General features: G+C 47.1%; 5 protein-coding genes and 1 pseudogene across 6 annotated transcripts; 2 read left to right on the forward strand and 4 right to left on the reverse strand.

Moving 5' to 3' along the window:
* Positions 1 to 8,018: 8,018 nt before the first annotated feature.
* Positions 8,019 to 25,474, reverse strand: ACVRL1 (activin A receptor like type 1). The gene is made up of 10 exons (XM_081082267.1): positions 25,266 to 25,474; positions 20,638 to 20,705; positions 19,921 to 20,172; positions 19,459 to 19,667; positions 19,118 to 19,217; positions 18,629 to 18,775; positions 18,022 to 18,297; positions 17,216 to 17,413; positions 14,319 to 14,449; positions 8,019 to 13,119 (listed from the first exon to the last, which is right to left on the reverse strand). Exons 2-10 carry the CDS (start codon positions 20,699 to 20,701, stop codon positions 12,985 to 12,987), a joined length of 1,512 nt encoding a protein of 503 aa, XP_080938393.1. The 5' UTR covers positions 20,702 to 20,705; positions 25,266 to 25,474; the 3' UTR covers positions 8,019 to 12,984.
* Positions 25,475 to 40,892: 15,418 nt separating this feature from the next.
* On the reverse strand, positions 40,893 to 43,686 carry ANKRD33 (ankyrin repeat domain 33; the record flags this gene model as incomplete). Its single annotated transcript, XM_081082287.1, is given in 7 exon segments — positions 40,893 to 41,212; positions 41,215 to 41,616; positions 42,891 to 43,031; positions 43,204 to 43,205; positions 43,207 to 43,305; positions 43,307 to 43,329; positions 43,522 to 43,686. Coding segments are annotated over 7 exon segments (1,152 nt in total).
* A 32,102-nt stretch (positions 43,687 to 75,788) lies between these two features.
* Positions 75,789 to 104,589, forward strand: FIGNL2 (fidgetin like 2; the record flags this gene model as incomplete). The annotated part of the gene is made up of 2 exons (XM_081082270.1): positions 75,789 to 75,879; positions 102,605 to 104,589. Exon 2 carries the CDS (start codon positions 102,616 to 102,618, stop codon positions 104,587 to 104,589), a length of 1,974 nt encoding a protein of 657 aa, XP_080938396.1. The 5' UTR covers positions 75,789 to 75,879; positions 102,605 to 102,615.
* Positions 104,590 to 109,578: 4,989 nt separating this feature from the next.
* Positions 109,579 to 110,634, forward strand: TMDD1 (transmembrane and death domain 1; the record flags this gene model as incomplete). Its single annotated transcript, XM_081083991.1, has 2 exons — positions 109,579 to 110,109; positions 110,194 to 110,634. 2 exons carry the CDS (start codon positions 109,579 to 109,581, stop codon positions 110,632 to 110,634), a joined length of 972 nt encoding a protein of 323 aa, XP_080940117.1.
* Positions 110,635 to 115,748: 5,114 nt separating this feature from the next.
* SCN8A (sodium voltage-gated channel alpha subunit 8) lies at positions 115,749 to 191,337 on the reverse strand. The gene is made up of 21 exons (XM_081083772.1): positions 191,122 to 191,337; positions 190,024 to 190,087; positions 189,575 to 189,716; positions 188,112 to 188,318; positions 186,964 to 187,257; positions 177,413 to 177,775; positions 166,044 to 166,176; positions 157,851 to 158,089; positions 149,044 to 149,217; positions 146,157 to 146,513; positions 142,922 to 143,389; positions 142,264 to 142,381; positions 140,935 to 141,089; positions 137,669 to 137,842; positions 132,501 to 132,623; positions 126,488 to 126,772; positions 124,523 to 124,576; positions 123,671 to 123,808; positions 122,317 to 122,421; positions 121,019 to 121,289; positions 115,749 to 117,986 (listed from the first exon to the last, which is right to left on the reverse strand). Exons 1-21 carry the CDS (start codon positions 191,285 to 191,287, stop codon positions 116,839 to 116,841), a joined length of 5,178 nt encoding a protein of 1,725 aa, XP_080939898.1. The 5' UTR covers positions 191,288 to 191,337; the 3' UTR covers positions 115,749 to 116,838.
* A 90,114-nt stretch (positions 191,338 to 281,451) lies between these two features.
* Positions 281,452 to 281,881, reverse strand: LOC308513608 (peptidyl-prolyl cis-trans isomerase A-like; annotated as a pseudogene). Its single transcript has one exon. The product of its transcript is annotated as a peptidyl-prolyl cis-trans isomerase A-like (transcript).
* Positions 281,882 to 288,358: the final 6,477 nt, after the last annotated feature.

A 288,358-nucleotide genomic window follows, 5' to 3' on the forward strand; every position in this document is an offset into this window, starting at 1 on the left:
AAAGACGCCGGTATGACTCTCTCTGGATCCCAACTCCTAATTCAGGAGGTAGGACTGAGGGTCCAGCTGGGATCAGATGTTCACTTCTGACCCAGTTATCTGTCAGGAGTGGGTCATATCGGTAAAAACATGGCTGCCAGGAACCACCACTGTTCACAAATAGGGAAGAAAGGACAGTTCCCAGAAAAAGTACATGAGAGTGGGTAGGTAGGGGCGGGTGAGGTAGTTGAAAAGGAAAAGCAATATATGCCAGACATAGCAGGTATTATTATTTCTCTTTCTATGGCTGAGGGAGGACGCTGAGGCTCAGAGAGGTTAGTCATGAGGCTTAAGGTCAGACCTTCAGCTCAAAAACAACAGAGCTGGAATTCAAACCCGGCCTGCTTCTCTTGGGAGTCCACTCTGTCACACCACCACACACATTTACGCAACATCAAGTTAGTCAGACTAGGAGTGTCCTAGACAGAGGGACAGTGCGCACAAAGGCCTGGAGACAAACATGGACTGTGGGTCTAAGGCAGGGGTCCTCAAACTTTTTAAACAGGGGGCCAGTTCACTATCCCTCAGACTCTTGGAGGGCCGGACTAGAGTTTAAAAAAAAACTATGAACAAATTCCTATGCACACTGCACATATCTTATTTTGAAGTAAAAAAACAAAATGGGAACAAATACAATATTTGTATTTGCATGTGGCCCGCGGGCCGTCGTTTGAGGACCCCCGGTTTAAAGAGCTGAAAGGAAGAAGTCTAGTGTGGTTGGAGCACAAAGACGAAGGAGGGCTGTGGAAAGAGATGTGAGCAGAGTTATGGGCCTGGTCAGATCAGGCAATAAGGGCCTATTGATAAGGAGTTTGGAATTTCAGCTGAGGGCAGGGACACTCAGTGGAGAGCATTGTGGAATATTGATTTGTATCTTAGAGGAACTTCTCCAGCTTCACAGTGAAGGATGAACTGAAGAGGCTAGATGGATGCAGGAGACGAGGAGGAGGTTCCACTAACCTAAGTGAGAGATGCTGGTGGCTGGCTAGGGATGGAGAGAGGTGATCAAGCTGGAGAGATAATTTGAAGATAGAATAGATAAGACTTTGTGTTTGACTGACTGATTGATGTGCCGGGGTGGGGGGTGGGTGTGTGTGGGGGGTGTGATAGGGAGATAAACCATGAACAAATCTCATACGATTGCTTGAATAGTAATATCCTCTGAGCATCAGAGATGCAGCAGGTTTGAGGTGACAGGTAACAAGTTCTGTTTTGGGCGTGATGAGTGATGAACGTGGGGCGCCTGGGAGACACCTCAGGCACCTTCCAGAAGCAGCTGGGTCTTGAGGTTGAGCTCAAGAGGGAGGTGAGGGCTGGAGACACAGATGTGAGCATTAGAGCCAAGGTGTGAAGAGCTCACCCAGGAGGCACATGCAGGTGGAGAAGGGGGCCTCAGACAGAACTGGGAACACCAGCATTTACAGGGGACGCCTACAAGGAAGTCTGAGTCGGAGTTCTGGGAGAGGCAGGAGGGAGACCCGCAGTGACTGTCAGGAAAGCGGTGGTGGGAGTGACCAGCAGTCAAATGTTGCCCAAAGGTCAAATAAGGACTGGGCTCCTCAACAAGAAGGCCAGGGGTAACCCCCAAAAGATCAGTTCCCATGGCAGTGCCAGGAACAGTGGGCTGGGAGTGAGTGGGAGGTAAGGAAGCAGAGACTTTCCCAATAAATGTGACCATGAGCGGGGAGGAGAGAGATTAAGGGGGTTGGAAGGGGAGTGGGGCTTTTGTTTGCAGCAAGTTCATGCCCTGGTGGGAAGGGCCTGATGGAGAAGGGTGAGCTGAGGTTCATTCAGAAGAGTGAAGGGTCATTAAGACCCAAGAACCTGAGAAGGGGGCCTGAGGGGAAGAGATGTGGGTGCGGGTGAGTTTATAGGTATGGTTTGACGTCAGCATTTGAGAGCATCCTGGGACTTCCATTTTCTCGATGAAGCGAAAGGCAAGATAAGTGGAGATCTGAGAGTCACAGCCCTCTCATGTAGACAACTGTGACAAATCTGTTTTTACCTCAATATTATGCAATCAAATTCTCAAATTCTGAAATACGAGTGTAAATCTGGAAGAATTGTGGGAAGACAAGTTTGAATTAGTGGATATTGTTTTTTTGTGTTTTTTTTTTAAAAAAGGAAAACAAGTAATTTTATGCATTTCAGGTACATACAGTAACATAAAATATTACCTCCTGGTTGAGAAAGAATCATTTGTAATTAGCATAAAAACTGTTTGGAATGTAAATTAGTTTTTCAGAAGTACTTGACTATGCTTAAAAACAGTACTTTAGTATTTTAAGAATCCCCTTGTGGGGTGAAAACCACATTATAGTTATTTTCGGGCCTTGTTAAGTCTGCTTAAATGTAGTTAAAAAAAATTTTTTTTTCTGAAAAAGATACCGGGTACATCAGAAAACAGTTTCTGGCAAAGGTAAGATTGTGCAACTGTGTACTGCACAGGCTCTTTCCAAAGGCCATTTCCACCAGAGCGCAGATCTGATTGCGGGAGATTGTTACTAAGGGAACAGTGGGGCGTGAATATAAATTTCATTTCACAAAAGACCTAAGTAATGTATTGATCCAACGGGAGCAGCCAGTGACTGCAGGACGAGGAGCCTTTTCCTAATTGAAAATACACACGTGTAATACACACATTCGGATGCAGCCATCGGCTTTCACCTTGCTCTGCAAATCTCTCCTTTTGAGCTGCTGCCCAGATGAGCAGACCAGGGAGATTAGACAGCCAGGAGCTGGGGAGAGGTACTGCCTTTCTCTCCTCTCACTAGATGGAGGAACAAGTCGGCAGTGTTGACACCGAGCTGGCCTGTAGCTCTGCACAAGGGACGCTGTGGCGCTATCAATGGGGACAGCACACTATTATTAGTATTAGTATTACTTTTTAAAAATGTTTTTTATTGATTTCAGAGACGAAGGGAGAGGGAGAGAGAGAGAGAAACATCAATGATGAGAGAGAATCATTTCATTGATTGGCTGCCTCCTGCACACCCCACGCTGGGGATCAAGCCTGCTACCTGGGCATGTGCCCTGACTAGGAATCAAACTGTGACCTCCTGGCTCATAGGTTGACGCTTAACCACTGAGTCACGCTGATTGGGCAGTATTCGCATTATTATTTATTGAATAGCAATTCCGGCCCAACACCCGATTGATTCCTCACAACCACCTATGTCGTATCCCCACTTCGGGATGAGGAAGCTGAGGAGTCTGCTGTTTCATGCCCAGATCGTGAGCGGGTGTGTGGCTGAGTCAGGACTCGAACTCTGCAGTCCTGGTCCTGTTTTCTCTTCCCCTGGTATGGGCCTCAGGTTAACCACGTGGCAGCATGCTATCACCCCTGGCCTGTGCAAGCCGGCAAGGCCCTTCTCAGATTATTTATTACCTCTTTCTCCAATCCCCTTTCCAACCTCTACCCACCCTGTCCCCCTTACCCCACAGTCACTCTAGTGTGCTTGCTCGTGTCCTTTAATCCGTGCTAAACCTGATGGAGGGTGCAGTGTTGTTTTGAGTATATATGCATTCTATTATTCATTTGTGTGTGTGTGGTGAGAACACTGGCCATAGGCCTGCCCTCAGCCTATTTTGCAGCATACAATACAGTACTTTCCCTCTGGGCTCTATGCTGCACAGTGGATCCCTAGAACTTACACATCTTGTAGAGCCGAAACTTTGTACCGTTTGACTAATACCACCCCATTTCCACCTCCCGCCAGCCCTGGCAACCACCATTCTATTTTTGGCTTCGATGAGTTTGACTAGTTTAGAGTCCTCGTGTAACCGGTATGCAGAATTTGTCCTTCTGTATTTGACTTATTTCCCTTAGCTGGATGTCCCCCCAGGTTCATCTATGTTGCCACAAATTTCTTTTGTTTTAAATATTAAAATTAATTAAAGGCTGAATACCATACCACTGTATGTCTGTACCACGTTTTCTTGCCTGCTGATGGACATTTAGTTTGTTTCCATATCCTGGCTACTGTGAGCCATGGTGCAATGAACATCAGAGTGCAGCTATTTCTTTGGGATCCTGATTTCAATTCCTTTAGATATATACCCAGCAGCGGGATGACTGGATCCTATAGTAGTTCTATTACGCATTCTAAATTTATATAAAAGGGATTGTGCTATAAGCCTCATTCCCTTTTTGCCAGTCAATTCTATATTTTGAAGCTCTCTCCGTGTTGCTGTATGGATATCCATGTGCTGTACGGTTCATTGCTTCTGGGTGATATAGCTTTCTGAAATATTGTCCACACATTTTACTTATCCATTCCTCCGGGGAAGGGCACCCAGGCTGCCTCCAGCTCCCTGCTCTCACAAGCCGCACTGTGCTGCACTCCCTCACGCTTGTCCCCGTGTGGGCTCCATGAGAATGTCTCTGAGATATGAACTCAGATATGGCTTCACGAGGTCAAATCACACAGGCTTACCCACTTGCACTAAGGCGTGCTACAAAGGCTATATCAGTTTTGCCCAGCCAGTGTGACTCAGTGGTTGAGTGTCAACCTATAACCAGGAGGTCACAGTTCGATTCCCAGTCAGGGCACATGCCTGGGTTGCTGGCTTGATCCCCAGTGTGGAGTATGCAGGAGGCAGCTGATGAATGATTCTATCTCATCACTGATGTTTCTATCTCTCTCTCCCTCCCCCTTCCTCTCGGAAATCAGTAAAAATAAATTTAAAAAATAAAAAGGCTATATCAGTTTATACTTCTACAAAGACTGCACAAGAGTCACAATCGCCCCACATCCTTGCCAATACTTGGCATTGCTCACTTTTCTGATTTTGCCATTTTGATGGATGCTAGTTGTTATGTCATTTAAATGTGCATTTCTCTGATTGCTAGTGAGCTTGAGCATTCCTTTCTATACTTGTTAGTCATTTGGGCTTCCTTTTTGTGTGAATTGACTCATGTCTTTTGGCCATTATTTAAATTGGGGTGCGGGGGGTCTCCTTGATTTGTGTTTCTCATATATTGTAGATATTAATGCCTTAACAGTTTTAGGGATTGCAAATATCTCCTTTTGGTTTACCATTTATGTATTCATTTCATTAACTCATTAATGTTAAACGTACTTATGGTGTATAGTAGAAGAGTGACGTGATATCATTATAGCCATATATTTCTTTGTTTTGCAGTTCGTTTTAAGGGTCTTGTTGAAGTCTTTTCCCACCCCTAGGTCACAGGATGTTCTCTTATATTGTCTTTTATTAGCCTTACAGTTTTGCCTTTCTATTTTTGGTGTTGTTAATCCTCACCTGAGGATATTTTTTTCCATTGATTTTTAGAGAGAGTGGAGGGAGGGAGGCAGGGAGGGAGAGAGAGAGAAACATCAATGTGAGAGAGGCACATCGACTGGCACATTTCCCTCAGCCCCCCCCCCCAAACCACTGTGCCCTTTAACCATTATCTTCACTAATTTTTGATGCCACTTTTTCCCATTTCAGTTTTCAGGTGAACACAGACCTAAGTTCTTTATTCTGTTCCACTTATCCACTTGTTTTTGTCCATTTGCCTGGTATTATTCTACTTCTATTACTATCGCTTGTCTTATGTCTTATTACCTGCTAGGGCAAGGCTTCACTCTTTCGCTGCTTCAAAATGAACTTGGCCAAATTCACATATCCTTTGACCTCGGAATTCCACTTTTTAAAAGTTATCGTACAGATACCCTTGAACTAAGCAGAACTATGTACATACATGTTTAGTCATTGCAACATTATTTCTCATAGCCAAAAATTGAAAACTTCCAAAAATAGGAGACTGGTTTAATTATGGTACATCAAGTAGAATACTATGCTGTTGTTTAAAAAAAAGAACGTTTGCCGAGACCGGTTTGGCTCAGTGGATAGAGCGTCGGCCTGCGGACTGAAGGGTCCCGGGTTCGATTCCGGTCAAGGGCATGTACCTGGGTTGCGGGCACATCCCCAGTGGGAGATGTGCAGGAGGCGGCTGATCGATGTTTCTCTCTCATCGATGTTTCTAGCTCTCTAGCTCTCTATCTCTCTCCCTTCCTCTCTGTAAAAAAATCAATAAAATATATTTTAAAAAAATAAAAATAAAAATAAATAAAAGAAAGAACGTTCTATCTGCTGATATGGAAAGATCTTCAAGATACATTATTACGTGACAAATGTAAGGTGTAGAACAGTGTAGACCAGGGGTCCTCAAACTTTTTAAACAGGGGCCAGTTCACTGTCCCTCAGGCTGTTGGAGAGCCGGACTATAGTTTAAAAAAAAACTATGAACAAATTCCTATGCACACTGCACATATCTTATTTTGAAGTAAAAAAACAAAACGGGAACAAATACAACATTTGTATTTGCATGTGGCCCGCGGGCCGTCGTTTGAGGACCCCTGGTGTACAGAAGAGGCTACTTGTATATAAAAGGTGGGAGGGACAAGGCTCCTTATTCAAATTCGCTTGTATACACACAAAGACAGTCTGGAGGGACAGGAACATAAGAAACTAAGACCAATGGTTTGGGGGGTTAGGGAACCTGGGCAGGTGGGAGGCAAGGCTGGGAGGAAGCGGTTTCATTGTCTGCCTTTGAGTCATTTATTTTTGAATCATGTGAGTGTATAACTTATTCAAAAAGTAACCTAAAGCCGAAACCGGTTTGGCTCAGTGGATAGAGCGTCGGCCTGCGGACTGAAGGGTCCCTGGTTCGATTCCGGTCAGGGGCATGTGCCTGGGTTGCGGGCATATCCCCAGTGGGAGATGTGCAGGAGGCGGCTGATCGATGTTTCTTTCTCATTGATGTTTCTAACTCTCTATCTCTCTCCCTTCCTCTCTGTAAAAAATCAATAAAATATATTTTTAAAAAAAAGTAACCTAAAATAAGGAAAAAATGGCTTAGCGCCTCATGAATTTATATTCCTCTATATAAAATTTAGAATAAATTTATTGAATTACAAAAAAAAAAAAAAACCCACCGAAAACCTTGCCTGGAACCTTGACTAGGACGAAACCTTTGTCTCTTCACTACTCGGCTCCTTCCATCAGTGTGAGCAGCGCAATGGCAGAGATGAGGGCCGGAAGCCAGGAGAAAGCCCAGTCAGGTGGTAACCAGGACTGAGAACAGTTAAGAGTTCATGCCCTGACAGTTTGGCTCAGTGGATAGAGCATCGGCCCGTGGCCTGAAGGGTCCTGGGTTCGATTCCAGTCAAGGGCATGTACCTTGCTTTCGGGCTTGATCCCCAGGAGGGGGAGTGCATGAAGCAGCTGATTGGTGTTTCTTTCTCATTGATGTTTCTAACTCTCTATCCCGCTCCCTTCCTCTCTGTAAAAAATCAATACAGATCCTAGATAATAAAAGGCTAATATGCTAAGTGTCTGACCGTTTCTCCAACCATTTGACCAGTCACTATGATGCGCACTGACCACCAGGGGTCCAACCGGTAGGTTAGCTTGCTGCTGGGGTCCGGCCAATGGGCACTGGGCAAGACGGACCAGACATGCCCTGGAACCCTCCTGCGATCCTTCCCTGGCCTGCTCGTGCACCGGTGGGGTCCCTCGGCCTGGCCTGTGCCCTCTCGCAATCTGGGACCCCTTGGGGGATGTCCGCAGGCCAGGCCCAGGGACCCCACTGGTGCACGAATTTGGGCACCAGGCCTCTAGTTTATATATAAAAAACGAATTCAGGAGAAAGTCTCCAACTTGTATTGGGCTACTGGTTTCCTTTTAAACATGGCCATTTAGAACCATCTATTCCACTTCTTTCTGTGTGCAAAACTGTTGTATTGAGGAACTAATCTGGGGGGAAGAGGGAAAAAGAAGTATCAGATATAAGCCTTTAAAGAACCTCTCCGTGAGCAATGACTACTGTGCCTGAAGCACAAGTGTCTGGCGAAGTGTGTGTCTCATCACACACCCGGTGGCAGGTTATTGTAACTGCAGGCCGAGTGCTTGAGAACTGTGGAGCTGAGCTTACAAGTCCAAACCCAAGAAGGAAAGCCGGACATGCTTCGCAAACTTGTTTATTTTCTTTATTTTTCTAAACATCAGTCCAGTTCTTGTCCTAAAGGATCATAGATCCAAATTAGTAGAGTCGAAATTAATGAGATTTTCCAGTAATGAGCCTGAGACTAAAATTATGGAAAATTCACTAATTATAGACTGCAACCACCTAACCACGACTTGGGGGAGAGAGAGGGAGGGGAGACGGAAAGTGGTAGATGAAACCTGTGCCTGACCATTCTTCCTTCCTCTTGCCACAGCCCTTTCCCCTGGGCTCGGTGGCCTCATAGCGCCCAGGGCTTCCTGCCTCTGAGCTCCTAACTCGCCCTCCCCCCACCTGGGCCCTACTTCTAAGGACTGTGTGAGGCTAAATTCCTGGAAACTACAAAGTAGGGCCCAAGAGGAGGTGGGGGACATGTTTTCTCCTGGGTTCTGGGAAGCAGTGGGGGAGGGGAGCTGGGAGAAGGAAGAGGGTAGTAAAGGCAGACAAAATGCCCATTATACCCCAAGCCCGTCAATTTCCTTTTTTCATCTCTTTATCAGTGTTTGTGACTGAGCTTCTTATCAACAGGAAACGCCTGCCTAAGGGGATGAGGCAGGTCCAAGGGGACTGGACGCCAGGGACCAGGAATTCTGGGTAATGCATTGCTGGTGTCCAGCCTGACTAAGTAGCCTTCTGCTTCCCAGGACCCAGTATGGCTCCCAGGCTTTTTGCCGAGGCACCTGGTGAACCATTAGGAAGATGGCACACCAGACAGGCCCCGAGGCTGAAGGGAGCCCTGGGTGGGGCTCCAGGCCTAGCCCTCTTAGGCCAAGGACAGGTCATCAAACAGCTCAAGCTATGACATGAGCATTGCCCTTGCCCCTAAAATCCACCAAAACCCCTCTTTTCTAGCTGAGAGGCCAAGTGCTGTGACAAGTTCTCAGACGACTTAGTGTCAGTCACCCACTGGCCCTTCTAGTGTGTTTGCCTCAAGGTCTCAAAGGAGGGTGCCTGTGCTGGGCATCCAGGCCTGGAACAATCAGGTGCTTGGCACAGACTTCTGAATGAAGGGGAGCAGGGGGCTCTAGCATTGGTTGACCTCCTACTGTGTGTCAAGGTGCTTTACAAACATTGATCGTAGGGTTAGGATACTGGTCTTCCAGATGGGGTTCCCAGGGGAGGGAGGGACTAGGGGTCAGATTTCCCATGAGATTAAAGTCAAATCTTAGTGCTGAAAATAAATGCCCACGAGGGATGTCTGGGCCAAGCAAAGCCTTATGGGTGGCGGATAGGAACAGGTTTATCTAGACGTCTCTGTATGGGAACTGGCTGTTCTCCTAGCAGAGGTGGGAAAGGTTTGTGTAGAACAGACGATGGGCCACCTTGTGGCTGGCTCCTCGCTGCCTATCAGTTGCCCTGAGCAGCCACATTCTGCCTTTGGTGATGGCGGTAGTAAAGGAAATTCCAGTGTGCCTCTTGCCTTGTCCCCGTGTCTCCCTGGACACCCCACTCTCCCCCCACCCTACCCCTTGCTCCTGCAGCGGGGATCTAGGTCAGTAAGAGTGGGTGGGTGAGAAAGAACAGAGAAGAGACTCATCCAGACGTGACACCCTGCAGGGCAGCAGGGACACACTTTAACCTGAAAACTGCCTGAAAATAGACTGTGTCTACGACATTATGCAAATCATATGCAAAGTCGAGAAACCCTCTGTCTCTATTTCTAGCAAACTGAATGTGGCCCTGATGGAAGCAGCCTCTTCCAAGAGTCGCCCACCCAGAGTGACGACTGCGCAGCTAGCATCAGTCCCGCCCTGGGAGACTGGACTCGGGACATGCACCCCCCCACTCCCCTCCCAGGGCTTGGTCTTTTAGGCACGAGGCCTTTGCCATCTCTGGGTCTGATCATCTTGATGCGAGTAAGGATATGGGGGAAGCAGAACTTGCTTCTTGAAGGCTGGTGTGAGGCAGGACTGAGGGAGAAAGTGACCTTGAGGACCCCGGTACTGTGAGGGGGCGGGGGTGTTCCCCAACGTCAAAGCTCATGCTCCAGGGACCACCGTCACCCCCACTTGGGCATGTTACAGACACTCATCATCCCTTAGGGGGGTCCCCAGAGGTGATCCTCTCCCTCTTTGTAGAGGTGAGAACATTGGAACCTGGGACTCCCAGGAAAACAGGGCAAAACTGCAAAGAAATGAACGGTTTTCTTTCTTTCAAAGGCAGACAGGTTCCCTGAGGCTCCACTCAGAGACGGGGCTCAGACAGGTGACCCCCCAAGAACTCTTCTAACCCTGCAAGGTGATGAGCCAATTCTCCTTCCCCAGATCCCAGCCAGACTTCTGGTAACTCCTTTTCTGCAGCTTCCCTCCTGCCTCTCTTCCCACTCGGCAACCAGCGTGGACATCAGGGTGTGGCAGGCACGGGTGGGGGAGAAAGGCTGCCCTTGTCGGAGGCCAGGAATACCCTCACTTCCCCAGAGCCGGCTGGGAGGTGCCCTGGGAGGGAGGGTACGCACTGTATGTTGTTTGGACTCCACATACACATGCTCCAGGCACGAAGCCCACTGGGGGAGAGGGGGGTGCAGGGAGTAGGGGACGACCTCCGTGGTAAAGAGAATTGGGGTGCCCTTTCTGTACATTCCAGGCAAGGGGGAGACCCCATTTGAAGAGGGAATTGAAAACAGAGAATTCGGGCAGGCAGGTCCAAGCCGCCTCTGCGTGAGGACGCGGAAAGCTGCTTCGAGGTGTGGTTTTTAGGGGACAGTACCTGCACAACAGTAGCACCGGGAGCTCACCCCCGCCGGCGCCGGGGCGGGGCGAGGAGATCCCCGGGGAAAAGCCCGCCGATCCGGATCCGTGCTGGGGCGGAGGGCGGCGGCCGCTGGGCAGCCCTGAGGCCAGCAGAGGGCGGTGTGGCCGGCGCCGCCAGCAGCCTGAACCGAGCCCAGCGTCTGAACAGAAATTTGGGGCCCTGCACGGGTGGGGTGGGGGAGGGGGGGTGGGCGTGGGGTGCCTGAGCGAATTATGAGCTGCCAATTAAGGGCTAAGCCCCGGCAGGATACCCTCGGGCCTTCTCCCTCCCCATCCCCTCCGGTTCCCGCTGAGGCGGCCCCTGCAGAAGCACTGGCCTAGGAAGACTCACTGGAGCTCAGGATTCAACCACGGTTTTATTTTGGACCTACTATGTGCTAAGCACCAGCTAAGTGCTCTCACAAACAGTATGTCCAGGTCAGAGACTAATTTTGACCTGGCCCACCTTCCCGCCCTCAGGCAGAAGCATTATGCAGACAGCTCACCAGTGCCCACTTCCTGCCTGGCCCCCTTTTCTCAACCCTCCCCCTGTCACTCCACCTCCTGCCTCAGACCTTCTCCTCTTAGGGATTTTCTAGGCTGTGAGGAGCTGCTGCCTTCAGTTTCTGGCTGTGGAGTCTCCAAAGGCGCCTTTTGGCCCCTAAATTCATGAGAGAGAACCTTTCAGGGCAGGACTGCTTCCCGGGCTGGGTGGGTTCCAGCGATGAGGAGACACGAAGCAAGCTGTCCCGTGATGATCTGGGAACCCAGCAGGTCCATCTAGCTTTCTGTTTTCGCCCAGTTTCACTTCCTCGTTCTCCCCCAGGACCTTGCACAATGCTGGGAGCAGGCCTGGGAAAGTGCCCTGGGTGATGGTGGAAGGGGCTGGCCTGGGAGGTTGCACTGGGTCATTTACATCAGGAGGCTGTTTCCCAAGGGCTGGGGGCTGTGAGCTCAGGTCTTCCCAAATTTGGGGCTGTCCTTGTCCCTAGCATGAGCCCCACCCCCACCCCACCCCACCCCCAGCCCATCCACCTGCCTAGGGTAACCTCCTCAGTGCAGGGACATACACCCTTGACTTCCAAATGCCAAAGTTTCCCTGTGTTTCTCTACAACCATCAGGTTCTTTCTAGGCACACACTTTCTGGGGCATGGCCCAGGGTGTGGGCCTGGGCCAAGGAGCAGTGGGGAGCAGGAACCTGGGTGCTAGAGGCTTATTGGCTGGAGTCAGATTTCTCCTGAGCCTTGGAGGCCCTGCCGGAAGCCAGCCTCACCCCTCTCAGCTCTGGGTAGAGAAGGCAAAGCCACAGAGGGGGCTAAGGCTGGCTTAGATGAAGAACCAGGCGCTGGGACAGTGAAGGCTCATTCTTGTCACTCAGCAAGCATCCAGGACCAGAGCCTGGGTCTCGGCTCCCAGCTGGGCCCTTCCCAGCCATGCTTGGCTTCTGTGTCCTCCCAGTCATTCTGCAAGTCCTGGGCCTTACCCACCTGACCTGCCACTTCTCCAATGGCCTATGACACTGCCACACCCACAGCAGGGCTCCTTGGTTTTAATGCCCAATAGGTCAGCTAGGATGGGGTAGAGGAGGGGCCCAGGATGGGCCCCAGCTCTCTCAGGTAGCTGGTAGGCAGCTGGTAGGCAGCTAGCAGGGGTCTTGTCCAGGAGACAGAGGCCCATGGTATCATGGAGCTGAGATACAAACTCATGGGTCCTGGGTGTCTGGGGCTTGGCCAGAGGCGAGGGCCTGGCAGGGCAGGGTGTCTACTGAAGGCTGGGCGGGGCCCTGTGCCCCGTGGCAGCTCCGGTAGGGCAGTGGGGTTGACCGAGGGCAGGGAGTAAAGTGCAGGACCAGGCTCTGGGCCCAAGAGACTGGGATTCCCTGGCTTGGCCATCCTGGCACTGGGGCCTCCTTTGCACTCTGTCCTGGGTGGTAGGGAGTGCGCCCAGGGCATGGCGGTGGGGACAGAGCCAGGCGTCAGGGAGCCTGCTGCCCGGAGCAGGCCAGACAGTGGGGAGATCGGGTTTCAGCCCAGCTGTATTTTTGGCTGGATGGGTTGGGGGTAGAGCTGGGCAGGCACAGCTGCCCCTAGAGGGGCACCCCCTCTCCAGCACACACACACTACCTCCACCCAGACAGACCACCATTTACCGCCCACCCCCACACACACACTGCAGGCTGAGGAGAGTCAAGTGTCAGCCTGTGGCTAGTCGATCACTTTGGGCTTCTCGAAGCTGTTGCTGAGTTTCTGTAGTGTCTTCTTGATGCGCAGAGCAGTGAGGCGGGCGGAGGGGTTGGGATACCAGCACTCCCGAATCATCTGAGCCACCCCTGAGAGGACCTGCGGGGAGGAAGAGAAAGGCAGGGGAGAGAAGCAGAGACATGGGTCAGGGAAGATGGAAAGGAGGAGGCGAGGAGAATGGCCCCATAACGGGGAGACACAGCAGGAGACAAAGGACGAGAAGAGGGGCAATGAGAGTGTGAGAAGGAGGCGGAAGGAGAGACGGGAGCGGTAAGTGGGGGATGGAGGGGTCCAGGCAGGGACGAAAAGAGTAAGATGGAAAATGGAAGAGGAAGAGTGGGATGAGAATGGAGAAAGGCAGGCAGGACGGAGATGGAACTCATCTTCAGGATCACTCAGTCCCCTTGGTGAGTAGGGTCTGTGGAGCACCTCCCCCCACCCTCTACTGCCACCGAGACCCAAGAAAGGGGAGATATGTCAGTCTCGGGGCTCCCGCACCCCATCAGACCCCAGTGCTGAGGGCTGTGTCCCCAGCCCCACCACCCCTGGCTGGGCCCAGTGAACACTGGAAGAATGGGTGGTGAGCACTGCCCCCAAAATGCACATGTCCAGGGAGGAACCCACCCAGGAAGCTCAGATTTAACCCCCTCAAGCTGGTTCTGAAGAGGGATTGTATGCGTGTGTACATCTGAATGCATGTGTGGCCTTTTGTGGATATGTATGTTGTATAAAAATGTACATGTGTCTATGTATACGTATGTGTGTACATTTATTCATTCTTTCAATAAACATTCACTGAGCACCAGCTGTGGGCCAGGCACTGTCATAGGTAATGGGGAGATAAGGGTTTCAAAGGAGACATGCTCTTTGTCTTCACAGGGTCAGCATTCTGGCACATACTTGCACGTGTATGTATCTGTGAGTGAATATTTAAGTAGAAGCCTGTGCATGCCTATATATGATTATATACAGGTGAGTATGTGTATTACAAAAGTATGGGAAGTATTTTGAGAAAAGATGAAAACAAACAACAAAAACTTCATAGTAAGAAATGTAGCAGAGAACCTCTGATTTCCCCAGCAAGGTGAAGGTTCTGAAAATCCCAGAATAACTAGAGTCCCTCTGGGGTGCGCGGGCCAGAGAGATGGGAGGGTGTGGCCAGGGAGGACCCTGGGATCTGCCCCCTAGAATCTATCCCGGGGAAGCCGAGGCCTCAGACACAAGTTCCTGGGCCCAGAAATTCCAGCTGTGAACCGCCACCCCCCACCCCACGCCATCCCAGCCCCGCCGGGCCTCACCGGATCTGCAGCCAGCCTGTTGTGGATGGTGGGGGTCTGCTGGTCAACACACACCACCTTCTTCATGTCCTCAAAGCTGGGATCATTGGGCACCACGTCATAGAAGGGTGGCTTATAGTCCTCCACAATGCCTGGGAACCGGGGGCAAGGGGGGACAGGGCAATCACTCGGGACCCCAAGAAGGCCCAATACTACCTAGAGGAGAGCCTTGCCCTCCCTCTGTCCAAGGGCCAAGATACCAGTTGTCTGACCATGGTACCCTTTAGAGGGACACTATAATGTTATAAATATATGTCTAATAATAATTACTACTACCATTTATGTTGCACTTACCATGTGCCAGGCATTGTGCTATAAATACTTTATATGCATTATCCTGTCTTTACAATAATCGTATGCAGTGGGTACTGTGATTACCTGTGTGTTACAGATGAAGAAAGTAATGCTCAGAGAAGTGGAGGCCAAGGTTACACAGCTAGTAATGGCAGAGCCCAGACTTCAACTCCTCTCATTGGATCCCGAGGCCAGACCTTGTTCCAGCCTTTCCATAGCTGCTTCCTACCCAGGCCTGGGCTCTGCTCCCAGGTCCCAACTATCACAGATGCCATAATTCCCATGTTTACCGTCCTAACTGCATTGCATTAAATTCTCACAGTAACGCTAGGAAGTACGCAATGCTATGGGAGCCCCCCTCTGTAAGCCATGAAATTAAGGCCAGAGTGGTTAAGGAGCTTATCTAAATGCATAGGTAATAAGTGAGAGTTAGGACTTAAGCCCGGAAAATCTAACCAAAGGCCATGCTCTTGACCTCCATGCTACACTAAAGGGAAGGTAGCTGGTTGATTGTTGGGTGAGGGTGTGGAACCAGGAGAAGGGGGAGAAAACGTCTCTCTTAAAAGAAAGGAATTTTTACCCAAGTCCAAATAGCACCCACCCTTCTCAGGGATGGCACCCCTCAGCCAGCACCTCCTATGCCAAGTGCACAGTCCTTAGCAGGGGCTTTCTGAACATGATGCCTGCGGAGCTGCAGACGGCCCAGGCAGGAGAGGCCAGGCTCTGAAAAAGTGCCCCACGCCCCACCCTGCTTCCCAGGCCGGCCGTGGACCAGGGCCACACAGCCACAGCCACAGCCCTGGAGAGCCTGCGCCAGCTGTTCTCCCCATGGCAGGCTTCCAGGCCAGCCCCTGAGCCGCTCGCGCCCTAATCAGTGCTGCACAGAGGCCTGAGCGTGTCTAATGGGCCTTTAATCAGTGCCGGGGCTGACACCAGATTACAGTGTTTATAATGCGCCACGAATCTGTGTGGGGCTGATTCCCTCGCCCAGGAGCCTGCAGTCAGCCTCCCCTCGGCCCTGGCTGGTCCAGCCTTCCTTTCCCGCCGGCAGCCTGGTCCAAGGGGCCTCAGCTCCGCCAAGGTGCCCCCTTCCCTGACCCCAGCCCCTAGAGCTGACTCTAAAAGCTCATGGCTGAAGGGGCAGGAACCTGAGCATCTTGAGTCTCCCAGAGGGACTGGTTAGACCTCAGCCTCCACCCAGCGGTGACTGCTGAGAGCAAACGAAGCCGGGCATGGAGCTGGCCCCTCACAGATGCTCAGGAAATGAGAATGTCCCTCTCCCCAAGGAACAGGGCTCCAGTCATATCTTGAGGGTTGTCTCCAAGCTGTTAGGACCCCTGGCAGCCCCTCCCCATGGGCAGCCTCCACAAAGACTGACCAGCCTCTCCACCCAGTCCAGACACCACCCATCCTCCATGCACCCCAGGCTGGGAAGGCACTGGCCACAGGGCTGCCCACGGTATGGGGCCAGCAGGGATGAGGTCCCTCTGCCTGCTCCAAGTCACTCTAACTCTGAGTCCCCTGTGGCACTTATAGTAACAAGAGGAAGCAATAAGCAGGCAGTGCAGACACTAATGTATCTCGCATGTTTTGTGGTCAAGGAAACCAAGGACCAGAGAGGTTTAAGTAGCACAGTGATAAACAACACTGGCCCTAGAGCCAGAGTGGCTGGTTTCAGACCCTGGTGCTGCATCTAACCAGCTGTAATTCTGTGCCTCAGTCCCCTCATCTGTAAAATGGGGATGATACTGTGTCAGGGATTCATTATGACAACAATAATTGCTACTAATATTTACTGAGCTCCAGATCTGTCCTAAATACTTTATTTGAATTATCTCAACAATTGGAAACTATTTTTATTCTCACTTTACAAATGAGGAAACTGAGCACAGAGAGGTTAAGTAACATGATGATGGTCAATGGCAAAATCAGGAATTGAACCTAGGCAGTCTGATTCCCAACCCACGCTCTTAACTACTGAAGTGATACCAGCTTTCTGCCAACAGGGACGATTTTTTTTAAATTAAATCTTTATTGTTCAGATTATTACAGTTGTTCCTCTTTTTTCCTCCCATAGCTCCCTTCCACCCAGTTCCCCTCCCACCCTCCACCCTCACCCCCCCCCCCACTGTCCTCATTCATAGGTACACGATTTTTGTCCAGTCTCTTCCCGCATTCCCCACACCCCTTCCCCCCCCCCCCAAGAATAGTCAGTCCACTCCCTTTCTATGCCCCAAACAGGGACGATTAAGTAAGACAATGCTTGTATATCACATGGCATCTGGCACATATTTAAGCTCAATAAATGTTAGCTGCTATTAATATTCCTGTTATTATCACTTACCCAAGATTTCACAGCCAGAATCACAGACTCACAGACTCAGATGAACCTTAAAAGGTTGCTCAGCTGAACAAGCTGGTGAGTAGCAATGAACGGAATACAGGCAGTGTGGCCCCAAGCCCCTCAGGCCACAGGCACCAGCCAAGCCAGGAAGCCCCCATCTCCTGCCTGTCTCTCCACTTGCACCCCCCCCCCCTCCACCCTGTGCAGGGTGGGCCCTCACCATTGACGATGGTCCGGCGGGTGATCTCCCACAGCACCAGGCCAAAGGCCCAGATGTCCGTCCACTTGTAGGACTCGAAGCAATCGGTGCGGATCTGCTCATCCAGCACCTCGGGGGCCATGTACCGCTTGGTGCCCACTCGCGGGTTGTTGCCGATGTCCAGATAATCGCTACCCTGCGAGTGCATCACAGCCAGGCCTGTGGGTACCAGGGCTGTCACTTCTGCTGCTCACCCCAGCCCACAGACAGGGTGGCCCCAGAGGCTGCGGTCCGGGGGCAGGGTGGGGCTGCAGGCAAACGGAGACCTGCTCTGAGGGGGGCTGGAGAACAACTGGCTCCCTTTCGTTTACTTGTGTAGCGCTCTCTGGGTGCCCAAGAACCCAGCGAGATGTGAGTGGGCAAGGCAGGCATTATTACGCCCATTTCACAGAGCAGGACCCCAAGGCCCATGAGTAGGAGCGATGTGGTCAGTGAAGCCCGGAGGATAACCCGGTTCCTGGCTCCCTGCTCCTTTCTCCCAACTCCTGGGGCCCGGGGTGGGGTGGTGGGGGTGGTGGAAGGAGTTTATGCTTCAAAAGAATGTTAGGCAACCTGTGGGGCTCTTGCGGAGGGGAATCGAGACAGCCAGCATCTCTTTAAGTTTTAAAGCGCCAACCAGAATCGCCTTGGTCGCCAGGCACGCACACAGACACCTAGGCGACGGTGGAGCCCAGTGGACAGCGCACGCACGGCCCGCGAAGGGGCCGCCCCTTCCCTGCCCCGCCCCTTGGAAAGGCCCACCTTAGTCCCCACCCTCCGCAGCTCACCCAGGTCTGCGATGCAGCACTGCAGGTTGCTCTTGACTAGCACGTTGCGGCTCTTGAGGTCTCGGTGGGCGATGGCCGGTTTGCCCTGAGTGCCGAAGATCTCCACGTGCAGGTGCGCCAGGCCGCAGGCCGCGGACACGGCCAGCCTCAGGGCCAGGCGGGGCTCCAGCGTCTGCCTCTGCAGAAAGTCGTAGAGCGAACCATGCTCGTGGTAGTGCGTGATGAGCCACAGCTGCGTGCTCGAGTTGCGGGAAGTCATGTCCGAGGCTATAAAGCCTATGGGCAGAGGGTCAGGTGGCTCAGCCAAGGGTTTAGAGATGAGGGAGTCTGGACTGGCCAGGGTCAGGGCTGGAGGCACAGGATGGACTGAGTCAGGGCAAACAGGGGCTGGGGTGGTGGCTGCTCTGGCTTTGGGCAGAGAGGAAGCCGGAGTCAGAGGTTGGTTGGGGCTGAGGCCGGGCTGGGAGTCCTTCAGGGTGGGGTCAGTGACCAGAGGCTGGGGACTCCAGCCTTGAGTGCAGGGGACGAAAGCCGGGGCCTGGCATAGTTCCCCCACCCCCACCCCCACCCCCATCCCCACCCCCTCCTCTACCCACACCCGGCTTGCCTAGGATGTTGTCGTGTCTGAGCAACACTGTGTTGTAGATCTCAGTCTCCCGGAACCAGGACTGTTCATCCCTCGAGGAGAATATCTTGACCGCCACACTCTCACCGTGCCACAGGCCTCGCCACACCTCGCCATAGCGGCCCTTTCCTGATGCAATGGCGGGGGGTGGAGGGGAGAGCAGGTCACACAAGCCCCTGGGCACAGTGGTCGCCAGCTGCACTGACCCATCTGCAGAACCCCTGACACTCATGCTTAACCTAATCCCGACCCCCACCCCGCTCGCAGGCCACCCCCACCCGCCCCTTGTTCCCTACTGGCTTCTGCAGAAGGACCTAGCCCTGACCGGTCTCCACCGACTCCGTGTCCAGCAGAATTCCCATCTGAGCCAGGCCTGGACCCGTCTGTGACTCCAGAAGCCAAGAGCTCTCCTACCCCTCCCAGCTCATGGGAGCCCTTGGTCCCTATCCCCCAGGCTCACCCACTGCTCACCCACACACTCCACCAGGGCGACCTGCCGTGCCACCGTCCTCTGCACCAGGAAGGGGAGCCCCGAGCCACTGCCCGTTGTGCAGTCACTGTCCAGGAAGTCCTGAAGGTACAAAGAGGCCACTGAGAGCTGTCCCTCACCCAGCCCCCTTCTCTCTCTCCCACCTGGCCCCTGCTACTGTGGCTGCATGCTCCTCCCTCACCCAGCTCCCCACCCACTGGCATCTGAGTGTCTGTGGTTGTGCCCTTCTTGGCTACCTGTCACTCTGCATCCCTCCGATTCGGTGGCTTCTGCCTATTCCTCCCCCTGCTCCCCCCGTGCCCCATGTTCCCCATGCTCATACCCCCAACATGCTGTCCCCCTGCTCGGATGCCTTCAGGATGAGTCTGGATTCGCCCAGCTCGCTGTGCAGGCGCTGATGTTTCTCCTGCCTCCGCCGGACATGCCACAGGCCCAGGGCCCCCAGGACCACCAGGACCAGCAAGGCCAGCACAGGGCCCAGGATCAGAGGCAGCGGGCTGTCTCCTTGCGGCTGCTCCGGGGTCGGGTAGGCTGCCAGAGAGAGGACACTGAGACCCGGATGCCATCGGGGCATTTCCCCTCCCGCGCCTTGCCTCTGCCATTAGGTCCCTGGGTCCTGCTCCCCCCCGCCCCCCCACCCTCCCATTTCCCCTCCCGCGCCTTGCCTCTGCCATTAGGTCCCTGGGTCCTGCCCCCCCCCCCCTCCGGGCAGGCACGAGAGGAAGCAGGGTGAGAGGGCAGGGTCTGAGAGCTGGGGTAGGTGGTGCTGAGGCAGCAGACATACCCTCCAGCTCCAGGGACACGTTGTGGTTGCAGAGGGAGCTGTAGCAGCAGTAGTGGTTGACAACATCAGTGGGGCGTGCCCAGCAGAGTTCTGGGTGCAAGTTCCCACAGCCGCGATGTTCCTGGGGGTGCCTGCCCTCCTCCCGCACCAGCACTACAGTGCACCAGGTCCCCTGGCAAGTAGGCGCCCTGCATCGTGGGCCCTTACACGTGCAGGTCAACAGTGAACCCCGAGAGGGCTTCACAGGGTCACCTGGGAGACACAGCAGAAGCTCAGTCACTCTGAGCCCAGTTCCCCAGGCTGAGCCCAACACCCACTGCTCTCTCCCCTCTGACCTTTCAGACAAACCCCTTGGGGCCTTGGTCCCTGAGTTCCACCCTCAGATTATCCTTCCCTCCATGGGGCAGCTGAGACGATGAGAAGCTGGCCTCCATCCCTTCCCTAACCCCAACGCCTCCTCCCCAGTTCCAGGCCCAGCCCTGGCCCCCAGCCCCAACCCTGAGGACTCTTCCAGGCCCTTCCTGCCAACATCCCCACTCTCTGCACCCCCCCCCCCCCACTCTCTGCACCCCTCAGCTAGAGCAGAAGAGGGTTGGGGTAGCCTGTCTCCTGCCCTCCAGCCAAGCTCCAAAGTCCCTTCTCCCCAACTCCTCAAACAGCCCCAGCAAGAGCTGAGTCCCTTTCTCCATTCAGGCCCCTGTTCCCTACAGGACTCACCCCGGGTCAGGTTCAAAGCCATCAGTAGCATCAGAAGGCATCCCCTGGGGGGGTCCAAGCTCATGGTCCTGGAGAGAGGCGCAGGAGAGGGGGTGCAGTAAGACCTGTGAAATGTGATCCCCTCAGTGTTTTCAGCCACTGACTGTGGGTCCCTCCCACCCAGAGGAAATCACTGGGAGTGTTTTGGGGAGGGGGGGCAGGCAGGGCTCCTCCCGACTCCACTGCGCCTGGCTTTGGGGTGGGGCCTGCAGGGGAAGTCCTGGTTCACTTCCCCATGGAAACCATCCTGTTAGGGGTAAAGGGTGGGGAGCCATGTTTAAGTGACTGAGAGCTTGGGGAGACTCCCAGCCCCATAACCCTGATGCTGAGCTACAACTGGAGGGCACAGAGGGCTCAGGGCTGGGGTGAAGGACCATCTCTTCAGTAGCACCCCCTTCTATCCTCTGCCTCTTGCCCATCCCCTTCCAGCCTCCCCCCTGCCCACCCATTTCCCAGTGCCCCACCCCTCCCCAGCCCTGGCTGCCTCAAACATAAACAGGCTCCTGTCTTTACTTCCTGCCATTCAGAGTCCCGCCAAGCTGGGAACAGGAATCAAGATTGTTTAGATTGGGGTCTGGATAGAACAGGCAGGAGTCACGCACAGCATGGAGGTCAGGACACATTCCCAGGGCAGGCCGGAGCGGCACAGGGTCTGGGGAAGCCACCAGCGGCTGGAACAGCCCTGTGACCGAATCCGATTCCGAGGGGACACCTAGTGACTCACAAAGCCCAGCTCTGTTAGAGATGACAGGGTGAAGGCTCAGACAGGGGAAGAGACTTGTCCAAGTCCAGACAGGATTCAGTGGCGGGACCAGGAGCACAACCCGAGTGTCCAGACTCCCAGTCCAGTGCTCTTTCCTCTCTGTCTCCCAATCCAGGTGGCAGCCCGTGTCCGAGCCCTCAGGGCTGTAGCCACCACACCAAGCTCCCACAGTGCTGGCTCACGAGGTGAAAGGAGCCTCCTGCAGCCAGAGTGTCAGAGGCCCGCTCTGCGCCATCCCCGGGCCCCCTCCTCTCTCCCTGCTGTCCTAGAAAGGGCGGGGGCAGGGCCAGCGATGTGGGGAGGGAAGTGAAACACACTGAGACACGGAATGTTTGACCTTCCACGGCTGGCTAAGGTTGACCTTTTCCAGAAGTTGGATGGAGAAGGTTAAGGGGAATAATTCTGGTCTATGACAGTCCCCAAACCTGGTCCCAAACCAACTAGTGCTTCAAAGTTACCCCCTTCTTCATTTCTTAAAGGTTCAGAACAAGAAGATAAGGGCCGGGGCCGCAGCAAGAAGGACTGAGGTCAGACAGTAAGAAGGACTTTCTGAAAGGTGGCAAATAAGCAGGGGTTTGCCTGTGGACTGGATCCCCAGATAGGGGCCACTAACGTGAGGGGCGGGAGTGTCTTCCCCCAGGGTGAGGCTGACTATGGCCACAGAGGCTCAGAAGGCCATGGCCTAAGAATGGTGCCAGATGAAGATACAAGATGCTAAGGCTCTGGGGCAGGATGGCTGGGGGCGGGGGGAGCTTTGTATGCCTCTCTGCTGGTGGCAGCTCTGCCTTCCTGCCTGGGCTTCCTCTGCCCCAGAGGCCCAGAGCTGGGGGAGGAAATGGAGCCCTGGGCTGCCGCAGCTGTGTCCCCAGCCTCTGCCTGACCTCCTGCCTCCTGCCCCTCCTGGCAGGCAGCGAGGACTCCAGCAGGCACTCCGCAGTGGGACTGGAGGCTGAGGGGGAGCCCCAGAAAAGCTGAATTTGTCCACTGGGGTAGATAGAGGCCGGAAGCCATCCTTGGCAGTAGCCTTGGCTTGCCCAGAAAGTAGCTAAGGAAAGGGTATGGGGCAGGAAGGAAAAAGTGGAAAACAATGAGGATAACTCTGGCATCCTCCTAGGATCCTTTACCCATACTCCACTTTTCTGACCATGCCCCAGGGCACCCTCTCACCTACTTTATTCGGCATCAGAATCACCTGAAGGGCTTGGTTAGAAACGTACATTCTTTGGTCTCACCCCCACTCCAGATTCTGATTTGGTCAGAATCTGGGATCAGCAAGAAACATGCTTTTTTTTTTTAATCCTCACCCCAGGATATATTTTTATTTATTGGGGGGCGGGGGGAGAGAAACATTGATCGGCTGCCTACCATATGCGCCCCAACCACATATGCAACCTAGGAATGTGCCCTGACCGGAAATCAAACTCACAACCTTTTTGGTGTACGGGATGATGCTCCAACCACCTGAGCCACCCCATCAGGGCAAGAAACATGCATTTTAAAAAAGTTCCCCAGGGAATTCGAATCAGTGGGTACCATAATGTCCTACACCACATAAGATGTCGTCTCCATGCTTTCATTTCATAGGACCTGCTGGTGAGCGGGAGTGGGGTGCAGAGGACAGGACTCTCACTCCCATCCAGGGACCGCCTCCTTTACGGGAGAAGAAAGAAACACAGGCCTAACATGAAAGCCAAGGTCTTGGAAACACTGTGGAGGGGGCGGGTCCAGGGCTTTGCTACTGACATCCAATCCTCCCCAAGTCTCCCAGGCCCAGGAACGGTACAGGGAGACCCACCTCTGGTCTCATCTGGGAGTGTGGGGGAGTAAAATTGTGACTGTCCGATTTCTACCTGTGCCCGGTGTAAGGTTAAGTACAGGAGGGTGCTGGCCATTCCAAACTCAGAGCTGACCCCATGTGATTCGTCCTGCAACCTGACTCTAGCACAAATGGACTCCTGGGGACTGACGGTATCCTTTCGTTTCTAAGCAAAACTTCACGAAAGATCTCCTGCTGACAGTAGCATCACTGCTATTGGCCAGAAATCACAAGTGCTAAACTAATATCAAACATTAACTTACCACTATGAAGTCCTTAGTAATAAGAGTTAACCTTCTCCGAGTATGACTTACGTGCTATGGACTGAACTTTAACGGTTGACCTCATTTAACCCACACAACAACCCCAATGGGGGTAACTGAGGCTCGGGGGTGTTAAATTTGTTGCCCGTAATCACCACGTGTGTCTTGATCCACATACATTACTGATCATAAATCCTTCTTTGGTCACTTTATTCCTCCAACTGTTTGGTGTTGGGTGAGCCCCACCAAGGAGGAAAAAGAGTGAGTAGGTCTCACCAACATTAACAGATTGTCCACTGCTGTCACCACCAGGTACCCGGTGTGGCTTTGTTTAGATGTGGAGATAGAAATCATGTTAGCTGAAGGCTGAGTCACAGGTGGGAGAACCAGAGCAGGGGGTGCTGGGAAGGTGGGTGCCAATCTCTGCTCCCCAAAACACCCGAGGGATTGATAGAAACTGCCCCGGTCAGACGCACTGGCTCAGCACAGCAAGGAGGCGCCTCACTCCGCCCACCCGCAGGTCGGACCCAAACAGGAGAGGCCAGACTGAGCTGCTCCCACCAGGCTGCCCGACCAGCTGCCCCTTGCCAGACACAAAGCACTTTCTCTGCATCACTTCACGAACCCTGAACAGCAGTGCGATACAGCACCACGCCTGTGCAGAGGAGCGCGGAGGTCAGGATCTGGCTCTGGCTCATGTAAACTTCAATTCAAATCCTGTCTCTGCCACGTGGAGCTATGAGATTTGGAACAAGTTACTTAAACTTTCTGAAGTTTAGGCTTCCCTGCGTAAAATGAGAAGAATAACAGTGCCCATTTCATAGGTATCATGTAGTAACATTAGTTAGCAGAGGAGTAAGTGGTACATAGCAGGCACTTAACACATGTTAGCAAAGCCCAGCCATCCATGTGCACCATCCCTGGAGCTTGGGACAAGCCGTTGCCGGCTGTAGGACGGGTATAATAACCCTTCTGCTACGCAGTGGCGAGGATTACACGAGAAATACACGTCTGCACAGTAAGCACTCAATAGATGGCAGCTCCCTTTAACCCCCCTAATGAGATGGAAGGGCAGGAACAAATGGGGCAGGGAGGGGTTAGAGAGGACAGACCTGATGCAGCCAGCAGCTGCCCATAAACAGAGGGGTGACAGCTACTGTCCACCTTGGCCCTGACCTCAGAGAAGGAAAGGGGGGCGGCTTCAACTGCACTGGCCTCCAGGGCGGACTGGAAACCTGGGGTTGCTCCTGCAGGGATCCTGCGATCCCTCTGGCCTGCGGGCTGCAGGAAGGCCAGGCAAGGGGCGACCTGACCACGCAGGGTTAGAGGCCGGCGCGGGGGCTGGAGTCGCAGCCTCAGATCCTAAGCAGGAGACGCAAGGGCTGGGCCGGCTCAAGGCGTTTGACCTGGACCCTGTCTCCCAGGTCGGCCAGCTGCCAGCAGGGACGTGGGACCCGTTCTCCGTGGGTGAAGCACTCCTGCCCTTTCACGTGGGTTACAACCGGAGAGCAGAGACGCCCAGGACCCGCCAGGGAGCCGCGTCTGAGTCGAGTCCCCGCCGGGTTCAGTCCGCCCCTCCCCGTCTCAGGTGGGGGGTGGGCCGCCGCGGGAGGGCGAGGGACAGCTGTGCCCCCACGAGCTGGGCTGACCCTGCGGCGACCTCACCGAGGGGCTCTGCCCCAAGGAAGGGCCCCTCGGGTGGCTCAGGCCGCCCCCTCCCCGGCCCCGCCCGCCGACCTCTTCTCACCTGCGGGCCTGCCCGGCGGCGGGCGCTGGCGGGTGCGGGGCGGCGGCCGCGGCGGCACCGCGGACCCCGGACGGCGGGCGGGGGTCTGGGCGCGGCCCCGACGAGGCTGGGCCCTGGGCCGGGAGGGGCTCGCTCGGCGCTGCTGGCGCGGCGGCCTCCGGGACTGGGAAAGGGGCCGGAGCGAGAATGTTTCTTATTCCAGCGTCTTCCTGCTTGGCCCCGGCCCCACCACTCCCTCCTAATAAACCGTTTCCTATTGCCCAGCGCGCCGACGGGCCGCCGCTCGCCCCTCCTGGGGCCGCAGGGCCCGGGCCTCCCCCGCGCGGCTCCAGACCCGGGGCAGCCCCCCAGCGCCCCCCGCCCCGGCCCCCCAGCTCCAGGATCGCGGCCGCGCCCCCGCCCGAGCCTCCCACATCCGCCTCCCCGAGGGGGCGGGCCTTGGACTCGGCTGCAGGGGTCGCCTGGGGTCCGGCCCGGAGCCAAAGGGGCTGGAGCTCCATGGGAGGCACCGTCTGAGCGGGGGTCGGGGTGGGGTGCGGTGGGGGCGCCCCCGGCCACTCGGAGCCGCGGAGGGGTGACCGGGCATCTTGGATGGAAGGGGTCACCGTGCGGAGGTCGTGCGGGGAGGGCTTAGGGAGAGACGTGACCTGTCCTTCCCACCTTCAACCCCCGTCCAAGGGCAGAGCGTGGGCTCACGGGGGGTGCGAAGATGTGGGCCCCCTCTGCTCCCGCCCTCGGGGAGTCCCACTCATCCAAGTCCTCAGCCTCCTCCCTCTGTCCCTTCACCCCCCTGGTCCCCTCCCGGCTTCCGCAGCCTCTGCTCAGCGCGGGGAGAGCAGGCCCAGGGGGGCGGCGGCGAGGACAGCCTGAGCCCCTCCAGCTGGCGGCCGGGGAAGCCAGTGGCCAAGGCGCCTCTGGCCACCGTGGGCCTCAGGGGTGGAGGGCGAGGCTAGAAACTTTTGGTACGGCTCCCTGTGAGGCAGCCCCCCACCCACCAAAGGGAGCTTTAGCCACGGGAACCAGAGCCTCCTCCGGACACTGCTGGACAAGGGGGCCCAGGCTTTGGGAGGGAGCAGAGTGGCTTCTCCCCGGCACCCTGAGAGCAAGGTGATTCCTAGCCTCCTGGTTACCCACCCAGACTCCGAAGTCCGGGAATCCACCTAGTTACAGAAGCTCAGGCCACCCACACCTCCCGGTGCCCCGGCCCTCATCTGTTAGGTGGACATCACACACAGCCTCATAGGACTGGCTGAGTCTGACATAGGGTAGGCCTCAATGGAAGTGTTTAATTCCATGAATAAATAAAGAGGCCGAGGAGGGGTTGGTCTCAGCCAAGGAGGAAGACATGGGTATTAGAAGCAAGAGCAGACCCCTATGCTGGTGGGAATGCAGACTGGTGCAGCCACTATGGAAAACAGTATGGAATTTCCTCAAAAAATTAAAAATCAAACTGACCCAGTGATCCCACTTCTAGGAATGTATCCTAAGAATACGGAAACACCAATAAGAAAGAATATATACACCCCTATGTTCAAAGCAGCACTGTTTACAATAGCTAAGATCTGGAAACAGCCCACGTGCCCATCAGTAGATGAGTGGATTAAAAAGGCGGTGGTACATTTACACCATGGAATACTATGCAGCTGTAAAAAAGAAGGATCTTTCACCCTTTGAGGCAGATGGAGGGGCCTGGAGAGTATTATGCTAAGTGAAATAAGCCAGTCAGAGAAAGACAAGTATCACATGATCTCAGTCACATGTGGAATCTAAGTAACAAAATAAACTGCCGAACAAAATAGGTCCAGAGGCGTGGAAACATGGCACAGACTGATGATCTCAGAGGGAAGGGGGTGGGAGGTTGGGCAGAGAATAACCAAGGGATTTATATGCACACTAGAGGCCCGATACATGAAATTTGTGTGGGGGCAGGGGGAGAACCCCCCTCAGCCCAGCCTGTGCCCTCTTGCAATCCAGAACCACTCACTCCTAACTGCCCACCTGCTCGCTCCTTACCGCTTGGCTCACTGCTCCTTAGCACTGCCACAGAGGCAGGAGAGGCTCCCGCCACCACTGCTGTGCCTGCCAACTGTGAGCCCGGCTTCTGGCTGAGCGGCGCTCCAGCTGTGGGAGTGCACTGACCATCAGGGGGCAGCTCCTGCATTGAGCATCTGCCCCCTGGTGGTCAGTGTGCATCATAGCAACCGGTCATTCTGGTCATTCTGCCTTAAGGGTTGCTGGGCTTTTATTATATAGACTAGAGGCCCAGTGCATGAAAATTCGTGCACTCAGGACAGGGTCCCTCAGCCCAGCCTGCACCCTCTCACAGTCCTGGAGCTCTCAGGGGATGTCCAACTGATGGCATCCTCTGCAGGAGGTGACCGGGCAGGCTGATCAGGGGACAGCGCCGGCCAGCGAGTGGCTGGCCCTGCCCCTTCCCCCCGATCGCCTTTCCGCCACTGCTGGTCACCGCCACTGCCTGCCCCCCTCCCTCCCCCCGATCACCCCTCCACCGCTGCTGGTTGCTGCCACTCCCCAATTGCTGTCCCGTCCCTCTGCCCGCTGGCATGTGCCTTGGCTGGCCTGGTGCCTCCTGCTCACCGGCCCTGTCCTCGACCGACTGGTCATTCTGCCATTCAGTCGATTTGCATATTACACTTTTATTATATAGGACTAGGGGACCAGTGCACCAATTTGTGCACCTTGAAAGGAACTGTGGGCCTTGAGGCTGTGGTGGGCACAGGGGCGGGTCTCAGCCCATCCTCCATGCCCCAGTGCAGCCCCTCCCTTCATGGCCCCCAGCCCCCTCTCTGCCAGCAGCCCCACTCTCACTGCTGCCATTCCCACGCACTGACCGTGCCAGCCCCACTCATACCCACTGATGGCGAGGAGCAATTGGGGCTGGCGCCAGCAGCGGGTGCAAGTGTGGCTGGGGTCGTTAGCAGGTGTTAGCGGCAGTTGCTGCCCCAATCACCCCTCAGGAGCAGGGGGAGGTGGAGAAGCCTTCAGGAGTGATCGGGGCCAGCAGCCGCCACTTGCACCCACTGACAATGAAGAGCAATCAGGACGGGTGCCAGGTGCCGGCAGCAGGTGTGAGTGGCAGCTCCAGCACCAGCAGTGGGTGTGAGCGGGACCATTGCTGGCAGTGGGTGCAAGAGGCGGCTGCTGGCCCCGATTGCCCCTCAGGAGCAGGGGGAGGTGGAGAAGCTCTGAGGGGCGATCGGGGCCGGCAGCCACCACTTGTACCTACTGATGGTGCTGAGCAATCGGGGCCAGCGCTGGGCACCGGCAGCGGTGTGAGCGGAAGTTCCAGCACTGGCAGTGGGTGCGAGCGCCAGGCAGGACCGCGGCACACAGGAGCAAAGAATTTTAAGTAGCCATCAGAGGCTCGCCCCAATAACAGCGATCGGTGCCCCGCCTTGGTCTGGCACCCTCGCTCACCTGTTCCACCATCCCACCGTGACCAACACCCACCATGTTCCGTGGGCACCCCCTGGTGGTCAGCACACATCATAGCGACCGGTTGTTCGGTTGTTCTGCCATTCAGTCTATTTGCATATTAAGGTTTTATATATATATAGATATGCATAATCAATGGACATAGACAATAGTGTGGTGAAGGCCTGTGGTGGGGTGGGAACTGGGTGGAGGAGGGCAATGGGGGAAAATGGGAGACATCTGTAATACTCTCAAAAACAAAGATTTAAAACAGGAGCAGACCTCTAAGGTGTCTTGCTCTAATATGGAGATTCTGTAAGATGGGCAAGGGACCCCCACCCTTTGACGGCAATGGAGGCTGGGGGAGACAATAGCTAAAGGCATCAATTGTTGACTGACCTCACTTCCTTTGCTGCAACCCTCCCACTCCACGCCGCCCCCCCCCCCCCCCCACCCCACAGCTGCTTCACAACATGAGCCTGTGAATTCCAGAACCAAGGCACACCCAAATGTCAGTGTCAGGACAGACCGGTGTCCTGCCGCCAATAGGAAGTACTATAGGATTACAGGGTCTGCTCTTCCAGATTATAGCGGCCACTTGGCACTCTATTAGCTGGAGACATGAGCGTGTGGCCGCGCGGCTGTCTTTCATACCCACTCTCTCCCCTGCCCTGCCATGGCTTCTGATAAACCTCTCCCAGCCCCAGCCCACGGATCTCTGTCCTGGGACGTGGAAGTCGGGCTTTCCCAAGGGAAGCGTTCATTCTGAGACACACCCTGAGAACAGAAACATCACCGTGGACCGGAGCTGAGAGTCGCCAATGTGAGTCAGTGGGGGTGGGGGACTTTATCTGGAAACGGTCCATGAAATAGATAAAAGTAGAGCACTTTTGGAGGAGGAAGACAGGGCCGGGTGGGGGATGGGCTGCTCATCAGTGCTGGAGTCTACACTCCCCACCCCCTCGGCCCCCAGGCACTGAGTCCTCTGGACACTGATTCATGCTCTTGGGAGCTTCTTGTGAAACTCATGGCTCCCACAGCACGCAGAGAGGCTGGGACAGGCATCCCAGGAGGGACAGAGCTGGAGAAAACAGTGGAGGCTGAGCCCAGTGAGGAAAGGGAAAAGGAATTGCAGGCTGCGTCCAAGTCTACAAGAATTAATTACACAGAAGGACCAGCTGTTCCCCATCATCAGCGAGGACAGAACAAGAGGAAACAGGCCCGAAGGACTGAGATGTAAATTTAGATACTCGGAAGGATTTCCCAGCAGTGTGAAGCAGAGGCCTGCTCCCGGGAAGGGTGTGTGGGTGAAACCTCAAGCGGATTCTCACCTATGGAAGGCCGGTGCCCCGGAGCTGGCACGAAGGCAGAGGAATGAACAGCTTGATTTTTCAGGACCAGCGACGAGTGTTGAGTTTAAGTATCGCTTTTGCCACCCGGGCAGGGCCACCTCCACGGTTTTCACCCTCTGCAGGGCGCCCCATGCCATCTAATGCTCTGCTGCTGCCATCTTGAAATGTTTGAACAAAGGGCTCGGCATTTTCATTTTGTGCTGGGCCCCACGGACTATGTAGCGGGCTCTGCACCAGGATGAGTAGGAAGGAAGAGCAGGGGAGGAAATTAGCAGAGGGTGAGCTGGGCTGTGCCTCCCTTAAATGGCAGAGTGGGAGATTTAGGTCAGACAACCTAGGGATGTTTCAGATGTGAGAGACGTGAACAGGAGAACAGGGCACCCGAGAAGGAAGAACTGCGTCTCCTTTGGGGGAGAAGGGAGGCAGATACCTGTGAAGTCCATGTTCCATCTCTTCCACACAGAGGGGGGAGCCCCAGCGTTGTGGGCTGGCTGCAGCTACGTTTTGCCTGGAGGAAGAAGTGGCCCCCTCCGTCTCCTGCAGCTCAGGGCAGGAGGTGCCACGGTGCCCTGGGTTCCAGGCCTGGATCCAGCTCTCTGCGCCTGGGTTTCTTCCTCTGAACACCTAGGTGTTTACACTGGAGAGTTGCAAAGATCCTTCCCAGCCGTGTATGATCTTCTTTGGCTCTAAGATTCGGGAAACTCCCCGGTCTTCAGGCCTTGTCGCCACAGCTCAGTGTGGCTGGCGCTAAGGTTTGGGGAGGGTGCGGACAGCCCAGCACCTTAGGAAGAGGCTGGCAGACAGGGGCCCGATTGGGTGAGCCACCCAGTCACCTTCCTGCTCCTCTCCGGCTCCTCCAGGATGTCCTACAGGGCTCATCCGATCCTGGCCCAGCCCTGAGCCCTGGGATGACTCATCTCAGGATGGAGCCTCTTGAGGAAGGGCTGGCATGTCAGGGCAGGAGTCTGAGATTAGATGGTGCCCACACAATGCCCCGGGGTGGGTTGGCCTGCAGCCTGGGCTCTGATGAAATGCTGCTCCAGGACGGCCTCCTCCCTGAAGTCCAGCGACCTCTGGAATGTCCCTCTCCACAGGCCGCCTCGCCTCCAGGCTCTGACTCTCCCCTACCCCACTGGTCCGGCCAGAGGAGGGAGCGGAGAGGGAGGGGAAGAGGCCACTTTGGAGTTGGAGGCGCGATGTGTGGACATCAGCTCCCATACCTGTAAGGGAGGGCTGGTGATACCGCCTCTGCCAATTCTCAGAATAAAAACAAAACATCTGGGAGCGTCCTCTACCAGCTGAAAATCCACACGGATGTGCGGTTTGTTTTGAGGGAGGGAGGCCCAGCTGTGGGACAGGAGAAAGAGCATGAAGCTAGAGTCAGGAGGCCAGAGGTCTGGCTATGTGATGGGGCCTCTGTGTCTTACCTGCTCAGAAATGGGGGCTGAATGGTGCCTCTCCTACTAAAAGCTGCCTGAGGGTCTTGTTATACAGATGAGTGTGTCGCTACCACAGTGGACTTTGAAGTATGAAGCAGCCATTCTGAAAAAATATTCAAGGCATTCCTAATAAACACAGGGTAAAAATAAAGAAATACATGAAGTTCTCAAGGTTTCAGCTATTCATTTCTCGGACATTTACCTCGATAACCTAAGTAATGTTTACAATGCTATCTCCAGATGTTCAGCTTTGTTGAAGTATAATTGATAAATAAAATTGCAAGATATCTAAAGTATACATCTCAATGACTTGATATACGTATACATTGTTATTGTTAATCCTCACCTGAGGATTTTTCCCGTTGTTTTTCAGAGAGATTGGAAGGAAGGGAAGGAGGGAGGGAAGGAGGAAGAGGGGGAAGAGAGAGAAAGAGAGAGAAACATCCATAGGAGAGAGACACATTGACCCGTTGCCTCCTGCATGCTCCCCGACTGGGGCTGGGGAGTGAACCTGCAACCCAAGTATGTGCCCTTGATCAGGAATTGAACCTGAGACCCTTGGGTGGTTGGGTCTGACCACTGAACCACAGCGGCCATGGCTTGTGTGTGTGTGAACATTTAAGTACTACTCTCTAAGCTAATTTGTTATACAATACAGTGAGTCACCATGTTTTACGTTAGATTCTGAGATCTTATTCATCTTATAGCTGAAAGTTTGTACCCTTTTAACATTTCCTAGTTCCTCCATTCATCCACCCCCAGCTCCTGGCAACCATTTTTTTGTTGTGTTAATCCTCAGCCGAGGATATTTTTCCATTGATTTTTAGAGAGAGTGGAAGGGATGGGGAGAGACAGAGAGAGAAGCATCGATGTGAGAGAGACACATCCATTGGTTGCCTTCTGCATGCGCCCCCACCAGGGCGGGGGATTAAACCTGCAACCGAGGCACATACCGCCCACCGGAATCAACCTGGGACTCTTCAGTCCTTGGGGCAACGCTCAATCCACTGAGCCAAACCATCTAGGGTGGCAACCATTTTTAAAAACTCTATTTCTATGAGTATGACTTTTTTTTTACACTCCATATATAAGGGATACCATGTACTATTTGTCTTGCTGCTATTTATAGATTTTAAAACTTCATAATTTAGGACATTTAGTTTCTCTTCCTCCTAATTATTTATCGTTATGTTGTTATTTTGTAATAATACCCCTTTAGTTCCTGTTCTATTAGGGTCACATGGTATCCCTTGACCCTTCCCTAATTAAGCATAGTGGCCCCTCCACCCTTCCCTAGAGCTGCAATTTTGTGCAAAAAAAGGAACATGTGCCAATTAACTGAGGCACACAATCCCCACTCAGGATGGTGGGACGCCTGCAGGGCCTGATGAGCCCTTTGGATGGCACAGCAGTTCCTAGAGGCACCCAGATTTTGTCCACTAAAGAAAAGCAGGGCCTGCGTTTGCTGGGGTGAGGGTGGCCCGCGTTGGCCGGCAAGGGTGTGGGGGTCTGGTAGGCTCTGGGGTGGTGCTGAGCAGACCCTTGCAGCTTGGGGATAGAGTCTGAGGGGCTACGGGGACTATTCCCAATGGGGAGGGCTTGGTATTTGGACAGGATGAGGTTCCCAGGATTGAGGGCAGGTCTTGGCCCTGGCTGGGAGGCAGAGCCTTTGACCGAGGGGCAGCTGGCTGGGCGAGGCCAGAGCCCGGCGGGATTTCCTCTAGCTCCAGGCACTCGAGGGGTGGGACCAGCTTGTTGGAGCTGGACACAGGAATCTGCCTTTGTTTCCAGCTTGAGGGGAAATGCCATAATCCTGCCCCCTTCCCACCCGCCAGCATCCGTGCCCAGGCTCTGCCCTTCCCAGCGCCAGAGGACGCGGTACTGAGGGCCTACAGCAGTCTCTTATCTCCAGAGCCCCCCATCCACAGGCCTCTGTTCCTCATTCCCCGAAGGCAAATCCCTGGCCCGGGAGCAGGAGACGGGTCAGATTTAGTGTCCAAGGCTCTTCTGGAGTAAATCGCCACAAAACAGTTTAGGTTTCCACCTGCTCACCTTTCTCCTCTTCCTCAGAGGGACCTGACTTTTCACAGCGAAAGACGGTACTAGGCCTAAAGGGAGGACTTGTGGGCCGGCCTGGCCCTCCCTCAGCCCCCTAACTTCTGCTGCACGTGGTCAGACAGACTCTGACATGTCAACGGACGTCGCACAGGTGATGTGGGCAGTGGATGACCAGGGGAATGCAAAGTGTTGGGGAGCAGAAGGACGGCCTGGGCCAGGAGCCCCAGGCAGCAGGCGGGGGTGAGGGGGACCCTGTCTTTATTTTTTTCCTGGTCAGTGAGTCTATGTGCTGTGTACCCGTGTGAGGGTTTAGGGGTGCTTGTGTGTGTGGCCTCTCTGGCTGTGACTATGAGTTCATGGGCCAATGGGCCTGTGTGTACTTCTGTGCCAGGAGCCTGATGGTCCCTGTGGGACCCTGGCTGACCGTGTGTCTACATGTGACACTGCCTGTGTGACTGTGGTCAAAGCTTCACCGTCCATCCAACCCCAAGCCTCCTCCCTTCAGATTTAGTATCTTCTTTAACCATGAAAAGGCTTGATCCCTCTGAGAAAGGGAGAGCAGCGAGCGGGTCTGAAAATCTGCATGAACCCTGGCCAGGGTTTCTCAGCATAGCTGGCTGACATCTGATAGGGCCGGCGAGGGGTCCTGAGAGATGGGGGTGAGGGAGGGACTGGCGGGGTGGGGGGGGGGGGGGCTGGCCTGGTGGTTGGTGTGGTGGAAGATGCGTGGATGTGTTCAGCCATTTGGAATGTATGACTGCTGGAGAAGAGGGAATTCTCTCTAGATGCCCCGTCTGGGGAAAAGGGGACACAAACCAGTGATTCCCCACCTGTCCTCTGAACTCCCTTGCCTTCTCTTGACTCAACAGGGATTTCCTGGGATGTCTGAGCTCTGCGGCCCCGAGAACCAGAGCAGCCCTGAGAGGAGGAGGAGACGAGAAAGGCCCCTCTGAGCAGCGTGGACCTTGGTGGGGCCTGAATTCAGTTCCTTTCTGTACATATTTATTGAGCCTGTACGGGCTGGGCACTGAGCCAGGGGTCAGGAGACAGACGGGGTTTCTGCCCACACAGGAGTGAGGGGAGGGTTCCCAAGGAGTCCCCACACGCCTGGCTAGCAGCCCAGGATGTGTCAGGACAGCCAACCCTGCAGTCCCTTCTGCGGGAGCCCCTGTCTCCAGGGTGGGGGGTGGACACATGCTCACCCAGGGAGCACGGTGGCGGCTGTCAGTGCTGGGTGACGGGAGTGGGCCGCAGGGGCCTGGGGCTGGGGGCGCGGGACCTGCCTGGAAGGCTGTCCGGGATGAGCATGTATGTGTCTTTGTTTCAGGGCCCCCCAGAATAGTATCCTAGAATCACAGGGGAGGCCACGGGCTCCAAGGACACGTCCGCTGGCCTCCTCCAGAGAGCTGTCCCCATGGCATTTCCTCACCCCGCCTCGCAGCCCAGTAACAAAAGCTCTGCTCACTGGGCGCCCAGCCAGGCGCCGCTCAGTGCCTCGCATACCTCTCAGTGGTAGGTCGCACAGAAACCCTGGGAAGTATTTATCATAGCCATTTGATGCGACAGGTGAGGCTGGAAGAGGTCCTTGGCGGCAGGGATGATAAGAGGCAGGACCAGGATTCAAACCCAGGTCTGTGGGCCGTAGCAGGGCAGCTTCACTGTGGCCTGTGTTCTGCACAGCCCGAGCCTTGTCCCGGCTCCCTGGCCTCTGCGGACAAGCACTCAGTTGGGAAGCCTCGGGGGCTGGGCTAGGCGCAGGGAGAAGCTGGGTGGTTAGTAGAGAGGCTGACTTTTCCTGGCACAGGCAGAGCAGCTAGCAGCCCTTTCCTCTCTGGTAGCCTGCAAGGCTGTGAAGAGCTGAGAGAGGATTAGAGAGAGATGGCTGAGCCCGAGAGGAGGAAGTGCGGAACTGCAGGCCGGGGATGCTGGCTGCCCGAGAGCTGGCCGGGGACAGCGGGGTGGGTGTTCTCCAAGGTGGAGAGTAAAATGTCCACCTGAGGCCCAGTCCTTACTGCCAGGTCAGCCTCCCAGTCAGGGTCCACGCCGCGCCCGCCGGGAGAGAGAGCCCCAGAAGGCTAGCTCTCTGGCCCTGAGGATGCTGTGGCCATCCATCCCTGTAAGACGCAGCCATGTGGACGTGGGCGGGAGGCGGGGAGGCCCAGTGCTGCGGGGAAAGGACAGCGTCGGCTTGGGAGTCCCACAGACTTGAGCTCCAAGTGCCACTTAGCCACTTACCAGTTGGTGACCGTAAGCAAGTCCCTTAGCCCTCATGGCCTCCGTTTCCTCCCCTAACAAACCAGGTGAGGGTTAAGTAGAACAGTGGTGATTGAATCAGCCAGGTGCAGCGCGGAGTGCTTCGTTATTTCACTTAGTTCTCACAGCGGCCCTGGCAACGTTATTATTACTTCCAGCCTACAGAGGAGCCTTGCGGTTCAGAGAGGACGAATAACTTGCCAAGGTCATATGCCACCTTCTAGACCAGTGGCTCTCAACCTTCCTAATGCCGCGACCCTTTAATACAGCTCCTCATGTGGTGGTGACCCCCAACCATAAAATTATTTTCGTTGCTACTTCATAACCGCAATTTTGCTACTGTTATGAATCGTAATGTAAATATCTGATTTGCAGGATGTATTTTCATTGTTACACATTGAACATCATTAAAGCATAGTGCTTAATCACAACAACAATATGTAATTATATATGTGTTTTCCGATGGTCTTAGGCGACCCCTGTGAAAGGGTCATTCGACCCCTAAAGGGGTCGCGACCCACAGGTTGAGAACCGCTGTTCTAGACAGAAGTGTGTTACCACCAAGCTGTCCAAGCCTGTCGGTGGAGTTTCTTTCCCAGTCTGCCATGCCTATGCGGCGCTGGCTCCATGTGCTCCGACGTCAGCAGTGGGTGGGAGCGAAGAACTCTAGCTCCACCCTGAAGGCCCAGAAGCAGCTCAATCAAACCCAGTACCCCGGGCCCTTCCATAGCACCTCAACTCCTGGTCGCACTTTACAGCTCAATCAAACCCAGTACCCCGGGCCCTTCCATAGCACCTCAACTCCTGGTCGCACTTTACACGTCACAGAGCCTGTTTACACATATTATCTAAGGGATTGTTTCAATAGCCCTGTTTCCACCCACTTAACAAAGGAGCAGTCAAGAGAAATGTACGTGCCTTCTTAGGGATCACACAGGTGGGAAATGGCAAAGTTAACCTTGAACCCATTCCAGTCCCCCATGGCTGCGTTCAGAACCTTCTGGAGAGAAACCACACACTATCGTTTTCACCCCAGTGTGTGTGTGTGTGTGTGTGTGTGTGTGTGTGTGTGTGTGTATGTGTGTTCTCCAATTCAAAGAGCAGATTTATTTTTTAATTTTTCAAATTTTGGTAACACATGATTAAAAAGTAAAAACATTCTGTGCAGAAGAATTCCAAATAAATCCATAATTTATGCAGGTAGCCCACCACCAGGAAGATGGAGCATAACTCCCCACTCCGTAAGTGTGGGCTTCATACAGTGACTTCCTTCCGAAGAGCACAGTGTAGAGAGCAGGAAACAATGGCGTGGGAGATTGGACAGGTGCATCCAGAAACATGCAACCAGACCACCAACTCACACCCTCCACAAGAATAAACTCAAAATGGAAAACAGACTTAAATGTAAGTCTCAAAACCATAAAAATTCTAGAGGAAAACATAGGTAGTAAAATCCCAGACATCTCACGGAGCAATATTTTTGCCAATGTGTTTCTGAGGGCAAGGGGAACAGAAAAAAATAACCAATGAGATGACATCAAACTAAAAAGCTTCTGCACAGCAAATGAAACCATCAGCAAAACAAAAAGGGAACTCACCCTATGGGAGAACATATTCACCAAGGATTCACCTGATAAGGGGTTAATTTCCAAAATATATAAAGAACTTATACAACTCAACACCAGGAAGACAAACAATTCAATTAAAAAATGGGCAAAGGACCTGAATAGGCACTTTTCCAAAGAAGATATACAGATGGCCAATAGACATATGAAAAAATGCTCAAGGTCACTAACCATCAGAGAAATGCAAATTTAAACTACAGTGAGGTATCACCTCACACCTGTCAGAAAGGCTACTATCAATAAATCAACAAACAACAAGTGCTGGAAAGACTGTGGAGAAAAAGGAACCTTAGTACACTGCTGGGAGGAATATGGACTGATACAACCACTGTGGAAACAGTATGGAATTTCCTCCAATCAGAAAGAATATATGCACCCCTATGTCCATAGCAGCACTATTTATAGTAGCCAAGATCTGGAAACAGTCCCAGTGCCCATCAGTAGATAAGTGGATAAAAAAAACTGTGGTACATCTACACAATGGAATACATGGTTGTAAAAAAGAAGGAACTCTTGCCTGGCCGGCATGGCTCAGTGGTTGATTCCCAGTCAGGGCACATGGCCGGGTGGTGGGCTTGGTCCCCAGTGTGCGGCGTGCAGGAGGCAACCAATCAATGATTGTCTCTCATCATTGATATTTCTATCTCTCTCTCCATCTTCCTTCCTCTCTGAAATCAATAAAAATATATTTTTTTAAAAAAGAAGGAACTCTTACCCTTTGCGACAGCATGGATGGGCCTGGAGATTATTATGCTAAGCGAAATAAGCCAGTCAGAGAAAGACAGATACCATATGATCTCACTAATATGTGGAATCTAATGAACAAAATAAGCTGATGAGCAAAATAGAACCAGAGGCATGGATACATGGAACAGACTGATAAATGTTAGAGGGGAGGGGTGGGGGGACTGGATAAAAGCAAGGGAAGGGATTAGCTGAAGAACAGATATGCACGGCCCATGGACACAGACAATAGTGTGGTGCGGGCCAAGGGAGGGGGGAAGGGGCCGAGTGGAAGCGGGCACAGGGTCGGGGAGTTGGGGGGCATCTGCAATAGTGTCAACAATAGAAATGTTTTTTAAAAAGAAAGAAAGCAGGGAAGAAGAGTGACTTTACTGTGCAGAAACATGACAAACACTACCTCAGCCACGAGATCAAGGTCAGCTCCACCATGGTAAGTCATGTTCATAGTACGCACCCTTGATATGATGTGATGAGAATGGCCCATCACCTTTGCGATCTTTCTCCCCCAAATCCATAACCCCAGTCTAATCGTGAGGAAAACACCACACAAACCCCAGTTGAGCGTCACTACAAAATACCTGACCAGCATCAAGGTCACCAGGAACCAGGAAAGCCTGGGAAACGCTCACGTCTCCAGGAATCTACAGAGACATGGCAACTAAATGTACAGTGGCATCTGGATGAAATTCTGGACAGAAAAAGGGCACGAAGTGAAGACTAAGGACATATAAATACCGTGTGGATTTTATTAATAATAATCATGTATTAATATTGGCTCAAATTGTAACAAATATACTGCACTCACGCTAATAATAGAGGAAACGGGGTGTAGGGTATATGGGGACTCTCTTCACAACGTTTCTATAAATTAAAAGTGTTCTACTAGTAAAAAAAAATGAAGTGTTGTGTTTTTTTTAAAGAGTCAAAAGGTTAAAAAGGATAGTCAATGAAAAGTCTCCCTTCCACCCTGGTCAGCTGTTCATCTTTTTCCCAAGAAAATCCGATGGTTCTTTCCAGGGAGGTTCCAGGGAGACCGCTGGGGTTAGTGTTAGGAGACCGCCTCCTAACTGGCTCTCACCCTGATCTCTGTCTGCCGTTTTCTAGCTGGGTGACCCTCGGCAATTCCTTACCCGCTCTGTACTCCGTGTCCTCCAAGATAAACTCCTCAAAGGATTATTGGGAGTGTTAAATGTACATAGTAAGCACCTTATATTGGTTGCTTTTATTATTACAAATATACAAGCAAATATATTTGTGCAACAAATATGTTAAGAGCCCTAGCCAGTTTGGCTCAGTGATTAGAGTGTTGGCCTGTGGACCAAAGGGTTCTGGGTTCGATTCCAGCAAGGGCACGTATGTTGGTTGCAGGCTCCTCCCCAGCTCAGACCCTGGTCAAGGCCTATGCAGGAGGCAACCAATTCATGTGTTTCTCTCACATCGATGTTTTTCTCTGTCTTTCCCTCTCTCTTCCACTCTCTCTAAAAATCAATGGAAAAAATATTCTGGGGCAAAGATTAACAAAAAACAAACAACACCAACAACACCAACAAAAAAAAAAAACATCAAAAAACCCCCCCACAAATTCAGCCCTGGCTGGTGTTTCTCTGATTAGAGCATTGGCTCATGCACCGAAGGGTGTCGGGTTTGATTCAGGGTCTAGGGCATGTACCCAGTTTGCATGTACCCTGGTCAGGGTTCGTGTGGGAGGCAACCAAACGATGTGTCTCTCACAACGATATTTCTCTTTTTCTCCCTCTCTCCCTTCTTCCTCCCTTCCTAAAAATATAAAGTGAGTACCAAGATTTATTTAACTAGTTAATGAGTGAACCAGCAGGATGGATCAAAGGAAGAAATGAAAACCATTATTGACAGTCAGTGGAAAAAAAGAATGCTGGAATAAGATGGCAAAGTTGATACATTGGGAAAAAATATCCTCAGGTGATAATTAACAACCAAAAAAAGAAAAGAAAAAAGAGAAAAATTTCAAAACTTGTAAATAAGGCACACACAAAATTACTCAGTGCCCCTTCAGAGATATTTTAGACCACTGGCTAATCACCCCACCTATGGGTCGTCTAGGGGAAGTCACTTGGTTTGACATACAATTTCCTAGTGATGGGGCCCAGACTCTGTAAAGTGAAGAGGGTTAACCTGTAGACGATTGAAAAATAGCAAATCATTTTCGTCTGGTTGAGGGGGAAAAAAACCCAGTTATGATTTTATTGCAAGGCGGGAATTAACCTTTTGTATCAACTTTGCAACCTTATTCCAGCATTCTTTTTTTCCACTGACTGTCAATAATGGTTTTCATTTCTTCCTTTGATCCATTCTGCTGGTTCACTCGTTAACTAGTTAAATAAGTCTTGGTTCTCACTTTGTATTTGTACTAGTCAAGTTTAGCTCTGTGCAAAGTTGGCAAATAGTAGCATGCCATACGCACTGTTCTACCCCTTGGCTATTTTTCACTCAAACCTCTGGAAGATAGTTTCATATCAGAGCATAAAGAGCTGCCTTGCTCCTGTTCTGTCACTGTTTTATCACATGGGTGTACAGTAATGACACCCAGATCATGTAGCCAGTCCCCTGTAGACGCATAGGCTGTTCCACTCTTACGCTGCAAACAGTGTTGTATGAATGACCTCGTGCATCGGATGAAGGCAGGAGGGGCTCCACAGGGCAGGGCGCCTGTGGGAGGGGCTGACCCCCTGCTCCCAGTCCGGCCTAGCCCGTCTTCCCCTGGCCCTGTGCACACCCGGCCTCCTTCTCCTGACTCCTCCTCTGCATCCGGAGCTCCTGGTATCGCCAGACAGGAGGGGTCAGCCTGCGATGCCCTGCAGGCCTGGGCTCTGGCTCACGCCGGCTGGGAGATGAGGGTGCCTTGGAGAGGAGGATCTGGGGGACTGAGGGCTTGGGCCTGGCACTGTCCCTGGGCTGTAGCCACTGAGGGCACATGCTCAGCACTCCTTGAGGGCTCTGGTGAGGGACGAGGCCCCGGGGGCCAGGGACCACCTGGGGAGGCTGGGGGGCTGGGGGAGGGGGGGAGCGGTGCCTAGCAGCTCTGGCACAGACTTGCTTCGGGTCCCAAGTGCAGGTGGGCGGTCAGGGCACAGAGTGTGGCAGGCAGTGGTGAGGAAGGGACTGGCTAGGCTGGTCGTGATGGTCACAAGGTGGTCCAGGACACCCCCCTCCTGAGGAGACTGGGCAAAGGGGAGGCTCAAGGTGGCCTGTAATCTCTCCAGCAGAGAGGGGGCAACCTGAGCCTGGGCCTGGGCCACGAGCCCGGGCAGGGCTGGCCACTCCGGTGGGTAGTGCTGGCTGAGCTGCTCCGCCTGGGGCCGCCGCCGCAGCTGCCGGATCCTTCGCACGGTGTGGAAGCTGTCGGTCAGCACCGCCCACTCCAGGGCCGTCTTGCCCCAAACAGGATCCACTGCTGTCAGGTCAGCCCCTGGGAGGGGGCACGGGGCGATGTGGGCTGGCACGGGGATGGGTGATTTGCAGGAGGCAAATGCTTTAGCAGCAGGACTGACTGATTTGGGTTAAATCAAAACCAGAGGCCTACTCATCTTGTTCCGGCTGGAATCTGGGAGTGGCTACAGCCCGGAGACAGGACCAGTCCCAGATTCCAACCTGTTTAGGTGGTGAAGGAAACTGACGTACAGGGAAGGGGAGAGACTTCAGAGAGACATGCTGGGGGTCTCCAAACCCAGAACAGAATAGGGACTCCTGAACCAAGGGCCTGACCGGCGGGGGGGGGGGGGGGGGGGGCGGCGGGGGAGGTGCAGGTGGGGGGGGGGTTCTGCTGGTCCTTCTTTTCATCGCCAAACCCCTTTAATCCTGGGGGGAGTAGCAAATATTCTGAGTCAAAGATGGGGCTGCAGAACTCCCTCCCTTCACTCCCCAAACCCAATCTGAGGGATGGGGAAGGGAAAAGCTACAGGCTGGGGTCCCCGGAGTTACCAGCAGAGGACAGCTCCCCAGAGGGAATAATGAGAACCTACGGCTCCACAGACAGTGTGGGCTTCCCTCCAGAACTCCACGCAGCCACACGTCTCTGCACCGTCACTGCGGTCCGGGACCCTAGCTGGGCAGAGCTGGAAATCACCCCGGGGAAGGATGAGGCCCCGAGAGGGAAGCCACACAGCTAGTGGCAGAGCCAGGATGAGGAGGCGAGGGTCTGCCTCCAGGTACCAGCCTCTTGTATTTCAGTTCTCCAGTTGGCAGTGGTCGGCAAACTGCGGCTCGCGAGCCACATGCGGCTCTTTGGCCCCTTGAGTGTGGCTCTTCCACAAAATACCGATGTCTGCACATGGGCCACGAATTTTCACTGTACGTGCCCTGTACGTGCGCGCCTGCACGTGGTATTTTGTGGAAGAGCCACACTCAAGGGGCCAAAGAGCCGCATGTGGCTCGCGAGCCGCAGTTGTTTGCCGACCACTGGTCTAACGTATCCTCTCGTTTTCTTTTCTGGGACTTCCATTAACAATGTAAACAGAGTGACCTATAGCAGGACTTAGATTGTGAGAAGCCCAACCCCCTCCCCTCATCCAGGAAGCCAGCCTAGATTGATCCTCCGTCTCCACCTCTCTCCTCTCTGCAACTATGACAGCTGACTCTGGGGTGTCTGTTGGGGTGTCTGTTGGGGTGTCTGTTGGGGTGTCTGTTGGGGTGACTGGGGAGGGACTGGAAGCCATGCATCCTGGTCCGCGCAGGCCTGTGCACCTGCCATGAGGAGGGCCGCCGCGCACTCAGAGCGGCCCCGGACTGCGGCCTTCATCAGCGCTGTCCGCCCCCGCCGGTCTCGGCGCTCCAAGTCCAGGCCCGAGTAGGAGTTGAGCAGGAGACTCACCAGAGGCGCGTGGCCTGCAGAGCACCGAAGGCCGATCTGGGACCCCAGGAAAGGGGTGGTGAAGCCCCAAACCCACCGTCCACCCAACACTGCGGAGTCTGGGGTGGGAGAACGTCATGCGGAGTGTGGCGCGGTGGCCGGTCCGGAGGCCGGGACTGGCGGAGGGTGGGGTCAGCAGCCTCCCACCCTTGGGCAGCCAGCATGAGGGCCGGGTCGCCTTCTTTGTCCTGTTGGTCCACGTCCAGGAACGGACAGCGGCTGAGTAGGGCCACGATGCTCCCGGAGCCGGTAGCAGGCGACCATGAGGCCTGTCTGGGGGCGGGGCCGCTCAGCCCGGTGCTTCCCTCCAGGAGCTCCCGGTTCCCTGCGCCGCTAAACCCACACTGTCCCAGAGGCATCCCTGCCCCGCGAAGACCCGCTCCCTTCTCCCTGAGGACCCGGCACTCAGGATGAGTGTGGTGTGGCCGGACCCAGAGCTGCCCTGGGAAGCACCTGGTAGCTCACCCTCCCATTGCCGTCCGCCTGGGTGGCCTCCTCAGGGGAGACCCCGTCCTCCAGCACAGCTTGAAGCTGGGCAGAGTCGTTGCGCACACAGGCCCAGTACAGGGCCCCCAGCCTGCAGTCTGGGGCGGGGGTCTCACTGTCCGGGCAGAACGGTGCCTCAGGCATGTCCAGTGCCCCCTCCACAGTGGCAGCTCTTCCTCCTCCAGGCTGGGGGCAGAAGCGAGTGCCCCCTCCCGCCCAGCTGACATCTATAACACAGAATGGAGGGGGGCAGGGAGGGGCTCACCAGCTGCAAGTCTCCCAACGCTTGCCCTTGCTCGGGGAAGGCCTTTTCCCACTGGGTATCCCTTCCCATCCAACCTTTGAGGGAGGAAAGGTGGAGGCAGGGAGGACACGTGGAGGCAGGGAGGAATGTGGAGGCAGGGAGGACATGTGGAGGCAGGGAGGACAGGTGGAGGCAGGGAGGACAGGTGGAGGCAGGGAGGACACGTGGAGGCAGGGAGGAATGTGGAGGCAGGGAGGACACGAGGAGGCAGGGAGAAATGTGGAGGCAGGGAGAACACGTGGAGGCAGGGAGGACGCGTGGAGGCAGTGAGGACGCGTGGAGGCAGGGAGGACATGTGGAGGCAGGGAGGACAGGTGGAGGCAGGGAGGACACGTGGAGGCAGGGAGGACACGTGGAGGCAGGGAGGACACGTGGAATATCCCCAAAAAGGCAGGAGTGGTTCAAGGGAAGTGAGGATCCCAAGGAGATTCCAGAGGGCGGGGCTTCTCTTTCCCATGGGACCTCACCTAGGGTTGGGGGCTTCCTAGGAGGCAGTCACTGCTGGGGCCCACAGCCTCCCCCAGACTCCTGGGAGCACACTCACCAGTCTCTGGAGGGCTGGAGTGGACTCTCCCCAGGAAGCAACGCAGGTGACAGATGGCTACACTTAAGCTGGCTCAAGCCGGTTACGTAAGGATGGGGGCCAGAAGGGCAGGTGCTCTCCTCCGCAGCCGCCCAAGACCACCCCCCCCCCACGTCCTGCCCCACGTGGGGCCCAGGTCTCGGCTGCTCCTCCCTGCGGGGTGGCTCTGAGAGGAGGACCCTCTTGTCCTCCAAAGGCGCTCACCTTCCACCTTCTGGGGAGGCCAGCTGCAGGAAACACATCCATGGAAGGTGGAAGGGTCATGAGGTCTCTGAACACCCCAAGTCCCTTTCCCTTCGGCAGAGTGTGACTTGATGAGGCCGTGGGTGTGAGTGTGGACATCTCTCTAAAGAGGGCTGACACTGGGAAGGGCGGGGAGGGCTCCTGGAGTCATCTGAGCCTATTTGTTTAAGTTCTGGGGAAATTAAAACTTAAAGAATTGCCTAATTAGAACTACAGAGATTATGATATATTACATTTAATGGAATAGTTTTTTGTTTTATATATTTTACTAGAGGCCTGGTGCAAAAAATTCGTGCACTAGGGGGAGGGGGGCGTCCCTCAGCCTGGCCTGCGCCCTCTCGCAGTCTGGGAGCCCTCAGGGGATGTCCGACTGATGGCTTAGGCCCGTGGAGAGTGGGCCTAAGCCGCCAGTCAGACACCCTTGGCGCTACCACGGAGGTGGGAGAGGCTCCCGCCACTGCCGCTATGCTCGCCAGCCATGAACCCAGCTCAGGGTTTCTGGCTGAGCGGTGTTCCCCCTGTGAAAGTGCACTGACCACCAGGGGGCAGCTCCTGCGTTGGGCATCTGCCCCCTGGTGGTCAGTGCACATCATAGCAACCCACCGTTCCCTTGTTTAGTCAATTTGCATATTAGCCTTTTATTACATGGATTGATTTTTTACAGAGAGGAAGGGAGAGGGATAGAGAGTTAGAAACATCAATGAGAGAGAAACATCAATCAGCTGCCTCCTACACACGTCCTGTTGGGGATGTGCCCGCCACCAAGGTACATGCCCTTGACCCGAATCGAACCTGGGACCCTTCAGTCCGCAGGCTGATGCTCTATCCACTAAGCCAAACCGGTCAGGGCTAATGGAATAGTTTTGGTGTGGTAAATTAAATATGAAATATTTAAGTTGTATTAATATTAAGATACATTAATTTAATTATTCAAATTAAGACATTTATAATTATGTCTTACTTTAATAATAAATTATTCCTCAAAGTAATATTGATATTAAAGGTAATGGATTGGTTTTGGACCTCAGGTGTAGACAATTGAGCCAGTCATATTTCTCTGTTTATACCACTCCCAGCCTTATATAGTTTCTTTCATTCCTGATTTCCATAGCTCATTCCCCTCCTACTTCTCTTTACCAATTGGCACAGATATCCTTGAAACTGTACATTTCATTGAAAAATGTAGTGCTGATTGTGTATGTTTTAACTAACACCTTAGAATTATGTGACCTTGGCCTTCACTCAGTGCTGCTTTCAGGACCTATCCTGTTGCTCTCTGTGCAGTGTTTCAGCCAGGAGTGCCTTTGGTCATTAGTAATCCAAAGCTGACCTCATGGTGTGGTTGCTGACCTAGACTGGCTGCTCCACACGAACCCAAAACTCCTTTCAGTGTTTCTTCTGAGCCGCTGAGCTGGAAAGCTAACCACTTCCCAGATTCCCCTGAGCGAGGAATCCGTGATTTAGGTTCTGCTCCTGGGCAAGGCATAAATTTAGAACAGCGCTAAATAGCATGGGACATCCGTTTTGCTGTCACAGATCACCACAGATGCACGGGCGCTCTGGTGAGCAGCTTCCTGATTCGTCAGCTTCCTGTAGTGGTGAGTGTTGTTTTCCTGATCGCAGGCCGAGGTCATGTGCCTCTCAAAGCTGGGCGTTGCTCCTGGACCTGGAGCCTGCTTCTCCCTCCTTTTCTCTTTAAACGAGCCAGGTTTATTTCTGCAACTGAGCCCTACCTGATACAAGTGATGTAAACAAATAAAGGTTTATTCTTCACACAAGATAACAAATTCCTGGATAAGAGGCTTTTGGTGTTGATGTAACTTGATGTCAGGGCCTTTTCAGGAATCTCTTGACTTTTCCTCATGGTCACAAAATGGGTGCGGTACCTCTACCAATCCCAGTAAAATGCGGCGAATTCTACGCAGCGTTTGGAAGAAATCTACTAGATGATGTGTTAGTCATCACTGGTTAAGTGCACAATCCCGACTTATAACCCCCCTTCTCTTTAGTCACCTTTTGGTTAAGTGTGACCATGTAACACAATTGTGGCCAATGGAATGCAAGCAGATGGGCGGAGCTCCTGGAAACACCTTGCTGTTCTAATAAAAGGTGTGGGGCATACCTTTTTACCTCTTCCCCCCCCCCCCACCCCCCACCCCTGCTTCTTCCTTCGGCATTGAATTCCATATGTGCATCCATCACATTTTACGTTTCTTCCTTTTAGTGATGGACACCTAGGTTGCCTCCAACTTCCTGCCTCTACAGGTAATGCTGCAGTGACCATCCTTGTACACATCTAGTTGCGGGCCTGCAAGGGAGCATCTTTGAGGTTGCTGGGTCATCGGGCACATCATACATGTTATTGACCAGGTGCTGTCAGGTCGCTCTCTATTATGCACTCACTGCTGGTATGTGCACACCCGCAGTGAGTGCATAAATGTCTCCCTACATCCTAGTCAACACTTGTAATTATTTGGCCTTCTAATTTTTGTCAATCAGATGGCACAGAACTATAAAGTGGCATTGCTATTATTTTACACTGGATTTTTCTGGTTATCAACCAGATGGGCATTCTCCACATAGCTGATAGCCATTCTTATTTCCCCTCCTATGAATTGCCTGTTCATAGCCTATGTTTAATGTTCTATTGAATTTTCCTGTTTTTAAATTTTTGTTTTTCAGGAATTCCTTTTAATATTCTAGATAATAATCCCATTACCAGGTTTAAATGTGGCAACAGTGCTATAAACCTTTCTGCCAGCTTTACCTGTGATGAACTTCACTGAAAGAAATCCTGAATTTTGATGTGGGTAAATTCATCAAAATTTCTCCTTATACTGTGTGCTTTTGGGTCTTGTTTTAAAAGAATTTCCCACGCTAGGATCACAAAGATCTCATTTCTTGTATTAATTTTACAGTTGTATTTTACTCTTTAGTCTTTAATCCATCTAGAATTTACTTTCATACATGGTGTGAGCAAGGGATTTGTTATGGACTGAATTGTGTCCCCCAAAATTCATACACTGAAACCCTAGCCCCCCAATGTGACTGTATTTGGAGATAGGGCCTTTGTGAAGATACTTAAAATTAAGCGATGTCATATGGTGGGGCCCTAATGCAATAGGACTGCTGTCATTTTAAGAAAAGGAAGAAACACCAGAGGGTGCACTCATTCTCTTCCCCCCAACCCCCCATGTGAACATAGCGGAAAGACCATGTCATGACATAGTGAGAAGACAGCCATATACAAGCCAAGGAGAGTCCTCATCAGAAACCAACACTTTGGCACCTTGATCTTGGACTTCTAGCCTGAAGAACTGTGATAAAATAAATTTCTGCTGTTTAAGTCACCCAGTATGTGGTATTTTGTTATGGCAACAAGACTGGATTTCTTTAAAAAAAAAAATCTTTATTGTTGAAAGTATTACATATGTCCTCTTTCCCCCCATTAACACCCTCCAGCCCAGCCCACCCCCACTCCAGGCCTTCAACACCCTATTGTCTGTGTTCATGGGTTATGCATGTATGCATACAAGGTCTTTGGTTGATTACCTCCCACCCACCCACCTTCTCCCGCCTTCCCTCCAAGATTCCTCATTCTGTTCCATGCTTCCATGTCTCTGGATTCATTCCATTCATCAGTTTATTTTTTTAATTACTAGTAGATTCCACATATGAGTGAGATCATGTGATACTTGTCTTTCTCTGACTGACTTATTTCATTTAGCATGATACTCTTCAGGTCCCTCCACGCTGTCTCAAAGGGTAAGAGATTCTTCTTTTCTACTTCTGCATAGTATTCCATGGTGTAAATGTACCACAGGTTTTTGTGTTTTTTAAAAAATATATTTTATTGATTTTTTACAGAGAGGAGAGGGAGAGGGATAGAGAGTTAGGCACATCAATGAGAGAGAAACATCGATTCAGCTGCCTCCTGCACAGTCCCCACTGGGGATGTGCCTGTAACCAAGGCACATGCCCTTGACCGGAATTGAACCTGGGACCTTTCAGTCCACAGGCCGACGCTCTATCCACTGAGCAAAACCGGTCAGGGAGTACCACAGTCTTTTTATCTGCTCACCTACTGATGGGCACTTGGGCTGTTTCCAGATCTTAGCTATTATAAATTGTGCATACATTCTTTCTGATTGGTGCTTCTGGTTTCTTAGGATATATTCCTAGAAGTGGGTTCACTGGGTCAAGTGGCAGTTCCATATTTAACTTTTTGAGGAAACTCCATATTGTTTTCCATAATGGCTGCACCAGTCTGCATTCCCACCAGCAGTGTACTAGGGTTCCCTTTTCTCCACATCCTCTCCAGCACTTTTCATTTGTTGATGGTAGCCATTCTGACAGGTGTGAGGTGATACCTCATTGTCATTATAATTTGCATCTCTCTGATGATCAGTGGCTTTGAGTATTTTTTCATTTGTCTCTTGGCCATCTGTATGAAGAATGGCTTTCTTTAAAGCTGTCATCCACTTTACTAATTCTCTCTTTGGTTGTATCTTATCTGCTGTTCAATCTGTCCATTTAATTATCTTAAAGATCTATGATTTCAAACGTTGTGAAATGAATTGACATTGTTGTAATAGGCTGAATAATAGCTCCCCAGAGATGTCCAAATCCTAATCACCAGAACCTGTCAATAAGTTACATTACATGGCAAAAAGACTTTACAGATAAAATCAAGGTAAGGAGATTATCTTGGATTGTATGGATGGGCTGAGTCTTGCTGATAGTCTTTTTTCCTTTTGTGTTTAATGGGGTTTTGGGGTTGTTCTTTTTTGTTTGTTTACTGTGATGTATTTATTGTCTCTGATTTTTTTTTTTTTTTTAAACAGAGAACATGACTTTGCTTCTGCCAGGCACTTAGAGGTACCACCAGACCTGAACCACTTTAAACTAAATTCCTGACTGGGAGAGTTTTGGATTACCCAAGTTAAGATAAATTTGGGCTGCAGATCAGCTCAAGGATCATCTAGTGGTTACAACTCAGAGATAGAGACTTTTCATCTGGTTAGCCCCGAGGCAGCTTACCTTAAAGTCTTCTGGAGGTGACAATGGGGCAGATTTATTTCAGATTCAATCATACGTTAAGGGCATACCCTTTGGTGTCATAGCTTTTTAAAGAAATCTATTAAATTCCTCACCTTGGTTCTGTCAAAGATAAAGACTGCAGAAATTAAAGCTCAAGTTTGTCTAGTTCAACAAATGTCCGCAGACACAGTAGATTCCTTGTTCTACTTCCCTGAGACCCTGCCTTCCCTCATCAGGGGTGGGGAATGTCTGGCTCTCAAAGTCATTTGGTCTGGCCCTGTCAAGGCATTGCGGGTGAGTTAATTAAATGTTTGACGAAATATAGCAGGCTAATTTTTAAGCTGATAATTTTGTATGGCCCACGAATGATGTTATAAATATCCAAATGGCCCTTGGCGGAAAAAAATTTCCCACCCTGCCTTAGATTATAACCTAATAAAGTCATGCTAGCTAGCCATCTCTTCAATGCTTTTAAAAATAATCTGCATTTGTATTTTAACTAGCACTCAGAAAGATCTGTCCAGAGTCCAGCCAGTCATATTACCAGAAATAGAATTTTCTCTAATCCTAATTAAAGTAAAAATTCAATGAGAAAATGGACAAAAGACATGGCAATTAATTCATAGAGGAAATACAAATGGCCAATAAATATATGAAAAGATGCATAATCTCACAAGTAAGCAGGAAAAGGCAAGTTAAAACAATAATGGCCCTGCTGGGATGGCTCAGAGGTTGAGGGTCGACCCATGAATCAGAAAGTCACAGTTCTATTCTCACATGCCCAGGTTGTAAGCTCGATCCCTGGTGGGGGACATGCAGAAGGTGGCTGATCTATGATGCTCTCTCATCATTGAAGTTTCTATCTCTCCCTCTCCCTTCCTCTCTCTGAAATCAATTAAAAAAAAGTTTTTCAAATAATAATGAACGCCTAGCCAAGTAGCTCAATTGGTTAGAGCATCAACTTGATACACCAAGGTTTAAGGTTCAATCAAGCACATACAAGAATCAACCAGTGAATGCATGAATGGATGGAACAACAAATCGATGTTTCTCTCTCTCAAATCAGTAAATTTTTAAAAAACAATAATGAAATATTACTTTTGGCCCATCAGTTTAGCAAAAATTAAACATTAATAATATTAAGTGCTTGCCGGAACTGGTTTGGCTCAGTGGATAGAGCGTCGGCCTGCGGACTGAAAGGTCCCAGGTTCGATTCCGGTCACGGGCATGTACCTGGATTGCGGGCACATCCCCAGTAGGAGATGTGCAGGAGGCAGCTGATCGATGTTTCTCTCTCATCGATGTTTCTAACTCTCTCTCTCCCTTCCTCTCTGTAAAAAATCAATAAAATATATTTTAAAAAAAATAATAATAATATTAAGTGCTTGCAACGTTGGGGGAATGTAAATTAGTGAAGTTTTTTTGGAAAGCATTTTGACAGTTTCTATCAAAATAACAAATGTATATACACATTGACCCAGAAATTCTGTTTTTAGAAATCTTTCCCAAAATAGTACATGCATATGTGAGTAAAGATATACTGTATATACTTTGCAGCATTGTTTGCAATACTGAGAAAAAGTTTAGAAAGAAATCAAATGTTCATCAATAGAGAAGGGCTTGAAAAATATGTGCATGCATATTATCATTGGGAATCTAAAAAATAATTAGATTCATATGGACTGCCCTGAAAATATCTGAGACATGTTAATTGAGGAGAAAAGAAGCTCAATTAGTGTGTGTGTGGGGTGGGGGGTATGTGTGCACTTGGCTGCTTACATGTATATAAATATATACATAGAAAGGGCTGGAACAGCTCTCAACGTTGGCAGCACAGCGTAATCACTCAGGGACTTTTTAAAAATAGTGATGCCTAAAACCCTCCCCAGAGATTTGAAGTAATTAAGTCTAGGGCAGTGGCCGAAACTGGTTTGGCTCAGTGGATAGAGCATCGGCCTGCAGACTGAAGGGTCCCAGGTTCGATTCCGGTCAAGGGCATGTACCTGGGTTGCAGGCATATCCCCAGTAGGAGATGTGCAGGAGGCAGCTAATCGATGTTTCTCTCTCATCGATGTTTCTAACTTTCTATCTCTCTCCCTTCCTCTCTGTAAAAAATCAATAAAATATATTTAAAAAAAAAAAAAAAGTCTAGGGCAGTGATGGCGAACCTTTTGAGCTCAGCGTGTCAGCATTTTGAAAAACCCTAACTTAACTGTGGTGCTGTGTCACATATAGAAATTTTTTGATATTTGCAACCATAGTAAAACAAAGATTTATATTTTTGATATTTATTTTCAATATTTAAATGCCATTTAACATAGAAAAATCAACCCAAAAAATGAGTTCGCGTGTCACCTCTGACACGCGTGTCATAGGTTCGCCATCACTGGTCTAGGGCATGACTTGGGTAGTGGGAGTTTTCAAATCTCCCCCTGTGGTTCCAATGTGTAGCTCATTAAAATGCAAGGAAGGTGAATAGGAGCGAGGTGAAAGGAGAGCGTCACATTTTGCTTTTTAAACTTGTGTAATGTTTGAATCTTCCACCAAGGTAATTGCAACTTGACAACAAAAGAAAAAAAGAAAAGAATCAGAGAAATGTCCCTGACTTCCCTTCTTTTCCTCCCCAACCTCTCCTATAATCAGTTCATCACTCCTTGGTGCGATTTCTGTACTTCATTCATTCATTCATTCATTCATTCATTCATGCAATAACTAATCATCAAAACCTACCTTGTGTCAGGCACATATTTTGTCTTTTGTACACTGGTTATCATTAATCTCGTTCTTGGCTGTTTCCCTGGCCTAGGTCATCTCTGTCTCCTGCATCTAGCACAGTTTCAGCCATGAACCATGAGCTCCCTGACAGTTTCTCCTGTGGCCTGAGAGCTCCCAGCACCATTCAGGAATGACCATAGAGAAAGGTAAGACTTTAACCCAGCGGTTCTCAACCTGTGGGTCGGGACCCCTTTGGGGGTCGAACACCCCTTTCACAGGGGTCGCCTAAGACCATCGGAAAACACATATATAATTACATATTGTTTTTGTGATTAATCGCTATGCTTTAATTATGTTCAGTTTGTAACAAAGAAATTGAGGGTCACCACAACATGAGGAACTGTATTAAAGGGTCGCGGCATTAGGAAGGTTGAGAACCACTGCTTTAACCTATGCGGAGAGCCCCAAAGACATCTAGCTAGTAAAAGGAGATTTCACAATTTGCTTTTCAAATTCCCTTCTCCCAGGCCTAACACAGACCAGCCCGAGCCTCCACCTGGGTCCTATTTCTGCAAGGCCATGCTCAGCCAGCAGGTGGCAGCCTGGGACAGGAATTGGGAGAGCACCCCCACCTGACATAGTTGACGCTGTAGCAGGGGGTTGGGGGTCAGATGAAGAGGTAGGGTCTTGGCAGGACAGGTGCACAGGAGGAGGGTGGTGGGGGTCGCATTTTTGGCCCAAAGCATGAAGTGTAGGGGAGTTATTTCTATAGCTCAGCTTGAGCCCACCTGACGAGTTACCTAGGTTTGTGAGGTTTCTGTTACCTTCCACCAGGAGAGATATCCTGTTCCGAGGTACCCTGTACAGGCCTCTGTCCTCTGGAGGACTCTCTGCTGGCCCCTTCCTGGCCCCTGCCCAGTTCCCCGGGCCGGGTCTTGACCCTCCCTGTGTATGTCTCTGCTGATAGAGATGGCTGAGGTAGTGGGGGAGGGGAGTTTGCTGGTCAATGTGTAAAATAATGGATAGCATCCCGGGTGATACGGGACACCTCAGTCCGTGCCTTCTGGAGTCTTAGGGTGGTGCCTGGGGGATCGACAGCAGAGGACTTGTACGGTTATGCTCCTCGTGACCTCTTAGCTGCTGGGGCTGACAGGAGTCCGCCAGACGCTCTTCTTGCCACTCCCATTTCTTTTCAGCGTCGCTCTCTTCACTGCCTTCTGTGTGTCCCTCTTCTTTCTGTCTCACTTTGCCCTTTCTCTCTCTTTTCAACCCTTGATCTTTCTCATCTCACCGTCAGGATCTTTCCACCTTTCCATCCCTCTGACAATGACAGCATACATTGGCTGGAGCACCAGCTTGGTTCTCTCTCTTGCTGTCTGTCACATCTTCCCTCCAGCCATCGGACACTCCTTTAGGCTGGGGTCTGCAGGAGTCTTGACTTGTGGAATTCAACCAGAAGACAAGGGGGAGGTTTGGGGGGAGTGCACTGGGAAACCCACAGAGAAAGAACGCACGCAGCAAACTCTTGCGTCTGGTTTGGAGCACAGACCTGTCCCCTTTAGGAAACCAAAGGTACTGTCATCTCATCCTCTCCCTTTCTTCCAGGATTTTTTTTTTCTGCTCAGCCCCCTACTCCCACCTTATAGGCCTGGTGGCAGGTGCAGCTGGGGCCAGCAGTCAGTGGGGAATTGGCTCAACTCAGCTTAAGACTAGACATGGAATGGGACCCAGAGGGTGGAATGAAGAATGGAGGAGGTGGCCTCTGACCCCGGCTCTGGCCCCTTCTGGGGGTCCTGTGTGACCTGCCATAGGTCATGCCCCCTCCTCCCTAACCATGATCTACATCACAAAACCCACAGCTCGTAACTCAATGCCAGCCAGGGAAGTCTGAGATTGATTTAGGACCCCTCTGGCCAGCTTACCCTCACTGGACTATGGCCCCTAGGGAAGGGGTGGAGATGAGGGTCATGGGTGAAGTTCAGACAAGGGGTCCTGACCACCAGTACATCATACCTGTTGCAGAGCCTTTGGCGTGCACTCTTAGTTGATTTGCTGGGGGAGGGGTCCAGGCACAGGAGGTCAAGGTTCCCACTGACCAGCCTGTTTTCTCTGACTCAGTTCAGGGCCATGCTCAGGGAGGTGTGTGCACGGCCCAATTTAATTCCGGTGTTTAATTCAGGATTCAGGCCCCAGGCATCTTACAAAGCAAAGAGAGCCCTGTCACCCACCGAGAGGGCAGGCAGGTAGGTCCTCAGAACGCCCCCCCCCCACCCTCTCCACCAACCTCAGTGCCACGGAGCTGCTCGGAGCCGGGTCTCCCCAGCCCAGGTCTCACCTGGTATGTTTCCTGTTGTTCGTTTCCATCCTCCCGCCATTCCCTTCTGGAAATATTTCCCCTATGTAAAACGTTGGCAACTTTCTTGACCATCACTCATACGAAATACATCTACCCAGGACACATGAGCATATGTATAACTAAAAGCAAAGTTTTACAAACCCTTGTGATGCCCTGTGATGTTTTCTGCTCTATTCTATTTTTTTTTTTATAAGGGGAAAAAAAGGTTTTGAAGATGATTTTACAAACAATGAAGGGTCTGGCACTTGCTGCTTGTAAGTAACCGCTTGCAGTTTTACACCTTCACAAGTTGTAAAGCTCATTTTGCAAATACAAACATCCATGCTGTCTTCAGAAAAGCCAGTGAGAAGGTAAGGCAGGCTTTCTCATCGGCCCATTTTACAGATGAGGAAACAGACTCAGAGAGGTAATGAGCCCACCTGAGAGGATCCAGCCCGTGGACTCCACGGCAGGTCTGCGAGTGCTGGTGTGCGGCCGACATCCTGTAGCTTCTCTCCCTGCTTCCCAGCCTCCCAGTTGACATCATGATCTTTCCAGTTTGAAGGCCATCCTCTTCCACGGGGAAGGTGGAGGGAGAGCCGCTGAGTAATTTTGTTTTCCATGTCATCTGTTAACACGGCACCATCTGCCAATTCTACTCTCCGCCCCTCCCTCTCCCCAGAGGCTGGGTGGGGAGGAGGCGGTCTTCCCGGAGTCGGGGCCTCTGGGCCCTCCTCACCCAGGCACTCAGAACACCGACAGAAAGCGCTTTTTCCTGCCCAGAACCAACAGCAGCAGACTGGAGCTGAGATGGGAGGAAGGACGCTGTGACACCAAGGGAGGAAACAATAGGATTCATCCCTGGCTCACTCTCAGGGTCTTGTCTTCACGTCCACACCCCCCCGTCCACCGTGGGGAGGCTTGGAGCTGTGAGGAAGATGAGCTGATCCCCTGGCAGGAGCCCTGCTAGCCCACCCGGGGTGAAGGCTAACGAAGCCCATCTTACAGGGAGCCCCGGCAGATTTATGGGGCCTCGGGTGTGGCCGGCTGTTACTCAGCCTCTGACTTTTTAATTCCCGTCTCCTCACCCACCCGCCTCCTCCCCTAGAAGGCCTTTGTGCAGGGCAATGAGGAATCTATAAATTCCAGGGGACAGGGGTGTGGGGGAGGGGAGCACCAGCCGCGTCAGGCCTGCACAGAGCCCGGGGTTGGCCTCCATGGACTGCCCATCTCATCCGATCCGCACGGGAGCCCAGGGAGAAAGGTGGGCCAAGTCTTACCACTGCCTTTTACAGACGAAGGAACTGAGGCACAGAGGCAGAGCGTTCCCTAGTTCCTGCTTCGTCCACTCCATCTTTCACTCACGTATTTATTCTCCTTCTCTTACTCATCCCTGGTCGCTCCCTCACTCAGACATTCACTCTACAAACACACGTGGTCTCTCACCAAACGCCCATTGAGTACTAACTCTGTGCAGGCCAAGTACGGAAGAGGCAACAGGTGGTACACCCTGGCGGGGCACAGAGCAATGGCTGTGACTCAGGAGGGGCCGGAGCATAGCTCTAACCCCGTCTTTCCAGGTTGGCAACCGCACCCTTCCCCAGCCCCTTTCACCAACAAGCCCTCTGCTAGCACTTTCACGAGCATTTTTTAATTCAATCCTGGCAGTGGGTCCAGGCGTTCGTGTTATGTAAGCCTCCCCCAGCATTCTGCTAGTGTGGCTCCAAGAGGGACGTGGTTGCCCATGATCACCCCCCTGGGGGGTGGCAGAACACCAGGACCCAGGCCCTTGCCTCCACACCACGTCTGCACCCTGAGTGCCCTGGGGACCCAGCGTGGCCTAAACTTCCTCTTCTACGAGTACTTACCCCTTGCCCAAACTAGCCCCATGCCCCCCACACCTTCCTCCACCCCCCCACCCCCACCCCCCGCCACACACACACACACACACACACACACACACACACTCCTTGATCCTTCCCTGTCGTTCTGTCCCAGCTTCCTGCATAGTTACTAAATGCCCCAGACTCACCTATGGGCACTCACTTCACCCATCTATCTGCTGTATGATGATAATCAATGGATTCAATCCTATGGCGCACCAGTATGTTTGGTGAATGATCACACATTCTTGCGTGTGTCCTGGTGAGTCTCTGCTTGTAAACTGAGGATATTAGTATTTGCTTCATCGTGCAAGTTAAAGCAGTTAAGCAGCCCTGGCTGGGTGACCCAGTTGGTTGGAGCACCGTCCGGTACACCAGAAGGTAGCGGGTTCGATTCCTGGTCAGGGCATATACCTAGGTTTCGGGTTCGATCTCTAGTCAGGGTGCATATAGGAGGCAACTGATCGAATTTCTCTCTCTCTCTCTCTCTCTCTCTCTCTCTCTCTCTCTCTCTCTCAGTGAAAACATAACCTTGGGTGAGAATTAAAAAAACCAAAACCATTACTTAAGCCACGTAAAGCACTCAGAATAACCCTTGGCACACGGTAGATACCCAGTAAGCACTGGCTGCTGAGATATTGCCGTTGAAAACCACAGGCCTGCCCATGTCTATAAAGCATGCGGGTGAACACAGGCTAATACAGGGGTCAGCAGCCAGCCCCACCCAGGGAGTAGACCCTTGGGGTGATGCGCGGCGGTGGGCTCCCCAGGCCTCCTGCGTTCCTAAATGTGTGCCGTGTGCTGAGCACCTGCTGGGTCTGTGCCAGGCACTGTGGTGGCAGAGAACAAGACCGACCCGGCCCCCACACTCACGGACCAGCTGGCATTCTGGGAAGGGAGGCAGACCACAACCAAGGGAACGAAGAAGGTAATTACAGAAAGTGGTTAGCTCTACGGAAGAAACAGACAAGGCTAAGTGACACAGGAGGTTGGGCAGAGGGTGTGGGCTGCGTTAGTGTTGTGGTCAGGGTGAAAAGGGAGTTGACATCCCTGTGAAGGACCCGGCAGAGCGTTCCAGGCAAAGGGACCAGCAAGGCCAAGGCCAGAGGTGGGGAAAGGCTTGTCAAGTTCAAGAAACAGGAAGGCAGCCCGTGTGAGCGTGAGCGGCAACTGGGCAGAGGGGGGAATGATGGAGGAGAGGCTGGATAGGCAGGGGCCTGGATAGGAAGCTGGGGCTTTCTTCTCAGCGAAGCCGGAGGAGGCTGTTCAGCGGAGAGTGACATGCCCTGAGTTGTTGTTTTGTTTTTTTCTTATTTGTATTTTTGAAGGTCACCCTGGCAGACGTGTGACTTGACCCCCTGGGGAGCCAGGAGAGCAGACAGGAGCCTTTGCAGTTGTGCAAGGCAGTGACAGGGGCTTGGACCCTGGGTGGGGTGGGGTGGGGGAGGAGCTAATTCAAGATCTACCTTAGAGACAGAAGGGACACATTTTGCGAAGGAATTGGACAACACGGGGGGGGGGGGCGGGGGGGGGGAGGATGGGAGAGAAATTCAGGAAGAAAGAAAGGGCCAGGGAAGCCCGATTGGTCCAGTTGTCTCTGTCCTGGGCCCGAGTGCCCCTGCCTCTTGGGCCCTGCCCCTCGCCCACGGAGGCCACTCCAGCCATGCGCTCGGCCCTCTCTAGTCTGCAGCTAAACCAGTGCCCTTTGTGAGAGAGAAAGCAGCCTTCCTTCCTTCCTTCCGAGCGAGTCAGCACCTGCCAGGCCCAAGGCTTGGGTTTCGGACGCCGTGCATCCCCTCCGCCTGCCCCGTGTAGACAACAACCCGTGCAGCCGCCAGCTCCCCTGTGCAGCCCGGACCACCCGCCCCACCTGAACCGCGGAGCTGAGACCCACGGGCGCGGGGCGTGTTGGGACCCGGGCCCGAGAGAACTCGGGGCGCAGAGGCGGGAGCGGGAGGGCGGGCGGGGGGGGGGGTTGCCTTTCCTAAGGGAATCTCTCAGCCGGTTCCCGAGGGAAGGAAGCCCCGCTCCCCGCGCTCCTCCCCCCGCTGGACTGCCAGCCGCGAAGGCCGCCGCCCCTCCGCCCGCCCGGGAAAGCACTCGGAGCCGATCTTCCGGCCTCGGGCTACGGGAGGGGGAGGGTCCCGGCCGTAATTGCTGCCATCTGCTCCCTCCCCTTCCCCTCCCCCCACCCGGCCTGGGGGAGGGGCTGGGGCGCGCGCTCACGCCCCCTCTTTCGCGCACCTCCCGCACCTGGGGCGCCAGGGGGGGGTGGCCCGCGAGCCCGCCGTGGGGAGCCCCGGGAACCTCCCACCCGACTCTCTTCGGCGGGCGGGCGGGCGGGGGTGCTCCCCGCGGAGTCACACGATCACAGGACAGAACCCCAGGGTCGGGTTCTGCTCCCGGGAGCCCGACTTCTGGGGGATCCCGGGCTGTCCTTCCCCGGCTCGCACGCGCGGCCGGCGCTCGCTTCGGGATATTGACTCATCGATCTCCGAACAGGACGGATGTGACGGGGTTGGGGGGGGAGAGGGGGGAGGAACCGAAGGTCGAGCCTGGAACCCGGGGGAGGAGGCGCGGTGGCTGCAGGCAGAACTTGGCTTTCAGTCGCAGCCGGCTGACCACCCCCCAAACCCCTTCCCCCCTCCAGCCACTGCTCCCCGGGGCCGTGAGCGCGCACCTTCGCGGCTGGGAGCTGCTCCCTGGTCTGTAAGATCGGGTACCCCCGGAGCTACCGCTCGGTAGCCGCGAGGGCGAGGCGCGCGCCCTGGGGAGCCCAGCGGCTTCAGGCCCGCCCCGGGCCCTGGGGAGTGAGGCCGGGCTGCCTGGCCTCGTGGAAGGTGCCGCGACCGCTGGGAACCCGGAGGAAGAGAGTCTCCACTGGGGAAAGGGAGGGTGAGCGAGGGGCGGAGGGCGGGCGGTCCTGGGGGCACCTCGCTGGTTTCAAGGCTGTCTCCTGCGCTCTCTGCAAGGTCCGCTTCAGGAGGCGAGGACGACAGCACTTAGGTCCCTGGGGTGTTCACAGGGCAGAGGAGAGTCCCCCACTGCCCTGGGCGGCAGCCCCCCCAAGCACTTACACATCTTCTCACACACACACACCCCCCCACACACTCCCAGAGGTCTAACAATGCCCCCGGTACTGAAGCCCCAGTGATCCTGAGATTAGGTTCCCAGACACCAAGCCTGGCCCACCTCCTCAGGTCCAGGTCCCCCAGTGACACAGGGTCCTTCCTGCCGAGGACCCAGGACCTCAGCATGTGGCACAGGATGTCTGCTCGCCCTCTCCCCGCTGCAACCTGCCCACTTAGACAAACTTGGTTTGCCACAGAGGCCAGCTCCCGGGGGCCGAGTTACAATCCCCTATGGGTTAGGGCAGTAATGGCGAACCTATGATTTGTCTTTGTTAAATGGCATTTAAATATAGAAAATAAATATCAAAAATATAAGTCTTTGTTTTACTATGGTTGCAAATATCAAAAAATTTCTATATGTGACACGGCACCAGAGTTAAGTTAGGGTTTTTCAAAATGCTGACACGCCGAGCTCAAAAAGGTTCGCCATCCCTGGGTTAGGGCCTAACCCATCCCATCACCAACCTGATGGCCTCAATCCTCAACACAGACGAACCCGGGGAGGCCAAGCAGGCCTGCTGCCAGCCCGAGGGACTCTCCCTGCAGGGAGGTGATGCGGTGGGAGAGCATCTGGAATCGTAGGGACCATTGGACTACCTGAGGAGTCAGGGTCAGTGGCTTCTGGGCTAGGCCTTGAAGGAGAAATAGAAGAGTACCGGGGGCAGCGAAGGAGACGTGGTGTTCCAGGCAGAAGGAACGGCAAGTGCAAAGACTTGGGAGTGAGGAAATACCTGTGTCTGGGGGAGGCTGAGGAGTTCGGTGTGCCTGGAGCAAGAGTGTTGGAGGGGAGGGGTTGTCGGGACAAGAAGACACATGTGCGAAGGGCGGCCGAGGTGACACATAAGGCAGGCCCAGGAATTTCGACTTGGGTTTGTTGTGGCAAGTGGAGGTAAGGACAGACAGGGAGGGACAGACAGGAACAGACTCGGCTGGAGGGAGTGAAGTTGACTGGAAGTCAGATAAAAGGGTCAGTGCCAGTCCAGGGATAAAAGGCCGCTCACTCGCTGGGCCTCACATCTGGGATCTGACAGGACTCGGTGGGGACTGCGGCGCGCATGCAAGCCCACAGACCCCTTCTGAAGCCGAGTGAGCGCTCAGCCCTACCCAGGCACTGCCATGCAGGAGCGCGAGCTTAGTGCTGTCAGATATTTTCAAAGAAAAGTTAGAAATGTAGATTTTTTTACGTGTTACCCCCTGATTTTTAAATGCTGAAAACTAGTTTTAAAAACCTTAAATGGTGAGTGTGTCTAAAGCACACATAACGCAAACATATCCGGGAACACGAACTGCTGGCCCAGTTGCTAAAAAGCTATTGAAAATTTTGTAAGGGGAGCAATGATCTGAAAAACAGGCCTGGGTTTTAGGCTGCCCCCTCTGGGACAGTAGGGAGGGAGGGCCTGGTCAATGGGGACAGCTGCCAGCACCCAGGCCAGAGGGCTGAGGCCTGAACCACGCAGCTGCCCAGAGAGGAGGGAAGGCTCCCAGGCACAAGTGTAGCAGTCTCCAGGGATTAACCTTCCCGGGGTTAAAAGTTTGTCCCCTATCCCTTTGTCCCCTTTAAGGGATTGCAAACACATCATTGAGTGGGTGGGGAGGCCCTGTGGAGTGGGATGCCCTTGAAAATCGCTAAGATTGCACTCTGGCAGGCCACCCCTAGACACTGGGTAAGGCATTCTGAACAGCCCCAAGAGGGAGGGGCTCTTGGGGGAGGGGCTCAGGAATCTGCCTGGCCTTCAGGAAGACCCCAGCCAGCCCTAATGGGAACCACACGTGGGGTGAGCTGCAATCCTGGAGTGCCTGTGATGCTTGGCTTTGGAATCGGACACTTGGCTCCGGTCACTCCTGACCCACTGAAGCCTGAGGCCTCCCAGCCCCAGCTCCCCTGCTAATCGCTGCCAGACACATTCTGCCTTGCACCCAGCTCTGGGGCCCCGAGTCCTGGAGAGGGGGTGCTTCTCTTGGGGCCCCCGCTTCCTGCTAGGAGAGCAGCTAAGCCCTGGAGGAGTAAGGGTTCTCAGGCAAGAATTCTAGGTGTCCTGCTGGGCCAAAGGTTGATGCTCTCAGAATAACAGATTAAGAATTCCTTTCCAGTGCTCCCCAAAACAGTTTCCTTGAACTTCGCCCCCCTCCCCGCGCCCCTCCCTCCCTCCCAAGCCCTGAGCTTCTCTGGCCTTGTAGAGCCTGGTGTCCTCGGCCTCCACCCTCGCCGGCAGCATCTGCAGGGCACTCGCGTCTCTGGCCGTCTTAGCCTTCCCCATGCCTCCCAGGGTTCATTTCCTGCAGGACCTCAGGCTCCGGAGCAGGGAGCAGCCAAAGGGCAGGGGGAGAGCCCAGTGAGCAGGTGGTTTGGTCCTGAGGATTCGCTGTAAAAACTGGGCAAGGGAACAGGTCTCTCCTAGCAAATTCCTGGTGCTTTCTCTTCCCCCAACTCAACCTCCTAGCCCAGGGACTGGAGCTGTGTCAAAAGATGTCTCCATACAACATGGAGGGCCTAGAAAAACTTCCCGTTCTCATTTGTGAGGCTCACTCCAGCCTTTGAGTTATGCCTGTCATTACACCCACTAAACCCTCTTCATAACCCCCCCCCCCCCAACTTTGGTGTATATATCAGTGTCTGTGTGTGTATGTGTGTGTGTGTGTGTGTGTGTGTGTGTGTGTGTGTGTGGTGGGGGTGCATTTCCTGTTTAAGAACTGGACACTCCCAAAGGCCCCCTCTAGGCCCTCAGGTCCAGCCCCCTCCCCCTGGGTACCCTCCTTGAGAACTTCCAGGCAGCCTGCTCAGCATCAGGCCAGGAGCCCAGGAGCATGGACAGGCTGCATTCCTGGGGGAAGGGGAGTGGAGAGGAGGGCTGCACAGAGCCCCCTCCTCTGTCTAACTTAAACCCCACACTGCCCAGCCTGAAGCCCTCCCAAGCCATGCTGAAGATGGTCAGTGTAGTGCCAAGAAAGCCCCTGGCAGGGCGGCAGGGCCAGGAACCAGGGGCCTCTCCTAAGGTGAAGCCCCTTGTGCCCTAAGCTATTCCCTTCCTGGTGGGACCTGAGGTTCCAGCATTGGTAGGGCCCCCAGGGGTCACCAGGTAAGGGGTGGGTGGGATAAGGTGGCCAGGCCTGGAGGGGATACGGGCCAGGGGACTGGGGCATATTTTAACCCCTTTTTCTTCAGGGTAGCCCACTCTCCCAGAAGTCTCTAGAGAGGGCTTAGGAACTTTCCAGAGAGAAATCAGGCCAAGCAGAATGGAAACCAGGCGGCAGTAGCTGGAGAGGGGAGAGGGGGGTGGGGAAGCCTCGCCTGAAGCTGGGGATTCTGGGGGTTGGGGTTGTTCCTCCAACCCAGTCTATTCCCCTCCCCCAGCCTGGTTTCGGGAAGCTCTCCCAATGAATATTTAATAGCTCAGCGCGGGGCCTGATTGAATTTTAATGCGGGCGACCCGAGCCCGTAGCCCCGAGTCCAAGCAATTAGTCAGGAGCCATTAACGCTGACCGAGCTGATTTATGGGCGGGGACCAGGCTGGGTGAGGAGGGGGAGCCCAGGCGGCGGACGCCCCGGATTGGGTGGGCAAAGTCATCCGCGTTAGCCAATCCCAACAGCCTCCTCGGGTTGCTTTGCATCTCATTTGCATAGCACTGCCAGTAGGCAAATCTGGGCGCTGGGCGGTGGGGAGGCGGGGCAGGGGGAGGCGGGCCTCGGACTGAGAGCTGCACCCCGGTGTGGCTCTCCGGGGGAGGCCTGACTGGCGTTGACGTCTAGGAAAATCGCTCCACGTTTGGCACGCGGGATTCCCCATCGGACACTCCCGCCGTTTAAAGGGCCTCTCCCCCAGTCCTCGCTGCGCACAGCGGGGAGGAAATGCCAAAGGAGAAGGCGGGAACAGAGACTAGGGCCGACCTGGGACTGCGGAGTCCGAGGACCCAACTAACGCCCTGTGGTTAACACAGGCGGGAGCCTTATGGGACGCATACTGTCTGCCTTGGACTGTGATGCCATGGGTCTCATGGCTCCCACCTCCCTGGTCCACCTCCCCTCCCCGCTCCCACTTTCCCCTGCACCTCTCAGAGGGGCCTCTGCACTGATGCTGATGGGGCTGTGGGTTCCGGGCGCTGGATTACGCCTCAGAGGACTGGGAATGACGCCAAGGGGCTCTTGGGGAAGATGGCCCTCCTCCCCTCCCGCCCCTCAATCGCCCTGACCTGTGTGAAAGGGCTGGGGCGCAGCCTGGAGTGCTCTATTGAACTGTGCCCGACCCCTTAAATCATAGGTCAAGGATTTAGCTGGCCTGTCTGCTGCCATTCTGGCAGGTGGCCTCCTCCTCCCCAGCCCCCGCCTCTTTCTGAGGTCATCTGGGGATGTGGTGCAGACCAGGCATCCCTCCCCTCCTGGGCAAACATCCCCTTGGGCCCAGGTCTTATCTGAGCTGGAGTGGTCCTTATGGAGGGATGGGCAATGGGAGGGAGTGGCTAGAGCTCTGGGCTGGGAGGCCAGCCTCTACAGGGAGGCTTGTGGAGAGGTTGGCAGGGAAGGAAGAGGCATTAGTCAAGGAAGGCTTCCTGGAAGAGGAGGAAAGAGTAGACACTGGAAGGGAGGGAGGAACCAGGTCAAAGGAAAAGAAAAGAGGAGGCAATTCTCTGCAGGGGGACATCCTGCTTGAGGCAGGAAACGGGAATGTGAGCTCCAGACTCTCTTACATGTCAGCTATAGTTGGTACTATGGCAGCCGCTGCCCAGCGTGAGGCTTCCTGACTGGGCAGATGAGGCAGGATGGTCAAAATTATTACTATCTAATGGGCACTTACTATGTGCCAGGCACTATGCTAAACACTTGGGATATATTGTTCCATCCAGTCTTTACAGAAACTGATGAGGTAGGTATTCGGAGAAATCCTATCTTAGAGGTGAGGACTCTGAGGCTCCGAGAACGGTGGTAACTTGTCCAAGATTGCATAGGTGGCTGGTGGCAGAGCCTTGTTCTTGTTCACCACTTTACACTGCTCACAGGCACCTCAAACTCAACTTATCCTCTTCTTTTAAATCCCCCCAATCTGCTCCTCCTTCCATGTTTCTTATTTCCCTCTACCAGCATCTACCTGATGATAGAAACAGATACTGCCTAAGAAGCAATCCCATCCGCACTGTCTTTGGGTATCATCAGCCATCTGCAGGTTTCTGAATTCTGTTCCCTCCTCTCCTCACACTTCTGCAGGATTCAGGCCCAGCTCACCCTCACCAGGGCCAGGTGAGGTAACACAGGAGCCTCACTGAATTCTTACTATGTGCCAGGCACTGTGCTGAGTTCCCTGCATTTTCTCTCAATTGTCACCAGAAGCCTGAGAATAAGTCCTGAGAACAGGTGGGGGTGGGGAAGTCAGGGGAGGTGAGAAGTGAGAAGGCCCCAGCTGTACTGGGCTCGATTTGATGGTGGGTGGGGAGCAGACCCCACCAGATCAAGCAGAATTTCCGTCTCTTGCCCTTTCCAGCTGTTCCTCGAAGCCCATAGTTTCCCAGGCTGGATCTGTATCTTGACCTCTGGGTGCCTCTCCCCCATTTTTGCAAGAGGGATTGGGCTTCAAGTGACAGAAGACACAACTTAAAAATGGTCAAAACAGTAAGGATGTTCATTTACTTACTGTGTCACAAAACAGGAAGCCCCAAGGTGAGGCTGTTGGTTAATTCAGTGACAACAATCTTATAAAAAACCCCAGTTTTCTTTCTTTCTTTCTTCCTTCCTTTCTTCTTGCCTTCTTTTATCAACTTTATTGAAATATAATTTACATGCAGTAGAATGCAGATTTTAAAAGTACAGTTTGATAAGTTTTGACAAATGTATACCTGGTAACCACCATTCCAATCAAGATATAGCTCACTGACGTTATCCCAGAAAGTTCTCTCTCTCCTCCATATGTGGTCAACCCCTCCCACACCCCCTGCACAGGTAACCACCAATCTGACTTCTACCTCCATAGCTTAGTCGTACATGTTCTAGACCATCCTATGAATGGAATAAAATTGTATACACTCTATTGTGTCTGGCTCTTTTGCTTCAGACAATGTTTTTGAGATTTACACTTTGTGTGTATGCATGTGTATCAGTTCATTTTTATTGCTGAGTAGAATTCTCTACTATGAATATTCCCCCATATTTCTTTCTCTTTTCCCTACCATCCTATCATGTCCTTGTGCCCTGACTTCTCTTAGAGTCACAGATGGCTGCTGCAGTTCCAGACATCACATGCAGGCAGCTCCGTCCAAAGGCCAAGAAAAGTTGTTTCTCCTTTGGCCTCTGAGAAATTTTTCCAGAAGTTTCCCAAAGAACATCCTCTCATGTTTCATAGGCCAGAATCATATTTTACATGTCCATTCTTCAATGAAACACTGGCAGAGGGAATGGGATTCCCACAGTTGTCTCAGACTAATTGAGATTCAGCCCTGGGGTTGGGGAGCGGTTCACTCCCCTGAAGAACATGGCAGCCTGGTTCCTGAGCAAAATCACGGCTCTTTTAGCAAGAAAGGAGGGCAGTGGTTATTGGTAAATAACCAAGAATGACCTTCTTCCTTATTAATAGAATTTTGTTCAGGGAGTTACCTATCAAGGAACATAACTCTGTGTCCAACTCAGGAATAAATCCTGATGGATCTACGTCGATCCTGGTAATCCTGGCCCCTGACCAGGGGTTGGTGTAGGCTGGAGGGCAGTGGAAGACACTGATTGTGGCCAGCTAACATTCATTCTTCCTGTATAATAAAGAGTCAAATTTTATTTAAGGTGACACAGTGTCCTGCTAAAAAAATGTTTCTAGTGTGTTTTTTGCAGGCAGGTGTGTCCATGCGACCAAGTCCTGACCAAGAAGATGTAAACAGGAATGTCCCATAGGCTATCCAGCTGACTCTTCTGGGGATGACTGTCCGCCCTTCTGCTTTGGTTCCTTCTCGTCTACAATGTGGATCTTATGGTTGGAACCCTAGCAGCCACTTTGGAACATGAGGTGAGTTGGAGAATGAAATCACATGAGATGGGTGGCACCTGGCTCCCCGATGACACCGAAACTGCCTTACCGTCACACTTCTTTCCTATGAGAAAGAATACATTTCAATCTTGTTTAAATCATTCTGAGTTTTGCTAACATATTCAATTGAACCTAATCCGTTTGAGTGCCAGCTCATAAGAGGCTAACACAGGCAGTAACAATTTCTGGTCAATGAGACAAGAGGGGAAAAGTTTTGGATGTCTCTGGGGAAGATTTCCTCGCTTTTAAAAGGAGGCCCCTGAGAGTAACAGTCGGGACCACGTGGGATGATCGAACTGCATTGGCCACTTTGTGACTTGAGGAGCACTGTCCACAGGGCACAGCAGATGTGCTGAGGGTGTGAGATTCAAAGATGGAAGGGACCTGGGTCTCTGAAGCAGGTGTCGAGTCTTTGAATTAATCAACTCTGAGGCTACCATTTCTCATTCTCTAAAGTGCACAGTTGGTCACACTTGGACATTTCTGAAATCACCCTACATCTTATCATCATCAGCATGGTGGCCTGCTGTCAGTCATGCAGCCATTGTGCTTAGCTGTCCTTCCTGCACGTGTGCAAACGGAGGGACCTTCCTGCTGTCGTGGCAGGACAACTGCAACCCTGTGGTGTTCCAGTCCTCACGCCATGGAAGGATTCTTGGCGTCCTGACTGACGCCTGGCCATCTACCAGCATCAGCACTTCCAGGATGGATGCAGTGGCTTAGGAGGATGTGGTAGGCAGTCTGCAAAATAGCCCGCCATGGTCCTCACCTCCTGCTAGTCACACCTTTATGTAGCCCCTTCACTTTGTTCTGGGTTGGGTTTTTTTGTGACCAATGGGGTAGAGCAGAAATCATGATATGTCACTTTCAATATTAGATTTTAAAAAGACGATGGCCTCTGTCTCGAATGCTAGCTTGTGCTCTCTCTTGGGTCATTTGCTGTGGGGAAGGCCGGCTGCCCTGTGAGGAAGACAGTCAGACCACCTGTGGAGAGGCCCACGGGGTGAAGAACTGAGGTACCCAGCCAATAGCCAGCCAGGAACTGAGTCTGCCAGCAGCATGTGAGTGAGCCCTCCGTGACTGCCCCCCACCCCAACCCTACCCCCGACAGTTTGAGTGCCAGCTCATAAGAGACTTTGAGCCAGAACCACCCGGCTAAACCACTGCCTGGTTCCTGACCCATAGAAACTACAAGATAATAAATATTTGTTGCTTTAAGCTTCTAAAAGTTGGGATAATTTTTTTCACAGTAATAGATAATTCAGTTGAACAGTCTTTTAAGAAACACTATAGCACCAGTACTCGTGGTGGCCCAGATGGCGAGTCTATGTGGAGAAACACAGACATCGACAGCTCAGAGTTGAACAGTGATTCCAAGAATCAGACTCTGAATTCAATAAAGTTGAAAGAAAGCCCTAACCCATTTATTTTGCCCAGGTTTTCCTTATTACACATGCACAAGAGTAATAATATATGCTAAAAATATATTCCCATATAGATCTAAACGAGCTTTTTTAACAAATAAAAATTCTAAGTGATAAGAAAGCCTTGTGTCAGTTTAATTGGCAGTACCTTTTTCGTTCCAATGGTACAGGACGTAACAGTGCTTCTTAACATCAGTGGCAAATCAGTTGGATAAAATATGATCGTGTGTTTTCCTTATTGGACAAGCCATTGCGGGAGAGTTTTCTGGTACTTACAGCACGGGAGTTTAATCTGGGGGAGTACGGGAGTAGGGTGGAGGAGGAGGTAAGGGGAAGGAGAGAACAAGCATATGAAGGAGAGTGGGAGTAGGTTTGTGGCAAACAGCTAAAAAATATTGATAGGAAATCCATGCTGTTCACTGTTTAAGTGTGTTAGCCCTAATCCTCCAATGGGTTATGAGGGGCCTGGAATCCTATGTCACCAATTGCTGGCTGTATTGGAAATACCTGCATTTCCCAAACAAAAATGAAGACATGTGACCTGACACAGGAGTTTTGCTGAATATCATTCATAGATTTTGCTGAATCAGACAGATGTCCCATGAGCATCTTTTCATCCTTCCTCAGGATGCTCCCTGAGGGAGAGAAAAGCACCTATCATCAACCTCCCTTTACAGATGGAGAAGCTCAGGTCCCGTGTTAAATTCACAGGAAAGAGGGCAGATCAGGACTCGAACTCAGGCCATCTGGCTCCAAAGTGTGTGTGTGTGTGTGTGTGTGTGTGTGTGTGTGTCTTAGCCACTACATTGGGGCATGTTAGATCTGTGGGGAATTTAGCACTGGATCCAAGCCCCTGATTTTACAGTTGAGGAGACAGGGGCCTAAAGAGAGAGAAGGACTCGTCCAAGATCCACAAAGAAAGGGTGCCTGGGCAGAACTCCCGCTGTGTGGATTAGAGTAGCGAAAAGGAGGGGGCTGTAGACTTGGGTGCACTGCCCCTCCCCACCCCGCGCCCAATGCAAGTGCCCCTTCTTTCCATTTCAGAATGGGTACAACTTGGTGAGGGTAGAAGGGGGCTGGGGAAGCCACCCAGCCTCCTTCATTCTCGGGATTCCGAGGCAGCCATTGTCCTGGGAGGAATGCTCTGCCAGCAGCCCCAAGGGGCGGGGCCTCTTTCCAAGCCCCAGACAAGCCGGCTTTGTGCTCTCCACTCAGGGCGCCTCCTGGCCTTCACCAGCCAGGCCTTCGGAGCATTTTCCAGGGTTTCCAGGCCAGGCCGCTAAGTGATGAAGCTACTAGCAAAGGGATGGGCCTTGGCAGATGCACTGGGCCTTGGAAGGCCAGTCTGGGAGGGCTGCCTGGAGGAGATGTGAGAGCACCGCCCTGGCCTAGTGGTTCCACAAGGCTAAACATATGTGTTCTCATTACTAAGAATTTATCCTAATAAGACACATGCAACAAGGCGGATGTTACAAGTCTGTTCACTCAGCCTTTATTTTTGGAAAAGAAATTCAACAACAAAGGAAACAAACTAATTCTTGCATGTCCATATGATGGAATATTAAGCTGTCAAAAAATTACTTGGTATATGCCTGGCCGGGTAGCTCAGTTGGTTAGAGCATTGTCCCGGATACACCAAGGTTGCAGGTTTGATTCCCCCATCAGGGCACATACTAGAAGCAACCAATGAATGCATAAGTAAAAGGAACAATAAATTGATGTTTCTCTCTCTCCCTTCCTCTCACTCTAAAATCAATTTAAAAAATTATGTGGTATAAATGTATTTATAGACAGAAAAAATATATTCAAAACATTTGTCTACAGATTACAAAATAGTGTGGAGATCTCTCTCTTAATATATCAATATCTGGAAAAATGTCTGGCCTGTTCCAAAGTCTTAACAGTGGTTATCTCCAGGTGATGGGATAAGGGTGTTGGATTGTTTTGTTTTGTGCTTGTCTCTATTTTCTAATTTTTGTAAAAAGGTGTTTTCCTTGTGTAACAAAAGTGCCTGAGGGTCTCTGATCTTCAACCAGTGCACTGCAGTGCCTCCCCACTCATGTCCATTACAGCACGTGACATTTCCTCGGCCACCCGCCTCTCTCCTCCACGGACCATGAGTTTCTCTAGGAAGCACTGAGGTCTTATTCAAAGACCTTACTCTGATGTAAGTCTCTACTCCTAGAACTCAGTACACTTAGGTGCCAGTACATACCATTGAATGAATGAATGACTGTTCAAACCTGGAGCCCTGGTGAGGCAGGTCACACCAGATCCACAAACCTTGTCTTTGTAGACGTGTCTTTTTATACTTACTGTGTTGTCTGTATTTGTTTCCCTTTTGTTCTTTAACATTAGCAAGGCCTTTTGGAAAAGGCTGACAGCAAGAGTTGTCATGGGATCTGAACCAAAGCTTTAAAAAGGCAGGAACACTCCCCCTTTTCGCTACACACACCAGTAACTGGAGGCAGCCACCCTGGGGGTCAAGGGCACAGAGGAGAAGCCCTTGGTCAGCTCCCCTTCCTGCCTGGGGGAGGGTTTCTATCCGGGACCAGTGCTTGGGAAGGATGGGGTCCCTGAGCCATGCTGAGCACAGACCCTCCCAAACCCCAGACCCAGAGAGGATGGGTTCGAGGGTGGGCTGTGGATACTGAGGCCCGCCAATCAGGGAAGTCATCCTGGAGGAGAGGCCTGGAGACTAGTTTAGGACGGGGAGGAAGCAGGGCAGAGGGGAGGAAAGCGGGGAACATGCCTGGGCAGTTGGCCACTGGATGATTTAAGTACAACCAGATGTGCTGGGAATCTCCTGTCAGGCGAGCCCCCGTGAGGGCAGAGTGGGGGTGGGGAGACCTCTGGGCCACTTGGGTTTTCAGTTCCCTGTTCTGCCCTGGGTCTGTGAGCTGCAGGGAAGGGAGAAGCCCAGTGGGGTTCCAGAGGAGCTGGCGTGCAGGAGCGTGAGCCAGGCAGGCTTGGGTGGAGTCTTCCCCTTTGGATGAGGTACAGGAAGGGAAGGATTCCTCCAGGAGGCAGGGTATTGGGCTCAACACCTGGGACCTAGAAAAAAGGGATTAAGGGAGCTCTGGGGTAGGAACTACCAGTTCTGCTGGGGGCGAGGGATAGCTCCCCAGGCAGAAGAGGGGAGAATGATACCCCAGGGAGAGACTCTGATGTATTAAAATGGCGTGGGTGCTTAGTGAGAGGTTCTGTGGGACTGTGATAAAGTCACAGGGTGGGATGACAGTTCAGGGTGGCCTGTTGGCCTAAAGGCCGTGCTGCAGGGTGGGGGCGGGGTGGGGGTGCTTCTGCTCACAGGCCAAATGGCAGAGCCAGGTGCAGGGTGAAGATTTTGGAAGTGGATCTCAGGGTCCCCAAGTATTGGGCTCCTAGGGGAGAGGGGGGTACTGATGGCAAGTCCCAGCTCCTCCTCCCAAGCCTGTGTGGTCTGGCACAGAGCTGTGTCTGCCCAGAGGAAAGGACACTTTTTCTAATTCTACGAAGAGCCCCTAGGCTGGCTGTGGGGTGCGGTTGGGGCCCAGACAAAGCTGGAATCAGCACCAACGGTAAGGCTGTGAGTGGTTGGGCAGGGCTGGGGAGGCATGGGAACTGGAAGGCCAAGCAGCCAGAAGAGGAGGGCTAGGGCTTCCATCTGTGGGCGAGCAGCCTGAGCCCAGTGAAAGTGGGGGACAGTAGCAGCCAACAGGGTGTGGTGTCCACTGGGCATGCACCCCAGTCCCCAAGCCAGGACACATTTCCTTCCTTTCCTGCATAATGACTCCTGAGTGGCTCACGCCTAGGACCACAAAGAGAGGTCTCCCCGCCCTTTCCTCTTCCTCTCTTCCATTTCTTTCTCCCTTCCTCCCCCCACCCCATCCTTCCCCAGGGCCCTTGTCTTTCCTTCCTCCTCACCCTGTCTGCTCCTCCCTGCTCCTTCTCTGGCTTCACACATCTTCCCTCTAACTCTCCTCTCTCCCATTCACACCACTGAACGCTGATTCTCTCTGGGCCAGCTGGGTTATTTTATTTTTTTGAAGTTTTCAGAAAGGCCCTGTTGCAAGTCCCTGGATCAGGAAGGTCACGGACTCGCACACCCCTGCATATATTCACATGCCCCTGCCCAAGCCCAGCACTAGGAGCGGGGTGGAGGGTAGGATGTGACACAAGCAAAAGGGCTGGAAAGAATGAAGGGCCCTCCGCCAAAGCCACACTTTACTGCCACCAACACCACTATTATTATCCAATCCACTGCTGGGCACTTGACCTGCTGGGGGGTGGTCACCAGACGCCCTGCCCAGCATGTTCTCAGTAGGGGGCTCTCCAGGCACAGATCCATTGGCTGGGACAGCCAGAGGGTCAGCAGGGCGTCTTCAGAGGCAGACCCCCCCAGGCCCCACACATGAGGGCCGGGGGAGAGACATGATGAAGGGCCATTTGCCAGGATTCAATGTCAGCCCAGGAGGCTGGATGATGTATTAACAGGACTTTAATGAGCTCGCAGAGGGGGGTCACACTTCATTGCCTGAGTACTGGTGCAGGATGCGGGGCTGAAGGGTGAAGAGACCAGCCTCACCCCTACCTGCGAATGTGACTCATGCCAGTTTACCCATCAGAAACAATTCAGCACCTCCCAGATGCCGAACCTTGGAGTCCAGCAAAGGCCTCCTCAGCATGCTGGCCCACCCTCCTCTCTCACTGGGAAGGCCTTCCTGAGGTCTAACCTTGTCCTTCCTACCGGGACTGGAAGGGGGATGCAGAACTAGACCCCTGCTACAGGGGAGCACCCTATCAATTCTTTCCTCCATCCTAATGCTTGTCATCCACGCTGCCCCGGCCCCAGTGACACCCAACCACATTGCCCTGGCAATGCCAGGTTTGCCCTGGTGCTAGTCTTGGTGGTTGAGGTCACTCAGCTCATGTGGACATTGGTCTCTCTTGCCTCTGACCCTTGGGGAGCCTGGCAGGCGGGGTGGAAAGAGTACAGTGGATTCTAGATCCAGCTCTGCTGTGTGACCCGAAGCATGCCACTTCTCTCTGGGCCTCAGATGCTCCGTCAGGAAGAAATACTAAACAAGGTCCTTCTACCTCTGTTATCTGTGGGGTTGTCCCTGCAGCACGGAGTTCAGCTCTTCTAGGGAGGTGGCTATAGTCCACTTCCTCCTACCTTTATAATTCTGAAGCCAGGGGCTGCCTTCCCATTGAGAGCCTTGATAGATACCTCCCCTGTGCTGGGGTGTGGTCCCACGTGTGTGTGTGTGTGTGTGTGTGTGTGTGTGTGTGTGTGTGTGTGTAGTGGAGAGGAAGAGAGGATTATGGAGGTGGAGAACCTGATCTTGGTGAGTTTTAAAGCCTGATTGGGTGCTGGTCTTGTTTCCATGGTTGGGCTGGGAAAAACATGGGAGCTATTGAGCCCCCCCCTCCTTTTTCCCTGAGGGTGGGAAGGGGGATGCCCTGAGAGGTCAGAACCCAGAACTCCAAGAGGACCCATCACTAGAAATGTTTAGAATTCTTCACCACACAGAGGACAGACACTACCCTGCAGGCTGGTGGTGAAGGGTGCAGGGGCAACCCTGTCCTACTGGTACTTAGACTGAATTGCATGCAAAAGGGAAAAAAAAAACCCCCCCGCAGAAGAGAGGACCCTCAGACACTGCCTTGGGACCCTCTAGGTCAGCGGTTCTCAACCTGCGGTTCGCGACCCCTTTGGGGGTCGAACAACCCTTTCACAGGGGTCGCCTAAGACCATCAGAAAACACATATATAATTACAAATTGCTTTGTGATTAATCACTAAGCTTTAATTATGTTCAGTGTGTAACAATGAAATTGGGGGTCACTACAACATGAGGGACTGTACTAAAGGGTCGCGGCATTAGGAAGGTTGAGAACCGCTGCTCTAGGTGCTCAACATCTCCTCCAGGAAATCTATCTACATCCTCCAACCTACGCCCAGCCCCATCTATAACCTCCTGGGGCAAGACGGGTGCTGCTACGGGTCCCTCACCCTGCAGGCTTCCTCTCCCGGCCGGATCACTTCGGAAGCTGAAGCCGCATGCCTGTGTGTCTGATGGAGTTCTGTCTCTCCGTGGACTGGACGGTGCCTTTGGGACCCTCTCAGATGTCCCAGCACCTACTAGCCCCAGGCCGCACAGCGATGGTTAATGGACACCTTGGGACACTCTGAGTGTCCACCCTCCGTCTCCGCCTCCCACCATTCAGCCCGCCTGGCCTAGAGGGGAGGTGGCCTTCCTGGGGAAACCCTGCTCGGGGGAGCACGTTTGTAACTCACACCTCACCCTCGGCGGCCGCGTCCGGGCCCCGCGCCCTCCGCTCTGAGTGGCCCTGCGGAGGGTGGGCTTGCCGGCGGTGCGTCCAGCCTCTGCATCCCGGGCTGGCGCGGCCACGGCTGGCACAGTGGGTGCTCCGTTCACCTCGGGGCGGGGATGGAAACGCGAGTCAACACGGCTCTGGCCGGCCCAGGGGCGCAGGCCGAGGGGAGAGGGGTCCGGGAGTTAGCGGACCCGGCGGGCGGGCTGCCTTCCCCTTTGCCCTTCGACCCAGGAAGCCGCTCACACCCGGCGGACTCGCTCGCGGGCCGCTGCCCAATCCCGGCCTCCCCCTCGGCGGCCCGCTCCCCCACCCGACCGGCCGGCCCGGCTCCACCCGCACCCCAACTTCCCGCCCCGACGGCCAGGCAGAGGGGGCGGGCCGAGCGGGCCCAAGGACACTGCACACAAGGGTCATTGGCTGCTTCGCCCCCGAGTGGCTAATTTATTTCAGGGCCCGTGGAGGCGCGGGGCGGGCCGGCCGGGGGCGGAGAGGAGGGGCCGCCGAGCCCGGGAGTGGGGGCGGGGCGGGGCCGAGGGGTGGAGAGGGCCCGCGAGGGGCGGGAGTTGGGGGAAGGGAGGGGCCCGGGGGGAGGGAGGAGCGGGAGGAGGGGAGGGCTGCCAAGGCGGCGAGGGAGGGCGCTGGGGGCGGGCGAGGGGAGGCGGGGGTGGGGGTGGGGGTCCTGCCTGCGGGGGGAGCCGGGGCGGCCCCTTGTCCGGCCACCCCCACTGCCCAGTCCCGCTCCTGGCCGCGGCGGCCGCAGCAGTAGCGGCTCCAGGATGGTGAGCGCCGCTGCCCTCCAGCCCCGGCCTGTCGCCCCCGGCCCGCGCCCCGGCCCCGGGGCCGGACGCCCCCCGAGGCCGCGCACACTCACCTAGGACCGGCCGGGATGCCGAGGTACGGGGCGCGGGCCGGCCGGGCAGGCGCGGGAGCGCGCGGCCGGCGGGGTCAGGGGTGGTGACCGCTCGGGCCGGGTGTCCGGAGCTTTGTCCGCGGGCGCGCGGCGGGGCGAGAGTCGGAGAGGGCGGGGGCTGCAGGTCGCGGGGCTCAACTAGGCGGCGGTCGAAGGGCAAGACCCGCGAGAGACCCAGGCGGGCGCGTGGGGACCGGGGGTCGCCGCCCTCCCCGGGAGGCGCGGGCCGGGGAGGGGACCTCTCCGCCGCGGACGGGCACCCTCCTCGCCGCCCCCTCGGTGCGGAGGCTGCCGCAGTAGCGACCTGCCGTCTCTGGGGGGAGCTTACGGGATGGGGGGTGGGGAGCAGGATTTGCGGGTTCGGGTCCCAGAAGGATCCGGTGTCCGGAGCCCGAGGGCCGGCCCGCAGGCCCCTCCCACTCCGTCAGGTCTTTGTCCAGCGGCGTGTGTGTGTGTGTGTGTGTGTGTGTGTGTGTGAGAGAGAGAGAGAGAGAGAGAGAGAGAGAGAGAGAGAGAGAGAGAGGTGGGGGCTGGGTTCCTGGCCCGGAGATCCCCCAGCATCGTGACGGGCAGTGACAAGAGACGGAGACCCCTGGGGGCCCCGCGCCCCTAACCCTAGCCCTTCCTTTCTTCTCCCCTAGCCGGGAGAGCAGAGACCCCCGCTCAGGGTCAGGGTGCTGCGGGGAGCTGCTCTCACCTGCACCCACGGGCTGCAGCCTACAAGGGAGACCCACTGGCTCCCGCTCTAGACGGAGCCCCTTAAACTTGCCCACTCCGCCAGCGCGCGCTCGGTCTGCCCCATCCCCTCGCGGAGAGCCCGCTCTGTAGAGGGCCCTCCGCAGGGCGCTGGGCACACAGTAGGTGCTCAGCAAACGTGGGCCCCCTTGCCCGGCCCCTCCATCCCGGGTGCCCTTCCTGGGCAGAGGCGGCCTGGGCAGGGGTCTGCGCGAGGGAGCGTGTGAGCGGCCTGGGGCGCAGGGGTTGGGTGGGCGGGTGGGTGGGCTGTCGAAGGGACGGTCACTAAATCAGGATTAGGCCGTGGGGCTGTCAGGCTGCCTGGCCCGGTCGCCATGGATACCTAATTTGGAGGAGAATAGAGGACGGGAGAATGTTTGTGTTGTAGTCCGCACGGCTGCGGCGGCTGAGCGGCCTCCCGACCCGGCCCAGCAGCGAGGACCCGGAACCCGGGTCCAATTCCATTCTGGGCTTCTGCGGCGGCAGAACTTCGCGGTTCTCGGGCCCAGAGCCTTCCCCGTGGGTGCTTTAGAGTGGGCCGGGCGATGCTGGGTCAGAAGGACTCTGGCCATGCCCAGGGCGCCCTCGACCCTCCCGAACCCAACCTGAAACCCCGGTGCATCCGTCTGGACACGGCGGGGCCGGGGTCCCCGAGCTTCTCTCCGGGAGCAAACGCCGTCCTCCCTGTGCCTTAGCCCAGAGGCCGGACGCGCCAGGAGACTGGGTGCCGCGGCTCTGCGGAACCCCAGCAGCCACACGGGTGCCCCCGCGGCCGTCCGAGCTGCGGGGCAGGAGGCGGGGCCGGGCGTCCGCGGGTGGGCGAGACGGGGGCGGGGCTTGTGGGCCCAGCGGTGCTGGGCCCCGTGACAGGCCTCGTAAATCCCCCTTCCTCGTATTTAACACCATTTCATTTATTTCCACTTGATTCCATTGGGATCCGCAGCAGCCACCCTTGTAAGGAGTGAGCCCTGTGCCCTCGCTGTAATGTCTTCTGCGGGAAAGCCCACTTGGGCCAAAGGGACTTCAGCTACTCCAGGCAGTGGAGCTGCTCCGGGAGAGGCCCCCAAGACCCCATTCCTCAGGAGTACCCCGTCTTCCGAGGAGAAGGAGGGGGGGGGAGAGACATGGGACGGCCTCGGAGGCCCTAGGCCCTAGGGATTTTCTGGCTGCGGTATACGGGGGGGCTGGGCCAAGGGTCCTGGGAACGGACAATGCCAGTTCAGGGACTGGGAGAGGTACCAGCGCCCAGAGGTACCAGCGCCCAGGGACTGGGAGAGGTCCTAGCGGCCTTGTTTGCTGTCCTCCTAGTCCGGCCACCGCGTTTTATGGAGCAGCGTCCCCTCCCCTCCCCCACCTGGCTGCAGCTTTATGGCTGAGGTCTCAGGCTCTCCACGCAATTTCACGCCTCTCTGCCTTCGCTCTTGCTGTTCCCCCAGCCAAATGCCTTCCCCATTGTCCCTGTCTTTCCACAACCTCCCCATTCTTCAAGGCCCAACTCGGGTGCCACACTTCCTCCGTGCAGCTTCCCCAGAGCCCCCAGCTCCATGTTCTCCTGGCCCTGCACCTGTGCCTCCCTTCAGCCGTGTGGCTTTGCCTCCTGGAGGGTGGAAGTGGAGCATATACTTCCTTGTACCCTGCAGAGGGGCTCAGCACCTCACGGGTACCCCATAAATATGTGTTGACTGGATTAAAGGGCTTTCATAAGGACAACCTGCAAAGCATAGAATTTGGACATTTTCAGGCAAATGGTGGGTGGGTGGAGACCCCTGGGTGGTGGTTCTCTTCCCCTCATTGCTGAGTCTCCCCTCCCCCCACGTCGGGGAGGACTTTGCCCCTTCCTTTCCCCACAGACCAGCATTCTTTCCCTGCCATTATCATCCTGTTAAACAGAGAGGCCAGTCAGGGTCCATATGGATCACATTAACAATTGCTTATTATCTGGGCCAAGACTGCCCCCACTCTCCACCCCAGCGCCTACTGCTGCAGTTGCTGGGCCCTTAGGAGCCCAGTCTCCCTGCCTCCCCCTCCCCCCACCCTTGGTCAGCCAGGGAGACCAGGGGACAGGCTGGTCTCCCTCACCCTCCCTGTGCCTTCTAGCAGAACTTTGCTTCTTCTTGGCTTGTCTGGCAGTCAGTGACTCCTTTACCCAATTTAATGAGAACCAGGTTCCCCACAGGAGCACAGCTCAGTGAGGTTTCAGGGCTGCAGCAGGGAGCGGTGGACCCAAGGCCCAGGTGCACCTGTGGTCTACAACAGCCCCTGCCTTCCAGGTGACAGAGGTGAGCCCCACTAGGCCGACCAGGGGGTATACTGGTGTCTTCTGCCACCTCAGCCCTGGGCTGGCCCTGCTGTCTTTTGAGAGCTGGCAGGCTAGTGAGGAAGATCAAAATCGGAGAGAATCTGCAAGGCTGGGCCCAAGACTTGTGCTGCAGTCAAAGAAGCAAGGCATCTGAGAGTTTCCTGGGGGCAGCAGCTGAGTTAGCCTTGAAGGTTGGGGAGTAGTTTATGTTGAAATGCATGTAGCCCAAGAGTACTAGGCATAGAAGAGGCCTTCAAGATTACCCAGTCTAGGGGTCCATAACGTTTTTTATTTACACACGCCCTCAAGGAACCAGCAAAAGCTGTCCCCAGAAAAGTGCACTTGCATCAGTTGACACTAGACTGCATTCTGCTTTAGAGATTCTTGGACCACCACCACCCCCACCCCCACCACCCCTGGGGTCCATGGGACCCTACACCTAGTCCACCCCCTTCGGAAGTGCTGAGGGCGGAGTTAGCCTGCAGCCCAGCACTCCTTCCTTCACATGCAGCGCTGTTTCATGGCCTTATTACTGGCAGGTGAACAGGATGAGCTAAGGGACGAGAGGTAGTGGATCAAGGTGACAGGCCAGGCTTTGAATGGGAAAGGTTCCCACTGCCCAGGCCAGGGTATGGGTTCATCATCTCATCTCTTGAGTGTGGGCCTGGAAAGACCATGTCCAGGGCTGATTTTGTCTTAGGATCCATTTGTCCCCAGGAACCAGGATGAGTGGCAGGGAAATCTAGCTTCTCCAAGCATTTCATAAATGTCTTGATAAATCATAGCTAACACTTATGCAGCACCCATTAAATATTCTATATGTCATCTGTGAAATGGGACCAAGAACCGTGTCTACCTCATAAGCATTATTGTGAGGATCAAAGGAGTCCGGAGTCTGGAGCTGGGATTAATCAGGGATTGATAAAAAGATGTGACAAAGAGGCTGCATTTTGCTCTAACAAACCTATTTTGAGCACCTGCTGTGACCAGCACTGTGCAGGGTGCTGGGTGTACCTCAGCCAGGCAGTGAAGAGCTCCCAGCTTGGGTTGGGGATTCCTGGGCACCTGTGTACCAGGCCATGAGCTGGGCCTTCACACCTCAGGTCTCCTGTGACAACCCTCAGTTTCTCCCATGGCCAGGGAGATAGATCCTAGCCATCACCACCACCCAGGGGTCTCCACCCACCCACCATTTGCCTGAAAATGTCCAGATTCTATGCTTTGCAGGTTGTCCTTATGAAAGCCCTTTAATCCAGTCCTTTTAGATAGAAGGACCACCCTGGCATTGATGGCTTTCCCACAGACACCTAGTGTATCTCATGACCACACTCACTGCACACTCAGCAGGGCCCTGTGCCAGGCCCCGGGTATTTTATCCAGGCAGCCATTCATCCAACAACCATTCTTTTCGGATGTGGTCCCACTTTCAAGGAGCTTGCAAGGCAGTTGGGGATCGAGAAGAGGCAAAGGGACAGGCTATGCTTTCAGGACCTCTCCTTGTACCCCCTGTAGAAGGGAGCCACTGAAGGCGTGTGGGCTGGGGGTGACCTGCTCAGAGCTGTGGAATGGGCACAGGATGACTGGAGAGGAGAGACCCAGGGAAAAGGCCAGTACTTGACAGCAGGGCGTTGCATCACCAGCGGAGTTTCAGAGACGGAGGTTCCCCAGGGGTAGGCTGTTCATAGGTGTCAGAGGCCCTAATTCGGTGAATGAGCGGGGAACTGGGAGGGTCTAGTTGCTGCTGTCCGGCCTGTTTGGCCCTTGGATCCTCAAGAGTCTGGAGTGTTTGTTCTTTTTTCCCAAGCCGGTGGGGAAAGAAAAACTGGTGAGATGCAGGTTCTACTGAAACAAGAGCACCCTGTCCCCTTCATGTGGTTCTGCCCGGCCCCTACCCAGTCTGCCGCTGGTGTCCCTGGGGACTCTGGCCACCAGGGGACATCACCCCTTCATTCGGCTCCTCATTCATTCGTGGCCAGACCCTCGCTTCTCTATAAAGGGGATCCTTTTCAGACAGCCTGGGTCCTGTGTGGGATGCCATTCCTATGTCACCGTCTCTCACACTGAAGTCTTCTTCAGGCTGAAGTTTTAGGGTCGAGCTGCCTGCCTCTTTGGGTTGGGGAGGGCAGCTGGAGGACTGCGAGGTGGTCAGTTCAGTGTGGGACTTGGGTTGACAGTGCCTGTTAGACATGCAAGTGGGGGTGTCCCAGAAACAGGGCAGAGAGGAGGGGAAGAGCCCTTCCCCAGAGAGCCCCTCCCAGGAGAGGTAGCTTCTTCTGCCGAATGCCTGTTCTGATGGGGAGCTCAACACGTCCAGCGACAACCCACATGTCGTCAGACAGCTAACATTAAGCCAATATCTTTTTAAAAAACAAATTTTGATTTCAGAGAGGAAGGGAGAGGGAGAGAGAGAGAGAGAGAAACATCAATGACGAGAGAGAATCATTGATTGGCATCCTCCTGCACGCCCCTTACTGGGGATGGAGCCCACAACCTGGGCATGTGCCCTTGACTGGAATCAAACCTGGGGCCCTTCAATCCGCAGGCCAAAGCTCTATCCACTGAACTAGGGTCAGACATCTTCCATGAAGGATTCACCTCATTCGAGGAGGGGGAGGAACAGCGGGGCTGCAACGAGCTGCATAGTCTGCCACCCGACAGTCCATTCAGGTGTCTTTCTCACACGACTCATTCCCCTAGTCCTGATCTGTATGCAGCTGGCTGCCCTGGCTCCCTGATCAGTTTCCTGGTTTGTAACATGGGAGTAAGAGTTGCACCTGCTGCCAGGGTTATTGTGAGGATTAAATGAACTAATGTGTGCCAAGCACTTAGCACAGTGCTTGGCATGTGTGTGGGGATCTGTACAGCAGCAGAAGGAAAGGGTTGCTGTGGTTGTTCAGACTTTGCCTAGCACCCTCCCCACAAGTTCTCAGTCTCTCTCTGTTCCTGTGGCCCTGCAGGTGTGGGGGGCCACCCCCTTGAGGACAACCCTGCCCACTCACACCCAGGTAGACCGGCCAGGCTGCATAGCTGGAGTTACTCAGCTCAGCACCCCAGGGCTGGGAAGGGTGGAGGAGGGGACAGAGGAACGCTGGGGAAGCCTGGGTGGGCTGCCTGGGCCTGCTTCCTTCCTTCTGCTCAGGCCTGGCCCTGCAGGGGTGTGTCTCCGACAGACCTCCAGGCACTGGGAGGGCGGCAGGTTGGAGCCCAGGACCATAGGATCACCTAGACTTTAAAGCTTATGTATTTTGGAGGTCACATGCCATCGAAATGGATTCAGTTCCACCTTGGATCCTAAACCTGGCTTGGCGGGTGGGGGGATGGGACTCTAGTCTCGTGGGCTGAGACATGTGGTCCATGACCCCTGATGAGTTCATGGATAGAATGATATTTCAATGCTATCAATTCCCTCTGTGGCCCCATGTATTTTTAAATTTCTTCCCCCAGCTTTACTGAAGTATAATTGACAAAGTAGTCCTGTGTATTATTTTTTTATTGAGGCATAATTGACATATTGGTTTCAAGTGTACAACATAATGATTTAATATATTTGCAAAATGATCACCACAAGAAATCTAGTTAACATCTCTCACCATACATAGCTATATTTTTTCCGTTGTATTTTTACCTTATGCATTGAAAAAAAGTTATTTTTGAGAACAGACAGCGTATTTACCAGACTGGAAAGAGAGCATCTGACTGAAAACTGGTAAATAGCCCCGAGCTCTTCCTCCATCCCACACCCATGCAGAGCCGAGTCCCCAGGGACTCAGAGATGGGCGCTGGGCGGGCCTTACCCAGCCCCGGAGAGCTGTGGTGCCTGAGTTGGATAGTAACCACAGCCCTCTCTGCCTGGTGCCTGCGTGGCTTGACTCCACTCAAGGCCCTGGGAGCCCTGTGCATAGCTGTCACTGTCTCCATATGTGGTGGGAAGCCCCAGGGAGGGATCGGCTCTAGTCAGGGCAAAGCTCAGGGTTCAGCTGCAAATCTTGCCTCAATGCCTCGATGAAAAAGCGCCTCAGTGAAAAAGTAAATCATCTTTAAAAATTACTTATTATAAGTAACTAGAGGCCCAACGAAATTCGTGCAAGGGGCTTGGGTCCCCACCGCTGTAGCGGCTGCCTCTGCCCCGGCCCTCACCCACCCCAGTAGCTGTCTCGGCCCTCACAGCCCTGGCTTCATCTGGAAGGTCATCTAGAAGGATGTCTGGTCTAATTAGCATATTACGCTTTTATTATTATAGATTCCTCTAGTAAGAAAATACTCCAAAGGCCCTTCTCTTATCGCCATTGCATCAGGGAAAGTTTTCTGAGGGAGGGGACTTTGGGAGGGTAAAGGACATGGTGGAAAGGGAGCAAGAAGGGGCTGCTGGACAAAAGAACTGCTGTGCAAAGGCCCAGGGGCAGGGGTGTCTGAGCAGGAAAGGTGACATCAACTCTTAAATAAGGCCTTTGAGTGGCAGGATAGATGTGCAGGGGACCAGTTCAGGCACCAAGCGGAAGCCAGCAATAGTGTCAGAGTGAACGTGGCCTAATAGTCTGGGAGCACCCCAGCTGCAGTACCAGGAAGGCAGCCTTCTAGGCAGAGGAACTGACAGAGCCAAGGCCTGGAAGCGTGAACATGTATGGCCTAGAAAAATGAACCATTGTGGCTGGAGAGGCTAGAAGAGACCAGATTGGCAGGATCCAAGGCTGGAAGGAAGGAGAAACTGACTCACCGCTGGTGCCAGGCTAAGGGGTTTGGTGTCTACTCCATGGTAAGTGGGGGTTGAATGTGTTTTAGATAGAAGGACCACCCTGGCAGCCATTCAGAGAAGGACTAGGAGGGCAGACACCTGAGGTCAGATGCTGGGCCAGCTGTGGTGGGCGAGGTGAGAACTGTAGGTCATTTCAGAGAGAGTGTCAAGGGGACTCAGCGACCAGCTGGATGGGTAAAGGCTGCAAGAGTGGAGACACAGGGCCTCCACGGTTTCCAGCTGGGTGAAGGACAGACTCTGGAGAGAGAAGGCAGAGATGTTTTCCCTGGGGAGTCTGAGGTCTTAGTGGGCCTCCAGGGGGTCCTGTAGAGTCCACCAAATTCCTAAATCTCCCCCCTGAAGTTCCCAGGGACCATGAAAAGTGTGGCTCAGCATGAAGTTGGTGTGGCAGGCTCTCCAAGAGGCAGAAGTTTGGGGGTGGGTGGGCATGTCAAAGTCCCAGGGCTCCTCCCTCTGTTGCCAGAGGAGGAGCTGGTGAGAGATGCCTCAGGACACGTTCAGAGGGGCCAGGTGTCAGGCTAGAGAGGTTTGAGATTCAGTGATGGAGCCCAGTTAGCCCCCCAGCCTCTGCAGACCCACCTGACAGTCAGCCTGTCAGGGGTGTGACAGGGACCTCACTCCCGCACGGCAGGGCTCTCTAATCTGTGCTCAGCAGGCAACTGGGACAGTTCTCTTTTCTCCTTGAGTCCCTCAAGCCCATTGGATGTTTTTGGCATCAGAAAGCATCCTCCTTTCTCTGCCCCCTCCGGACCCCTCTCCCCACGCCCCTCTTTCCAAGGCTGAAGCTCCTAGCCAGCCCTCTGAGGAGCCAAGTCAGAGCCTGCCCTGGTGTCCTGCCCCCACTCCAGCCAAGCTTGACAGTACACCCTTCCTTCAGTGCCCTCACACAAGCCTGTGAGGGACCTGCCATGCCCTCCTGCTTCTCCCTGAAAGAAGCAGAGATTGAGACCCCTGAACCACATCTCAGAAGCTGACTCACTCCCGCACCAACTAAGCCACAGGAGGGAGGTGGGGCTGTGAGCTGCACATGGATGCCCTGGGTTCGCTAATGTGGACTCAGGGGCCCCAAGCTCTGGGTCAGTATATATATATATATATAAATGATTTCAGACAGGAAGAGAGAGAGAGAGAAAAACATCAATGATGAGAGACAATCACTGAATGGCTGTCTCCTGCATGCCTCACACTGGGGATGAAGCCCATAACCTGGGCATGTGCACTGACCGGGAATCGAACCATGACCTCGTGGTTCATAGGTTGACACTCAACTGGGTCAGTCTTTCAGGCTGGCCTTCAGACACCTGCCTATCTCAAGTCGCTAATGGTCCAGTCTGCATTTGTGGGTCCCTGGGAGCAGCCAGTGACGGTGAGGAAAAGGGAGAAGGGAAGGAGTGTGCCCTGCTATACAATGGGCCTGCACACAATGCCCGCGTAGCAGCCTGTTGTGGGACTGAGTGACATGGAGAACAAGCCCAGCCCAGCGTGCAGTGGCCTCCCCAGGAGAGAACAGCCCAGCCTTCCAAGCCTCTGGAATGCACAGACATAGGGTGACCCCTCCCTCCTTTTCTGTCCCTCTCAGGGCCCAGGAGTTGAAGTCTATCCTGAACCTGTTCCACCTAAGCTCAAGTAGTGAGAAGAGGGTGTGCAGGGTGAGCAGTTCCCAGCCTCAAAGACTCCCTTAACTTGGCTTCAGTGTGCAGCTGGTCTCAAGCAGGCATTGGGGAGAGGCCAATCAGCCTCACTGGCCCTTCATGGAGGGATGAGGCCTGGTAGCCTCAATGAGAACTTGTATTTGCTGCACCCTTGTAGCCTGGAACCTCCCAGAGGTACCGTTGGTTTAAAAGAGGAAGCCTTTTAAAAAATATAAATACACTAGTGGCCCGGTGCACGAAATTCATGCACATTAAAAGGGGATTAATTAGAGGAAATATTTTAATATTGCTATTTGCCCTTTCTCTATAATAGAAGTGTCAGAGATGAAAGAAAATTAGTAAATGTATATGAAAATCTTCCTCTTGTCAGAGTCTGGGGTGCACCACAGGACCCAGAGTCAAGTCCCCACCCACCCACGTGTGCCTCGAAATCACGTGAGACCCAGATCCAGCCGGCCCCCCTCTTGGGCTAGATCCAGACCTGGCTGGTCCCACCCTTGTCAAGCCCCGCCGGGTGGGGGCACAGCCTCAGGTCCCCCAGCCCAGGCCAGGGCAGGGGACACAGCCTGAGGTCCCCCGTCAAGCCCCGCCAGGCAGGGGAGCGGCCTCCCGTCCCCCCATCAAGTCCCGCTGGGTGAGGGGCGCAACATCAGGTCCCCCGGCCTGGTGCCGGGGTGGGGGGCACGGCCTCAGGTCCTCTAGCCTGGTGCCAGGGTGGGAGATGTGGTCTGAGGTCCCCCAGCCCAGCACCGGGGCAGGGGGCACACCTTGAGGTCCCCTGTTAAGCACTGCCAGGGTGGGGGCAGGGCCTCAGGTCCCCCGTCAAGCCTTGCTGAGCTGGGGGCGTGGCCTGAGGTCCCCTGTCAAGCCCTGCCAGGCGGGGTGCACGACCTGAGGTCCCCTGGCCTGGCACCAGGGCGGGGGGCGCGGCCTGAGGTCCCCCATCAAGCCCTGTCAGGTGTGAGGTGCAGCCTGAGGTCCCCTGTCAAGCTCCACGGGAACTCAGCCTCAGCTGTGAGTGCAGCCATCTTTGTGGTGGAGGGACGGTTAATTTGCATGTTTCTTTCTTATACAGGATATATATATTTCAGAGAGGAAAGGAGAGAGAGAAACATGAATGATGAGAATCATTGATCTGGTGCCTCCTGCACGCCCCCTACTGGGGATTGAGCCCACAATCGGAGCATGTGCCCTTGACTGGAATCAAACCAGGGACCCTTCAGTCCTCAGGCCGATGCTCTATCCACTGAGCCAAACCAGCTAGGGCAAAAGAGGATGCTTTTTTACCAGAATGGTTTTCAGTTGCTGAAATTCCTGCAGCCTCACTAAGTGAAGGGAACACAATTTAGGTGAAGACAGATTGTGTTTTCCTCTGGGGAAAAAAGTAATAGCCGGGCTAGGGGGAGGGGGGTGGCGGTGCAGAAAGGGACTCAGAGCAGCCCAGCAGCACACCATCAGGAGGGGCAAGGGGAAACCTGCGGGGACTGTTGGAAAGACCGGGTGGGCGGGGTGGGTTCAGAGCTGGAAAAGTGATTAGTGGTGGTGATGAGGCTGAAGTCAGCTCCTGCAGCCCCGGGCAGCACAGGAGAGAGAAAGAGCTGTTATTCCCAGAGGACAGACAAAGGTGACTGCCCGGTGGGCCACCCCCAAAAGGCAGCCAGATCAGAGCGGGTACAGGCAGTTCCCTAAGCCCTGGGGATGGGGGCCCCTCCTAGGGATTCGGGGTGGGATCGTGTCTGCAGATAAAACACTGGGGGCCTGTGACGTGGGCCAGCTCCTGGTTCCCCAGGACCGTCTGCAAAAGTAGGGGAGCCCAGGAACAGCGCCCACCTCTGGGGCGGCAGAGGGGCCGTGTGATCAGTGAGTGTGTAAATTGGGATTTTATGGATCGCTTATTCGCTGCTGGAGCTGAGGCCCCCAAATTCCTCTGTGCCCCAGAACGCTTAATCTAGTCCTGAACTTTCCCCTGGGCAGGAGGGAGGCCGGCTCTCCACAGGCCCCCGCCCTCCTGCTGTGCCTCCTCCCAGGCCCCAGGCTTTGTCATTGCAGGTTGAGCAGCTCAAATGTGCAAATACACTCCCTGGGGGCCACTGGGCAGTGGGACTTACCCTTCAGTGCTGTGATTGGCCAGAGACCAAGGCAGCAGCCGCAGCAGCTGTGTGTGTGTGTGTGTGTGTGTGTGTGTGTGTGTGTGTGGCGTGCCTGTTTGGGGGAGGGAGTTAGAGTTAGAGGGTGTCCAGCCTGCGCAGACCACTGGGCAGAGACAAAGAAACTTCATCTACCCTGGAACAAGGATTACCGCCAGAACAAACCTCGTCCCTACCTGGTCAAGCTGGTTAGGGAGCCTACCTGTCCATCTTTACATCCTCTTGTTAGATCCTGACATGGTGGGGGCTTACTCAGTGTGTGTTGAAAGGACGGATGGATGAGTGACCACGTGAGTGGCTGCACCTTTAACTGCGGTTGTGTCTGCCGGAATAATCCAGCACCTACGCATTCCTAAGTCTCCTAAGAGGCCCCTCCTCCCCTCACTGAGATTTGCTTTTAGCTGGAGCCTGGCTGACACAAGGCCGGACATGAGGGACTGGCCAGGCCTCGGGGGACCCAGCTGTGACCCCCGGACTCTGTTGCCACTTGAGAGGGCTTTCACTGTGGTCACGTTTCTCCCTGCCAGCCCCCATCTGTCCTTGGGACTTGATGAGGATGAGGATGGTAAACCAGGGGGGATGGGTGTTGAGCAGCTGATGGGGAGGGAAGGGAGCACAGCCTAAAGGGCCAGATGACAGACAGCCCTGTCCTCTGCTCCTCTTCTGCCTGCCCCTCTCCTCCCTGCGGCAAGCAGGACAGGCTGGGCTTGGGGGGAGCCCTGCCTCCCTCCTTCCTGGGGAAGCTGGAGCTAAGCTCACCATTGAACTGCCTGGGAATCCTAGGGAAGGAGTCTGAGTCCTAGGGAGGTCTACCCAGAGAGCCTAAGAAGTGAGACTCCTGCACAAGAGAAAGCGCAGAGGATCCCGTTGTGGCGGGAAGCACCCTGGCTGCAAACCTAGTGCTGGCCAGGATAGAGCTCTGTCCAGTAGGGCTTTCTGAGAGATGGGAATGTTGTGAGTGTGCGATGCCCAATCCAGCAGCCACGACCACACATGACTGCTGAGCGCTCAGAGCGTGGCTAGTGCTACTGAGGATCTGAAATGTTAATGTAATTTATCTTTAATGATATATTTTTATTTTTAATAATAATTTAAATTGTAAAATAACTAATACATTTTAGTGAATTTAAATTCAAGTAGCCACCTGTGGCCAGCAGCTGCGATTTGGACAGCATAGGATTAGAGCAGGGGTGGGCAAACTTTTTGACTCGAGGGCCACAATGCGTTCTTAAACTGGACCAGAGGGCCGGAACAAAAGCATGGATGGAGTGTTTGTGTGAACTAATATAAATTCAAAGTAAACATCATTACATAAAAGGGTACGGTCTTTTTTTTTTTTTTAGTTTTATTCATTTCAAACGCTACGGCTGGATTAGAGTCTGTGTTGAGGGATAGAATCAAACGCTTGGGTGCAAACCCCTTTCTGGCTGTGTGACCTTGGCCAGGGCTCTTCCAAGAATGGATGCTCCCTCCCCAGTCTGTCAGACCACCCAGCCCCAGTGTGGACATATGCAGTTAGGGGTCATCTACTCCTGTGGGGGGCTGAGCTACTCTTAAGTGGTCCTAGGCCACAAGGGGCCAAACACCCAGGGACAGACCTACAGCCCAGGGTGGGAAAGGAGTGGCTGTATGGAGCTTAGACTTTGCAGCATCTTAGGAACTTCCATGGGGTTGCCACTCCTAGAAGGCTCCCTGGAAGAGGGGGCCGAAGGCACGCTTGGGCTGGAGCTGTGCCTGAGCGCTGAGCTCTGGGACGGCCAGGTGTTGGCGCCTACGCAGCTTGACCAAGGCTGGCAGAATGTTCTAAGAATCCCCGTGTCCCCTCTTACCAGGTGTCAGGAACTTCGGAGAATCACTCCCCCTCTTTGAGCCTCCACATCCTCTTCTGTAAAATGGGGAGAATATGAGTATCTGGGAGGGAAGTTGTGCGAGTGAAACTGAATGGTAACCATGAGAGTTCTTTGCAAACACTAGTAGGCTGGGGGAGAGGGAAGGTTTATCCTCAAGGGTGCTGGGCCCCTGGCCTGGCCTGGCCTCTCAAGAGGACAACAGATGGTCACAGCCTGTCTGTGGCCCTGACCGCGGACACAGGAGGGATTTCTGTACTTCCCCCCCACCCCCCCCACCCCGCCCAGTGTGTGCACACAGCCCAGATGGGGGCCACTTGGCCAGCCTCAGTCAGGCTGACCTCCTGCTGTTTGGCATTTGACATATGAAGAGTCCAGGCCCAGAGTACACCCCCCCCCACACACACACACACACACCCACCCCAGAGAGGAGCCAGACTGGCGGGGAGGCCTCTCTACCTTGAGGAAGCAGGATCCCGAGGGCCCTGATCTCTTTACCATGTGTCCGGTGGCCTTTGATGGGAATTCCATTGCCCCTTTTGTCCTCTCCCAGAGGCCTGGCTGGGGGAAGAGAGGAGAAAGATTAAGAAAGAAAAAGAAAAAGAAAGAAAGAAAGAAAGAAAGAAAGAAAGAAAGAAAGAAAGAAAGAAAGGAGGGAGGGAGGAAGGAAGGGCTAGTTGGGGTGGCTGGTGGCTGGGCTGAGAGCCCTTCGGCTGCAGGCACCCTTTCCCTATCCACCAGAGATAATTCCCTGGCTTTGCCACCCTCACCATCTCACTGGGCTCAAATATAGTCACCCTACCTTTTTTAAAAAATTTGGACATGGAGGCAATTTCAAGCCTCTTTGCCCGTTAGCCATCCAGCCATCCTTCCATTACACAGGTCCATTAAGGACTTCCTGTGTGCCAGGCACTGTCCTAGGTGCTTGAAATATGGCAGTGAACAAAACCAAGCCCCTGCTCTCATTGAACTTTCCAGTGGGTACAAGAAAATAGAGCAACAGGGAGCTAGCTTACGCGAGACCATCAGTTGAGGGGACAGTGAGGTGGCAGTTGAGCAGAGACCTGAAGTGAGTGAGGGGGTGTGTGAGCCACGGGGAGAGCTGGGGAAAGAGTGTTGAAGGCCTGCACACAGCAAGGTCGAGGCCCCGAGGTGGGAGCAGGCTGGGCGTGGGGGTTACCCAGAAGCCAGCACAGCTGGCGGAGGCCCAGAGGTAAGGGAAGCAGTGTGTTAGGACCTGCTAGGCCACAGGGAAGACTTTGGCTTTTCTTCTGGATGAGAAAGGAGCCACTGGAAATTTCTAGGTAGAAGAACGACAGGGTCAGACATGTTTTCTGGGTGGCTGCTGTGTTGAGACTGGAGAGTGGGGGACAAGGGTAAAAATGGGAGGTGAGATAGGAGACCACTGCAGCCGTCCAGGTGAGAGATGTCTCGGGAGGTGGTGAGAAGTGATTGCAGTTTGGATAGATTTTGAAGCCAGATTCGTTGGTCTGAGGAGAGTTAGAGATGCCCCCAAGGTTTCTGGCCTGAACAGCTAGAAAGGCTGGAGCTGCCGTTTCCTGAGGTGGGAAGCTGGGGTGGGGGTGGTGAGGAAGTCAGAAATTTGGTTTTTGGAGATGTCAGGTATGCCAATTAAATATTGGAGTGGAGGTGTCAGCAAGAAGGTTGGATGCACCAGTGGGGAGTGCATGACAGAAAACCAGGCTGGAGAGCCGCGTTCAGGAAACCTCAATACATAGACGATGGTCGAGGCCATAAGACTGGATGGGGTCTCTCAGGAATTAATGTGGAGAGAAGGACCCACAGGCTGAACCCCGGGCTCTGCGAGGCTGGGGGTGGGGGTGAAGGAGGGCATGGCAGAGGCTGAGGAGGAGAGGGGCAGGGAGCCCAGCACGGACGTTGTCAGCTGAGGCTGAACTGCTGAGCTGAGGCCACTGAGAACTGACCATCAGGTTTTACAACGTGGTCACACCCCACACTGCAGGCAGGTGTGAAAGGCCGTTTGGGAGGGGAGGCATCAGGAATAGCAGTGTAAGTGTCTTTCAAACTGTTTTTTGTTAAAAAGCAAGCAAAGAGCAAAAGGATGTAGTTGGAGGGGGATCGAGAGATTGCTTTGAACGTTTCCCCCCTCAGGTGGGAGACTAGCAGCATGTGTGTGGGCTGATGAGAGTGAAGAACAGGGGAAATGATCGTGCAGGAGAGGGGAGAATTGAGGGAACAACATCCTTGAGTGTTGAAAGGGGATTGAATCAGTGCAAGGAGGAAGGACATCCCCTGTTCTTGCTGTCAGGAGGGACTTTCCCCAGCTGCCCCAGGAAAGCAAGGCGTCGCTTAGGGCTGGGAGGATGCATAAAGGAGCAGGACTCGCCAGGAGCCTTGAAGGATGGGAGTCAGCTGGGAGAGGGAGGGCACTTCCAATGGGTGGGACCTGGTGAGCACAGGCATGTAGGCCCTGAATGAGCAGGGCTGGGTTTATTTAGATTTCTTTAGGGCCTGTGCATGGAGAGGAAAGCTGGTTTGCATTTCATTACTGGGGAACCAGAGAAGCCTGGGACTTCCTGCCCCAAGACCCGAAGAGAATTAGCCCGACACCTGTCCTGGCCATTCCCACTCCTGGGTAACATGCAGCCTTTCCTCACCTTCCTAAGCCCCTCCCCCTTCCCCAGCTGCAGCTTCACCGTTTCTCCATCCGAGGAGCACAGGGACATGGAAGAACAGGTTCAGATTCTTGTGCATGGACCCCTGCTCTACTTAGGGGTCTGCTCCTCTATCTGTCTTCTTGCCTTACCACAGCCTGCAGGAGTGGGAAAAACACTGCTCAGAGGGAGGGGGCCCCCATCTGGACCCTGGGCAAGCCACACCTCCTCTCTGGGACTCAGTTTTATCATCTGTAAATAGTATCTACTGTGGTGGGGTGTTGTGGGCAATGAGTGAGTGATGACCCGGATGTGCCAGCACTCCCTGCTCAGCTCTGGTCCTTCGCCTTCACTTCAAGTCCATGTATATACCCCAATGCTTCCCATCCCAAGACACCCATTTTAGGTGCTATCCTGATCCCCCTCCAAAAATAGCGTCCACTGAGAACTACTGAACTCATTCTTCTCTTTTTCTTTCCCTCTCTTCCCCTCCCCTTCCTTTCCTTCCCTTCCCTTCCCTCTCTCCATGACCACTTATGCCTTATCTTCTCTGTTACACAATAGAGTCTGTGAGGACGGCTTGCAGTTTGACCCAATCTTGCATCTCTAACACCCGGCATTGGGGGTGCTGGCTAGGAACGGGACGGGGTGCCTGCAGAAACAGGCTGCAGCCCTTGCAGTGAGTTTGCAGCTGCCCCTCTGGCCTCCTTGGCTAATCCCCTAAACGACCATGCTAGCCCAGAACCAGGCCCAGAAGGTCCCCCAGGCAGGGTTGTGCAGGCCCAGCTGTGCTGGGGGCTGCGCTCTGCCCTCAACCGGGGGAAGAGCTTCCTGTGTGGTGGGTGCTAGGGCTGTGGCAGGTGACTGGTCCTGGGCCGTCCTTTTGTCACTCCTCCCTCTCCTCTTGCAGGGCAGGGCCCAGCGGCTGGGGGAACAGTTGTGAGCACTAGACAAAAAGCCTGGGACAAAGGGCCTGTGGGAGCCGCAGTGAATAGATTAATGAGATTTCCATATGAGGGCCAACAATGGGATTCTCCACTCCAGCCCCTTTGTTCCTGGCTGAGATAATGGAGCCCTGGGGAGCTTGCCCAAGAGGGGGCTGCAGCAGCCCCTGCTCCTCACAGGCCTGGAGCCGCCGGGCAGCTGCCCCTCCTTCCCTGCCCCGCCCCCAGCCCTGCTCGGTCCAATCCCCTCCCTCCCGGTGGGTAATGGAATTCTGAATCATAGAATTCTGTAAGCTGGGGAAGGGGGTTAGGAGGCAAAGGCCTCCTTAGAGAGTTGGAGGGGTGTTGACACTGCATGGTTGGGGTCTCTTACTGCTGCATCAAGTATAAAGTTTACTTTAAAAGGTTCCTAGTGAGAGAGAAGTTTGCAGTCCGCCATCCACACCAGCTGTCTCACTTGACAACTGAAGAAAGTGAATCGGATAGAGATTAGGTGTCTTGCCCATGGTCCCACAGTGACAGCTCAGGGCGTTCGCTGCCCTGGGGTGTCAGAGTGAGCGTGGAGGAGGCGTGTGTGAGAGAAAAACAGTCTCCTGATGCTCACACTACACCGCTTCACTTCTGACACCAGACGTGTGGGTTTCCACACCAGCCAATTCTGCAACACGGGCTGGGTGTCCTGCAGATCTAGCTAAATTCTGACACTGTTTACCTGGAGATAGCATCAGATCCCACAGGCTCAGGGCTCAGTCCCACGAGAAGGCCCCAGTGCAGAGGGTAATCACAAGCTGGGGTTGCCACCTGTGCGTCTGACCCAGGGACTATACATCGGAGATTCCCACGCCCCTTTCTTTGGGTTCGTTAATTTGCTAGAGTGGCTCACAGAACTCAGGAAACCAGTTTACTTACTAGATTACCAGGTTGTTATAAAAGACTGTAACGCAGGTACAGCCAGATGGAAGAGGTGCACAGGGCGGGCACGTGGGAAGGACTGCAGCGCCTCCGTCCTCTCCCAGGGCACCACCTCCCAGCACCTCCACATGGCCCCCAACCCAGAACCTCTCTGAACCCCAGCCCTCGTATTTTTGTGGAGGCTTCATTACGTGGGCATGATCTAGGCATGATCGACTAAACCACTGGCCACTGGCGATTGAGCTGGGTCTCCAGCGTCTCTCCTTTCCCAGGAGGTGGGGGTGAGGGGGCGGGAGCCGAAAGCTTCCCATTCCTAGGTTAACCATAGGAGCTTCCCATAGCCTGTGTCAGGCCCACTGCAGGGAGTGCCCTCCCTGGGCCCATGGGGGCTGGAGAGGTCCATGGGGCGGAAGTCGGTGCACTGAGTGTTCTGGCCGTTTGTGACGCTGGATCGCTTCTCATTGATCCCGGAAGACTTCCTAAAAACGAGGGGTGAGGGTGTGAGGAGCTTTTCACTTCCTCTTCCATCAAGTAGTTCCTTCCATTACTGTCTACTGCTCGCCTGCGTTTGAAGGTCGGCACTCCGTGGGTGGAGCGAGTGGATCAGCCTCTTCTGTGTGGAAGGGCGCGTGGCCTTCAAGGGTCTGCAGAGAAAGAGCTGCTTCAGAGCCCGACCTTGCTCCCCAAAGGGTGCAGTTTCAGAAAGTTACCTTTCCTCCAGAGTCCAGCCACCACCAGGGAAGTCCCAGACCCAGATGAGGAACTGTCTGCCCAGCCCAGGGGGGTGACTACCTATCAGATGGCAAGTCTGCAGGGAAAGGGACAGCTCTACTGGGCTGTTTTGCCCTGAGAGGACACAAATGCTCCTGCCTGGGGGCACAGGCCACACTCCCAGGCAAATACAGACACATGTTTCCATAGGGCCAAGGCAAAGACGAAGGCCAGGTAACGTCCTCAGGCTCTTCCCGGGCTGTGAGTACCCGAGGGCTGGACCAGGGAGTTGGTGCAGCCAAGAGATAGGGCCTGGGCTCCTGGTCAGACTGTTGCCCTCAGAATCCTGCTCTGTTATGTGATAGCTGTGTGAGCTTGAGGCTGTATTAATCTCTCAGTCTCCCCACCTGTCAAAGGGGAATGATGACGATGGCATTGATTCCATAAGCCTGTTGTGAGGGCTACACAAGATAGAACAGGGGCTGGCTCTGCCCCCAGTGCGGGGTGCTGGGAAATGGCATGAGGACCGTTCTATCGTATCAGCTGGGATGAAACCCCCTCACAGAACATTCTCCTGGTCACCTCAACCCCAGGGGGAAGGGACTTGTTCAGAGTCACTCAGTAAGGATGGGCCACAGCTCCGGTTCTTAATTCTACCATTTATCACACTACTTTGTACCCCATACTGGACTGCATACGATACATACATTATTTTTTTTTCAATCCTCAAGACAGCTCTGCGAGGCATATGTGATGCCCTTTAACAGATGGAGAAATTGAGCTTCAGTGAGGTCAGGCAACCTGAATAGGATTGTAGAATAAGTGAGTCTGGATTCAAACTCAGGCCTCCCTGATTCAAAGCTCACACTTTTCCCCAAGTCTCTGGTGATGTAGAGGACTGGAGTATAGTCTGTGAACCCTGAAGGGAGGCAGGGTCTCCTGGGAGATCCCTCATGTAGGAGGCTGCATGGGAGGGGCTTGTGAGCTGGGTCACAGGTAGACCTAGAGTCCCAGTGTGAGAGCAAGAGGACTGTCACTGGCCTGGGTGTGGTGGGTGTGGTGGGTGTGGTGGGTGTAGGGCAGGGAGACAGCATGCTCTACCCTAACCTCTCTGGATTGGCAGGCAGGGAGGGGGTGGGAGGAAGGCAAGCGGGGAGGCTGGTTGTGTCAGAAAGCACCAGCTGAGTTTGCATTTAAAGCCCCAGAGAGATGAGACCGAGCGCATATGTAAGCGACAGGCACAGACATGCATATGCGCCTGCAGCTGTGCAACCCTCTGCACAGCATGGGTGGTGTAGGCGTGAATGCCGGCGTGTGCCAGGCTCATGCAGGCCAGCATGCTCAGCCCAGTGCAGGATGGCAGTCTCACCTCCTCAAACTTCTGTCTTCTCCCCTTCCTTGGGCAGTGGCATTCTGGCCAGACCTTTGTTCCTCCCTTGAAAGAGGTGAGAAGAAGTCTTGAGATCAAACACGTTGTGACTAAGTTTAGAAGTTGCTGACCTGGCCCTCTGCTCCCCAGTCAAACCATTCAAGGATCTCTAACAGAGGCCAGATCATTGCATTTAGACAACGACCTGAAAGGATCTTGAAAGAAGGGGAAGAAAGATGGGCTGGTGGCAAGTGGAGACTTAGGGTCCAGGAGGTCTTTTTGAGGACAGGAAACAATTATGCTTGCTGTGGGGAGGGAGCCAGGACACAGTAGCGGGAAGGGATAGTTAATTAATGAGGCAAGATCCCAGCTGAACCAAGATGGGATCAAGGCTGGGCTGGATGGACCCTCAGGCTTCCTGCCTGCAAAGTGGATGTAGACATAGATAAAGGTGCAAACAGAAAGCCAAAGTGGTTAAAATGGAAGAGAATTACCTAGAGTGGAAGGCCAGCACCTGGAGGGGCTGAGGGTAGAGATCAGGTGGGCTGAATGAGCTGCCAGGGACAAGGGCCCCTCTGGGTAGGGCTAGGAGCAGCTTGAGGGGCTAATCCTGGAATAGATGAGAGAGGGGGGGTGTGGTGCTGGGACAGGCTTGGAGAGCCACGGGGGGCATTCCTGGCATCCACACTGCTGGGTGGAGTGGTTCAGTGGTGGCCAAGGCTGAGTACTTGGCCTTGAGGGTGGGGACCTGAGTGAAGAGGAGCAGAGGGGGTGAAGGAAATGCCTGTGGAACCGCCCAGACACACAGCCTTCCCTGCCGTGTCTATGGATGTCCTTCCCCATCATTCCCAGCTGAATGTGTTCAGGGAAAGTGCTATCATCAAATTTATTTTCTCCATATGAAGGAGCCAAAACACGGATAACAATGAATAGAAAACAAAACAAAACAGGTTTAAGGGTCCATGTGGTAATACAACACGGGGCATCGCAAAAGCAGGTTTACAGTTGTTTGTATAGAAAATACAATAATTAATAAATAATACAACAATAAACTGTGTTTCCAGTACTCACAACTGTAAACCCACTTTTGCCCCACCTGTGTTTGCACTTGTATAACTCTGATATTACGTCTTATGATGCTGCAACCAGACCCCTTGTGATTCCTGATGTCCCTGGAAATGACCCCCTCTGACACCAGCTAATGCCTCTGCTCTCTGAAGACCCTCAGTAGGACCCGCAGACCTGCCCACAGACCTCGCACTCAGCTCTACTGCCTCTGCTCTGCTTTCTTGTCATTGGTGTTCAGGGTCAACTCTGAAGGCAAAACAACCTTAAAAACGTTCCTTTTTTAAGCTTTAGTATCTATTGCTCACGCCCTCCCCAGGGCAGTGGGGATGAGGGTAAATAGTTTTAGATTCAAAGACTGTGCTCTCCCATTGATGTCAGGTCATAGCCTCTGGAGGTGGTGCTGTCAACAAACTGCTGTGAGTACGGGCAACTGAAGAGAACCTGAGAAGCCACTTGCTTATTTTCAGCTCTTCTACCGTTCTCTCTGCATACACCTACTTCCAGGCCTCCGTGACCCAACATTTCTTGGTACTCCTTCTAGGCTTGCAGTGTATGATTATGTAGGTTGCTCACTGCACATGAGCCCTATTTCTTTTTTGTTTTAATATATATATATTAAATTTAATATATATATAATTTTATTGATGACAGTACTAGAGATATCCCCTAATAGCCCCCTCTGCCCACCCTCTACCTCCGCCTTAGGCCTTCACCACACTATTTAAAAAATATTTATTGTTGAAATTATTACATATGTCCCTCCTTTTCCCCCATTGACCCCTTCTAGCCCACCATCAGCCCCTGCCCCAGGCCTTGACCACCCTGTTGTCTGTGTCTATGGGTTATGCATATATGCATACAAGTTCTTTGGTTCATCTCTTCCCCTCTTTGCCCCCCCCCCCCCACCTTCCCTCTGAGATTCCACAGTCTGTTCCATGCTTCTATGTCTCTGGATCTATTTTGTTTATTCCACGTATGAGTGAGATCATGTGATACTCGTCTTTCTCTGACTGGGTTATTTCACTTAGCATAATACTTTCCAGGTCCATCTATAGTGTCTCAAAGGGTAAGAGATCCTTCTTTTTTACAGCTGCATAGTATTCCATTGTGTAAATGTACCACAGCTTTTTAATTTTTAAAATATATATATATATTTATTGATTTCAGAGAGGAAGAGAGAGGGAGAGACAGGAACATCAATGATGACAGAGAACCGTTGATCGGCTGCCTCCCGCATGCCCCCCACTGGGGATTGAGCCCACAAGCCAGGCATGTGCCCTGACTGGGAATTAAATCTCAACCTCTTAGTTCATAGGTCTATACTCAGTCATGCCCGCCAGGCTGTACCACAGCCTTTTTTATCCATTCATCTACTGGCGGCACTTGGGCTGTTTCCAAATCTTAGCTATTGTAAATAACATTGCTATGAACATAGGGGTGCATATATTCTTTCTGATTAGTTTTTTGGAGGTTTTAGGGTATATTCCCAGAAGTGGGTTCACTGGGTCAAATGGCAGTTCCATTTTTAACTTTTTGAGGAAACTCCATATTGTTTTCCATAGTGGCTGCACCAGTCTGCATTTCCACCAACAGTGTACTAGGGTTCCTTTTTCTCCACATCCTTGCAAGCACTTGTTGTTTATTTATTGACTAGGGGCCCAGTGCATGAATTCGTGCACCTTGAAAGGAACTGTGGGCCTTGAGGCTGCAGTGGGCACAGGGGCAGGTCTCGGCCCATCCTCTGCACCCCCACCTGGCCCCTCCCGCTGTGGTCCCCTGTCTGCTGGCAGCACCTCCCCTCCCCCCCAGGGGCCCATTTCTGATGATTAGTGACTTTGAGCATTTTTTCATACGTCTATTGGCCACTGCTTGCACCTGCTGACAGCACGGAGCAATTGGGGCCAGCGCCAGCAGCAGGTGCCAGCAGTGGCTGCTGCCCTGACCACCCCTCAGGAGCAGGGGGAGGTGGAGAAGCCCTCAGGGGCGATCAGGGCCAGCAGCTGCTACTTGTACCCCCTGAGGCATCAAGCGATTGGGCATTGGGTGGCAGCACATGTGAGCACCAGGTGAGACCCAGTGCGCGCGGGAACAAAGACTTCTCAGTAACCACCAGAGGCTCACCCCGATGACTGTGACCGGTGCCCTGCCTTGGTCTGGCACCTCCGCTCACCTGCTCCACCATCCCGCTGTTGCTGCCGCCTGCCATGTTCCATGCGTGACCCCTGGTGGTCAGCACACGTCATAGGGACTGGTTGTTCTGCTGTTCTGTCTATTTGCATATTAGCCTTTTATTATATAGGATAGGATGGTAACCACTCTGACAGGTGTGAGGTGATATCTCATTGTGGTTTTAATTTGCATTTCTGATGATTAGTGACTTAGAGCATTTTTTCATACGTCTATTGTCTATGTGTATGTCCTCTTTGGAGAGTTGTCTATTTAGGTCCTTTCCCCATTTTTAAATTGGACTTAATTGTTGAGTAGTATGAATTCCTTATGTGTTTGGATATTAACCCCTTATCAGATGTATCATTGGCAAATATGTTCTCCCATACAGTGGGTTCTCTTTTCATTTTGATGGTGGTTTCTTTTGCTGTGCAGAAGCTTTTTAGTTTGATGTAGTCCCATTTGTTTAATTTTTCCTATTTCTCTTGCGCTTGGAGATGTATCAGTGAAAATTCTGCTACATGAGATGTCTGAGTTTTTACTGCCTATGTTTTCTTCTAGGATTTTTATGGTTTCACAACTTACATTTTGAACTTATTCTTGTGTATGGTGTAAGTTGGTGGTCTAGTTTCATCTTTTTGCATGTGCCTGTCCAGTTTTCCCAAAACCATTTGTTGGAAACACTGTCTTTACGCCATTGTTTTTGCTTTCCTGGTCAAATATTGACAGCAATGGCGTGGGTCGATTTCTGGGGTCTCTGTTCTGTTCCATTGGTCTGCATGCCTGTTCTTATGCCAGTAACAGGCTGTTTTGATTACAATGGCTTTGTAGTATAGTTTGATATCCAGATTTGTGATCCCTCCAACTTTGTTCTTCTTTTACAAGATTGCTGTGGCTGTTTGGGGTCTTTTTTTGTTTGTTTGTTTGAAGCCCTATTTCTTAAGGCACATGATTCACATCATAGACACAGTAGATACGTAGATTTATTATGACAATTTTCAAGAATGTGGCAATAAATTGTCTTGAGGAAGGGGATAGGGTATATGAGTTAACCCAGTCCAGGCTTTCTGAATGCATTGTGCTCTGTATCTTTAAAGGTGTTGGCACCCTCTAGCCCCGTGGTCAGCTAACTGCTGCTCACGAGCCACATGCGGCTCTTTGGCCCCTTGAGTGTGGCTCTTCCTAAGCCTTAGGAGTACCCTAATTAAGTTAGTAACAATGTACCTACCTATATAGTTTAAGTTTAAAAATTTGGCTCTCAAAAGAAATTTCAATCGTACTGTTGATATTTGGCTCTGATGACTAATGAGTTTGCCGACCACTGCTCTAGCCTGTCTGGTCACCTTGGTCCCTCACCATTCAAAATCCAGTAAAGACACCACTTCCTTGGTGAGGCCTTCTCCACCAGGTGTAGCATGTTCCCTTGAGCCCCACCTCACAAAAGATGTTGTCTATCTGTCTCCACATCTGGCTGAACCATCATATTCACCTTGCAATCGTTGTCTATCTGTCTCCACATCTGGCTGAACCATCATATTCACCTTGCAATCTGCCCCCGTCTGCCGCCATCCCCCCCCCACCCCCCCCCCCCCGCCGCAGCATAACATTTAGTATTTGTTGAAGAAAGAATATTGAAACTGTAAGGCTAACTTATCTTATTAAAAGCTTAGGTTTGAGAAATACTCATCAGCAAAAACCATCTCTAGTATGCCGTTTAGTCTTTGAGCTTTTACCTTCGGATCAGGCTAACCCATTGGAGCCATGTGCCCAGAGAGTGCACTTCCCCAGGCCCTGAATCGTTTGACTAGTTTGGCTCATGCCTTGACTGGTGTTGAGGGGCAGTGTAAGAAACAGCCATGTAATATTTGTGTTTGTGGCATGGCTAAGAGGACATTATTACATCTCATAGGTTTGCTTCCTGAGGTCCATGAAAAATAAGCCCTGTGATCTCTATGCTAGGAACATTTTGCTGTTTTTGAGTATGGCCATGTTTTTTTACTTTGCAAAGTGAGTTATTTGGTTACTGGGAAGCTAAGATGTGCACTTAACTGCAATGCTGTGAGCTAACTTTCCCCCATCTTCCCTGGATTGTGATTTATCTAAATAACCTCTCTGTATTGTGATGATCATATTTTGGGAATGAGACAGATGGCAACACTTGCCCTGGGCACACAGCCATCACGTGCAGAATTGGGTCTGGAACCCATGTGCTCTGACCTTATCAGGCAGAGACTAAAAGAAACCAAGTGGAAAGGAAGTGAATGCTTCTCGATCAGCCTCTGGGATTTCCCAGGGATGGCGCGGAACTGCCAAAGACATCTATATCCCTCACTTAAGGCCCCAAGGGGACCCTGGAGTCTGTAGGAAGATGGAGGTGAGCAGAGCACTTAAGACTATCAAACTGTTGGGCCATTAGGTCAGGGGCCCTGGGCAGGCCTCTCATCATTACACAACCTCAGTGTCTCTTTAGTGCCTACCTAGCACATGTCGGGCATGCAACAAACAGCTGTTCCTGAATGAGCCCCACGTGGGCTTGGCTATTTCCAGGGCTAGCACGTTCTACCCTTCACGACATTAGGTCTGGAAGTCAGGACCATTGTGTTCTAGAGGTCAGGGCTGGTGTGGCCAGGACAAATAATCATCATTGCCTATAAGATGCAGTTAGTTGGTTGCCAGAGGGAAGGGGGTGGGAGGAGAAGGCAGCCCCAATATATGGTGACAGGAGATGTGACTTTGGGTGGTGGGCACATGGTACAATATACAGATCTTGTAACATAGACACCTACACCTGAAACCTATATCATGTTGACCAATGTCACCCCAATAAATTTAATATAAAAAAGGTGAAGTTAGGGCCAAACATGTCCTTTCCAGATGCCTCTTGCTCTGAGGGAAGTATTTTCAGATAACTTTAACCCTGGGACAAGAGGGGTAAATTCTGTACTGCAAGCATGTCAAACTCAAAGGCTAACAGGGCCAAGTAAACAAGGTTTAACTTTATGTGGGCTGCAAAAAACCCAAAAGCTTCAATTTTCATAGAAATGTAGGTTTATTTCGATAGAGACATGCTGAATACAAGGGCTGAAATAAATGAGTAATCGTTAACATAAAATAATAGAATATTTTAATAAAAATTAATTTTTTCTTGAACATTAACTTACCAGACACTGAATAACTGCACAAATTAATAAGCGTAACGCAAATAAATCTATTTTTCTTGTTCTCCGAAAGCTAAATATTTCGTGTTGTGCACACCAAACAAGTCAGTGCAAGAGTAATGACGCAGCAATCGGCTGCTAAAATATTTGCTGCTGGTATTGGTGGAGAGAAATGGTGCGCCTGCATGTAAGGCACGTAAGGGAAATGAATGCAACACGATTATAGTGATCAGTAATTAGTGAATGTTGTAATTCGTTATTAATAATTTGTATAACAGGATATTCTAAAGGTTAACCAGTTAACTGCCACGCGTCCAAAACGGGATGATATTGGAATTTCTTCCACATGCGCTGGAATATTTATGAATTTAAGTTACCATAATTTTCTTTACAAACCCAGAGATGTCACTAACAAGTCTAATTTTAAAATTGGGTGACCAGAGTTGATATGCAAGGTTTGCGGCTACAGATGCACGTGGTGTGTGTGGGGAAGATTATGAAATTATTATTAAAACGTTTCTCACATACTGTTATATTGGCTGGGTCGCAAAAATATTAATTGTGGGCCACATGCGGCCCGCAGGCTGAGTTTGACATGCTTGCGGTACTGTGTACTTGGTGCTGGAGAAGATTCCCCAGGAGGGTGGTGGGCGCGGGAGAACCAGCCTGTCCCGAGCTGCATGCAGTCTCGGTGGGTAGGGAGGTGGGCGCGCGGGGCGGTGGGCGCGCGGGGAGGTGGGGCCCTGAAGGACCTCACCACCCCTTCTCTCTTGCAGCTCTGTCGAAGATGCACTGGACACCGGAACACGCCCAGCCTCTCAACCAGTGGCCAGAGCAGCACCTGGACGTCTCCTCCACCACCCCGTCGCCAGCCCACAAGTTGGAGCTGCCCCCTGGGGGTCGCCAGCGCTGCCACTACGCTTGGGCGCACGACGACATCTCCGCCCTCACGGCTTCCAACCTCCTCAAGCGCTACGCCGAGAAGTACTCGGGGGTCCTGGACTCGCCCTACGAGCGCCCCACCCTGGGCGGCTACGGCGATGCCTTTCTCAACGGCGCCAAGGGGGACCCCGAGCCCTGGCCGGGGCCAGAGACACACTACCCCTTGGCCTCGCTCCACGAAGGCCTCCCGGGAACCAAGTCGGGCAGTGGGGGCGGCGCCGGGGGCCTCGGGGGCTCCCCGGTTTTAGCCGGGAACCTGCCTGAGCCCCTCTACGCCGGCAATGCGTGCGGGGGCCCGCCCGCGGCGCAAGAGTACGCGGCCGGCTACGGCGGGGGGTACCTGGCCCCGGGCTACTGCGCGCAGACGGGGACCGCGCTGGCCCCGCCGCCCCCGGCCGCGCTGCTGCAGCCCCCGCCTCCCCCCGGCTACGGCCCCTCGGCGCCTCTGTACAACTACCCCGCGGGGGGCTACGCCGCGCAGCCGGGCTACGGGGCTCTGCCGCCGCCCCCGGCCCCGCCGCCCACCCCCTACCTGCCCTCGGGCCTGGCGGCGCCCACGCCCCTGCCCGCGCCCGCCCCGGCCCGGCCCGCGCCCGCCTCCTACGGCTTCCAGGCCGCCGCTCCCGGGGCGGAGGCCGGGGTGTCGCTGAAGCGCAAGGCCGCGGACGAGGGCGCGGAGGGCCGCTACCGCAAGTACGTCTACGAGCCCACCAAGGCCCCGGCGGCCGACGGCGCCGCCTACCCCGCCGCGGACAACGGCGACGGTCGAGGCCACGGGTTCCGGGCGAAGCCGCCGGGGGCGGAGGAGGCGTCGGGCAAGTACGCCGGCGGCGTCCCCCTCAAGGTCCTGGGCTCCCCGGGCTACGGCCCGCCACTCGAGTCCTTCGACAAGTTCCCGGAGCGCGCGCCGGCCCCGGCTCCCCGGGGGGCCTTTGCCTTGCCGTCGGAGGAGCCCCCCAAAGCGGTGGACCCGGGGGCCCTGGAGCTGGTGACGAGCAAGATGCTGGACTGCGGGCCCCCGGTGCAGTGGGCGGACGTGGCGGGCCAGGGCCCGCTCAAGGCGGCGCTGGAGGAGGAGCTGGTGTGGCCCCTGCTGCGGCCGCCCGCCTACCCCGGCAGCCCGCGCCCGCCGCGGACCGTGCTGCTCTTCGGGCCGCGGGGCGCGGGCAAGGCGCTGCTGGGGCGCTGTCTGGCCACGCAGCTCGGCGCCTCGCTGCTGCGCCTGCGCGCAGCCTCGCTGGCCGCGCCCGGGGCCGCCGAGGGCGCGCGCCTCCTCCAGGCGGCCTTCGCGGCTGCGCGCTGCCGCCCGCCCGCGGTGCTGCTCATCAGCGAGCTGGACGCGCTGCTGCCGACCCGGGAGGACGGCGCGGCCGCCGCGGGCTCGCTGCTCGCGCCGCTCCTGGCTTGCCTGGACGGCGGCTGCGGCGCGGGGGCCGACGGCGTGCTGGTCGTGGGCACCACCTCGCGGCCCGCAGCTCTGGACGAGGCCACCCGCCGGCGTTTTGTCCTCCGCTTTTACGTGGCGCTGCCGGATGGTACGGCCCGCGGGCAGATCCTGCAGCGGGCGCTGGCCCAGCAGGGCTGCGTGCTGAGCGATCGGGAGCTGGCGGCCCTGGTGCAGGGCACGCAGGGCTTCTCCGGGGGCGAGCTGGGGCAGCTGTGCCAGCAGGCGGCGGCCGGGGCGGGCCTCCCGGGGCTGCAGCGGCCCCTCTCCTACAAGGACTTGGAGGCGGCCCTGGCCAAGGTGGGCCCCCGGGCCACCCCCAAGGACCTGGACTCGTATGTGGAGTGGGACAAAATGTACGGCTTCGGACACTGACGGCGCGAGGGGGAGGCGCGGGAGCCGCCACCCCTCCCTCCCCGGTCCTGGGAGGGATGTCTGTAACCCACCTGGCTGGGAGGGTGCAGTGATGAATGTGGGGAGGGGGGAAAGGGGGCTGTTGGTGGATTTTTTTTTTTTCCGTGGGAAGGAAAATGCTTCTGCTAGGCAGATAGATGCCATATGCGCTGTGTACTCAGGTTTTTTCTATTTATTGTGGACGGGAAGCTTGCCATCTCCGCACCTCAGACGGGCAAGTCTGCCTGGGGGGCCTAAGGAACTCCTGCGCTCTCACCACAATTCTTGTGTCTCCTCGCTATCTGGATGCCTCCCTCCTCCTCCCCCCACTCTCCCCTCTTTCTTTGCTTTCGCTTAGTTTTCTCTCTGCCTTATTGTCACCACTCCTCCAGTCCCCCGATCCTGGCCCAGTTTCTCGTTTGCTCCCCCCTCCCCTCTCTCCATCTCTCACCCTCTGCTCTGTCTCCATCCCTTGCTCTCTAGCTTCGGTGCCTCTTGGTCCTTCTCCCTGCCTTCTGTCCCTCGCATTCAAAGACTGCAGCGTCCCTTTGCAGGAGAGCTGGAGGTCCCGCGCGGAGGAGGAGGGGATAGGCAGTTCCCGCCCACCCCATTACCCAGCTGAAACCTGGGTCTGGCGGGAGGTGTCAAGCAAAAACCACCCAAAGAAGGGCTTGTTGTTGTTTGTTTTTGAGGGGGGAGTCCCAGGAATGTAGCTTGTTTAATATTTAGGCCTCTTATTTTTGTAAGATGTGTAGAACTTGCTGTTTTTCTTTTTATTTTGACAACTCAGGAAGAAACTGACCTCAGAAAGAATGTTAGACGTCGGCTACTCTCCTGTGTGATCCCACCACCCACCCTGCCCCTCAGGGGAGCACATTTTCCCCGAAGACTTGGGAAGTGAGCCTTGTGGGGCAGGGCGGAGGAGGACCCAGGGCTACACTTAGACCCCTGCTCTTCCTGGGACAGAGGGAAGCAGAATGTATTTGTAGGCTTCCTCCCAGTCCAAGGTTGTAGGCAGGGGTGCTGGGAGCCTGTTGTGGGATTTGAGAGCAGGTGAGTCTGGCCCCCTTTCTGCTACTCCTCCAACTGGGTCCCACTCTCAGCGTAGTATTTTCTGTGAAGGGTTAACCAGACTTGGGTTGTCCTCGCCTACTTCCTGCCCCAGACCCAGAGTAGCCTGAGAGGCCCCAATGGGAAGGTGACAGAGGCAGAAAGTCCTCAGAGAGGTCAGTCCACCTGGCCACTGACCAGGCAGAGGTCTCCTATAATCCAGGCTAAGGGGATTGCCTCTGGAGGGAAAGACAGTTTGGCCACAAGTCTGGTTGGGCACAAAACTGACTACAGACTCAACCTTCTCTGTCCGCTAGGAGGCTCTGATGAGCAGTGAGCATCCGACACAGGGGAGGTTCTGTGGGGAATATTCCTTTCTTGTTCTCCTAGGGTCGAGGTCTTGGCAGGCAGTGTGAGGGGGGCAGGCTGTTTTATGCTAACATTGGGGGTTTATTCTCAGTCACATCCACACTTTCCACCAGAAACCCAGGCTTGGGCTCTCTTCTGAGAACCGTATTCCTCCTCTTCCTACCAACTTCCCTTGATGGGGCTTCAGCCGCTTGCCACCTCCCCCTCGGGAGCCCATTTCACAACTCTGACCTTTGGTCCAAAGTTGGGGGGGAGAACAAGCCCTCACCCCTAACTTCTTTTCTCTCCCACCCCAGCCTCCCTCCCTGTACCTGCCTGCCCTTTCAGCTGCTACAGTCTCTGCACCTCCTCCCCCTCCCAGCTGGAAGGGGGTGCAGGGGGAGCATTCGGGTGCCAAGGTGCTGAGGGCCGCCAGGAAAGCTGCTCTGTGTCCCCCCTCTTCACGCCTGGTCTCTTGCTGGCCTTCCTCTCCTCGGAGCTGGCTGTTTGCAGGACTGTTGCCCAGAAGCAGTGGGGTGGGCTGCAGGGTCTTGGCTGTGAAAGGCCCTTGGAGGGAGCCAGGAGTGAGGAGGTTCTCTCAGGTGTGTATGTATATGGGGGGAGGGCTTCAGGGAAGTGGGGTTGGGATCCCTTCCCTTCAAGAGGCAGGCGGCTCTGGGGGTTGGGGGGCCTCGCTGACTGAGACCCACCACCTCTTCTACTGGCCTTGGGGAACTTTGCACAAGGAGCCATCCCCTAGTCTACTAGCACCTACCTCATGGGCACTGGGTTGGGTGGGGGAAGGCAGGTCCGGCTCTGGCAATGTTGGGGGGGGCATACCAAAGAATCCAGGGGCAGGGGTTGGGGGAGGGCAGACACAGCAAGCTGGCCCTCTCCTTCCTCCACCCAGATTGGGGTCGGGGTCCTCTCCTCCAGCTGTAACCATTTCTACCTCATTTTGCTGTGTGTTGTACATGGACGTATTTATCTCCTGTCTGAAGATGCTCTGCAGTTGTGGTCTGTCTACCTCAGAAGAGACTGTATTTTAAAAGAAAGTATTACACAGTATTAAAACGATGACATGTGGTCTCCAGAGGATTTCTTGGGGGTAGCAAGATGTGGGGAGCCCTCTGGGGACGGCGTGGACATCCAGGCCTGTCAGTGCCCTTGGTGTGGTGCTATGGGTGTTACTATTCCTTGAGCACAACATTATTGTGGAACCCCTGCTATTCAATCTGGCACAAGCAGTGCCCACCAGGCACTGGGCCCTGAGGCCACCAGGTGAAAGGCTATACTCTCAGGCTCCAAAAAGCCCCTGGGTAGGGAAAGCTCTCATGCAATCTGAGCTCTCAGAGGCTCAGAATTGGGCCAGACTCGTATCCCCAGAGCTCTGAAGTGTGGGGGGCCAAGAAAAGCTTACCTGTTTGTTGAATGAGTGAATGAAGGAATAAATGAGTGCATGGAGGGAAAGTGGGCAGTGGGCAGAGCTAGCTGAATTCTAGTCTTAAGGTCCCAAGGTCCTTTATCCGCCACCATTTGTCAATCCCCAAACTATCTTTGACAACTCAGCATAAACCCGGAGACTGACAAAACTAGGAAGGAGCATGTTGCTGAAAAAACTGTGGAGATACCCGTGAGGTTTGGATTCACAGCTTCCTTGACAAATGCTCTAAAACTGCTGAAAATGCACCAGAGTCCCAGGGGAGTAGTGGCCCCAGGGCTCAGTGCTTGGTATATGCACCAGGCTTTCAGGAGACAAAGCAAATGGTTCTCCCCACTGAGAGAAACATCTGGGGGTGTGCCTGGGCATGAGGGCTCCAGGGCATTGCCCCAGGGTTCAGTGACCCCAACTCTCTCCGGCCTTGGATGTCCAGACCCCCCTTGTACTCTAGTTGGTTTATTATGCACCTGCTGTATGCATGGCACTGAGAATATAGAAATGATTAAGCACAACCACGGTTCTGAAGAGCCCAAAGTGCAGGGTAGGGAAAGCTGAAAAATGGATCCTTTGAAATCACAGCTGCATAGAGCTGCTTGAGGAGGGGCCATACCAGAATTTTTATTCTCACATCTGGCACAGTATTTGGTACATGGAAGACAATGAATAAATCCTTGAATTAATTTACAGATAAGTGTCTTGATGTAGGATGCACAGTTATCTCAAGAGTGCCTGGGCCCTTGCCGGTTTGTCTCTGGTTAGAGAGTCGGCCCACACACTGAAGGGTCTCAGGTTCGATTCTGGTCAAGGGTATGTTCCTCGGTTGAAGGCCTGATCCCTGGCCCCACTAGGGATGCGTGCGGGAGGCGACCAACCGATGTGTCTTTGTCACATCAATGTTTCTCTGTCTCTCTGTCTCTCCCCTCCTTTCCACTCAAAAAATCAATGGAAAAAATATCCTCTGGTGAGGATTAACAAAACAAACAAAAAAGAAGGCCCAGAAAAGACCCTGACTCACAGTGGCGGTGGTGGGTGTCGGAAAAACGTCCTGGACAGGACGGGGGACAGCAGCAGAGCTACGGAGGCTGGCAACTGCACCCTCCATGGGATTTGCTGTAAGAGCAGGAAGTGAGGGCGGGAGTTGGGGGACGTGAGGCTGGAGGAATCACTGGGACGGAGCCACTGCGCCGGGAGGACCTCACATGCCCTGTGGAGAGTGGAGGCTCCACGATGAATCTCGAATCTCGTGTGTGTTTGGGTGGGTGGGTGGGTGGGTGGGACACAACTGATTTGAAAGTTAATTCGCACACTGATTCAAGAAATCTTTACTAAGTAATGATGCACTGGTTGCTATGGGGACAGGAGATGGGCCTCACGGTGGAATGGGGGAGGCAAGGAAAGGGCAGAGCTGTCGGAGTGGAGAGGACGGAGTCAGGGAGGGCTTTCCAGAAGAGACCTGTCAGCGGAGGAGTGGCCCAGGCAGAACTAAGAGTGCAGCCAAGATCCAAAGGCGAGCCAGAGCCACTGGCTGGGTGTGAGTGGGCTCGGGGTGTGTGTGTGTGTGTGTGTGTGTGTGTGTGTGCAGGGAGGTGGGGCCGGGAGGAGGAGCTTGCCTCACCCAGACAAGCCTGGGTGAAGGTTTGGATGCCATGTCAGAGGATGGGAAATGACAGTCTAGAAATGTTTAGTATTTATCTGGAAAGAAGAGAATTTGGGTATTGATTGGATACCAGCGATAAAGGAGAGCTAGGGGTCTAGGGCTTCTGGTGGAGGATGAGGAGGGGCAGGAAATGGGCTAGAAGAGATGCCCGGGACTTTTTAAATTTGAGGCCTTAGTGGGGCAGCCCCTCCCAGTCTCAGCGGGACTGAGTCCCACCCACCCAGGGGTGCCGGGAAACTCCCAATTCCTGGATTTTGTGGGTCCCTCCGTCTTAATTTCTGTGTGTTGGGAGCTGTCCCCCCAACCAGTCGCGTGTATTGGAAGCCCCCTTCCAGGTCCTGGGGTGCTGGGCTCCCTCGCCCCAGTTGCTGAATGTGGACCCTCCCCCCCCCCGCCTCCCCACCACCCGTGGGTGTTAGCGCCCCGCCCCTCCCCTCCCGGTGCGCATTCGGAGCTCCTCCGTCACCGCCAGGCGATGGCGGCCCCCGCTCCCGGCGGGGCCCTAGGCGTGGCGCTCTGGGGCTCGGTACTGGTTCTGGCGGGGGCCTTGGACGCCATGGGGCCTCACACAGCCGTCCGTCTGGCCGAGCTGCTGACCCCGGAGGAGTGCAGCCATTTCCAGTCGCTTCTGAAGGCGCCGGACCCGGACGTTGAGGCCGAGCTGGCCAGACTTTCTGAGGATCGGTTGGCCCAGGCGGAACCGTCGGGGCCCACGTCGGGGTCGCCGGGCCGGCGGCGGCGGCGGCGGCAGGCGACTGACCCCGGGGTTTCCGACGGCTGCCGGGAGGGGCTGGCAGCTTGGCTGGCCGCCGAGGCCCCGACCCTGCCCTGGGACCGCGTGGCCCGGGCCCTGCGGCGCTGCGGCCGCCCCGACGTGGCCCGGGAGCTGGGCAAGAACCTCCACCAGCAGGCGGCGCTGCAGCTGCGCCAGTCCGGGCAGCGCTACCAGCCCCGGGCGCCGGCTGGGGTCCCCGCGGCAGCCCCCGCCCCCGCCCCGGCCCCGGCCCCGGCCCCGGCCCCGGCCCCGGCCCCGGCCCCGGCCCCCGCTCCGGCCCCCGCCCCCGCCCCCGCCCCGGCCCCGGCCCCGGCCCCGGCCCCGGCCCCCGCCCCGGCCCCCGCCCCGGCCCCCGCCCCGGCCCCGCGCTCCCGCCGCGCCCCGGCCTCCGAGCCTAACTGGGACGAGCTGGAGCTGATCGTGGAGCGGCTGCCGCAGGCCCCGTACGAGCGCAGCCCCGCAGGCTGGGCCGGGCCGCTGGCGCTCGGCTTCTTCGCTGGCTTCGTGGGGTCGCTGGGCGCCGGGGCGCTGCTCATCCTGCTCACGCTGTGGATCACGGGCGGCGACGGCGAGGGGGTGCGGCTGGGCAGCCCCGGCCCGCCCGCCACTGCCCCTGCCCGGCGCGGGCCCGCGGAGGCGCACGGCGGGTGGGAGGCGAAGCCGCTCTTGGCTGAAGCGCGGCTGGTGTCGCCGGGCGCCTGGGCCTGGGCTGCAGATGGGCCGGACCCTCCCGCACCCCAGTGCCCCCGGCTGTAAAGTGGGCACCGTCTGGGGGAGTGCTCCCTGCGACGTATTATAAAAGTTACAGAACACCCACAAAGGAGGGAGCGATCGGTTTGTTAGTTGGAAATGATGGGCACATCCAGGGGCGCTGTAAATAGGAGAGGAAAGCCCGGGGCCAGCCTGCCAGGCGGGCAGGAGGCAGACCCCCCCCCCCCCTTCTTGTCAGCGTCAGGACCTTATTTTGAACTTATTCTTCCACTAAGAGCTACCATTTACTGAGCACTAACAATGTGCCAGGCGCTATGGCGAAGCAGTTACATCATTTGATCTAATTTTCAAAACCCAAGGCCGAAGGTATTAGCTCCGTTACACATGGGAAACTCCGGTTAGGAGTCCCTAACCGCCCCTAGGGAGGGCATCGGCGGCTTTGGAGCCAGAGCTGCCGGAGCTGCAGGTATGAGCCCCCGAGGAAATGGTCTGTGAGCAGTAAGGGGGCGTGGGAAGCATAACGGGGCAGAACAAAATGCTGGCTTCTGTCTCCGCGGAGGCGCTGCTGGACCGTGTTGGGGCGCCACAGCTAGAGGTGTGCCCACGCCCAGGCGCTGCTGCCAAGCTTCTCTCCCCATCCTGGCAAGGCCTCGTGAGGGTCTCCCAAGAGCCCCAAACCTTTCCCACCCCCTGAATGGCTGGGCACCGCCAGACCAAGCACCTCACACAGACTCTGCTCAGATGATGTGCCCGGGCCCCAGGGGAGGGCAGGAGGGCCGCGGTGGGGTCCTGCTGGGTGCGAGTGCGGGACTCCCCACCTCCCTGGGCGGAGGGGCTTCGGTGTGAGCGCGATGACAGAATGACAGGCCAGTCCAAGAGGAGAGTTGAAAACAGGATTGACGTAACCCTTTATTGCAAATTCTAAAGTAAAAAGATGTACAGTACAAAGTAAAATTGAAATTTCAGACTATAAACTTCCAACCCACTTATACATTCTCATTTCTCAAGCATCTCTGCCATTTCCGCATAAACGGAACAGGGAACAAGCTGAGGCGGTGAGGGGAGGAGATACAGCAAGGGAAAAAAATTAAGTGTTTAGAATAATCACAAACCCCAGAAGCAAGTGAAAGGAAACATATTTTCTCGACCTGCTGTCCTGGTGATGAGAAGCGGGAGTGGTTGGAGCAGTGCAGTTTAAAATGGCTCTCAGAATAGCAGCATTTATGGTACCATTTCATCTTCCTTAAGTCCAAATAACACTTCGCCCTTCCCTAGTGCCTTTGCCTCTGTATCTCAAAACACTTTACACAACATTTAGTTAAAGCCTCACAACACCCCTGTGAGGTAGGTCAGTATTATTATCCCCATTTTACAGATGGGGAAACTGAGGCACAGAGAGGTTAAGTGACTTGCCCAAGGCCACACAGCGAGCCAGCGGCCGAGCTGGGAATGGAACACAGGAGTTCTGTCCCTTTTCTGGAACCACTGGCCCCGCTCCCCTTTACCTATATACATTCTTCACACACACACAAGTGCACACCCACCCCACCCCACCCCACCCCCCGTAGCCTCTATGTACAGCAAACAGTAGTGGGGGACAAGGGCAGGGGGTGCCTCAGCAGCGTTTAATGGAGGAAATCTTGGTAATCTTAAAAAGGGAATCCAAGAAAGCATAGAGCTAAGCCATAATGCAGACTCTGTGCAAACCTTGGGTCCCTCCCAATCCCGACTTCCTCTTCTCTCCTGCTGTCCCCCTGGCTGGCTAGTTGCAGCCAATTCTTTAGGGGGTGGGGGTACCTGAAAATGAACGAAGCTTTTTGCACAACTTTGGGCAACATCTGAGAAAAGAAAGAGGCATCGCTACAGAAGATGCCCAGGACTCAAGTCACAAAGTCGTAATCCATGGCAATCTCACCTCCATATTAGGCCTGGAGGCTGGGGACCGGGGGAGGATGGGGACTGACCTACCAGCCATTTCTCTCCAGAGTGGAGCTACTGGAGCAGACTAGAGTGGGCACTTCAGAATCCTCCTGAGAGTGTTTCTGGATCGGGAGACATGGCCTAGAGAGGGATGTCCCCAAAGCAGGGCAGGGTGAGGGCAGCGGAGGGGGGCCCCTCATCCCTGCACAAATGTGAACGGGACCAGCCCTGGTGCGCTGGTTTATCTGGGGGTGATGGAGGGCAAGGCCCAGCATAGCTAGCAGAGTGGAGGCTGCTGGGCATCGTGCACGCCTGAGCTTGGGGGGCACTGGGTTAGATTTTTTTCACAAACTGGTGAAAAAGGCAGAAGGCCAGCCCAGCTGAGCTGGCTGGTATCGTCCCTGGGGCTCTGCCAGCTGGACTGGTGAGGAAGGGGTTTCGTGGGCCTGTAAGCACCGGCCTAGGGAGGTGTGGGGCATGCAATGGGCGAATGCGGGGGTGGGGGTGGGGGTGGGCAGGTGTCAGGACCTTGCTTTTCTCTCCAATCTCTACCTCCCGGCCAGAACGTGGCCAGAGACCCTGATCTCTCTCCATTCCTCTCCTTTCCCCAGATGTGCTAAGGTCCCAATTCCCAGACCCCTCCCAGGACTCAAGAATTGGGATAGTCAAGCAACACACACACAGCAAGACAGGCTTCCCTTGTACAGGAAAAAGGGCCGTTTTTATTACGTCTCCTTTTGTGGCTGATAGTAGTGATGTACGTTTTGTCATGTCTCATTTAGAGCAGTGGTGGCCCCCATGCATTCACTAATACACTAATCTTCACTATTGGTCTTGCGCAAGTTTACGCTGGTTGCGGCAGAAAATAAAAGAGCTCTGGGCACTGTCGTTCCAGGGGCTTTGATTGGGAGTTCCTATGTAACTCTCCCAGGTCAACTTCTGGTGCCAGGAGAGGCCCATTCGGCGAGGGTGGGAGTTGGACATGCGACCCCCGTCTGTCCCTGCTCTCGCCCTCTGCTTTCGATTGCGGAGTCTCCTCATTGCGAGTAACAAAGAGATCAAGGAAAGAGGGGGAAGGTGTTTTTCCACACAAACCAGCAACCGTGTCCGCTGCCGCTCGGTGGCTTTGGCTCTGCGTTTTAAATGAACAGCATCACACACGTCTTTTTGCTTTTTGTCCTTTTTTAAAGGTGGATTGTGGAGTATAAATACTGCACCAAGGACCTGGCTACAAAAAATAAATATTTATATTGTATTTATATATCTATATATATATATATATGTGCAGTGATACTGTGGCTGCTGCTGCTTTTTGATTGGCTTCGTTAATATTTGGCAAAGCGTTGCCGCTTACCCACTCAGTGAAGACGTACAGAAACGTCACCACCGATTCTCTCGGTTCAATGCCTGTTAACTGCGCGTGTAAACTGCTGGTGATGGTGTCATTTACTACCAAGGAGGTGTGGAGCGGGGCAGGCGAGTGAGTGAGAGTGGGGGTGGGTGGAGGGACGGAGGGGAGGAAAAAGATGGTGGGAAAAGTCTGAAGAAAAAAAAAGTGAAACTTCAAATAGAGTGGTGGTGGCGTCTTTCCTGTGAAGCTGGCTGATGGGTGTCCGATACCAAGGCCCGCGTGTGCCTGAGGAGATAGCCTGCTGGGCTGGGATCAGGTCTGGGGGGAGGGAAAGGGTCAGATATCAGAAAAGACTCATGAATATGTTCTAATAGCTTAACGGTATCGTTAGCACGAGCACTTGGGGTAGCGAGTGGGACCTTATAGCTCTCTTGCCCATCTCAATCCTAAGAAACAGTTATGAAGTTTAGCCAAATCTTGCATAGAAGTGGTTAGAATTTATTGCACATTGGAACAAAAATATATATTTGTGTTGTTTTGGAAAAGACCATTAGCAATAAAAAATTTTTTTGTCTGTCTGTCTGGTTTGGGGATGTACATTGGCTGACAGCATCTAAGTTCTAAGAAAGAAAGGAAAGTATAAAAAATAAAAATAAACATGACAATGGCATAAGCCAGAAGCCATTTCCTATTTAGTACGTTAATAATTTTGTATTTACAAAAAGGCATGCCAATAAAATAAAATGATATATTACAGTATTTATAATTCTCTTAAAAAGAATAACCACACACGTCAGCTTCTGTTTTGTGCTGTTTACGATGTAACCTGTACACGATGCTATGCATTCATCCTAGCGGTTAGCAGGGTCACCTAAAGAGATGCCTTTTCAACCTCGTGTTGGGCGTAGTGCGAAAGTTCCACCGTGGTGCCACAGAAGCAGGCTCACGAGAGCTGGCCCGCATCGAATGGTCCAGCAGGACAGAAAGCTCTGCTTCCCGACTCGCTGTGGTTTGTTCTACGCAAAACTAGTCAGGTGGACATACATCCAAAGTGCGTCTACTGCAAGGCAGATTGGTGTGTCTGATTATGGGTTCTTTCCCTCCCCTCTGTTATAAGGTTCAGGGAAAATTCATTTTGATTTGGTTAGCAAGCGAAAGTCTCTCCTCATTCTTTGTATAGACTTCCTGACACATTCAACTGCAGCGTCTTGGCTTTAAAATCTAGTCATCAGACAAGAAACCCCTGGGCTACTAAAAACTGTCTTCCCTAAAGCAGGAGATGGAATGAGAGAGAGGACGCTCCCCCCAAAAGCCACTCTCCACTGGCAATGAGCAGGTTGCTAAGCAGATAGCAAAACTGACCGGAAGGGAATGCGCTGGGGGAAGCTGGAACATTTTAAGAATAAATAAGTTGTTCTCTCGTGAGAATCAGTGCAATAAAGAAACCAAGTGGGCTTGGTTCAGAGGAGGCGCCATCACTACCTCAGGTCCCACCAGTGATGAGTTCTCCTGACAGTAGGTGAAGAAACCGCAGCCATAGCCCCAGTGCTGCTGCCTCACCCACCTCTGGGCAAGGGAAGCCCTGCTCGGTGGGAAATGTGAGGGAGGTGAGGGGGATCATGCAGTGTGTGAGCTTGGGACAACCCCTCTGCAGAAGGGAGGCCTGTTCAGACCGTCTGAACCCCTCTCCATGTGGACCCGAGCCCAGAGGAAGCCACATGCAGAAGGGCGTGATACCAGATGAAGTGAGCACCCCTTCACCCCCAACGAAAGGTGTTGTAAGTTCCCCAAGTTACCCCCTAGAGATAACATACTACTCTGAATAGCATTTTTACCTCTATCCCAAATAAGTGTCAGTTCTCCAGATGAACTTTTGATTTTTGTGTTTAGCCCTAGGATTTGGTTTTACAGTGACATTATTAATACAAGCCATTTGAGATCAAAATTTCCCCACGTACGGGACACAGAGCAGCATTAAACAGTTCATCTTTCAAAATGTGCAACAATGGCTGTAAGAGATGTCTGTTAAACATATACACACACGGATCCATCTGCTTGTTGGATTGGGTTTGTTTTTGTTGGACGTGGTCAATTGGTTGGTTATGTTTCCCTATCAGGTGTATGAAAGGCTTCTAAGAATTCATAAAGAATTATGGTGGGTATGGAACTCTTACCATTTTTTTTTTCCAAATACAGTGAACGGTGCAGGGCTGGGTCCTGTTGGAAGGCTGACCCAGTGCAGGGGACAGGATGAGCAGCGTCCTGTGGTGTATGGTTCTCATGCATGACTTCTGATCACGGCATGCCATCATGCAAATCATTTCCACGCATTGAACGAGCACAATGTTTGGAATCGGCCTGAGCAAGTCCTCCTCAGCCTGAAGAAACCTGATTGTTTGCCCCCACCCATCTCCAAACCACGTGCAGCCCATGTGGAGAAGATGCGGCTTATGTCAAAGAAACTGACAATTAAATGACATGGGCTACGTGTGAGTGTGAGTGTGTGTGTGTATGTGTGTTTTCTTTTGCTGCGTAGCTTAACTAATGTAGGAATGCAAATATAGTTTGCATGAACAAACGAACTTTTTAAAGTGATGCTTTCTGCTTCTGAGAATCAACAAAATGAAAAAATAAGATCCATGTGGCTGCAAGGGAAATATGCTGGTCCCGGCAGCCTCTCCTCTGTTTTTTGTGTCCTGTTTAGTTTTGTCCTAAGTTGCATTGACTGATGTGGAACATGCAGTAACCACCTGCCCAAGCGTTAGAAAATCTGCGAGTCGGGGGGCAGGGTCCTTTGCCCTGGGCAGGTCACTGCTCAAGATGCAACCATGTGACATGGTAAGCAGACTACGTTTGGTATAGATCGTCAGGGTAAAGTGTCTCCATAGCTGTTCTGCACTGATAATATTCAGGAAGTTTGTAAACAATCTTTCACTTGCGCATTTTAAGTCTGTACAATATTAAATTTTCGCTTTCCTCTAACACTTGGATTCTCTGGCCTCTTTCTGTCTTTTGGCTCTTTCCCTTCTTCCTTCCTCTGCCCGCTGCTGTTTCTCCTTCTCAGGTTTAGTCACACTGTCATAGGATGGGAGGGAGGCGGTAGACGGGGTGCTCTCCTTCTTCTCCGGGTGTGTGCCCCCGTTCTCCAGCTTGTTGGAAGCTGTCTTTTTGCAAATGAAGCCCCGCCTTGCTAAATGTCCCCGGTAGGCGCGCTGCAGGACCACGGCCGACACCTCCTCCTGCTTCCGCCGCAGTGTGGTCGTGATCGGCTCGTAAGACACTTTGGAAGGATTGGACGCCACGAACCGCTCCTCCATCTGCTGTCGAAGGATGTCCAGCTCCCCGCTGTCTCCCAGGACCCGCTTGGTGAAGGCAAAAAGGATGTCCAAGCAGTGGATGCGGTCCCCACTGACCATGGGAAGATCCATGGCAATGAGCTCAATGGTGTTGGGCTTGGGCACTCGCAGAGGATGCTCCAAGGCATCTGCGAAGTCTGCCAGCTTACAGTACTCGATGAACTGCGTGGCGTCGGGGTCGAACTTCTCCCAGATCTCGTAGAAGGTCTCAAAGTCGTCCTCACTCAGAGGGTCTGCACTTTCCTCGGTGGCCACACTGAAGTTCTCCAAGATGATGGCAATGTACATGTTCACCACAATTAGGAAGGAGATGATGATGTAGCTTACGAAGAAGAAGATGCCCACTGAGGGGTTCCCGCAGTCTCCCTTAAAGCCACTCCCGGGGTGCTCCTTGTCCAGACTGCAGTCAGGCGGGCGGTTGAGGATGGGCAGCAGCAGGCCATCCCACCCAGCGGAGGTTGTGATCTGGAACAGGCAGATCATGCTATTGCCAAACGTCTCAAAGTTGAACATGTCATCAATGCCAGCCTCGTGCTTCACATACGCAAAATTGGACATCCCAAAGATGGAGAAGATGAACATGACCAGGAAGAGCAGAAGGCCGATGTTGAACAGAGCAGGCAAGGACATCATTAAGGCAAAGAGCAGGGTCCGAATCCCTTTGGCGCCTTTGATCAGACGCAAGATGCGCCCAATACGGGCCAATCGGATGACTCGGAATAGGGTTGGGGAAACAAAGTATTTCTCAATTATATCCGCCAGGAACATTCCTAAGAAGAGGAATAGAAGAAGATATGTTACTGGGATTGGAGACACCTTTCTCTTTACTGTGTCACATGGTCTAATGAAACCCTTAAAGTCAAAGGACTTTATAGAATAACTAACTGCCTTACTATTCAATCTGAACTATTATGATAAAAAAGAAAATCACATGTTTCAAAGATATAAAAAAAGATAAAACAATAAAATAGACACCCATGTAGGTAACACCCAGATTTAAGAGGCACTAGCATTTCACCAGATTGCTTCTTCTTCATTCCCAGAAGCAACCACAGTCCTGAACACAGTGTGTATCACTGCGGTGCCTTTATGATTTTGGTATGTATGGATCCATAAGTAATATATAAATAGCATTTTACATGCTTAAGGAATTAAAATATATCTCTTTTTAGATCAAATCTTTTTAGATCTCTATCTTGCTTTTAGATTTAACATTGTGAAATCTGGTATTAAAATAATTTTAGATTATTCATGATAATGGTTGAAAATCATGACTAGGTCCTCATTTATCTGGTTTCCCACTCAAGGATAATTAGTTATTTTCAAATTTGTGCACGTATGGCTTCCTGAGGTGTTATCAATTCTTTTCCAAAATGCTGTCAAATTTCCATATCCACAAACAGTAATGAGAGGTCCTCGCTCCACCCTGTGACTTCACTCCCTTTGGCTGTGATGTCTGAGTTATTCTGGTAATGCCGCCAATTTTCAGAGTATCTTCTTCCTGGCTCTGAAAAGACATTCTGGTTTCTCATCGCCCCATGTCCATACCCCAAAAGAATGAGTCTAGAAAACTAAAGAGACCTCTCATGAGTGGCTTTTAACTCAGCCTCTAAATTTTGAAACAAGTACGGGCAGATAAAAAGGTCGAGACATTAGTAGGAAATAACAGTAGATGGTAAAAATGTACACACCAGAGGGCTGTGTTCTATCCACACTCAGCCAGCGGCCCACCTCCACAGACCACTTGCCTTAAAGCTACAGAGCAATAATGGGGGCCCCACAAGGGCCACAGAAGGAAGAGCAGATGAAAAGGATGGGAACCTGCAGGGAAGACAAAAGTGTGATCTCCTCCTTTGGTGCCTTCTGCTGTCGAGGCCCCAATGAGACAACACGGACTTCAACCGACATGAGGGACTGACTTCAAGTTAAAGTATGTCTTTCAACCATAAGGATTCATAAACATTGGGTGACAATCAGCAGAAGGCGGTGGAATCCCCTTACCTGAAGGTTTTAAGGTAGTTAAGACTCTCAGGAAAGGACAAGAGGCAGGAAGTTCAAAGTTGGCCAGGTAACCTCTTGGGGTTTCATCTGGAGGTAGAATTCCATGGGTGTTTGAACTTTTAAGAAAACCTCTACCTCATCTAGGCCCCAAATCGCTATATCCACTCTCTTCTTTTCACTTCTCAATTAAGCCATAACCAGTGGCCATAAGAAGTCAGGTAACTTGCATTCCATGTATGGTGGCCAAGTAAGGCTTCAGAGAGAAGATGCCTGAGTGATGTTTTGTCGGATGAATGTCTATTTGTCCCCAGAGAATAGGAGAGAGATGGGGCAAACAGCAACCCAGGCAGCAGGAACACCATTTACGGGGCCTTTCAGGAGGTTCCAGGGCTAGTTTCACCCCAGATCCTCTTTAAAAAGATAATTTCTATACTTTCATTTCTGAGCAAATTAATGATATCTAATAGAAATTCCAATCATTAAAATCTATTTTTGAGAGCAGGGGGCACGGTCTGGTCTGTGGGTTTTCCGTCCCACTCAGTGATGGGGGGGCAGAAAAGGGTTGGGCACAGTGGAAAGGGCAGCACAGTTCAACGTGTGCTCGGGGGAGGCTGAGAGTGTGGGCCTGAGGCCGGGCGCCGGGCTTGAATCCCGTTTGCTCACTTACGAGTCCCATGTCTCAGCAGCTGCTCTGTGCTTGCTGATACTTACAGGGCTGTTGGACGGGCTATAAATTCAAACATGCAAAGCACTTGGAATGGTGATCAGCACATACTAATTCCACTAAAATGTAAGGTATCATTATTATAACTTGAAAAAGATGTTGTGATCAAAGAAAAGTGGGTTGGTGTATTAAACAAGTCTTTACTGCAGGACTTCCAGGAGCCTTCTAGAGCAGCGATGGCGAACCTTTTGAGCTCGGCGTGTCAGCATTTTGAAAAACCCTAACTTAACTCTGGTGCCGTGTCACATATAGAAATTTTTTGATATTTGCAACCATAGTAAAACAAAGATTAATATTTTTGGTATTTATTTTATATGTTTAAATGCCATTTAACAAAGAAAAATCAACCCAAAAAAATGAGTTCGCGTGTCACCTCTGACACGTGTGTCATAGGTTCGCCATCACTGCTCTAGAGACTGCTGTGCTCTGTGACCCTCACCAGGGAAACCCACTGTACAGTGTTGCCCAAAGTAATTTCATCATGGGATCCTTTTATTGGGGAAGAGATGGATGATGGGATTAGTGTTCCATGTAGCAACACATATTTGGACATGCTGCCCCTGAGGACAGAAACTAGAAAGTGGCCCAGGCCCAGGTGAGTGCCGCGTCACTAAACCAGCCTGGCCACCGGAGCTCTGGAACTGGTCCCCAGGGGGCTCAGGCACCCTCTCTCTGCTAGCCTGTCAGTCAGACCCACCGAGGCAGTGTTTCACCACTCAGGATGCCTTTTAAGAAGGCAAGGAATGGTTCTGAGAGGGCAAGCAATGGGACAGCATTTCCTCTGTCTGCCAGAACAGCACCCCTTCAACCTTTAGGTGAAGCAAAATGCCACACAGTTGCTGTTAAAACACCAACCTGAGTTCTGCTTCTGCTGCCTCTGAGCTGAGTGACCTTCATGTCTTCACAGTGAAGGTAATAAAATGGCCCGCTTCCTGGGCTGTCATAAGGTGACACATGGGCTTAAGCGAAGAGCGTGACCGGCCTGCACCCCAGACCTGCGTAACTCGTTGCTCTCCCAGGAATCTTGTCCTCAAGGCCAGTCAGATGCCCATCTCCCTTCCCGCCTGCCCCACTCACCCACAATGGAGAGGATGACGACCACGAAGTCGAAGATGTTCCAGCCAATGGTGAAGTAGTAGTGCCTCAGGGCAAACATTTTGAGCACACACTCACAGGTGAAGAAGATGACGAAGACCAGGTTAATCCAGTAGAGGATGTTCTCCATCTGCTTGCTCTGAGTGTCTGTCTCCACCATCATTGTCACCATGTTAAGGCAGATGAGCATCATGATAACAATGTCAAAGGCTTGTTGAGTGACAAAATCAAAGACGATACCTTGGATTTTGTTCTGGGGTGGGGAGAGGGGGAAGAAAGAAACGAAGGATTCATGAAAGCCTTTCTAAGCAGGCTGTGGTTGCCATCCTGTTGATCAGAGTACGCTGCTTTCTTTATATAATACCAGCCAGCTCGATCCTGCTGCTCTCTCAGGAGAGCAGGAACATGGGCAGACCCCAACATCAGTGTCACTTCACCTAGAGTTTTGGAAATTGCCGCTCTTTTCTTTTTTTTTAGAATTTGGTGAGGCGAGTATGCCAGGTGTGGCGGTGAGTAGGGAAAATACTCTGGAACTCCCACTCTTGATTAAAACAAAGTAGCTCTACTATTATGTTTACAAAAGAAGTTGCCAGGAAAGCTTCTATTTTAAGAGTTCTGCTGGGTGTGTGTGTGTGTTACTTTAAATGCAAGTAACAGAAGAAGGAACTTTGAGCCTGGTCTTTGGGGGCCACGGGGCATCAGGAGCCTCTGCTCTGAAGCAGGAGGACAACCACCAACAGAGGGTAAAGCAGAATCCCAGGCGCCAAATCTGCTTTACAGAAGGCTCAGTTCAAGGAGGAGACCAGGACGTCAGACTCTCCTAGCTTCACTCTCTTCTGCTCCCACAAATACCCGGAAGCACTATGTTAGCTTCTAGGCACAAGGCTGACCTGTGGGGTAGAGTGTTGAGGAAATGATGGCTAAACCTATCTCGGACTGGTAGGAAAGACATCAGCGTTCATTCCTCCGTCCTCTGTGAATTTTTAGCTGCCTCTTAAACATTTCTCTGGCAGGGCCAGCGCCAATGTGGTTAACATGCCAATTTCCTGCTGCTGCCCAAGGAAGCCGAGAGGCAAGGTCGAGCTCACATGTAAAAGCCACCCCACACCTTCATCCCTGTCCTTGTGCCATTCTCCTCGATCTTCTGGATGCGGTGAGCAGGAGACGATGTGAGGGCACAGGCAGCCCATCACTCACCCCTTTCCTTCCTCTGAAGTAACCCTACCGGTGTCTGCTTCCATACGGGGCCTCACTGCCCGGGGCCTGCACAGTGCACTCACCAGGGGGCGGGGAATGGGTTTCTGTGGCTTCTTCGAGCCCAGCTTTTTCATGGCGTTGTAGTACTTCTTCTGTTCCTCAGTCATGAAGATGTCCTGACCTCCAAAGTAAAGGAGGGAAGAGAGAAGCAGCAATTACAACCGGTTCTCAAGTGTTATGGCTTTGGAACCCAAGGTTCAAAATTGGGAACTGAGGGACACTTATCCCCTTTCCTCTCCCGAGGTCAGTTCAGCTAATGGTTGTCCCAGAGTGAGGCAGACCTGGGACAACCACTGTAATTCAAAGAGACACCTGCCTTTGTTTCAGCTTGGGTTTCCTGAGCTCTGCCAGGAAGGAAGGAAATGAACGGCCCAATTACAGACTCTCAGGGAAGGCTAACCTTGAGAGCAATGGCTTTGAAGACAGTCACATCTCAGGATTCCTAATTTTTTTTTTTTTTGGGGGGGGGTGCTGCTTTCTTGACAAAATTCGAGGGAAAAGACATTTTAAAATAAAAGGATTTTCAAGTCCTGGCTAATGGCCCATTTATTTCTAACAATATTAAAAATATAGAAATTCTGATGCAAGAAAACAATTTGGGGAGCTCCTTGGAGTTGGTTGGGATAGAGTTGATTTATAAAATGAGTAACAAGTAATATTTTCAATTTGCTTTGGAAAATTGTTAATCATCTGGGACAAGTAAGGAAGTGAATTTTCTAAGGATGGCCTCTCAATCCCAATTTGCTAGTAGTAGTACCCAGGGATTAATGTGGACAGTTACAAGTCCAGACAATTTCTACTTCTCACTGTAGCTATTCATTTGCTTCCCTTTTCACTCCTGTCACTAGACCAGTGATGGTGAACCTATGACACGCGTGTCAGAGGTGACACGCGAACTCATTTTTTTGGGTTGATTTTTCTTTGTTAAATGGCATTTAAACATATAAAATAAATATCAAAAATATAAATCTTTGTTTTACTATGGTTGCAAATATCAAAAAATTTCTATATGTGACACAGCACCAGAGTTAAGTTAGGGTTTTTCAAAATGTTGACACGCCGAGCTCCAAAGGTTCGCCATCACTGACCTAGACCCTCTCCTACCCTACTTCCCTCTGGCAGGAGACCACAACCAGTAAAAGGTCTCAAGAATAAGACTGCTAGTAACTGTGGTAAGCCACACACGGAAATCCAGGCCTCCACAGGAAGGGCTGGTTGGGGCTATCGTGCAGTGGGGCAAGTGCCACAGTGACGTGACAGTATGGATTTTAGAGGAAGAAAGGTGCTCCCTCTCTCGAGATAGGGTCAGAGACACAGACAGCTACGCTCTCATCTGGGTGGACCTCTGACCACTGGCAAGGAGGGGAGGAGACCTATCTTTTTCTTTTGTTGATTGAAGTTATCAATGATGACACCAATGAACAGGTTCAGGGTGAAGAAGGAGCCGAAGATGATGAAGATGACAAAGTAGATGTACATGTAGATGTTGTCCTCATACTTAGGCTGCTCTTCAGGCTGTCAAAGGACAGGAGAGAAAGGAAGAGAGTCAGCTCCTCACCTGGGGACCAGGTGGGCAGTTCTGACCTGCCACGGCCATCAGCCATAACTGACCACTCGAGCTGCTGAACAAGCTGGGAAGGGGGAGCCCTAGGTTCTCTGTCTCCTTCACCGTGGAGGCCCTGCCCTCAGAAGACATTGTTCCTGCCACGGCTTAGGTCAGCGGTTCTCAACTTGTGGGTCGCGACCCCTTTGGGGGTCGAACGACCCTTTCACAGGGGTCGCCTAAGACCATCGGACAACACACATATAATTACATATTGTTTTTGTGATTAATCACTGTGCTTTAATTATGTTCAATTTGTAACAATGAAATTGGGGGTCACCACAACATGAGGAGCTGTATTAAAGGGTTGCGGCATTAGGAAGGTTGAGAACCACTGACTTAGGTGGAGAATATGCAAATCATGAGGTGAGAGGCTGCCTGCTAGGAGCCACACTTATTTCAAAGCAGCACTGAGGAGCAGACAGCCCCACTGGGCAGGCAGCCTGGTTGTCTGGAGTCAGCATAAGAGAGTGATGACTTACTGAGAGGAGCCAAGTGTCCTATAATCAATAAAACAAGCAATAAAGGTCCCCCCCCCTCCACCCTCTCTTTCCTGATGAGATCCACCATGCTGCTCCCGTCCTAGCCATCTAGGAAGGTTGTGGTTTCATCAGGTACATCCTTACCTTTCGGGAATCTACAGCTGCGTACATGATGTCCATCCAGCCTTTGAAGGTTGCCTGGCAAACAGAGGCAGTCATTAGACTGTGCCTGTGAGGGGGTGGGTGGGAGCCTGAGCAGTGGTCCAAGAGGTCAGGCTTAGGTTCAGTGAGAACACAAACAGGGAACTGAGTGTAGCCTCCCGTGGACGTACACCTTTTCTGTTTATTAATACACGCCCCAAGGGAGCTTTGTCTACGTCCCTTAAAATAACATCAAAGTTTGGCAGAGAAACATGTTGACAATGGTAACTGGATCAATAGTTTTACCAAAGGTCTTAAAAGTGGGCCTGAGAAGGTTGCCTAAAGCTGGGGGAAACTCATATTCATGAATGAATAGCATGAATCTGCTGAGGGTACTTAGAACTTGGAGGAATCATTTTTTAAAAGGTGCTAAACAAGCAATTGGCTCTGGAAAATTCATAGCTGCATTAAAAAATACAACAAAAAACCTAAGCCAGAACTACTCCTTTACCAATACGTACATGTATAGCCTACGGTAGTGGCAATACTGGCTTCACCCTAGGCAGCCCCTTCCCAGTTCTGTTTCTCAATCTAGTATACCTAGCCTGATTTTGCAAACAAATATGGGTGACCAACTACAATTCTCCATGTTTCACTCACAATCTATGTATGTTTTATTTACTTAACCAGATTCTATGTTTTTTCAGGGTGTGGGCAGCTCTTTATTCGTTTGATGGCTCTAGCAGTGCCAAGCACAGCACCTGGCATGTGGTGGGGACAGTGGAACTAATGTTGGACTGGCTGGTGGATGTGCATTGGTCTCCTGGAGCTGCTCCAATTAAAATTCAATTTGCGGGTACAATTTCTTGAACTGGGATAGAACAACGAGAGTACTTTGGAATGAAATGAACTACTGCTCATCCCCTTAACTCTGCCTCCTACTACCAGTTAGCAGTAAGTGCTTAATATGTAAGACTGTGTTGAGAGCTTCCCCTGCATAATAGCATTTAATACACCCAACAACTATATGATGTAGACAGTTGTACTAGTAACAAAATACATAATCACAAATACCATTATTAAGCACTGCTACATGCCAGGCACTGTGGTAAGAAATTTGAGTAAATTATCATGGATCTTCCTGACAACCATACATGATATTATTATCCACATTTAATAGAGGAAGAAACTGACTCAGAGAGGTTAGGTAATTGTCCAAGATGACATATCCAATAAATGAGTGTGGCTCAAACCTACATCAGTCTGACTCCAAAGCCTAGGAACTTTCACTGCCTCACACAGTCCTATAAAACATCCCCAAAAACTGTCAGAGAGGTTAGGTAATTGTCCAAGATGACATATCCAATAAATGAGTGTGGCTCAAACCTATATCAGTCTGACTCCGAAGCCTAGGAACTTCCACTGCCTCACAGTCCTATAAAACATCCCCAAAAACTGGTAAGAGGAAGAGGAGGCTAGGCATAATGGAATGTTACCTGATTACAATAAACCCTTTCTCACTGTGATACTCTGAGACCTTCCTCTGGGGCTGACCTGAGTGGCAGCAACATAGCACCACCATGTTCTTTCCCTTAACTTCAGTGCAGGCGTTACTCCACCCAACTGCCCTCACTTTTGTTTGTTTATTTATGCACTCATCTTCATTTTTCCCCCCTTTTTCTTTAACTACACACTTGCACTGGAGAAAGAAGGCCATTGCTCTGCAACTTTATTATGCCGCAGGAATCTCTGTTCGTTGCTGAGCAAGAGCTCCTTGGAGTGGTCAGAGTACGTGGGGAAAGTGTCTCCCTGGAACTAGTTTGAGAAATGACCCAGTGCTGGGTGACCTATTAAGAATCATCTTGATTCTGGAAGCGGGGGGTGGGGGGGGGGGTTGGGGGGGAGAACCACAGAAGATTTCTGCTACCCACCTGAACTTCATAGGACAGAAAAAATAACAACACTTACCACCTGAAGAAGCGCCAGGTATCCTGCCCCAACGTTGTCAAAGTTGATCTTCACGTTCTTCCATCTGATTTCTGTATTGTTCCCCTCCATGAGCTTTTCACAATCAGTTTTATTGTTGACAATTTCAATTTCAAATCGTTCTTCAGAAGTCTCATTAAAGCAGTAGTGGTACTTTCCCGCAAATAGGTTAACTCCCATGATGCTGAAAATCAGCCAGAAGATGAGACACACCAGCAGCACATTCATGATGGAGGGGATGGCGCCCACCAAAGCATTCACCACCACCTGCATTGGAAGGGGGAGGTTGCTGAGTGGGGGAGTAGTACGGGCAAACACACTTTTTTTTTTGATTTCCAGGAGGGGAATGACATTGTGTGGCTTGTGCTGGCTACAGAAGCATCATGTCCCTTTTGAAATTAGGGTAACTGGAGAGGCCCAGAAGTAGGACCAAAATTTTCTAAATCGATGAAATATATTTGGAAGAATTCTAATAAATTACATATTTATTTCATCTAACACAAATCCCCTGCCCATGTTGACCTAGTCTTCCCTCCTAGGTATCAACCTGGACCAAAAACATTATTTTAGTCCAACCTCCCTCTCATAAAACATGCCCCAAGGGAAAATCTGACAGATCTCAAGCTCACAGGTTGCCTTTCAACAGACATTCCCCCTCTGCAAAACAAGTGTGACTGTTTAAAAATCGCAGAGAATCACCCTTTAGGGTCAGCAGTGAATCAGTCAACGGCACACAAAGTCTCTTTTATGACTATGCAAGGCCAATTATCTTAACTTCAGGCAATAGCTGAGCATGCATATTTTGCAGGCTCAAGAAAAAAAAAAAAAAAGCTATATTCCCTCTACCAAACAGTATACAATAAAATCTGCACAGATGTGTTTTTCATACATGATTCCTTTTTCTTCCTCAGCTTCTTCTTCCTGATTTTGTAGGTTCCTGGATCTAAGTCACCCCTTGCTTGGCTAACACTGATGTCTCTGCTCAATCCAAAGCTTGACTGGACTCTTCACATAGGATTGGCAAGTTTTTTTGGGGGAAAGTTTTTGGTTAGATCACTGCTCTTAAAACCCCAAACTGGCATCTTGTTAAAAATCACTGACTATATAGTAGGCTGAGAAATGAGAAAAAAAAGTAAAGGGGGGGAAAATCCCCTCAGGAATCTAAGTTTCTGGGTTGTTTTAACTTTGATTTTGCTTCACACTGTACGTGAGGGTAGCTAGACAAGGTCCACTGTGGCAACAGTTTTCACCTAAGGAGCTGAGTGCTTATAAAAACAGCATTTCAGACGGTGAGACAAAGGCAAGGCTGGCGTTCACTTCTGCCCTGATTCTTACTTGCTGTGGTCCTAAGTGGGGCTGCCAAGGCCCAGAAAGGGGACTCTGAAGTGGGAAGAATGCATCTTCCTTTTGCTGGTATTCTAGGAGAATCAGTGGAGCTAAAATGAAGACAATGGACATAAGCGAAGTCTTCCAATGTTTTGTTAGAAGGAGGGGACAACTGTCACCATGACCCTGCAGCTTTCGGTGCAGAGAGGAGACAGCTCAGGCTGCCACCTGGCACCGCACCCAAAGGGCCGAAAGCACGATGCCCCAGCGGGAACACCGGGCAGCTCTGGGCTCTAACCGGAGCCCGGCGTGGGTCCAGGTTTTCCTTATATCCCGCTTTTGTCTTAGGTTGCGTGTCACTCATTGGAACCCATGGCTGAGAAGCGCTGTCAGTTCTGACCTATATAAAAATGGCAATGGCATTCTGCGAAGGATCCCTCTTCCTCAGATTAAAATACTAGTTTTGTGTTTCTCCAAATCACACATGAAGGCCTTTAGACTGAGAGGCAGTTATTTCTTAATTCTCAGACCAAGAAATCTCTTCAAGATCTAACAGCTCTGTCATTCGTATAAAATCATTGTGTTTCAACCATTTATCACATGGAGCAAGGAAAGCCAGAATATCGGAAATATGAAAAACCCTCAGTGCTATTTTGGAGACTGATATTCATATTTATTTACTTGTGACCACATTTGTCAGGTGATCAGATCTGAATTTTACCTCCTCGCTTACAGTTGCTCACCCTTTGGTGGGAGCACCAGAAGGCAACGAGATGTGCTCAAGAACAGGCACAAGGAGGGGATCCACAACAGGAATAATCATTTCTCAAACAACAAGAGGTTATGCAGATTCAAAAGCGAGGTCTCTGTGACAGCGTCTGCCGCAGAGCTTAGGCGAGAGATCACAACCTGCTACTGGATCCTCTCAGGTGGGCCACAGGGAAGAAGGCTCCCAAAGGTCTGAAACCTAGAAATAGTGTTTTTAAAATCTCAATTCAGAATCAACCTCCTCTGGGAACTCTCCTAGTGTAACCCAGCCTAACCTGTCCGACACGGTGTCTTTGTGTTACAGCTGAATATGGTGGAATATTAACAGCAGGAAAGGATAATTAGCTAACTGACTAAGTGATCTTTTCACACTTTTATACTCAAAGACTGATCAAAGGAATCAATACACAGAACTATTTACTGAGCCTTGTTCTCAGACATGTGTAACATAAAAATCCTATGAAATCCAATGTACTTATAAGACGTAAACATATTTTCATTTATTAATCATAACCAAAGAGAAACTTCTTACCTTAGTTTTATGAATCAAATAGTAAACAGAGCTGATGAAATTTACTAATAATTCTTTCTGGCTATAAACAGTAGCTGGTGAGCTGCGATATGTTAAATAGAAGTTGTTTAATTGTGCTCCGTATATAATTGTGCTGATATTCTCAGCAAACAAAGGGTAAGAAACCATGCTTTGAACTCTCACGCTATAGATGGGTTATAAATGCGAATTCAAGTGTCCATGGATAGTCTCTTAATAAACTGAACCTTCTCTTCTGCTCTCTAATAATTCTCAAGAAATTCATTATTTTTTAAAAACGAGGTATAGAAATATTACTCAAAGCTAGGTTCTAACAATCTATAAAAAGCTACTGTTTTCAGTGAAAGTTTATACTTAGCAATTGATACAAATTTCATATAATTAATGATAAAATGCCAATGAATATCAAATTTTACAGCATTTTTGTCATCTCTATGCCTAGAATATTACTGCTCAATTAAACACTATAAAATATGTCAAATAGCTTCTAATATCTGGCAGAGGGAACATGGCTTTAATGGACCACTATGTACTGACAATCAACAAAAATGCATGCATGTTTCATAGCATTACTCCTAAATGCCCTCAAATATGTAATAGCACAGCAACACCTTAAATGAAGATTACTATGGAGGAGAGAAAAGCAAAGAACTACATCAAGGATTACTTTTCCAATAGCATGAGTGTTTCAGTTTTCTGGTCTTTGGTTTGAGGAAGGAGAGAGGAAGAGGCTGAGGTCAGCGTCCAGGCCCGGCTAGGGCAGTTCGTCCCCTCTCCAGTGACGCTCTGAGCCTGTCCTCGGAGCAGCACAGTGACAGTTGAGCCCATCTGCATTGCTAGTATTTGGTTCTTGCAAAGTTCTTAGTTAACATTTTCTAAGGGTAATCTCTCAAGTGTGGGCAGACACAAGAACCCAAAGCAAGGAATTAAGGACATATGCCCCCATAGAAAAATAACACATAAACTATAAATTCCGGCAAATTCAATATTTTTCCTTGCAGTTATTCTTCCACAATAGAGGAATGGACCCGAGCCCTCTCCTCCTGCCCAGCCAGAGCTGTTGGCTGGAGTCAACCCAATGAGGTGACACTCCTATAGCAGAGCTTCCTTAGCTCTGCGTTTCTATATTGTTTGAAATCCTAGCTTTGGGTTCACTTGTTCCTGCCCGGATTTGAGAAAACCTTGATATACAAGTTCCTCTTTCCAATGCTTTTCCAATAAAACTTTCTACTGCTCTGATCATCCATTCTGGACCTCTGGCCTCTTCAACGTCCTAGAAGTTTTGGGGCAGTGGCAACTGCGAGTCCAGGAAAGGGGAGAGAGGGAGGGGCTAAAAGGAGGAGTGTGGCCACCAAAAGGGCTCCGTGTCTGGATTATTCAAATAATTTCCTCCTGAGCAAGCTGGCACCAGCTTGTTTCTGCCACATAATGAGCATCTAGACTGAGAAAGTTAGTAGCAAGTATCAGCTGGGCATTTTTTCTTGGGCTTTCTTCAGGTAACCAGTCTCATTTTAGGAGATCCAGGATCACTGTGGGGAATGTAGAGGCTCCCAGGCTACTGGGCTTGGGTACAATGTTGCAAATATTGTCTTTAAGGGATTTTCTTTTTTAAAAAATCCTCAGTTTTTTAGTCACCAAAATGAATAACAAACTCTTTAACAAAAAATTAGTATGATTTATTTAAAATATTTAACTAACCCCTTCTGATAAAAGTGGGAACGCGGGGGAGGAGGGAAGAGCATTTTAATCCCAGTTTCAATGACGCCACGGCCACCGAAAACACCCAGCCCTCGGCAGTAGCCTCTCTCCCTACATTTAGCCTGAGCAGCACCACGACCTTATCACACATCCTGAAGCCTCTCTCATCTACAGGAGAAAGACTAAGAATCCCGAGTTTTGTTTTGCTTTTCAAGTTAAAATAGATTTACGCTGCTGGGGACTGGCCTCCCTGCAGATGGCTTTGGGTGGGTTGCAGAAAGCGGGTGTTTAGTAAACCAAACTGTGACTGTGCTACAGAAAGAAACACAAATTTGTTGCAAAAAGCATTTGTGTGAATAAACTAAAATAATAAAATCCCCAAGCGCCAGTGAAATTTTCACCTTTCCATACAACCCTGGGTGCCATCATAGAGTAGTGAGTGGCCAGGGGCACAGATGAGGAATGAATGAGGCAGCACGGTCGAGGGTCTAGTTTCTCCAATTAGCCTGGCTTCGCGTGCGGGCTACTGCGACTGTTGAATATTCATTCCTACATTCTGACATTTGCACATTGAAAAACACATCCTCTGGTTTGCTCTCCTGCATGTATTCAACATCTGAATGGAAATAGGTTTCTTGGTCTCGTTAAGTACAACAGACCTCTCTGATCACCACAGGACAACCGTTACCACCAAAAGCCTGTTGCCCACTTGGTTTTAGGAAATTGACTTTTCAGTGTGTATGTGTGTATGTGCACATGTGAACATACACACACACTTTTTTTTTTCTTAAATCAAGAGAAACAGCAAAAAGGCACCTAAAGAGGAAGCCTTATTTCTAAATTGTTAGGGTGATAGCACCTTGCATCTTTTGGATTTGGGTGGAGTGTCACCAAAGCAGGAATAGCAGGTGTCAAGAAACTGAAGGAGAACTAGCTGATAATCATGTGGCATCGTACCTGGTTGCTCCTTTGACAGTGTTAGGACAGGGGACCACAGAGCGTGGGCAGAGGGGTAGGGGGTGAGGAGGAAAGCTTTGCTATCATCAGACAGAGGCTGCCAGTCCTTATGGGACTGGGCTGAGAACAACAAGGTGCAATAAGAGGAATCACAATACAAAGAAAAGCATTTCTTTCCCCAGGGCCGTGCCAAATTCCACTCCAGTCCCCATTCCAGGCCTGCCAACGTGTCTTCAAGCTCCTTCTCAGCCACTTGCTGAGTGACTCCAAGGTCACAGTCCCCACCTGGCTGATGGCCCTACACAAGATCTCCCTACCTGCAGCCTCTGCTTTTCAGGGGGGGGGGTCTCTGGGTTACAATTCCCCTTCTTTGCACCTGGTGATTCTCCCTATTAAGTCAACAGCCCAGAAAGCTGCCCCAAGTGCTACAGGTAAGCCAGGCCAAATGAGAATAGCCAATGTTAACATGTTCTGCGATGGCATGTTGTTGGGGGGTGGGGCCTTTATTAATGTGATGAGGCAGCTTAATGCAACTCTCCTCGCACGGGGCAGGTGTGGGGGGAGAGAGTGGAGGATCAAAGAGCAGCTGCATCACAGAGTTGGGGTTTGAATGGTCTTTCCACCATGTGATCAGTTCTAGCATGCTTAAACAGTTCCATGGGCATGCAGAAGGATCAGCGGCTCTTAGTATCTTACCCTCATCCCTTCAAATCGTGATAAGGCTCTTAAGGGTCTCAAAGCTCTTAGGGTCCTAAGGGACTTTATGGCACCTAGTTCCGAGTAGCCCAGGGCATTAGCTACAAGGCTGACTAAAGAGACCTACACGGAAACAGAAGAGAAAAACAAAAAAGGAAACACAACAAAAAGAAAGAGAAAACAGAGGTTCCAGAGTGTTAGAACAAAGCCCCTAGCACTGCCCAGACAGGGGCCCCGGCAGAGGAAGTGGGTAACACCAGCTGCCTACTTCAACTGGGGCTCAAACGACCTGGAAGGAAAGGTGGTTGAGAGGCAGAAGAAAAACACAAAGGAAAGAGCAAATCGAGAGAGGGCGGCAGACAGACATACAAGCTGGAAAAGGGAAGAGGTTGAAGGGAGCGGAGAGAATGAGGAAGTTCCACTGGAGGAAGAGGAGCCTGAACAGATGACAAAAACCTTACCCTCGCCCTTTACAGTCTCTGCAGGTCCCAGAAGTTCCCATTAAATTAAGCCAGACAAATTTAATGGTACCTATGGAAAAGAATACAGATAAATACACACACTCCACACAGGCCGCCCCCTCCTCAGCTCTTTCACCAGGGACTTCCAAGGACAAGCTCTCTTACTCCTGGGTGACAAGAAACCATTTGTTGAGGAATCTGATGAGTCACTACATGAACAAAGGCAACATTCATAAAGTACCACAGCTGACTTTCCAGTTCCCACGGAGAAAAGAACCAGACGAAGAAACTTCTTGACAAAATTTTGAGTCTCTGAGAACTCGCTTAAGTATAATTCTTCTGTTTCTCATTTTTAACTATAACAATCCTTCCATCTTTTAACTATCCCCCTGACTCCTCCCTGGCCATGAGGACGCGGGCGGGTCTGCACAACTGCATCCATACTTTTCCCTATAATCCCCAGAACAGTCCACAGCAACCTGGCCTCAGGTCTGTCCTTTCCAGGCCAGTCTTCTAGGTCCGCATCATTAAAATAACAGCTGGCAAGATCCTTGGAAAAATTTTTTAAATTTTATTTTATAGATGAGGAAACTGAGACCCATATGCCCAATACACAAGAGCTTGCCCGGGATCACGTCAGCAGCCCTGAAGCTAGGATGAAGACCCGCGCTTCTGGTTCCCAGGCCAGAGCTCTTTCTTCCAAATTTAGAGGAGAACAATAAACAACTCATAGCTTAGTTTCATTTGTTGCTTTTCATCTCTGTCTTAGGGATTTAATTCTGCATCTCTGAACTGCACCAAACTGTGTTGTTGTTTTTAAATGAAGACATTTATAATTGAGCAGCAGTACTGGCAGCGGGTAGAAGGATGTCAATGACCGAGTGAGGGTCAGGGATGGGGAGCCTTAAAAGTTTCCATCTTAAAAAGGGTTGTAAACCTTTACCTACGCAAGTACTCACAACCCACCAATACAGGAATCTTCTCTGGATTCCTAGGTAGTGTCCAAAACAAATCCGGAATTAAATGCTGCCCTATTAGGCTACTCATGTTCTTTAAAAGGTACATAGTTCAGGGTTGAATTTCTGCCTAAGACAAGGGCCTCAAAGCCTTATCTAGAACACACTAGCAACAACCAATCATCTTCCTCCCATCTACCATGGTCGATAAGACATAGAGGTGTATTTTGCCTGCCATTGCCAATTACAGTCAACTCTTAAACACATTTAAATAATAGGGAGAGAGATAGAAACCTCAATGATGAGAATCAATGATTGGCTGCTCCTGCATGCCCCCTACTGGGGATCGAGCCCGAAACCCAGGCATGTGCCCTGATGGGGAATCGAACCGTGACCTCCTTGTTCATGGAGGATGATGCTCAACCACTGAGCAACACTGGCTGGGCTTAGCAAGATCTTAATAGGTAAGTCTGAAGGTAAGCTATCCCATCCCAATCAAGTGCCTGAGTTCTAAATACCCCTTATCAGCTCTGTCCTGTGAAACTGCCAGGTAAAGACTGCTGAAGGCTAAGCTTCCAGCGGCTACTGGCCCCATACAAAGCGAGAAGACCTCCAGCTCTTTTTGGGGGGGAGTGGTGGTGAGTATGATTTATCTGATAACAAAGAAGACTAAAGTGGGGAGGAGGTACAGATGCCAATTCAGAGGTTGGCTCTAAGTGTTGTTGCGAGATAATCTGCGCTTGACTGATCAATCTGGCCAAGATCTCCCCAGGAAGATAGTAAGGATCCTAGCGGGGTTATTCCTTAGTAGCTGAGGACTTTCTTATAACCCTCCGAGCCTCCCTGTCAAACTCTCAGTGGAGACAGTGAGAACATTGCTCAAAGTATACTTTAAGGAAAGAACCAAACCTGAAAAAGGAGTTGAGAAGTCAAAATTCAGATTATCGATGGCTGGAGGCATGGGAAAAAAGGGGAAGGCATTGGGTGACTTTTTCAAAATGATGTGAACGTTTCAAACAGAGACCATTTCAGCAGTCTGAATTCAGAATGAGGTGAGTGGTCCCTGGAGCCAGCGTACTGGCTAACCGTGGTTATGACGGGGCCATGTTTTCTGGGGAAAAGATGACAAAATTCTTCTACAGGACAAGATGTCCAGTGTGGCCAAGGACCCGAGCAAAATAAAATGTCTCTGTTTGGGAACTCAGATGGCTTATAAATACAGATAATTAACTTTATAAGTTATCTGGATTACCTCCTGATTCTAAAAAGTACTCAAAGTAGCTTAAAGGGGCAATAGGAAGAATGAAAATTCATTAGGGAAACAGACATGGTGATGAATGAGATTCGGACGTCAGTCACCGGTGGGTGACATCCTGGGAGGAAGAGTCTCTAAGAAATGATGCTGAATTGGGCCCCAAAATGTTTACGTTGCTGGATGACCTAACATGCCAAGGGCACTAGATATCTTACTCAAAGGACGCCGAAAACTCTGACAGTTCCAGCTGTCAGTCTCAGCCTTATTCTCCATCCACAACTCAAAAATGGCAACCAGTGCGGCCATGGTTCACACCAGGGCTGTCCCTACTTAGCACACTCTGCTTCTGCTACGGATGTTTGTATGTGCCTCATCTTTCAGGCCCTTAGAAGTGCCCGTCTTCTACTCTCTGTATTTCCCCCACAACACCTGGCAGCAGGCTGTGCATGTTGTGGATCTCAATAAACATTTGATGCGTGAAGACTAAATGGACTGTTCTGCCCGACAGACGTGAACAGAAGGGGGTTCCTGGGAGAGCCTTGTTCCCAGAATGCCTGATTACCACCTGCCTGAATCAGGCCGCCGTGGCCCTGCAAGCTAGTGTGAGCTCCCCAGGGGGTGGAGCATGCCTGCCCATCCCTTGTGACCCCCTATGGCTCCTGGGACAATCCCACACAGAGAATGGTATTTGCTTACTAATAACTGGTAGAGGTGTTCTCAGGAGCCACTGTCAGGCCTCATGGCAATGTGAGAACGCAACAACTCCCCAAAGCTGGAGGGACTTACGGATTGTTGTTCGTTGGCTACATACCTGTCTCATGCCTTTTACTTCCCTGACACTGAGTATAAAAAGTGATTAAAAATGTTTGCTGAATAAATGATGATGTGCAGAATTGTTAATGCTTTTAGCAGCTTATTTGGGTACAGAGGGATGTGAGATTCCTGATCGATATCCTCAAATTCCAGGGTTGCTCACCCCCGAGAGGAGGAAGATAGTGGTTCAGGTTAGGGTGGGCAGCGGAGGCAGTAAAAGTCATGGTGGGAGAGATTTGTTCCAAATCGCAGCTTCCCTAGGGCCGTTGGAGTGCGGTAGTGGATGCATCTGTCAGAATTCTTGGAAGGTCCAGAAGAGGAAGGGCTTCTTGGACTCCCGTAGGTGTGCCACCTGACTCTCAGTGTCCCGTGCTCTAGAAAGAGAGCAGGCCCAGTTCTCTTGGCCTTCTCCCAAGCCCCTCCCTTAACTCTGAGAGCTTGAGTCTCAGTCTGGGAGGAAGAGGCCCTTCTATCACGAGGTGCTATCAACAGGTGCTCGAGGGAGTGCCAAAACCTCTAGGTAGGAGGGTCGCGCTGGCACCCTCTGCGGGACCACCCGTTTGGCTCACTTTAAGAGCAGAGGGTGACCTCCTCACCTCACTGAGGCAGAGGGACAGCTCTTGGAAGGAGTCATGAGCCGGGGATCTGCAGACCTTGTTGGGAAAGGGATGCATTTATAGAGCAGAGATCACTGCTGCCGCCGAGTGCTGGGCGCCTGTTATCCAAGGAAGAGGACCCTATGCTGCTCTAGCCTGGGTCCCAGAAGCACTCTGCAGAGAGCTCCCCATGCAGCCAATAAACCGATGTTCTAAATGGACCGACTCAGCCTCCAAATGCTCTACTTTCTTGGCACTTCTCAGCCCTCAGCAGGAACCGAGTTCTCCATGGGCCCTGGTCCTACAATTCCCATTCACCCTTTCTCTCCAGTGCTGAGTTGGGTGGGAGAAAAAGCTGTAGTTATTACACAGAATAAGAGACAATCACCACGGTTAGAAAAGCCAACAAGAAACAAGTGCTGGTGGGGTGAGAAATAGTTACAGATGCAGCGGCCTCCACCCTGAAAAATAACTCGGGATGTAATGGCCAAGCCTTGGAGATGGTCTTGGAACCTGAAGGAAAAAAGGATTTTCTTAAGTTCGATCGTCCCTGTGGGGAAGAGGGGGCTTTATGTGGGTGTGAGCTCCCCTCTCCCTGAGAAGCTGACTGGCTCAGATCAGTCTGGTATGAAGACTTGAGCTGGATGGAAGCGTCACGGGAACGGTCAGCAGGACAGTCTACCCAGATCCCCCTCTACCTGCATCCCGGCAGCACCCACCTCCTTCCCTCACCCCTCTCCTGGCAGCAGAAAGAGGACAGCCCGCTGTTTGGGACAAGAGCCTTCCTGTTCCCAGCCTAAGAAACAGGGGCTTTGATACCAAGGATTCCACTTCCCTTTCCAAATCTCTACACCGCCAGGGCAAAGAGCTGGCTGGCTGGCTGGTCAGTCCCCGGAGCAGGTGCATTCAGAAGTCCCTTCCCAAAGTGAAGATCTGACGGCTCTGAAAGCAACTTGCCCAGACCTACATCTATCTACATCTTGCCTTATGCCCAGGGCCCCAGGCCGCTCCAGCCATGAAAAGAAGAAAACTCCCTGTTTTTGTTTTCCTGCTAGAAAGGGTGGGAAGTAGAAAGCAGGACACGTACAGCCACAATGAGGAAGTCCAGCCAGCACCAGGCATTGGTGAAGAACTTGACGAAACCGTAGGCTGTCCACTTGAGCAGCATCTCCAGGATGAAGATGTAGGTGAAGACTTTGTCGGCGTACTCCAGCACGGTCCGGATGGTCCTCCTCTGCTCAATGTAGATGTCCTCGAAGGCCTGAAAGAGAGGCAGCAGCTGCCCATCGTGCCTAAGGGCACACAAGCACCGCCCTCGCCGCAGCTCCTCCCACCGGGCTGGCCTCTCCAGCTTCCTGTCTCTTCCACTTCACTCCCCTGCTACATGTGATTTTTTAAAAAGTTTTATTGAGCTATACCATACAATTCAGCTATTTAAAGTGTACCACAGCTTTTGGCATGTTCATAGTTGTACATCCATCACCACCACCAATTTTAGAATATTTTCATTACCCCTAAAAGAAAGCCCATGTTCTCTAGCGGTCACCTTCTAGTCTATCTCCCCTTAGTCCTAGGCAACCACTCATCTACTTCCTCCCTCTACAGATTTGCCTCTTCTGGACATTTCATATAAATAAAGTCATATAATATGTGGTCCTTTGCTCTGACCGGTTTGGCTCAGTGGATAGAGCGTCAGCCTGCGGACTCCAGGGTCCCAGGCTCGATTCCAGTCAAGGACATGTACCTTGGCTGCGGGCACATCCCCAGTGGGGGGCGTGCAGGAGGCAGCTGGTCGATGTTTCTCTTTCTCATCGGTGTTTCTAACTATTTATCCCTCTCCCTTCCTCTCTGTAAAGGGTCAATGGGATATATTTAAAAATAATAATAATATGTGGTCCTTTGTGGTTCGCTTCTTTCACCAAGCCCAATGTTTTCAGGTTTCGTCCATGTTGCAGCAGGTATCAGTACTTCACTTCTTACTGATGAATAATATTCCAGTGAATGGCTATACCGTGTGTTGTTCATCTTTCATCAATTGATGGACATTTGTGCTGTTTCTACTTTTTGGCTATTGTGAATGCTGCTGCTCTGGGCATCTGTGGACAAGTTTTTATCTGGACATGTTTTCATTTCCCTAGGATATATATACCTAGTAGTGGAATGGCTAGGTCATACAGTAACGCTATGTTTAATTTTCTGAGGAACTGCCCAACTCTATTCCAAAGTGGTCGCACCATTTTTTTTTTATATTCCCACCAGCAATGTGTAAGGGTTCCAATTTTTTCACAATCTTGCCAATGCTATATGTTTATATGACAAAATATTTTCTCCTTTTAGCCCCTGATGTCACAGATACAGGTAGAGGGCCACAGGGCTGGGAGATATTCAGGTAAAAAAAAGTCTTAGTACTACTTTCTTTCTCTGGAATTCCCGAATGAGGCAATTCTCTGATACAAAGGTATGCGCATTCCATGTGCAGAGTGGTAGGCTGCACAAGGGTGGTGCCAAGAGAAGAGACTTCCTAAAGTGGGAAAAGGGAACCTGGAAGGGGGGAAAAGTCCCTTGCCATGCAAACGGAGGTGGGGGCTCTGAGCAGTTCCAGAGGGACGCTGAGCTGCCTGCAGACTCTCTTCCAGAGGAGGCATGGGAACACAGGTGTTTGTCTCACCACTGGACAGTGGGGCAGAGGTCATGGGTCCGCAGTCCTCAGGATCTTGGTACAAATAAACCCCCCGGTGAAAACAGCAACAGCTTCCATGTGTCTTCCCCTGAACTCCATTTGTAGAAATCCATTCTACAGCCCAGCACATGTGAGAGGCCAAACACGGATCTTCGTGTCACCGGAGGCTCTAATCCCTTCCTCTGAGGCTCCATCACAACCACAGTCTACTCTTTTCTGGGACAATTTGGCTGTCGCTTCACTTTGCTATTCTTAAGTCTCATGCCGACTATTGCACGGGGCCTCCGGTACTGAGCCACGTATCCCCTTTTATTCAATTATGATACACAACAATTGTCAAGGGTGAGTAGTAAACCAAGCTCAGAACGTTTATTTCACTGCTGCTTTTTCTGTGGAGATGGGAAGAGAAGGGCCAAAGGCTGGGGCATGCTCCCTGTTAGTTTAGGTTTCTGTTTCCTAGATTTGAAGAAGGACAGCAACAATGACACAACACCTCTCCCCAACCACTGGCGTTAGTCTGACCCGCCCTTTCCTGGGGGGCAGAGGCCAGGCTGTCTGTCACCCTGCTGCCTGCACGGAGCCTCAGGAAGCGCCGAGGGAGTGCCTGCCGATGCAGTGACTCAGGGGTGGGCAGGGCGGCGGCTCCCCCTCCCCGTCACTCAGACCACGGACACCAGCCCCCATTTTCTGCCTCCAGCTTTCGCGCTGACGCTTTCCTACGTGAACCTGGTCCTTGGCATCCTTGGGCTCTGCTTTACCACACGTGCCTGCCTGTTTCACCTTTTCTTATTCTCCGACCTCACAAGTCAGCAAAACGTCCCACGGCCTCGGTGGGATCTGTGACACTGAATTTGGGGTTTCTCCCTTGTTATTTTCTGTGCTTCCAGATTAAGCTTTGGTTCCACACCTACATAAGTGTGCCCACCTTCTTTAAAAACATTTCAAGAATCTCTCCCTTAACAAACAGAAGGGAAGTGTGTAGTGTCTCTAGTCCCTGCTGTCCTCAAATCTGCTCAACTAGGAAGCAGCTCCCTCATAAATCCCCCAGGGAAAACAGGCCTCCTCAGCTACAATCCGGCTCAAGTGAAAGCAAATGCCAGAAAAAATGAGTCCTAGCAGGGGAGGAGCCTGTGTGTTCAGTGCCCTATAAGCCTCACTGATTAATGACCACGTACAACCACAGGAACAGAAATACCCGTGTACCCGAGATCTAACACTCTAAATATCTGCTACGGCCACCGGTTCTCCAAAGCCAGTAGGCTGTGAAGGGCGAGGGGGTGGAGGAACACTTCTCCCTCCATACCTTGGGCAACTGAAAAGCAAAGAGCAAGAGATCTGGGGTATTAGATGAGAAAGGGAAGTTCATTTTAGGAAGTTGCTGAGGTTGGGGCAAACCAAGCGGTGAAGACACTTGGTACTTTGTATTCTCGTCCTGATGCTAAGGCGGCCTTAGGGCTGAGAGTGTTCGTGCTGAGTCTAAAGATCAGGATGTGGATTCTAATCCCAAAGGCTCAAAGCACCAGCCAAAGCACTTCAACGGACCGTTCTTCTCGGGTGCACACCCAATCCGTGTTCTCAGAGAAACTGGTCTTGGGCCCCATGCAGTCTTTCCCACCAGTTCCTATCCACCCTTCCCCAGCCAATGCCTCATCATATTGCCCCCCGGACCTCACCAGGGCACCACTGCTGAGCAGAATCATGAAGATGATGAAGGTCTCAAACCAATTGTGCTCTACAATGAGGAAGCACGTTTTCCGCAGGATCCACCAGGACTTGCCTAGGCCTTCTTCGATGTTGACAGTGCAGCACTTGAATCGCCGGACACAACCTGGCACCAGGGGGAGAGGCAGGTCAGACCTTCACATGCCCCACCCAGCCCTGCCCTCTCCTCTATCTCCCAGCCCCACCAGATGCTGCCCCACCACACAGCTGGGAGCACAGCAGATGAATCGGATCACCTGATTAAGAAATCAAGAGGCTCACAAGCTGAGGCCCTGCTGCAAGGCTGCCAGGGCCCCCTGGAGTTGGGAAGACACCCCATAAAGTGAGGGAAAGAAAAGGGTAGTCAAGAGGCAGACAGAGCCATGACAGAAAAGTCCTTTCTAATGGAAATTTCTGGACTGATGCCAAGAGAAAGTGGATAAAGAAAAGTCAGAGCCCTGGCCAGTGTGGCTAGGTTGACTGAGCACTGTCATGTGCACAGGTTGCAGGTTCAATTCCAAGTCAGGGTACATGCCGGGGTTGTAGGCTCAAACCCCAGTGGGAGGCATGCAGGAAGCAGCCAATTGATATGTCTCTCTTGTCGATGTTTCTATCTCCCTCTCTAAAATCAATACATATATATATAAAGATTGCCTGGCCAGCATGGCTCAGTGGTTGAGCATCAATCTATGAACCAGGAGGTCATGGTTTGATTCCCAGTCAGGGCATATGCCTGGGTTGTGAGCTTGATCCCCAGTGTGGGGTGTGCAGGAGGCAGCCAATCAATGATTCTCTCTCATTGTTGATGTTTCTTATTTAAAAAAAGAAAGAAAGAAAGAAAGGAAGAGAGAAAGAAAGAAAGAAAGAAAGAAAGAAAGAAAGAAAGAAAGAAAGGAAGAAAGAAAAGAAAGAGCCTGGCCAGTTTTTCTCAGTGGTTAGAGGACTGGGTCACTTCATTCCAGTGAAGGGAATGCACCTTGGTTGCAGGCTTGATCCCTGGCCCTGGTTGGGGCATGTGCATGAGGCAACCAATGTGTCTCTTTCACATTAATGTTTCTATTCTCTTTAAAAATCAATGGAAAAATGGGAAAAATATCTTTGGGTGAGGATTCACAAAAAAGAAAAGGTTAGAGAATAGTTTGAGCAGGGAAAACAGCATCAACTGCCCTCAAAATGAGGAGGTGGGGAACAAGGTTCTTGAAGAGAGCCATCGAGTCCCCACCTTCTCATTCAACCAGTATCCCTAGCAACGCTGTAAACAGCAAGTGCCCCCTGCCCCCACCCCCCTCCTTGCCCCGCACCTTCTGTGAAGCAAGCTTCTGGGTCCAAGTATTCCTCAGGCTGTTCCACTGGGACCTCTTCTACTTCCGGCTTGATATCAATGGTACTTCCTTCAGAGGAGCTAGTATCATCCAGTTTCTAGATATGCAAGGAAAAGGGAAATCAAAATCAAGAGACTCTGCAGCAACATGTCCACTCCCCCCCTGACTACTCTACACCTTTGGTGTGGATGATGTGCTAGCTATAATTTTTCTCCTCAATTCTTACTTGAAAGTCATCATCATCCAACTCATGATGGGCAAACAAGTACCACAGGGCCTCCCAAACCTGTCAGGATGGGATAAACATTAGAATGCACTCACAGATGTCAGTAATCCACCCTAAACAAATGTGGCCATAGGCCGGTCTCAGGGATTCCGCTCACACAGATTAATGGCAGGGAACTACTTGCGGGTGTACTCCAGCCTCTGACCTAGATGATCCAGGGGCCAGGGAGATAGATCCAGGAACATCTCAGGAATCGAGGCACCTAGGGAAGGCCTAGGATGGCGACAGGGGGGTGAGTTGGCTATTCCAGATTCTCTCTACAAAGTCCATAGCTGAACCAATATCTGGAGCTGACAGAGCCCTGTTTGTTCTCACACAGGATCAAGGCTGGTTTCTAGGCTGGGACCTTACATCTTTGCTGCCGTCAGGATCTGATTCGCTGCTAACGTCCTCTGTGTTGACGTTCTCAAAATCGGACTCGCCTACGGCAATGGGCACCCGCACGGTTAAGTTAGGGTTGTTGATGAAGGACATGTGGTCCTCATCAATAATGTACTTCTCCACGCTGCTGCCGATGCCGCTGGTGGTGCCATTGCCATTCTTCTGGAAGTCACCATTCCGGTGGATGTCTGCACCGGTGTGGTTGGCGATGCAGTTGGCCTTCTTATCATACATCTCGTCCAGAGGTTTTTCATCAGCCTCGCGCTGCTTGAAGTGGGCCTGCATGAAGGCGTGCACTTTCACTTTGGTCCAAGCCACGCCCTTCTTGATACGGATGACTGAGATCTGTAGGTTGTTCATCTCCCCGTCATCATCCGTGGCTGCCAGATTGTCTGCACTGAAGGAGCTCAGGAGCAAGGCCAGGAACAGGTTCAGCACCTGCGCCAGCGGCATCAGGAAAAGGGAGTGAATGTAGCACAGCATTAGGTCAGTTACCATTAAACTAGGAAACTGGAAGCCTACGGATTTATGTAACACACTCAAGAATTTATGTTGTGTTTTGCTTGGCCCACAAAGTGTTTTAAATGCTCACGTTACTAGGTGAGCATTGTGTTTGATTTTTGGTTGTAATATAAGGAGTTTAGCACCTCTTTTCTTGGTTCTTTTATAGTTTTACATATATATATATATGTGTGTGTGTGTGTGTGTGTGTGTGTGTACACCTTGGTTACCTTTTTTATTAACAGAAAAAGAAAAGTCTGCATCCATTTTGGAAGAAAATCCCCCCAAAATAAAACCAAAAAGGTAGATATGAATTATTGGGGAACATGGAGTGCATACATGCCAAGTGCTCATGAGCAGCAGATGCCTTGGAGGACCCGTGTTAGAAAAAACAGGCTTGGAGAGCCCTACTTTCATACAACAAATCAGGAGGTAGAACTAAAATACATTTCATGTCATCGCCTTTTAAAAATTAATTTTGTTTTCCTAACGTTTATCAAAATAAAATAGTTTTATAAGACAGTGATGGTTCTGTTGTATATCTAAGTGTTAAGCCACAGGATACAAGCTTTCTTTCTTTCTTTCTCTTTTAATTTCCTATTTTACTATATTGGTCATTAAGGTTAATTATTTTTATTAAAACTTACTTTTGAAAAGTGGGAGGTGCTCACTTCCTGATTTATACTTGGCCCTTAATTTGTCACACTTCTGAAGAGTAAGGCATATATTTTAAGTGAGATAATAGTATGTACAGAGTGGGAGGGATGGAAACAATACATGAAATATACATATCTGGATTATCTGGGCCATCTGTAGAATTAAAAAGGAGCATGTTGGTAATATGGGGGGGGGGGTGGGGAAGGGTGAACTGCAGAGGGCTCTGAAGGCCAAATTGAGGGATTTGAATTGTAATTGGATCCACAATTGATTCTTGAGCAAAGGAGTCACAGATGATTATACAGATTTGAGAAAGCCATTCCTTAGGAACTAGGAGTTAGGAGACATATTTGCAGGAGGTGATAAGGGTCTGGATTAGGCTACAGTGATGTCAAATCTTAGAATGCACAAGAATCTCCTGTGGTGGGATGTTTGTTAAAACTACATAGTTCCTTGGCCTCACCTGAGAGGTTCTGATCCAGTAGATCTGGTGTAGGGCCTGGGACTTGACCTTTTTAATGAGTGAAACTTGGGTGGTTATGATGTTGGTGGTCTTCTAGAAACACCGGTTGGGTTATAGAAATGGAAAGGGAGGGGCAGATCTTAGACTATGAAGAAAGATGTATATACAGAAAAGGAAGGAAGGTGTATGAAAAACATCAAACATTTACTGGGAACGGAGAGAAAAGGGTCAGAAGAGACTTACAGTTACAGATTCCTAGAGACTAGATGAACAGAAGCACTGAGCAAAGGGGAACCTGGGAAGGTGTCATCAGAAGAAGAAATAATAGGTGGCTTTCTCATGTGCTCAGGTATCTGTAGACAGTCATGGAGAGCTGTCCTTGAAACAGCTGAGAATGGGAGACTAGGGAAAGTGGGGTGAGTCAGGGCTGGTAAATGCTGATCCTGCTACACACTAGTAGGTAATACGGTAATAGCTGTGTTCACTGAGGAGTGGGAAAACTAGAGGGATTAAGACTGAGAGAATGGTGGCTGGGAATGGAGAAAGGGAGAGATTAAAACAAAAACACATGACAGAGGAGGGTGGCGATGGCTGGTTCAGAGGCTGGTGAGTAGGAACCCTCTACTGGAATGCTTCTCTATTGCAGAAGAGGGAAGAGAACTAACATGGATGAGCTTACAAGGGATCCTCTGAGTGTCCCTTCTTCCAGTCCTCCTTGCTCTACACTTACAGGTGGGATTCGGCCTGATCTGAGAAATGGGTGCTCCCACGCGCTTTAGTGTGCATGTCAATCATCCGGGGATCTTGTGAAATATGCAGATTCTGATTCAGTAGCTCTGGGGTGGGGCCTAAGTTCTGCATCTGTCACACACTCGCAAGTGATCTTGTTGTTGCTAGTCCTCAGATCACACTCTGAGAAACAAGGTGTTAAAATCTGTTGGTGAATGCTCTATCTACAGAGGCAGAAAACAGCAGGCAGACAGATCAAAGTAAAGCAAGAAAGCAATTTGTCGTTTTTACAAATTAAATAAAACCCTAACATGGTTTAGGTCAGTGGTTCTTAATGTAGAGCAATTTTGCCAACTAGGGGGCAATGTCTGGAAACATTTTTGGTTGTCACAACTTGGGGTTGGGGTCACTTCCGGCCAGTGAAGGATAGAGGCCAGGGATGTTGCTAAATATCCTACAATACACAGGACAGTCCGACAATGAAGAATTATCTAACCCAAAATGTCAACAGTGTCAAAGTTGAGAAATTCTGGTGTAGAAGACAGGAAGTTTTGTAGTAGAAAGAGTATAGAGTTTGAAGTCTAGTATCTAACACAAGCCCCAACATTTATCAACTATGTGAGTCTAAGAAAAGTCACTTTGCTGAGTTTATTTCCATAACTATGAAAAATGTGGGCAGGTTGTGGGGCTTATGACTCAGTAGGCCTCTGTAAATAGCAGCCTCCTTTCCTTCATTCGTACCTTAGGGTTCTTGGGCCAAGAAAGAATAAAAACCAACACAGACAAGGAAGATACTAGAAGGTCAAAACAGACTGGACTTCTGGGTCAAGATAAGATGTACAAGTGAGTACTAACCACCAAGTTGCCAATGACCATGACCATCATGAAGACGATGAGGCACATGGCCTGGCCTGCCACCTCCATGCAGTCCCACATGGTCTCGATCCACTCCCCGCACAGCACTCGAAAGACAATGAGGAAGGAATGAAAAAAGTCATGCATGTGCCACCGGGGGAGTTCGCAGTCCTGGTTGATCTTGCAGACACACTCCTTGTAGCTCTTTCCAAAGAGCTGCATCCCCACCACAGCAAAGATGAAGACAATAATGGCCAGCACCAGGGTCAGGTTGCCCAGGGCACCGACTGAATTTCCAATAATCTTAATCAGCATGTTCAGGGTGGGCCAGGATTTGGCCAGTTTGAAGACCCGGAGCTAAGGGGAAAAAAAACAACAAACAAAAACCAAGTGATACTCCATCCATTTCTTACCACATGGCTAACGCAAAAGCACATGTCATTGATAAGATCAGCTTACACTTACTGAGCACCCTTGGGAAATTCCCAGGACTTTCTAACAGTCTTGGACTAAACTGGGAGAAACTGAGGCACAAATAAGGGAAAACCGATTAATTTTACAGTAAGTGAAAGATTTAGAAGTAGGAACCACAAATTCTGGCTTTAGTCCCTGGGCCAATCTACTTTTTAAAAAAGCCATACATGAACATACCTTTTTCCTATTAATTTTCCCTCAATTTCTCAAGGGACATATCAAGGAAAACGTGATACGTAGTGAACTAAAAGATTAGTATGGTAAGGACAGTGGCAATAAATTATCTGTCCCCTTAAAAAAAGCATTTACAACTTCTAAATAGCTGTTTTGCTTGCCAATAAATAATTAATGGAAGATATGAAACTTTGTGATATGTTTGGAATAATTTGGAAGGAAAGCACAACTCCCGAGAAGGGGCGGTTCCACATATGTCAAACATCTTCTGAGAAGGGACTATACAGGGTGGGGCCAAAGTAGGTTTACAATTGTTTGTACGGAAAATAATACAATAACCCTATATAATAAAAGGGTAATATGCAAATTGACCCTAACAGCAGAACAACTGGGAATGACTGGTCACTATGACACACACTGACCACCAGGGGGCAGACGCTCAATGCAGGAGCTGCCCCCTGGTGGTCAGTGTGCTCCCACAGGGGGAGCTCTGCTCAGCCACACCCAGGCTGATGGCTGCCAGCACAGCGCTGGTGGCGGGAGCCTCTCCCACCTCCTCAGAAGTGCTAAGGATGTCTGACTGAAGCTTAGGCCTGCTCCCCGCTGGCAAGTGGACATCCCCCAAGGGCTCCTGGGCTGCCAGAGGGATGTCTGACTGCCAGCTTAGGCCCGATCCCCCTGGAGAGAGGGCCTAAGCCAGCAGGTGGACATCCCCCAATGTGTCCCAGACTGCGAGAGGGCACAGGCCAGGCTGAGGGCCTCCCTCCCCCCCCGCCCCGAGTGCACAAATTTTTGTGCACCGGGCCTCTAGTTAATAAATAATAATACAAGAATACACTATGCTTCATGTACTCACAACTGTAAACCTACTTTGCCCCACCCTGTGTTGATACCAATTCAGAGGATGGAACTTTGGTATGTCAATCATGAAATTTCTATATTCTAGATTCATTCGTGTGACCAGATTACAAGGTCTTGGCTAACAGCCTGAGAATGCATAAAGACTATGAATGGAATGATAATAATGAAGTTATCATCAGTCATAAGTTAACAACTAAAAGATAATGTAACAGGAATTCTAATAGAAGCAACAGCATTGATTTGAACATTTTTACTTTATTTTATTGAAAACTTTAGTCTTATCTGAGGGTTCAAGATTTACCAGGTGTTACTTTGTGTATATCTGGGTCACTCGTATTTTCCCCTCTTGACTGGCTTCTAATTTATTAAGAATATTAGTGCTAAGGCGTCTATCTTTTAATCTGGCTTCTCATTTTGTAGATAATGAGAACTGTTCTCAAAAAGTCTATTATGAAAAAAAAAAAAAAAAGTCTACTGTGGGCTGGATCCTTACCAAAGACTAGTAAGCAGAGGTTCCAGAAACTTGGCAGATGTTAAGTTTGTGAGTTGGACTGAATGAGATCTCTATTTTACAAGTATTTCTACTCTATTCCAATTCTCTTACTTAGATATGCTGACGATCCTGATGAATAAAAAAACACCTTAAATTCTTTTAGCTGCAAGTAGTGCACAGGCATCTTCCCAATAGGGAGAGAGAAACCTAAGCCAGTTCTGATGCTTTGTCTGTGTGGGATCCACGAAGCTTCTCAAGGGACTTAGCACATCACACTTATGCTTATGCTAATGGGAAACTATTCTGAAGATACTGTTCACTATTCTTTCAGAGTCATTTTAGTAATTACACATTAACTTCTTCAAATACACTAATTTTAAAAATCCTTCTTAGTTAATGATATGGAAAACAAAGCCAATGTTCAACAGCTAATCTCAATGTATATATTTTAAATATTATTTTATTTTCATTTTCTGGAAGGAGTTACCAAAATAGAAGCAACGAGGAAAGCCATCTTTGAATAAGGAGGAATTTTTGCCATTTCAGAGAGATGTTCGGATAAAGAAATGGGTCCACAAGCAAATCCAAATAGGATCTCAGACTAGTCCTCGGGAGCCCTCCTTCATTTTTTACATTAACCATTACCTTAGGAGGAACTTCCTAAAATTGACATCTGTTTGTTGACTGATTATAAAACTAACCTCTACATTAGGTGGTTAGCAGGACAATTTTCAAGGTTTTATTACCTAAGCCAATAAATAGCCAACTGGAATTGGGAGCAGAATATAGCTAAGGATTTTTAAAAATCGAATTAACTTATGCAAAACTCCTTCTAGTATTTGCAAGACAGGAAATGTAAAAAGAAACTGGAGAAGTGTGGAATACCAATCGGAAAGATCGCAGCACCGAAAGCCCCTCCACATCTGCTAGACTCAGTTCCATTAAACTGAGGGAGACAATAAATCCGTCAAAAATGTTCCAGCCTTCTTGGAAATAATAGTAGGGATCCATGGCTATGAGCTTCAGAAACATTTCCGCTGTGAAAATTCCAGTGAAAACCTGAAGGGGGAACGCATGGGTTAAGAAAAAGAAATAACAGGACAATGGCTTTATCACCAAATTTGAATATAATATATCCAAGAAGCCTCAAGAACCAGCCTTGGTTAAATTCTGCATCTGAGGAATCAAAATCTGGATGTCCCATGACCACGCCACATGATGCAGGAAAGTCTTATTTTTATTTTTACTTTTTAATATATTTTTATTGATTTCAGAGAGAGGAAGGGAGAGGGATAGAGAGATGGAAACATCAATGAGAAAGAAACATTGATTGGCTGCCTCCTGCACATCCCCTACTGGGGATTGAGTCCACAACCGGGGCATGTGCCCTGATCGGGAATTGAACCAGTGACCACCACTTGGTTCATGGGTCAATGCTCAACCACTGAACAACACTGGCTTTCTTTCTTCCTTTCATTCAAATATTTTTTTATTCACTGATTTTTAGAGAGAGGAAGGGAGAGAGATTGAGAGAGACTAGACATTAATTTTGTTGTTCCACTTATTTATGCATTCATTGGTTGCTTCTTTTATGTGCCCTGATGGGGGATGGAACCCATAACCTTGGTGTATCTGGACAATGCTCTAACCAACTGAGCTACCTGGCCAGGGCCTTATTTTCCTCTTGAATGAAGTACTCAGCCCTAACGTTTACATCTTTGTTTCTAGAACCACCCAAATCACATGATTTAAATGTAGCTGAAAAATGATTCTAAGCAATGAGAATACCACACAGGTGACTGCTTCTAAAGGGTCAGCAGTCATTTGAGTATGCATGCTTGGGATGTTTGCCTAAATAAATAAATAAATAAATCACGCATCCTATTTAATAAAAGGCTAATATGCAAATCGACCGGATGGCAGAACGACCGGTCACTATGACGCATACTGACCACTAGGGGGCAGATGCTCAATGCAGGAGCTGCCCCCTGGTGGTCAGTGCACTCCCACAGCAGGAGCGCCGCTCAGCCAGAAGTCGGGCTCATGGCTGGCGAGTGCAGTGGCGGTGGCGGGAGCCTCTCCCACCTCCGCGGCAGCGCTAAGGATGTCCGACTGCTGTCGGGGGCGGGTCTAGGCCATCAGCTGGACATTGTTGAGGGTTCTCAGACTGCGAGAGGATGCAGGCCGGGCTGAGGGACTCCCCTTCCCCTGAGTGCACAAATTTCATGCACTGGGCCTCTAGTTGTTTTATAATTATATTAGGAAAATACAGCATTATTTCTGATTTGATATTATGTTTTATCAAACTTAAACATATGCTACAGGGTTTCTTGTTTTAAATAGTAAAGCAACAGAACATTGCTAAAAGTGTACAAAATACAGGAAAAACATCCATAGTCTCATCACCTTGCATACACTATCCATTTTATATATCTCCTTTCTGCTTTTTTCAAATGTGGACACACTTTGACAAAGTTGTAAAATCGCTGTTACCTGTCTCCCATTCCTCTGCCTGACAGAGCACCTTGTGCTGCCTAATGCCCTCTGTGTCCCACGGCCTTAGTCACATGACAGGCAGCAGGGAAGTACAATGCCATGAACAAACCAGTTCCCTTGCTCCAAGCTGACCACATGACATCAGACTCTTACTAAATATTTTGTTTTTTAGAGGTGAAGACTTTAAATGCAATAGATTTAAAACTGAAAATAAATTAGTACTTATAACCACTTGGTTACCAAATTTACACATGAAAGAGTTTAAGAAAAATGTTAAAGAAAAGGTGTGAGGAGAGAATTAAAAATAGTGAAAAATACTTAAGATTACAGATATTGTGAAAATATACTGAAATGATGTATAGAAATGTAAAACCCCCAGAATGACTTGAAGGATAAATATCAAAATAGATTAAGTGGGCTACTAGTTTTTGGGCCCATATACTTTTCTGTGGTTTCCCATTTTTCTACATTGCAGATGCAGTATTCTAAAATGGAAAGAAAATATGCCCTGAAGAGATCCACTTAAGCAAAATCAAAGTTCATGGGGCAAGCGAAGTATCTACAGATAAAACATCCTGCCAAGTGAGGCCAGGGAAAGTCAGGGCAGCTAGTCAACTCCGGACATACATTTTACCCTTAGTGCAAACCCATCAACGGTTTCTCTACACAGACATGTTCGTCTGCTTGATGCACCCCAGGTAGAGACTGCATTTGCTGTCCCACTAGTTCCTGGTGAACACACAGGAAGTGCCCAGTAATAAGGACTGGCTGGCTGACTACGGGGTATCTGTACTGTGGGAACGTGGTCCCTATGAGAAAATCAACAATGGCACAGTCCTGTGGTGCTGCCTTCCAATGGGGTGAATGGCCCCCAGACGCCTGGTGCAAATGTCTAGGACAGAGGCCAGCAACCCTGTTGTTTCAACACACAGTGTGCTGCCATCATTTGGGGTTTGGGTGAAAACAAATTTGCAACCATTGGCTGTATGAAGAAATGACTTTTTTTTTTTTTTAAACAGAAGAGTAGATTTATGGTTATCCCTACGATGTCATTCTTATTTGCTCTGAGATATGCTTCTTGAAGCAGATAAAGAAGAATAAACTAGTAAGCAGTGAATCAACAACTGTATATAAATGTCCCTCTCGTGAATGTCATCAAACATTCATCTAGGAGTTTATGTCCTAGAGCAGCAGTTGTCCAGGTGTAGTTAAGGATACCTGGGGTTCCTAAGACCTTTTCAGAGGACATGAGGTCCTCCCTTTTGCAACTGTGTGAGGCCAGATTTCTTTCTTATGCTTCCGCCAAAACAATATTTCACAAAGGACTGAATATACAAGCAGATAGGAGAATCTAACTATCTCCTATTAAACCAGACATGAAAGATATTTGCAAAAATGTCAAACAATGCCTTTTTCCCTAGAAAATGTAACTTTATCCCGTAAAATATGTTATTTATGTAATTACATAATGGGTAATTATGATTTTAAATAAATATTTAAGATTCTCATTGGCTTTAATTTCAAATATGGTAAATATCAATAGATATAACTATCATAAACAAAAGCTTTTCAGCTCTTTTTAAGAGTATAAAGGGGTCATAAGACCAAAAAAGATTGAGAACTGCTATTCTAATAGAATGTCCTGAATTCAGAGTTGGCATATCTTTCGAGTTGGAGCAAACCCCAGACTTGTGAAAAGTATTTAAAAAGAAGTATACATAAGCGGCTACAAGGACACAGATGAAAGAAAAATTAAAATATAAAAACAATTTCTTCTGGTTGAAAATCTAGCTAAGCTGTGGTTAAGCTGTAGTCAAGAAATGATAACATGTGTATTTGGTAAAGAAGGGCAATAACTTTTCCCTTTTTTTGCTTAGAATCTCAGAAATTAAACTTACATGTCAGGTTAAACTTTTGCCCTTCCTTCCATATTCCCAACCCCTCAAATGGCTCAGTCCTAAATCCCTTGGGTGGGCATCCACAGGAGGGAGGCCAGTACCAGGTGCTGGGGCCTAAGCAGAGCATCTGTGCACGGGAGTAGCCTGGCGTGGACGGTCAGAGCCTGTGCAGGCCAAAGAGGGGGTCCACCTTGGCAGCCCAATACAAGCTGACTGGGATGAGGATGGCTGCCCAGCACAGGGTATCAGAGTGTAAGCAGGATGGAGAGCTTTCATGCAGGGGAAGCTTGGAGTGGGGTGAAGTGGGGGGATCCAGGTGGGGGAGGCCCAATGTGAGGCGTTCAAATCTAAGTGGGGTGAGGGAAACAAGAATGTGTGGGGTGGCCTGGCCTGGGTGTCAGAGCCTGAGAAGTGTGAGGAGGGTCCACATGGAGAACACCGGTGAGGGAGTCTGAACAGTGTGAGGGCATCCAGCTGTTCGAGGCAACAGTGGCTTCTGATCAAGTAAGTTAACATGTTAAAGACAATGGCACCCAGGTTTCTTTTTGTTAGATAAGGAGCTACTGAGAAAACCAGAATGAATCCTGCAGGGCTGGGTTAGAACTGGAAGTGACAGCATGAACTCACGGTTTTCAGCATAGACAGTTAGCTTAAGAGCAGCAGCTAGCCCTGCACTGAGAGGGCCGAGGCCTGCATATTGCTCCAATAGATCCTCACTTCTAAATATCATTTTCTACTAACCCAGGGTTCCTTGGGAAATGGCTGATTCCAGGCCTGAGGCAGGAAAAAGGTAAAATTAGCTTGGGAAATCTAGTGGTACCAGAAAACAAGGAAGTAATGAGGACGCAATGAAAGGACCCAGAAGCCAGCCTGAAGGGACTCCCATTGGCCCAATCTGGAATGGTGTAAACATCGAAGTAAATGACAGTTCTAACTCACTGGATAACATTGAAAACCATGAGTCCATACTGATATAATTAAGTAAAGGACTGAATCAGAAATTTAATGAAGAACAGAAAATTCAGATAGTTTTAAAGCACCTTCATCACAAATACTTATCTATACTTATAAAAGGGTAATATGCTAATTAGACCCAGTCGACCGGCCATCTTCCAGACGTCTGACTTCCTTCCGGACAAAGCCATGGTGGTGGGGGCTGAGGCAGAGGCAGTTAGGGGTGATCAGGTCAGCAGGGGAGGGCAGTTGGGGGCGAGATCAGGCTGGCAGGGGGTTAGGGGCAATCAGGCCGGCAGGAGAGGGCAGTTGGGGGCAACCAGGCTGGCAGGGGAGGGAATTTGGGAGCGAGATCAGGCCAGCAGGGGAAGGCCATTGGGGGTGAGATCAGGCCTGCAGGGGAGGGCAGTTGGGGGCAACCAGGCCTGCAGGGGAGGGCAGTTAGGGGCGATCAGGCAGGTGGAGGCAGTTAGGGGCGATCAGGCCGACAGAGGAGAGCAGTTTAGGGGCGAGATCAGGCAGGCAGGCAGAGGGGTTAGGGGCAATCAGGCAGGCAGGCAGGTGAGTGGTTAAGAGCCAGCAGTCCCAGATTGCGAGAGGGATGTCCAATTGGAAAGGGTGCAGGCTGGGCTGAGCCCCCCCTTCCTCGCCCCCCCACCCCCACGGATTTTGTGCACCGGGCCACTAGTTAATTATAAATGGTAAAGAGTAACTTTACAGGGGAGAAGCCTGGCAGGCACCTCCTCAACCAAGTCACCATCACCAGTAATGACACAAATGAAAAGTGTGTGCCACCGGGCAGGTGCAGTGAGAGGACAGCCTCACTTGTGTGATATTCCTGCCAAATGCATAGCTTGAGCCTAATCATGAGGAAGCATCAGACACACCCAAACGGAGTGAATTCTACAAACTCTCTGGCCTGCAGTCTTCAGAAGTGTCATGGTCATGACAGTCAGAGGAAGACTGAGGCACTGGCCCAGGCTGAAGAAGACGGAAGAGAGGACAGCCAAACGCAATCTGTAACTCTGAAACGGAATCCTTTGCTATAAAGGATATTACTGGGGCCCATGGGGAAAACTTGAAGGGGCCTGAGAATTAAGTGGCTGCAATGAATCCATGTTAATTCCCTGACTCTGACGTTAAATTAAGGTTCTGTGGGAGAATGCACTTGTCCATAAAACACACACACTAAAGTATTCGGGGGTGAAAGGCTGTGTCAGCAACTTACTCTCAAAAAAAAAGAAAAAAAGTGTATATTATACTTGAAACTTCCCAGTATGACTGTTTAAAAAACCACCTTATAAACCTACTGTTGTGTTCAATTGGTTGCAAAAAAAAGGCAAGAAAAGAATCATGAAAAACAATACAAAAGGTGTGTAAGTCACATAGCTGCCCTGGGCTTCAACTTCATTTAGAAAACACGGGGGCTGGATTGAATTACCTGTAAGGTTCCTTCTATTATTAGATTTTTCTTGTGGGGAGGGCAGAAGAGGCAGGGATTACAGATTTACAGAAGACAGTTCTCATCTTCCCTCAGAAACACCTCTCTGCACCTCTACAGACAGACGCACCCAACCACTGTCCTGGCTGTGGGAAAAGCCTCTCATTCCAACAAGACGACAAGGGCGTGCTCACATCGGGTTAGTCTCACCTTTTCTTATCCTCTTTTTCTCAGGTTTCTGTCAAAGACTTTGCCCAAATCTCCAAGCCTTTGAAAGTTCTCCTATTGAGTTACACTAATACAGTTCCTAAGATTTACAGAGTACTTTTCATGATTCCCAAAACTTTGGTTTAAGTTCTCATTTTATCCTCCCACCCACTGATGGATGATATGGTATTAGCCTCATTTTATAGATCTGCAACATTTCTGGACAGAAATTAATGGCTTATTTAAGGTTAAACGGCATCAAACAGGAATCAAAACCCAAACCTTCTGACTTCTAATTCTGTGTTCTTTCTGCCAAACTCAGCACGTGTGTTAATTGGCAGGAAAGTACATTTTTGAGCTTCTGTTATTATTCAGAAAACACTCATAATGCAAGTTTCCCCGAGGTCCAGCACATATCCAACTGCCTCATTTGGCTTCTTCACTCTGAATAAATAGACATCTCATTCTGAATACATCCAAATAGAATTCTTGATTTAAAACTCCAAACCTGTTCCTTCCTCAGTCGTGCCATTTCCCCTGCAGTAACTACCCCCCTAAATCTAGGCACTATTCTTCATTTCTTTCCCGTCGCCCTCACATGTAACCCATCAACCAGTCCAAAGCATCCTGGCCACGCACTACTCGCCATCCCCATTGCTAATTGTACCCTTACTTTCCCCCTTGAAACCCCACCCCACCCAGTGCTTGCTTATTGCAGAACCTGATTGTGGTTAGTGTGCCTCATGGATCCCTAAATATTACGACCTTCTCTCTTCTGAATGCTCACAACTGTAATTTAGGTGTGGCCCTACATCTCTTTAGATTTTTAAGAAAGGGAAAAACCATGGTATTTGCTGGTTTGAGGGCCATTCTGCTGGTAGTAGGTGAAAAGGTCTTTCAGACTCCCTTGGAAATTGAGAACCTGTTCTGTAAATACTTTGAGAGAAAAAATGTTATAAGGAAAACAGCAGCAACAGCACCACCACCAACAAAATCCATCAAGTCATATTTCTTATTACTTAACTCATGGCTGATACAATAAAACTTATATCTATAGAATATTGTTGGTTGACTCAAAATTCTGCTTGATGGCCAGCTAGTTATACAGCAAGCTTACTTGAGGCACCTTTCAGAGCCAGTGAGCACATTTCCTGGACATAGTTCAAGACTATGGGTATTTCAGCCCTGGCTAGTTTCCTCAGTGGTTAGAGCGTTGGCCCTCGGACAGGTCTATTAACCGTCAAGGGCATGTACCTCAGTTGCAGGTTTAATCCTCGGCCCTGGTCGGGGCATGAGTGGGAGGCAACCAACCCATGTTAGAAACATCTAACACATCAGTGCTTCTCTTCTCCGTCCCTGCCCCCCCATACCACCTCCCCCCTCACTTCCACTCTCTCTAAAACTCAATGGAAAAAATATCCTCACTCCTCAGGTGAGGATTAAAAAAAAAAAGACTATGGATATTTCATCAGGCTGCATATGAGTTCACATCAAGCAGTGAGCTAACCTAGACATGGAAACTGGACAGACCACAGAATCATCTTGGGTGTGTGCCAGGGAACTCAATGGACAGGATCGCTCTTGCCACATGTGTTTTCAGAATCAGAACTCAACACGATGTTATAACGCTTTAATAGTGCATTAGGACTTAAGGCGGAAACGTGTGTGTGTGTGTGTGTGTGTGTGTGTGTGTGTGTGTGAGACAGAGACAGGCAGAGAAAGAGATAGAGAGTGAGACAGAGGTGATGGGAGGGAGGGAAGGATAGGGAGAGGGAGGGCGAGAAGTTGGCGGACAGGAAGGGTGAGGAAGGCAGGAACGGAGGAGAAAAAAACATATACCAGGCAGAGATTATGCTCAAATTAAACGGCAACAACTAGATTAGACATGCCTATGGCGCGACTCCTAAAGAATAAAGAGACCCGGACAACCTAGAGGATTCTTTCCAACTAATTCCTTACTATCTATAAAATTCAACCAACTCCTGATTTTTGCACCAAAGAAGTAAAACAGATAATCCCCAAATCACAACTACTTGACCTCAGAATCCGTTGTGTAATCTGTTTTTTAAAAGTGTATATTATCCTCTAATTAATATCATAAATGACATATAAGACTTAAGCTAACATTAAAATAAACTTGGCACAGATCAACGAATGGAAACTGGATGACAGCCCGGAAGTTGGACTGGAGGGGAAACCAGCCCGGAGTTAAAAATGTCCCCGAGACAGTGCCCACCTGGGTGTGAGTATGACCGTGCAGGCCAATTTACAGCTACACTGAATGCACTAAAGAGCTCCCCTACTGTGTGGTGGTTGTCACTGAGGGTGAGAGGGGAAGGGATTTGCTGGACCTATGCAGGAATCAATGTGAGAAGCAGAACGAGAAGAACCCGGAAGTCCCTGGCTCAGACTACTGAAGCCTGGGCCAGGCCTCCCATTCCGTCACCACAGCTGGCTTTCAGCCAGCAGCTCCTAGCGGACGGACGTCTTCTCGATTCTGCAGGAGGAGGAAGCAGCCCAGGGGTCACAACAGTGAGCAGAAGCGGCTGGGGCCCGCGGCATATGTGGGAGCATTTGCCTTCCAATGAACTATTACTTTCTCTTCAACCAAACCCCTGCTTTCAGTATCAGAAAAACACATCCTACAGGCAGCACATGTTCAGATCACAAAACTGGGAGATGGCGCTCTGTCTTACCAGATTCCCCACAGACAAGACATGTTCGAATTGTGGGGTCATAGGATGGTGCTCCATCGCCATGAACAGTGTATTCAGGACGATGCAGATGGTGATGGCCAAGTCCACAAAAGGGTCCATAACGATCAAGTTCACAATCTCTTTCAGTTTTATCCAGTAGGGGTGACACTCCCAGATGAGGAACGTGTTGGCGAATTTATACCAGCACGGCGGGCACTTCCTCTGGGACTCTTCCAGCTCTGCAGGGAGTAAAGAACAAAGGTGGCCCCTCAATCCCAGTGTGGGGACAAAGGAGACGGCTGCAGATCCTCACGGGCATCATCGCCGCCATCACGTGAGGACAAAGTGCAGACTCTCCCTTGTGTCCCTCGGTTTTCCTTCTCAAAGGGAGAGAGGGGGCAGGATCCGTACCAGGTCACTTCCCTGTTAATGATGATCTAGTTATAAACAAAATTCAACCCATCTGTTTTGGGAGCACGCGGAGCAGCCAGGAGCTTAGCCTCTGGGATCTCAACTGGCTTCAACACTTAACTGTGGGAACTTGAGCGAGTGATTTCAATTTCCTGTGAGAATTAAACGAGCTAAATTAAAGTGCCTCAGAAGACCCTAGAACAGTGGTTCTCAACCTTCCTAATGCCGCGACCCTTTAATACAGTTCCTCATGTTGTGGTGACCCCCAATTTCATTGTTACAAATTGAACATAATTAAAGCATAGTGATTAATCACAAAAACAATATGTAATTATATATGTGTTTTCCGATGGTCTTAGACGACCCCTGTGAAAGGGTTGTTCAACCCCCAAAGGGGTCGCGACCCACAGGTTGAGAACCACTGCCCTAGAACAACATAAGCCAATGACTAAAATTCTGCGGTACACCAAATTATATATATTTTTCTGATCTGACCAGAAAAAAAGGTATAATTTTGATTCATTCACACTGGACAGTTATCATTGTGTTGGCTGTTGTCATTTTTTAATTTGACAATCTAAGGGAAAAGAGGTCAGTACCCCTGATTAAATAGTTAGATACTGCATGTTCTAAAAACTCTTGCGGTGCACCAGTGTGCTTTGGCACACCAGGTGAGAACAGCTGCCCTAGCACATACTAAGTGCTGCCGAAATATTTGCTATTGTTATTATCTTTATAGCAGGATCGGCATCATCAACCACGTGTTCGTATGTTCCAAAGAAGTATGTCAGTGAGTTTACAATTCATAATTCAGTAAGGAATGTTGTTACGTTCCTTTTCCCTTTCCTCCCTTCCTTCCCCTTTCTCATCTCTCCTCGTCCTTCCTCGTCCTCTTACCCTTTCCCACTTTCATCCTTTCCTTTTTGCTTCATCTTCTTCCCCTCTCCTTCTTCTGTCTTATCCCTCTCTTTCTGTTTGTCTCTTTTAGAAACAGAACCTGTTTCCTTCCAAACATGATTTGACATAAGCCCCAATATGTAAAATACATAAACCAGGAATTGTCTAGCTGAGACAAGAAGAGGAGCGTGGAGCCAGTCCAATTGACTTACTCCTCTCCTGAGGGACTTCCCTAATCCTAGGACTCTGATAAACACAGACTGAACTAGATGATCTCTAAGGTCGTTTATAAAGCAAAGACCAAAAAGGATGCTTAGACCCTAAAGGCAGAGAGCCATTCAGCTGGCAGCCACAACCACCTACCTGGGCACGAGGCCCTACCGAACAAAGCTCTCCCCAAATTGAGTGTGAAATATAATAGCTAGGATTCCGAAAGTCCAAGGATCTTGATCCTGGAGAATGTTAGGAGATGTAACTTTGCAAACCTGTCAGCATGATAATCCTTAGAGGCACGGTATTGGTTCTAGAGGGTTGGCTATAATGGCACCCCCCTCCCCCCCGCCCAATTCTTCTGACAAAACCAAATCATTCATGGAATAAAGGAAAGTTTCCCAACATTTCACCGCCAACAAGATGGAAACCTTCAATTAGTCTACTTTCCCTTTTCCAACCAATTGGATGGTGCCCGTGGTGATGGCTTTATTTTAGATGGGGTGCTTTGCTGGGTTTCTGATTGGCTCCCTGGTTGCTAAGAAAGTGGTTGCCTTGGTTTTTCAGATTTAAGGGCCACAGTAAGCGCCACGTGGGAGTCTGCGTGGGAAAGGAAGTCTGTGAAGAAAATGTGCTTTGGCTTCTTCCTCATAGAACTCCCTCCGTTTCCAAGGTAAATTTAGTTTTCTTCCCCCCCTCCTAAAAGAAAGAAAATGAAAAGGTTGTCTTATTTCCATACATTCTTGTAGTACATATTTGGAAATCTGGTTCCGTTTCTTTTTTTACCTCCTCCCATCTCCAAATGTCTGCTGCTCACCAGCACAGCACGCACGTGGAGGTTGAAGCAGCTACTGTTCACATTTCTGACAGCTGACACAATTGTAATGTTTTATAATGAACTAGAGGTCAGGTGCACGAAATTTGTGCACGAGTGGGGTCCCTAAGCCTGGCCAGCAATCAGGGCCTATTGGGGCCAGGCCAGCCGGGGCCTACTGGCTGCTGCTGGGGCCTGCTGGGTTGGGGGAGGGATGGGGGCAGGGACTGCGGGAGGTCTGCCGGCCAGGGGGAGGGACCGGCGGAGGTTGGCTGTGGAAGTGCACTGAGCAGCAGGGGACAGCTCCTGCACTGAGCACCTGTCTCCTGGTGGTCAGTGCGCATCATAGCGACTGGTCAACCAGTTGTTCTGGTCATGACGGTCACTTGGGTTTTTATATATAGACTAGGCTCCAAGTCTTTACCAGACAGCAAAGAGGGGTTTCTCTGCCCTGTGGGGCACCAAGAAGATTCCCAGAGGGATATGAGATATCTCTTAACCACCTTCACTGAGCAAAGGGTAGATCTTCAGGCTTTTTTTCATTTCACCAAAAGTAAGATAACGTAGAATGTTAGGAACTGGAAAAGATCACTAGGTGAATAAGGAAGTGTATAAAGTAACTCACAACTTTGCAAACTTACTGGCCTCACGTGCCTGGAATAGGGGAAGTAACTGATTTGGAGGAATGAGTTAACATGGGGGATGAGATGTCCAAAGGTTTGTGGGGTTTCCTTACCTTGCTCCTGGACGTTTTCAGAGAGGGTACTGCAGGTCTCAACTTCAGGGCTACTGGGAATTGTTTCCAGAGAGGGCCTCATAATTCCACCGAGATGGTGGCATTGGCAGACCATGAGGTTTCTGAAGGCAGGGGCTTCTCTCAACTCAATTCAACAATGTTTATGCACCTATAGTTTGCGAGGCACTGGGAAAACCCTGATGAACGCGAGTCCCCATCCTCACAGAGCTTACCATTGCACCGGAAAGGCAGAGAGATGCCAGAGAAGTGACTGTGCTGACACTTGACGTTTGTCAGTTGAATGAAAGAATGAGTAAGTATGCCCTAGCTCAGTGGTCAGCAAACTCATTAGTCAACAGAGCCAAATATCAACAGTACAACGATTGAAATTTCTTTTGAGAGCCAAATTTTTAAACTTAAACTATATAGGTAGGTACATTGTTATTAACTTAATTAGGGTACTCCTAAGGCTTAGGAAGAGCCACACTCAAGGAGCCAAAGAGCTGCGTGTGGCTCGCGAGCCGCAGTTTGCCAACCACTGCCCTAGCTGGTTGGGCTCAGTGGAGAGAGTGTCAGCCTGCAGACTGAAGGGTCCCGGGTTCAAGTCTGGTCAAGGGCACATACCCGGGTTGCAGGCTCGATCCCCAGTAGGGAGCATGCAGGAGGCAGCCGATCAATGATTCGCTCTTATCATTGATGTTTCTATCTCTCCCTCCCTCTCTCTTCCTCTCTGAAATCAATCTATATATATAAAAGGCTAATATGCAAACTGTCCCCTCAGGAGTTCGATCACTCTCTATGATGTGTGTTGACCATCAGGGGTCAGCACAGAATGAAGAAAGGCCCTGGCCGGTAGCCAGGGAAGGAAGGCCCCGGCTGGCAGCCGGCAGCCAGAAGGCCCCGATTGGCCCTGATTGCTGGCCAGGCTTAGGGACCCTACCCATGCACAAATTTCATGCACTGGGCCTCTAGTAAAAATATATTATATATATTTTAAGAAAAGAATGAGTAAGTGATTTGTGGCAGCAATAGCTACAGCCAGCTACCTCTACAGGGGAGTGTTTCAAACTGTTTAACCCGAGAATAAGTAATGCCAAGTACCATCACTACGTCCTCATTCTTACTTTACTTACTCTCTCCCCTTCCTTCTCCCAGGGCTTTTCTGCTTTGAGAAGTGAAACTACATTGCTCTCTGCCTACACCCCACCTCCAGGCCTTTGAAATATCCCCAAAGCTGATGGCTCCCCTGACTGAATTCTGCTGAGTTTATTGGATCCCGGTGAGCATGTCTGCAACTGGATAGGGGTGAGGCAGAGCAGGCAGGACTTTCTCATTATTTACAGAATTCTGGAATTCTCCACTGTGGTTTTATTTATTAAAAAATATTTTTTATCCTCATCCGAGGATATTTTTCCATTGATGAGAGAGAGAGAGAGAGAGAGAGAGAGAGAGAGAGAGAGAGAGAGAAATATTAATGTGAGAGAAACACATCTATTGGTTGCCTACTGCACACACCCTGACCAGGGCCCGGGCCAGGAAGGAGCCTGCAGCCAAGGTAGTAGGTATGCACCCTTGACTGTAATCAAACCCAGAACCCTTTGGTCCACAGGCCAATGCTCTATCCACTGAGCCAAACCATTAGGGCTCCACTATAGTTTTAAACAGGTAGGTAGGAGCCTGTTTCTTTGATTTTAAATAATAATAATTTTAATACTTGGGTTAAAATGCCAGGGCTTCCTAACTGAAGGTCTGGAAAGCAGGAACAATTATTCATTCAATGCTAGCTTTTCACATTGTAGCGATCTAGCGACCATTAATCCAGAGGGACCAGCAGTCAAACAGGAATGATCTTTCTTAAGGTCCGTAATTCCCTCTTCACATTATTCAGCTCCAGCCATTCATCGTTCTTTGCTTACAGCAGTTGTCTCATCAGTTTTAACAAAGGGAGTCAACTACTAGGAGAGGGGATAGGAGGAATGTTTGAGCAGGAGCAGGCAGTAAAGGTAAAAGTGATGTGAACTTCAGGGCTTAGAAAAGGGGAAATGAACTGGAATGGCGTTTTACCCAGGAACACAATTACAGTCGTCTCCTCTGAGCTACCCTTGCATCTATTTTTTTTCTTTAATCCTCACCCAAGGGTATTTTTTCTATTGGTATTTTTTTTAAAGAGAGTGGAAGGAAAAGAGGGGGAGAGGAGGAGGAGTGGGGGGGGGAGAGAGAGAGAGAGAGAGAGAGAGAGAGAGAGAGAGAGAGAGAGAAAAGAAGAAGAAGAAGAAGAAGAAGAAGAAGAAGAAGAAGAAGAAAGGGAGGGAGGGAGGGAGGGAGGGAGGGAGAGAGAGAGAGAGAGAGAGAGAGAGAGAGAGAGAGAGAGAGAGAGAAAGGGACAGAGAAGAAGAGGGGAGAGAAACATCGATGTGAGAGAGACACATCCATTGGTTGCCTCCTGCACCCACCCAGAGCAGGGTGGGGGAACGAACCTGCAGCTCAGATACAAACCATTGACCCTTCAGTGCGTGCTGATGCTCTACCAATGAGCTACATTGGCCAGGGTTGTTGTTATTATTATTATTTTTTTTTATGTGTGTGCTGGTGGGTGGAGAATGAGTAGAGCAGAACAGAAAGATAAAGAAGAGGAGAGGGAGAACAGGAAAATAAGGGAGTAGAGAAAGGCAGTAAAGCTCCAATGATTTAGATCTAACTCAGTACAGGGACAAAAGTACTAGGTCTCCAGCAGAAACCCTGCCACACCAACACTCCCCACCACTCCAAGCTCAGCAAGATTCAGTTCAGCAAGCATTTCTGAGCATCTACTTCTGCCAAACCCTGTGCTAGGTCACCGAGGTAATCAATAAAAAATTGCTGCATTGCTTCGTTAGTTCTCCTGCTCTGAATGTCTTTGCCAATAATAAAATATGCCTATTAGAGGTCGTTACTTTTCTTTCTCAGCTGCCATCGATACTCAGATAAATCTTGTCTTGGTGTTCAAGTGAAGAATAAAATTAGCCAAGGTTCTTAAACTAGTGTTTCTTATCTTGAAATGATCTGTAGTTATCACCTGCAACCTTAAGTATAAGCTACAAAGAGCTTAAATATGTTCTATCGGCAAGGACCCTGATGAGATGGAAAGGAAACAGGAATCACTGAAGTTGTTCAGGTGGCTGAAAGCAGTAGGTTCAGTATTGTTTTTACCTGATATATTCTTCAGATTAGGCAGGGAAAAGTGTAGCTCCTTGTAAACACTCCTTGTAAACACTTCAAGGGAGATCCTTTCTGGGGATTCTCCCTTCACCACAGACGCCCCTGCCCACACACACACACACACACACACACACACACACACACACACACACTCACACACACACACACTCACACACACACACTCACAAAATGGTATTGGTCTTAAATGACTCAAAAAATAACTTGTCTCAAGGACACCAGGATCATTTTGAGTCTCCTGATATCTGAGACTCTGGCTATGGTTGGGTTAGTCTGGTGTTTGAACTCTGAAGGAAGGCAATTTGAGGCCTCAAGAATAGTCTGTAACAGAATGGATAAAGAAGTTGTGGAATACAAAGTTGTGGGATACAATGGAATACTACTCAGCCACAATAAAGAAGGAAATCTTGCCATCTGCAACAAAATGGATGGATCTTAAGGATGCTATACTAAGGGAAAGAAACCAGACAGAGAAAGACAAATACCACATATTTCCACTTATATGTGGAATCTAAACAACCAAATAAATGAATAAACAAAACAGAAACAAACTCAAAGGTACCTAAAACGAACTGATGGTTGCTGGATGGGACTGGGGTTGGGGCACTGAGTGAAAACAGGTGAAGGGATTAAGAAGTACAAAATGCCAGTTATAAGAACAGTCATGGGGATGTAGGTACAGCATAGGGCAGCCGTGGGCAAACTACGGCCCGCGGGCCGAATCCGGCCCATTTGAAATGAATAAAACTAAAAAAAAAAAAGACCGTACCCTTTTATGTCATGATGTTTACTTTGAATTTATATTAGTTCACACAAACACTCCATCCATGCTTTTGTTCCGGCCCTCCGGTCCAGTTTAAGAACCCATTGTGGCCCTCGAGTCAAAAAGTTTGCCCACCCCTGGCATAGGGACTATAGTCAATAAACTGAAATAACTAAGTGTGGTGTCAGACGGGTACTGGACTTATCGGGTGATCACTCTGTAAGTCATGTAATGTCTGATCGCTATGTAGAATACTGAAACTAATATTGTATGCCAACTGTAACTGGGAAAAAAAGCTGGATCTATAATGGGACAAGTCAACTAAATCAACACGAATCAAATGAAGAAGATTCATACAGAATCAATCAGAACCTGTGAGAGAAAACTTCGCCACTGAATCGACTTCTAAAAAAAGCAAGAGGAGCCTGGGATGCAGACCCCGATTGGATGGAAAGCTAGCACTTGCTGGGGACGGTGGGAACTGGAGCTCTCTCAGGTGCTCCTGAGCATGCCCACTGCGTCATGGAGGAGCCACCTAATGCCGAGGTCGGGCACTGACAGCAACGTCACTGCAGGCATGCTACAATTCAACAGCGGCTGCTCTGTCGGTGGCACAGTGCTGGAGAAGAGGGGTTTCAGCGCATCTACTCACACATCAAATGTATTTAAGGCTACATGAGAGTGCTTGAAGAGAGGCAGAATTAGGCGCAATCGAAATGCATAGCACATTCATCCTTAAGGGAAAACCCTTAAGCGTTGTAAGTAGCTGAAAAGGAAAAGAAGAAGGTATGTTTTGGGGTGATGGGATTCCATCATCCCTTATCTTCACAGTTCTTCAGTCTATATTCCTTTATGCCTTACATCACCCCACTGGCTCCTCATGATGACAATTACAGAGACTTCTTCAGATCTTCTAGCTCACACTTACGTCACTCTTTCATGCTTATTATCTCTCTGTGCACAACGCTGGCAGCAACTTTGAAGTCCTTATTGAATTCTCTGCATGCAGATTTGGGATGTTGGTTTCTAATGACCAGCACACTATTCCTAAAGCTTAGAGGCAATTTTTGCAAAACTCAGACCAAGGGACAAGCACACTACATATTTGTATCTCAGCAGCTTGGACTGACATCACAGGGCACATACCTTCTACTAGTGTATTTGTAACAACACTCAGTATACTGTTTATCCTGTCCTTCCGCCCATAGGAGGCCAGTTGCTCCATGGAAACTAAGAGAGATCCAGGACCTTTCTTCTTAATTTCCACTTCAGTTGTACCCTGAAAAAAAAAAAAAAGCAAATGGGGTGAGTAGTCTTATAAACATTCAGGCTGGGCCTTACCAGATCAATAATCCAGACTGTGAGCAGAAACATATGCTCTTCCTTAAATTTCTTACTTTAATCCTACAATCAATCCTATTGACCTCAAGAAGCAGAATGCTGTAACTTAGCCATGGACTATGCTTACTTCTACAGAGGACAAGACCAAGTCATTTAAGGTTGTACAAATCTACAATGAACCCGAGTCTGGCTGGGACCCAAATACCTCATCTGCTTAATTCCAAACATAGAATAGAAAGACCAGGTCCCCTGGGGCAATGCCATCAGAAGCAGACCCTGAATTTTCCTGGCCTTGTCTCATATCCGCAGCATTTGACTAGAACTGGACCACACCATAGAATAAGTCAAATTCACCTCCATTTGAAATTTCATTAAGGGCCATGTCCCTAATCACACTGAGAGTTACAAGCACTGTTCCCTCCATGTGTAGGAGCACCATCACTCTAGAAACTGTTGCTTCCAAATGCCAAATCTGGGCCTAACTGAATGTTAACAAGTTCTACCCCAAATCTCCTCCGAGCCACGGTAAAGAAGCATGGTAAGGTTTAGCTAGTTTAATTAAATATTTTGCACTATATGGGTTGATCTTGTCTTTTAAAAATTTTATTTTATGAGTTAACCTGCATGGTTCAAATCCCCAACGAAATAAAAAGTGCAGAAAGTACCATCAAATTGTTATACAAAATATTTTTACATGCTCCACAGTGGTCAATATACCACTGGCTCCTCATGATGTCAATTAGATTACAGTAGATGGTTTCTTCGTACTCCTTGCTTGTGTTCTTTGTGCCAACCTGAATATTCTACATCAAATCAGGCTCAATGGCATGGCTTAAAACCTAGCTTTCTAGTAACCATGTTGTCCACTTTTACACGTTATCCACCTAAAGTCGGCTGTCCCTTCCCTGGTGAGGATCACAGGGCAGAGAAAGTCACCATCACCGAAGGCCAAGGAAGAGACATGTTTGTATGAAGCTAGAGAAGTATCTGTCTGACCCATACCAGAGTGATCCTACCAGTTTTAAAAAGAAAATAATTATCTCTGGAGAGGTACATCAGAAAGCCTTTCTGTTCTTATATGTTCAGATTTTAAGAACCATACAGAAGAAAATTTCTGGCAGATTATAATTTATCTCATCACAATGTTTCATCAAATTTTCGCTGATTCAGACATCTGGTTTACCTTACAGGTTTGTTTGGCAGAGCTGCAGAAGAAATAGAAAGGAAAAAGCACTGTTTTCTTGGCAATTCCTGCCTCATTATTTACAAACATCTGTATAGGTAAGAATGACTAGTTAACTCCTGCCTCAGGTCATATGAGGTATATTTCCTTGAGAAGCCACTTTTGGTTAAAATTCCCAGCCTGATATTCACAACATCTATTAAATCAGAGAAACTACTACATTTTAAAAAGGACAATCGTCTAAAAACAAACAAAGAAAGACCCCATTCAATGCACACTCTTATTTCTGGCATTTATTGAGTCTAGATTTTTATTGAATTGCCCTTCTGAAAAATTGTAGTATGTGGTAGATAATCTTCTTAATACTGATCCCTAAGATATGGTATGATCTAATAGACCAGCTAATACTTCAAGGAAGGATGAAATTGCATTTAATGTAGCTCTGGTACTAATTATATCTTAATATTTTCTGGTCTTGCTGGATACAACAAGATATAAATTCTTCAGGCTTTAATCCCAATAATATTAAAAACAAAATTAATGAAAATGCTGTCTAAGAATGATCATTTCATGATTTTTAAAAAATTACAAAAAATATAAATACCAAGAAATAAATCTAGAAAAGATATACAAACCCCCCACTACAAACTATTCAACTTTGCTGAGAGAAATTTGAGAAGAGTTAAATAAGTGAAGAAATATACTCATAGATTGGAATACTCAATATAATTAAGATGCTCATTCTTCCCAAATTGATCTCTAGATTCAGTGCAATCAGTATCAAAATTCTCCACTTTTTTGAAGAAATTAACAAGATGATTCTAAAATATATAAAAACATACAAAGGACCTAGAATAGGAAAATCTTTTGAAATATTATCTAGAATAGCAAAAGTATCTCTTAAAAGATTACTTAATAATATTTTAAAATATTTTTTATTTGGAGAGCTTACACTGTCTCATTTCAAGAGTAATAAAGTTACAATAATTAAGACAAATGTAGTATTGGTATAAGCATAGATAAATAGATCAAGGGAATAGGAATAGGAAACAGAAATAGACCCACACCTACTACATTAAGTGATTTCGACCAAGGAGTCAAATCAACTCAATGGAGATAGGAAAGTCTTTTTAACAAATGGTACTAAAAAACTGGATATCCACCCAGGTCCACTCCTATGTAGTTCCACACACAAAAATTAATTTGAGCTGAATCAGAGACCTGAATGTAAAACTCAGAACTATAAAGCCTATAGAAGGAAAATATCTTCACAAGCTTAGGGATTGGCAAAGATTTCTCAGGCAGATGCAAAAATATCATAAAAGGGGAAAAACTGATATTTTGGACTTCATCAAAATTAAAAATCTATATAAATGATAAAGGATTTATATCCATAGCATATAAAAAGCTAATAAATCAATAATAAAAAGAACAGCTCAGTTAAAATGGGCAAAATATTTGAATAAGCAATTAACAAAAGAAGATATAAGAAGCCAATAAGCACATGAAAAAAATGCTCATCATCATGGAAATTAAAAAGACAATAAGATCGTATTTTATTGTCTAAAGATGCTAAGATGCTAAAATCAAAGATTAACACAACCACATATTGGCTAGGATGTGGAGCAACTGGAACTCTAATACACTGTTAATCCTATATAATAAAAGGATAAAAAAAAATAATGACATAGACAAAGTTTACAAAAGAAAAAAAAAAAAAGGAAAAGATAATGCCTTCTTGCCCCAAAAGAAAGAAAATGTGCACCTTCTATTTTTACCAAAAATATACATACATACATACATACATACCCCCCCCCCCACACACGTATGTATCAAGATACAATTTATCTCCTATTATATTGAAAATTAATACTACCCTGTGATTCTGAGAATGCTGGAATTGGGAGAATACATCCTTTTTTAGAGCAATCTTGTAACTACAGCAAATTCATTAAAAGAATGTCAGCTCTACCCTGGCCAGTGTGGGTCAGTGGGTTGGAGCATCATCCCTTGCACTGAAATGTTGTAGATTCAATTCCTGGTCTGGGTACATGTGGAGGCAACTGATAGATGTTTCTCTCTCTTTCTCTCTCCCCCTTCCACTCTCTCTGAATCAATTAAAAACATGTTCTTGGGTGAGGATTAAGAAATAAAATCAGTTTTATGAACCATCAAAAAAAAAAAGGATAATATGCAAATTGACTCTAACAGCAGAATGACTGTCACTATGACACACACTGACCACCAGGGGGGAGACACTCAATGCAGGAGCTTCCCCTTGGTGGTCAGTGCACTCCCACAGGGGGAGCTCTGCTCAGCCACAAGCCAGGCTGATGGCTGCCAGCATAGCGGTGGTGGTGGGAGCCTCTCCCGCCTCCTCAGCAGAGCTAAGGATGTCCGACTGCAGCTTAGGCCTGCTCCCTGCTGGCAAGTGGACATCCCCCGAGGGCTCCCGGGCTGCCAGAGGGATGTCTGATTGCCAGCTTAGGCCCGATCCCCTGGGGAGTGGGCCTAAGTCAGCAGGTAGACATCCCCCGAGGGGTCCCAGACTGCGAGAGGGCACAGGCTGGGCTGAGGAACCCCCCGAGTGCACAAATTTTTGTGCACCAAGCCTCTAGTAGAAGTATAAAAGAATGATGTAACTATTTGAGAGTCCTTTGGCAGTTTCTCATGAAGTTAAACATACATTTACCATATGACCCAAAAATTTCACTGTGAGTTGAAATCTACCCAATATAAATGAAAATACTTATCTACAAAAAGAATTATACAAGAATGCTCTTGGCAAGCTTATTCATGCTACTGAAAACTGGGAATACAAGGAAGCCCATCAATAGGAAAATGGACAAATTATGATCTATTTATACAATGAAATACCACTCATCAATAACAAGGAGTGAACTACTGATACACAAAACAACATGAATGTATCTCTAAAACATCTTTTTGAGTGAAAGAAGCCAAATAAAAGTTTCATATTGTAGAGTCCACAAGAATGAAAGAAAACTAATCTATGGTGACACAAGACAGAAGCAGTTGTCTGGAAGGGGGAGGGGCCAGGTTAGAAAGGAGTATGAGGGTACTTTCTGGGAGAATTTGGAGGTAAGGAGGCTTAGGGATAATCCTCAACTGGTCAGAGCCCATTCTCTACCTCGGTTTTACCCACAACTCTGGTAACTCTTGGGTGAGGGTTACCCATCGTACTAATGCCGTACTGATTACAGAGGAGCATATGGAATGCAGAGTGTGTAAATATGTATAAAATGTATCTGTATTTTGGAAATAAACGAAGATCAACTAAACAAGAAAAACGCAGGTTATGTATGCTGTCTGACATAGTGAGGGAGTCAGCCAACAACGTGTGTTTTAGCAAACTCAAAAGCAGGCAAAGGAATCGGAAAGCGTCATAGTGGGAGACAGAAGGCTTCAGGTACGCCCTGATTAAAGCCTGTTGGCCTGGGGCAGCTGAAGCAGGCTGACTAGAAGCTGCGCTTTGTTAGGGGTGCACATTTGGCTTCCTTTGGTTGGTCCTACGTTGGAACAGGGACAAAAATTAGGGCAGTTGTCAGTTCTTAATCAAGTCATGGACATTTGGGGCTGATTGTTGTAGAAGTTATTGCTTAGCTCCCTGGATTGTCACTAGATATGGAAATTGGGCTTCTTATAAGTTTGAGTTAAAGCAGGCTGGCTTCCTGGGCTGTTTATTGTGGATAGGAGGTTAGTGTTGGGCAAGCTGTGGGTGAAAGTTCTATTTTATACTATGATCGGGTCATTTCGGTTTGTATATGCAAACTCTCAGTATTCATCAATCAGACTGATTAGTGGAGAGATAGAGAGCAAACATATCCACCACTGTTAACTGCTTATGACGATATAAGTTAAAGCTGCCTACAAAGAACATTACATAAAAGTGCTAAGCGGAAGGGGGGGGGGCGTGGATAAGAGAGAATTTGGAGAAAAATACATTTTACTACTAAGAAAATCTAATCTGTTAAAATCAGGAAACAAAGAATACCAAGATGGGCGGGTAGTTCCTGCAACTCCCTCCTCCCTAGGTGAGGTTTTCAAAATTGGGGCTGCAAGTCCAGGTACTTGGATATTGTTTCTTTCTTTTCAGTTTAAAAAAATTTGAGACAAAATGCACATAGCATGAAATTCAACATTTTAACCACTTTAAAGAGTACAATTCAGTGGCTTTTACAATGCTGTACAATCATCACTATAATCTGATTCCAGAACGTTCCCAAAGAGAAACGGTGCCTGTTAGCAGACAATCCCAATCCCCACCTCTACCGGGCCCCCTGCAAGCAATAGTCTGCTTTCTGTCTCTAGGGATTTGCCTCTTTAAACATTTCATATGAATGGGATCATAGGACACGTGGCCTCTTGTGCCTGGCTTCTTCCAGTTAGCATAATGTTCTTCAAGGTCCATCCGTGCTGTAGCACATATCAATTCTTCATTCCTTTTTATGGCTGAGTCATATCCCATTGTAGAAACGTATCACATTTTGTTTATCCATCCATCAGTTGGTGGGCACTTGGGTTGTTTCTACTCTTTGGCTATTACGAATAATAATTTTATAAATAGCCAAAACCGGTTTGGCTCAGTGGATAGAGCGTCGGCCTGTGGACTGAAAGGTCCCAGGTTCGATTCCGGTCAAGGGCATGTACCTGGGTTGTGGGCACATTCCCAGTGGGAGATGTGCAGGAGGCAGCTGATCGATGTTTCTCTCTCATCAATGTTTCTGACTCTCTATCTCTTTCCCTTCCTCTCTGTAGAAAATCAATAAAAAATATGTTTAAAAAAATAATTTTATAAATATTTATGTGTAAGTTTTTGTGTAAACACCTGTTTTCAATTTTCCTGGGGATATCTCTAGGAGTAGAAATGCTGGGTCATATGGTAACTCTATGGTTACATTTTTATTTTTATTTTATTAACTGCCAAACTACATTCTGAAGTGGCGGCACCATTTTACATTCCCACCCACAACATGGGCTATTGTTTCTCGGGTCAGACTACAGCCAATGGAAGGGAAGAAAACCTGCAGCAGACACCCTCCTACGTAAGGAAGCATCTTCCCAGCCACCTTCCACCCAGAATCTGCTCGGGATTCCGTGAGGTCAACCTCTGCTTTTGGTCCAGCTGCCTGATTCTCTCACCGAGGATGAGACCCGAGGACCAGAGGGAAGATCACACGCACTTTCCCAACCTCTTCCCTATCCTTTCGGCTTTGTGTTTGGCAAATGGAGGTGTACAGATATGTTTTCTTTACTTTGTTTCATTGTTGGGGAAGGAGGAGGATGAATGACTTTTTGAAAAAGCCAGGAGCCTCTCCTTTTGGAAAATTCAGCTTCTAAGGAGCCTTGGTGCAAAACTATCAGCAACAGAGGGAGAAATTGAGAACCTTACTTTTGTTCTTTGAAATTTAAACCCAGTATATATTTGTTCCATTTCTCTTAACCCAAATGCAAAGTTTATTAGAACATCTAGCCACTGACTTCCAACCTCCTAAACTGTAGCTGTCCTCAAAGAGATATTCTGCAACTTCTGCAGGTAGCAGATTCTGCCCAAGTTCTACAGCTCTGCCCAAGGAAGCTAACTTGCTATTGATTCTAAATTGCTTTCACATGGGAATGCATAATGGGCATCTAACTTCCAGTCCAGTCACCTTTCTTGGAGCTAATATTTAGAGCATTTTAGAAGTGGCCTTGGAACCTAGCCATTTATCTCTGTTCAAGTCTTTCTTGAACTTTTGTAGTGTTTTGCTTTAAAATAACTGTACAATTATTTCTCCTTCTCAGAGAAAGTTTCTTTAGAATCTCAGAAGGAACCCCATCCTCTCCAAGGCAGGCAATTCAGCAGAAACCCCACTGTCTACTTTTTAGGGCTAAAACGTCCAACAAATTATAGGGAGAGAAATAGAAACTGGATACGAAGAACCTGAATACCAAGAATGGATCCAATAATATGCTTCACATTTTATATGCCATTACATTTCACGTTCATAATAGTCGTATAATAAAGTCCCTTTTATCTTTTTCTTACAGGCATGGAAATAGGCTTAGTGAGGTTAATTTTTTAGGATCACACAAGTCAATAAAAAACTTGGGCTTCAGAGTCAGTATAGTATAACGGTTCATGGTTAACACTCCGCAGTGAGATTCAAATCCTAGCTCTACTGCTCACTGTGCAGCCAGTACGTTCTAAGCCTGGTTTCCTCCTCGGTGAAATGCAGACAACTAGGGTACCTGTCTCACAGGGCGGGGGCTATGCACACGAAATGAGATGTTTGTACACCTGCAAGCTAATGTGTCGTAACTTCTGAATTATGTTTGATTTTGGATTGTCAGTGGCATTTGCCTTCTTAGAAGAGCTATGATTCTCACCTACTTTTCCATCTCAGAGATGAAGACATGGGAAAAATCCCCTTATCCTCTGTTTCACAAAAAACCAAAGTAGAAATTCCTAAACTATAAAAAAAAAAATCACCACTCAATCACAAGTGAATACTTAATGAAGATGTGACATAGTTTTTGATGACACTCTGACGATATGATGGCTGGATGTCTTTTTTTAAAAGGAAGATATTTCTTAATTTGATTCTGAAGAAAAAAGCACAGATGTGGCGTAGCCTAAACATTAATATTGTGTGAGCCTGCTTGTAAACCATCAGCGCTACTATATCGAACCACAAAGCATTTGTATAGAACTGGAGGCACTCTAATGGTTCAGGTGAAGACAAGTTCATCTGTGGCTGTAGACACATCCAAAATGTTTTGAGAGTAAGAATCGCTACATCCTAGCCCAAACAGGTATTAATGGCCCATCTGGCCTGTTCTGCATATGACATTATTAATGTATTGTGTCCTAAGATAAATGATTGTTTTTCCCCCAAGGAGCTAATATTTAATCAGTCAGAAAGTTCTCTTTGGCATCAGAAAGACCTTGGTTCGAGTTCCATTTCCAAAACTCACTCAATCTCTGAGTCTCATCTGTTAATAGGATAAAACACCTACCGAATAAGGTGGTTATAAGAATTAAACGAGATCATGCGTATGAAGTGCTTAGCAGAGTGTAGTAAGATCTCAGTATATGGTAGCTATAAATACAATGCCCGCCATAGAAAACTGGAAAGAACAGAAAAGTATAAGAAAGACAAAAAACAGTACTTTCCCCTTCCAAAGGCAACGACTGTTAATTTTAGTCATTTTTTTTCTATACGCAGTTTGTCTTCATACAGATCTAACTCACAAATGATATGCATTCTGTTTTTGTTTTGTCTTTTGGCCTGTTAATGTAACTCAGATATTTAGTCACACCATTAACAATTAGGAAGTTATTTATGGCTTCTAACAAAATAGTTTTTCCTAATTATGAAGCCCTCGGGCATGATAGACTCCTCCCTACCTCATCTTCCGGCCACTTGGGGATCTGACTGCTTTGTCTGGGGAATCCTAAGTCTGTCACCATCATCACCTGGGACCACTGCAGAGAATCTCCTAAGTGCTCACAGGGTGCTGAGTGGGCAGGCTCCTCATCCCCCGAAGGCACCGCTCTGTCGTTTACAATGCAAGGAGGTGCAGAGAGCCTCACTTTCCACAGCCATCTGCCCAACTGCCTCTCCAGTTTTTCTCCCACACAGTCCAACAGAAGCTGCTAATCAAACCAAACCAAAAACAAACCCCCAAACCTGCTCATCTGCCGTAAGCTGAATCCCAAACTCCCTCTTGGGCACCTTTTCTCATACCTTCTCTACAAAGAAAAAACGAGATGTATTACTGAGCTTAAATATTTTTAAGAACTGCCAGGATATTAATATTTAATTTGGTTCTCAGCATCTGAATTGCCCCAACTTTACTGCCCATGCTGACACCCCTCATCCTTTTTGATATCATTGCTTGTTTTTTTCAGAGAATATAATTATCTATTTAATTGTAGAGCCCCAAATTGACCTCTAGACATAGAATTAGTGAAAATCAAACACAAATTAAATTTAAAGTAAAGATGATAATCTATAACAGTTATTTTGACCAACTATCTGGTTTGGAAGGGATTGTGTAACCACTGTTTGTTATTATTGTTGTCCCTTTTATTGCTGATTTTCTTCTTTTTTTTTGGTTAATCCCCACACGAGGATATTTTTCCATTGACTTTTAAAGAGAGTGAAAGGTGGGGGAGAGGTAGAGAGAGGGAAACATCGATATGAGAGAGACACATCAATTGGTTGCCTCCCACACAGGGCCAGAGATTGAGCCTGCAACAAAGGCATGTGCCCTAGACTGGAATTGAACCTGGGACCCTTCTGTCCGCAGGCTGACACTCTATTCACTGAGCCAAACCAGCTAGAGCAATTATTGCTGGTTTTCCATAAACAGTTTTCCAGAAGAGCAATGGCTATGTGACTATGCAGAGAAGACATTAAAATGAACTGAGAAACAACAGATTGGGGTTTCTGAAAGGTCTAAGATTCTGGCTCTATCAGTGATGAGCTGTGTGACCTCAAGGAGCACACATTCTCTGAGTCTGCTTCCCCACCTAAAAAAAAGGAATAATAGTCTATCTCCATTTTGTCAGCCTTACGGAATTTTTATTCAGAACAAATTAAATTATACATGTAAAAGTAATTTGAAGCTTGTAAAGAGGTATACAAATGTAAGGGGGAAAGTATTTTGCTTTTAAGTAAAACGGCAGGGAAAGAAAAGATGATTTCAAATACACCCTGATTGCCTTTTGAATCTCTATACAGCCAACAACTGCTAAAAACAGGTCATTCTGAATAATTCCAACCTCGATTGTCCAGTTTTCCTCCCCACATGCATCATGCTACTTAAAGGATTGGCTATCTTCATGCTGTGTTAGAGGAAACGGAAGTGTTAGAACAAAACAGACTGACATGCTATCTCAGGGAACTTATACAGCTAAGGAGGGACTGAGGAAAGTTAAGGAATTAGAGACAGGAAGGATTAGGGTCATAGAGGCTATAAGAATTTAAAACTAGAAAAAAAGGTATAAACAGCTTAGAATTTAAAGAAATGTTAAGAGACGGTTTTCCCAAAGAGGAGAGCCATTATCCAAACCCCTAGACAAGAGATTTTGTGAAGCTATTATATTCAACTCCTCCAGAGCCTGACATTTGATTACATTTAAAATTAATCTTTTGCTTCCCTTTTCCTTCCTCCCCCGTACGCCATGTGTTCCTGCCCCAACCTTCTATTTCCCGCTCCGTTGCTTTATTTCCATTTCAATCCCTTCGGTGTCTAGGTCCAGTTCTGCAGTGTTTTCCTTAACCCCTCCTCGCCTTTCTCTCCCTGGTGTACATCTCCCACCTCAGCATCGTGTATGCACGCTCCTCTTTGGGAAAATCACCTCTCATTCTTGCAGCAGAGCCTTAGAACATGATTCAAAACTATACTGCTTTTTAAAACGGAAAGATAAGAGCTTTAAAGTCCAAGCTGTTTTCCTAGGAGGAGCGAGGACGTGGCCGGGAGAAGCAATGGTAGTTCTAAACCTGCTCAGCCTTGGTCATTGGCGGTGGCACGATGCTTCTCATTCCGTCTGGGCAGGGTCCGCTGGCCAGAGGCATTCAGTCACAGCGGGGGGGAGGCGGGGGGGGGGCGGGGGGACGGACAGACAGGCAGATAGAGACTTCCAAAGATGGAGAGAAGGAAAAGGAGGCAGAGTAAAAGAAGGAGTTAATGGAGGAAGAGGAATCATCAGAAACAAGGAAAGATGGGGAAATGGAGCAAATAATAAAGTAAAAGGGACAGGGAGAGTAAAGGGGGCGGGTAGGACTGAAGAGAGAAATAGAAGCAAACAGGAGAGAAATGGCGGGGGGGTGGGGGGTAGAAACAAGAGTGTGGGGCAGAGGGTGGGGAGACCAGGAAGGCGCAGAGCAGGGCAGGAAGGGAGCGGCGGCGGCCATGCCTAGCCTCGTCTATACGGGTGCTTCCTTACACTGTCATCGGTAGCTGCCTTATCTATTTTCACCTCTGGCAGGAGCCGCCCGCCGATGTGGGCGCCGGGGCCGCCGATGAGGGACACCACGCCGTTGCAGTCCACCGTGCTGTTGCGCTTCACGCTGCGCCGCAGGCTGGGGAAGATGCGCGAGGAGCGGCTGCCCTGGCTGTAGCCGCTGTAGCCGCTGTAGCTGCTGCGCCGCTCGCGCGCGCGGATCGGGATGAAGAGCGAGTCGCGGCGGCCCTCGCTCTCCTCCACGGTGCTGTGCTCGTCGTCCGCAAACTCGTTCTCCGAGCCCGGGTCCCGGAACCGCCCGGGGCCCCTGAAGCTGAAGATGCTGCTCTTGCTGTTGTGGCGGGAGAGGAAGGGGGAGCCCGGGATGCTGAGCAGTGACTGTGGGCAGAAAGAGAGAGGTTGGCAGGTCGGAGACAGGAGGCTGACCCCCAGAGCCTGAGCAAAGGCTGCTAAGTCCCCCCCCCCCCCCCCCATCCTCGCATTCCTGCGGTCAGAGCACAAGGGTTTGCAGAGACCACTCGGGAGGTTAAATTTCTGCTGCTGCGCACTCCCCATGACTACTCACTTCTGGCCCCTCGGCCTTGCGGTCTACCTGGCTTTAAACCGGTTCACCGCTGAACACTCCACTCATTGTTCACTCAGCGGAAACCACGCGTCCACCGCACGCTCTCCGCAGCCAAAGCCCTGGGAAACATGTCTGTGGTGCCTTTCCCTTCCTCAAGCGAGGCTCATGCCACACTCGGCAGGAAGAAAGAATGCCAAAGTGGGCATCACCGGCCAGTCCTTCAAGGAGAACATGCCTGGAGGTCAGGTGCTCTGCCAACAGTGATCTTCAAGCATTTTTGTTCAACTGGACATTATTTATGTTCCCTTCCACGTTACTTTAAACTCAACATAAATTTTTTCACCAAAAGTTTCCATATTTGTAAGTTATGTAGTTCTCAGCACTGACATTTTAAAATAAAGCTCTTCTATACCACTTAGAAATTTTCCCTCATTTCTTTTTCCTTCTACACATATTTCCTTTCTACATTCCCTAGAGAATTTTATGCTAATGTACATTTTAAACTTTGTTTTTTACTGATCACCTTTAAATACTTTTCTGCAGAAAATTATAAACTATATTTAAAAATTTTTTAATTTCCCCATGACCATGAGTCTCTGAGAAATTAAAAAACCCTCCTAGATCGAGTTATTCATCTATTAACAAAAGTTGACCAAGATACATAAATATAGACTTTATAAGTAATTACTAAGCTTTAAAAATTTTATAAAGATGTATCTCTTAAAGAGATGGGTGAGATTTTTTTCAATTGGTGTTTTTGGTGTGTAAATATTTGTAGATAGTATTACTTATTATTAGAATGAAACATGGCTCAACATCAACTCCCTTCCCCCCCTTTTAAAACTTGATTTTTAAGTGCTGAGAAATCTTATTAACAAACAGTATCTTAGAACGGAAGAATTTTGTTATAGTAATGTTACTCACTTCTTTGAACTCTTGTCAAATTATATGCCCTCACATTTTAAGGATTTATTGGTAGCAATTAAATTAGTTCCTCTCAATTTTTTTAAAAGCAAAGACTTAAAACCACCCAACTTGCCTAAGGATTTACTACCTAATTATTAGAATTACTCTATTTCTTGATTTCTGTGAATACCAAAAAGGCTTTATTTATTATTTCTAATAATTATACGGGTTACTCTTAAAGGGTTTATTCCTTTACTTAAAGGAACCTTATTTAACCCAACAGAAAAGATTAGAATAACCCAAATATTGTTAATTTATATATATCAATGCCAACATTAATTTTTTAATAAGGTGATTTACCTTATCACATCCTTTTAAAACATTTTCATCAAAACCTCAAAGCAAATCAAAAAACAAAAAACACACAACAAAAAACAAAGCAAAACAAAAAAACCTCAAAGCGATAGATTTGGCTCATTTAATTTATGAAAATGTCTATGCCCTCACTGCCAAAGCAACTGGCCAAATCAGACTTATTTTCATAGGAGAAAGTATGACCTAATTTTTTAAAATGAGTTTATTAATATGTATCCCAGTGGTAACCACCTGGCTCCTGAACTTAAAACATCCCAATACCCTGGACTATAAGTCTGTTTCACTCTTAACAGAAGTGTGTCAGAAATAAATTCAGAAAGCCTTACGATGGATTTACATTTCCTGGGTTAAAGAAAACTTTGTAGATACTAATATTCTCAATTGTCCCTTTGTTTGGCACCTCAAAGATTTTTATACCTTAGGGTAATGCACTACATAATAATTGGATGACAGAGAGGTATGTCTTTCTTTTGTAAAGTCGGGAGGAGGTGAACTGTGAAAGGGGTAAGGGAAAAGGAGAAATGGTGTGATTTTGGACCACAGGGCTAACCTGGGGCATAGGAATAAGTTAAAGATCTGGGCCCTGACCGTGTGTCCAAGTGGTTACAGCATCGTCATGCTCACCAAAAGGCATGTAGCTGGGCTTCGGGTTTGCTCCCCGGCCTTGGTTAGGGTGTGTGCAGGAGGCAACCAATCCATGTCTCTCTTCTCTCTCAGCTCCTCCCCCCCTCCCCCCAATGCAAAAAATATCCTCAGGTGAGGATTAATAAAAATAAAAAAAAAGATCTGGGAATCAGGTTCCTTAAAACTGTGCTGGGAAAACCTTCAAATGTCCAACAGGATGCACCTCCAGTTTGAGGACTGCTGCTCTAAGAGAAAGAAACGTAACAACTGACTTTGGATAATCCTTCCTGTTACACTCTGAGATACTTAGTTTGCCCAATTATGACTTGAAGGAATTTTCAAAATAATTTTTAGCTATATGAGATTTTTGCCTTAGAGTTCAGGCCTTAACCTTTTTGTAAATGATCCCTCCGTGGAAGTTCTTTGTGGGCCTCTACAATACTGCATGTGCTATGTGTTAAATAAACCTTTTACAATCATACTGTTGGTGATAACCCTGGAAGGGCCGTAGGGATCCTCTTTAACATTCCCACCCAGATGTTTTTGTTCCCTAGAACTCCATTTCTAACTCTAGATTCAAAGCGCTCCCAGTTCCAGTTTCTCCCTATAATGCATGGGGAAGCCCCCGCAGGTGTATTTTCTTCGGATATTTCTAGTTCTATCATTCTCTCTTCTCTCATTTGCATTTCCCTTGGTATGCAGTCTTTTCCTGCCTTGGGTCGAAGCAACTCACAAATCTCTGAGACAATAAATGAATTTGATCACTGCGGGAGGGGGGGGGGGTGCACATCAAGAAAACCACTAACCATCGATTAGTTGACATAAATGTCACTGCTAAATACATACGACATGCTGCACATAGGCCTTTGAAAAGAGAATGCAGGTATGCAACGTCTCTGACCCCTTTCCTGATTACTCTGATTTGTTTTGCTCTTTTGCCCCAACCCTGCACCACAGAGGAGAAGCTGCATTGGTTAGATTCTAGAATGTTCACTAGGTCTCATTTATGAGTGGAAAGTGTCACTGTGTGTTAAAAGGGCACACACAGGGCTAGCTCTTAGACTTCCTTCCTCCATATCGTTGGGTTCGGAAAGGAATAAAGGCCTCCACCAACGCCCTGCTGGCCAGTCCTCTCCTCACATGTATGTTGGGCGTTCTCACTGATTCATTCCCCTGAACCAATTCTCAAAGTATGATCCACAGGCCAATGTTAGTGAGTGCCCTACTACTGGTGTGCAGCTAGACAAGTAGAAAAACAAAGAGAATCATTTAGAAACTCTTACAGCAAGTAGACGTCACAACATCCAAGACTGTGACCATTTTTCTAGAAATTCATTGTTATTTTATTTTACAACAGTATCAGTTCATGAAAACTTGGGAAAAACAGAAACTGGTTCTTCACCACAGACAGGTTGAGAAACACTTCCCTAAACAGTGTGGCTGGCCAGAAGACGGTGTCTTAAAATGTACCTATGATTTTGTTTTAATCTGGTAAGGTAAGGTGACAGACACAGAGACAACTGCCTTTGAAGGAGGAGTTTATTCCTTACAGTTTCTCAGAGAAGGGAGCATGGAGGGCCTCATGGGGAGGTTCTAGGATTAGTAAGGAGGCAGAAGGGGTGACGGAGGGGGGGGGGGGGAAGCATGGCCGAGTCTGCATTGTGGTTTACTCAGGAACAAATGGGTGAGGCAGAGTAGGTTGCTCAGAGTAACCTCTGAGCAAGTTTAGGATTGGACAGTTTAGGTAATTCCAGGCAGGCTCTGGGCTATAGGAGTGGTCCCAGGTGCCCAGTAGTTGGCCCTGGAGGGATTGGGGAAATATTGGTGTGTGAGTTAGACAAAAGGAAAAGATTGGGAAACAGGGGTTTTGCATATGAAAGGCACACTTCTAGGCAAGTAGCCTCTAGGAATTAAGCTAGCACTGGAAGGGGCAGTCCCTACCCTGCCAGCAAGGCTCCTAAAATGTCAGAGCATCCTAAAATACAGAGCACAAACATGATTAAGAGAGTGAGGTCCCATGATTGGGTGCCGAGGGGATAGGAAGTATCCTTGAGCTTCTGCCTACCTGCTCAGTTGAGTTTAACCTAGAACGCTGAGGTTCAGAGCATAAGCTTACATGTTAATAAACTGTGCCGTGGGCATATGTATCTGCCTTGAGGGCCTCCCCAGAGAGAACTACGGCCAGGTCAAGACAGGACACAGGTACTCCTGGACTCCTTTGCTAAATCTCATGGTCACCTCTAGCATCTAATTTATTTTCTCCATTTACCTTTCACGCTTTAACCTCACATACCTTGCCATTCAGGCACACTGCCCTTGGGTCTTTATTTTCTCCATTTCCACTCTCTGTTCAGCTGTGGAAACCCTCTTGGTTCTCCTCCACAAACTTCTTAATCTTCCCACAGCACTGAGCCCCTTTCAGAGTACTTACACTCTACTATTTACTACAGTTCTTTAAACACATGCTTTATCTCTCCTTTAAAAAAAATTTTTTTTAAATTGATTTCAGAGAGGAAGGGAGAGATCGAAATATCGATGAGAGAGAATCACTGATTGGCTGCCTCCTACACGCTCCCCACTGGGGACTGAGCCTGCAACCTGGGCATGTACCCTGACCAGGAATCACACCATGATCTCCTGGTTCATAAGTCAATGCTCAACCACTGAGTCACACCGGCCGGGCTTGGCAAGATCTTAATAGGTACGTCTGAAAGTAAGTTGTCCCATCTTGGTCAAGTACCTGAGTTCAAAATACCCCTTTATCAGCGTGGACCAGCATTTACCTACACCGCCATCTTGGTTCCCCTCCAATGTCAAAGTTCCACGAATTTTTTTGTTCTGAGAAAGTTACTTTTTACAAAAATATGTACAACTTGTATTAAACATATAATCAGTTTTATCATTATTATTTTAAAATAAATCAGTTAATATTTAAATTTTTAAAAATTATACTTTCTTCTAATATAATAAAAGCACATTTAAAAAAGTTCTTTAAGCCCTAACCAGTTTGGCTCAGTGGATAGAGCACCGGCCTGCAGACTGAAAGGTCCCAGGTTCAATTCCAGTGAAGGGCATGTGTCCTTGGTTGTGGACACATCCCCAGTGGGAGGTGTGCAGAAGGCAACTGATCGGTGTTTCTCTCTCATCGATGTTTCTAACTCTCTATCCCTCTCAGAAAGAGAGAACTGATGCAATACAATAATTAAAATACTTTGCAAAAATGGACTCAACCTAATATTTATAAACTGTCCTAAGCCCTAAAAACACAGCAGTAATTTTATAGGAAAATGGGTTGGGCAGATGTCTCAAGAGGGTGCCAAAGACCTGGCAGTGAAGGACACTGATATACACCTGAACTGTGCTTTGGGAAACTGAAGCCACATTCATTGTTAAGCCAAGAGGAGAGATGACCATGCATGCGTGGAGGTGAGTAAGGGGATGATTACAGACTGCAGTGCTTACGGACACAAGCTTTGCTCTGCAGTCAGAGGGACCTGGTTCAAATGCTGACACTAATATTTACTAGCTATATAACCTTAGACAAGTTAGCTAATCTCTAGCCCTCAGTTTCTTCAGCCATTCTTCCAGATAAAATCAGAGAAACTGCAGGAGGAGCCTAGGACAAAGACTACTACTACCTTGTGGGGCTTCCAAGCAAGTCTTGGCAGTCAGCCGTGGCCTGTAGAAATCGACAATTTTTCTCAGATGGGGAAATTAGAGGAAGTGAACATTTTCATGCAAAGCAGGACCTCTCAGAAGCCCAGATTTGTGCTTTGAGCTATGGAGCAATCAGTACAACTCTGTGCTAAAGTGTTTGGATTAATCAGAGACCATTCAGCAGCAAAGTGTTAACAGCTCTAACTAGCTCAGTGATGGTTTGCCAGTGAAAGGCGGGATTACAACAAAGCTGCAATCACACTTTTCCCCCAAAGAGGCTGCCCTAGGAGATAGGTGAGGTGAAGGTGAGACAGCTGGCGCCAGGCCATAAAGAAGTCCCAGATGGGGTTAAGTATCAGTTTTATAAAAGTCCTTCATTTAATTGTCCAACACATATCTGAATGCTAGCCATGTGCAAAGAAGCAAGTCTTGGCTTTAGGACTTTAAGAAGAGGATATGAACATAAGAAACTATTATATCACCGAGAGTAAAGAGGTATGTATAAAATAGAATGAATAGATGAAATAATTTCCAATTGGGTGTGGAATGGGGGAGGTCAGGAAATGTTTCTTGAGAAAGAATGTGAAGAATAAGTGTGATGCAGACATTCAGAGATGGAAAAATGGGGCATCTTAGGGTATATTTAGAGCGAAACAGAGGGTAGAAAACAAACACATGGGAGAAGCACCCAGTAGTTCACTCCGTTAAGAATAGGATGCTTAGTGACGAGAGACCGAAAAGGCAGAGTGTCCAGGAGAAGGGGTTGGGACTTTGTTAGTAAGCAGAGTAAATCTGGTTACAGGAATTCTCTCTCTCATTCTTATTAACTATTTTAAACTGTCAATATTTTCTTTAAACCCTACGCAACCTCTCATTCCCTTCAATAAGATTTTAAACTTTCTACATTATTGAAAACTAGAAACTGTCAGGTATTATCTTCCTCAGCTTCCTACTCCCTACCTAAAAACTTATCCACGCCCAACCTCCCCTATTCTCCCAATGTTTTGGGGAACAAGAAGCCCGTTTCCTATTGGAGACTACATCTTCCAAGACTGTGTTCTATTTTCTTTTCTGTTCTCCCTCATTTTCTACCTCCATCTCCCCTTCTTCTGGGCTTCCCTCCTCCCATATTACAAAAATGCTTATTTTCACCCATATTCTTTAAATAAGCACGAGTGAGAAGTCTATGCCCATTGTCTCCACTTCCCACTCAATATAACATCCATCCTTACCCTGTACTGAAACGTGTCTTTAAAGTTCTCAGTGCTTTAGATTGCCAAAATTCAACAAACATTTCCACTTCTGATCTCACGAAGCATCTCTGTTAAATTTTAATCCATCGGTCACTTCCCTACCTTCTCTAACCCTTGTGTTCTCTTGGCTTCACTGAACTCTTGGTTCTCTTAGCATCGCTAATGGCCACTCATTTATTTTCCTTCATGAGCTTCATCTCTGCTGCCCATGGACACCAGTGGTTGTGTCTTTGGCCCACTGTTCCGTCACTCGACACAATATTTTTGAGTAATTTCATTATTTCAATCACCACTCCTCAGCTTAGCGCCTCTTCAGTGAGCTATCATTTGATTGTATGTGTGCCTAAAAGACCACTCTATTTGGTTAACCAACAAATAATTCCACTGGGTATATCCAAACTGGAACATACTTTTCTTCAAATGCCCTTTCTTCTAACTGCTCCCTCACCAACACACACATACATCACCTGAAAATCTCTGCTGAACCTCTGGGTTGGGATAGATCTGTGTCCTCCAAAATAACCCAGCATATCTCAATTATGAAATATTGCCATCAATGTTATTATGTAAGTGACTTTTCAATGTGTTGGGCTGGTCCACTACACTGTAAGCTTCTAGGACAGGGATGGTATTTGAATCATCTTTTAACCTCTAGGATCTAGCATATCCTTGACACATGGCAGGCACTCCATGAGTAATGAGAGCTATGTTTCAGGAAGCCATCTGCTGACAGTATATAAAACACAAAGCAGAGGGAGGACCAGAGGGAACGAAACTGTGGTGGATAACTGTAGAAGAACAAAATTATACAAGTCTGAACTAAGATCAGATGAATAAGAAGGGAATGGACATGTGAGATTCTGTTATGATAAAATGAATAGGACTAGCAGAAGACTGAACTGGGAAGAGAGGGATGCAAAAAAGACACACAATGGCTCCAGCTGGGTGGCTCAGTTAGTTGGAGCGTCGTCCTGTACTCCAAAAAGATGGCACGTTCGATTCCCAGTCAGGGCACATACCTGGGTTTTGGGTTCAATCCCTAGTCAGGGTGCCTGTGGGAGTCAACGATCTCTGTCTCTGTCTCTGCTTCTGTCCCCTCCTCCCTTTCTCTCTCTCCATGATCAATAAGCATATCCTTGCCCTCGCTGGTTTGGCTCAGTGGATAGAGTGCTGGCCCATGGGCTGAAGGGTCCTGGATTCTATTCTGGTCAAGGGTACATGTCTCAGTTGCAGGTTCGATCCCTGCCTGGTCAGGGCATGTTCAGGAGGCAACCAATCGATGTGTCTCTCTCACATCAATATTTCTTTCTCTCTCTCTCTCTCTCTCTCTCTGTCTCTCTCTCTCTCTCTCTCTCTCTGTCTCTCCCCCCCCCCCTTTCCATTCTCTCTAAAAATCAATGGAAAAATATCCTCAGGTGAGGATTAACAAACAAACAAAAAAAAGCAACGAATCAAACCTGGGAAACAGGAAGACACTGGATACAATGCCATAACCAATAACTGTAATCTATTCTATACCTTACAAACTTTCCAGCATTTCTTTAAAATGGGAATTAAATGGCCTAAAAATTGGATTTTAGTGGCTGGTGTTCTTTGAAATAAAAAATATGTTATGTGATATTTACTGTAATGCTCAATAATTATCCATAAGTGCTCCCCCTGCTCTTTCTCTTCATTTTCCCCATTTACCAAAGTTTGGTAGAGTGGAGGTTTTTAACCTACCATGGGCTGATTTATCAGCGTGACACTATACATCTAGAATAATTACTAGAACTTGCCACATTCCAATAAGGCAACCTAAAGAGTTTCATCACATTTTTAAATCTACGGTTACATGCAATTCTTTAACAGGGGTGTTGGTGCTAAATGCGCATGTTCAGATGCTAAGAGGGGAGCAGTTCTGCCTGATGTTTTAGAACACGGGCTTGCTGAGGAGACACAGGCTTTCCGCCGCAGTACGCCTGCCAAAGGTCGTCACATCGTCCTAGGCTGCGTTCGAGCAGCAATGGTCCTAACATGCCAGTAGCTCTTCCTCCCAGAAGAGAACAACCGGGCGCATGGGGAGGCAGGCCCTAGGAGGCAGGGATGGGTCTGGAAAATGTAAAGCCAAAGAGGAATAAGAGAATGAAGTGAGATCAGGAAAACCAGAACTTCTTAGGCCGTCTGACCCAGCGCCAAGAGTTTACCTGATTCATGATGGAAAATTTCCTCCCGATCCTGTTGTCTGGCAGCCGAATGCCCTTCCTCCTCATACCATCTTCTGACTCGGACTTGAACACCTTCTCAGGATCCCCTTTCTCCTCTCCTTCAGAGAGTTCCTTCTGCTTCCTCTTCCTCCTCCGGTTCCGTCTTTCCTTCGCACTCTTGGAACTGAGCTTAGACATTTCTGACGAGCTCCTAGGGGAGCCTCCCTCTTCTTCACCTTCTTCCTCGATGGCATCTTCTGAGACAGTTCCTGCTGAAGTGGCCATCGCAGCAGCCTAGGAAAGGAGCCAGAGCCACAGGTCAGATCAGAAGCACTTACCTGGAGCCGCCAGAGCCAAGCAGCTAGTTGCTGGTTATTTCCTTTTCCTTAGACGGAAAAGGGTGAGAAAAGGAGGAAGGAGAACCAGCCAGTGAGGAGACTGTGGCCAGGGCCCGGCTCCGTCCGTTTTCCAGTTGAGTCTGCTTTGTGGCACACAGCAATGAGCAATCGGAGCAGAACCCCGTGGGGAGAACTTTGGGATTTATTCTCTTGAGTATCTCAGATAAGAATTTGGCTGCCTTCTTGGCATCAAGTAATCTTTTCTGGGCAACTCTGAAAATGCATGCTAAGAAACTATATCATACATATGGGCCCGACAACATAAAAATACACGTATATTTGGATAAGGATTAGAAAGTAAAGTGTTTGGGTGGTGGCATTATGAATTTGTTTTTCAAATTTTACTTTAGAATTTCATCTATATCTTAATTTTAATTACAATCAATACTTTTCTAAGACTACAGAAAATCTCTGAAGGCGATCCTAATATTCTCCGCAACAGGAAGGCTATGTTGACATGAAGCACTATCTAAACTTCTCTGGCCACTTATTTTTCCTCCACAGCCTCATGGCAGCTGAACACTGAACAGTTGAGAAATTCAACAAAAGATCATATTACCAAATAATTTGGACATTAAGACAAATGGCATAATTGCAACAACCATGAGCAGTTGTTAACTGTATTTTAATCAGATCAATAACTGCTATTTGTCAATGTGCCTAGAAGAGATCAATCGGAGTCGCAATCAGATGGGGCCTTAGTCACGGCGATCTGGCAGGCAGGACTGTGGCAAAGCATTGATCACTAACCTGTGCCTCTTCCTGTTGCTTCTTAAGTTGTTCCAACATTGCTTTGAATTCAGCCTCTTTCTGCTCTGCCTCCTCCAGTGTTGCCTGATTCTGCTCTTCATAAGCCATGGCTACCACAGCCAAGATCAAGTTCACCAAATAGAAAGAACCCACAAAGATGACCAAGACGAAGAAGATCATGTACGTTTTTCCAGCTGCTCGTAAAGTCTGCAAAGATAAAGACCATTTTCAGAGTCACTTGAATTGACTGAACCAGGCTGAAAACAGCCCGGGGCTAATGTTCCTCTGTAGGGGCACTGCTGCGTTTTGAACAGGACGGTCCTTCACTGAGTGGTACTCCTTCACATTGCAAAGCACTGTGGCAAAAGAAGCCCTCTTCCATTTCCAAAACCTCCTAATATAGTCCTTTCACAGCATTTTTTTTTAATAGAAAAAAATGCCCTGGGCTAAGAATTATATTTGACTTTGTCAGTTGGTTCTAAAACAAATATAAGAAAACAATACAAGCTTTAGCTCATTTACCTACGGACCCTTGAAGAGTGTTAACAGACAAATCCCATCTCTGGGATCAGGTCCAAGTCACAGGAAGTTCCCATTTTGAGTGACGTTCTTCCTTATCCTCTTGTAATAGGACGGGTTTTTAAAGAGGATATGACATAAAGCAGTGGTTCTCAACCTTCGGGCCCTTTAAATACAGTTCCTCATGTTGTGACCCAACCATAAAATTATTTTCGTTGCTACTTCATAACTGTAATGTTGCTACTGTTATGAATCGTAATGTAAATATCTGATATGCACGATGGTCTTAGGCGACCCCTTGAAAGGGTCATTCGACCGCCAAAGGGGTCGCGACCCACAGGTTGAGAACCACTGACCTAGACAAACTTCTCCATCAGAACCAGCAAAGTTAAATGACTTGCCCAGTCACCAACGCAGCCCAATAGAATGGTACTGACCTTTTTTTTTTTTAAACTGTCACGACCTGCTTGAACAAGTCCAAATATGTTACAAATCCCCAAAACATTGATCTATTTAGACTCCAAGGTCCTTGTGGATAGAAATCTTATCTTTACAATGTCTAGCACAGTGCCTTGCACAATGTGTTTAATTAATATTTCTTAAAAGGATGCCATAAACCCAAAAATCCAAAAGCAGCCATACTGCAGATGGTTTGGTGAAACAATAAGAAGTAGGAAGAGACAGCAGATTCTCAGGCCAGGCAAGAGGCTGTAAGCCTCCATGGCTATAAATGACTGAGCATTAAAGAAACAGGACAGGAGCCGAAAGAATTCACTTAATTTTATAGAACAGAGAAATAACATCCTAAGGTGACTGTATAATGTCTTCACTAAAGGTCTCTTAACATAGAATGTGCCCAACCCCAGATAGCCTCATGCAAACATTATCACACAAAAAAAGAAAAAAAAAAAAGAGGTAGCACTTGAGAAAGAGGTATTACTTACCAGTTGATATAAGTTTTCCCAATAGTCCTGGGTCATAAGGCGAAATAATGCCAAGAAGGCCCAGCTGAAAGTGTCAAAGCTTGTGTAACCATAGTTGGGATTCCTTCCTGCCTTCATACATTGGTAACCCTCTGGGCATTGCCTGAGGAAAGAAAGGGACGTTCAGGGCTTTCAACAGTCCTGTAAATTATCCTTATGACCTTGGAGATAATAAATAACTATCTATAGAACCAGGCCAACAAATGGGAATTTAAAAAAAGAAGAAGAAGAAGAAAAGAAAGAGGGAAGAAACAAAGTAGCCAGGTCAATTTTTAAAGAAAATACGTTAGCCCCAAAATGTTAGATCCAATTAGGGCCTACTACAGAGCACCAAGAAAAGTGAAAATATTGCCTGTTTCATCTGAAACATTATTTTAAGGGATGGGAGTAAAACTAGGTGAGCTACTTACCCAGCATCAGAACTGTTCCCACAGAGTAGAGGTTCTAGCATTCCAGGAACTGTGTAAAAATTTGCTAGAAGAGTTTGAAGAGGCAGGAAATGAATAAGGCAGATTTAAGGGAATGAGAGAATAAGGTTACACTGTCCCTCATTAGCCCCAGGAAAAAAAGTTATTGATTTTTAGCTCATATAAATATTTTCTGAGAGGCATGAAACCTGATAAGAATTCTTTCCCATAATTTTCCTATATGTATTTAAAAATTAAAAGTGCTACCATAAAGCCCTTAATGCAATGTTCTTTTCCCAGACATCTGACTTCCACTCGTACTTCAAATCTACATGCCAGGTCCAGTAGTTAACTCAAAGGGGTTTAAGAAGGTTTTCTAAGCTGGAATATGTTTATATAACTTTATCCTCTATCCTTGTATCTTCTCTTAACCACAGGTAAACTAGAAATCCTCACTGATCACCAGTTAACATGTCCTATATTAAACGGAAGGCATGACTCCTTTAATTTTATGTGTCCCAAAAATCCCCTTTGCAACATTTCTTTTGGCTACTTAACTGCCTTTATTTCCTCAAGAGTGACTAATAGTGACAGTGTTAACTTTTCCCCATCATTTCATAGCAGCACTATTACACCAAATGTTCCTTAAAGTGCTTTGATTCCTGAAATGAAATTATTAAAATTCCTTAACAAATGATGCCTTAGAAATTACCTGACTCCACCAGATCAATTAATGATGTCTTGAAGAATTAAGAATGCTTAAGAGGTATATTCTAAACCAAATGTTTAAATATCTCAGGCAACCCAATTAGGGAAAAAAGAATTTTTATCTACTGAGCCTGATTTTCAAAGCAAAAGGTTAGGAGTACATGTGACAAAGCTACAAAGTCTCATTTTTGGTTTTAAAGGGAGAGAAGTGGGGTGGGAGAGCTTCCGAACACAACCCCACCTCCAGGGAAGGACATGATCCACAAAGCTACCTCCGGCACCGGCATTCCTTTCTGGCCCCAGCTACCTTTGTGAAAGCCCAGTGGTGGCTTCTAGCCGTGGAACCTAGAGATACATTTTCCTTTCTCCTCTTGCAGAGAAGGGGCCACCTACTTTTATTGTTGATATACTCGTCCCAGTCGAAGCCTCGGGTGCCGTTCTCGAGGTAGCTGTCATTGAAGTTTATGGGCCACACCACACACTTGTTCCGCAGGTTGCCCATGAACAGCTGCAGGCCGATCAAGGCGAAAACACTCAGGCAGAACACTGTCAGGATCATCACATCTGACAGCTTCTTCACGGACTGAATCAGGGCGCCCACAATGGTCTTCAGGCCTGAGGAGACAGAACCCCCAGAATCAGAGTCACCCCACAGCCCTCCCCACCTCCCCCAGCCTCCTTCTGAGCTACTGGCTCCCACTCCTCCCCACAGCACCACCCTTGAAACCAGGCCACTTCATCTTTCATATCATGAGATTAACAATGGGTCAGCAATATCATCACTTTTTCCAGAAGTATCCATTTTCAAGCCACTAACTTTTAAAAAGAACAAAAAAAGGTCCTTCTCCAACCTGTGGCTTTTTTTCTGCGTGGAAGCACTTTCCTGTCGTTGACTGCTTCTTAGCAACTAAATGAGTCAAGTTTTACTTGCGTTGGGGCCTTCCTATGTGCTAGAGACCCTGTGCCTGGAACGCTTCCTTCCGTTCCCGTCCTACCTGCCTAACTCCTACTCAGCCTTCTGGTCTCAACTTAAATATCAATCCCCCAGAAAACCTTCCCTGACTTCACAGCTCTTCTCCCTCCCCATTATTATTAAAATTTTAACAGCACCTTATACTTTCCTCTGTAGCTTTTATCGTGGTTATAATTAAGTACGTCAGTCTTTTTCACAGCTGTTATCTATACTTCCTAGAACAGAGCAGGTACTCAGTAAATATTAGCTCAATAAACAAATGGAAAAATCAGGAATTGAGGAGGCTTGCAGGTTGGAAAGAGAACTACTGGAAAATTGAAGGCCAATAAGTGAGAAGGTGTAATAATATTTTCCCAAGACCTCTGGAAATGCCGATGTGTTGAAAGGGTTAATTATTATCAATCGAGTACTTATGGTTTGTCTTTCCATTTAAAAACACACCTTTACTATATCACATATATGCCCTCCTTTTACTGTCCTACATTTAATAAAAAATAAAAAATACATAATCTACTTGAATCTGAGTTTAAACGCAAGCTACTGGTTTAAATTTGAACCTGCGGGTAGATTTCTTAATTGCACAGGAAGAGATCAGTGATTGGAGACAGAAAAATATGGTTGTGGGTTCATGAGGTTTGGGTCAAAACTGGGTCTACATGGCTCTCCTGGGCATTGCCAGACATCTGACTATCCATAGGACACGGCCAACCAAGCACTGAGCACTCCGGGGTGCCATGCACCAGACGGGCAGGAGGCAGACACAGGGCCTTGACATGGGCCTCAGGAGGAATCTCGTCTCTGATCTACTTCTGAAGGCGAGAATATTGGATGGAAATACACGGGGGATCCCTATCCTGGCTCTGAAGTGGGCGGCTGGGTAGATAATTCCTCATCTTAACCAAGTCACACCATGTACTTATATGACCTGAGCAAAATGCCTAACCTCTCGGAATGTCATACTTTTCATCATTAAAATGGGAATAATTTTGGTCGGATATCACAGGGCTCTTGTGAAGATTATGCGTGATTCAGATAAACACTAACACACCGCCTGGTGCACAGGAAATGACTCAAATGTTAACCATTTTTGTCTGAACCTCAGTTTACTCATCCATAAAAATGCATTTATAATACCAACCTTATTGGGTTGTTGTGAGGTTTAAATTAAGATAATGAATGCTGCCCTCCTCAAAGAGATATGACTGTGATAATGACACTGTATAGCTAACCTCACATGATAATGATCTAATTAATGGGTGATATGAACATGACTCTTCCTTTTCAAGCAACTACCTTGAATTTTCAAAGTTCAGTCAAATGGAATTTTCTATGTGAGTCCAATAGTAGTAATGGGCCTGGCACAAACAGTCACTGAGTATATTTTCATTGAAAGATTAAATTAATGAGACCTTTTTTTCTCACACTGATATCCTGAAAGAGATCTAAAAGAAATTAAAGGAGGGGGGAGGGGGCAAGAGTTAGACTGCAGAGATGTAAAGTGTGTAGAACCTGTGCTTTCTTATAGAGTGGGCCTTCCATGTTGCCACCAAAGAGATGAGAAAGAAATTGCCATGTGTTCCAAGACACAAGGCCTCTCTAACCTGATTCCTTTTCACAGGGCTGCGCAGAAAGAACAGCAGACAGGGAATCAGAAGGCAGGAATTCTGGTCCTGGCTCAGCTACTGCTTATGGCCCACTGTGTTTCAGAACAAGTTTAAGTCACTTTTCAGTCTCATTGTCTCATACACAGAATGTGGATAAACATAGGAATACATGGGCAGTGGAAGAGAAGCTGAGGAATCTGCTCTAAAAGTCTTTTAAAACAAGTCAGAGATATTTGTTTGAGATTACCAGTAAGTAGTTGAAATTTCAATCTTCTATTCCTAAGGCCCTGGGAAATTGTATCATAATCACAGAGCTAAGTAGGATGGTATTGGTGGTATAAAAAAGAAGGCAGACATAAAGAAGTAAAAATTGTTCCAGTGTTATGGAACTTACTTCCATAAGTTTCTGAGGAATAGAAAAGTCTTTCATTTTATTTGGCTGGATTGGAGCAGGTCTATACTGGGTTAATAATTCAATTCTAGGCCCCTAAAATTATACAGTTCTGTTTGCAGAGTCAAAGACTGACTTTAAAACAAGTATAGTTGAACAGGTCACTGAAGAATGTTTGTAGAGTTTCTTTTCTTGGGCTTCTTTATAGAGCATCTATACAGCCATTTCTCCTGAATGGTTCAGACAATCACCTATCTGAACACCAGATGACTGTTCAAGGCCTTTTCTATTTCTACTTTAAATAACGTGAGAGCCCGGCTGGTGTGGCTCAGCGGTTGAGGTCCCTGGTTTGATTCCTGGTCGCACATGCGGGATTAAAGGCTAGATCCCCAGCTGCAGGCTTGATCTCCAGTGGCGGGCATACAGGAGGCAGCCGACGGATGAGTCTCATCATTGATGTTTCTATCTCTCTCCCCCTCTCCCTTCCTCTCTCTGAAATCAATTAAGAAATATTTTAAAAAATATAAATTGAGACATGAGCTGTAAGCTACCATTTGTACAGGTAACAAGTGTATAATAATACAAAAATCAAACCAATGCATTTGTGATATAAATACATTTGAAAAAATAACCATACAATTTTAGGATGAGTCTAATCTGGTTTTCCTAGGGTAGGAGCTCCTTGGATGGTTCCATCCAAGCCCATGTAATAGGACATTCCTGGCCAGGAGCTCAGACTACCCCGTTTCATAATGGTGGGCTCCCAGCAACCTTGTTTGTAGGAAGTGACCTCCTGTTAGTAGGTTACAGATGACAAGATAGAGACATCTGGTTTAAATCCAGATCATTTCCTCCAGAAATTTGAAACAGGACAAGAGATAGTCCAGCAGTCTTTTCATATAAACGTGGGAGCTAAGTGGTAGCCATATTCTGTCATTAAGTCAGAATACATCTGAGAAGTAAAGGCATTTAGCATGCTAAGAGATAGAAAGGGGAAATAGAAACATGGAGAGACAAGAGGCAGGAAGACAAAGTACTCCTGGTATCTGGGGCTTTCTGGCTCTACATTCTGTTTCACTGGCTTCCAAAAGCCCAAAACATTCCAGCCCTTAGATTCCTGAAGTACTGCTGTATCCTGCACCCAGAGATGCTCACTAATACACCATACACGCAACTCTTCACTGTCCTGGGGATGGACTTGCACACTCACACACAGCTGGTTTGACAGTTCTTCTCCATGAACCAGGTGTCACTGCTGAAGAAATATATAAACCCAAGTCCAGAAAAGTGTAAAAAAGTTTCTTCAGCTCGGCCAGTGTTGCTCAGTGATTGAGCATTGACCTATGAACCAGGAGGTCACGGTTCCATTCCTGGTCAGGGCACATGCCCGTGTTGCGGGCTCAGTCTCCAGTGGGGGGCTTGCAGGAGGTAACCGATTCTCTCTCATCATGGATGTTTCTATCTCTTTCTCCCTTCCTCTCTGAAATCAATAAAAATTTATTTTTAAAAATTCTTCAAGTGTTTTACTTGAAAATTTAAGGCATAGATCAACTTCTTGGTGCGAGTTCAAGAAGTCTGAAGTAGAAGCTTAGATTGGAAATTGTATTCAACTATTTATACTTCAGAGGGGTTCAGAGAAACAAATCTTAATTAAGCAAGAATAATCTTAACTAAATAACATTAACTAAGGCCATCTAAAAAGTTTATTATCCAAGATTCTCACCCAGTTTGCTAGGAGGAAATTAGAGGAAGGTACAGGAAGAAGAAAGGTGGTGTAGCTTAATGCTTGCAGGTCAAGGCTGGCACTGGATTGCATAGCAATATTAAATATAAATGGTCACTGTATTATACACTGCTCTCAGCCAAGACTCTTTTTCCTTCCATTAGGGTTGATAATTGCAAACAACCATGTTTGCAGACATCAATGCCAATTTATGGAAATGACGCCATCAATGCATTTCTTAAACTCAAGTCTTGACAGCAGTGGCTGCCATGTACCAGTAAGTGCAGCTAAGCAAAAGTGCTCCCTGATACCACCAACACAGGCCCCTAAAGGCAAGAAGCTGCTGGTGAATCCCTGACCTGATATGTACGAGAATGGAGACTGGCACTGTTCTGCCTGTGAAGACAAGCTGTCTTGCTTCTTCCATTGGCTCACACACCAGAACAAGCAAGATTCTGACTGAAAATGATTATCCAAAACAGAGCAGAATGCTCCTTCAAATGACTCCTACACAACAGAGTGTGCAACAGAAGCCATGTGGGGGCAAATTGGACAGCAAGAACTCTTGGGAAAGGCTAACATTAACTAGCACTGGGATGCCTGAGTAGAGCAGTTAGTACATCTACATTTATTATAGATCAAGGAAAGACAACTAGGCCCAATGTACAGAAAGGTCAGCACCTGAGAAGAAGTCAGACATTTCATGAATTCTGAGAAGCAGGTGAAGCCACTACAATCCCTCCAACAACAGAACAAAGCCTGATGATGTTTAGTCCAGGGAAACCAGCCATGCATACTGGGATCAAAAACTTCCACCATGGTGATGCCAGATTACAAATAAAGTACATTTATATTTCCTAGTTTGTGGCTCAGGTTGAGAAATCTAACTGGTCTGAAGTAATGTGAGCTAATTATCCTGCAAAATTTACATTGGAACAGGCCTCAATAGCAACAACAAGCAGCTGCACACCCCAGGGGGAAGAAAAGTTCCCCAATCCCCAAGGTCTGGTTTGGCCCAGACAAGCGCAAGGAGTAAATCATATAGGTCAACTTTCCTGCTGTAGATTAAATCCTCACAAGGATAGTTCTCGAAGGTTCTTCCGGTCAAGAGTAATTTGGGAGAGATTTGGGGGCCACAGATTTATTTACTTGAGACCAGATTCAAATCACAAAGTTTGACAAAACTTAACTAGCTCTCAAAGGCAGGCCAAGGGGAATCCCATGTGTCTTCAATGTTTTTCCACTTAGGACACTGTGTTAAAAAACCTTTTTCTTTTTTAATTGATTTCAGAGAGGAATGAGAGGGAGAGAGAGGTAGGAACATCAATGATGAGCGAATCATTAATCGGCTGCCTCCTGCATGCCCCACACTGGGGACCGAATTCACAACCCAGGCATGTGCCCCGACCGGGAATCAAACCGTGATCTCCTGGTTCATAGGTCGACACTCAACCACTGAGCCACACCTGTAGGGCCACTGTGTTAAACTTTAGTTACCTTTTTTGAGAATGCAATGTGGATAAAGGAGAAATATAAAAGCAACTGGATTAATAACTAGAATATTTTAAGAGACACAATGAGCCTAAACATAGTCTTAAAACACTTTCTATCTCCCTTCACTAGAAATTGGCATATTCATAATGTATACATGTAAAGAAAATGCTTTCTTAAATGCAAATCTGGGGTGGGAAGGAGAAGGCCCATCATTCTCCCTGCTTCTTCTTATCTGACCCCACAGTTAAAAGAGAAAGTAACAGAAATCAAAACAGAGAAATAAAAAACCAGTGAGAAAAATAATCAAGAAATTGCAACTCTGAAGAGAACAAAATGATATTAAACCAATGCTGACAAACAGAGAAGTCGAAGTGCTTTGGGGGAGCCATTTAAGTGATGGAAATGAAAAGGAAGTGTGAGGGAGGCCCTCCTGCCTGGTTTCACTCACACCAGTAAGGGATGTTCTCTGAGAAAAACACGAGACACCTGCTTTGAGATTTCCACCCTCCCATTGGGCCTGCCGGTCCTATGCACAGAGGCAAAGCATGCAGAAGACGAAACTTCTAGCAAAGTCACTAAAAATTTCTGTACGCAGGTCCTCGATAAATATAAACTGAAAACTAAGTTTTAAGACATATGACTTTCTACGTGGAATACTTAAATATCAAGTTGAATCTGGAAAATTCCAGACCAAAGGAAAATTAGAAAGGGTCTCCTTCTGTAAGCTTTAGCACAGGGTTTGTGTGCATTGTTCTCCAAGTCAAGTCCTCTGAAGCAAAATGGAAACATGAATGACACATATCCATTCATATCGAGTTAGCATATAAAAGGGTCAGGATGTGGGTTCGTCTTTTCTAAGCTAAATCAAAGCTTCTCGTATACAAAAGGCTGGAGCTCACTAATGCACTGCACTCTCCAATCTTCTGGGAGTCCTAGCAGCCCTGACGCGCTCCGAATAACTACCGAAGATGCTCAGAGGAAGGACAGGGTCAGCCCTGGGACCCGGGTGAGTGCTCTGGGGAAGGGAAAACTCTCAGGAAGGGAACTGAGACTTGGAGAGCAGGCCCCAGGCCAGTTCTGTTGTGACAACTCTGGCAAAAACCTATAATCGAACTGGGAACAGGAAAAGGCAAAGAAAGCAGTAATTCCACTGAAGTGATCCATGACAAAATTTGGTATGAAAAACAATGGTTCTTACTAAGAGAGAACTATATCCCAGCTCTGCAACAGTGGAGTTAAAATGACTGAGATTGCCAATCAAGAGGTGGCCCAGGTCTACTGACTCATGCACTGGTGCTCCCACCCTGGGAGGAGGCCTGGGTAACAGGCAGGTGGGAAGAGGACCACAGCCTCCACGGGAAAGGAAAGCAGAGCAGGCGAGTGCAGGGTGTTACACAGGATGGCAGCAGTGGCTCACGAGGGAGGCATCGTTTACCAAATAAGTACTTCACTCCGGATTTCTCTTACTAACTCTATGTAGAATGTGAAAAAAAGAATTTAGGATTAAAAGTCACACTTTAATTCAAGCATCAATTATATCATCCACTGACAGTGGACTCGTATTGGCTTTATTATCCTTTAAAAGTTACATTTCATACCAGTTAACCTCCCAAAGCCAGCTCATTTGGGGTGCTTCTAGAAACAAGAATTCAGAAGTCTATTTCAACTGTGAAGCTGACGTCTAAATTATTTTTTTTTCTTTATAAATTTTTTTTTTATTGCTTAAAGTATTACAAAGGGTATTACATATGTGTCCATTTTATCCCCCCGCCCTAGACAGTCCCCCAGCCTCCCCTGTCCCCCAGTGTCTTATGTCCATTGGTTATGCTTATATGCATGCATACAAGTCCTTTAGTTGATCTCTTACCCCCCTACCTCCTGCCCCCTGACGTCTAAATTTTGATACAAATCCTTTCTCTGGGTTCAGGTTTCTTCTTTATAATAACTGCTGCTACTACAATCATTTATGGAGCACTCCTATGCACCAGAAACTGTGTTTATTTATATATATAGTACTGGAGTATTAAGGATGAATAATGTGACATCAGTCAAAAGCTATCTTGCAGTAATGCTGTGGTCAGAAATTAACCATACAGCACAGAGACAGAAGCTAAAAGCTAGACCAGAGATAGCATCTGCTGCCCTAGTTAGTGAACAGAACACAGCTTTCCAATTTAATTCTGGAAGAGAAGTTCTGAGATCACAAGAACATACCGAGACAGATGCCTTGTGGAATACGCTGGGGGAAGTGAGCAGAAACATGGGATCATATTTAAAAAGAGGCCAGAGGAGGAAAGAGACCAAAGGAAAAGTAGAAGAAGTAAAGACATGGTGCTCCAGATGCTTTAAACAAATAAGACAGGGCCTGCCTATGGATCAGGCCACTGCCAATGAGGCTGCCTGGAGGATGAGCTGGGCTTTCCGTCAAAGGGATTTAAAAGGCTAGAAACTAAACCTTGGTAAGTCAGGGAGGGTTTTCTGCCAAGAAGGAAATACTCCAACTGATACCCAAACTCTGTTGATAAGGAGTAAGTTACCACAGCTGAAGACAAAGAAGTTCATTGTCAGTAGGGCTCAACGACTGGCCCACTTCGTGGCCCAAATTTATAAATGGAGGAACGGGGGTTGCCTTCCTTGGAGTTCTTGCTGCTACATTCTACAGCTGTCCTCTCCAGGATGCAACCTTTGTGTTTCCCTCTGGTACCTCATATTTAGATAATGTTAAAAAGGGGAAAAAAGAAATGTTTCTGAGCCAGCCACAAGGAGAAGAACCATGTGATGCCAGGAATAGGATGTCTTCATGTCCCTGTTTCTACAAAAGTGCCGCGGGAAGTCTGGTCTCTTGCCTGAATACAACCAATCAGCAACAATATAGTCCTGACATCTGCCATGTTACTGCCAGTGTATCCTAGGCTCACAAGACTAATGAAAATATCTTTCCTACTAGACATCAAGACTGCTCTTTAAAAAGATAGTTCAATATTATCAGGTAGCAAGGATTTAAACGAAATTAAGGCATCTTAACCTGGGGCCCACAGAGAGGTTTCAGGGGGGTCTGTGAACTTTGATCTGATTCTCAAAAGGATCCAAAACCTTCAAGATTAAGGACTACTGAGTCAGGTCAACCAGGACCAAAAAGAAAAACAACCTTTTAACCACTCACTGATTCCTTTTCTTTCTTCTCAAATTTCTGTACTTTTTGTTAGCCCATACCTTCAGATGAATTTTATCTTACCTTTGATTTTTTTTAACAGCACCTGCATATGCTTCATTGGGATTTATGTTTGAGAATGGTCTCTGACTATATGCCTACTGGTTCTTATTAATGAAACAGACATAGAAGATGATTATTAAGTAATTATTAAGGTTTCAGTTCACTAACTCAAGTTCTTAAATCCTATATAATAAAAGCCTAATATGCTAAGTGTCTGGTCAACCGGTCAGCCGTTCAACCAATCAAAGCATAATATGCTAATGATATGCTAAGGCTGCTCACCACTCGCTATGACGTGCACTGACCACAGGGGGCAGACAGTCGACCGGTCAACCAGTTGCTATGACATGCACTGACCACCAGGGGTTAGCTTGCTGCTGGGGTCCGGCCGATCAGGACTGAGCGAGATGGGCCAGACACGCCCTAGAGCCCTCCCACAGTCCCTCCCCGGCTGGCCAACCTCCCACATTCCTCCCCGGCCCTGATCATGCACCTGTGGGGTCCCTCGGCCTGGCCTGCGCCCTCTCGCAATCCGGGACCCCTCAGGGGATGTCGGAGAGCCGGTTTTGGTCCGATCCCACAGGCCAGGCCGAGGGCCTCTAGTTTGTCTATAATACTGGACTAGTTAACTGGGTAGGCCTCTTATGTGATTAAATGATCTCATTAACACAGTAACAATAAAAGTGCAATTCTTTGAGTAACATCCCATCAGCAAATCATGCGATAGGAAGCATAGAAATCATAAGCAATGGAATGATGGTGAATGTTAAAATTACTGTAATTCCATGAGGCCAGAAAGCAAATGATTTATATTCAAAGAGATAGCTTAGCTCTGTGACAATTTTCTCAATATTGTGAAATCCAAGTGATTCTTAAGCACGTGCTTTTTTAGAAGCATGGATGGAATGGGGGCTGCATGCCTGGCAAGCGCTGTCGGAGAAAGTGCCCAAAGGGCCACTCCAGAGAATGTCTCCAGGTAAACACATGCGGAATGCAAGGCCATATCAAATGTGCTGACACTGGTTGAGAATGTAGTGGACAAAATGAATGGCGGGGGAAGAGAAGATGAGGCAAAGTCAGTCTTGTGTTTAGATTTTCTCACCTGGAATTACAGAGATAGTTTTCAAAGCTCGGAGAACCCTGAATGTTCTCAGCGCTGAGACATTGCCCAGGTCCACAAACTCTGTCACATATCTGCAGTAAGGGAGGTCACACACAGACACAAATGACAAACACAGACACAAACACAAACACCAAAGGAAGAAAACAAAACCACAACAAAACAAAAAGTACAATACGTCACGTCAGGGCCCTAACCCAACACCTAACACCAACCCCGGGCCATCTTACCTGGGATTACCGAAATAGTTTTCAAAGCCCTCAGTACCCTGAAAGTGCGTAGAGCTGAAACATTGCCTAGGTTTACAAACTCTGTTATATACCTGCAGAATCAAACCAAAGTTAACTTGTAATGGTACCACTGGGCGAGGGTTTGAGAATGGGGGGGAAGAAAGGGTCTTATACACAAGCTATGATTTCATTTTTTTTTCCTTGAAAAAGAAAAGTTTCAACATATAAACATTTAAGGAACATTTTTTTTTTAATTGAGCAAGGAGAATTTAAAAGTATATTTGAAAGAACTGATACAGCCAGGAGATTCCTGGAGCTTTACTCTCTTAATCCGTATTGTGATATGCGGGTCTGAATTGGAAGGGTTACTCTCGGCCAATCACTTGAGGCCAGGAGGTAACAAAGGCTTATGTCCCATGTTTTGTGCACAATTTCTTAGGAAAAGGAGACATATTTCTGTAGCAGGGGCCCCATAAAACCAAGTATACATTAAAATAACTCCTTAGCTGACAATGGCAAAAATGCCTAAATGTCTGTATATATGACTTATCCAAAAGTTGTTTGCATATCTTTGCAGTTATGCCTAAAGATGAAATTTCAGCCTATGACATACAAAAGCAGGGCTCAGGAAAATCCAGGTCATGAGATCAGAGCATATATTATACTAAATGCCCATTTTATCACCAGTCCTGTGCCAAGCGAGGACACTTAAATTTCAAATGAACACAAAAGTGTTCAGTTTCATAATGCTGGAAAGCTAGAAATTGCCTTAATAGAACAGAAAGTCAAAGTTCCAGTTTCAAATATTCGATGCATATCGTTCACTTACATTTTACAGTGGAAATACATGTTTCTATCTGCTGCCCAGACCCATACACACACTCAATCTCTTACACCTCTGCATGCACACACCAGAACTCACACACAATCTATACAACACCCTTATTCCCTCTACCAAACCATCAAGTGCTTTCTCAACCTGGAAATAAAAACAATAAGGTCTGCTATAACTCCTCTATCATCAGCTAAGTTTCCCAGGCATACATTTCATTGTCACAACAGAAATTACTAAGAGCGCTAGCATACCGACGTGGAGCTGCATTGTTCTCTAGCAATAGTTTGAAGTTCAGGTCAGGATTTCTTTATAAATCAACCAGTTTGGATATATCTTGGCTCATGTTTTGATTCTAAAATGTGCTCTGAAGTCGGTAACATCTGGCTTGCCTCATGAAATTATAGGAAATGAAATGTACTCAGGAAACTGATTTTCAATTTAAGATTTGCACCTATAAAATGTCAAGTCTTCACCAAGGCACGCTAGTGATAAATGTGTAATCTGCGGTCAATATTATGAGGGGGAAGAAAATATGAGAGAGCATTATTAGGAAATCACTTCTTGCTATCTCTCCCAGCTGTAAAGCCTCTGCTTACCTTCTCCCATATAAACCTGCCGTCACTGCCTGAGCAGAGGCCCTCACAAGCAAGAATCATAAGCATAAACCCATACGGCCTTACAGAGTTGTCCATTAATTCCTCATACAACTGTGCCCATAAACGCACACTTACACTATCATACAAACACCCAGGAGTACAAGCACCCACAACTGCACCCAGAACACCAAAAAAGTAAGCAGAGAACTTACGCCATCATGATGACACTGAAATCTAACCAGTTCCATGGATCCCGTAAAAAGGTGAAGCCATCTATGCAGAAACCTCTTGCAATGATTTTAACTAGTGATTCAAATGTATAAATCCCTGTGAATGTGTACCTGTCAAAGAAATGGATAGCGTGAGGTCATTTCTGAACAGCCAGAAACGATACACGAATCTTTTAAGATAATATACTTGCCTCGGTGTGGCTTCCACCAACAGAGACAAAACAAAAAGGACATAGCCAATGCAGCAAAATAGAAGCGAGGAAGAGAAAGGGACGCTTACTGGAACACACAAATCAAGAACTTTGGAATTTTGTGCTGGGTCTTGGCAGGTATCACACATATGTACCTCTGCACTGCCATCTGTATGTGATCATTTCCAATCAGGGGAGGCAGCCCCAGAGCTATTTTTAACTTTAAACAAGTCAAAATGAAGGGAAAGGTAATATTGGAGAAGAAGGTAGTATTGTCAGGAACTGAGGGTAGAAGATGGTGATGTGGCAGCAAGTCAAAGGCACCAGCTCGCACAGGAAACGACGGGGGTGAAGGGCAGGAACTTCCAGAGCCTTTCTCTTTTTAGAGATGACTACTGATAGTTCCTAAATCCTACATTTATGTATCTCACCCCTCTCTGTGAAATAAAAAATAGGCAATTAACTATTTTTCCTCCTGATGGACAAACTGTGGCAAGGCAAGATTCAGTGACTAAAAATGAACTAAACAAGCGGTCAAATAAATAAACGAGCTACTTACTCCACATTCTTCGACCAGTCGGGAGGGTTACTAAAAGTCATGAATACACAGTTGGTCAAAATAGTGCACATAATGATCATGCTAAATACTGTAGAGAAGAGTCAAGGGAGAATGCGCAAAACGGGAGAAGACACAAAGTCTGACCACTTTATTTTTTTCTCAGAAAACAAACACGTTGCACATGGGGTATCATGAGACCTAAACCAGTAACCTGAAAGAAGGCAAAGCACAGAAGAGGAGGAAAAGGTGAGGTGATAATGATAACTGTGGCCACCACAGAATCCCACGGTGCGTATAAACAGCTGGCCAGAGAATCATGAATGGACACAACAGAACGTCCACGCGCTTTCAAAAAGGCCGTCCTTATGCCGCTCCTTTGGGATAAAACGTTTTCCTCTCTTACCGCTTTCACCTCAAGGATGGAATAAGCCCCTAAATACCTTTGTGCACAGTAACCGAAAATCTACCAGTCTGCCAGACTCAAGGTCATCGGGTGAGAAAATAAATTAAATGTAATCTATATTACTCAGTCCTCATTTATTGTTAGTTACCTGGCATAACTCATTGTTTGAAAATCTATATGTAGTTAAGGGTTCACTTACCCCCGAGTCCTACAAAGGGCTGAACTACTCTTGGGGGGCAAGGCAATAGCCAGTGTGTGCTGAATCTGTCTACCTTGGGAAAGCTGTTGTGACATGTTGGGTAAGGATTTCAAGGCATCCACACCATCACATGTCTAAGAACTAGGCAATGGGGCAAATTCACCTGGTCATTCTGGAACTGCGGAATGTTTATGGATAGCAAAGTACTTAGTTGCCATTTCAGTTTCATTCACAACCTTTCTCGGCCCTTTCTGTTCTTGTCTACTGAGAAAAATCAAACTGCTTTAGGTCAGGAGCTACTCAAACACAAACTGTCACTTTAAAAAGCATAGAAGCTGCATCTCGTCTGTTGCTAATTCACTCTTTCTTGCTAATGGCATTCACCGTCTTCATTCTAAAGGGTGTTCCAAAATTCACGCAAGAAGTGATTTTGGTAGAAAACACAGGTTTATAATTAAAAATTGTAAATTTTTTATTGATTCCTAAAGTATACAGTATAGGGTTATGTATGGAATAGCATATCGGGTAAATGGCCTCCATGGCTTTGCTGGCACATACGCACTCTTTTGTTGAAATTTTCCATGACCGTTTTGCATAAATGTGGCTGAATTTCGTTGATACAGCGCTCAATTTCCTCCTTCAAGACGTGGGTGGTGGTGGGCTTGTTGGCATAAACCTTAGACTTCAAAAAACCCCAAAGAAAAAAGTCCAACGGCGTTAAATCGCATGATCTGGGCGGCTAATTCTGATCACCAAAACGGGAAATTACACGACCAGGAAATGACTCATGCAGTAATTGAATTGTTTCTCGGGCTGTATGGCATGTGGCACCGTCTTGTTGAAACCACATGTTGTCCACATCCATATCTTGCAATTTAGGCACAAAAAACTGGATTATCATGTCGCGATAGCGAGCACCATTAAACTCAAATCTTGGGTGAAGTTTGGGACGCCCTTTACTAGTGAGGTTTTAAAAAGAAAACATACTTTGTATAGCTGGATTTTCTTCACTACAACTGGATTTTCCCCCAGGGAATAATAACATGTTCTGGTTAGGAGAGGAAAAAACACTCCCCATCTCCTGATAATAAAAAGGGAAGACATACTAGTATTGTGATTTGTTTATTTATTTGTAAGCCTTCAGATTTCAGAATCATGTTGCTTATAAGCCGCATGTTGCTCATATGCCTGTGTTCTTGCCTGTGAGGGCCTCTTGTTCAGGCTACGACAGCAGGTTTATATGGGAGAAGGTAAGCAGCGGCGTTACAGCTGGGAGAGAAGGTGGGAAGTGATTTCCTAACGACACTCTCTCATGTTTTCTTCCCCCTCATAGCACTGACCAAGGTTTTCACATTTATCACTAGGGTGCCTCGGTGAGGATTTGACATGTCATAGGTGCAAATCTTAAACTGAAAATCAGTTTCCTGGGTATATTTTAGAACCAGGTTGCTAAATTCTTGCAAGTTAATAAAATGTGGTGAAAACTTGGCAAACCAACTTGCCAAGTTGCAACTGCTCGTTTCCTCATCCTAATTGGAGGATACAATACGCTTTGCAGCATGTGACTAAATCCTGTTATATTAAATACCGACCATGAGAGTGTCAAGTCACTATACAAAGTTGCTGTACCCATCACATAATTTTTTTGTCATATGAGCTCCTATATTAATAAGATGTAAAAGTCAGGCCACATGAATAAATTGGCAATTTCTGTTTCAGGGGAGTAAAAATACCAGAAAAGATTCCTATCAATCCTGCATATAAATCTAAACCTCTGTACCAGGGCCATTTAACTTGAGAAACTATTTCAGATACTTTCTAAGCTCACTGTTCAAAAACTAAAAAATAGTCAAGGCAGACCTCTAAAGCATTCATTCAACTATCTGTAATTCAAGAAGTAGCTTTTAAAATATTCTAATATTGGACTTTAATACATTAAAAACCTGAATAATCTGCTTCAGGATGAAATTACTAAAGTCTGAGCACTTTAAAAAGTAAGATTTTAGTAAAAGGTTACGATTTAATTTGTCCTTCTAAATCAGGGGTGGGGAACCTTTCTTCTGCCAAGGGTCATTTGGATATTTATAGCACATTCACAGGCTGTACAAAATTATCAGCTTAAAAACTAGCCTGCTATATTTAAGTCAAACATTTAATTAACTCACCCCTAATGCCTCGGCAGGGCCAGGCCAGATGATTCCGAGGGCCTTATACAGCCCTCGGGCCGGACGGCCCCCATCCCATGCTCTAAATGATACCAACACCATTCCAGGGTCATCCTAAGAAAAAAAGAATTTGCTGAAGCTCACTGTTCAGAATTTGGCAGATGTTCCCTTCTAAACCTCTGATTGGTGGGACAGTCAATGACACTATTGATAAAATACTTAACATAAAACTCAGTTGTCACAATTCACAAACTTGTACCAGAGACCATGCAATTGCTACCCTCACTCCATATTTGTAGAAAAGGATATGAATGTATCAAAATTTTAATAGCTATTCTTCTTATCAGGTTAAAAGGACTTAAAATATACAAGGCAGGCGTGGCACTAAATCTGAAGAGAGTTTTCCCTCTGTTTAATACTACAAAGGTCTGTGGAGAAAGAAAAAGAGAAATTATTAATGCATTGGAATTAATCACCACACAAAACAACATTTTTTAAAGCAAGAAGTAATTCAAATGTACTTATAATTTTTACTTCCCAATTTGGTTTATAAGGCAAGAAATCTTAAGGCAATACCTCTCTTTCCCTAATCTCCATGCCCCCCCCTCCCCCCAAGCTCTGCCCCAGATTATATTACAAATAGATGGCACTATTTTAGCAGTTTTACAGAACAAATGTCTCAGAAGCAAGACATCTGAACTATATACCTAAGCTGTCTATGTCAGCTCTGAACAAGATGCTGAAGTTCATTAATTTAGGCTTCACTGAGTGCCTACTATGGGCCAGGCAATGTCATAGGTGCTTGGGAAATACCAGTGAACAAGACTACCTTGGCTGGGAAGCTTATATTCCAAAGGGGAAGACAAACAATAAATAAAAAACATAACAAAAAAGTAAATTATATTGAATGTGATATGCAATGGAAAAAAGAGAAAGGTTGGGGAAAGGGAGATCAAGAATGCTGGGATAAGAAGGGTGAATGTAGAGGTGATGGTTTTAAAGGAGGTGGTCAGGGTAGGCCCACTGAGAAGAGAGATTGGAGAAAAGACTTGAAGGAAGTGAGAAAAGTTCTTCATTTACCTACCAAGTCTGCTCTATCTGGCTTTTAAGAGCCTCCATTATCAGCCTTGCCAAAACCACTCAACCATATTTCTTTGTATGAATCTTCCTGTCTTGCCAAACTAGTTCATGTTACAAATTCATGACTTTGGCCTTTGCTCACATTGCTCATCGTACCCATAATGCCTTTTCTTATATCACTAATTCAATTAAAATGTTCTTGAGCATCTATTTTGTGCCGACCATTGTGCTAGGATCCAGGGATACAAAACTGAATAAATTGTACTTTTAGGAAAGACATATGTGTGAACTGGTAATTATGATGCAGGGTAAATACAAAGTTCAATAAGAAAAATATGCCTAATGTATGACAAGCAGCAGAAGAAAGAGATTTTACCCCTTTGGATGGGAAAAGACAAGGAGAAGAGTGAGCTGAGACATGTTCACAAAGGAAGGTAACTAACATTTGGAAGGTAAATAATATTTAAAAGGATAAGTAGAAATGAAGAGATATTAATTGGTCAGATATAGGTGGAAGGAATGACAAGGAAAAGGAATAGCATAGGATGTACAAAGGCACCCTAGCATATAACTGTGGGTTGTTTTCAGGAAATTGACAACTAATTCAGTGTGATGGAAGATAAAATAGAGAAGGGGAGAGCAGACTGTGAAGCTGAAGAGAGATGCAGGAACCTACTGGACTATGAGTACCTAAGGAGACAGGCCAATATACACACCCCTAGCATTTCACTGTGTGAGTGAAAGAGCAAATGGGTAAATGCTAGACATTTTAGATAGTGTTTTTTTTTTTTTTTTAAATATATTTTATTGAGTTCTCACAGTGAGGAAAGGAGAGAGATAGAGAGTTAGAAACATCGATGAGAGAGAAACATCGACCAGCTGCCTCCTGCACACTCCCCACTGGGGATGTGCCCGCAACCAAGGTACATGCCCTTGACCGGAATCGAACCTGGGACCTTTCAGTCCGCAGGCCAACGCTCTATCCACTGAGCCAAACCGGTTTCGGCTAGATAGTGTTTTTTATGTAAAGCAATACATGTACAATTTTTTTTTTAAAAGAACAGAAGACTAAAAGTTCCCATCTCCCCTAGAAACTAGAAACACCAATTAGAAAGGATATATGCACCCCTATGTTCATAGCAGCACAATTCACCATAGCTAAGATTTGCAAACATCCTAAGTGCCCATTAGTAGATGAGTGGATTAAAAAACTGTGGTACATCTACACAATGGAATATTATGCTGCGGTAAAAAAGGAGTCCTTACCATTTGCAACAGCATGGATGGACCTGGAGAGCATTATGCTAAGTGAAATAAGCTAGTCAGAGAAAGATAAATATCACATGATCTCACTCATTTATGGAATATAATGAACAACATAAACTGATGAACAAAAACAGATCCAGAGACAGAGAAGCATCGATCAGATCATCAAACCTCAGAGGGAAGGTAGGGGAGGGTGGGGGTAAGGGGGAGAGATCAACCAAAGGACTTATATGCAAGCATATAGGCCTAACCAATGGACACAGACAACAGGGGGGTGAGGGCATGAGGGGGGTAACGTGGGGATAAGGACACATATGTAATAACTTAATCAATAAAAAAAAGTTCCCATCTCATTACTCAATGATAACCTTTGTTACTTGTATATCTTTTCAAAACTTTTCTTTATAAATATAAGCATCCAGATATAGCCTTAAAAAGACTTCCCTCTCTCCTTCCAATAGGATTATACTATAAATACCCTTCTGTACCTTACATTAAAAAACAAACTCCCACAAAGGAAAGTCCAGGACCAACCAGATGGCTTCACTGATAAACTCTATCAAATGTTTAAAGAAGAAAAGTAATACCAATCCTTCATAAACTATTCCAGAAAGTAGAAGAGAAGGGCACCCTTCCCAACTCATTCTATAAGGAGAGTATTACCTTGATACAAAACTGACAGAAATGACAAGAAATGAAAACTATAGACTAATATCCCTTATAAATATAGATGCTCTCAGCAAACTGAATCCAGCAACATATATGAGGATTATATACCATGACCATGTGGAATTTACCTCAGAAATATAAAGATGTTATAACATATGAAAATCAATCAATGTAATAATGTTAATAAAATAAAGGACAATAACCACACTATCGTCTCAATAGAAGCAGAAAAAACATTTGACAAAATACAACACTCGTTCATAATAAACACACTCACCTAAAGAGAACTAGAAGGGAATTTCCTTAACTTAATAAAAGGCATCTATAAAAAATCCACAGCCAGCGTCATACTTAATAGTAAAAACCTGAAAGCTTTCTCCCTAAGATCAGGAATAAGACAAGGACGTCCACTTTCTCCACTTCTATTCAACATTATAAAACGGATGTTCTAGAGAAGGCAATTGAGCAAGTAAAACCATTTCTAGTTCAGATGAAACAATCTTGCATACAGAAAACCCGAAGGAATATGTACACACAAAACTATTAGAGCTCATAAACAAGTTCAACAAGGTCTTAAGGTACCAGATCAATATGCAAAAATCAGTTGTATTTTTATATATCGGCAATAAACAACCCCCAAATTAAGAAAACTCCATTTATAATAGCATCCAAATAAATAAAATACCTAGGAATAAATTTAACAAAAAGAAGTATGATTTGTCACAGAAAAACATAAAACGTAATTAAAAGGAATTAAGACCTAAGTAAATAGAAAGACATCTTTTTCTCATGGATTAGAAGACTTATCATTAAGATGACAGCATTCCCCTAAATGATCTACAAATTCCATGCACTTTTAATCAAAATTTCACCTGCCATTTTGGGCAGAAATTAACAGGCTGATCATAAAATTTCATGTAGAAATGTAAAGGAACCGGAACAGTCAAAATAGTCTTAAAAAGTATGAACAAAGTTGAGGACTCACACTGCCCTATTTCAAAGCTTATTACAAAGCTATAGTATTCAATACTAGTATGAACATAAGGATAGCCATATAGATCAATAGAATAGAATTGAGAGTCCAAAAATAAACCCTTATATTTACAGTCAATTGAATTTTTGACAAGAATGCCAAGACAACTCAAAGGAGAAAGAATAGTCTCTTCAACAAATGGACAACTAGGTAACCACATGCAAAAGAATGAATTTGGACCTCATACCCTATACAAAAATTAACTAAAATGGATCAATGACCTAAATAAATGTAAGAGCTAAAACTATAAAACTACTAGAAGAAAACAGAAGGTGATTAGACAAGTGTCAGAGATGTGACACCTAAAGCACAAGCAACCAAAGAAAAAAACCAGATAAATTGCACTTCATCAAACTTCAAAACTATTGTGCAATAAATGACACAATCAAGAAAGTGAAAAGACGCCCCACAGAATGGGAGAAAATATTTGCAAATTATGTATCTAATAATGGTCTAGCAGCCAGAATAAAGAACTCTTATAACTCAACAGTAAAAAAGACAAATAATCTGATTTAAAAAGGGGCAAAGGATTTGAATAGACATTTCTACAAATCAGTTAATACACAGCAAATAAACATATGAAAAAATGGTCAATATAATTAGTCATTAGGGAAATGCAAATAAAATGACAATGAAATACTATTTCACACCCACTAGGATGGTTATAATTGTTTTTTAAAATGGAAATTAACAAGTACTGTCAGGGATGTGAAGAACTTAGAGCCCTTACCAGTGGTTCTCAACCTTCTGGCCCTTTAAATACAGTTCCTCACGTTGTGACCCAACCATAAAATTATTTTCGTTGCTACTTCATAACTGTAATGTTGCTACTTTTATGAATCATAATGTAAATATCTGATATGCAGGATGGCCTCAGGCGACCCCTGTGAAAGGGTCGTTCGACCACCAAAGGGGTCGCGACCCACAGGTTGAGAACCGCTGCCTTATACACTACTGAAAGGAATGTAACCTGGTGCAGCCACTTTGGAAAACAGTTTGGCAGTTCCTTCCTCAAAAGTTAAACATAGAGCTACGTATGACTCAGCAATCCTACTCCTAGGTGTATACTCAGGAGAACTAAAAGCAGGTGTTAACGCTAAAACTTGTACATAAATATTCATAAAAGCATTATTCAGAATACTTCAAAAGTGGAAATAACCCAAATGTCTGTCAACTGACAAATGGATAAACCAAATGCAGTATCTATATATATAAAAGGCTAAGCGACCATCCAACCAGCTGGTAGGTATGATGCACACTGACCACCAGGGGGCAGATGCTCAACCCAGGAGCTGCTGAGCTGTGGTGACTTGGCAGCAGTTCTCCAGTAATGCACCCAGAACCAGAGAGGAGGGAGCCCAACTGAGAACCACCCTCTTGCAATCCAGGACCCCTCAGGGGATGTTGAAGGGCCAGTTTTGGCCCAATCCCTGCAGGCCAGGCTGAGGGACCCCACCTGCTGAAAGGACCCCACTCACTCCACGGAAGACCTTTGAGCCGCTGCGCCACCCCAGGTGCGGCTGGCTGGGGAGAGACTGTGGGAGGTTGGCTCTAGGGCATGTCCAGCCCATCCCACTCAGTCCCACCCCGCCAGTCACCTTCTAATTAATTTCCTTCCAATGTGCACTAATCCATGCACTGGGGCACTAGTATATATATAATGGAATATGATTCAGTCTTTAAAAGGAATGAAGTTCTGATATATGTTATAACATATGCTAAGTGAAATAAACCAGACACAAAAGGACAAATACTATGTGATTCCATTGATACGAGGTAGGTAGAATTGGCAAATTCATAGAGACAGAAAGCAGAAGAGAGTTTGCCAAGGGCTAGGGGGCAGGGGAAATAAGGAATTTCTGTTAAATGGGTACAGAGTTTCTGTTTGGGATAACGAAAAAGTTCTGGAAATGAACAGTGGTGACAGTTGTACAACATGGTGATATATTTGATACCAGTGAATTGTGCACTTAAAAACGGTAAATTTTTCCCGGCCAATGTGGCTCAGTTGGTCGAGCATCATCCTATGCAACAAAGGGCTGCAGGCTCGATTTCTACCTGGCAAAGTAGACTGAGGTCCTCCTACATTTTCTGTTTAAATCATCACCTGAGGACATGCTTAGAGAGAGGGAGGTAGCGGGAGATATATCAATGTGAGAGAGAAACGTTGACCGGTTGCCTTCCGCATGCTTCCTGGCTGGGAATCAAACTCACAACCAGGGATGTGCCCTGCCAGGGAATCGAACCTGCAACCTTTTGGTGCACAGGGCAACGCTCAACAATTGAGCCACTCTGGCCGGGCCGAGTTCCCACTTTTTAAATGATGTTTTAAATATTTCCAAGTATTCTGAGCTCTCCCTTTTCTGAACTCATTGTACTCAGAGTTTGTGTCGTTCATTACTCTTCAAGCTTTTGTTTGTTTTACCTTCCTTCTACCCATGAAACTAGGTTTTAAGCTCTTACAGGGCAGGAACCAATCTCACCTTTCGTCCCACAGTTCCAATACAACACGCAGCCCATGAGCTCCCAATAAACAGTTGCTGGCAGATTAAAAAAACAACACAAAACTCCTTTCCTCTCATCTATTCCTTCTCAAGCTGGCAGAGTCATGCCATCCTCTCCCTCACAGAAAAGCAGTGCTGGCATTGAGCCTTATACATTCTGAAAACGCTCAATGTACCATCCCGAGTGCACTGGCTATGGTGGGGTCTGTGCAGGGAAAGCGCAATCCGATAAGCAAGAGGAGCGAACAGACCTGGGGTTAGGTTAAAGTTTAACCTAAAGTTTAACCGTTAAACCAAGGGCTGTTTCTCTTGCCTCTTCCATACTTTGGCTTCCCAAAGAAACAAGGAGCCCAGGACTTTCCCGAAATCCCCTCTCGGAAGTCCTTGTACTCCTCTGTGTTTCTATAGCAACTCCCTGTATGAAAATGGCAAGCTTTTAAAATAACCTCTTCATAATATTCCTGTGAAGTACGGGTACAGGAGGGATTATTGTCCTCTATGCATTTTACAAAAGCTCAGGAGAGGGACACCACCTATCAAAGGTCACGCAGCAAAAAGCAGGACATTATGCCAAGTTTAAAGCCTCTGTACAGCTTCTACCGTGCCAGATCGAGAGGCAATTTAGTGGCGATATTGGCAGGGAATAAAGCTGGTGAGGGGGATGGATTCTCTGGTGAATGAGAAATTTGAGCCCCTGGGGTCCACTACATAAAAGCCCACGCAACAATGAAAGCACTGGCCCATGTCCCAGGATCAAAAAGCCATCAGACCTTTGCAAAATCACCAACCGGCCTTAGGGGGCAGGCAACAAGATTTAAAAGGTAATCCACTGTGCACTTTCTATTTCTCTTGTCTTTTAGTGTGGTCACGATGGAAAGATAGGCCTAGAGGTACCAATGAGGGTATTTCCTATCACAGAATCAGGGCCTGCACAGTGCTTGGCATAGAGCAGGTGCCCAATGAGGGCTGATTGGTTAATGAACAAATGCTGTATGTCTAAGGTGAGGAAAGAGAAGGAGAAGAAAAAGAAAAGGAAGACATTAGGAAATTAACATTGTTAGACCTTGGTTGAAGCAAAAAAAAGCAACCAAGTAGAAGGTAGGAAGGACTCTGAATCAGGTCAGCGTTGAGTTGGTAAGAAGGGGACCGATGATCCTGAGGGAAACTAGGTTATGTTTAGTGAATTAAAAACTATGGTTTTGTAAATATAAAGGCTTTATTAAGAACATTTTATGTGGAAAGCAGAGACTTCATAATCAATTTAGGTACTGAATATTGCACATAGAGTAAAAATAGTTTATCATCATTCCTTTCCAATTATTTACATCTAGTATCTCTGTCAAGTATAAAAACAGATCTCTTTCTATTCAGACAAATAGACATCCAGTACATACTACACCTGAAAAAAAAGGTAAATCCTCTATACTTAAAGTAGCAAGTTGCATCACAATAAAACATATATCCTTGTTAAAAGAATTAGATTTGTGTATACTTACTTACATGTAATTTTTCATAACTGAATCTTTTGCATAAAGCAAGATGGTATTTGAACCAACACAAATACTTAAAGCTTAGGAATCTCCCTTTTTAAAAAAAAAAAATTTTATTGATTTTTTACAGAGAGGAAGGGAGAGGGATAGAGAGCCAGAAACATCGATGAGAGAGAAACACCGATCAGCTGCCTCCTGCACACCCCTCACTGGGGATGCGCCCGCAACCAAGGTACATGCCCTTGACTGGAATCAAACCTGGGACCCTTCAGTCCGCAGGCCGATGCTCTATCCACTGAGCCAAACTGGTCAGGGCAGGAATCTCCCTTTTTAATGCAGGTGCTTGCTGTGCTTGTATGAGAGATAGAATAGTATAAATCAGGGATCAGCAAACTTCTTTTGTAAAGGGCCAGATAGTAAATATCATAGGCTTTCTAGGCCATATAGTCTCTGTTACAACAACTCAACCTTGCCACTGTAGTGCAAAAGTAACCACAGACAACATGTAAACAAATAAGAGTAGCTGTGTTCCAGTAAAACAAGAAATGGACAAGAAAATTTTAATTTCATATATTTTTCACAGATCAGAAAATATTATTCTTTTGAATTTTCCCCAACCATTTAAAAATGCAACCCCCCACCATCCCCCCAAGCTGGTTTGGCTTAGTGGATAGAGCTTCAGCCTGCAGATTGAAGGGTCCCAGGTTCAACTCTGGTCAAGGACACATGCCCAGGTTGCAGGCTCGATCCCCAGTGTGGGGCGTGCAGGAGGCAGCCAATCAATGATTCTCTCATCATTGATGTTTCTAACTCTCTCTCCCTCTCCTTTCCTCTCTGAAACCAATAAAAATATATTTTAAAAATCAAATAAAAATGCAAAAACCTTCTTAGCTCATGGGCCATACAAAAATAAATGGCAGCGCTGATCTGGCCCATGGGTCAAAGTTGGCTGGTCCTTGGTATACACTAATACTAGTTCCTGACCTAGGTCAGACTAGCTGCATTAAGAATGATCTCAGTAGCCTTTTTTTTTTAAAAAAAAAAATGCAGATTCACGCCCTTGCCACAGTGGCTCAGTTGGTTGGAACGTCATCCCATGCACCAGAGGGTCAGGGCACATACCTAGGTTGTGGGTTCAATTCATGGTCCAGATGGGTACGGGAGGCAACTGATCGATGTCTCTCTCTCACATCAATGTTTCTCTCTCTCGCCCTTTCTAAAGTCAATTTTTTTATAATGCAGATTCACATGTCCCACTCCAGAGGTTCTGATGAAATCAGCTGCAGAGAAATCTGTGCTCACCAGGATCTGGGAACCACCAGCTCATCTCTCAGGTCACGTTGTCCTGAAACACTGGGGCTCTCCGTCACTTGCCTCTACTAGCCGTGCGGCCTGGGTGAGCCACTGCATCTCTCTGGATCTCATTTTCCGCACTGATAAAATGAGAGAGAGGGCTGCCTGTTGGGTGTGCCCAGGTCTTTTCCAGCTCTGACATCTATGATTTAGAAGATACATAGAAGCATCCCAGATTAAGTGCAACAAAGCAGCAAGCCACACTTGTGAGGAGAAAGCCTGTTATTACTTATTCTTTCACATCACATCACGGTAGAACTCTCCTGAATTGGTTATTTTGCTCCCTGCCAAGTCCAGGGTCAACAGTGTCCAATACTATCCTGACAACTATACTTACTGTGGGCAGGGGCAGCATGGAGCAGGCCCATGGCAGACTGTGCCCGAAGCTGCGTCTTCCCGACCTATTTCCCCTATTTTTATCTCAGCAGAACAGTGAACATGGTAGAGAGAATGAATAGGGATGATTGGTGATGGGCTGACTTTTAAAAATAAAACATGAAAGCATTTTTAAGCCAAATACCTAGGTGATTAAATCTCCATAATCATCGTTAAACTGGTGAGGATCCAGAAAAGGAGGTTCGTCCCTTTCAACACTGCTCCAACACCAGGCCCTTCCCGGCCCGGGAGGAGCTGGGAAGGGCAGCAAGCTTTGGATTCTTACAGAATACTTCTTAAGCAATAATCACTTGGTGCCCATAAAGTCCAACAATAGTTTACCTAATCTGTCTGAAATTAGATCTTTGTGAAGTAAATGAGTTAAAAGGGAAACTGAAATTGGATTGTGGTTTGCTGCCCGAGGGGAAATACCAGTTTATCACAACAGCCACGGAATGTGTTTGAGCACACGGCCCATTAGGAGCAGTGGAACAGCTCTTAACGAGTTATGGCCTAGAGTATTAATAAATGTGTCACGCTGGCATAAAATGAGCCTTTTGAAAAGCACAGGCTTTTCATTTCTAATTAGCAATATGGGCCTCGGAGCACACGACGGAGGAGCGCTGCTGTGGATAACTCAGGCTAAAATGTATTCTCTTTGGGGTCCACATAAGGGGAGGAACATTGTACAAGTTTCAAGCACGCTGTGCCAGTTACAGGCACACTCACATCAACGCCAAATCCCAGCATACTGCAAATGCAATACAGTGACATACGAAGTTACCAGCGTGTTGCAGTGCAGCCGACTTATTAGCATCTCCCCACACTCACCCAGGATGGGATTAATTTTTTTAACCATACAAAACGTATGCATTAAAATAATAAAGGGTACGTAAATATGAAAAGACCTTATAGAGAAGGGTATTCAGTGCAGGAGTGGAATATACCACAGAACAGGAAGCTTCTTAGAGAAATGTTTATTATCCAGTCCCTGGTCCACTCAAACAAGCTCTCCCTCTCCTGAGGTTATCATCTCAGTTAGGGCACAGATAGCCTACAGGTCTCTAATGGCCTTCCGGCTGTAATGCAGACCTAGAGGCTGAGAGGTGTTGCTAATCTCCTAGAGGGCAGCTGGGAACCAATATCTTTTGAATTTATCTTACTATAACTGTCATTGATTGACACGGACTTACGACTGTCTCCCAGAGTTTGCAACCTACATCTTAACTGTTTAACCTCTAGAACTGCCTAACCCTCTAATTTTTAACTGACTTCTCTAGCCTTAAATCCTTGCCTGCCTAAACCTAATATATATACCTTATGCTCCTGGACCTATGTACCTCTTCTGAACCAGGCAACTGGCCAATTTGACTTAACAATAGTTGTTAGTTCTTTCCTGCCTAACTATAAATTCCCAAATTATAAATTCTCAATTCTGGTACTTTTTGCCAGGGGAACATCCTTGCTGCCTATTGGTTTGAGTGTGCATGCACAGAGCAGTCCTCTCCTACCCACTAATGACGTAAATGCAGCTGTTCTGAAGGGCAGTTCCAGCAGGGAGAACAGCAGTAGCCAGTGGTCCGCTAATCAGCAGAGATGTGGCACTCACTTCTGAGAACCTGTCTATACAGCCAACACAGCAGGAGACAAATAAACGTCCTTTCCGATTGCCCGTTTTAATGAAGGATAATATAATCCCGAATCTGAAGACTCTACTGCAGACTGGGAAGCTGCTCGGGAATAAATGACCCGTACTGTCAAAATGACCGCACCACGTTGAAAAGAGCCCCGATACCTTTCTTAATGCTGATCTGCTTAGTGGGTCCCTCAAGAAAATTCACAGTGAGTGTCCCAGGATGTCCCAGGCATGGCTCCAACAAAGGCACAATTGGCCTGAATTTCCAGAGTACTGTGTTCTGGTACCCAGCCAGCCTTAGAAATACTGAACTGAGGCCGGTCATGTGGACACAGGCAAGTCCCCTGCCCCTCTTTATACTTGTACTTTTGTTTGAACTATATGAAAATTTAGAGTTCTCCTCTTCCAAGTCTCTATTCCACTATTCTGAGGATTTGAGCAAGAGAGATCGCTAAATCCTATATTTGTGTTTTAATCCTTCCAGTCTATTTGGAGAAATAATAACATTTAACACGTATTAAACATTTACTCTGCGGCACACACCCTACTCATATTAAACATTTACTCTGCGGCACACACCCTACTCATATTAAGCATTTACTCTGCGGCACACACCCTACTCATATTAAACATTTACTCTGCGGCAGACACCCTACTCAGACGTGTTATGCAACAACTATCTCACAACAGCTGCTCCGTGAGGTAAGCACTACTGTATAGGTGATGACACTGAGGCAGGAAGGTAAGTAACTTGCCTAAGACTATAAAGTTTTTAAGTGGCGGAACTTAGAACTGCTCTAAGATAATGTAACTCCAGAGCCTATGCTTTTAATGATCAGACCACACTGCAGTTTTAAAAAGCTTCATGAGTACTTATCAAAGGTAGCCCCTCACTTTATAAGAAACCAAGTACAGAATGCTCTGCCCAAGCTAAGGGCACGGGGCTGGACAGCAGTAGTAGGAGAGTCACTAGGGCCCGGGTGGCCTGGCGTCTAGCCCTGACCTCTTCACCACACCAGGTCCCCTGATCCCATCCGCAGGTCAATCAAGGAATCTCTTCTACTTAATTCCTTTAACTCTGCATATGCCTCAGAGATCACACAGCTCTTTACGGTCTTTTCCTCCGATTTAAGCCTGATGAAGATAATGCTATGTCACATCTGTCTGCGGCTTTACAGTTTTCCAGGTGCTTCTGCATACAGTTTCTGATTTGGTTTGACCTTGTAACCCCGTGCCCTCCAACCCACATTTGGAGCAGCTGACACCCTTCCTGCCCACATCCTGCTCAAGGAAGCCATACCTGGCAGGACAGCAGCACCGTGCACCTGCTGCAGCGCTGAGCCAGCGCGATGCTGCTCCCCGCCAGGGCACCTCTGAACCTCCTACTCTTCCTCGCTGACCTTCCATATGTGTTTGCCTTTGAACTTCTTCCCGTTTACCCTCTCAGGGTGCACAGACTGCAGCTGCTCTAGGGCAGAGCAAAATACAGGTTTATTATCTAAGCGTATCGACCCCTCGATTCACTGTATTCATATTCTAGAATCTGTTCTCATTCTCCTCTCTTGGTCAAAGCAGCAGAGCAGAGTGGTTTAGAGGCTTTGAGGCCACAAGCCCTGGATTCAAGACCCAGCTTTGTTACTTCTTAGCTATTACGATTTCAGGCAGCTTATGTTGCTACAGTTCAGATATCTCATTGATAAAATAGGGAGAATGACTGAAAGTGTCTACTTTAACAGGATGTTACAAGGAGTAAATGAAATCCACAGAAAGTCCTTAATACAGTCCTAGCACAGACTCAGCATTCAATAAATGCTGTGATTCCGATGGTGCCACTGTCATCACCGACGACTGCCACCCCTCCACGCCTCCTGACCTTTGGCTCCAAACGCAGGGTGCCCTTTAGGGCGGTCTGAGGGCGAACAGTCACACTGCGTAGTATTCACACGCTTCACATAAGCCAGCAGAACACTTGAGCATAGGCTAGACCCGTGGTCGGCAAACCGCGGCTCTCAAGCCACACGCGGCTCTTTGGCCCCTTGAGTGTGGCCCTTCCTAAGCCTTAGGAGTACCCTAATTAAGTTAATAACAATGTGCCTACCTATATAGTTTAAGTTTAAAAAATTTGGCTCTCACAAGAAATTTCAATCGTTGTACTGTTGATGTTTGGCTCTGTTGGCTAATGAGGTTGCCGACCACTGGGCTAGACCAAGACTCCAGAGTCACGGGGACATGCCTATATACCTACACTGGCTCAGAATGGGCCCCAAAGGTTATTTCAGACCCGAGAACTATGAAGTGGGAGAAAATAAAATCTGCTTAGAATACACAAAGTGGGATCCAACCTGCCTCTCCAGCTTTATCTTCTGTCTTAACCAAACTATACCCCATGCTCCAGTCACAACCAAATTCACTATTTGAATGATTTGACTTTTCGTGCTTTTCTGCCTTTGCATGTACTGTTGTTTATACCTGAACTACTCTTCGTTCTCTTCTCCAACAAGTGAATTTATTTTTTACCAGACTTTAATACTTTAAGGTCCAGCTCAAATGTCACCTCCACTCTGAAGATGGCCCCGTTCAGCTCTCTCCAACAGAACTATCCTTCCTGACTGTGTGTCCCCACAACATTTTGTACTTACTTCTTTTAGATCAGTTTGCATAGTATCGTCATTTTTTTGTTTACATATCAGTATCTCTCACTGAACCCTGAGATCCGTAAAGGCAATGGTATATCTTCTAACTACTGTGACTTTCTCAGCTTAGCAATCAGAGTATGTAATATGATGCCCATCTGGCCCAAGGTAGACAGTTCAGATATGTTTGTGGAATGTATGAATGAATTTCTGGACATGAGAAAATTATATAGCTACAATCAACTTACTTATAACTACATGCAACTTTCTGCTATGTATATAATTAAAACTATGTTATCACCTTTTCTATCCTTCATCAAATTATCAAATGAATGTAAAAATACTCAACTCTTTCCATAATAAAAACTCATTAATTTTAGTTAAAGAAGTCTTCTAGTCTTTTCTATGTCTTCGATAACACGCTAAAGATATGATATGAAACAAATAAACTAAAACAAAACAAAACACCATGCTAACTCATATTGAGGCTGTGCAAAATGATGAAAATTATCTAAAAACGACAGAACACAAAAAATAATTCTGCAATATACTCTAATGAAAACAACATGGTATGTAGAAAGCGCATGAGTATTAAATGCACACATCCCTGACACTGAAAGCTGGCTCTACCACACATTAGTTGAGGGAATTTGAACAAGTAAATGAACATTTCAGAGCCATAATTTTTTTCTTGTAAAAATGTGCAACATTGTACTGAGAGCTCCCTAATATTAGTGATCCTCAAGGATTGCAGAAAGTTGGGGTGTCAATGATATCTAGAATGTGGGTGGTATCAACTAAAATAGCAGATGCAAGTAGATAAGTGGGTTTGGGGAGAGAAAACGAGTCAGTTTTGAACACAGTGAGTTACCTGCGGGAAATCCAGTTAGAGATGCCTGGCAATGTGTTGAATATTTAAGGAGTGTTCTAGGCTAAAGATACAGATTCAAGAGTATTGAGAGAATGGATGAGGTCACCCAGGGAGAGAGAGTGTGCCAAATGAGAGGAACATAAGCCAAGGAATGAACCCCAGGGAATATTAACATTTAAGAGAAAGGAGAAGAAAATGAAAGAGAAAGAGAAGGAATAGTCTAAGATATAAGGAGAATTAGGCCAAGGAAGCGAAGAGCTGCAGGAATCATAGAGTAATAAATGCTCTCAAACACAGAGGTTCAGTGAGATACTAATAAGAACTGAAAAAATGCCTGTTAGATTTGGCAACTTGAAATCATAGAGGATCTTATCATGGGAATGTCCGTAGAGAGGTCAGGTTGCAGAGCCAGGCTGCAAGGATGGAGGACGGGGAGGGAGATGTGCAGGTGGTGATGGTGAATAAAGGCTGCCCTTTAAAAGTCTCAATGGCATGAAAAGAGAGATTAGGTTAGTTAGGGACCTGAGGTCAAGAGAGGGTTCATTAGGATGGGAGATATGTTGAATATGTTTACAAGCTGAGGGGAAGGAACTAATATGAGAGGGAAAGATTGAAAGTGCAGAAAAGAGAGGGGACAACTGAGAAAGTGAAGTTCTAGAGATTCAGGTCAAAGGCACAGGGATTGATCTTGATGGTAGATGGGATACCTCATTCTCTGAAACTGAAGGAATCTCTTATTCAAACTTAATTCAATAGACCATACTTTGTTACTTCAACAAAGTGTCTGGAAGAGGAGTGCTTCTTCAGAGCCTGTATCAAAAATTCTGCTAGAATCAGAGTTGGCAAAAACTGTCATATAATGGGGCAATCCTAACGTTACATGTGTCAAACAGGATTACATGTAAAGAATTTTAAAACTAATGTGAATTTGGAGACAATTAGTAAGATAAGCATTCCTTTGTACAATGACAATAGAGTCTTACTCTCCTTGACTAAAAAAGAACTTTAAAATATGGTTAATTTAAAATATTATCAGAACATTTCTCTTAGCAATATTTTTTTTCTAAGATATCTTGTGGGAAGCTGCCTATTGTCTTCACTAGCAGAGAGGTGTGGACAAGGAACCCTGAAGGCTGGTGATCCTTGAATCCCTTGCAAAGGTCAGGGCTGTGCACCCACTGTTAGTCCAGACAATGGTAGCTAAAGGAACTTCCCCATTTACTATTATGTAAATCCTTGCTGATGGGCTAGTCTGCCTATTACTGGAAATTGCCTGCCTAAGGGCTATGGCTGTATCCCAAACCAATAAAAGGTTGGCGAGGCCTGAGCACCAGTGGAAGTCCTTCCCCTTGAGTTGGACTCGCCTGCCTGGCCCCCCAGTATTTCCAAATTATCTCTTGTCTCTTCTCTTTCATTTGTGTGCGGCTCCTCTTCCAGATCCTGAACCCTGAACCACGCGGGACATGGGGGGAACAAACATTACACGATATCTATTCAGACAAGGGGAACAAAAGAAAAAAATAAACAAGTGGGACTACATCAAACTAAAAAGTTTTTGCATAGCAAAGGAAACCATCAACAAAATGAAAAGACAACCTACTGAATGGAAGAGGATAGTCACCAATGATATATCTCATAAGGGATAATATCCAAATTTATAAAGAACTCATAAAACTCAACACAAAAAAACAAACAATCCAATTAAAAAGTGGGCAGGGGACTTGAACATACACTTCTCCAAAGAAGACATACAGAAGGCCAACAGCCATATGAAAAGATGCTCAAAGTCACGAATCATCAGAGAAATGCAAATTGAAACCACATGAGATAACACCTCACACCTGTCAGAATGGCTATCCTAAAGTTGTAATATGCAAATGGTTGTTATGTAACGACCAACCTGGTAACAACCAGATCACGGATCAGCAGGAGGGTGGGGCAGCGAGGTACAAGCTGGCAGTGGAGAGCTACAGGAGGGGGCAGGGCAGCAAGCTATGGGGGGCGGGGGCAGGGCAGAGGGGGGCTAGGGGAGCTACAGGAGGGCAGCAGCAAGCTACTGGCGCATGGATTCGTGCACAGGGCTACTAGTCATTAATCAATCAGCAAACAACAAGCGTTGGCAAGAATGTGGAGCAAAGGGAACCCTCATGCATTTTTGGTGGGAATGCAGATTGGAGCAGCCACTATGGAAAACAGTAGGGAGGTTCCTCAAAAAATTAAAAATGGAATGACGTTAACAACTCAGCAATCCCCTTCTGGGTATATATCTGAGAAACCCAAAACACTGATTTGGAAGAATATATGTACTCCTGTCTTCATTGCAGCATTATTTACAATAGCCAAGATATAAAAGCAACCCAAGTGATGAGTGGATAAAAAAGCTGTGGTACATATATACAATGGAATATCAGTAGGCCATAAAGAAGAGTGAAATCTTACCATCTGTGGCAGCATGGATGGACCTAGAGAATATTATGCTAAGTGAAATAAGTCAGTCAGATAGAAACAAATACCATATGATTTCACTTATACCTGGAATCTAAAGAACAAAACAAACAAAATAAAAAGACTCATAGATACAGAGAAAAGACTCGATGGCTGCCAGAGGGGAGGGGGGTTGCAGGACTGGGTGAAAAAGGTGAGGGGATTAAGAATTATAAATTGCTAGTTACAAAATAGTCACAGCATAAGGAATATAGGCAATAATATCATAATAACTGTGTATGGTACCAGGTGGGTACTGGAAATATTGGAGGGAACACTTTGGAAAGTTCCAACCACTATGCTATACACATGAAAACGAATCTATAATAATAAAAGCATAATATGCTAATTAGACAGGACATCCTTCCTGATGACCTTTAGGATGAAGCTAGGGCTGTGAGGGCTGAGGCAGAGGCAGCCGCTACTGCGGCCAGGGGCCGAGCCCCTTGCACGAATTTCATGCATCGGGCCTCTAGTACAAAATAATACTGAATGTAAACTGTAATTAAAAAATAAAATTTAAATTAAAAAGTATTGTCAGAAGATGATCAATATCACTGTAGTCTTTAAACATCCTCCAACATTTAAATGATTATTATTAAATAACCCATTGAATAGGTCAGTTCTCAGAGTAAGGTTCCATAACTCACACACTGCAGAAGCCATCATAGACTAATTCCTAAAATTACCAATCAGTGGAATGTTAGGACTGAGGTGATTAGCTAATAACACACATCCTAGAATTCAAGCAACAGTTGTGTCATACACTGTAGCTCAGAACTTTGGAATCACAGCTTAGTACTTATACAAAGACAAGAAGCCCAGAAGTTCTTTTCTGGAGAAAATTATAGGTTTATCTGCAGGAACCCCTATAGCTCACACTGATGCAGAAATGTATTGAACTAAAAATCCAAGATGGGCAAACTCTCAACAGAGTGACAATGCTGGTTTTTAAACAACTCAGAATATCTGCATTATAGGTCCCTTTTAAAGCTTATGATTTAGTACCAGCTTAAAGTCTAATTAAGACACTAATGTCTGAGTAATCATGTAGCCTTTGGTTATTCTGGATTCTCCAAGTTTAGTCTCCGTACCAAGTCACAGCACCACAAACTAAAGTACCGGGACCGTATTATCATCACCAATGCACTTATCATTATTCATAATGATGTTATTTCTTCACTTGTCTCCCAACAAAACTAAGTTCCAAGAGTGTATAGGACTTGTCTGGAATAGAGGCTGGGCCTACAGAAAATGCTCAATAACAATTTATCAAATGAATGACTGAATGCTCAACTCTCCTTTATCCTCCACAATAACAAAATACTTGACTATCCCTTCCCCTAACTTTCCACTTCCATCACTTTAGTTCAGACCCTCATTACTCCATGTTTGGTCTCTCTGCCCCAGTTCTCTTTCCATCTGGTCCAACCTGCATACCTCTGCCACGCCCACCTCCCTAAAACACAGCTTTGTTCACATGTCCTTACTACCATTCAAAAACCTTCAGTAGCTCCCGACTGCTTATCAAGTAGACACCAAACTTCTTAGTCTAACACTGTAAGTCCTCTGTGATTTGGCTCCAGCTCTCCCTTCCCAGCGTTGTCTCCCATTGCTCCTCAGTCACTTCCCCACATTCCAATCAAATCATACGACTCAGCTTTTCCTTAATTGTCCTATGTCCTGTCTCTGAGCCTTTGTTCATACTGTTCTTTGTGGTGGAGTGTTGCCGTCTACCCCTCTTTCCTAAAACCCAAGGTGTAATTCAAATAGCACTCTTACTATGAAGTAAGTAAGGCCCGTTCTGGGGTCCCTCTGTCAAAAGTGGTATCACATTATACACTCCCATGTTATAAGTTAATTAATGGTAAAGCATTGACTTTATTAATCTCCCCCCATAACAAACTAATGCCCCCAATGCCTCACATATAGGAAGTACTCAAGAAGTATTTGTTAAATAAATGGGTCATATTTTATTATGAGGCAACCCAAGCCACTATATATTCCATGCCAGCTTCTCTCATTTCCTTTATAGTCAGTTATGATAGCTCATACAGCCAAGAAAAAAACAAAACACTTAATACAGGTAGACACAACAGGACAACTTGTTTAATACACACGTGATACCAATAAATCAGGTATCAATTCAAGCACTAGATAGAGGCTGTTACCCAATGCCTCTTATAAAGTCTCTTCGAGTTCTAAGGTTCTACAAGAGGCATGTTAAGACTGCTAACACTTAACAATAGTTATCTAGCCCTCTGAAAAATACCCCCAAAACATCAGGAAACCTATTTCCTGATCCACTTCCTGAGACCCTAAAGGAAACTAATTCTTTGGGAAAGGAAAATATATATTGGTAATTGTCTTTTTTCCTCCTAGAGTTCATTTTTGCAGATGGAAAATTTTTTCATTATAATGTTACCTTTTTTTATTCAAAGCATTTAGAAAAGCACAGTGTTTTCATATGCATTGTTTCATAAGATTAATTAATTCATTCAACAAATAATGACTGAGCACTTACTATAGGGCAGACACTGCTCTGGCTGAAGAAAATATAAGAGGATGAATAGTTAATAAATAAATTAAGTAATTATACACCAATGGAGAAAAATGAAGCAGTGTTCAGGCAATAGACTATTTCATCTCATTTTTTTAAAATATATTTTTACTAGAGGCCCAGTGCATGGATTCATGCACTGGTGGGGTCCCTCAGCCTGGCCTGTGCCCTCTCACAATCCAGGACCCTTTGGGGGATGTCAGACTGCCGGTTTCAGCCCAATCCCTGGCCTGGGGGGGTCAAGCCGAAACCGGCAGTCCAATATGCCCCGAGGAATGTAGTAGTGCATGAAGCGCAGGTGACCAGGGAGGAGCCCGAGCCCAGGCCTGGCACCAACCGCTCCTGCTCGTCCCGGCCCCTCTGCACCTGCAGACACCACTGCCACGGAGGCGGGAGAGGCTGCGCCACTGCAGCTGCGCTTGCCAGCTGTGAGCATGGTGTCTGGCATCTGTCGGTCAGTTGAGCAGCACTCCCCCTGTAGGAGCACACTGACCACCAAGGGGCAGCTCCTGCGTTGAGCATCTGCCCCCAATGGTCAGTGCGCATCATAGCAACTGGTCGTTCAGTCAACCAGTTGCTTAGGCTTTTATATATATAGACTGATTTCAGAGAGGAAGGGAGAGAGATGGGAACATCAATGATGAGAGAGAATCATTGATTAGCTGCCTCCTACATGCCCCCCACTGGGGATTGAGCCCTCAACTCAGGCATATGCCCTTGACTGGAATTGAACCTGGGACCCTTCAGAATGCAGACCGAAGCTCTATCCACCAGCTAGGGCTAGGGTGTTTCACTTTAGATAGGGTAGTCAAGAAATGATCTTCACAACACCCTATACCAGTAAGTAAAATATTAGCTAGTACCATAATCTTTATTTTCTAGGTTTGGGGAACGGACACTCTGAATAGTTAAGTGACAAGCCCAAGATCACCTACAATTAGATCCACATCTAATGGGATCAGAAACAAGATTTCACAACTTTTGGTCTAATTTGCTAAGACTATAATAGAGGACTCTGACTTAGGAATGTTTAGTTAAATTCCTTTCCCTAGATAATGCTACTTGGAGGGTGGAAAAGAACCCCAAACATGAGCATCACTAATCCATCACCCTGAGAATGACCTACCTTCCATCCGCTCACAAATATTTGCCTCAATTTGATTTGGTGAATAAAATAAGGAAAACACTATTCTATTTTCTTATATTGTTGCAAAAAATTTAACAAAATAAAACAAAGTTTTAATATATGTCGTTTTTATTTAAAACAGAAAGCAGCATCTAGGTTTACTGTGTAAAAGTAGACAAGGCAACACCTCATTAGCAACACTTCGGATCACACCCAGTGAATGTAAGCTCTCCTTTAGCAGCCTGTCTCTGCTCAGCCTGTTAAAAGTGTGTGAAAAAAGAATCTGCAAGGATTTTCTGCCAGAAGCTCATGGGACGCACACGCTCTCTCTATCTCTATCTCTCCCCCATCACTAAAGTTCTTCACGTGGGAAGCTGATGACTCTAATATCAATGACGTACGGAGGAAAATGTAAGGAACAAGGCGCCCTGCCACACCTAACCTGAGTTAAACCTAAAGCCCTACCAAAGACAGGGCCGAAGATCTTAATGTGTTATAGAAACTCAGAAGGAAGAGAAGTCAGTTCCGGGGTAGGAGAATCAAGTTAGGCTGTAAGAAGAAGAGGCCTCAGGTCTGGACCTAGACGAATGGGTAGTGTTAAAAGGTAAAATTAGCCTGGCCCGTGTGGCTCCGTGGTTGAGTGTCAGCCTGTGAACCAGGAGGTCACGGTTCAATTCTGGTCAGGGTTTCTGGCTTGATCCCCAGTCGGGGGCGTGCAGGAGGCAGCCGATCAATGTTTCTCTCTCATCAATGTTTCTTTATCTCTATCCCTCTCCCTTAAGAGATCAACTAAAGGACTTGTATGCATGCATATAAGCATAACCAATGGACATAAGACACTGGGGGATAGGGGAGGCTAGGGGACTGTCTAGGGCGGGGGGATAAAATGGACACATATGTAATACCCTTTGTAATACTTTAAGCAATAAAAATAAAATAAAATAAAATAAAATCAATAAAAATACATATTTTTAATTTAAAAAAAGGTGAAGTTAAAGTACAGAGTACTTTCCAAGAGGAGGAGATAGAAGCTAGAAAACAGGGGACACTGAGGAAACCACTTAGGAGTTTGCTACTGCTACAACATGTGATAGGCATAAGTGTGAAACGCAATTAGAGAAATATAGACAGGTCCAACTACATCTTGCATATATTATAGATAAAAAAATTGAAGGCCAAAGAATTTGAGTGATTTGACTAAGGGCAAACAAGAGGCAAAGGTAGAACTGAAACGAAGGTTTTTATTTTCCTAGTTAGGTGTTCTTTTCACTAAACCATCCTGCTGGTAGGCTAGGCAGTGGTCGGCAAACTGTGGCTCGTGAGCCACATGCGGCTCCTTGGCCCCTTGAGTGTGGCTCTTCCACAGAATACCGACTTCTGCGCATGGGCCACGAAGTTTCAATCGCACTGTACATGCGCACCCACACGTGGTATTTTGTGGAAGAGCCACACTCAAGGGGCCAAAGAGCCGCATGTGGCTCACGAGCGGCAGTTTGCCGACCACTGGTAGGGGATTGGCACATGTGGGAGATAACCTTCCTTTAAATAGCAGGACTCTGTGGAGAGGTTAAGTAAATTGCCTCCAGATTACATATCCAGCTGAACAGCTGTGGCGGTACTGATGCTGAGCCCATGTCTGTGGAATAAACACCTTGTCTACGGCTGCGAGGCTACTCGGAGTCCCTTCACTTGAGAAGATACAATACTGGAGCTGAAACGAATGCCATCCTTTCCCTCAGAAGTACTGCACTTCTTAGGACCCATCCGAAGAAGGGTCCATAAACCACGGGGATTATCAGGGATGTGAATGAAAAAGCAGGGTTTTTTGTGTTTGTTTTTTTGTCTCTATATTTGCCTATCTAGCTTCAGAACAGAGCCAGCTGAACCTGAGGACCAATTAATGAAAAATTAGAAACGCAGGGAACTAGAAATATGTTGTAATGAACTAAGAGTTAGGAGGTATGGGTTCTAGTCCTCTCTCTATGACTAATGATGATGTTGGCTTTTATTTTTCCCCCTAAGTATTTTTAATTGAGAGAGAGAGAGAGAGAGAGAGAGAGAGAGAGAGAGAGAGAGAGAGAGAGAGAAAGAAGAAGAAGAAGAAGAAGAAGAAGGAGGAGGAGGAGGAGGAGGAGGAGGAGGAGGAGGAGGAGGAGGAGGAGGAAGAGGAGGAGGAGGAGGAGGAGGAGGAGGAAGAGGAAGAGGGAGGGAGGGAGGGAGGGAGGAAAAAAACAAAACATTGATGTGAGAGTGAAACACTGATCAGCTAACTCCTGCACGTCCCCTGTCGGGGATCGAGCCCGCAATCCAGGCATATACCCTGACTGGGAATTGATCCCACAATTAATCCCACAATGCTCAACCAACTGAGCCACACTGGCCAGGGCTGGTGGGTTGGCTTCTAACAAAGTACTTTACACCTCATTACATTTATAAAATGAGGAGGCTAAATGAGAGGATCTCTAAGGCTACCATGATATAATTTTCTATGATTCTAGGTAGCCTTCAATTTGCAGGAAAAGGCAGACATGAAAAGTAGAAGGTAAAATGAGCTTTGAGAAACCACATTGCCCTATTTAAAGGCTCAGTCAATTCTATAATTTGGATTTTTGTTTATGGGACTTTTTTTAAGTTGAATTTATTGAGGTTAATAAAATTATATAGGTTCCAGGTGCACAATTCCACAACACAGCATCTGTACAATGTATTATGTGTTCACCACCCCAAGTCAAGTTTCCTTCATCACCATTTATCCCCACTTTACCCTCCTCCACCTCCCCGTATCTCCACCCCCCAGGACTTTCTTATAAGAGGACATACCAAATTAAACAAAAAGAATACACAAATCAATGACCAGTTTTAAGAAATAGGAAAAGGGGTAGGAGCCTACTCTGAAGGCGTTCTTTCAACTTATCCACATTCTTGCTGCCTTAAGACAGTTATTAGAAATATATGTGGCCATTTAAGATTCAACAAGTTATTATTAAGCATTGGAGAGTATTTTTTGTAGCGAACACAGAGACACACTTCAAGCAATACAGAAAAAGTCCTTGGTTTGATTCTCTATAAAAGTGAGGGAAGAGAAATGCATTGAGAATTTACACTGATAAAACTTAAGATTCCATATTATGAAAGAAGAGAAAACAAATAACAAAATTAAGACTTCAGCAGGCGTAACAAAATAGCAGAGAGAAAACAAACAAACAAACAAAAAGGCATTCAGGAGAGTTCAAGTTCCTTGAAATACCTACTTGTTTTTGCTTGTACACATATAAAGAAACTCTGGAAGATACTACTAACAGTGGTTACCTGCTCAGGGAGACAGGAAGTGAGCAGAGAGAGTAAGGTGTTAAAAGGAGACTTTTTACTGAATACCTTTTGTAAGAATATCTTTTTACTGAATTTTTAACCATGTAAATATATTACCAATTTTAAAAATTAAATAAATAAAAGTTTCAAGTGCTCCTCAAATTCCATTATTTACAGGAAACAGTTGTAAAACAAGAAAGCCAAAGAAAGGAGACATTATAACAAGGTGCCAAGAGGCAAAGAAAATGTAGCATTGGGAGGTCTGAGGCAATCCAAAGAGAGGATGATCCAGGTTTTTTTCAAGAACCAGAAGGGAAGTGAGTTGAAATGCAACGTGGACAATACTGTTGAGGACGCCAAGAAGCAGATGACAGCTCAAACCAGCACCAGCTGGTACAAGAGTATCCTGAAAAAGGGATATACGAATTTTAAGGCTCTGTGTGCCTGGATAGTGTGAAATCCACAATGGGAGGAAACCAGGGCTTTACTAATAGAGAAGTAGCTTTCTTTCACCCTTAAAATAAAGAGGGAAGAAAATAAGAAACAAGTTTCTATAAAAATAACAAAAACTATTAATTAATTTGAAAAGATAAAGAAATCCACTCTCATCATTTAGCAAAGAAAAGAAATTCTATTTTGCAAGAATTATTTAAGGCAGTTCTGGAAAAACTATAGAACGGAATGTCCTCTTAAAGTCATTTCTAACCTCAAGATTTTTTTATTTTGGTTTAATCCCCAGTGTGCTTCCTTGAAGGGGAGGCCTTGCTAATTTGACGTAGTGAAAGGCCTAGTTAGTAAGAAGTAATGCCAGTGAAAATTTGCAAGTAAGCTTTAGCAAACTTATCTTTAATCAACTGAAAAATCCTTTACTTAAAAGTATAATTAAAACTTCTGAAGTGCTACTAATGTTCTTTCTTGTCATGGGTGTTACTTTGTTTGCTTTATAATAATCATTAAATTAGGTACTTACGAACCTTTCTGTATGGTGGTATGGTTCACAATTATTTTTAAAGGATTTCAAAAATAACAACACAACAGTTAAAGCTATTCTTTCCACGAACTATTTACCCATATGGTGAAATCAAAGGCTGAAGTCAGACTGTCTATCACGAAAGCCAGTCCCTCGTGGAACATGATCAGTATCTGGCGTACCTAAGGAATGACACTGACCAGGGCCAGAAACCCACCCACTTTGGCTCCTCTCCCCCAGCCCAGGGCCGCTGAAGTCTGAGACATTAGATATTGTCTATGGGGCAGGAATCATGGGGAAGGCATGAAAAGGAACACTAGGGCTCTGACAGCAAATAGCTCTATATGTTTTTCATATATTAATTCAGGTTCAAAAAAGAAAACTTAATTTGTAGATGAGTTAGAAAAATAAAGAATTCAAATAAAAGTAAAGAGGTTTTAGCCATCTGAAAGGCAAGGGTCCAACGGGCTTTACCTGTCCGCTTATGGCTACGAGTACTTTCTGAAAAAGTTACACCAACTGGCCAAACTTATTTAAGTAGGCACAACCTGAATCCTGCAAGTTATCATTCATTTATAGTTCTAATAAGGACATGGATGCAAATGTAGGAAAGAGGAAGGAAATATATTTCAAAACTTTATGACTAAAGTATTTTTCTAAAAACAGTCGAAGTTTCTATGCTCCCTTATTCACTCACCCAGAAAGTAAGTTTGCCTCCTCTCTCACCCACGTACCCCTACTTGCAAAGGCCCATGTAAAAAAGTTAATCTTCAAAAAAGAGAAGAGTAAATGGGGAAATTGATGACAGTTTATGAAAACTGCTTAGGTCCAGAACTTGGTATCTGAAAAAAAAAATCCTTAAGAATTATGTCCAACTTCTCAGTTTCTGGATGAGAAAATTTAGGTCTATAGATGTGCAGTGACTCGCTAAAGGGCATGAATTAGTTTTGAGAAGTTTGTTTCTTCACTTATTACTTTCTTTTCCCATAAATTACTTTGTAGCTTGAAAAATACATATACTAAAAAAAGAAAAACAGAAATAATAAGCATGGTAAATTATGGTAGAGTCAGGATTTATTACATCCAGTCTACTGTTCTCTATATTATGTTGTGTGCCTTACACTTTCTAAATTTCCCAGTGGAAGATATAAGCTACTGGTTCCACTTTTTCCTATTAGGTAGGACCATTTTGTGTAGAGAGTATCTTAAATGCTTTTGCCATCCTGAACTAAAAGTGCTTCCATAAGTATAACTAAGTCAAGAGATCTATTGGCCTTGTCTTACTTCTGTCCCATAATTAAGCCAAAGAAAGGGAAATTTCTTCTAAAATGGAAATACTAAAAGGAGATTTAATTAAAGGCAGTTTTGTTAATAAAGGCAGTTTAGTTAAGCTTTATATTTATAAAAATATAATTACACAACCCCCCCTCCCGAATCTGGAAAAACGATTGATTTAATTACTTAAATGACATCTGTTAAAAGAGGGATACCCTAAAATGGTATCCAATGTTAGTCCTCACTGTTCAATGGCTAATTGCTTGGCTGGTGGATTATCTGGGGGGCTCTGCTTCTCTACTTGTTGCCTTGTTTTGTAAGTTAATCATGAGGAAGAAACCCAAGGTTTGGTCGATTATTTGTTAGGGAGTTTTGAAATTCGACCAAGTGAAGATTGGTATTTCTTTCACCCATGCTCCTTACTAGCAGGAATAACAGGATAGACTCTAATGCAAGAGTCAGTGCTCGCTCAACCCAGACAACTGTGTAACAAGGCCAAAGACCCAGAGTCTCTCCTCATGGACCCAGTTTGGCTTCCTCTATTCTATTCCTGTGCCCAGTAGCGATGCTTCAATGTAAAAAATACAGCTGGTAAGAGTACAAATCTATCATCTCCACTGTATTAACAGGCTCTGTTAATGTCACAATACCAACACCAACCTTATTTTTATTTATTTTTTGCTAATCCTCAGCTGAGAATATTTTTTCCATTGATTTTTAGAGAGAGTAGGAGGGAGGGAGGGAAGAAGGGAAGGAAGATAGAGATAGAGATAGAGATATATAGAGAGAGATAGAGATAGAGAGAGAGAGAGAGAGAGAGAGAGAAACATTGATGTGAAAAAAATACATTGATTAGTTGCCTCCTGCACGCGCCCAGCCATGGATCAAACCTGCAACCCAGGTCCATGCCCTTGATCGGGAATCGAACCTGAGACCCTTTAGTGCACACCAACGCTCTGACCATCGAGCAACACTGGCTAGGGCCATCTTTATATTTAAAGATAGAATTTTGAATGTGAGTGTGAGATTCTTTAGGGCTATACCATCTTTTACTATGTCATCTTTCTTGGACTCTATTAAATACTTCCATTCCATTTATGTCCTCTTCTTCTAATCTGGGCAGGAGCCAAAAAACATTAAGTCTTATTAAGAGAGTTCAGAAGTGCCACAGCCCACAAATGACCCTTAGCAGCAATTAAACTGAAAAATAATCCCCCTGAGCCAGAACTGCAACGAAAGGTTAACTACTTATCCAAACTTTGGCAAAGAGGCAGCTCTTCCTCCCGTTTGCCCCAAGCCTGCGAGGAAAGGGGAATGTGAAGCTGTCCCTCCACCTCCTGCCACTCACTTTCTGCGTCAAATAGTATGGGTCAAAGTCCTCCAGGGGGACAGCGACCAGGCCTTGTGGGATGTCCCCATAGATGAAAGGCAAACTCTTCCCGGCCTCCAGGTCACTGTTGGGCTTGGGCTTGCTGTCCTCATCGTCATCCCGGTGGCTGCCATCTCCCTTTGGTGGTTTCTTAAGCTTGCTCTCGGCAATGCGCCTCTCGATGTTTGCCAGAGACTCGGGGGTGAAAGGCTTGAAACTATCAGGGCCTGGTGGTGCGAGCAGCCGCCCTGCCATCTTCTCATCCTGCAGCAGCTTCGTTAGTTATGCTGCGTCCAGGACAGGCCAGCTCTGGAAGGAAAAGCAACACAGACAGCATTAATCAATCACTGCTCGGAAAGGAGGCCAGCCTAAACCGTCTCACTCAGCCTGTACCCACAACCTCTGCACCACATCGTTTCTTCCATGACACGGTTACACTTCTCTTCAGAAAAATCTGTGGCGTGAATGGATTAGGTCATGTCATAGCCACCCCTCAGGGAAATGATCAGCTAGAAGATCAAAAGATGGGAGTTTCCTGAATGCTGGTATTTATTATTCACTTAAGATGCAACTCATTGCCCTAACTGGTCTGGCTCAGTGGATAGAGCATCGGCCTGCGGACTGAAGGGTCCCAGGTTTGATTCCGGTCAGGGGCATGTACCTTGGTTGCAGGCACATTCCCAGTAAGGGGGGGGGGGGGATGCTGGAGGCAGCTGATCGATGTTTCTCTCTCATCGATGTTTCTGACTCTCTGTCCCTCTCCCTTCCTGTCAAAAATCAATAAAATATATTAAAAAAAAAAAGATGCAACTCATTGTTAGGAACCACATACAACTACTGCAGAGAAATAAATTCCAGCCCTGACTGGTTTGGCTCAGTGGATAGAGCGTCGGCCTAAGGACTGAAGGGTCCTGGGTTCGATTCCGCTCAAGGGCATGTACCTTGGTTGCAGGCACATTCCCAGTGGGGAGTGTGCTGGAGGCAGCTGATCGATGTTTCTCTCTCATCGATGTTTCTGACTCTCTGTCCCTCTCCCTTCCTCTCTGTCAAAAATCAATAAAATATATATTTTTTAAAAAGTAAATAAATAAATTCCATATCCTCAAGGAACTTTTATTATAAACTAATAAGGCACATTTAATGTCACCCAGGCATATGTGTTAGCTTTGGACAAGTCACCTTCCTTTTCTGGAACTCCATTTCCCAAAGAAATACTATAGCTTCCAAGGACAACACAAGGGTAAATTGTCAGTCTTTCCAGCTTCTGAAAACACTAAACCTTTCAAAACTTTGGAGGCACAAAATATAGAAAAAAATAGCTTCCATCTGCGTTGGCTCTTCTGTTTCAAGGTATTTTTCAATTCACCAAGTTGTGTAAAATCCATCCAGTATAAAAGCTCAGAAGTACCTTCTTTGATGACCAAGCTCCTGCCAGGGACAAACGCAAAACACTTTCCTCTGTGGAGAGGGCAGACACTGCTCCCCGCACCCCCACACAGCAGCAAGGAAGAGCAGATGGGAGAGGCACTTTAGAGGACTTCCTGATGCAACAGCATTGCAGCCCTGCGGGGTGAATGACAGCAGAAACGCCTGCGTGCAACCCGAGAGGGGCTCAAAGCAGGAAGGACGGGAAGAGAGAACAGAGTAACAAACCACAACTCCCTTCTGAAAAGAAAAACTGAGGTAGTGCCAAAACAGAGCCAATGATTTCTCTCTAAGCGTGGTATCTGAAAGCATTTCCATTTCCATTTACACAGGTTTATGTCAATCCATGCCTTGAGACAAAGGACTCCCTGATGTCAAAAGGGACAGTGTTTGGTGACTGTCACAAAAGGACCCTGGCAGGTGAGCCTAACCCTGAAAGCTTTGGGGTGTCACTGGCAGTTCATCGGGTGCTCCTGGCGCTGCTCTTCCTGTAGTTCGGTGAGCCCCACAAAGACAACCTGAGGTTTTTATTTTTAAAGCTAGAGGTTGTTCTTTCCCTCCTCCTTAGCCCTCAGGGTCCACTTTAAGGCACCATCCATAAAACTCCAGGCTCCTCGGAGAACAGTAGCAGAGTTAACTCTAAATAGTTTGGGAGTGAAATACCCAGGGGCGCCTTTTATAAGTACACCCGCAGAGGTCCCAGCTTTCTCTAGTGGTGTGATCGCTACCGTTGCAAAGGCAGTAAGTAGTGTCCACATGCAGGCTGGTCGGCTCACTCACAGCACAGGACTAATGAGGCCAGAACCACAAGTTAGCCCCACGCAGACCTGTCAGCTTCTCGCTGTGCAAAAGAACACGGTTCCACAGGCGGTACGGTCAAATAGGTCGTTTGCACATATGAAGCATGAAATTTTACAGCTTTGAGGGATTACAGATCCAGTCCATTTCATTTTACAGGTTAGGAAACTTGGGGACCTAAGAGGCTGGACAACCTGCCCAAAGACACAGGGCCAGGATAAAAATCACAACCAACGAGCTCTGACTCCTCAACTCACACTCCTGCTATTATGACAAATACTAGAGGCCTGGTGCACAAGATTTGTGCACTGGAGGGGGGGGGGTCCCTCAGCCCGTTCTGCGCCCTCTCATAGTCCGGGACCCCTCGGGTGGTGTCTGCCTGCCGGCTTAGGCACGATCCCAGAGGGATCGTGCCTAAGCCGACAGGCAGACATCCCTCTCACAGTCTGGGACTCTCATAGTCCAGGACCCCTCGCTCCTTACCACCCGCCTGCAGTGGATGTGGAAGAGGCTCCTGCCACTGCTGCTGTGCTCGCCAGCTGTGAGCCTGGCTTTTGGTTGAGCGGTGATCCCCCTGTGGGAGCGCACTGACCAGCAGGGGGCAGCTTCTGCATTGAGCATCTGCCCCTCGTGGTCAGTGCACATCATAGCGACCGGTGGTTCCTCAGTTTGGTCGATTTGCATATTAGCCTTATATTATATAGGATCAGTTATCTATCCTCCTATCCTACTCTAACTCCCAGTACTTCACAACAGGAAGCATCTGAATCATCGAGTAAGTTACATGCAAAGGCCAATAGTTTTACTAATCCAAGACTTCATTTACAATGTTTTCCCCAACTTAGAATTCCTTCTTCTTCATCCATTTCCTCCTATCTACCCCTGAATTACCTCCCACAAATCCCCACTCCTCTACAGAGCCTTCCCACCAGCTCCAGCCTTTACTATTTTTCCCCTTGTGAACTCCTAAAGCTTTATCATGATCTTAGCTAACATTTATCATGTACTTACTATGTTTTAGGCATTGGTCCAAGCACCTTGCTTGTATTAGTTCATTTAATCTCCAGAACAATATGAGGTAGATATTATTAACTTACATGCTAGAAAATGACATAGTCAGGACTCAAAACATCCTGCTCACATTTGTTTTGGCTTTTAATTATTGTTGAATTGCACCATATAAATTTCCAGAGGTCATGGGTGGTATCTTAAACTTCTTTTGTATCCTTCCACAGAGAATTGGATTATGTCTGGAACCCAAATTAGTCCAAATCCCTGGGACTCCATGGTTCCGATAGCCACACTCATTTTCAACTTTGAGTCTCCCTCATTTCCGACTTAGAGGACAAATAATACTGCAAGGAAGTCACTGAAGATGCTGACAAACTCTTGTGACCTGATATACACACCTGGGTTCTTCACAGGTAAAGTTGTCCAAGGCTAAGTCCTCTGCCTTTGCTTCCAGATCCTATTTCCTCCTAACTTCCCCAAGACCATGTTCCTTCAATTACCACTGCTCTCTATGACATTCTCAGTCTTTCCTTTTCCTCTCCTACTTCTGTATCTTCTCCTTTAATCTTCACCCCCACCACCCACTCTCTCTTCGTTTGCCTTAAATGATCCTGGTTCTATCCACATCTGCAGTCTCCTCTTCCCCTACAACCTTTTCCTTCTCTAAAGGCCGGCCTTCTGCAATCTCTCTGATACACTTTCTTTCAGGGATCTCATCTACTCAAAATAATCTGTACGTGGGTGATTTTCAGATTCCTATCCAAAGAGCCCTGACTGTTCTTCTGAACCCCACAACTGCTGTCACCACTGGGCTTGACCGGTATTGGTCAGTGATTGAGCGTCAACCTATGAACCAGGAGGTCACGATTCAATTCCCGATCAGGGCACATGATCAGGTTGGGGACTTGACCTTTACGAGGTAGCTGATCAATGATTCTCTCTCATCATTGATGTTTCTATCTCTCTCTCCCACTCCCTTCCTCTCTGAAATAAATAAAAACATATAATCCTATCTAATAAAAGAAAAACATGGTAATTGGCGTACGACCGCTACCCTTCCCATTGGCTAATCAGGGCGATATGCAAATTAACTGCCAGCCAAGATGGCGGCCGGCAGCCAGGCAGCTTGAAACTAACATGAGGCTTGCTTGCTTCAGTGACGGAGGACTCCAAGATTCCCCGCCTGCCCCTGCAGGCCTCTGAGCTGCAAGCAACTATATAACAAACATAGAAGCTAAACAAAACCCCAGAAACCTGCCGGGCTTTAGCCAGCAGGATCGCAACATTGTAAGCAAAGGCCAGAAACCTACTTTCAGCAGCGGAGGCCTAAGAGCTGGAGCCAAGCCTCAAAGCTAAAGCTGGCCCAGAATAAAAAAAAAAAAAAAAAAAAGAAAAAAGGAGCGGTTGGGAGCTTCAGTCACCCCCAGCCTGAAAACAGCCCTCAGCTCCTCACCCAGACTGGCCAGGCACCCCAGTGGGGACCCCCACCCTGAAGGGTCTGTGACCAGCTGCAAACAGCCATCATCCCCTCACCCAGGCTGGCCAGGCACCCCAGTGGGGACCCCCACCCTGAAGGATGTGTGACCAGCTGCAAACAGCCATCATCCCCTCACCCAGGCTGGCCAGGCACCCCAGTGGGGACCCCCACCCTGATCCAGGACACCCTTCAGGGCAAACCAGCCGGCACCCACCTGTGCACCAGGCCTCTACCCTATATAGTAAAAGGGTAATATGCCTCCCAGCACCGGGATCAGCGGAGCCGCGAGGCCTCCCGGCACCGGGATCAGCGTTGACAGGGGCCAGCGCCCAAACCCCCTGATCACCCTGCGGCTCTGTGTGTGACAGGGGGCGGGGCCACAACCTCCCTATCCACCCTGCTCTGTTTGTGACAGGGGTAGGCACCCCAACCCCCTGATCAGCCCTGCTCTGTGCCTGATAGGGGGGAGCTCCCCAACCCCCTGATCACCCTGCGGCTTTGTGTGTGACAGGTTGCGGCGCCCCAACCCCCTGATCGGCCCTGCTCTGTGCGTGACAGGGTACAGAGCCCCAACCCCCCTGATGGGCCCTGCTCTGTGAGTGACAGGGGGCAGTGCCCCAACCCCTGATTGGCCCTGCTCTGTGCGTGACAGGGGGTGGCGCCACAACCTCCCCATCGACCCTGCCTTGAGTGTGACAGGGGACGGTGCCCCAACCCCCCAATCGGCCCTACCCTGAGCGTGACTGAGGGTGGCATCACAACCTCCCGATCGCCCTGCTCTGAGCCCGACCAGGGGCTGCACCTAGGGATTGGGCCTGCCCTCTGCCACCCGGGAGCAGGACTAAGCCAGCAGGTCGTTATCTCCCGAGGGGTCCCAGACTGTGAGAGGGCACAGGCCGGGCTGAGGGACCCCCCTCCCCCCCGAGTGCACAAATTTAGTCTAAAAATCTAGTCTAAAAATAAAAAAAAACCTACATGTTTTGACTTCCCAAACTGATTCCTCCTCCGGGCCTTCTAAATTCTGTTATGGGGACAATCGTTTTTCCAGGGACCTAAGTATGGAACCTCAGTCATGTTGGCCCTTCGTCTTTGCTGTCCTTGTCCAACCCATTCACCAGCCTTACTAATTCTTCCTTCTGAGTTTCCATTTAAAATAGCATCACCCAATAAGTCAGTCAGAGAAAGACAAATACCACATGATTTCACCTATATATAGAATCCAAAGAACAAAATAAACAAATAAACAAAATTGAAGCAGACTCATAAACAGAGAACAGAGTGATGGTTGCCAAAGGGGAGTGGGTTAGAGAACTGGGTGAAAAAGGTGAGGGTTTAAGAAGTACAAATTGGTAGTCTGTACTTATGTAAGTATAGCATAGGGAATATATAGCCAGTAATATTGTAATAACTATGTATGGAGCCAGGTGGGTACTGGAAATATCGGGGGAACACTTTCGTAAAGTATATGGTTTCCTAACCACTATGCTGTACACCTGAAACTAATACAAAATATTGAATGTAAACTGTAATTGAAAAAAAAAGACATTAAATAGTGAAAAACAAACCAAAAAAAATAGCATCACCCTAATTCAGGTCATATGCAACTGTCTCCCACTGTGGACCAAGCTTCAGTCCACCCAGCACATCTCCAAAGGTCTGTTTCCCTAAAAGTATGCCTCCATTATGTCATTTCCCTCCCTCTGAACTATTAGAGTTATGGACTGAATCCATTTCACTGCCATTCAAGGCCTTTTACAACCTCACTTCTCAAGCATTTTCTTCCACTGCTTCCCTGCAAGAACATCTACTCTGGCAACTGTTTTTGTTTTTGTTTTCTAGTTTGTTTTTCTAAGGTAGAACATAGTACAAGTGAACAGGTCTTAAGTGTACAGACTGGTTAGTGTGTGTGTGTGTGTGTGTGTATGTAACAATTACTCAGATCAAGATACATATTTAGTTTCAGCACTCCAGATGGCTCTCTTGTCAATATCCACCAACCCCATACAATCCCAGCCATGGTTATCTGATATCCATCACCACAGATTAGTTTGGCCTGTTCTTGAACTTCATATAAATGGAATATAAGTATACTCCTCAGGGTCTGGCTTCTTTCTTTCAACATTATTTCTGTGAAATGAATCTGTGCTGTATGTGTAGCATGATACATTTTTTTTATTACTGTGTAGTATTCTGTGTATGAATATAGAACAATTTAATTCTCCATTCTACCTGATAGACATTCTTGTGTTTGATTGTTTGTTTGTTCGTTCTATAAATCTTTGCCTATCCTACAGTCATGAAGCTAATAGCCTATGTTTTCTTCTAGAAGCTTTATTGTTTTACTTTTCTTATTTAGATTTCAAATCATTTAAAATTGATTTTTGTATGTCCTGTGAGATAGAGGTCAAGGTTAATTCTTTTGCTATGTGGATATCCCACTGACTCTGCCTCACTTAATAAAAAGTCTGGTCACTGTTATTTTCATTGATTCCTAAATATACTTTCATTTCCTTGTTTTAAATCTCCTGAAGTCTCTCTTTCCTTCTTAACTAAATTCTATTCATCCATTAAAACCAGCTTAAACTCCTTCTTCCTTCTGAGGAAATTGTCTTGCAAAAAGTAAAAATAACCTTTTTAGGACTTAGACCATATAGTCCAACTATCCTTACTGTAATAAACTTATCAGTAAATTAAATGAGAAGCTATGTTGTCTAACTGCAAATTAGTGACAGATGCAGAGCTACAGTACACAGTTCTTGGCCTCCAATAAAATGCTCTTTTCCCATACCACCGTCTCTTAGGTAATTCGCCCTGTGCATCATCCCACTACTATCTCAGCTTTCTTCTTCCTGCAGTGCTAAGGTGATGAACAAACAATGTAAGTGACTTTTAAACCTGAGAGTTCCAAAAGAGACTGAACTAGACTCAAAGTTGGGGCCACAGATGATCAAGGCTCTCTTCCTTTGGTCATCCAGGAAGACTAAGATTTTAAAATGCTAGCTGTAGCCTGGACACATAAAAATAAAGATGAATCTAAATTAAGGAGAAAAGACCGGAAGAGAGAAAGAAAACTGGCACTGAGTGAGCTTGTAACAGGGAAGAAGGAAGAAAGACATCTGGGTAGAATTGTTAAAGGAAACACTTTAGGCAAGGGCACACAAGAAAAAAATGTCAGGAGCAAGTAGTATTAAAATTTGTCTCAGACTTAAAAAAGAACAAAATTGAATAACTCAATTTTGATATCAAAAGTTACAAATACAGTAACCAAAGCAATGTGTAACTGACATAAAGACAGATATATAGACCAGAATAGATTAGGGAGCCTAGAAACAAACCCTCACGTATATAGTCAAATGATTTTCAACAAGGTGCCAAGGCCATTCAATGGGGGGGATGGGCAGTCTTTTCAATAAATGGTGCTGGGAAAACTGGTTACCTAAATGCAATAGAACAAAGTTGGACTCTTACCTTATATCATACAAAAATTAATTCAAAATGGGTAAAATATCTAAATGTAAAAGCTAAACTGTACAACTCTTAGAAAAATCATAGGGGAAAAGCTTCAAGACACTGAATTTGGCAACGATTTCTTGCATTTGGCACCAAAAGTGCAGCAACGAAAGAAAAATTAAAGCAATTCCTCTTTTAGGTATATACCCAAAAGAATTGAAAGCAGGGACTCAACCAGATATTTGTACACCCACACTCATAGCAGCATTATTCACAATAGCCAAAATGTGAAAGCAACCCAAATGTCCGTGGACAGATGAATGGATAAACAAGATGTGCTACATACATACAATGGAATATTATTCAGCCTTGAAAAGGAAGGAAGTTCTGACACATGCTACAACATGGATGAACCTTGAAGACATTACACAAAGTGATTAAACTAGATACAAAAATTCAAATATTGTATAATTCCATTCATATGAGGTACCTATAGTCAAATGCCTAGAGACAAAAAGTAGAATAGTGGTTACTGAAGGCTAGGGGAAGGGAGCATTGCTTAATGGGTAGGTTGTTTTCAGTTTGATATGATGAAAATATTCTGGTAGTGGACAGTGGTGATGGCTGCACAATGTGAATGTGCTTAATACTACTGCACTGTACACTTAAAATAATTAAAATGATACATTTTATATTACATATATTTTACCACAGTTTTCTTAAAAAGAGAGGGGAAAAAAAAGACCCCGAAGATATTTACTGTGCCCTTACTATATGCCAGAGACCGTACTCATAATAATTATAACTACCTGCCTTCAGGACCTTTAAAGTCTTCTGGGGGTGGTAGACAAGTCAACAGGTGAGGTACAGTATGACAAATCCAATCAAGGAAAATAGGCTTTTAAAGACATACACAAGCAAGACACCTAATCTAGTTTGGAAAGGTCATGGAAGGCTTCCTAGAGAAAGTGGCATTTTAGCCAAAGCGTGAAGGAGAATTTGTGGAGTGGGGATGGCAGGAAAACGGATGTCAGTAAGAAGAAGTAGCATATACAAGACACCACAGACAAGGGCGATCAAGCCACTTGCGTACTGCAAACAGTTCAGTGGAAGTGGACTTGAGACAATTAACAAACAGGTAAGCAGGTGCCACATCAAGAAGGTAAAGTCATTACCAGGGGAAGGAGTTTTTATTTTTATCCTGAAGGCAATAAGAAGACTCAAAGTTATATTTCAGAAAGACCATTCTGGCTACAGTGTAGAGAATGAGGGGGATGGGGAGATGGGGTGGAGGAGAAGCAAGATCAGGGTGAAGAAGTGATTTAGTTGAGAGAGAATGATGGTTTGAACCAGGCAGAAGCATTAGGGATAATGTACCAAAGAGTCTTGTCAACTAACTGAAGTGGGGGGTAAAGTAGAACAAAAATCCAGAAAGAGGCCCAGATTTCTGTTATGGGCAAATGAAAGGAGGTAGTAAATTCATTGAGGCGGGAAATAAAATATGATGTACAGCTCAGGTAAGACGATGACTTCACTTCTGAACATACTAAGTCTGAGTTGCTTTGTTATATCCAAATAGAGACACTAAACAGGCAGTAGGTGTGTGGTTCTGAAATTCAAGGAAAAGATTTAACAACTAAAAGAAGAGAAGAGAAGAAGCTTGATATAGAACTACAGCTAGACTCGGAGGGCTGCCAGTCAGCTCTCTGCATGTTGATAAATAGCTCATTTGGAATTAGCCAGAGGAGCAGTTCTGCACTGGGAGGAAGGTGGGCGGCTCTTATCACAGGAGAGAGAAATGCAGCCAGATGGTAAGTTTACACTGTCCCACTCCCTGGGCCCCTCCCTCCTCCAGTGACAACTACATGCCAGGATGCCAATTTTCTTCTTTGTCACTTACAGGCTTCATTTTGGAAAATCATATAGCAGTTCTAGAAATCGAAATAAAAACAATTTTATCAAACCTTAATTTTATTCATTTGAAACAAAAATTGCAGACCTGGGTCTCTCTTAATAACATCAAAATCTGGCTCTCCCACCTACAAGTTCTTATGGCTCAGCCTCACCCTGGCGAACATCATTCTTCTCATTGGCTTTCTACTTCATGAGACTCTCTGAAGTTTGTCCTTCCCAAGCTTCACACCCACCAAATTTCCCCAAAGCTGAGCTCTTTGTCTCTGATTTTATATACCTGATCTCTTCCTAATCCATTTGAGACACATAATCCTGGCTGATTTACATTATGTCTTCCTGCAGAAATGCTTTGAAGGGTCTGTTTATAGAATAATTTGAAAGATGCCTACTATGGATATAAATGAAAGATTAACCATAATTTAAAAAAAAAGTCTATGATAAAGAACTCAATCAGAAGATATTTGCGAAGTACCTTCATTCTTGAGTACTTGAATATTTTGACCTAAAGATGCTTTTAAATGAAGTTAAAACAATGATTATTATGATTTTAAATAGATCGGAAAGTGTCTCTGAGCAAGTCCCAGCAGCCCCAAATGAAGAGAGTTCCCACCTTGTCTCCACAGCCATACAACTATCAAGCCTGCTCTGCTGTTCATCAACATATAGCCCAGTCAAGATGTCATCAGACCTCCGCCGTCCTGGCACTGCAAACTCACTACACGCCAAAACTCCCCTCTATTTTGTCACCTATCCCCCACCACCGATTCCCCCCAAATGTAACTGGCTTCCCACATTTCCTTTATTTCTTCCACAAAGCTTAGGAGCCTTTCCCCTTTCTAACCACACATTAAACTCCTTGTAGACTCTAGTTGTTGTTCCACATCTATTGTCATTCTCTTCACTAGTCTCCTGACTCAAAATAAAATATATTGCTTTTAATACTCACCCAAGACTATGTGTTTACTGATTTTAGATAGAGGGGAAGTGAGAGAGGGAGGTGGGGGAGAGACAGGGGGAGAAAGAGAGGAGAGGAGAAACATTGATCGGTTGCTTCTTGTTCATGCCCCAACCAGAGAATTGAACCCAAAACTTAGGTATGTGCCCTGACCAGGAATTGAACCTTTTAGTGTATGGGACTGTGCTCCAGCCAAGCTACCTGGCCAGGGTAAGTTACGCTACAATTTTTCTTGCTTTATAATTGAAAAAGATTTCATTTTTGTGATCTGTAGTTTTCTACTTCTCTTTGCTTCAATTCCAACATGCACATCAGATTTCACCCTCAATTTCCTGTAGGAATTATAATATTCACAGTAACATTGAGACTCTCTTTATCACCTATTTGGTCCCCTCTCCTCCCATCCCCATTCAATGGTCTAAAGAGAAAGTACATTTTGTCTTATTTTCTACTAATTGTTTCCATGTTTTCCAGAGAACTAAACTGTTGGCATAATGTTTAACATCTAAAAAAAGACATTTCAATTAGTGGGCGCTCATACTAGGGAGCTATATTTTATCTCAAGTATCAACGACTGGCTTCTAGGTACCACCCTAGAGCCTGGATGAGAAGTTCCCATTTTATACTTTCTCCCATAAGCATTTAGTGGGCATAGTGGAAACAGCAAAAATCCCTCCATATGAAGGAATATGGTTGGAGTGGAGGAAGTAGCTATACACAGTAAGAAAAATTAATTCCTAATTGTACCTGAGAAAAAAGAAATCAACACATGCTATATTTAGATATAACATGTTCCTTCACAATTGGATATATAGTTAATCAGCTTAAGTTCACTGCTTCTGACCAAAAATCCAATGGTTTTTGGTTTTAAGCTCTGCCACTCTACTATATAATGACTATGAGACCTATTTAAATAACAAAGAAAGTACGGGGGTTAATGAAGTGTCTTCACATGTGGAAAGTGCACAGTAAATATTAGCTCTTAACACCACTTGTATCACCAGCTTCATTTTTTTTCTCCATTCCACTCAATCTTCATAAAATAAATAAAAATCCAAAACAATTCCTACAAACCATTGCTTAAGTCCTACAAAACAAAAATGACATCATTGTAGAAATAAATTTTTATTGGGCAATTGGTGACACTAAACACTATAAATGTTCATTTTTCAATTGATACAAAAATCCAAGTGTAAAGGTAATTAAGGGGTATCAATATATCATATATACAAAAGACAAATGCGGGCAAGTTATATATAATCTCTATTACATTATAGAATATATGCAGCCAGAGGCATGCTTGCCAAGTTGAACTGAGAAATGAAGATGATTTCACTCTTACCAGAGAAAGAGATGGCAGAAACACTTGGTGGACTTAGAACATATTTCACAACTGAGGATGAAGGTATGGACCACGTTAACATCAGTAACATCCCACGGTCTTATTACTTTGGTCTGCATATACTTTTTTTCATAGCATACAGAAATCGGAAGTTAAGTCACAATATTTGACCTTATCTTTGTCATCTTCAAAAATACGGCATTTGACTATAATGAGGATTATAAGGTTTCTGCTCTCCATGATCAGTAAGATCCTAGCCCATATGCTTCTATAAAGCTTGACAATTTCCAACCAAAATAATGGTTTTGGACAGCTGACATCACCTTTGCCACAGAGATTTTTAAAAAATTAAGACATCAGATCAAGATCTCTATTAAACTCCCTAAAGAGAAACAATCCTAGGCCAAGCCTGAGAAACTGATCTTCTAATTCAGATATTGTCACTGACCAACAGGATGGCCCTTAATAAATTAATTCACCTACCCAAGTTTTGGTCTTATTTATAAAAGGAGGGAGGTGAGTGAAATGATTTATAGAGCCAGCTGTGTTGACTTTGGGCAAATTATCTTATAGCATCTCCATTTCTTCATTTGAGTGTTTAATGAGGTGATACAGAAGTGGATCTCAATAAATAATGATGATCATAATACTACCAGTAATAGTAGTTAAAGGGAGCATTTACAACATGCTAGGCACAGTTCTAAGAGCTTTCCTATAATTATTTTGATCCTGCTAATAACCCTGTGAGGTAGTTATTGTTATTATCCCATATTATTTATAAGAAAACTGAAGCACAGAGAGGTTAAGCAACTTGCCCTAGATCACAGAGTGGGAATCGAGCTGTTTGGCTTCAGGATCTGTGTTCTGAACCATTTCACTACACTAGTTCTTATCAGCAGTCTTTCCCCCTTCTCTGCATCTCTTCTAAGATCCTTTCCTGCATAAATATTAATTAACTACCTTGAACTCTGACAGGCTAAGCAAAGTTTGCTTCTCTAAGAGAATTTACCAAAGCTTTAAAACACATGAAGGCTCAGAACTTAGAAAACTGTTATCAGAACACATTCTCATAAGTCATTATCTGTCAGTCATGTTGTAAAGTATATTCCTGCACTGGATGGTAGAAAGCTGAACTAAAAATTTAAAACGCTTTTGTTTTCAATGACTGAAAGTTCAAATGAAATCTTAGATGAAATGTCAATCTATAATACAGGGAAAAGCATCTCTGCCTGAAGTCTACCTCACTCCTCTCATGTCACCCCTGAAGACATTCCTGCAAAGTGTCACGAGAGTTCTAAAACTATTACACAAAATAATGACTATGTCTCTTTCAACTCCAGATTCAATGGTCAACTCTTACAACAATGGATCTGGGACTATCTATATATATAAAAGCCTGCGCACTGACTATGGTGCGCACTGACTATGATGCACACTGACCACCAGGGAGCAGATGCTCAATGCAGGAGCTGACCCCTGGTGATCAGTGCACTCCCACATCGGGAGCGCTAATCAGCTGACCGACAGGTGCCAGACACCTGGCTCAGGCAATCGGGGCCTGCTGGCCAGGGGGGAGGGGCCAACCGCCATCACGATGGGCGGGCGCAGGCCGATTGGGGCCTGCCGGATGGGGGGAGGGACGGGGGAAGGGACCCGGGAGGTTGGCCGCCAACCCTGAGGAGGGAGCCGGCCCTCGGCCTCCCTGGGAAAGGGGCTGTGTCTGCCACAACCCACCGCCAGTTCCCCGTCCCAGCCCGGGGGCCTGCCGGCCCGGGGGAGGGACCAGGAGGTTGGCCAGCAGGACCCATCGGTGACTGGGGCCTGCAGGCTGGGGGCAGCTCCTGTGTTGAGCGTCTGCCCCCTGGTGGTCAGTGCGTATTATTAGAGACCAGTTGTTCTGGTTGTTCCATCCTAACGGTCGCTTAGGCTTTTATATATAGAGATTGTCAGACATAAAAAAATTACCTTTAATCCTCACAACAACCTAATTAGGCAGTATTGACAGCTTCATTTTACAAGTGAGGAAACAGACTCCAAGAAAAAATATAAACTCCCAAGGTTAACAAGGGAAGCAGCCGCCTGCCAAAACTCCCCCTGTACCAGGATGCTCTGACAATGACTAAGGTCAAGCATTTGCCTACTCCGAAGATGAAATGTTAATATACAATACAGACAAAAGCAGCTCTGCTGTGATTGGAGCAGGGAGTGCGCCTGAAGTCCAACTCACTCCTCTCATGTCACTCCCGGAAGACTTTTAATGACAACATGAGAATTGACAGCTTGCATGGGGTTTTGCTACTCTGGCAACACACGGGTTGCTTCACTCGTCAAAAAAGACACCCAAACTGGGTCAAATCACAGGGCATTCAAGCAGCATCGAGTGACAGAGCTTGAGTGTGGACGAGAGGTCTGGATACAGGCACCACAAGGTCTGCTCTTCACTTCCTGAATCAATCGCTAATGGATAGCAGCTTAGTCCCACTACACGGTAACTAGAAGATAACCCACTGCTCACACTTGTATGAGACTGTAAGGGAGAAGAGAAGGCTATCACCCAAGTGGCTGCTGTGGTACTGAGACCACATAAGCAGGGGACTCCAAACAGCAGAAACACATACAGACAGCTGGGAGGCACAGCTTCAACCACGGAGACGATAAAACCATCCTCCTCAAAGAGTTACCACGAGGAACAGATGACAGGGGATCTGCCAGAGCTCTCCAAGTGCCATATTATACAAGTGTAAGTGCAATAATACTCAGTGTCCGGCTATGAATTACTAGGAAGGCACAGCAGCAAACAATACACTGTGTTCAGCCATGATAAAAATCAAGGTAGATCTCACGTTAACAAAAAGAAGAAAAATCATATGATCATCTCAAAAGATGAGAAAAAGCATTTGACAAAATTCAGCACCCATTTATGATAAAAACAAAACAAAAAAACCTCTCAACAAAGTGGATATAGAGGGAACATACTACAACATAATAAAGGCCAAAACCAGGGTAGCTCTTACCTGAACAAGATTTCAGACTTGCTAAGAATCTTAAGAGATTGAACTGACAGAGTGACACGCTGCAAACAGCTGCCAAGGCTACAAATGAATGCCACCTCATATTTGTGTAGTGCTTTAACATTTACAGAGCATGTTCTATCCTCTACCTCATCTCACCCTCGCTTGTGAGGTTAAAGGAGCAAATATTGCTAGATCCGACTTCACAGCAAAGGTATTTGGGGTTAAAGGGGTTAACTGACTTACTTGGCATCAAACAGCCAGTGACACAGGACAAAATATTAAACGGTCCTTGTCCATTTTCTGAGGAGGGAGAATTCCTTTCCTGGTGAGAGCAGCTATATTCCTTATGCTGAATGGAATAATGTGTAAGGGAAAACTCTCTAAATAATAATAATATTGATTATGATGGCGATGACAAAGAGGCCAAGAAGGAAAACTCTGAGAATATGGCTGATGCTGGAGAGCGTGGCCCAGGAGACAGCTGTCAATCAGACTGGGAAGTCTGAGGGCAGAAAACAAAGGAGATAGAAAAAGGAGACAGATGCCTAATGAATACTTTTTAGGGAGTCTAGTGGTTTAAAGTCCAATACATCCTGCTAGTATCTTCAAGAATCCTCCAGTCAAGGTCTACATTGCTCGTTAAGTCTTTTGGAATTGAATTGGAGTGTGTTTTGTTGCTGTCCTGTTTTGTGTTTACGGTGCCTTAAGACAAAAGCAGAGTAGCTTACAAAAGCAGGTAGTTACATCTGAGTGACACCCTTAAGTGGCAGAGTGTAGGCTGGGATTTAGTGTTTCTGCTTTCTAGCCTAGTGCTTGTCTATGATAACTCACTGCCTCTAAGCACTTGTGGACATAATGTAGACAGGGTCTTTTCAGAAGCATCCGTAACCACCACCAGCAATGCCTGTATGAGACATCATCTCTAAATGTAAAGCACAGCAACATGCATCCCAGTACTGTTCATAATACTTACACATCCACTTTCCAACTGGTCCCACTGCCACCCCCATGACAGGCTCACAGAGGATAAGTGACTTGCTCACGGTCACACACAGTAAGTACCAGAGCTAGGACTTAAACTCAGGATATGACTCTTCATCCAGTGTGCTTCTCTGTAGTATGGTGTTCTCATTCAGGAAAAGAATGTTATAATGGGATGAGCACAGTGGTAGCAAGATGAGAAATACATTTATAATCTCATTTGTAATGCACTAACAAGACTTAATCTTATACCTTTTCTTGAGATGTTCAGAGTTCTCCCTCCCATCTACTGAGAGAAAATGAGGCCAATAGAGATCCTACATGAAAAATTAAAGCAGAAAAGTGTTTATGATTGTTATGGTACCTTAACTATTGTTAACCACCTCACTGATGACAAATGAATCTGACTAATCCTCAAGGCTGGCAGAACCCATGCAACTTCAGGGGCTGTACAGCAATTCTACACTGGCGGATAAAACTGCAAACTGGTAGGAAATTTGGTTTGATGGCCATGGCTCCCTTCTGTTCAAAAACTCTCTACTGCTTTTTGATTAAAATTTCAAACCCTTAAAAGAGCACTCAGGGCCCTTTTCAGCCTATTAATAGACATCCTCTGCTTGTATTTTATGCTCCATAAAACCATTCCTCATTCCTACTGTATTTTTTCCATTCCTGCACCTTTGGTTGTGCCATTCCTTTTGCCTAGAATGCTATCTTATCACTCCTTACGTGGGATAGCTATTCATAGTCCTCGTAGACAAAAACAATCTGGACCTCCCTTAGTATTTTATATTATTCCTAAAACACTACTTTAAATTATAGTTTTATGTTCCTGCTTCCTTTTCCCTACCTCATTAAAAGAGCCTCAGGGTAAATCATGCTTATTAATTATTGCATCCTCCAGATGCCTTGCCTTGTTCACAAAGAGGAATACAGTAGACCACTGGGTAATTGTTTGTGGCATAAGTGAGAGACTGATATGGTCTTCAGTACACAACAAAAACATACTGGGAAGCAAACTGACTCTAAATACCTGTTTGAGATCTTCAATATCCAAGAGAACCAGGGCTCAAATCGACTATATAACTAAATTTCTGTTAATCACCTTTCCACATACCCAGAGTCTAAGATCTCTGTGATAAAAGTTAAGTGATGATTTGGGGATATGACATTTGTTGTCCACAAAATTGAGCATCCCCCTTGGGCTAAAGTTGTCATGCCTTCATTCAGACCACTAGATAGAAGGCCTAATAGACTGACTTCCTCTTGATATAGGAATACAATAGGTTGAAACATTCTATAAAAACTACCAGAGGCCTGGTGCACGAAATTCGTGCACAGGTGGGGGAGTCCCCTCAGCCCAGCCTGCACCCTCTCCAATCTGGGACTCCTTGGGGACATCCCTCTCACAATCCTGGAACACTGGCTCCTAATCGCTCACCTGCCTGCTTGCCTAGAGGCCCCTAACTGCCCCCCCCCCTCCACTGGCCTGATCGCCCCTCACTACCCCCCCACACCCCCGCCAGCCTGGTCACCCCTTACTGTCCCCCCTGCTGGCGTGGTTGCCCCCAACTGCCTCCCCTGTGCCAGTCTAGTTGCCCCTCACTGCCCCCCCGCCAGACTAATCACCCTCAACTGCCCCCCCCCCGCTGGCCTGGTCACCCCCAACTGCACCCCTCCCCGCCAGCCTATTCACCTCTTACTGCCCCCCTCTGCTGGCCTGGTCGCCCCTAACTACCCACCCTGCCGGCCTGGTTGCCCCTAACTGGCCCCCTGCCGGCCTGGTCACCCCCAGCTGCCCTCCCTTGTTGGCCTGGTCGCCCCCAACAGCCCCCCCTGCTGGCCTGGTTGTCCCTCGCGGCTCCCCAGCCAGCCTGGTCAGCCCACACACCCTGCTCTTCAGTCGTTTGGTCATCCCTCACTAACCCCCCTGCCGGCCTGGTCACCCCACGCAGCCTGCTGTTCAGTCGTTTGGTCATCCCTCACTAACCCCCCTGCCAGCCTGGTCGCCCCACACAGCCTGCTGTTCAGTCGTTTGGCATCCCTCACTAACCGCCCTGCCAGCCTGGTCGCCCCACACAGCCTGCTGTTCAGTCGTTTGGCATCCCTCACTAACCCCCCTGCCGGCCTGGTCGCCCCACACAGCCTGCTGTTCAGTTGTTTGGTCGTCCCTCACTAACACCCCTGCCGGCCTGGTCGCCCCACACAGCCTGCTGTTCAGTTGTTTGGTCGTCCCTCACTAACACCCCTGCTGGCCCGATCGTAGGCAGCCATCTTGTGAGGGCGTGAGGGTTAATTTGCATATCACCTCTTTATTATATAGGATGTTATTAAACAATGACTACGTGGGATAGTCGTTCCCTTGGGGAAAGGAAATGAGTGAGTAGGAGATACCGGGTTGCGGGTTACATAGGTGTACTCTTCCACTTGTTTATATCTTCTTCTGTCTTTTTTCAATGTCCTGTAGTTTTCTGAATGCAGGTATTTTACCTCAAAAGCTTCTGCACAGCAAAAGAAACTGTCAACAAAATGAAAGGGAACCTACTGTATGGAAGAACACTTTTTTTTTAATCTTTAAATTCTTTATTAGGTAAGGAATTACAAATGTGTCCTCATTCCGCCCCCATTAACCCCTATCCTCCCCACGCCCCACTCATGCTCTCATCCCCCTGTTGTCCATGTCCATTGGTTTGGCTTATATGCATGCATACAAGTCCTTTGGTTGATCTCTCCCCCTTACCCCCACCCTCCCCTACTTTCCCTCTGGGGGTTAATAGTCTGATTGCTGTTTCTCTGTCTTTGGATCTGTCCCTGTTCATCAGTCTATGTTGTTCTCTATATTCCACAGATGAGTGAGATCATGTGGTATTTATCTTTCTCTGACTGGCTTATTTCACTTAGCATAATGCTCTCCAGTTCCATCCAAGCTGTTGCAAAAGGCAAGAGTTCCTTCTTTTTTATCGGAGCATAGTATTCCATTGTGTAGATGTACCACAGTTTTCTAATCCACTCATCTGGCAGAACATATTTGCCAATGATACATCTGATAAGGGATTAATATCCAAAAATATATAAGGAACTCATACAACTTAACAAGAGGAAGACAAACAATCCAATTTAAAAAGGACCTGGATAGGCACTTTTACAAAGAGGACATATAGATAGCCAATAGACATATGAAAAAACGCTCAAAGTCACTCATCATCAAAGGGACGCAAATTAAGATGACAATGAGGTATCACCTCACACCTATCAGAAGGGCTACCATCAACAAATCAACAAATGACAAATGCTGGCGAGGATGTGGAGAAAAGGGAACCCAAGCACACTTCTGATGGGAATGTAGACTGGTGCAGCCATTATAAAAAACAGTGTGGAGTTTCCTAAAAAAAATTACATATGGAACTGCCATCTGATCCCATTTCTAGAAATATATCCTAAGAAACCCAAAGCACCACTCAGAAAGAATGTATGCACCCCTATGTTCATAGCAGCATAATTTATAATAGCTAAGATCTGGAAACAACCCAAGTGCCCATCAGTAGATGAGCGAATAAAAAAACCTATGGAATACTATGTAGCAGTAAAAAAGAAGAATCTCTTACTACCCTTTGAGACAGCATGGAGGGTATTAAGCTAAGTTACATAGGCCAGTCAGAGAAAGAAAGATAGGTATCTTATGATCTCACTCATATGTGAAATCTAAAGGACAAAATAAACTGATGAATGAAATAGATCCAGAGACATAGAAAGATGAAACAGACTGATAAATCTCAGAGGGAAGGCAGGGGTGGGTGGGTGGGTGGGTGGGAGGAGATTAACCAAAGAACTTATATGTATATAAGCATAACCTATGGACACAGAAATAGTGTGGTGAAGGCCTGGGGTGGGATAGAAGGGGTCAATGGGGAAAAAAGGGGGATATCTGTAATACTTTCAACAATAAAGATAAATTTTAAAAACACATAACATGTTATAATGGGAGAGAAACTTATAAAATTATATCATGTTATTCTATTTTGTTTTCCTATATGTGAAGAAAGCCAAGAAATAAACATACCTACTTCAACAGTGGGAAAAAAAAGAATACTGATAAAACAACTTATCTGGTATTAAGAAATCATACCAATTAAAGTAAGCACGATTTTAAAACACATAAAACCATATAAGATGAAGGAGGAATCTTTTTAAACTTTTAAAAATCATTATTGCCGTAACCGGTTTGGCTCAGTGGATAGAGCGTCGGCCTGCGGACTGAAGGGTCCTGGGTTCGATTCTGGTCAAGGGTATGTACCTTGGTTACAGGCACATCCCCAGTAGGGGTTGTGCAGGAGGCAGCTGATCGATGTTCCTCTCTCATCGATGTTTCTAACTCTCTATCCCTCTTCCTTCCTCTCTGTAAAAAAATCAATAAAATATATTTAAAAATCATTATTTATGTCAATGCTGGGTTTACTCTCTTCATTTCCCTACTTCTTGATTCATTATTTCTACCTTTCTTATACCTATGAGGAGAAAACCTAGTTTAAAGTTTCCCAACAAATGGCTGTTTCCAGACGGTCCCCTTTCAGAGTGTTCTTTTCATTCATTCGTTCATTCAAGAATTATCTACCAGTGTTTTCTTTTTACCAAGACATTGTGCTGCATCCTGGGGATTGATTCAACAATGAACAAAATTCCTGCACCTCATCCTTCTGGAGCTTAAACTCCAGTAGAGATAGATGGATTGTCAGTCAACTACAATGCAGTGACACAATAGCATTAAAGGTAAGCTAATAGGGATCCATGTAGCCCACAACGTGGGGCAGATGGATGTAGCGATGTGGGGGTGGAGTAGAGCAGGGTTTCCTATAAAAGTAACATCTAGGCTGAGAAGAAAATGAAGTTTATTCTATAAACATGTGAAATGTGTGAAGTCCTAGGGACCAGACAGAAAATAATAACAAAAAATTAAAATTATGTTTATTTCTCTTCAGTTTAATCCAGTCTGTCTCCAGCCCCATGAGAATATCTCCTAACTAGACGTGGTTAAAATATAAACCATCTTGTCAGTCTCTGAAAATCATTATTAGTCTTAACATGATTTTACATAATACCTTAAATAGCATGCTTTGGCTAAAAATCCTATTAGTTTTTCCCTCTAAATCTAATTCTTTTTAAAAAAATATATTTTATTGATTTTTTACAGAGAGGAAGGGAGAGAGATAGAGAGTTAGAAACATCAATGAGAGAGAAACATCGATCAGCTGCCTCCTGCACACCCCCTACTGGGGATGTGCCCGCAACCAAGGTACATGCCCTTGACCGGAATCAAACCTGGGACCTTTCAGTCCGCAGGCCGACACTCTATCCACTGAGCCAAACTGATTCTGGCTAAATCTAATTCTCTAAAAACAATTTGTTTTTTCAAGAAAAGAGAACAGTCAACCACTCGTCAAGTTAGTCTTTGAATATTATAGCCAGTATTCTCAGGTCCAGATTAGAGAAAAAAAACACCTCTCAGTGGCTGTCAGTATTATTTTACTTTCTTATTTTGATATCCTGTGACATCTTTAACAAAATAACATTTATTGCCATTTTTCCTGCCTATAAAAATAATGCATCTTTCATGGCAGAAAACTTGGAAAATAAAAAATAAAAACCATCTATGAGCCTAATATCCAGAGAACTACTGTTAAATTTCATTGCCCTAAAATTTTACAAAACTGAAGATCACATTCTACATACATTGCTTCAGACAGAGCATATGTGTCCTCCCCTAAATTCATATATTGAATTATAAGAGAGTTCCTTCTAAAAGGGACCCCAGAGAGCTCCCTGCCCCTTCTGCCCCAGGGGACACGGCAAAGGGGCCACCTATGAACCAGGAAGTGGAACCTCCCCAGACAATGAACCTGCCAACACCTGGATCTTAGACTGCCAAGCCTCCAGAACTAAGATATCAATGTCTGTGATTTATAAGCCACCCACTCTGTGGTATTTTTATGATAGCAACTCAGACTAACACATGCATTTTGAAACCTTTTTATTACAGTTGATTTATTTTATGAAATATTTCAGGTCAAAACAAAACATACAGGAATACTAATAGAACTTTACAGATACAACTGAAGCCCTTGTATATTCTTTTCCATATAATTCCTCTCTACTTTTCTTAAAGGCAACCACTATTCTGAATCAGGCCTTCTCAAACTCTCCCATGTTTTTGTATGAGTACCACATAAAGAGTGTGTCCACATATGATATAAAGGATTGTTTTGCATGTCCTGAAACTGTATATTAGTAAATGCAAAATATTGATTATATCCTGAAACTTGCATTTTTCTGCCCCAGATTATTTCTTTTGAACACATTTTCCTCTAATTCATTCATTTTCATGGCTTCATGGCAGTAGTTCACCGTTTGACTATGCCACAATCCATCAACTTTCCGGCTGATGAGCCTTTGTTCCCTACAACTGTGTGCTATTATATCAACAAGGCTACCCTGAACATTCTTGTCCAGGTCTCCCTGTGCTCATGTGAGTTTCTCTTGGATTTACATATATACATACATACACACATACCTAGGAGTTCAAGTACTGTGTTCAGAGTATAAGCATTTTCAATTTCTATACATTTTAAACAATAAAACCAGATAGTTCTTAAATAGAATTATACAAGAATATCTTCACCCAAGTACCCCTTCTCTAGTTTGGGCCAGAGTATCATCTATAATAATAAAAAGCATAATATGCTAATTAGAGTGGACGTCCTTCCGGACGACCTTCCAGACAAAGCCACGGTGGGCGGGGGCTGAGGCAGAGGCGGCTGCTGCAGCAGAGGGGGCCAAGGCAGCCACCGCAGCGGCCAAGCCCCTTGCACAAATTTCGTGCATCGGGCCTCTAGTCATTAAATAAAGTCAAATGATTAAGCAAATGTGAAAGGCGGAGACAATGACCAGCAACAAGGATCTACACACAGACAACCTACACACTGGTACTGAAATGACTAAACAATAATTATACCTGTCTTCAGTTTAGCGTGCTATAAGGAAACACTGAGGCATCCTTAACTCTTCCACAGCAGGAGAACCCTCTTCAGACTACGTTCAGCAGGAGAGATAGAGCACAAAGAAGAGAAAGGCATATTCTGGGGTAATAAAGAATTAGTGGCACGAACTTTGCAATGCACATTGGAAAAGCAATCCTCCATAGCCAAACAGCTGATGAAGAGTCTTACTGAAAATCTGAACTTTGAGCAAATAGAACTAATAAACTGATTTTTAAAAAGGCCATTCCAGTGAGAAACCATGTGAGAGATAGGTCAGAAAATAACAGAGAGCCTTGAAAATGATAGAAGGGAATGTAAATAAAGAAGATTTCCATTGGCCTCTACCTTCAAAGTATTCCTAATAGTTATCTATATATATAAAAGCCTAAGAAACCGTTTTGACCTAATGACCGGAACGACCGGTCAACCAGTCGCTATGATGCACACTGACCACCAGGGAGTGGACGCTCAATGCAGGAGCTGCCCCCTGGTGGTCAGTGCACTCCCACAGCCAACTTCCCACGGTCCCTCCCCCCATCCAGCAGGCCCCAGCCGGCAGGCCCCATCTAGTGGCTGACCCGGCCCGAATCGGGACTGGGCGAGATGGCCCCAATAGGCCCTCATCACTGGCCAGGCCTAGGGACACCCCCTCCCTGGCCCCCGTGCACAAACTTCATGCACCGGGCCTCGTGTGTGTGTGTGTGTGTGTGTGTGTGTGTGTGTGTGTGTGTACGTACTAGTATATGTGTATTCATGTGTGTATACACAGACAAGTGTAGGGTAGATATGTCATTGTTTGAAAAAGCCCCTGGGGATTCTGACCCACCACTTCCTTTGGCAATCTCCCTTCTCTCTGAATCCCCTCCCACAGCCTTGGAAAACAATGCTATCGGTTCTCTATTAGATAAAGGATGCCACACATAACAGAGCTTTACAAACTACTTCTACATACATTACCACATTTGATTTTCAAAATAACCCAGAGAAGGCAGGTGTTGCTATTATTCTCATTTTACAGATGAGAAATATAAGCCCAGAGAAGTAATTTGCCCAAGATCTCAGTGAGGGATGAGGAGGGGAAGGGAGCTATGAAAACTCTTGAGGAAACAGAGGATAATGAATGTAGGTCATGGAAGGCAGACCTCCTACAGTGAGGCTAAGCACGCCACACTGTGCTTTGGACAAAAAAAATGGTTTGTTTAAAGAGTTGGGGAGGGGGTGAAAGTGGTGCCTTTGGGCTTCAAATGAACCCACAATGATTTCTTATGTTAAAAAAAAGACCTAAAACAAATACTATATTATTCTGTATACTTAAAAATATTTCATATTAGAGAATTCAAAGGGCAAAGTTTATAAAGATGCCACATTAAGGTTAGGATGCCAAAGGGTAGACAGTACCTGAGGCCTGGGTAGAAAAGATTTTACTTCTCCAGGGATCAGCAGAGGTGAAAGGTATAATCATGTTTAGGACTGAGGTTGGACAAGAGTAGAGAGAACTAGAGAAGCCCCAGAGAAACAAGCAATCATGTACACTGGGCCAACCTGATCTCAGTAACCTGAGACCACGCACCTAGCACTAACTTAGCCTTTAAATTGTTCTGAAAATAGTTTCAACTTAGCAGAAAAAAATGTTTGTGCTTTTAGAAACAGCTAAATGCACCCAAGTAAGTTCTGTGGGATAGAGGCATCATAGGTTTGAGAACAAAACTAGGAGAAATTCCTCTTTATTGTACCAGCAGAGGCAATTATGGTAAATTACTTGAGCAAGTGATGATAACAAAACTGTCCAGCCAGAGGGTCATGGGTTTGGGGGCCAAAATCTCTCTGGGAAAACCATTTTCTGAAAACTCTTCTTTTCTCATCTGTCTTGTTGGCTTTACTTATGTCCCTGATTCTTCCCTATCAACACAGTGGAGTGGTGGGGAAGGGGGAATATATCTTACTGAATGAAGGTGCATGGCTGGGCCAAGAATAGAATTCCAGCATCCTGTCTCTCGGCTCTCTTCTGGACCATGCTACCTCAGGAAGGAACGTTTGAAAATAGTAATTCTCCCCCACCTTGCAAACAAGCTGTGCACAAGCACATGATCAATGAATGAAGCTGGCTAAGTGACTCAGCGCTGGGCTGGCTCTCCTGTGAGTCAGACCCAGAATCCTGAGTGGTTGGAGAACAATCTCTTTAAATAAGACTTTAAAACCAAGGTCCTTACCACTCAGGACCATTGAAAGATTTTAGGAGTATTTTATTTTGTTTGAACAAGGAATAGGATGTCACCTCTAGCATCTTAGACATGCATCGGCCATAGTTTTCATGGATGCCCCATTCTTTGTACACAGTGGGTTGCTTCAGGAATAATCTTAAGAGTCCAAAACAGGTGAGGTAGATAGAGGCAAGAGCATGGACAGGGCAGCTGGTGACCTGGAGTTAACTAACAATATAGGATCACATCTGCATCTCTTCCTCTTTAACAAAGAAAAGGCCCCAAGGTAAGTTCTTTTCTTCCTCTGAAGGGTACAGCTAGACACACAGCTTGGGAGGTGGGGGGCATATTAGTAATCTGCCCCAGCCTGACCCTGTCAATAGCCTTTAGTTCTGACCACCTGCTCCCAGCAGGGAAGAAGCTAGCCTCTGAGCAGTGACCCCTGTGACAGATGGCACAGAGCAGACAGAAAAGGGCCAGCCAAAAATATTCCTTCCCACATAGGGAGGGAGCCTGGGTGTTTACAGGCAGAAGTCAAAGAACAAAGCAAAGGAATTCTCCAAGTGTATCTAAAACTTGCCCTCGGGATATCAATGGTATTTGAATGATACCTGAATCAAAACCCTTGATGAAGGGACTTGGGGACCCTAGGCGCAGCAAGCAGCCATTAGCCAGGTTTCCGAACAAATTATCTTAGAGAAAAGTGTGACGATGAGATTTAGTAAAGGACTCTCAGAGCCATTAAGGAGAACCTGAGCACTGAAGGCAACCTTAGAATCAACTCAAATTTCCAAAGAGACTGACCAGTCTTAAAAGAACACAAACAGTTCAGAGAACGTTGATTGCAAAATGTCAGTCCTGGAATGGACTTTAATTGGCGGGGGCGGGGGGGAGGGGGCGGTACATTAGCCCCTGCTTTGGTTTGATTATAGCCCTAGGTGGGAGATACAAAAGAAGCAAAAGTGAAGAAGCTGGCATAAAACAGGATGAGGAAAGAAAGTGTCACTTATGTGCCCATGCCCAGCACTCTACAAGGAGCCTGAACAGACAGCCACATTATCCTATAAAGGAAGTGCGCTTTTTTTTTCCATTTGAAATGAAAAACACAGCATTATTCACAATAGCCAAAAAGTGAAAGCACCCCAAGTGTCCTTTCACAGATGAATGGATAAACATAATATGGCATATACACACAATGGAATATTGTTCAGCCTTAAAAAAAGAGATTTTGAGCATGCTGCAACATGGATGAAGCTTGAAACCATTATGCTAAGTGAAATCAGCCAGTCACAATAGGACAAATACTGTATGATTCATCTTATAGGAGGCACATAGAGTGGTCAAATTCTTGAAAACACAAAGTAGAATGGTGGTTACCCGTGGCTGGGGGGAAGGGAGAATGGGGAGCTAGTGTTTAATGGGTACAGAATTTCAGTTTGGGAAGATAAAATGTTCTGGAGATGGATGGTGGTTATAGTTGCACAAGTGAATGTACTTAATGCCACTGAACTGTACACGTAAAATGGTTAAATAGTACATTTTGTTATTTATATTTTACCACAAATGTTTAAAATGGAAAAAAAACAACAGGATACAGTGAGATTAAGAAACTTGGCCATGTCAAAAGTCATAAATGGAGGCTATAGGATTCAAGCCAAGATTAAAGTTTGTAATTTCCTTGGGCACTTCTTCCTTCTCCACCACAGAACTGCACAGACTTTGAGAGAGAGACAAAGATAGTGATCAAGAAGAGAACCTTTTTTAGAAACACACACACAAATCAACCATATTGTGTGTTTTTTTTGTTTTTTTGTTTTTGTTTTTGTTTGTTTTTCAGAGCGGAAGGGAGAGGGAAAGATAGAAATACCAATGATGAGAGAGAATCATTGATCAGCTGCCTCCTATACACCCCCTATTGGGGATCAAGTCCACAACCCAGCCATGCGCCCTTGACTGGAATCGAACCTGGGACCCTTCAGTCCTCAGGCTGATGCTCTATCTACCGAGCCAATCCAGCTAGGGCAAGAAGAGAATCTTGCTGCTCTGCTTAACCACAGCTGACCAGATTTTTATGACTAATTTACATATCTTCACCCTCACTCTCACACTAATCACTCCAGCTGTCTTTACTCAAACCTTATCTAATCTTCTCATTTTCATCTCATTTTCATGTCCTTTTCCAAGAACATGCCCTGTTTAGGGAATATTCTGCATATTTCAAGCTCACCAATACTACTCAACAAATATTGAAAACCTTTCAATCCCAGAAATCGTCCCTGAATTGGAAGATAACAGAATACTATCACCTCAATTATGTAAGTCCTCTAACTCATTCTCACTTGCTAAAACACGTATGCTGCAGAATTCACTTACAAACAAGAAAGTTTACAGTACCAGACTTCTGAGGCACCTTAACTTCACCCAGCCCAGCAGTGCTATACTGGGATGCTTCGGTCTCTCAGGGAACACTTGGCAGTGTTTGGAGACATTTTTAAGCATCACAGCTTAAGGGGGGGTGATGGGGGGACAACTACTGGCATCTAGTGGTTGGCCAGGGATGCTGTTAAACATCCTACAATGCACAGAACAGCCACCCAGAACAAAGAATTATCCTGTTCAAAATGTCAATAGTGCAAAGGCTGAGATTCTTTGATAGCCCAACCACACAAAGGACACTTGCAATTCCTTTATGAAGGTACCAAGTGACAACAGCCTCCACTACAATACGTATGGTAGACAGAGAACGGTGACCTGAGGCAGCCCATTTCATCTGTTAACAAATAAGTACATTCCTCAAACTCTATCAGTTGTTCACTTAGCAGTCTGAATGCTAACTCTTGAGGTCAAACAGTAGTCAAATCCCTGTTCTACATGGCAGTACTTCAAAATCAGTAGTTACCACATCTTCCTATATAATAAAGGCCTAATATGCTAAGTGTCTGGTCATCTGGTCGTCCGTTCAACCAATCAAAGTGTAATATGCTAATGATATGCTAAGGCCACTCATCTGCTCACTATGACGTGCACTGACCACCAGGGGGCAGATGCTGTGACCAGGTTAGCTTGCTGCTGGGGTTCGGCCCATTGGGACTGAGCGAGACAGGCTGGACATGCCCTGAAACCATCCCATGGTCCCTCCCCAGCTGGCCAACATCCCACATCCCTCCCCAGCTCCGATCGTGCACTTGTGGGGTCCCTCAGCCTGGCCTGTGCCCCCTCGCAATCCAGGACCCCTAGGGGGATGTCAGAGAGCTGCGGTTTCAGCCCGATCCCACAGGCCAAGCTGAGGGACCCCACTGATACATGAATTCATGCGCCGGGCCTCTAGTATATTTATAAACATAGTGGATGGACATTTATACAATTGTCTATACATGCTTTTATATTTATCTATTGTCTATACATGCTTTAATGTTTCTTTAAGTTTAAGAGTCCTGTACTGAGTCCTGTCTGGTATGACTCAGTTGGTTGAGCATCATCCTGTGCACAGAAAGGTGGCAGGCTTGGTTACCAGTCAGAGTACATGCCCAGGCTGTGGGTTCAGTCCCCAGTAGAAGCGCATATAAGAGGCAACCAATTGATGTTTCTTTCTCACATTAATGTCTCTCCTCTCTCTCTCTCTCTCTCTCTCTCTCTCTCTCTCTCTCTCTCTTCCCCCCCCTCTCTCTCCCCACCCTTCCTTTCTCTCTAAAAAAAAAAAAAAATTCTCAAGAGCAGGTAATGTGTGTACTTTGTGTTGCCCAGATTGCCATTAAGAACATAATCCACACTAGTACTAATACCCAATAGCATATAATCAGTACTTACTAATACATAACTAAGTTGATGGTGAACCTGAAGGAGGTGGGTACCTGCCAATCTGCTACAATTCCTGGATAAGAAAGGTACTTTTTAAATTTATTTATTTTTATTTTTTAAATATATTTTATTGATTTTTTAAGAGAGGAAGGGAGAGGTATAGAGTCAGAAACATCAATGAGAGAGAAACATCGATCAGCTGCTTCCTGTACACTCCCCACTGGGGATGTGCCCGCAACCAAGGTACATGCCCTTGACCGGAATCGAACCCAGGACCCTTGAGTCCGCAGGCTGACGCTCCATCCACTGAGCCAAACCAGTCAGGGCAGAAAGGTACTTTTTTTTTTTTTTTAATGTTTTTATTGATTGGAGAGGGAGAGAAACATGAATTGGCTATCTCCTGCACGGCCCCTACTGGGGATCGAGCCTGCAACCTGGGCATGTGCCCGGATCAGGAATCGAACCGGTGATCTCTTGGTGCATGGGACGACGCTCAACCAACTGAGCCACACAGGCCAGGGCAGTACTCTTATTTTAAAGGAGAAGTGCCATTGGGAGCCCACACAAACACAGGCCTGTGAATACCAATATTCGACTCTTCTTTCCACTCTAAACAGTCTCAACCAGCCACCGACCGCTGGGGGCCAGCGTGCAGTCACATAACCGCACCATCCCCAACCCCAGCTTCTGAGAACACATACCCAGAAAGAATCCTCTTCATCTTCCAGAAGGAAAGTAACCCAAACTTTGGCGCACCTCCATAAAAGACTGCTTGTTTCTGGACTATCTGCTTGGCTGGATTACAAAATTGTTAAAAAAAAACAAACAAACCCTGACGCTCTACATGGATTATATTAATGACATCAGCAGTTCTCCAAAAGCCAGGGGCTTTGTAAGCATTCAGTCTCAACCTTGAAGAGTCTATATAATGACAAGGACTTGCTTTTGAACAAAGTTTGAAGGTTGCTTGCTTGACTCTGATAGCCACAGTGAATAACTGCAATTTTAAAATTATTCTTAAAACCTCGTCAACCTGACCTTTACTACTGTTCCACCAGTCATTCACATTCTAATACACCAGCCTCATTCATACCTCTAATCCTCTATCTGGCATGCCCTTCTTTTGTTTCCCAAATTAAACCTACAGGGCCTTTAAGTTCTGTATCAGGCTCTCTCTCAAACCTTCTATCAAGTCTTTTTTTAACTCCACACCCTGTTGGTCTCTCTCAGTCTGTATACCAACTTCTCACTCATTTGTATTTGTTCTGCTTTAGAATTAGTCCCCCAAAGTTTTATTTGGATGTGCTAAACCTTCAACAAGTAGCAATCAATCAACAAATACTTATTGAGTACCCATAATGCACTTTGCACTCTGGCTTCTATAATAGACAGAAAATATGTATACACTTTAGTTATTGCCCTTGAGGTACCAAGACTAACTCATTCAAAACAGTCACTAAATATACGAAAGCACGTAATTACTAAGTTACAGCTATAGATTATAGTACTAGAGAAGTTCAGAAAATAAGATCAACCTCCCTGAGTTCTCATTTCTTGGAATGAATGTCAGAAACAAAAGAAAAAAGATATATTCATTCATTCCCTCAATGTTTTCTGAGGCTTTTTATTTATAAGGCACTGTAACATACATTATATTTGTATTGTACTTTAAGTCTGATATTTATTATCTCATTTCACCTTTAACCATAATTTAAGATAGGTAGAGCAGTTGTAATAATCAACCCCATTCTCTAAATGAGGAACCCAGGAGCAGAAAGAAGACATCTGCCCATAATTTACATGTTAACAACAGAACCAACTCTAGAAGAAATCTCCTGACCTGACCTCTAGATCTAAGTTTATAACCCTCTCGACAGTCCTAATATTTTCCCACAGCCCCTCGTCCCCCTACTCCTTCAGCCACACATGTATAACTGCTTACTTCCTCCATTACAACTATTTAGATGCAATAGTAAAAAGTTTAGACAACTACCTATATGAAAGCTTTCTGTGTTAAAATATCTGCTCTACATCTTTAAAATCTATCAATCATAAGCATTTGCTTATATTTTTAATGAATGTAAAAACTCAAATCCATAATCTAAGCTCCTCTAAATCTATCCAGAAAAAAAACCCTGAAAAGTAGAGGGTGGAGGAAAATAGGAAACACAACAAAATAAGAGGATATATTTTTATATTAAACCAGAAGCCCGTTGCACGAAGATTCGTGCAATAGACCTTCCTTCCCCTGACTGCCGGCACCGGTTTTCCTCTGGCACCTGGGACCCAGGCCTTTGGTCCGGCCGCAGCGGAGAAGCCAAGCCTCTTCAGTCTTCAGTCTTCACTCCAGTTGGAGCCTTCAGTCTTCGTTCCACGCCTGCGTATGCAAATTAACTGCCATCTTTGTTGGGTTAATTTGCATAGTTACTCTGATTGGCTGATGGGTGTAGTGGAGTGACACCAATTTGCATGTTTCTCTTTTATTAGTGTAGATAGTAATGTTTGTAAGGGAGAGTAACACACATCTGTTATATTAAACCCTGTATCTTCAGAGACTTGCAAGTGCCTGGTACATGGTAGATGCTCAATAAATGTTTACATAGTGAATGAATGAATTTGATTTTCCTGAAATATCATGAGCTCCTTGCAGGCAAAGACCTCATCTCTGGCACTTTTGTAGGCAGTCAATATCTCAATTAATTAAATTATTCAACTGGTAGATAGAGATCTATGTAGAAAGGTTTAGTTAGTATTCTGTATTTTCTTAAATTATCCCTTTGTCCAATTTGGAATCCATTATTTATAGGGCCAAACTAACAAATGACCAGAGCTGCTTATACCATCCCTGGCATCCAGGTGCCCACACTGTGAACCACCATCTTTATCTAACTCTCACAACCAAGCCAATACTTCCCTGCCATAAGTCAACCCAGAGCAAGGTTACAGACAACTGGGAACAGCTCCTAACTCCCAAAGCCCATGGCAATTATTCAAAGTAGCCAATCCTAACCATTTCCCTTGCCCTGCCTTGCCTTCCCCATGAAAACACAATAAAGGCTCTGGGCCATACTTCCCCTCATTCCTTCTTCCTCCCAACCAAACCTGTGCTTCCTCCTGTGGCCCTGTGTGGTATGGCATGCATCTTTCTCTTGGAAAATATAAATAATAAATTCTTTTAATGAAAATTTTTTGAATTTTTATTGATCCTAAAAATTAATATTCAATATATTCAAGTTTACAAATTCAAATCCCTCCTTTCCTCTTAAGAATTAAAGTTCAACTTACAAATCTACTTCTATATAAGCACATTTTAACAATTTTTTCTAAGGGGGATTTTACAAATTATACTCTCTGAATGTTTTAAATTGCATTCACAGATTTTCAATGATTCATTCTTTTTAGAGTACTTCAACTGTCTCACTTAACCCTTGGAAGTTTAATTATAAATATCAATATAGTTAGTTCTTAATGTCTCAAATGTTCCCATACTTGCAAAATAAGTCTACACCGCTTACTCAATTACCTATATTATATTTAAATACAAGGATATTCCCTGTGAGGCTGAGACGGCCCCTGTGAGGCTGAGATGGCCTCTGAGAGGTTGAAACGGCCCCTGTGAGGCTGAGACGGCCCCCGTGAGGCTGGGACGGCCCCTGAGAGGCTGAGACGGCCCCTGTGAGGCTGGGACGGCCCCTGCGAGTCTGCGCCAGCCCCTGGGAAGCCGAGAAAAATACCACATGATCTCATTCATTTATGGATAATAAAGACCATTATAATCTGATGAACAAAAATAGATACAGAGGCAGAGCAGCATTGAATAGGCTGTCAAACTACAGTGGGAAGCCTGGGGAGGGTTGGGGAGGGGGGGTAAGAGATCAACCGAAGGACTTGTATGCATGCATATAAGAATAACCAATGGACACAAGACACTGGGGGGTAGGGGAGGCCGAGGGAATGTCAAGGGGGGGAAGGAGACATATGTAATACTCTTTGTAATACTTTAAGAAATAAAACAAAATTTTAAAAAATATATATATAAAAAAATAAATACAAGAATATTTTTCTCTCATCGGTAACATTTTATTAAAGTATCTACACTAATAAAAGAGAAACATGCAAACTGGTGTCACTCCGCTACACCCACCAGCCAATCAGAGCAACTATGCAAATTAACCCAACAAAGATGGCGGCTAATTTGCATACGCAGGAGCGGAACGAAGACCGAGGGCTCCGGCCGGAGTGAAGAGTGAAGACTGAAGACTGAAGACTGAAGAGGCTTGGCTTCTCCGCTGTGGAGAAGCCAAGCCTCGCTGCGGCCGGACCAAAGGCCTGGGTCCCGGGTGCTGGAGGAAAACCGGTGCCAGCAGTCAGGGGAAGGAAGGCCTATTGCATGAATCTTCATGCAACGGGCTTCTAGTTACTAATATTTAATATAACAAACAGAGATTTCTCTTTAACAAAAAAAAATAATACATGCTTAATTTACTTTACTATTATTATTTTTTTTTTTTTACAAAGTTCTCACTACGCCATGTTGCCACTCAGACACCTTTATCAAGTAAGGCCAAAGGCACAAGCAATTGGACACTACCATTACCATTGCCATCAGACATAAAGAACCAGAACCAATGCAGCCTAACCCTAACTGCTGACTTATACCACCACTTATAAAATCTTACCTTCCCTTTAGATGGCAAACTCCTTGGAAGACTTAAACAAAATCTCTTATGTTCCCTACTCACCAAATTTAATGCCATATATATGTATATTTCAGTCACCTGACAAGCTGAATTTTACATATATAAGTAAATAATTAGTTGACTTGTTAAAAGCCTGAATCTTATCAGATGTTAATTATCCCCTCTGCCCTCAAAAAGCAAAACAAAACCCCAAATGGGTGATTAAACTCTAATGCTGCACAGTCTGTCAGTTTCCTATTATAATTTCAGCTAGAAATTATAAGGCTAAAGACAGAAGGAACTATACATAAATACTGTACTCTTGTTGATAAATTTGTTGCTCACATAAGTCAGAGTTAATAATTCTTAACCTACATTGCATGTATATAGGATTTAATAAATAAGCAATCCACCATCTCCTGTGGTGGATGGTGAGAGGCAGGTTTCTTACTGTCAGAGAGGGAACTGCAAATAGCAAGGGGGGAAGGCTGGAATAAACTTTGTGGTACTGAATTAGAGTTAAGGACATCTGCGTAAACCCATGCTTAACTTAATATATATATATGTTATATGTATGTGCATACACACACACACACACACACACACACACACACACACACACATATATATACAGATTTGTATATTATATATATAGATATATACAGTTGGTAGATATCCTACATAATGAAAGGCTAATATGCAAATTGACCAAATAGCAGAAAAACTGGTCACTATGACATGCACTGACCACCAGGGGCAGATGTAAGCGGGCCTAAGCCAGCAGTCTGACATCCCCTGAGGGCTCCCGGACTGCGAGAGGGCACAGGCTGGGCTGAGGGAGCCCCCCTCCTCGAGAGCACGAATTTGGTGCACAAATTTAGTGCACTGGGCCTCTAATAGAATTATAAATGTGTATATAAACATGGGTTAGTATACATATGTATAATTCCTAGCTCTACCCATTGAAAGGGCCTGGTAGTGATGCACATGTGTATGTGTGTGTGGGTGTGTGTATGTGCATGCCTCTCTAAAAATCAATTAAGAAATCTTACAGGAGGCAGGCAATCAATGTCTGGCCTCGTGTGTGTGTGTCTAAAAATCAATTAAGAAATCTTAAAAAAAAAAAAAAAAAGAAGAAGAGCCAGGGCTCTTTAGGAAAACTGCTGATTCTAGACCTAGGGCGGAGAAAATACAAGATGAGTCGGGAATACCTTCTAGTTCCAGAAAATAAGGAGTGTTCAAGTAGCAAAAGGATGACATGTCAAAGGAAGACAGTAGCCAAAACTGGAATAATCTGAGCAATGAAATGAATAGCATGGTATTATGTAACCCAAAGTATAACATAAATACATGAGTTCATACTGAAAAAAATGAATGACAATAAATAAATACATGGGTAGAAAAACTAAATCTTCCTTTACAGAATTCCAAATAATATACATAGATACTTCTTCCAGAGGTGGAGTTTAATCCTCACCCCTCCTCCCCCAAGTTTGGGCTGGACTCAGTGACTCCTTTCCAAAGAACGCAGTATGGAGAGTGGAGAAACCTGGCAAATACAACCTTAACCTGGCATTCTTTCTTAAAACCCATAACCCCCTACAAAAAACCAAGCAAACAAAAGACCCACGACCCTAGTCTAATCATGAGAAAGACTTCAACAAACCCAAACTGAGGGACAGGCTACAGAATATCTGGCTGGTACTCCCCAAAACTGCCAAGGTTATAAAAAACAAGGGAAGTTCAAGAAGCTGTCACAGACCGGAGGATACTAGGAGACACGATGACTAAAAGCAATTGCAATGCAGTACACTGGACTAGATCCTAGAACAGAAAAAGACATTAGTGTAAAAAAAGGTAAAATCCAAATAAAGCCTGGAATTTAATAGTAATGTACCAATATTGGTTTCTTAATTTTGACAAAAATACCAGGGTAGTGTAAGATGTTGATATTAGGGAAAACTGAGTCTTTGCAACTTTCTGTAAATCCAAAATTATTCCAAACTAAAAAGTTGATTTTTTAAAATTATCTAATGCTAGTTTAGGGTCAAATAAGTGAGAAAAATTAACTAATTAAAGCCTTATTTGCCCTAGCTGGTTGGGCTCAATGGCTAGAGTGTCCGCCTGCAGACTGAAGGAGTCCCAGGTTCGATTCCAGCCAAGGGCACAGGCCCGGATTGCAGACTCGATCCCCAGTAGGGGTTGTGCAGGAGGCAGCCAATCAATGATTCTCTCTCATCATTCATGTTTCTATCTTTCTCTCCCTCTTTCTTCCTCTCTGAAATCAATAAGAAAATATATTTTTTTAAAAAACCTTATTTGCAGGATTTCTGTGTGACATATCTTTTCACAGAGAGCAAATACAGTGCAGTTGACATACTATCTTGTATACTGAATCGATTGTATGGATACTTTTCTTGATAAAAAAGAATGCATTTCCATGGCACATTCATGGTCAGATGCTTCACCAGAGGTAGAAATAATCCCCAAAATACATAACTACATATTCTTTCTTTCCATGCCTCCAGATAAGATTAACTGGATTTCCCTGGTTATCTTGCCTATGTAGAACTCTAGCCTCTCTTGGGACTCTCACCTTGTATGGTCTGGACCCTGGTCTACCTATAATGGGCCTAGGGCTGTGGATGAGACTCTGCCCCTTCCTTCTAGAATTCGCTATTGCCTCTGATACAAAACTAAAGAGATCTGAACTACCCCAGTCTCTTCGTGTCCATATTAAATTATCCTCAGAAGCATCACCATGTACATAAAAACTGGTAATAGCGATATCCTAGTCCAGGGGTGGGCAAAATTTTTGACTCGAGGGCCACACTGGGTTCTTAAACTGGACCGGAGGGCCGGAACAAAAGCATGGATGGAGTGTTTGTGTGAACTAATATACATTCAAAGTAAACATCATTACATAAAAGGGTACGGTCTTTTTTTTTTTAGTTTTATTCATTTCAAACGGGCAGGATCCGGCCTGTGGGCCGTAGTTTGCCCACGGCTGTCCTAGTCTGTCAAATAACTGCATAGGTTCTGCATAAGATATCAGAACTGATGAGTAACACCTGATACCCACCCCTTCTGTTAGATTTTTTTGAGAGCTCACTATTTAAAAGGGGTCGTCAATGCAATGCACTTTGTATTCCCAAATGAAAAGTAGTAGTATTTTTTAAGGTAACGATTTAGAATACTAAGAATTCATTGGCTGCTCTCTGGAAAGATGTATACTGACAACATAAATTCTTATCTCTAAATCCAAATTCAGAAAATGGCATTCAAAAGGCAATTTCTAGACCCAAAAGGACACAATAAGTTAACAGTTGACAAGGGCCACCTTCACTTAACATGCTTTATATGCTAAGCAGAAAAGGTCACAAAACTTTATGAAGAAATAAAAGATATAGCATTTAAGCAGTAAAAATGTTAAAAGGAAAAAGAGCATTCTGTACAAAAATGCTAGGGTCCCTCTGTAGGGTGTCTCTTCCAAAAGGGACCCTGCAGCCCACCTGTTAGTACAGTCCAATCACTTGATCTTTCAGGATTGGTAACCTGCCACCCTTGGTCCTCTCTCAGCATGTGTTTATTAAATAACCAAAGTTTCTGGTTCCTTAGTTAAGATGGAATAAGTCCACTCCACCCTGTCTGTCCCACTGAAGTCAACTGAAAACCAAAACTCAATATATCATAAAACCAGCAGAGCGTTTCTTTTTCCTTCTCCTGGTATCTCTTGGCCTGGACTTAAAGGCAACCCAAACCCAGAACTGTGCACCACGCGCAGAGAGAAAGAACTCGAAGAGAAGACTCTGTTTTTGGTCCAAGAAGCAGGAAAAGGAGCCCCTAAAAGTCAAAGGGAGTAGAGGAAATCCCTCGATTTTGTTGGTTTTCTTTCTGTTCTCTCCTGTCCTACCCCAAGGCAATTAGGCAGCACTGGGAATGACAACAGCAGCTTAGATGGAAGAACCTCTGCTCGGATGGGAGGGACTGAGATCCCAAGAGCACAGAGGGAATCTCCATTGCTTTGTTTTCTCTCCCTATCCTCTTGCCATTTGGTTCCCCAGGGAAATATGGGCACAGAGAGTGCAAGGCAGAGCAAAGAAATTAGTCTTAGCTTTTTAGCAAGAGAAGCAGGAAGGAGAATCCTTTGGATCTGGAACATTGGAGAACAACAGAAAGGAGAGGAAGCTCAATAAAGCCGTATGTGAACTCCAGGGCTCATCTCTAAGCTGCACATGCAAGTCTCTGACTTTACAGCATACCAAAGGTTTTGACAACTGATCTATGGGGTATACCACTGCCCAGGTCTGAGGCTGGCCACTGGCTGGCATATACATGAGCCAAACTAAATGTGTATGCACAGCCAATACTTTTGAAAACTGAACAGATAGTGAATCCCAGCTCATTAGAAGGCAGGTAGGTACTTGCAGCCTGAATCTAGCTCAATTGACTGCCTGCTTTAAAAAACAAAAGGAAATATAATCTATAGGATTTAAACAAGACCCAAAGTCTCATAAGATAATATTCAAAGTGTCCAAGATAAAAATCCAAACTGTATACAAAGAAACCGAAAATCTCAACATCTCACAAAGGAAAAGATAATCAACAGACACCAACCCCAAGATATTAGGGTTATCAAAGACTTTAAAGCAGCTACTATAATCATGCTCCAAGAAATAAAGGCAAACACTCTTAAAGTGAGTGGAAAAATAGAAAGTCTTAAAGAAATAGAACGCTTTTTTAAAAAAGGAAAAATTTAAACTAGAAAATATATTTTAAAATTCATTGGATGGGCTCAATAGTATAATTGAGATGACAGAAGAGCCAATGAACTTGAAGATGGACCAACAAAATATTTCCAAGCTGAACAACAAAGAGAGAAAAAAGATTGTGGAAAAAACAAACAAAAAAAAACCCCCAGAAGACATAAAAAGAATACCACCAAAGGCCTAACAACACCAAAGGCCTAACACTTGTATCATCAAATACCTATAAGGAAAGGAGATAGAAGTGGTTCAGGAGAAAAAAAAAAAAAAAAAAAGCTGAAGAAATAACAGGTGAAAAATTCCTAAATTTGGTAAAAGATATAAACTTATAAATTCAAGAAACTCAGTGAACAGCAAAAAGGATAAACTCAAAGAAATTCTTGCCTAATGAAAACAAAAATAAAATGTCTTGAAAACAGTCAGAGAAAATGATGCATTACACATAAGAAAACAATAATTCAAATAATTGTGGATGTCTCATCAGAAATTATGAAGGACAGAAGGCAGTGGAACAAGATTTTTAAGAGCTGGAAAATAAGAATTCTGTCAACCCAGATTTCTATACCCAGTGAAAATATCCATCAAAATGATGTGAAATAAAATCTCAGACTAAGAAAATTAATTACCTAAAGAGAACTGCTAAAGAAAATTCTTCAGATGAAAGAGAAGTGATACTATAGGAAAACAGAATTTCAGAAAAGAAATAGCAATAAATATGGTAAATACCTAAGTAAATATAACACCTTATTTTACTCATCTAAAGTCCTTTAAAATACAAATGATGGCTAAAAGTAAAAAATATAACAATGTGTGATGGGGTTTTCAATAAAAGTACATGTAATACATATAACAATTACAACATAAAAGGGAGAAGGTAAACCAATCTATATGGTACTAAAGCTTCTAGATTCTACTTGAAATGATACATATTAATTCTAAGTAGACTGAATACTAATTATGAATATTTTAATCTGTAGTCAACATTAAAATAACTATACAAATGGAGATAGTTAAAATCTCAATAGATAAATTAAAATAGAATACTAAAAAAATATTCAAATACTCCAAAAGAAGAGTAGGGAAACAAAACACACAGAGGGAACAAACAATACAAATAATAAAATGGCAGACCTAAATCCAAAATGCCAATAATTATATTAAATGTAAATGGTCTCTACCAGAAACCCACCAAATACAATGATATATGTAGGTTAAAAATAAAAGCATGCTAAATGTAATATGGCAACTTGGACTGAATTATAGAACAGAAAAAGGACATTAGTAGAAAATCTGGTGAAATCCAAATAAAATTTGCAGTTTACTTAATAGAGTACTATACCAACGTTAAATTCTTACTTTTGATAAATGTACCTTGCATAAGATGTTATCATGGGGGAAACTAGATAAAGGGCATGTAGGAACTCTCTGTATTATTTTTGCAACTCATTTATAAATCTGAAATTATTTCAAAATTGAAAAAATATATATTTTAAGTAAAAAGAGGAGAAAATGTATACCTTGAAAACATTAATCAATAGAAAATTGCAGTGGCTGTATTAACATCAGACAAAGTATATGTCAAAGCAAGGCAAATTACCAGGGTTAAAAGGGACATTAGCCAAAACCGGTTTGGCTCAGTGGATAGAGCGTCGGCCTGCGGACTGAAAGGTCCCAGGTTCAATTCTGGTCAAGGGCATGTACCTGGGTTGCGGGCACATTCCCAGTAGGGGGTGTGCAGGAGGCAGCTGATCGATGTTTCTCTCTCATCGATGTTTCTAAATCTCTATCTCTCTCCCTTCCTCTCTGTAAAAAATCAATAAAATATATTTTTAAAAAAAGGACATTAAATAATGATAAAAAGGTTGAATTCACCAAAAGACGTAACAATCCTAAATGTATATGCACCTAACATAAGAGCCTCAAATATATGAAGAAAAAATTGATAGAACTAAGGGAAGAAATGAAAAAATCTACAATTATAGTTGGAGACTTAATCTTCCTTTCTCAGTAATCAATAAAACAAGTGCACAGAAAACAATCAAGGATATCAAAACACAAAGTTGAATACTTTACATATATACAACTCCTATTTGTCAAATAGACCTCAATAAAGCTGAAAAATAAATAAAAAATAATGTTGCAATTAAATAATTAAATCACATTTTAATTTTTTTAAAGGAAAAGATCAAAAATAGAGAGGAACTGAACAATGCCGTCAACCAAATTTACAAAAAATTTCACCTAATAACAGCAGTTTTCAAGTGCACATGGAACATTCACTCAGCTAGACCATATCTTGGGGCATAAAGCAAAATCTTAACAAATTTAAAAGTATTGGAATAATACAAAGTATGCTCTCTAACCAAAATTTAATTAAGCTAGGAATCAATAAAATAAAGACTCTGGAAAAGCTTTCAACACACCAAATACTCAAACAACACACTTCTAAATAATTCATTGGTCAAAGAAGAAGTCTCAAGGGAAATAAAAATTCAACATATCTATTTGTGAAATGCAGCCCACAGCAGTGCTTAGAGGGAATTTACAGAATTAAAAGCTTATATTGGAAAAGAAGAAAGGTCTTAAATCAACCATACACCTTAAAAAAAAAAAAAGAGTAAATTAACTCAAAGCAAGTAGAATAAAAAACAGAAACCAATTAAATTGAAAAAACACCAATAAAATAAAAGGCTGGTTCTCTGAAAAGATGTATAAAATTTATAGGCCTCTAGCCACCCTCCAAAATGAATGAATACAGTAGTCCCCTTTTATCTGTGTTATCACTCTCTGCAGTGTCAGTTACCCACAGTCAACTGCGGTCTGAATACATTAAATGGAAAATTCCAGAAAGAATTCATAAGTTTTAAATTGCATGCTATTCTGAGTAGCCTGATGAAACCTCTCTTGGGACAACCATCTGGGACATTAATTATCCCTTTGTCAAGCTGTATATGCTACCCACCCATAAGATCTACTGTCATGGTATCACAGCTCTTGTGTTCAAGTAACCCTTTTTTTACTTAATAATTGCCTCAAAGTGCAAGAGAAGTGGTATTGGCAATTCAGATATGCCAAAGAGAAGTTATAAAGTGCTTCCTGTAAGTGAACAGACTACAGTTTTCAAGTTAATAAGGCATTTTATCATCTCACATAAGAAGGATAAGTACAATACAATAAGATATTTTGAGAGACACCACATTCACATGACTTTTATTACAGTATTGTTATAATTGTCCTATTTAAGTATTAATTACTAGTGGCCCAGTGCACGAAATTTGTGCACAGGGGGTAGGGGGTTGCCCTCAGCCCAGCCTGCACCCTCTCCAATAGGGGACCCCTTGGGGGATGTCCGACTGCCAGTTTAGGCCCGGTCCCACATTCAGGCCTAAACTGGCAGTCGGACAGCCCTCTCACAATCTGGGACCGCTGGCTCCTAACCACTCACCTGCCTGCCTGCCTGATCGCCGCTAACTGCCTCCGCCTGCCTGCCTGATTGCCCCTAACTGCCCTCCCCTACCAGCCTGATCTCGCCCCCAACAGCCCTCCCCTGCCAGCCTGATCTTGCCATCAACTGCCCTCCCCTGTGGCCTGATTGCTCCTAATTGCCTCTGCCTCAGCCCCCACCACCATGGCTTTGTCCAGAAGGAAGTCGGACATCCAGAAGATGGCCAGTCAACCCGGTCTAATTAGCATATTACCCTTTTATTAGTATTGGTAGATTATATAGGATAGGACTGCTTAAATGGAGGGAGTGGGGGAGCCTTTTTCAGCAGGAGGAGATGCTCTTGGCACACAAAAATACATAATCCCTATATCTGGATAGCCAGCCATATGCACTATACTGCCAAACTGGTCATTAAAAAATTGAACCACTTTCTTACACCTTACACCAAACAGCTGTTGCCCTTAAAACCCCTCCTCAGCCCCCACCTTAGGTTCTGCCTTCGCAGTTCACCCAGATTAGGTTCTGATTGGTCGGTTTCTATGCCAGTCAGCATCAAAAGCTCCGCCTCCTATGCAACCATTGGCTCCTCGCACTTCACCCAGATTTGGTTCTGATTGGTCAGTTTCTATGCCAGTCAGCATCTCTGGGCCTATCTCCAGGCCTAATCAGAGAGGCGGGCTGGTGAGCAGCCCTGGCAGAGGCCCGGAGAGAAACAGAAGCGCGGCTGCTGGCCAGGCTCAGAGAGAGAGAGGCAAGGGCTGATCAACAGCTGCCACAGAGGCTATGGATCAGACCCTGCTTCTCTCTCCAGGCCTCTCTCCGGGCCCAACCCGCAGCCCCCTCGGCAGTCAGCACTGGCAACCCAGCACTGACTGCAGGACTGACTTCCGTCCAGTGGGTGGAGCCTTCAGTTGTTTTGGATGTTATGGACCCTGGGTTTGTATATATTAGGATTATTAATCTCTTACTGTGCCTAATTTATAAATTAAACTTTATCATAGGTATGTTTGTATAAAAAAAAACCCATAATTTACATATATAGGGTTGAGTATTATCCACAGTTTCAGGTATCCACTGGGGGTCTTGTAATGTATCCTATACAGATAAGGAGGGGCCTATCTTAGATAAAGTATCAATATCAGGAATGAAAGAAGCAATATCACTATAGATCCACAGACATTAAAAGGATATAAAGGATACTCATACAAACAAATCTATGTACATAAATTCGACAACTCAGATGAAATGGACTAATTCCTTAAAAGCTGCAAAGTACCAAAACTCACCCGGAAAGAAATAGACTACCTGAATAACCTATATCTATTAAAGAAACCGAATTTGTAGTTTAACACCTTCACACAAAGAAAACCCTAGACTCAGATGGCTTCATTGGAGAATTCTGCCAAACAAAAAGAGAGAATTTTACACATCTCTTCCAGAAAAATTAAACGGAACATTCTCTAACTGGCTTTATAAAACCAGCATTATCCTGATACTAAAACTAGACAAAGATAGCACAAGAAAAAAACAAAACTACAAACCAATATCCACATGACCATAGATGCAAATTCCTCAACAAAATATTTTAATGAACCTTGACCTAAATTTAATTAACTCATCCAAAAATCAACTAAAATGAATCATAGATGTAAATGTAAAATGTGAAACTATAAAAAAATCTTTAAAAAGAAGACTATCTTTGTGACCTTGGACAAAGAATTTTTATACCAAAACATGATCCATAAAAGAAAGACACAAATTTGACTTACTCAAAATTTAAAACTTTAGTTCTACAAAAGATGAAAAAGAAAAACTACACATTAGGAACAAATATATAAAACTTATTTATCTGACAAAAGACTCGTATCCAGGATATATTAAAAGAAAAAAACTCTCAAAACTCACGGAAAGAAAACAAATAATCCAACTTAAAAACTAGGCAAAAGGCCCTGGCTGTTATGGTTCGGTTGGTTGGAGCATCATCCCATACACCAGAAGGTCTCAGGTTCAATTCCCAGTTAGGGCACATACCTAGGTTTCAGGTTTGACCCCCTGTTGGGGCATGTACAGGAGGCAACTGATTGATGTATTTCTCTCATCCATCTCTCTCTCTCTCTCTCTCTCTCTCTCTCTCTCTCTCTCTCTCTCCCTCCCTCCTTCCCTCCCACTCTCTCTCCTCCCTCTCTAAAATAAATTTAAAAACCAGGCAAAATATTTGAGCAGACACTTCACCAAAGATATATTAAAATACATGGTTATAAGAATGTGAAAAGATGCTCAATATCATTAGCCATTAGGGATATGCAAATTGAAATCATGAGATAACACTACATACCTATTAAAGTGACTAGAATAAAAAATCTGAATGTTCAATGTCACTAATCATAAGGGCAATGCAAATCAAAACTACAATAAGATATTACCTCACACATGTCAGATGGCTATGACCAAAAAAAAGATATTAAGTGTTAGCAAGGATGTGGAGAAATGTTGGAACCCTGGCACACTATTGCTGAGAATGCAAAAGGGTACAGCTGCAATGGAAAAATAGTATGGAGGTTCCTCAAAAAATTTAAAAAAGAACTACTGTATGATTTAGCAATCCCACTTCTGTGTATATACCCAAAGAAACTGAAATCAGGATCTCAAAGAGATATTAGCTCTCTCAGTGTTCATCACGGCACTATTCACAATAGCCAAAGTTGGAAATGTCCATCAATAGATGAATTGATTTTTAAAATGGGGCACATGTTTTCTTTCTCTCTGTCTCTCTGTCTCTCTGTCTCTCTCTCTCTCTCTCTCTCTCTCTCTCTCTCTCTCTCTCTCTCTCTTATTCAGCCTTTTCAAAGAAGGAAAATTTGCCTGGCCAGCTTAGCTCAGTGGTTGAGCGCTGACCTATGAACCAGGAAGTCACGGTTCAATTCCCGGTCAGGACACATGCCCGGGTTGCAGGCTTAATCCCCAGTGTGGACGTGCAAGAGGCATTCAATCAATGATTCTCTCTCACCACTGATGTTTCTATCTCTCTCTCCCTCTCCTTTCTCTCTAAAATCAATAAAAATACATTTTAAAACATTTTTTAAATAAATAAAAGAAGAAAAATATGACACAAGCTACAACATGAATGAACTTTGGTGACATTATTCTAAGTGCAATAATCCAGTCAAAGAGAGAGAAATACTGCATGATTCTGCATATATGAGTTACCTGACATAGTCAAATTCACAGAATTCAAGTGGAATGACAGTTGCCAGGGGCTGGGGGAGGGCAAAATGGGAGGTTACTAATCAGTGGGCACAGAGTTTCAGTTAAGTAAGATGAATAAACTAGTCTAGAGATCCACTGTACAACCTTGTACCTACAGTCAACAATAATGTATTGCACATTCAAAATTTTGCTGCGGGTAAATCTCACATTGTATTCTTACCACAATAACATAAACTTTAAAAAAAATTGACAATTCCAAATGCAAATGAGGATATGGAGCACCTGAACTCTCATATATTGCTGATGGGAATGTAAAATGGTACAACCACCTGATGAATGGATAAACAAACTATTATGTAACCAATAATGAAATACCACTCAGCAATAAAAAAGAACAAACTACTGATAGATGTAACAACATGGATTAAATCTCCACGGTATTGTGCTGAGTGAAAGAAGCCAATCTCAAAGAGTTACTGGTATATCCTGCAGTATAATTAATTCCATTTATACGACATTCTAGAAAAGACAAAACCACAGGAATGGAGAACTGATCAGGGGCTGCCAGGGATTAGGAGTTAAAAAGAATCTGACTACAAAGGGGCAGCAGTGGGGAGCTTTTCGAGGTGAAGGAACTGTTCTCTGTCCTGATTTTGGTGGTGATTACATGAATCTATACATGTGTTAAGATTCATGAACCTGTAAACCAAAATTTCTTCAACTGTACTATTTGTAAATTTTAAAAATAGTAATAATAAAAGAAAAAATAACTAAAGCTGTTAAAAATAAAAGGAAAAATACAGTCGCTATATATGAACTAGAACTTTAAAAGCTTTTCAAATATTAGTTCTATTGAACTTAGTCTTTGAAGGAGAGTATGCTATTTGATTATAGTTCCCTAACAGAAATATATTTCCAAATAGACAAAAAGAACACTGTTTGTCCCAGGGACACTGTGTATTGGCCTAAAGTCACAACTAGACTGCAGGGGTTCTGATACCTAAATGTTGGCCATAATAACGCTGATACTTGCTAAAAATGCAGACTAGCACCCATACTTTGAACTTTATACTGGATTTTTTTTTTTTGACAGACAACGGTTTAGTTTTTATTTCGTAATCATAAACTTAACTCTGCAATCCAGCTAGACTGGGAAGGGGTAGGGAAATTATGGAACCCAATAAACTGGCAAGAGCACAAAGATTATGGAACATTCCAAGCAAATCGGAGTGAATGGTTGCTCCCCTGAGCTACAGAAGGAATGGTCTGGTGGTTAAGATAAAACACAAGTCAAATTTATTAGAGTTGCCCACAGTCAGCAATGGTGAGCTTCTTGCTGGTCTTGCCATTCCTGGACCCAGAGCGCTCCATGGCTGCCACAATATCCGGTGAGAAACTGGGAGCCGTTTGTGTTCGATCCAGCATTTGCCATGGACAAGATGCCAGGACCTGAATGTTTCAGGACGAAGTTCTCATCCTCAAATTTCTCCCCATGGACGGACTTGCCGCCTGTGCCACTGTGGTGTGTGAAGTCACCACCCTGGCACATAAATCCCGGAATAATTCTGTGAAAGCAGGAACCTTTGTACCCAAATCCCTTCTCCCCAGTGCTCAGAGCACAGAAGTTTTCTGCCGTCTTTGAAACTTTGTCTGCAAACAGCTCGAAGGAGACGCGGCCCAGGGGCTCGCCGTCGGCGGCGATGTCCAAGTACACGGTGGGGTTCACCATGGCTGCTCACGGGCGGCTTCCAGGCGGTGTCTGCAAAACCTATACTGGATTTTTATAATACCCCCAAAGTCAGCATTCAGTTGCCACAAATAAGAGTTCTTACCAGGTTTTGTGATTAAACCATGGAAGAAAAAAAAAACAGCTAGAAAGACCTTGACAACTCAACATCTATAAACAGAATCAGTGCCTATAAGGAACTGATGTTTCTGGAATCCTGGCTAGAAAAGTGACACTTTTTTCTTGAAAATTTGCAACAGATTGCATTAATAAGTGCATTTCTCTTAAAACAAACAAACAAAAAACAGAACACCTTTCTCTGAGCACTCCCCTGGGCAAAAGCAGCGCTCCGGAACGGAGCCCAAGCAGGGTATGTAAGTCACAGTGCCCCATATGACTGCCATGCCTCATCCCTGGAAACCAGCAAGGTGGCCTGCTGAGGAGGGAAGCAGAAGATGTGGCAACTCCTACAACCTACTGGGGACAATATAAACCAAGGATTTACTAATGGTCAGGAAGAAGCATGTGGCTAGGAACAAAGCACATCAGCCCCCAAGGGTCAGGTTGGATATAATCTGATTAAAATTAAACATGGAGCTCTAGCTGGTTTGGCTCAGTAGATAGAGCGTTGGTCTGTGGACTGAAGGGTATGGGTTCGATTCCAGTCAACGGCATGTACCTTGGTTTCAGGGTCTACCCCTGGCCTGGTTGGGGTGCATGTGGGAGGCAACCAATCGATGTGTCTCTCTCACATCAGTGTTTCTCTCTCTGTGTCTCCCCCTCTCCCTTCCACTCTTTCTAAAAATCAATGGAAAATTTTTCCTCAGGTGAGGATTAACAAACAAAATGAAAAACACTCAAATCTAATAATGAGTCTCTGACAGCCACTCATCACATAGAATGGACTTATTTTCTTTGACCTAGAAAGCTTTTGAGCAATTTCTAATGCCAAGAGTCTACATTAAGATCCCAAAATAAAAGAAGTCTTACTCCTTTGGCACTTATGTCTGAAGTTTCCAGGATGAACCAGAAAAAGAAAAAGCCTTGTGCGGTAAGGGAAATACTCACATGATCATTCTACTTTGTTTCCCCTCCACAGTTAACCACTCAATCTGTGCCTTTCCTGAGTCTTATACTCACTGTCTCTTCTGGAGACAAGAAACAAGAAATACTATAAAAAGAAGGAAAGCAAAAAAAAATTTTTTGTTTAATCTATAAATAGTACTTGCACTAGACTATCTATATTAATAAAACAAATGGCCATCATTCAGTTAAGTGGTCTTCATGAACTTCCCTCATCCAAGGCTATCTGAAGAATGCCTTCCCAAGGGGCTGCTGTTTAACTGTTCTTAATCACTGTTACTGTGAGCACTCAAACTAGGAAGCAGGCACAAACTTACAATGTGATTGCACAGAGAGCCTCCTAATGGGATTACTGTAAGGACGCTTTGCATCCCTAAATAGACTGCTACATTTACTAACAGTTTGTACATGAACTCTGCCTGCTCTACTGGTTCCACACAAACCATGGGGACTTCTGCCAACTGTCTAAGCACAGACTGTGGCAAATGCTAATGGAATCCGCATGAACTCAGTAACTTTAGTGGTGAGAAGGAGAAAAATATTAACAAATTAAATGAAATGTTTTATTGCATTACATTACTTTTCTCATTCTGTGATTTTGTAGGTATATATTCTGATGTTCCAATCACCCTTTATTTTTTCTTATTCAATGATCTTTACTGACTACAAAAGGTTGGGTCAGACCCCAAGTTCCCTGAGCTCAGCCTTTGCTCTAAATCCCCACTACACTAGGTATACCGGTTAATAATGCAGATTTTGTAATCAAAGAAAACACGATCATTTCAAGAGAAACATCAAAAGTGCTTTATTCAAAGTAATGTCCATTGCTAGCTACACATTTCCCCATCTTTCAGGTAATTTGTGGATACCGTCCCAATAGAACTTTTATTGTTTTGAGGCAAACCATTCAGAGACCCAATCTTCCACTTCTTCGTACGTTTTGGAGTACTGCTCAGAAAGTGCGTGTGCCATCGATCTGAACAAGTGGTAATCTGAAGGAGCAAGGTCTGGTGAGTACAGCGGGTGGGTTAATACTTCCCAGGCAAGATCTTTTAATGTGTCTTTAACTGGTTTTGAAGTGTGTGATGGTGCATTATCATGAAGCATAATTACTTTGCCGTGTCTTCTGGCCAATTCTGGTCGTTTTACGATTAAAGCGTGGTTCAAATTGATTATTTGTTGTCAGTAGCGATCAGTATTAATGGTTTCACCTGGTTTTAGAAGCTCATAATACACCACACCTTCCTGATCCCACCAGACATAGAACATTGTCTTCTTTCCGAAGCGATTTGGCCTTGCAGTTGATGTTGATGATTGAACTGGATCAACCCATGATTTTGTGCATTTGGGATCCTCAAAATAAATCCACTTTTCACTGCCAGTCACAATTCGATGCAAAAAAGACTTTCTTTCGTGCCGTTGAAGCAACTTTTTGGTTTTCCATTTATCTTTCGTTCAGTTGATGTAGCACCCATTTTCCTTCCTTTAAAATCAGCGTTTCTCAACCTGTGGGTCACGACACCTTTGGAGGTCGAACGACCTTTTCACAGGGGTCGCCTAAGACCATCGGAAAACACATATATAATTACATATTGTTTTTGTGATTAATCACTATGCTTTAATTATGTTCAATTTGTAAGAATGAAAATACATCCTGCATATCAGATATTTACATTACGATTCAGAACAGTAGCAAAATTACAGTCATGAAGTAGCAACGAAAATAATTTTATGGTTGGGGGTCACCACAGCATGAGGAACTGTATTAAGGATCGCGGCATTAGGAAGGTTGAGAACCACTGTTTTAAAATCTTTCCCATTGCTTGTAAACGATCAGAAATTGTTTGCTGAGCAACGTTTAATCTTTCTGCGAGTTGTATTTGAGTTTGACACGCATCTTCATCCAATAATGCTTGTAGTTGTTGGTCTTCAAACTTTTTCGGTTGACCTGGACGTTCTTTGTCTTTCACATCGAAATCATCACGTTTAAAGCGTTTAAAGCAGCGTTCACAGTATCTTGAGATGGAGCATGTTCACCATAAGCTTCCCGAAGTATACGATAACTTTTTCTTCAAAATAATGAATTAAAACTTCCCGCAAATGCTCTTTTTTTGGCACGAAATTCGACATTTTTAAGCGTAAAAATAGCTATGATGTTAACACCTTCAGCAAGTTTGACATATGAAGTTTTGAAGCTTGCTGTCAATACAACAAAATAGCATACATATCAAATCGCTTATCTATCAACATATGTGTAACTCCATTTACTGAAAAAAATCCACATTAGTAACTGGTACACCTGGGTATTTTGAAATTGCACATTACAGCCCACGTGTCTTGTACTCCAGCTTGGCCAAGGAAGTTTATGCAAGTCAAGTCTGACATTTTGTGTCCAAAGCCCGATTCAGTACCCTAGAAGAAAGCAACAGCACTGGCTGATAAGGCTTTTAACTCTTTCTTCCTGCTTTCACATATTAGAATCCTCTCAGTCGCTATCCTTAATTCTCCCTGCAATTTCAAATACTATTGCTCAGAGTAATATAAGCACAGAGGATATAAGCAAATGATCAAAGAAAGCAAGCCAGGGAATTTCAGTAAAGACAAAACAGTCATCCATCAGGTCTATGAAAAGACGTATAATTTTTGTTTCTCTATACACTAAACTGAAGGCTAGTTGAAAATATCAAGAAAAAAAAATGAATTATATGGCTGTAAATGGGTAGAATGAAAGACTCCAAAATAAGAAAAAGATAAAGTAATCTTTATCACTGAGAGGGCACAGAGAATAAAGAAGTTGGAAGATTTAGGTTTTCCTTAAAGAAATAACAGTAGAAGTTCTGGGGGGGGGGGGGACCCCTCTACAGAGAAAGGTTTAAAAATTAGAAATAAAGATAGCTTGCTAACCAAGACGCTCTGCATTAGACTGCCAACGTGTATTACCGAGCATACATCCCCAGATTTTCTAAATAGAATATTCTGTCTCTAAAACTTTAAAATAGCCTAATAATCTTTAACTATTCCTCCTTCCCCTTTCACCTTGTAAAGTCAATCACCAAGTCCTATTGAGTCATCCTACAAACTATTTCTTACATTAGAAAACTGTTACTTAAACACACACATCCATGTGATACACATATACGAAATTATGTTATTTTCCTTCCTTCCCATCTTTTTCATTATTATCCTACTCCATGCCTTTGTCACCGCACAGCTAGGCCAAATCAAAGAGCCCATTAGCTGGATGCTCATTCTAGTCCGTGCTATTAGACACTGCTGCCCAATCCTCCTAAAACATCACAGCAGCTTTGATGATGTGGCATTCTGTACTCCCTCAGAAATCTTCCATGTTCTCCATTGTCTCTAAGGATACATACAACTTCCCCAAAGCCTTAATATTTGGCAAACTATACCCTGTCTATCTTTCCAGGCTTATCTGCCACTGGGGGATCCCACCGAAGCCCAACTGATTTGCTTACTGCTCCCTGAAAACACTCTGTACATTCTCACCTTCTCACTTTGGCTCACGCTGTTCTACCCAACCATCCTGTCAAGTCCAGCTCAAATCATACTTCTTCCATCAATCATACTAGCTTGAAGTTCTTGCCTTTCTAAAAAATCAATTATTTTCTATACCACTTATGTGGCAATTAAACCCTGTTCAATTGCTATCATGAACCATTATGAAAACTTCTACTTATTAAGCATTTTGTGTTTATAATTTATTTCACCAAATAAATAAGTCCCTAAAATATAAGGTTTATCTTTCTTGTATCTTTCAATACTTGTCACAATGTCTCACTTTTAGTTGTTGCTCACTAAATATTTGTTGGTTGTGTGTGGTCAGGATAGGTGATTTATAGTTCCCCACTGAAAGCAATAATTCTATGTATGTAGTGAGACCGATAGCTCTCAAGGTCATGTCTCCCTCTATACTTTTATTTTCATAGATAATTTTCAAATGGAAATCCTAAAAAGCAATGTATGTAGTACAAAAGGACTCCTTTGACCCAAACTAACTTTTTGCTTTAAATAAGCTAAGAAATTAGGATATATATCTTACTACGAAAAATAAAACACAGGAATTATCTATGTCTATCTATGTAGTTCTGTTTAGTTCCGGAGAATAAAACAAGGCCCAATAGGTAGAAATTATAGGAAAGCAGATTTCACTCACTATAAGGAATAACTTCTAACAATTGGAATTATCCTACGATAGAACCAGGGCCTCAGGAGGTGGGGACTCCCTATCACCTAAGTGTTCAAACAAAGGCTAGGCATCCAGACACTAGAAATGCTGAAAAGGAAACTCACCCCAATCTCCCTCCGATATCAGCCAGGCAACCCTTCTACAGCATGTGGGGTTCTGGAAGGTGTGAAAGACGATTGGGGTGTTTAGACAACACCCTGGGCACAGGACTGCTGACAGCCAGGGCGTGCTCTAGGCATGGGGAGGGTAGTGGATAAAGTCAGATGGGCCTGGCTGGTGTGGCTCAGTGATTGAGTGTTGACCTATGAACCAGGAGGTCACAGTTAGGTTCCAGGTCAGGGCACATGCCCAGGTTACAGGCTCGATCCCCAGTAGGGGGCCTGCAGGAGGCAGCCCATCAATGATTCTCTCTCATCACTGATGCTTCCATCTCTCCCTCTCCCTCTCCATTCCTCTCTGAAATCAATAAAAAATATATTTCTTTTTAAAAAATCAAATGGGGTGACCTGTGCAGAAACCAGAACTGACCTCTAGGAAGGAAGGAGAAGCCAAGAACAACAGCAGATGGGTCTCTCCAAGACTGGGTGCCAACGCAGGCAGGGGCAGGTGGGAGGGCTGGGGTGGGACAGGTCTGAGCAGCTTGGCCTCACCTCCCAGGACTGCCTAACAAGGCCAACAGGTTCCCCCAGCTATATCCGGCTGGTCCACTTTGCTTCCCAAGCGCTCTTTACTAAGGATTGTACCACACCTACTTCCAAAAACAAGCCGAAGGAGCTCAAAATAAAAGGCAGGGACATTAAGGCGTTAACACCAGAGAAGGGTCACCCTGTCCACCGGTAGCCCCTCCAGCGGAGGACAGACACTAAGGGGTGGGTACAGGTGCTACTGCTACTTTTCCAGGGAACAGTGAGGAGGGAACCTCAGCAAATACCAGCTGGAGGCCGGGTCCCTGTGCTCTGCAGTGGGTTTCCTGGCCTAAGGCGTGGAGGCTGACCTCCCTCTCTATCTAACAGGGCGTGCCTCTCCAGCCCTGGCTACACAACAGCAGCACAGGCCCTGCGGCCCCACTGCATCGCTTCCTCCCGAATGATGCCCCTGCCCTCAGATATCATGCTTCTTTTGATGGGTCAGGAGGTTCCCCTCATCGTCAAAGGTCTGACCACAGATGGCACAGCAGAAGGCGCCGTCCT

Source organism: Myotis nattereri (genome assembly GCF_964212035.1).
Source record: "Myotis nattereri genome assembly, chromosome: 2".
NCBI lineage: Eukaryota > Metazoa > Chordata > Mammalia > Chiroptera > Vespertilionidae > Myotis > Myotis nattereri.

Coding starts and splice junctions, on each gene's coding strand:
- ACVRL1 (XM_081082267.1), bottom strand. CDS start 20,701: ATGAGCTTGGACCCCCCCAGGGGATGCCTTCTGATGCTACTGATGGCT. Junction 20,173..20,637: donor GGCTTTGAACCTGACCCGGG/GTGAGTCCTGTA, acceptor TGTGTCTCCCAG/GTGACCCTGTGAAGCCCTCT. Junction 19,218..19,458: donor AGGGGGACAGCATGTTGGGG/GTATGAGCATGG, acceptor TTGTACCTTCAG/GACTTCCTGGACAGTGACTG.
- SCN8A (XM_081083772.1), bottom strand. CDS start 191,287: ATGATCCTGACAGTGTTCTGCCTGAGTGTTTTCGCCTTGATCGGCCTG. Junction 166,177..177,412: donor GCGGGCGGCTCCTGCCAGAG/GTGAAAATAGAT, acceptor TTTTTTTTTCAG/GGTACAACTGAAGTGGAAAT. Junction 141,090..142,263: donor AGAAGCTTGCTTCACAGAAG/GTGCGGGGCAAG, acceptor CCCTGGTGCCAG/GTTGTGTCCGGCGATTCAAG.